Source organism: Natator depressus, chromosome 3, assembly GCF_965152275.1.
Source record: "Natator depressus isolate rNatDep1 chromosome 3, rNatDep2.hap1, whole genome shotgun sequence".
In the NCBI taxonomy this organism is placed as follows: Eukaryota; Metazoa; Chordata; order Testudines; family Cheloniidae; genus Natator; species Natator depressus.
This window is the reverse complement of record NC_134236.1, coordinates 129,627,115-129,867,270: the sequence shown is the minus strand read 5'-3', so window position 1 is coordinate 129,867,270 and position 240,156 is coordinate 129,627,115. Positions and strand designations below refer to the sequence as shown.

At 42.8% G+C, this 240,156-nt stretch overlaps 7 protein-coding genes across 17 annotated transcripts; 4 read left to right on the top strand and 3 right to left on the bottom strand.

Annotated features, from left to right (window-relative positions):
• Window positions 1–13,057: 13,057 nt before the first annotated feature.
• FAM89A (family with sequence similarity 89 member A) lies at window positions 13,058–65,016 on the bottom strand. 3 transcript variants are annotated; one of them, XR_012638867.1, is made up of 5 exons: window positions 64,724–65,016; window positions 61,312–61,459; window positions 56,495–56,778; window positions 41,570–41,686; window positions 14,413–14,552 (listed from the first exon to the last, which is right to left on the bottom strand). XR_012638867.1 is itself a non-coding variant. In XM_074948817.1 (2 exons), the coding sequence occupies exons 1-2, from the start codon at window positions 21,274–21,276 to the stop codon at window positions 14,394–14,396; spliced, it is 399 nt and encodes a 132-aa protein (XP_074804918.1). In that variant the 5' UTR covers window positions 21,277–21,331; the 3' UTR covers window positions 13,058–14,393. The 3 variants fall into 3 exon arrangements, 1 of the variants encoding a protein (XP_074804918.1); XR_012638866.1 differs by lacking the exon at window positions 64,724–65,016 and adding an exon at window positions 63,692–63,876; XM_074948817.1 differs by lacking the exons at window positions 41,570–41,686; window positions 56,495–56,778; window positions 61,312–61,459; window positions 64,724–65,016 and adding an exon at window positions 21,037–21,331 and having other exon boundaries at window positions 13,058–14,552.
• On the top strand, window positions 63,996–128,000 carry TRIM67 (tripartite motif containing 67). Of its 4 annotated transcripts, none has more exons than XM_074948808.1 (11): window positions 63,996–64,862; window positions 72,661–72,756; window positions 87,116–87,238; window positions 88,621–88,731; window positions 93,827–93,986; window positions 102,855–103,000; window positions 106,494–106,632; window positions 108,165–108,468; window positions 117,993–118,155; window positions 121,494–121,529; window positions 122,303–127,998. In XM_074948808.1, the coding sequence occupies exons 1-11, from the start codon at window positions 63,996–63,998 to the stop codon at window positions 122,372–122,374; spliced, it is 2,217 nt and encodes a 738-aa protein (XP_074804909.1). In that variant the 3' UTR covers window positions 122,375–127,998. The 4 variants fall into 4 exon arrangements, with proteins under 4 accessions (XP_074804909.1, XP_074804908.1, XP_074804911.1 ...); XM_074948807.1 differs by having other exon boundaries at window positions 102,843–103,000; XM_074948810.1 differs by having other exon boundaries at window positions 93,827–93,980; window positions 121,494–128,000.
• Window positions 122,555–146,181, bottom strand: FSAF1 (40S small subunit processome assembly factor 1). 2 transcript variants are annotated; one of them, XM_074948814.1, is made up of 9 exons: window positions 146,026–146,107; window positions 144,564–144,921; window positions 136,863–136,919; window positions 136,167–136,262; window positions 135,503–135,589; window positions 133,161–133,213; window positions 132,116–132,201; window positions 129,150–129,250; window positions 122,555–122,707 (listed from the first exon to the last, which is right to left on the bottom strand). In XM_074948814.1, exons 2-9 carry the CDS (start codon window positions 144,852–144,854, stop codon window positions 122,570–122,572), a joined length of 909 nt encoding a protein of 302 aa, XP_074804915.1. In that variant the 5' UTR covers window positions 144,855–144,921; window positions 146,026–146,107; the 3' UTR covers window positions 122,555–122,569. The 2 variants fall into 2 exon arrangements, with proteins under 2 accessions (XP_074804915.1, XP_074804916.1); XM_074948815.1 differs by lacking the exons at window positions 122,555–122,707; window positions 129,150–129,250 and having other exon boundaries at window positions 131,836–132,201; window positions 144,564–144,916; window positions 146,026–146,181.
• GNPAT (glyceronephosphate O-acyltransferase) lies at window positions 146,174–182,442 on the top strand. Of its 2 annotated transcripts, none has more exons than XM_074948813.1 (16): window positions 146,174–146,433; window positions 153,837–154,025; window positions 158,067–158,243; window positions 159,801–159,930; window positions 162,544–162,671; window positions 162,965–163,040; window positions 163,861–164,012; window positions 164,105–164,235; window positions 166,274–166,497; window positions 172,969–173,214; window positions 174,285–174,364; window positions 176,931–177,071; window positions 179,606–179,705; window positions 179,812–179,905; window positions 181,572–181,633; window positions 181,901–182,442. In XM_074948813.1, the coding sequence occupies exons 1-16, from the start codon at window positions 146,332–146,334 to the stop codon at window positions 181,942–181,944; spliced, it is 2,076 nt and encodes a 691-aa protein (XP_074804914.1). In that variant the 5' UTR covers window positions 146,174–146,331; the 3' UTR covers window positions 181,945–182,442. The 2 variants fall into 2 exon arrangements, with proteins under 2 accessions (XP_074804914.1, XP_074804912.1); XM_074948811.1 differs by having other exon boundaries at window positions 146,175–146,433; window positions 153,834–154,025; window positions 181,901–182,441.
• A 1,875-nt stretch (window positions 182,443–184,317) lies between these two features.
• Window positions 184,318–199,791, top strand: PDCD2 (programmed cell death 2). The gene is made up of 6 exons (XM_074948801.1): window positions 184,318–184,603; window positions 184,963–185,205; window positions 188,194–188,355; window positions 194,771–194,886; window positions 195,913–196,029; window positions 198,737–199,791. Exons 1-6 carry the CDS (start codon window positions 184,318–184,320, stop codon window positions 198,896–198,898), a joined length of 1,086 nt encoding a protein of 361 aa, XP_074804902.1. The 3' UTR covers window positions 198,899–199,791.
• A 2,691-nt stretch (window positions 199,792–202,482) lies between these two features.
• Window positions 202,483–227,767, bottom strand: TBP (TATA-box binding protein). Of its 4 annotated transcripts, none has more exons than XM_074948804.1 (8): window positions 227,729–227,767; window positions 216,596–216,837; window positions 214,398–214,723; window positions 213,115–213,202; window positions 206,914–207,005; window positions 204,350–204,517; window positions 203,921–204,015; window positions 202,487–203,348 (listed from the first exon to the last, which is right to left on the bottom strand). In XM_074948804.1, the coding sequence occupies exons 2-8, from the start codon at window positions 216,647–216,649 to the stop codon at window positions 203,269–203,271; spliced, it is 903 nt and encodes a 300-aa protein (XP_074804905.1). In that variant the 5' UTR covers window positions 216,650–216,837; window positions 227,729–227,767; the 3' UTR covers window positions 202,487–203,268. The 4 variants fall into 4 exon arrangements, with proteins under 4 accessions (XP_074804906.1, XP_074804905.1, XP_074804904.1 ...); XM_074948803.1 differs by lacking the exon at window positions 227,729–227,767 and adding an exon at window positions 226,909–227,108; XM_074948802.1 differs by lacking the exon at window positions 227,729–227,767 and adding an exon at window positions 219,575–219,652.
• Window positions 227,202–233,441, top strand: PSMB1 (proteasome 20S subunit beta 1). Its single transcript, XM_074948806.1, has 6 exons — window positions 227,202–227,384; window positions 229,110–229,217; window positions 230,546–230,627; window positions 231,180–231,309; window positions 232,379–232,485; window positions 233,196–233,441. Exons 1-6 carry the CDS (start codon window positions 227,284–227,286, stop codon window positions 233,379–233,381), a joined length of 714 nt encoding a protein of 237 aa, XP_074804907.1. The 5' UTR covers window positions 227,202–227,283; the 3' UTR covers window positions 233,382–233,441.
• Window positions 233,442–240,156: the final 6,715 nt, after the last annotated feature.

Sequence of the window (240,156 nt, the reverse complement as noted above, 5' to 3'; positions counted from 1 at the left end):
GTCTATCTGAAGATGAGAAGGATAAGAGGTTTTTTTCTCCTAGTTGCAGGTTGGAAGTCAGTAAGTACTCTGAACTCTGGTATTAAAACTGACAAGCCAAGAACCTGAGAATATGAAATTATTCAAGATGGCATGTTTAAAGAATCCTCCTTAGTTATGTTAAGTGAAGCATTGATTTTGACTCTTCCTAACGTACAGTTCCATAGCAGGGGTAGCTGCAGACTCTTCACAATGCATACAGAAAGCTCTGCTTTTCTTAATGTGAAGTTCTAGATGTTATCCCACTTGCCCTGTACCAAATAAGCGTGAAATGGTGGGTGAAAGTTAACTGATCTTAAGGAGAACAAATAGTCTTCTGATGAACAATTAATCCAATATCTGATCTATGCTGTAGTCTGCATTTAAAAAAAAAAACAACTCAGCAGTGCTTCTAATCACCTTCAGCACTTTTCCCAGAGTTAGTATTTCACTTTAGTTCTAAGCCACGATGGTTATCACTTTCATATTGCTGTTTCTACCTGTGCTATTCTTGCCTATTAGTTGCCTGCCTCCTTCTCAGATTAGGCTGCCATAAATTCATCAAGCCTATGTTCTTTAAGGCATTGGTCCTAATCTTCAAAGCAAATAATGGCTCAAACCCCAGCTACCTTAGAGAGAGCATTTTTCTCTACACATTACCGGGTCTGCTGTACTCTGCTGGAACAATACCATTCACAAAGTCCAGAATCATGCACATTTAAACTGACGGCAAAATATTATCAACTGAGGTGGTCACAGGTGCAATGAACTGCCGCAGAACAGACTAATCCAGAATCTCACCAACCTTTAGGAAATTCTGCACAACATTCTTGCTTTGTTAAAGCTTTTCTACATAACCAGAAAAACATTCACAATATCAGCCATTCCCCTGTCAAGTCAACCCTGGCTCCCTGCTGCCCCCCACCTAAAAAAAAACCTAACAAAAAAAAATCCTATCCCAAGCAGAGCTTTCTATCCTTAAAAAAAAAAGGGGGGGGATGGAGGGGGGGGCAGAGACTCCATGAAGCCCACTATGGCCTTTGCTAAATTTTTAAATCGGGAATGTGCTCAAATAATACAAATAGCAGTATAAAATCCTACGCTAAAATAAAATGATCACAGCTAACTAGAGTGGAAATTTATACTAATGTTGAATGAGGTACAGAAGGGACTGAAAATAGCAAAGACCCAGTACCAACACTGTGCCTATATTAGGAAAAATGTCTGGGGATGTGCAGGATAGAGAGTGTGAGAAGTGAATATAATAATTTCTAGGACAATGGGTCTCAACCTTTTCCCTGAGGGGGCCTCCCTTCCACTTAACAATATGGGAAGGGCAGGTGACTTACAACCCTCAGGCTCAAAACCCATGTCACTTTCTGCCCCTCAAGCAAAGCATTCAATGTAAGCCACTGCTGATCAGTGAAGTATTCAGCAGGGGCAGAGCCACATTCAGTAAAGAAAACCCTTGGTATGTCTCTCCACTCAAGCAAGAGCTTCAAATTTTCACCATGTGAAAACTAACAAACTTCATTGTGGCAGAGGAGCTGCCAGTGTTGGGTGCCCCATTCTTCACATAAAATAGGGAAGAGGCTTGGATCTATTAAAGTTCACATCTTTAGCAGCCTTGTCAAGTACCTCTAGTTTCCACTGGCAGCCTCTTTTCTGCGAAAGCTTCCTGGTGAATTGAACAATGTGCCCAAATAGCTTGTGGTATAAGCCTAGTCGATCAGCCTCTGTAGTTTCAGGCTCGTCTACAACAAAAATTGTATAACCTCTTCCTCACAGTGTGGACACAATTATATCAGTTGAAAGATGCTCATTCCGGTATAGCTAGGCCTGCACAGAAAGGCAAATAAGCTATATGCGTATAAGGTATCTTTACACTGGTATAAATGCGTCTACATGGGGGACTGTACCAACATAAACGGTACAAAAATGGGTGTAGACCAGGCTTTCATCTCATTGCTTGGTCTCTGTCATTGCAAATACTAACACAGTGATACCAATCCAACTCAGCTGCAGGAGCTGATTTGTAGAAAGCTTCAAATACTTTTTTTTCTCTAATACATCATGTCAGAGCACAGCAAAACAGGAAGTCATTATGTATGAAGCCTTCCCTTTCAGCATGGAAAATAATAAAAGGTGGGCAGATGATGACACAGCTGTAATTTCATTCAGTTGTACTGTATTAAGAAATACTGGCTCTCCTGAACTCTTTTAAACAGCTGTTCCTGAACACCTGGAGCTAGATCATGAATTTGTTAGCTGCCTGTTCTCTTGGGGAGGGGAATTGTTTTGTTTTGACTTGATTGGCAGCAACAAATCCCAGCACCCAAACTATAGGCTCCCAATCAGAGTTTTCCCTGTTATGAGGCATGGCAGCTTTGGCTATGTGTAGTGACACTTAATATGACACTCAGAGGGTCTCATGTTTACAGTATTGCCATTTAATTAATTAAACAGTCTGCTGAGTTTATAAATGTATAAGCTTTAAAGTGAAGTGTTTCGTGTAAAGATAGAGGTGTGGTCTACAAATTGGTCAGTACCCCATCCTTTTAGTGAGCATATTCATGCCCCATAATCCTTTGCCAGCTACTGCTGCAATCTGTGGCATATTGGAAAAATGTCAAATTCCATGCCTGCAGAATTTCAGAGTCCATATGCACTTGACTAGGGCAGCTCACACCTCTTAGAACTATTATTTCAGGCTTTCTTCAGATCCTGGAAGGCACCCCTGTGTTAGGATACCCATGGCAAACCAACAACAACAAATGTGATCGCTGCAACCCTAAGAGCTAGGGACATTTTTTTAGAATGATTTTAAAATGGAAGAAAAGGTGGATGGGGATGACCCATTAGTTGTAACCCGTTCTAGGATAATAAACACAGCTGTGCATGATCTCTCTTTTTGCTTATAACAGAAATATTTTGCAGCCTATATTGTTGCACTTAGCCTACTTTGAGTAATGCACTACCAAATTAGTGTGTCTATAGGAATGGTGATATACCCTTGACCTCTGTAGGACTGGCTGATGGACTAGTTTTGTATATATACACAAGAATGTAATGATACGGAGGAGGACTGTATAGCCATAGGAATGCATAATATTTAAAGTTGTGGAAAAGGTATGCATGTAAAGCATAAATAAAAAGGACTTTTTGCATGAATGGCTAGCAACAAAGCATGAGAGAAAATGTCTAATTGCATAATCATAAAACAGCATTTGTGCCAGGGCAAGAGTCAATATTTTGCTATTATCTTAGATCTATATGTGATCAGCCTAGATCTAAAGAAAAGTCCATTTCACTGGACATGAAAGAGGATATGAGAGAAGCAATAAAGGAAACAAATGGAGAAGCTGACCTTTCCTCTCAGTTGTGCTGTATCCTATTCTACCCCAAATTGTTAATCATTAAAATTTAATCCTTTATTAGTCCAATTACAGTTCCCATAATACATTAGATCTTTGCCATGAATGTCTCTTCTCCTTTATAAATGTATAGAGATGGTAATAATAATAATATTCTAAATGGATATTATATTTTCTTTCTCACCACAAGTAAATGATGTGCTATAATGGCCTTGCAAGAGGAAGAAATAAACTTTTCCAAGCTGAAAGATGTGATTAAATGTATGGAAAGAACAAAGACAATCTGCAGATACTGGTAAAGCCCCCTTATGATATGAAGAGATCTGAGACTCCATGATGAATATCACACAGAAGAAAGAAAGCACTCCAGGACTTTTAAAATCAGACCTTAAAGGAAATATAGAAGTGCTGTGGTTAAAAGACAAAATAGCTGTAGCTGAAGGACAAAAGAGGTTTTTGAAATTCAAACTGTGTGTGAGAAAATATAGTTGTCTGCCACATTTGAAGTAAATTTTTCATCATGAGCTGATTCTGATAAGACAGTAGTACTTCATCTTATTTCAAACAAGTATGTTATCGCTTGGATTCAGAGAAATGGTTTATATTCAGTATAACATAGTGTCTATAAAATGGGGTTCATTCCATCACATGGACAACATACAGTGATGATGTTAAAAGCTTAACAACTTATAATTGGCATCTTTTACTAAAATGGGTCTTATTTGAGCTTTTTCTTCTCATTCAAATCTTTGGATCATTTCTTATTTTTACCCTCTAACCATTCCAGTACCAAAACTCTTCACAATAAAAATCTGAATATGTTATTTTTTAATCTAAATGATTAGTGATCGAGGCTTTGGTTAAAATGACATGTTGATTCATTTATGTTGAAGGCACTATAAAGGGTCAAGATTAGATGAAAATTAACAAAATACCAACCTCCCCCGGAAGCTTGTAAAAAGAACCATGTATTGTACTGGTACTTTTACAGAAGAAATAATGACCTTAACACACTGGCTTTTTTTTTTAAATGATTCAAATGGCATTGCTGTTTGACCAGTCAGAACAGTTTAAGCGATAATGGCTAGGACTCAGACAGGCATAATTATTGTTTGTGACAGGGTTGAGTTCCAAGAGCCAAAATGAGCTCTAGAATTATTACTCCTGTCTACCCAGATAATCACAAAGAGAGATTTATGACCATGCGAGAAATGTTCCTGGTTTCAGAAAGAGGAGCACACACAGTGCTGCAAGAATGAAGAAAACGCTTTTCCACTATGAATTTAAGACTGTAGTTTGACAGCTAAACTTCACCACAATATGCCACAATACAATAATGAACAGCAGACTGTAGTCAGTGGCCGCTATGCTTCCAGACTGTGTATAATACAGTATTTGGGGAAATTTCCTGTGCTGATTTTAAATTGAGGGGTCCAGGAAAAGTTGTTTTTTTTTAAAGTCTAAACACAATAATGATTAATTTTCAATAATAGTAATAATGAAGTTCAGTTGAAATAGTGAAACTGCTGAAATAGTGCTGTGTTTAAAAAACAAATGGATTAATCTCTTTAAATTACTTACCAACTTTATCTATAAAATACAAATTCTTTTGCTAAAAGCACATTCCTCTGAAATTAGATCAGTTTCAGATTGTGCAACGCTTGCTATTTCCACATTCTCTGGTGCAGTTTCCTGATTAGCAGGGACAATAGGAAGCCAAGGAAGCAGGGGAAATGGGCTCCTGCTGTGATATGACAGTGTCATCCAAAAATATTGAATTTTGTCATTTAAAAAAAACCAAAGAGCCAAATTCTCTGCTGGTCAACTGAGTTACACCAGCTGAGAACTTGGTCCAAAATTATTAGCTTATTCTCAAAGGGTATTTTCTGTGTACCTCAGTCCAGTGTGCTGTTACTGTATCTGTATCTTTGTAGGGTGAATCAATAAGATCACAGAACACTGAGTACTCTTAGATCAATTTTATTTGCCTACAAGCTATAGACCCAAACAGAGCACAAATCAAGCCTAGCGACACAGTTTAATCTACTATATCTACGCTTGAGCACCTCCACAAACTGTAGGCTATGGCTGTTTTTCCAGGCGATCTGGTCCCAGAATAGATTGTCCTTGTCGGCCCACCCAACGTGGAGCCTTGTGGGATTTAAGCACACCAGAAAACCAAATATCTGGTGAGTAAGGCAATGGTTTGGCTCGGAAATTACTTCTATGTACGTTACTGTAAGAGTCAACTGACACATGAAATCTTTTTAAATGAGTCTCTTTAGTCTTGCATTATCTAGCATTCAAATTAAATTAATCATCCTTTTAGAAAATGCATGCAGGATATGACAAGGAATATGAGCCTTAAACAGGTTTCTCAATGTGACCTCAAATGGCAGGCACCAAGAAACTATATGTAAATGATTTGGTAATAGCTTGCAGACAACACTAAATGCCAAATATGAAAACAGACATGTTTTGACAAACAGTTGAGGCTATAACACATACCTGTTAGTCCACCTGTTTCAGGTTTCTCACCTTACAATTAGCTGAATGCCAGGGGCTGGGGGGAATTAGTTCACTGAAGGAGCTACATTAATCTTAGTATTACCTAATTTTTTAAATAAAATTGTATTGGTTTTGCTACGTAACAAGATAAATACAGCATGTATGTGCCAATTAAGCAAAGTGGCATCCCTGCAACAACTGTATGTAACTCACCTTTTCATTAATATGACAACCAGCAAAGTATAGTTATCTAGCCTTTAAACCACAGTGAAAAAGAACACGGAAAAAGAAAAGGGGTTGGGATCCACATTAAAAAAGTGGGCAGTAAGCAGTAGAGCTATTACTATGTAAGGATTTTGGAACTTTCACTCCCCTTCTCCATTTTATTTATAATTTTGCAGACTTAATTCATTGGAGGCTATCTTAATAAAAACAAAAAGATGATTCAAAAAGTCCTGAAAAATAAAGTTGTAAGTCCAACTTTGTTTGAGCAATTCAAACAAACATCCATTCCCCAAAAACCAGAGCCAGGAATAAAGCAAATAGGAATTAAAAACTCAACTGCTTATAGATACATTTTGTTGCTTATAAAAAGCAATGCCACGCAACATATTAAAAGACTATTCGGGAACCAGTAACGTTACCCATCCAGGCCTCAATCCTGCAACTTTTTCTGTATGGACAGACTCCTGTCAATATAGATTTGTGCAGGCTCAAGGGGCACTCACATGGAACAAGTTGCAGGATCAGGGCCATGATCAAAATTATCCAGTTCTTCTGCACTCAAACATTCCTATCACCTAATTAACCTGTTCGAAAAGCTTTGGCAATGTCAAAATCTCAGTATGAATTTCTTCTCATCAACAAATCTCACAGTTTGGTGGGAAAGAAAGCTTTAATCTCAATGGCTTTAAATACAGATATCAGCATTAATCTTTTTTCTATGGCCTCAGAATTAACATTATATCTAAGTAATTCTCGATTACAATTCAGAGTTGCATTATCTTTTATTTGTTATCATACTGATAAAAGCCCAATCTAACACGCACTACAGGCCCTGAAGAGTCTCCCATGGTGTTCACTGAAAGCAGGTCAGGGCTGTAAATGATTTGTCAAGTATGAAATGACAAATATATTAGCTCTGGTGAACTGAAAACAGATGGCTCTCCATTTCATAGAGAAAAGACTGAATCTGTTCTGTTTTACTGGACAGACAAAAATGTGCACTGCTGTTAAGCGTGACATGGCTTTTCCTCTCCAAAGTGTGGAAGAATATGAGTGTCCATTATTTGGAATCTTGACTAGTAATTTGTAATTAAGCATGGGGTAGGATGTGTAATCTATACCACATGCAGTTCAAAGTAATCTGCAGCTATAAGGCATGGCTAGACCCTTGACAAGAGCATGCCTGTCACTGTTGCTCAAGTGTTGACCCTTGTACATCTGTTTCCCAGTAGATATCCAAGGACACAGTCCTAGGACACCTGGTCTTTCCACTTTACAATGTCTACAGTGAAACTTGTAAGAGACACCACCCTTATTAGGCAATCTCTTGTCTTAAGAGACTGGCCCAAAGTATCCCAAACATATAGAGTACAATTCTACTCCACCTTTGTTAGAAAGCTACTTCTGTTAAGCAACCACGTTTCATTAGTCATTTGAATGGTTTAAGACAGATTTCATTGTTACACAGTAAATAGTATGTACAGTGAGGATTTTCAGGTTTTAACTAAGCACCTTCTATGTGGTAGTGTTAAAATGTCATTTCATGTTAATCATTCATAGTCCTGGAAATAATCTAACTTGATTTAGCTTTAGTTTTGAGCTCCTTTACTAAGGGTTTGATCCAGCTCCATTAAAAACCATGGTAAAACTTCCATTGACTTCAATAGAAGCTGGATCTGGTCCTAGAAACCCATCCACCATAGCTGTAAGACCTGCAGCCATCCATCTCTTTATAGGGCTGCCATGGATAGCTGGGTGGTTACAGTGCTTGACCACAATCCTGAAAGGTGTGGGTTTGAGTCTTGCTTGATCTCACACTGAAAGGCCAACCTGGGTACCTGATCCAGCAGGTTAGGGCAGCCAAAGGCAGTTGGTTGTGATGTTGGCCACATTGCTCCCTTTCTATTCCATTAGGTATGACACCTTGTGCCTTACCCACCTCAGCCTGATGAGCCATTGGCTCCTGGGAGTTTTGACTTTGATTCATGGAGGGAGGGGAGATAGCAGCAGAATGCCCATAAGAGTGATTTTTTTCTCCTTTTGGAGGCGGAGAACATTTCAAAGCAACTAAACAGTAAATTAACAATGTGACATTTCTGGCTTCTACTGTTATTTTTGTACACTTCATAAAATCAAAAAGTAACTTAGGCCATGTCTACATTAGCACTTATATCAGCAAAACTTTTGTCGCACAGGGGTGTGAACGACGTAAGTCTTGCTGGCATAAGTGCTTGTGTGCACAGTGTTATGTCGGCAAGAGACGCTTTTCCGCCAACACAGCTACCGCCGCTCATTGAGCTGGTTTTATGTTGATGGGAGAGCTCTCTCCCGTCGGCATAACGAGGCTACATGAGCACCGTTACAGCAGAACAGCTGTATTGGTACAGCTGTGCTGCTGTAAGCTTGTAAGTGTAGACGTGGCCTTAGTAACAGAAGCCTTACTTACTCTCTTTTCATTTTTAACCAGTGTAAATATAGCTGATGAATCTGTAAAACTGCTAAGTGGAGGGGATCTTTTTTCTTTTAAAGGTGGAGATTCGGCAATGAAATATTACCCTCAAGATATTTCACTAATGCAGGAAAAACTGTCCACCTCTGGGTAGTAAGAGGTTAAACATTTATACTTTTCCCTTTCTTGAAGTCTTGGAAATATAAATTGCTTTTACCTTATTCAGTTAGTAAAACAAGCTGCTAATAAGCTAAAATTATACTTTATTGTCCTGGACAAGAAACGTGTAGATTTTATTATGCAGCTCATTTATAACAGAACAGTGATCATCAAGTGTGGAGATGCTTCAAGGAACCCATATTGTATGAACAACAGACTTCCCCAGGGATCTGTACTAGTGCTGATGCTCTTTAATATATATACAACTGACCTGCCGCCCACCTCGGCAGCTAAGTTTGTGTACACTAAAGGCATCTACCTGGCAAGAGTCAGAAGGAGCTTGAGGCACTGGAGTCCTGTCTGTTACCTGATCTTGACATCTTGGCTAAGTACTTTTCAAAGAAGACACTCCCTAAAATCCAGTCGAGTGTCACACTCCTCTTGCTGGCAACTCAGGGGGTGGAAGTGCTGCAACCTTATAGACATCTACCAATGCCCTAATTATTGCACCTGCCAAATACTGTGCAGCCGCATGGGGCTCCAGACATCATTGTGGAAAGCTGGACTCAGTGATCAACTCTGCCCTTCATATCATCATCGGTGCAACCCGGACAACTCATTTCCAACCTTCTGGTCCTGACTACCATGCTCCCCGGAAGTCAGGTGTGAAGGCGGGGCCTTGGCTACATTATTATATGTGGTAAACTATCAAGACAGCTTACTTCATAATTTCATCTCAAAGCCACATCAAAATCCCAGTTAAAGTCAAGATACTCCTTTTCTGAAAAAGTTGAGCCTCTCCAACAGTACATCAGAACAGCAGCAACAAGTGGTGCAGGATTATATTTTGGATCAGTGGTGCATTTCTTGGCAGATAGACAACTCAGGTCTGAGTCCCCTCATCTCTCTGGCTTGGCTCTTGCATGCCCCCAGAGAACAACTATATGAACCAAAAGATCCTTCTTTGTTACAACAGGCTCTATTGTGGTCACCGGGGGCGGGCGCTGCGGCGAGGTGTTAACTACTGCTGAGGCTTCTTGAGCTCCCCACCCTGCCCCTGTGGAGCTCAAGTTATACTTATGAACTGCCCTTTTTATCCTCTTGATGGTGAATGGATGTGTTTAACAGCTCTGGATGACACAGCCGTGATAGGGGCTAGATCATTTACTCAGCATCCAACTCACTGCTTGTACTATCAGAAGGCATATGCCAGAATAAGTTAGTAAAAAGAACTTGGCCCTTTTGACATTACCAGGTTACTAGCTAACACCACAGCACTAATTGGACAGGACAAATAGTTATAACTTTAGTGTTCACTCAGTAGGAAACACTGTTAGTAAGGTTGTAAAGTGTTTCAACTATAAATCCTTCCTCTCAGTCATTCATGAGTTTCTGAAAAATTCTCCTTTGTGACTTAAGTATTCCAAATATCATATGCCACTCTTAAATTTGCTCCATAGGGATGCTGACTTTCCACCACACCGTTTTATTGTTTAGTAGGGATTTACAGTATTTGTGGAGCAGAAGAGAGTATGTAGTAGGTGTATTAACTTTTAATTTCCTTACTTGAGAGTCAAATATGTTGAGTGTAACAACCTCTACTATTTCACAAAGATACTGTACAAGTTAGTCATGTCTATACTGACCTAGTAAATATTTGTTTAGCTGCAACCAGTCGCTGTTGTTTTTCTTTTTAACCACTAGCTTAAGTTTTGCTGGCCCTACAAGTCAGAGACTCAGTCCTCCACCTATTGACCTTAAAGTATTTTGCCATAAGAAGACATTCTACAAGTAGCTGCAAGTCAGCTATGTTCATCTCAGCTTTATTTTTTGGTATGTAGGGAGAAAAAATTGAGGGCTGCAACAAATCCATCTGCTAAAAGCCTGACAGAGATATGTGAGGGTATTACAGAGAATTTATGAGTTTCCTCAAGAATGTCCTTAAAAAGGGAATATGTAATTAAAGCTGGAAATAGGGAGATGAATGGGAAAAGCTTTGTTGTGTGGTTTGAGCTGGCAGCATCTCTCACACAAGTTACTCCACAAGTTGAGTTGATCTAGTCAGATAACTTGGGAGAGAGGTATGACTTAGTGATCTAAATATATCAGGTGTGGAAATCCCTGGAACACTGTATGCTCACTATATAAATACAAATATTTGGTTTTAACCTTCAACCTGCTCTCTATCCGTTTTTGTCTAGCTTACAGTTCTGCATTTGAAAGCCTTAGGAGCAGAGACCACAACTGTTCTGAAATCTCTATAAAGGACCCTGCTTTCTAAGTTCAAAAGTGCCTTCCAATGTAGATAAAATTTTATCATGAAGTGGTGCCATTCCAGTGGAACCTTAAAAACAAGGTCCCGGCTGCTCTGGATAGACATCAGAGATTGCATGGCACTTTTCAAAAGATATGGCCAAATTCCACTCTTCCTGTTATTGTGCAGTGCACTAGCTGGCTACTGACTTCTGCTCCAGCTGTGACTGCATTTCAGTTGTGTTTAGCTATACTACTCCAATTTGTAAAACACTTTTGGATCCTTTAGAATTGAAGGTGCTCTAAGACTTATCTAATAGTTTCAAATTTTTTCTAAAGTGAACTTTGAGAGACAAGAAGAATACAGTCCAAAAATTCATTTGTACTCAAAACTAGAGCCCTACGTGGAACTATTTTTTTTAATCCTGCTCCTGTCTCGCCCTGCAATACTCACTCGTACCTGCTCACACATTGTTTCTTGATTTTTTTTATCCCACTCCCACTACTGTATTATGGCAGCGGGTCCATCTGGGACCCACAGGATCCCAGTCCTGCTGCAGGGCTCTACTGAAAACTTGTTATGCTTTGAGAGGTAGAAAGACCATCGGGGATCAAGCCATCATTTGCTCATAAGCCAAATTGCTCCTGTGGACGAAGCTGCTCTATTAGGGCAAGTCACGCAAATACATGCAGGAGTGATCTTGCTCACGAGCACAGTCCCAGTGAAGTCATTAGGACTTCATCCATCAGTAAACTATTTACATGTGTTTGCAGGATTGGACCCTTAAATTACAGGTAAAAAAAATCTATGTCTGTTTTAATTTGAAAACACAAAAACAACTTAACCAGAATACTGGGGCATTCCTATTGCAAATAAATACAGATATTCTATTTTCATATAATTTCCTTTCCATTATGACCAAAACATGGCTTTTCTTTGGTATATAGGAGGAAAACACTGTTCCTAGAACTGAGTATTTCTGAAATTCAGTACAATGAACTAACATTCATGCAACTTTACATTTTATGCCACACACATTTTTATTTTGGGGATGGGTCACGAAAAGAGGGGGATGTAAATAGAATAGGACAAGCCTTTTTAATGCCAGGAGTATAGCAAGTTATATCCAAATGATTACATTTAATACATTGGAAAGACTAACCATGGTGACAAGGGTACAATTGCTGAATATACACACAAAACATGAGAATTGCTTAAATACAGAAGTTGTCTTTTTGATTACTACGTTTGCTATATGAAATTTATCGAACTCCATTGTTTCATTTTTCACTTATGCCTTACTGAGTGAATTAGGTCAGAAATTATTATTTTTTTAAACGTCAGCACTCTGTAGTACACATTTAAAGACGTAAAAACACAAATTACTTCACATGAAATAGCTTTTTCCTATCCAGAAGCTTTACTTTTGTTGAGTTTAGATTCCATTGCTATCACAGTTTAAAGGAGAATACACACAAACAGCAACCCAAACTATCTTCACTTATGTCAATGCAACACATTGTATACTACTAGCTTTTGTTGACAGTTAAGGAGGGAACTACCTGCAGAACTGGATGTGATCCTGGGTGTAAACTGAATGTGTGCCAGACACATGAACCAGGCAAACATTCTTTGAAGAATAAGCCCTTAAGGTCACTCTGTTTTTAAAACAGAAACTGTGGCCAATTAAGGCATCGCTATGCTGACGCAACACAAGACTTAGTTCAGAGATCAAAAATGTAGCTACAATGTGGGTATTTGTCTTATGAAGGTTCGCAGATACTACATCTACAATAATTGCTTTAAAGACACTGTGTACTGCCTAAGTGTACAACGCCATTTTCCTTTACAACCAGCCTTCAGCATAGCTAGTGAAGTGTGATTCCCCAAAGTAAGCATTTTACAAATCCTAAATTCAGGACAGCTTCTCTAAAAGTGTAATTTGAGATAGCCAAGTGAACACCTTAATAAACCACTGATTCCTGCATGTTAGTCCTTTCACTGATGGAAACTAGAAAGTTTATAATATATAAACTACTTAAATTAGTTGTTCTCTCCCTTTCTTCTCAAGGCAGTCCAAATTATTAGCTTGTATCAAAGTCTGATGTCAGAATTTTACAGCAGTTTTTAAATTTCTAAATTTAAAGGGAATTAGCCACGTTGAACACTGCCATTTTACTTTAAAATGGTGCAAAGAGCTGGCTACTCCCAGATACATTTTGAACACACTCAATATTACACACATGTGCACACATACACACTTGCACTACTAAATCATAATAAACTTAGTTTAAGGCTTTAAAAAGCTCTGAAAACAAAAAATTATACTTCAAGCTTAGTTCTAAGCAAATATGGTAGTCTCAAAAGCGTTAACATATGCAAACTATACTCCCAACGTACTTATTTTGTAGGTTTTTTTAAAAAGTTGAAGGTTATCTTCCAAAAACAAAGTTCACCCAGTACAAAATATTGCAGTTGTCCCAGTATCTTGTATTAAAGGTCTCCTGATACTTCATCTTCATGCGACTGAAAACACTTGCATAAGAGTTTGGCTTATTACAAGCCACACAGTGGCTGACAGACTGATTAAACCTGTGCTTTTACTATTCAATACAGTAAAAGCTGAGTAAACCATTTTGAAACAGATGTTAGCACTCACAGAACTATGTTTATGCAAGACATCTCTAGAAGTCAATGTAAAAGTTATAGCCCCTTGGTAGCACTAACAAAGTGAATTAGATCAGCAGGAAAAAAAAAAAAGGTATTGATAACATTCACTGGCATACATGTAGCTTTTGGGCTAGGAGGAAAAGAACATGGCAAAATATGGTTTTATATAGAGAGAGGGAGAAAGACAAATATCTGAGAAATTGTGTAAACAATCCACCCAGTGCAGAACTGGAGTTAAGTGACATGGCTAATAAGAGCAGACTAGCTTAGTACAGCTTGGAATGCGTGTATCAAATCATTTCTTCAAACAGTATCTATCTGTACTGTTGACAAACGCATACCATCCATAGTTATTCACACCACAATTACAAAAGAGTTATGAGAACACTCCGGATGTTATCGCCCTCTTGTATGATCAAAATTATAGCTGTAAGTTACTTGCCAAAAATTAGTAAGTTGGAAACACCCAGCCTGCAAATTAAAAATGATACCACCTGTCAAACATGCTCGAGGACTTTTCAAAACACGTGTAGCACATCACTTTCCTGGCATAGCTTATGCATGTGTAACTTGTATTGACAGTCTGCCAGAAATAAATGAATTTAACAACAGGTAAGGTAGCAGGGGTGTACCCCCCCAAGAAGAGACATCTAGACAGACTGGAATCTTTCTTGGAAATGGGAGTTACGCCGGGTGAAAGACTGATCCATGCACTTTTGTCCCTGCTGTGTTGTTCCTAGAAATATTCTTCCTCTTCATCAAAAAAGCCATTTTCCAAAGCATATGTGCAGTCTGCATTAGATACAGCTTGGCATGCCCCTTTGTATTCTTGTATTGATTCATAAAGAGAGTATAGTTGACATAGCAATGACATATCCAGCTGCCGAAGGCCAACCTATTGGGGGGGGAAAAATAAAGACACGTTGGTATTTCAAATGTGATTTGATTGCAGTATGGTGGCACTTGCACACTTTTCCCCACAGCTACTCAGGTTCAGAGGATGAGTTGTGTGTCACTTTGAAAGAAAGGCCATATCCACCCCACTGAATAAGCCAGATGAAACAGCTATGGAGAAAGCGGTGTTCCATGGTATAAAATGTGGCAAAACGTTCCTCGTGATTCAGTCATGTTACCATGCCCTGTTTACTGGGCAAAAAGCTGTGCAATCCTAGGCCGGTGTGCTGCAATGTAAGAACTCAAACACTTTGTACGCCCTGTGATGCCCAAGATAGATTTACAGGTGCGACCACATCTGTCCCATTTACTCATCTTCCTTACACAGACTGTGTGCAAGCTGCTATTCTGTTTCAGAAATCCAGGACCAATGAGGTTAGAGTGTAACTAAAAAGTTATCAAATCTGTATAACCCAGGGAGCATAAAGATCAAGCTACTGAGTGCCCACATCAAAGCATTCTAGAAATTTGCAGGACTGGAAGCTATGGTGTATACCTTTATCCCACTGTTCAGGAGATTGTAGCTATTAGTTGCCTTCAAGTAGCCTGCTGGACTGTGTTACATTATGTTGTAGCCCTGTGTCGGGGCAAACAAATCAAGTCAGCTGCCTCATGTCCCAACTTCTTGAGTCGAGGACTAAGGGTAAAATTTTCAAAAGCATTTAAGTGGTTTAGGAGTTGAAGTTCCATTTAAACGAGTGATTTATGTACTTTTGAAAATTTTACCCTAGACAACCTGGACAGATTAGACTTGAGCAGTGGGAGGAGCTGACCTTTCTCCATGTAGCTAGGGCACCAGAATTACATGAATCCGTGTGTGGGCAAGCGTACACACGCCCCAGTCAGGTACAAAGCAGGCAGAGACCAGAGGGGAGAAAAACAGAGCTAGCCATTTAATATGAAAGAATTTCCTCACTCTAGCATTGAAGGGCCAATATACCTTTAAGAGTATTCATCTGACCAAAGGAAATGCTCAAACCAAACATCTCCTTTATTTGAGATATGTTAAAATGCTGCACAGCTAAAACTTAAGTGAACTGCCATACCTACCAATTTCTGAGAACAAAAATTAGTTTGACACATAGTGCCTAATCAGGGTTAGTCCCAGGGAAGAAATTTACCATAACCAACAATTGGAGAAAGGGAAAAAATATTTTTATTATTTGTACTGTGGTAGCACATAGAGGCCCAAATCAGAAATCAAGACCACACTAAAAAAAAAGACAGTGCCTGCCCCAGAGATCTTAGGATTCAGATACCTGAAGAGAGGACAGGTAGATACAACACATGGGTAAACAAGATAAAAGCAACACACACTTAGGTCTTTGTTTGGGGTCCTCCATTTCTGAGGTGAAGGAAGGGATACATTAATGTCCCACAAACTGCCTCCCTCTAGTTAAAGAAAGCTGGACATCAGTTGTCAAGTTAGATGTCACTAGACCACTGCCACAACTACCTCATAACCCTCACATCTGTTGTTTTTCTTTCCATCTTCATGATTTCCTCTAGCTGCTGCCCCCTCCTCCTCCTCCTCTCCCCAGTGCTGTCCATGTGCTGCTACCCCAGCACCAAACTTTTCTCCCATCAAAAAGTGAAGCAGGATCAGGAGCACATCATTTGCTCTCTCTCCTCTGTTTCTCTCAGCCTTGGCAAAGCAGCACTAATGCAACTCCCCTCCAGGGAATGAGCGTGACAGAGAAAAGAAGAATGGGATATCCGTGGCTGAATTTAAACCCCTACTCCGCTCAAATCACAGGATAAGATCTTATTCAGCCTTGTAAGGGCTAATGAACATTTAGCAGCCCAGGCAAAGTCTACATCCTTAAGATGGCAACTAGCGATCAAACCAAATTACTCACCCCAAGCAAGCATGCGAGCAGCATGTTGTGAGGCTACATGTACACACACACATACAGAGGAAAGGTCAGGCAATCTTACCTCAGAGGTGAATAGTATCTACAAATATTTAAAGGGCATCAATATTGAGGTTAAGAATTGTTCAGGGAAGAATAATTAGAGGTAGTGAGTTGAAGTTGAGCAAGAAAACCTTTAGGCTGGAGAACAGAAAAAGATTCTAGACACTCAGGTCTATGTCTTATTGGAAGTAATGGAGTTCTTACCAATGGAAGAAGAATTTCAGCTAAACACATTTGAGAACATTCTGTGAAGACAAATTCTGCACTAGCTGGGAAATGGACTAGAACAGACATTCTAATAATTATTGTTTTTCACTGTTTGTTTTGTTCAACAAGGTAAAGGCAGGTTTAATTTTAATGTAGTACAATCTGATATAATCAGTATCTTATTTTCAAGTTATGGCTCAGACCCAGACACTCAGCATCTTTCATGTTCAGTAGAACCTATGTACAGAGACAAGGCCAGTATGTAGTCCTTGATTTCGTGCTATATTTTCTAGAACCACTATAGACAGAGAGAACGTCTTAAACACAAAGGGCTAATATGTCTTTACTAATTGTTAATATCTCGTTTTTCTGTATTTGTTCCATATCTCAGACAAACAAAGGAAACAGATCTATCAAGAAAGATAAAAATACAGTCTCTGGCTCTTGGCATGTTGCTAATGAGACTACTGGTACTGCATTTTTTCAGACTTTAGCGAATTGATCTTGTATGGTGAAAAAGTTCGCTCACTCAAAGTGTTCACCGTAGACACCGCAAAAGACACAGTATAAGTTGTCACTGTACCTACTCCTTACACGAATGACAGTTCAGAGGGGGTTCCCTCCCCCGCAAAAGACAAAAACCTTACTCCTTTCTAAATCTACTACTGTCCCCTTCAAAATCAATGCAGAGAACTTCATTTGGGTATGGAGGGAAGAATGCTGGTACATATTTTCCCCCCCATGTGATAAGACATTAGAATCTTATCACAAGCTGTTTTCTACTGTTTAAGCATCAAAAACATGCTCAATATTATTTTAATTTAGTATAATGTAAAAAAATTAAGTTTGCAGTATATTAGTTATATTATAGTACTACCTGTCCAAGAGAAAATAGGTTACCTATTACTAAAACGTTAGAGACTCCTGCATTTGTCTGTTAACAAGTGCACCTAAATTGGAGATATGTTCCAGTGGGTAAAATATTTACTCCTCAAAAGATTTATTTAACCAGATTATCACTAAGGATATTCTATCTATAGCATCAAAGAGATATTCTAATTTAAGCCATTTGATGTGCATTTCTCACTTGTTTTTCCATCGAAAGACATTCAAATTTCTATCACTTCCTGAAATCAGTGATGATACAGATTATGAAAAACTGAGATTTTTTTCCTGTTGCCCTTTAGCACATTGCTGAATCAGAGTTTGCAGTCCATAGAGATACACTGCATCTGACAACCACCTAAAAATGACTGCTCGATGTCAATGCAAATTGATATCTCCAACATGAAATTGAAGACACTAATAAAACTGTCTAGTTGTTGAAACACTTTTGTTGTGACAGAATAAGATTTTAGCATTTAAAATGTCTTCTTAGTATACTGAGGAGGAGCATTCCACAGGCTGGCAGCAACACCTTATCAGACAAAACAAACACAACACTGATTGTAGGATAAGTATAAAATTAAGGGTTTCAGAGTAGCAGCCATGTTAGTCTGTATCTGCAAAAAGAACAGGAGTACTTGTGGCACCTTAGAGACTAACAAATTTATTAGAGCATATGCTTTCGAGGGCTACAGCCCACTTCATCGGTTGCATAGAATGGAACATATAGTAAGAATATATATATATACACACACACATACAGAGTGTGTGAGTGTGTGTATATATATATATTCTATATATAGCACACATACATACAACTTGTGTGTGTGTGTGTGTGTATATATATATTCTTACTATATGTTCCATTCTATGCAACCAATGAAGTGGGCTGTAGCCCACAAAAGCTTATGCTCTAATAAATTTGTTAGTCTCTAAGGTGCCACAAGTACTCCTGTTCTTTTTATAAAACTAAAGAATTAGAGTTAGCTTAAGTTTGGTTAAGAAAATAATGTATTTGCTTTATAGTTTGTGGCTAGTACGGAGAAGGCCCCAATCAGCAAATAAAAGAAGGCCAACAGAATTAAGTAGCATTACTTGTAGTATAGAAAGGATGTATGGTTCCAAAATAACTAAAGACCTGCAGTAACAAGACAAAGAAAAACTGTCTTAAAGGAAACAAGCTCAAATCTTCCCACTGTTCTGCTGGTAAACAAAGAGTGGGGGGAGAAGATAAGAAAGGAAAGGCCTTGGGAAGAGAGGACGCTGTAAACCTTTTTTGGATTAAGACTGGAAATAAAAGCAAATTGTCTCAAATTGATTTTTAGCTGAAGTCAGTAATTTGGCAATGACATCACTTGTTTGTCAAAAAGGTATAAACTCTTAAAGGATTCATTGCTAATTCTTGCTGGGCCACAGTAGAGCTGACCAATATGGGTCTAAGCACCTCTGGGTTTAGCCCGTTTGTAAGTATCTTGATCAAATGCTTATAAGTGGTTTGTTACTGTTTGGATGTAGTAAATTGCTTATTAGTTAGGCTTTTTAGGCATGTTTAGAGCAATTGTATAAATACTATTTGGCCTTTGGATTTAATAAAGGAATTTATGGTAAAGTTCATGTTTGGTGGTTTCCCACATCATTATTAATAATAAATATTAATAATTCTAACACTGGTGCAACTCTGTTTAAACCAATGATCAGTCATGGATTTTGCCCTATCTACAGCCCTTTGCAAAGTAGCAAGAGCTCATAACACTCTTAACATAACCCATTCTCAGAGAAGAAAGTCATATTAAGAATATGTATACTCAGCACTTGGGAGCATGCTTCCCATCTCCAGTAGACAGATGTGTGCTAACTCTGCTCAAGCTATCACACTAAAAATATCCCAGGGTAGCATGGATGGAGCCAGGGTAGCATGGATGGAGCTCGGCCTAGCCACCCAAAATAGCCAGGGTAGCATGGATGGAGCTCGGCCTAGCCACCCAAATACAAATCCACCCAGATGCTCCAGGGAACATACTCAGGCAGCTAGCCCAAGCCATCACCCATACTACCCCCAGTGATGATGCTATTGTTAGCAAGGCAGCTTGAGCAGGCTTAGTACACCTCTATCCGCTACATAAACAGATTTCTCCCTACTGAAACAGCACAAGAAACTTTTATCATTCAAATACTCAAAGACAATTTTTTTTTTTAAGCTTTGATCACTGTATCAAGCATTTTCAAAAATAAATCTTACTTAACTGGAGAAGAAAAGAACTTCAGCAAGAGTGTTTCCTAAATCAACTTTAAGCACAGGGAAAAAAAGTATTTTAAAAATATTAATATTTTCAATAGAGCAGGAGGAAGGAGAGGGGCACGTAAAGGGGCCTAAACCGGAAAAAAAAGACTGAACTAGGGGTGTATTTTATCTGTAGCTAAAGGAAGCCTAGTAATTTCTTTGGCTTGGTGGGTCATTTTCATTCAGGCAAAAGTATATTAACCCTTTAATTGTGATACACCACAAAAAGCATACTTTCCTCACAATCCCTTGGTCTGTCCTAGGGATGGAGATGTTAAATATTTACAGCCTTAATTTATCCCATAAAGTAACTATTATGGGTGTTCATAACTTTTTTTTAGTATTACTATTATGCCTCTGTAAAAACTACTTAAGTTGCTTGATTTACACTTTACTTATGCTACTTGGAGAGCACAGGGTAATATTTTCAGAAGACTATCAGTGATTTAGAAGCCGACCTCTCCTTTTCAAAACTGATCTGGGTACTTTAGCCACCACCAGCCTTAAAAGCTTGAGCTGTTTGGGCCCTGTTGAACAGCTTCCCTGTAATTCCTATTTTTCGTGCTATGGCTTTTAAAACACCATCTATGCGGGGAGGGGGAGAGGGAAGGGGCGAGGATGACTCTGGACGTGGCCGCCCCCGAGCAGGGGAAGGGTCTGATCCAACCAGCAGTTGTGCCGGCCCGAGGTGCTAGAACTTGTATCGGGGGCGCTGAGAGCCATCGAAGCATCAAAGCCCGGCTATGATGGAAACCACTTCAATCCGTGGGTGCGGCAACAACCCCAGCACCCATGGTCTCAGCTCTCAAATCTTATCCCCAAACCTTCCCCCTAGTGCGAGCCTCAGACCAGGCGCTCCCCCATCCCTGCCTCCTTCGTGCAAACAAACTCCAGCCCCACCCCAACACGGCCGCGCCGAGACCAGCGGGGCGCCTCACTCGCAGTTCCGAGGGTGGCGCTTTCTAGCCGGCGGCGCGTGGTTTCCTTCCCCAGCGGGCCGGCTCCAGCCACGGCGGCAGCTGCGTGGGGCACCGGGTGTCACGGGGCAGCGCCGCGCTGCCAGCTCCCCCGGGGGGCGCCCGCGGCTCTGCGCTGGGGGACAAGCCCCTGCAGCCCTGACCCCCGCCACCACTCACCATCTCTTTGCGGAGCAGGGCCAGCGCCGCGTCCAGGTTGGGCGGCCGGGGGCAGCCTCGGCCGACGCCGCTCGCCCGCCCCCGGCTCAGCTCGTCCTGGATGCGGGATTTCTGCGCGTAGAGCCGCTCCAGGTCCCGCCAGCGCCCGCCGCCGCCGCCCGAGGAGGAGTTCAGCAGCCCGCTCAGGCTCTTGGGCAGCGGCGGCAGCCCCGATTCCCCGCCACTTCCCGGCCCGCTCATGCTGCCGCTGCCGAGAAGGAGCCGCCGCCCCCTTCGGTTCCGAGCGGCTCCCAGTCCCAGTGCCGGAGCCCGCCCCTGCGGCCCGGCCCCGCCTCCGGGCTGGAGCGGGGAGTCAGACGGACAGAGGCGGGGTGGAAGGGGGTGGGGTGCCTGCGACGAGAGAGGAAAGGGGGCGGGGGGTGATCGGGGGGAACCGTGGGAGGAGAAGGGGGCTGGGGCGGGTGGGCGGAAGCTCCGCCTGGGAGCAAGTTTAGCCGCCGGGCAGTAAGCAGCGCCGGGCCCACCCCCTCCTTTTGCTGCACGGGGTGCCAGCACAATGCACGTTTGCTGCACTGACGTTGAAAGGCCTCCCCGGCTACCTGAGAGCTCAGTTCTCCCTGGCCAGCGATTCCTTCCCACTCAGCTCCACTCCACTGGGCCTGTGCAGCTTCCCAGCGATGAGGAGCGCACGGGTAAGGGACAGAACCCACGGGAGAGCTGGGCCTAGGGTGACCAGGCATCCCAGTAGTATCGGGACAAAGACAATAGGGGCTTTGTCTTATATATGCACCTATCCCTCTCCCTTCCTCCGAACAAAAAGAGTGTCCTGATTTTTCACACTTGTTATCTGGTCACCCTACTCTGGGCCTCATCCCAGCAAAGATAAGAATGACCTGGCACTTCATTGTATTTAGGACTGGGTGCAAAACTTTAACTTAGCTTTTCTACAATAGGTTCTTCTTTCACGCTACACCCATATTGACACACAAGACACGTACAAGTCTATACATTAATCAAACTGTTTCCCCTATAGGTGGGAGAATAGTGAGACTGCTTTTGTGATTTTTTTTTTTAAATCCTTGTGAGACCTCAGCTAATAAGGCAATGGGGCCTTTGTAAAGATCTAGATATACATAATTGGGGGTATTTGTGTGTGTGAATGGGAAGAAAGCGATATGGGTATACGTGAGTGAGAAGAAGGGTAAGTGAGAAGAAGGGTAGCGTATGAGAGCAGAACGGAGTATGTGACATAGGTGTGAGACAGAAGAAGGGAGTCTGAGTGTGTATAAAGAAAAAGGAGTACTTGTGGCACCTTACAGACTAACCAATTTACTTGAGCATAAGCTTTCATGAGCTACAGCTCACTTCATCGGATGCATGTAGCTCATGAAAGCTTATGCTCAAATAAATGTGTTAGTCTCTAAGGTGCCACAAGTCCTTCTTTTCTTTTTGCGAATACAGACTAACACGGCTGCTACTCTGAAACATGAGTGTGTATAAGGGAGACGGGTGCATAGAGTGGAGACAGCAAAAGGGATGTAGAAATGAAAATGAGCTGCCTGGTACATCTAGCCCAGTATCCGGTCTTCCAACAGTGGCCTATGCCGGTGCCCCAGAGGGAATGAACAGAACAGGAATCATCAAGTGATCCATCCCGTCACCCATTCCCAGCTTCTGGTAAACAGAAGCTAGGGACACCATCCCTGTCTATCCTGGCTAATAGCCATTGGTGGAACTATCCTCCATGAATTTCTCTATTTCTTTTTTGAACCCTTTTATAGTCTTGGCCTTCACAACATCTCCTGGCTACCAGTTCCACAGATTGACTGCTTGTTTTGTGAAGAAATACTTCTTTTTATTTGTTTTAAATCTGCTGTCTATTAATTTCATTTGGTGACCCCTAGTTCTTGTGTTATGAGAAGGAGTAAATAACACTTCCTTATTTACTTTCTCCACACCAGTCATGATTTTATAGACCTCTATCATATCCCCCCCCTTAGTCATCTCTTTTCCAAGCTGAAAAGTTCCAGTCTTATTAATCTCTCTCCTCATATGGAAGTTGTTCCACACCCCTAATTGTTTTTGTTGCCCTTTTCTGTACCTTTACAAATTCCAATATATCTCTTTTGAGATTGGGCAACCACATCTGCACATAGTATTCAAGATGTAGGCATACGATGGATTTATATAGCGGCAATATGATATTTTCTGTCTTAGGTTTGGATGAGATTTTTGGTTGTCTTAGGCAGTCTGAGAATAGGATTTTTTTTCTAGCCTGGGGGTTGTTCTTAAGGACAAAATAGATTGTGGACGGGTATGGCTAGTATCGTCAAAATATTTTACATCCTTGGTCAAATGAAGTGACAACACACACAAGAGACTATTAAAAGCTATAGAAGTCTTAGGAACTGAGAAAGAGAAGGGCTAAATTCTGCCTCTTTGAAAATATGTAGCATTATCTTATTTGTCTGATCTGTAAGTCTGTACAACTGCCATACATCTCACTTAAAAGAAAATTTCCATTTCCAGTTGGAATGTCACAAAATGTATCAAAATATCCAATGGTAAAATTTGATATTCTTATCCAATGTTTAATTTGTAGGGATTGAAATTAGAGAAATCCCAAAACACTTAATACCTTCCTAGCCAAATAATGTATAGCTGCTCTGTATATCTTCCTGGAATATCCTTGCCCATTTGTTGCATATATTGTGACCACTATTTACCTCAGTCTTCAGCTTGGAGGTTTTTGCGTGGATTCCTCTCTCACAGACATCACTGGTTTTAATCCATCAGTTTAGGCTACCCTATAAAAAATTGCTACCACAAAAAGCTTGTTAAACCTGTATACTTCTATCCTGGGTAGCAAAATTTTAGGAGTGAGAGTTACTCATCAGAATTTGCTGCCTGTTATGCCAGGAATGAGAACTAGTGATGATAGCAAATTGTGACAAGGTAATGACATCCATCAGATTTATTACCAGGACCTCTTATTTTCTCCAAACAGCAACAAAAGAAAAACATGAACCAACTGTAATGTTTCCTCATTCTTTAAATCTACACCCATGCATGCACACACAAACACACTCAATCACTCTATATCTTGGATCTCCATAGTCTCTGTCACTCTCTAGAAAAAACAGAACTTTGAAGTTCTTCTTTTGATACTCGTAGAGTTCTTTGTGCTAAGCAACAGAGCTGAGAGACTGAAAAATAAAAATCAAGGAAGGGTACAAAACTGGAGTTGTGAGAACACATTGCCACTGCAGATCCAGACTCTTGGGAGCATGCAGTTTAGCGGTACAATCCTCAGAACCACTTAGAAGACAGTGATCATTGGGACTGCGGGTACACCAATTCCTACCTGTTTACCTGATGCAAGGTTATATAATAGATTATTGCACCACCAGTTCTCAATGTCTTTCCACCAATTGACAGGAATGAAATCACTACATATATAGATGGACACATAAGAAACATATGGATGAACCACTTCACCATTCACTGAAATGCAGCCACTTATACTATAAAACTCTGCGGCTGTTTAAGAGCACACAGTACCACTGCACAACAGTCTAGAACAACAGGGTAATATATTACCAATAACATTTGAGTTCTGCATCCTAACGGCATTTCATATCTTATGCATCAGGATGTAAACTAATTAGCTAGGGAGTCAAGAAGGAATTTCTTTCCTCCCCGAATATGCATTGCGTAATTGGCTAGGTACTTTACTAAGGGGCTCTGCACCTTCTGTGGCATCAAATCTGGCAGGCTATAGCAAGAGGCAGGATACTGGCCTTGATGGACCTACTACAGATTTTGGTATGTTGGATTCTCTATAACAGGGTAGCTCATTGTAACCATGCAGAGAAATTTAAGGAGACAGTATGTACTTTTACAAAATTGGCATTTGTCCAGGACATCAGTGCTATTATTACTACACCTGCAAAAGTTACTTTATGATCTAGAATGACACAAATGGTCAGGACCTTGTTCGTCTGTCTCATTTGCAAACGTTCAGTATTACAGTAGCCCCCCATACCATGCTATGACATTGGTTCAGCAGGAAGGTTGCCATCTGCTGAATCACCAACATCACTCACAGCAGCAACTGTAGATTGTCTTTCAGTGTTTCCTGTTCAAGAACTGACCAGATCATTTCCTTCTTAGTGTGTGACTTAAGCCTCTAAGTGATTTCCCATTTTCCCCTGACGAAAGGTAGCATGAACTTCACCCAGGTTTCTTTCTGAGTCGTATGGCTTTTACATGGTTTAAATATCATTGCTCTCTTTGACAATAGTTTCATTAAACCAGTTTAATACGGATTTTTTTACCAATCTATGTTTTCTATCTATGTGCTTCTTCAGAGATCAGTTATAAGCGGATTATAATGCAGATCATAGTCAAGAAGAGTTATCCTTTCCATTTGTGATGATGCAACTTCATTCCTAACTAATTGTGAAAGATAAAAAGAAAAGGAGTACTTGTGGCATCTTAGAGACTAACCAATTTACAAGTACTCCTTTTCTTTTTGCGAATACAGACTAACACGGCTGTTACTCTGAAACCTGTGAAAGATAAAATAGCTCACTAACACCACCAGCCTTTCAGCCACTCAAACACTCTCTTCTGGGCTATGCCAGCCCTGTCTTTGCCTTGGAGGTTAACAGGAGGTGCACCCCATTCCCTAAGTCCCTTGAAGTGTTCCCCTGTGATATCCAGCCCCTCACACTGGCAACTCACAGAAACCTCAGATCCTCTGCACCCAAAGGTGCTGTTTGTACCCCAGTTTTACTTTAAGACCCCACTTCTGTATAACACAGCACTTATAATAAAATAATGTTAAAAAAGAATACTGGGTCCACTAGAAGCAAAAGAGAATCATTGATAGAAACAATCATTACAATGTTACTCATGGTTTTCAGAACCCAAAGGAGTCATAACTTAACTGTTTCACTCCAGGCAGTGTCAGGTATAAACAATAGGAACACAGTACTTGCGGCTCATGACAGATTGATGCAAGTAAGCATGCTCTTATCTAAAACTACAATTTTTTAGATTTGAGCACAGACAGGCATAAGCTATAGGTTTAAAACATCCCAAACAATTACCTAGAATCTGAGATGGTATTGAATAATTAGCAGCAGGTCAGCGATAGCTGATCACTTCCGTGCCAGGGAGTATGGTGTCAGGAAACAGTCTCTCAGGATAGCATTAGAGAACTGCTCCAAAGTACACTCTATTATCTAGTCTTTTTATAACTAATTTTTACAAAACACATAACTCATAGTGACCCCTACTGGGTCGTCACTTCTCCTAACTTCAATCAACTACTTATCAACATAACATTCCTAACAATCTTAGTCTAATAATCTTCCATAGCAAAGACACCCAAACTCAAGATCTCCATCCACTTAGTTTATTTCAGTCTCAATTTTTGTCTTGACTCCTTTCTCCCCTCTTCTCATTCTGATTAGCAGAAACTGCAAACATGCAGCTAGCATTTGACCTGGCCTCCAGAAGCTCTGCTTGTTCAAATTAACCCTTAACTATGTGGTGTTCTATTTTATTAATTCATGGTGGCTAAATGCACACAATATGGTTGCAATTAGCTTGATCAACTTCTGGGGTAACACACCCCTCCATTCCAGGGCAACAACAGTATAAAACAAAATACAAAGGAGGGCCTACACTTAATAGTTACCTTTCCTATCTAATAAAGTAGGTTCCCCTCTCCCCCCCCCAGTTTAATCTGTGGCAGAGTTGGTTGGCTTCCCAAAAGCCAGGATCCAATCTTTCATAAAACACTTCCCCTCAACAAGATGTCTCCTCAATGAATGAATGTAGAGTGTCTTTCTACACCTTGGATCTACTGAATTAGTCTTTTGTCTTTATTCACAGAAAGGACTATCCCCTGTCTGTTATAATGTTCCTTTTTATCTCTAAGTGGTTTAGATTGTTTGCAATTGCCATTGATGGTTTTCCATTGACTGCTCTGGAATGGAGCAAGGGTAGACAACTGCATTACATCACCATCTGACCAGGGCGGGATAACAACTCCCTCCCGCTTCAATGAGCCATTACTGAGAAATATGATTCTCAGGTGACTAACTTTTATTCTATGACCATAAGGCATAGTTTTCAATATAGTTACATTATTCCTTAAATATTACCCTTACATACATCTTACAATGATTACAAGTATTGATAAGTTACAAGCTTTCAGTAGAAAACTCACATGCTACTCTTCATGGATAAATACCTGAAAGTGGTATATTAGGTGCAGTGAGTTTGTCAGCTCTGAGACAGGAGTTGCTTGTAAAGAACCATGAACCTTTTGCTTGTTGGCACCAATGGTGAGTCACATAGTGGCTATCGCGTTATTTTATTAAATTAAATCCAACTAAAACCATTCTTAATGTAGGCTAAATGCATCAACAGAGCCATGTTCCCTCTATGTCAAGTATGTTTGATGACAGTACTATTGACTCTTCAAGTATTAGGATCTAGGTAGTGTTATCCTTCAGTTTATTAATGGACTTATTTCTTTGCTCTGTTACCAAAGATCATTTTTGCTAAATGAAAGCCATTTGGAACCTCTTTTGAATATTCTCATTTTATCTTCTAGGCATCCTGCACTTATATCTTTACTTCTATTTAACAAAAAAATTTTTACACTGGCTTACAGTACAGGTTCATGTCAATTGTGAAGTTTGTCTGTTGACTTTCAGGCTCTAAATGGCTCTACTCATGCAAAGTTAACCTATTATTTTAAGTCTAAATTAGCTTTTATCTACTCTGACCCAGTTGTAACATGGTGATAATGGAAGCTGGAGTCTTCCGCAATTATGCCTCTCTGTTATGAATGTCATTCCTTTAATTATATAACACACTCAGGGCTAGATCCACAAAAGGACTTAGGTGCCTAACTGCCATTTTAGGCACTTAAGTCCAACATTTAGGTGCCCCTGAGGTCCTCAAATTTCCGCTCACCTGCCACCTAATCCTGAAGGTGCCTAAAATGCCTGGGCACCTGAGTTTCCACTGTTAAAGTTGCCCTAAGCACCTACATTTCTGCCAGTCAGCATGTACACTGTTGCCTCAGTCTAGGCATAGTCGCCAACGCCGTGGGTGCTCTGGGGCTGGAGCACTCACGGGAAAAAAATAACTGATCAGCTCCTCCCCACCAGTGTCTCCTGCCTACCGGTGGTCAGCTGTTCAGTGGCACGCAGGAGGCACTGGGGGGTGGTGGAGGAGTGTGGCAGGAAGAGGCAGAGGGAGGGTGGGGCGTGCTTGGAAGGGGGCAGAAAGAGGTTGGGGGGGGCAGAGTGGGGGTTGAGCACCTCTGGGGAAATCTGTAAGTCAGCGCCTCTGAGTCTAGGCATCAGGGCACATCTCATGCCCAAGGCCCAGTGGGATCCTCAGACGAGGCGTTTCTCCACCTACCTTGCCAGCGGGGCCTGACCCATTGGACATTCTCAGAGCATGCCTAAACCCACACAAAACAGTTGGGGTTTTAACCTTTACACTCAGCCAGGTTCCAGTCCGCTCTTTAATTAATGTGGAGCAGGACCTGGATACTCGACTCTCAGGAGAGGTGCCCTATCCACTGGATTATGATGTAGTCTGGTGTGAATCTCTCTCCATCTCTTGTGTTAACGGTGTTCTGCTGTGTATAAATTACTAAATGTGCATTGGGCCAGATAGAACATGTGAATGGGTCTATAGTCCAGTCATTAGGACACACATCTGAAAGGTAGGGAAGCCATGTTCAGCTCTACATCAGGCAGTGGGGGGAACTGATTCTCACATCTTGGGTGAGTGCTCTAACCACTGGGCTAAAGGTTATAAGGGAAGCCTCTTTTCCCTCCCACGTTTCTTGTAAAAAACAGGTTAGACACCCAACTCTAGGAGGGGGTTCACAGCTGAGAATCCCAAGCAAAGATAGATGTCTCCCTCTGGCCCAGATTTTGGGTGCCTAACTGCCTGAGAAGTGCTGGGCTTAGGCCACACCCCTCCCCTTGGCATTTCCTATTGGCTAGTTTGGGCAATTCCCCACTCAGCCTGTTGGCTTCTGTAGATCACATTCTTAGGTGCCTAGATCTCCCCATGCATTGTTTAGGGCAGTGCTACTCAAAGTGGTGGTCCGCGGACCGGTGCTCGCCCGTGAGCCATCGGTTGCCGGTCTGCGTGCGCATTGGGGAAAAAAAATGCCAGTCCCCCATATCAGATAGCTTGAAAAGCGCTGATTTAGGGGACCTAACTCAGGGCTGTGGATTCCACGAGGTGGCCAGGTGCCTAGAAGGTAGGCATTGCAGCCTTGAGCTTTGCAACCCCAAAGGCTGGTTCTCCACAAAAAAAGTTTTGTCTGCATAGCTATGGTAGTCAGGGATGTGAACCCCTGCCCTCCGCTGACATAGCTGTGCCAGCAAAACACCCAGTGTCGCTATGCTAACAGAAGAGGGCTTCTGTCAGCACAGCTGTGATGCTGTTATAGAAGGTGGTACTATGCCAGCAGAAAGAAAAGGAGTACTTGTGGCACCTTAGAGACTAACCAATTTATTTGAGCATGAGCTTTCGTGAGCTACAGCTCACTTCATCGGATGCATACTGTGGAAATTGCAGAAGACATTATTATATACACAGACACCATGAACCAATATCTCCTCCCACCCCACTCTCCTGCTGGTAATAGCTTATCTACAGTGATCATCAAGATGGGCCATTTCCAGCACAAATCCAGGTTTTCTCACCCTCCGCCCCCCCACAGACAAACTCACTCTCTTGCTGGTAATAGCCCATCCAAAGTGACCACTCTCTTCACAATGTGTATGATAATCAAGGTGGGCCATTTCCTGCAGAAATCCAGGTTCTCTCACCCCCTCACCCCCCTCCAAAAGCCACACACACAAACTCACTCTCCTGCTGGTAATAGCCTATCCAAAGTGACCACTCTCCTTACAACGTGCATGAAAATCAAGGTGGGCCATTTCCAGCACAAATCCAGGTTTTCTCACCCCCCCCACACACAAACTCACTCTCCTGCTGGCAATAGCTCATCCAAACTGACCACTCTCCGCACAATGTGCATGACAATCAAGGTGCCAGCAGGAGAGTGAGTTTGTGGGGGGGGGGGTGTGAGAAAACCTGTATTTGTGCTGGAAATGGCCCACCTTGATTTTCATGCATGTTGTAAGGAGAGTGGTCACTTTGGATAGGCTATTACCAGCAGGAGAGTGAGTTTGTGTGTGTGGCTTTTGGAGGGGGGTGAGGGGGTGAGAGAACCTGGATTTCTGCAGGAAATGGCCCACCTTGATTATCATACACATTGTGAAGAGAGTGGTCACTTTGGATGGGCTATTACCAGCAAGAGAGTGAGTTTGTCTGTGGGGGGGCGGAGGGTGAGAAAACCTGGATTTGTGCTGGAAATGGCCCATCTTGATGATCACTGTAGATAAGCTATTACCAGCAGGAGAGTGGGGTGGGAGGAGGTATTGGTTCATGGTGTCTGTGTATATAATGTCTTCTGCAATTTCCACAGTATGCATCCGATGAAGTGAGCTGTAGCTCACGAAAGCTCATGCTCAAATAAATTGGTTAGTCTCTAAGGTGCCACAAGTCCTCCTTTTCTTTTTGCGAATACAGACTAACACGGCTGTTACTCTGAAATATGCCAGCAGAAAAACTTGACAGCATATGCTGCATCTACACTAGAGGGCTCTGTCAGTACAGCTATACTAGAAGAGCTAGACTGGCAAAGCATGTGTAGTGTATGCCAGGCCTACGTCCCTTGTGGGTCTAGCCCTCAGCCTTTTTTGGTTTTTAGAACTAGACTAGAGACAGGTGTTGCTGCTGCTAACTTTTCTTTAATTAATGCTTCTAGATAGAAAATACACAGAAAAAAATACATTAAAATATTAAGTTTTCAAAAGCTGGGAAATGACAGAATCGAGGTTGCCTATATAACCTTAATTTGGCCTCCTTGTGCATATGCATTCTGATACAGTCTTTAACTACATGATCACATACTGTTTCTTCCACAAAACACTGCCCTGTTCAGTGCATGGGATGGACAGTGGTCACTGACAGGTAGTCATTCAATATTTCTTTTTCCCGTCATCAGTCAGTATATAGCACTATGCCTTAATTACTACATATCATGTGAACCCTTCACTGAATTAATGTATTGATTTCGTAACAGGCTTTTCTATGATGTTCTACACTGTAGTGTCTGACTGGTTCACAACATTTTTTAATTTCTCCTTACAACACTCCTGTGATATAAGATGGCATTATTATCCCTGTTTTACAGAGTGGAATTATGTACACCTAAAACTAGGGCCTGATGTACACCTAAAACTTACGTTGACCTAGCTCCATCACTCAGAGCTCTGAGCTATGTTAGCTGGACCTAAGTCCCACTGTAGGTACAGCTAGAATTCTTCTGTTGATCTAGCTACCGCCTGTCGGAGAGATGGATTACCTACATCAATGGAAAACTCCCTTCCTCTGCTGCAGCAAGCATTTACACTACAGCTGCACAGTTGCAGTATCATAGCTGTGCCACTGTAGTGTAGACATGGCCTAGGACACAGAGAGATTAAGGTCCTTTCACTTCCGGAACCTCATGCCACAGCAGCCCGTGGCAACCTGGAGAAGTAGATCCAGGAAAATTCCTGCTCAGCCCCTGACCAGTCTTGAATATGCTTGGTCACTGAGTTGAGATGTTGCATGCACAATCCAGTAAGCACATAGGAACTGTGTGGGGATGGAGCATGCTCAGTATAAATGAAATCTTCAGAAAATAATGCTGCCAACCTCTAACAAAACTCTAGTGAGCATGTGCAAACTGTAGTTTTTCAGAGACTTATAACTTGGGCAAATTTGAGCAGATTTCCATGGGAATGGCAAAAGGAGCATCCCTGAAATTTGGCAGGGAGTCACCTTGGTGTTTCAAGTCCCTGCTCCAAAATGGAGACACTAAAATTTCTCAAAAACAATGAGGAGTCCTTGTGGCACCTGAGAGACTAACAAATTTATTTGGGCATAAGCTTTCATGGGCTAGAACCCACTTCATCAGATGCATGGAGTGGAAAATACAGGAGCAGGTACATAAAAAGATGGGCGTTACCTTACCGAGTGTGAGGTCAGTCTAACGAAACAATTCAATTAACAGTAGGATACCAAGGGAGGGAAAATAACTTTTGTAGTGGTAATGAGAGTGGCCCATTTCAAACAGTTGACAGGAGGGTGTGAGTAACAGTAGGAGGAAATTAGGTTTAGGTTTTGTAATGACCCAACCACTCCCGGTCTTTATTCAGGCCTAATGTGATAGTGTTTAGTTTGCAAATTAAGTCCAATTCTGCAGTTTCAGGTTGGAGTCTGTTTTTGAAGTTTTTTTGTTGAAGAATTGCCACTTCTACATCTGTTATTGAGTGACCAGGGAGATTGAAGTGTTCTCTTACTGGTTTTTGAATGTTATAATTCTTGACATCTGATTTGTGTCCATTTATGCTTTTGCTTAGAGACTGTCCGGTTTGGCCAGTCTCTGTGACCCCTGGGCACTGGAGTTCTCAGTTGTGACCAGAGCAGTCATTGTTGAGCATTGTGGGAGAGCTGCTGGAGAAGAGTTGACATAGGTAACACAGTGTCTATATTCACAATGCATTGACCTCAGTACATTGACCATGGCTCAACGCTGCTTGGGGAGGTGGTGTTATTGTGTCACTCTAATGGGGCACTCACATCAGTGGGAAACAAATTTAAGTGTAGACACATGTATAACTATGTTGACGTAAGGCAGCTTCCATAGACTTAACTTTGTAGTTTAGACTAGGCTTCAGAAGGGTCTTGTCATGTCTTCCTGACAGAGGAAGAAGAGAAAGGAATTTGCATTTTCTTCTCTGACTGAGAGACTATAATTTAAATGGCCTTGGTTACATTTCTGTCTCAGGTTCATTTCAGGTCAGAATCTGATGTTATATGCACTCATGCCAAAACGTTATTTTCAACAATTATGCTTGCTGTATGATGCATGTTGAAACGTTAAATATTTGTAATACTACTATTTTAAAGCTTTGCCTGGTATGTAGACTTGCTTTTGTAAAATAAAAAAAATTATGCATAACTTATTTTGGGGGCCGGAGGAGGAAGAGAGAAAAATTATCCGTTTTAATAAATTGAATATAATGCTATGTAGAAACTGCTGTATATGCTTAAAATGTGCTTTATACACGTCACATAAAATAAATAGAGAATTAGTTTTGTTTTAAAATATCATTTGCTCCCCCTCTGAAGTGCATCAAGGCAGAGATCAGATGGCTGGAGAATCTGAAACACTGCACATATTTCAGAGTAACAGCCGTGTTAGTCTGTATTCGCAAAAAGAAAAGGAGTACTTGTGGCACCTTAGAGACTAACCAATTTATCTGAGCATAAGCTTTCGTGAGCTACAGCTCACTTCATCGGATGCATACTGTGGAAAGAGTATGCATCCGATGAAGTGAGCTGTAGCTCACGAAAGCTTATGCTCAAATAAATTGATTAGTCTCTAAGGTACCACAAGTACTCCTTTTCTTACTGCACATATTGTGAGCATCAATCATCCTCACTTCTCCTGTCTGTTACATTTCGGTAGCATTTCATTTCTGCCATTTAATTTATGTGCAGAGTAAGAACTTTCATAAATTCCACCTCAGATGACCTCAGCACAACCAGGAGAGCACCCCCGTAAGAGCTGACCCCACCACAGATCTCTCCAAAGAGAAAGGTCTGTTCAGTGCAGGGCCGGCTCCAGGCACCAGCGTTCCAAGCAGGTGCTTAGGGTGGCAGTTAGAAAGGGGCGGCAGTGTTTCTGCCACGGCGGCAATTCGGCGGCAGCTTCTCCCCTTTGCCGTCCAGAGCGGCAGTTTTTTTCACTGCTTGGGGCAGCAAAAACTGTAGAGCCAGCCCTGGTTCAGTGTCACTGGGATAATAAGACAAATACCTTTAAAGCCTATAGCTCTAATTTCACCAGTTAGCTTTCAGTAATCAGATTCTGCAAGGCTGCTACTGTAAATTGAGCTTGCACTGCTAAGAGTCAGAAGCTGGTTGTTGCAAGACTAACAAACATAGAATTGAATTGCAGAGAAGCAGTGCTAACTGCCCCCTTCAACTGTCATTTTGAAGAGGCAAACGGTTCTCACTCAAGGCTTTATCAGACACTTATTAGGTGGGAAAAAATTCCATTAGCACTTTGAAGTGCTATTTTCTTTTTTTGTGAGGCAACAAAAGAAGTCTAAGTGAAGACTGACAAAGCTACTAAGAACTGCGTGTGTGTGTGACAATACTTTATTTTAAATCCTCTCACAAAATTATGTCTGTTTCTTTCAGGCCCATTAATTTTTGTGTATTACTGAAATTATTCATTCCTACACTGCACACTCTCTCTTAATTGGGTGATTTATTTTTACCAGCTGGCATGCAAGGCTGACACAGATGAGCCTGGTTCATCACTGGCATAACTGTGACTACAGTACTGCACCAATTATGAATTTGGTCTGTTCTGCCTGACAGACTCTTTCCCAGAGCTCATGAAATGAGGGAGAATCTATGGGAATGGGTAGGTGGGGAGAGGGGAGGGGCACTATTATATCCTTTTAAATAAGATACAAAAACAGAATAGGTGAATTTCAACCTAATATTGCATCGTGCAGTGAGATGCACTACAGGGGAGGTTTATGCTTTTCTCTGAGGTGAACTGCACCTGTCTTTGGTTAATCCAGACATGGGCAAACTAGAGTTTGGCACCAATAACAAAATAAGCAATTGGTCATTGTGATGGGGTGTGTTCCCCACACAGGCCCTGAAGGAGCGAATGTGAGCCTGAGAGGTGAATTAACATATCTGGCAGCACCTGAGAGAGAGAAAGAGAGCACACACATATACACACAAGCTCCAGGTGTAGTTGATAATGAAGCCCAGCTGGGAAGGGGCTAGGTGGCAATAATAAAGCCAGGAACTTTGCAGCAGAAAGGGCTGGAGGGAGAGGGTTTGTGGTTGCTTTCTGGGGGTAGAAAAGGTAGGAAGCAGTCTAGGGAGGCAACAAGGAATCTGAGGGTGTAGACCTTGATAGTCAGCTACAGGGTCTCTGGACTGGATCCCAGAGTAGAGGATGGGACTGGGCTCCCCTGCCAGCTATGTAGGAAGGTGGGTTGAAATCCCCTAAGGAAAGGGGTGTAAGGACCACGGAGCCTAGAGACAGAAGGAAGATCTGCTGTAAGGTCATTGGACTGTAGCTGGGTCAGACTCCCTGTTACCTGGGAAGGGGTGGACTAATGTGTAAGGGGTTAGAGGGCCAAGTTGCAGGGAAAGAGACCACTGCAGCAATGGAGGGACCATCAGCAGAGGAGACAGCTGCTATGCTATGCTTGGCCACAAGGAGGAGCTCCTGTGATGAGTGAACCCTGCTACAGTTCACAACATTCATCAATAACCATCAATTTTACCAAGTTTTCCAGACCAAATCTCTGTTGGTTCTGGTCATGACTCTGACTACAATCCTACACCAGCAGAGCTGGTAAGAAGGCATAGGGCCTGATTCTCTTCTCTCAGCAGTATAAAATAGGAATAATGCCATCAATTCCAACTGAAAACCAGTGTAAGCAAAAGGAAAATCAGGTCCATAATCATTGCAGAAATATACCTGGCTGTTTATTATATACTGTGCTCATAGGCAGTGTGGAAATCAACCTGCTACATTTCCTCAGGCATAAATTATGAGTCACAAAATGGAGAAAGATGATATAACTCCTGTGTTGAACCCTCCATCATATCATGCTCACTGCCACCAAGAGGTCATGCTCCAAGAGAGGAAGAAAGGAGGCCTGGTTTGTATAGTTGACATGAACAAAATGAAAGGACACATGCACATGATTATTGACTGCAATGTGCCACCCTTTGCTGCCTCTTCTCACACACATACAGAATTCTACTCTTTACCCCCTAAATTTAACCTACTCTCCCACACCTGTTTTCCTTTTACACCTACTCCCTTGTCTGACACGATCCCAATCCTCCCTCCCCATTATCCATCACATAACGTAAGAACTAGGGATCACCCAATCAAATTAATAGGCAGCTGGTTTAAAACAAACAAAAGGAAGTATTTCTTCACACAACGCATAGTCAACCTGTGGAACTTGTTGCTAGGGAATATTGTAAAGGCCAAAACTATAACAAGATTCAACAAAGTACTAGATAAATTCATGGAGGATAGGTCCATCAATGGCTATTAGTGTAGATGGTCAGGGGTGCAACCCCATGCTGAGAGTATCCCGAGTCTCTGACGGACAGAAGCGGGGAGTGTTTGACAAAGGATGGATCACTCAATGATTGCCCTGTTCTGTTCATTCCGTATGAAGCACTTGGCATTGGCCACTGTTGGAAAACAAGATACTTGCCTAGATAGACCATTGGTCTGATGCAGTATGGCTGTTCTTATGTTCATCCCATCTCCCCACATATTTTCTCTTTTCCCTTTCTCTCCCTAAATATTTGTGCCCCTCCCAACTTTTTTGTTTTGCTTTTTTATGCTGTATGAAGGCCTGAATAGTTTTTTTTTAATCTGTATTTTTTTTTTTGCATACATGAATTTTACATTAGAATCTAGGAGCTATTGATAATGTTTTTGCTAGAAGATTCTATGCATCTGGAGAATTAGTGAAATCATTACATCAGATATCAAGAAATGAAATCTGATTATTGAAAGGGAAAGTGACTTATTCAAACTGTTTGAAACTCTGTTTTGCATTGCTGTGAGTAATCTATTTAATTCAAATGTTCAGTAAACAGTTGGAAGAAAAGATCTGTTCCTTAAAGATTTACTACCTCCCACTTTTAGTTAAGGTCTGAGAAAGTTAAGGTCTCGGCAGCAGTTCTGCAGAAAAGGACCTGGGGTTACAGTGGATGAGAAGCTGGATATGAGTCAACAGTGTGCCCTTGTTGCCAAGAAGGCCAATGACATTTTGGGATGTATAAGTAGGGGCATTGCCAGCAGATCGAGGGACGTGATCGTTCCCCTCTATTCAACATTGGTGAGGCCTCATCTGGAGTACTGTGTCCAGTTTTGGGCCCCACACTACAAGAAGGATGTGGAAAAATTGGAAAGAGTCCAGCGGAGGGCAACAAAAATTATTAGGGGACTGGAACACATGACTTATGAGGAGAGGCTGAGGGAACTGGGGATGTTTAGTCTTCAGAAGAGAAGAATGAGGGGGGATTTGATAGCTGCTTTCAACTACCTGAAAGGGGGTTCCAAAGAGGATGGCTCTAGACTGTTCTCAGTGGTAGCAGATGACAGAACAAGGAGTAATGGTCTCAAGTTGCAGTGGGGGAGATTTAGGTTGGATATTAGGAAAAACTTTTTCACGACAAGGGTGGTGAAACACTGGAATGCGATACCTAGGGAGGTGGTGGAATCTCCTTCCCTAGAAGTTTTTAAGATCAGGCTTGACAAAGCTCTGGCTGGGATGATTTAGTCGGGGATCGGTCCTGCTTTGAGCAGGGGGTTGGACTAGATGACCTCCTGAGATCCCTTCCAACCCTGATATTCTGTGATTCTATGAAAAGCTCCCAATACACACATGAGGTCACTATTGTTGTTAATGGACTCACTGGGGAAGACTAGTCTCAACATTCCCAATATTTCTAAGACTCAAAATAAATGGGAAAAAATTAAATCTGAACCTTTCATGCCTTCTCTTTGCATCATAAAGAAACAATGGGAGAAAATTATTATTTTTGTATTTGTAGGTCCCCTTAAAAACACAAATAGTTTAGTACATTATAATCTTTCCTAGCCAGAGTGCAACTGCACCTTCATTTAAAAAGCACCCTTCACAATGAATCTCTGTTGTTATGAGCAGTGCTGGTTGTAATGCCTCTCGTTAAGGTTAGCTAACACTTGCCATTAGAAGGTCCTGTTTCTAGTAGCTTATAATTTTGCTAAACTTTAACCAGTTGGGCTGAAATTTTCCATGCCAAATGTCTGCCTCAGGCTTTTTTTTCCCCTTTGAATTTCAGCAAAGGCAGTTATCTGTTTCCTAGAACAAAGTTAGGGGGAAAATATGCTTTGCCCATGTTAAAAATAAATTCTTACAACTCATAAATTGAGAAATTTGAGAGTGGTAGCTGTGTTAGTCTGTATCAGCAAAAACAACAAGGAGTCCTTGTGGCACCTTAGAGACTAACAAATTTATTTGGGCGTAAGCTTTTGTGGGCTAGAGATATCCAGAGATATTGGATCTCCTATGCCTGGGGGGAGAAGAAACTGTGCAAGCACAGCAACGGACCAGCCATTGAAATATGGACATTTATGACCAGATTGCACAGGGGAATGCAGGGGAATGTGTATATGCCACATGAAAGTGAGGGAACTGTGTCAGGCATACCATAAGGCCAGAGAGGCAAGCAGTCAATCTGGTGCTGATCTGCAGATTTGCTGCTTTTACAAAGAGCTGCATGCCATACTTATCGGAGACCCTACCCTCACCCAATGGGCCATAATGAATATGGCCAAGAAGCTTGAGACACAGGCCCTCTTGAAACCATGTCTTCTACATTTCAGCTGAGTGCTCTAACCACCAGGCTATCAAGTCAGTGTCTCCTAATCTGGCTCAGTGAATATTTCATGATTATACAAAGTGGGCTAGCTCCAACAGGAGAGATTGAGAAAGGAAGCCAGAGACTGACTGACGCTGTCTCTAACTCTCTCTCTCTTTCTGGCTTTTCATTAAAAATTTCAAACAGTCTTGGTTTCATCCCCATGCAGAACGGACATTTTTTGAAATCGTGAAAATTTTTATGGGACAGAAAAACCATTTCTCACCCAACTCTGATGCTAGTGTCCTGAGGGATGATTCTGAAGATGTGACAGATTTTTGCTGCTATTATTGAATGTGCTTGTGCATTCTTTGTCTAAGAGGGTTGCAATTTACTCAAGGGTACTCTTGGATCTCTGATTGCTTCTTGGATTCCAACTAGCATCAGAGACCAAGAGCTTTTTTTCCCCCATCAACATCCGGTTAGTCATTTGCATCCTATTCTTTTGGATTTGGCCTCTCCACAGTGACCCATGAATATGTGACTTCTAGACCAGGTTACTGCTTTGCACTCTACTTTAGGCTACACCTTAACACCACTCAGGAACTACTGCTGATGCAGAATATGGCTGTCCAACCTCTTAGGTCATGGTAGTTGATGGGCACATATTACTGTGACAGAATACACCCCTGTATCCAAACCCTCTACACACGACTGTAATGATCTTTGTACACGGTATGCCTTGTAAGGTATCATTTGAAAACCCATAATTTGCTAGTCAGTATTGTCCTGGTAAAATTTGTGTGGCAACATTGTATGCAAAGCTATAAGATTCCACTTATGGAATGGTGTGGTGTTATTAACACATGTTTCAAACCACACAGCTCTGCCCAAACAGAATTTGGCAGACAGGTCAGTCCTAAACAAAGGAACGTGTGCTTCACTTAATTATCATTTAAGCAGTAAGCACAGTAATCAAGCAGAGAGGGAAACAAAGAACGCTCAAAGAGGTCAGAAAAAAGCAGCAGGGAACATCCTTCCCCATAGACTGTCTCCTGGTGCCCAGCTGGAAATGTTTTTCAGGCGGGGGACTGAAACTATTAAAAGGAGGGACAAACATCCCCAAGGTACCCCGCCCCTCTTCCTGCCCATCATATTCGCTACACCTGAAGCAACAAAGGAAGCATTTGTTGGATGCAGGGAGAATGGTTCCTGACCTATAGGCTTTGGTCAGTAAGGTTGCTGAAAGCAAGTGGTGAAAAACTTTGCTTGAATCTGATATAGTTTAAGTTAGGTAATAATAAATGTCTTGTCTATATTTTTCTTGTAACCATTTCTGACTTTTATGCCTCATTACCTGTACTCACTTAAAATCTATCTCTTTGTATTCAATAAACTTGTTTTATCTAATCCAGTGTGTTTAAATTGAAGTGTTTGAGTAACTCTGTGACAAGTTGTGTGCCTATTATTATCTTAAAGGAATAACAGACTTAATATAATCTGTACTGTCCAGGGCAATACAGGAGATATGTTTCTGGGTGAAAATCTGGGATTGGGGGGCGGTGTTGGGGTCACCCTGCAGTATAACCAAGCCTGGTGAGATCCAGAGTATAACCCATTTGTGGCTGGCAGTTGCAAGTCACACCCTGAGTGTGTGTGTGTGTGTGTCTTGCATGGTGGAAGGCTGTTTATGAATGTGCCTGGTGGGAGCTACTTCAGCAAGGCATTGTAAGGCAGCCAAGGTTGAGCAGGGCGTTAGACTAGATGACCTCCTGAGGTCCCTTCCAACCCTGATATTCAATGATTCTATGAAGGTTGCAGGGGTGACACAGCTGCTCATTAGTCTGGATTGACTCTCTGTTATGTCACACCAGCCTCTTAGGTTATGGTAGTTGATGGGCATATATTATACCAGTCTTTTCAACGGTTGCAGTAGCTTCCTATTAATTCTGGGTGTATTTCAAGTATCAATTTTTGGCTAACTCAGAGATCACCTTTCTCCTTGTGAACCACCATGGAAGTAGAGATGAACTGGGGTGCGCATGCCCATCCCCACATTTAAATATCAGGGACAGAGGAAGGGCATTCTTAGTAGACAGCCTGGAACTCTGAAATTTGTTCCTTTAGCTGATCAGGCAGCGGCCATGGTTTTGACAGTTAGGACACAGCTCAAGGCCCCTCTCTTTTTTCAGGCATTTGCCTCAGGGAGGTTGGGTAAGCTGGTTGCGAAGGGGAAGTACTTGGTCTGAGAGCTTGTCCTTCTTGCTTTTTGCCTTTCATAAGAGATACATTTGTACACATATTCTTACTACATTATGCACATGCTTTCTGAGGCAACTTGGATAGGGTGCATTTTATCATTCTAAAAATAAATGTAATGCAGTACATGTAATGACACTCTAAAACCCCAGTGTGTGTAATGAGAGCTCAATTCTGCACAGAGAAGGAAAGTGCAGCTGACACATGCACAGGAGTCTCCACTTGCTTTTTATAAAATACTATGCAAATGGAAGGAAGTACTTGCCAAAGAAACAGATGAAGATACATTCCTCAGAGATTTCTTTGTGACAGGACTTCAGAACCTGTCAGGGTGTGGTATTCAAAGTTTAGAGGCAGAATCCATTAAGTAATAATAATTCCCTTCTCTACAGGCCTGCAGCTCACAAATGGACAGACTGCTGATGAAATGTTGGGCTAGACAGAGAAAGTTAAAGGCAGCCCTGGTCATCTGCAAGTTAGTCAGCCATTCAGTGTGATTCTTCTTTGCAGAATATTCCCCGTTCAACAAGGAGTACAATAGACTCTGGTGCAAATTTTCATCTCTTCACAGGATATTTGGGAGATGTAGCACCAAAGGGATTTCTGCAACGGGATCCTCCCACATCTACCAACACCGGCCCATCAAAGATGGAGGATAAATTTGAAAAACATTTACATTAATATTGCATACCATTTATTAGCTCTACCATCACAACTCTGGCTCTTGCTCTTTCCTCCTCTGCTTCACTCCTTCCCTCTTGGTGTCTGTCCTTCCTCCCTCTGCTGAAATGAACCCTTTGGTGTGCCACTACAAGGGAGAGACAAGTTGAGATTAGCTCCTCACAAGTAAGACACCGTCCTTACACAACTCCTTCTCTTCCTCTCTGCAAATCCCCCTTCCCACAATCCATCAAGTATTCAACCTCCCCCTGCCACCACCACACACAGAGTCAGATCTCTTCTCCTCCAGCAAAACAAATTTCCTCCCACATATCAATTCTTTGCCACCTCATAAAAATCAATATGCCACCTTGTGGTGGGGTGAATAAACTCCACACCAGAATGGAACCAGTTAAGGAGCAGCTCTGGGCCCAGGCAGCCCCACCTATCCCCACCTGCAGTGTGCATCTGGAGATGAAGTTTAAAAGAGAGCCAGACAGGGAAGGTAGTGAGACCTACTCTGGGAGCTTCTGAAGAAGGATGCTATAGAAACCTTTCCCAGGGGAAAGAGCCTGCCTGCTGAGCCCAGAGGGGCTGAAGATTCAGTTATTCTCCTTTTCCTTTTGTGATGGGGTGGAATAGGCCCAAAGACCCCCTGCTGGAGGTCTCAGAGTCCCACTACACCCTGTCCCAGAAAGGAGCAGTATAGAAGTCCTCCAGGGTGCCTGGAGTGGCTGTGGGGGAAGCAGTCAATTAGAAAGAAGCTGCAGGGAGTAGCCAATCAGGACCCAACAGCGCAATATAAAATGAGCTGCAGTACTAGAGAGAGTTAGTTGTTGCCTGGAGCTGGAGGAGTGAGGACTGTGTTCCAGGCTGGCAGGCTGGCTGAAGGAGCAGCAGGACCATGGACAGATCAGTTGCTGGCAGGGATTGGAGGAGCAAGAGGGAGCTGCTGGGACTGAGTACAAGACTTCAGCCCTATGGTAAGGGTGAAGCATTTGAGAAGGTGCTGGAGCTGCAGGGAAGTGGCCCAGGGAACAGAAACACAGTTTGGTTAAAGAGATGCAGTAGGCGGCTGCTATTCATAGGGTCCCTGGTCTGGGACCTGGAGTAGTGAGCGCGCCCAGTCCCTCCCCTGCCACTACAGAATTGGCCTGAATATTGAACTGAGATACACCCCTGGAAGAGAAACTGAACTGTTAAGTGGCCAGCTGGAGAGGTGGGTCCAGAAACGGTGAAGAATCTCCAGGGAGGAAGTCCTGGGGGTATGGCCCCCATACCAGGGTCAGAGACTATTTGATGGCTTGCCCAGAACGGGCTGTGGGACTGATTAAGGACTGAGCCCATGGAGGTCTGCAGGAAGACAGTGTCTCCAGGGAGGAAGCCCTGGAGATACAGCCCCATACTAGGGCCAGGACTATTTAAAGACTGAGGCTGGGGAGGGCTACAGAGATACCAACAGAGGAGTACTGGGATTGGCTCCTGTTGGACTATATACCCTGGAAGGGGTCTGTACAGTTTCAAATACAGACTGTGTGTGAGACTCAGCTGGACGGCTGAGTCATTGAAAACCTGCCTGAGAAACCACGAACAGGGGTCACCACAAACTGAGAGAGCTGCAGGCACACACACTCGACCGGGGCACTCACGAGAGGTGGGTGCCACCCCGTTACACTTTGCTACTGTGTCAAACTGTAAGACTTTGGTGGGGTAGCAAGTGGTAAGATGTGACATGGGGGGGATCCTTTAGGCACTTCCAGGTGCTGGACATTGTTGCTTCTTACAGAGCTCTGGGCTGGAACCCAGTGGAGTGAGAGGACCTGGACTCTCATACCAATCATCTTCATATGGAGGGCACAAAAATCCTCTCTTCCAAACTCACCCCGGGGAAATACAGAGAGGGTAAAGACTTTGCAAAGCCCATGGATGGGGCTGAACACCTGCAGGGGTTGGTAAACAGAGGGAAGGTCTTCCTCCTGCCCACCTTTGGGAGAGCATGGGGCCTGATATCTTCCTTCAGACTGTTATCCCAGAAGGGGATACAGCTACTTGGAGAACAGATTGGAGGTTGGGTCAACACACACACACCGAAAGGCAGACTGCCACGGATGTGACCGGGGCCAGTGATGGACACTGGTGATGGTACGAGGTCTCACTTCGCCCTCTGACCACTAAGTGGCAGTGCCAGTAAGCGCTGCCCATCACACACCTCAGAACATAAATTCAAGTTTCTTAGCCCACCCAAAATTCAGTGCCTCCTCCAAATCAATTCCCCTTTTCAAAATTTATTCCACTCTTACAAAAATCAATCCGTTCTCTCCCACCTCCATAATACATAGAATCACAGTGCCATCTGGTACCACATGGGGATCAGGCTCCTCTGACAACAGCCTGGCCTCCTTTCATTCTGAGATCACAGCTCGTCAGGGAGAGGAGGGGCTGTTGCTGGCCAGGCCGTGCTGTGCAGAGTTTTCCAGCTGCTGCTCTGCCACACCAGCTCCACAGTGATGGGGAGGAGCTGGCAGGCAGAGAGACCCCTAAAGGCATGGGGCTTTCCTTGTTTCTTTTTGATCTCAGATGGGCCTCTTGCCTGCCTTGCAGCGCTTGGAAGAGCAGAGCCCTTGTGTAGGTATGAGGCACAGATTTGTTGTTTTTGTTTTTTAATTTGGCAGTGAGGCAGCCAGACATGGCAGAGTACAGCCAAGAGAGCAGGAGACAGAACTGGAAAGCCAGAATCTGACTAAAAGGTCTTCAAAGCCAGAGACTAGATGGGTCTATGGATTTGTACTTTTCTCATATTTATCCAACTATCACCAGCATTTGTGCACATCTGTTCCTCCAAATACTTTGTTCTATGTGTTTTATGAAGCAAGAGGCGAAAACTCCTAGTTTAGAGGCCTCTACCTAGAAAATTCTCACAATGCCTATCAGCGTGCAACATCACCCAGGGGATTCTCAAACTGGTGCAAAATCTCCAGAGTGCAATGCATCGCGGGGAGGAACCATATTGGAAAATTGCCAGGATCCCCTGCTCTGAGCATCAGTGGATGAAGAACTCTAGGATAGCTGTTAAGAATGCCATAATGCAGTACACATAGGGTTGACAGACAGAGATACAACACTTTTGAAACAGGCTAGTATCAAACAGTGTTGCTCTACAGACCCATTTGGCCAAGTTAGAACGTGATTATCTGGCATGGCTATACCAAAAGACTGTTGCTCTGTGGACAAGGCTCTTCTTTAAGCTTCTGCTTTCACTTTTCTCTTAAGGAGCTCTATTTTGGTAATAGGACAATCCCTTTTGGGCATTGGGTTTTCAGATTAGGCTGATCAGGAACATAAAACATCCCCATATACTGTTAGTCAGTGTCACATCAAAGGACTTCAGTCAGGAAGACAAATAATTAAATTACCTAGGCTTTGATCAAGAGTCTGCAGTTTGCTTCAAACACTTCCACAGGACATTTGCTTGCTTTAATCACCACTGTCTCTTTTGTGATCAAAGGAGTTCCTTTTGATATAGGGAATGCATTGCCTCTTAATCAAGGTGATTTAACTCGTCCCTAACCTTCCTAATTGTGTTACTGGTTTAATGTAAAATATGTTTATTGACATCTGTGCATGACAGCTTCTGTCTAATGGTATGTCACACTAATTGTATTGTTTGAGTGTGACCAGCAGCTTCTTTGCTCTTCTGCACATTCCAGATTCCAGACACATGCATCTTTACTTTTTGAATACAGATATAGAATGGACAATTTTCAAGGATAAAGATATTTTCCAATTCTCTTTATAGTACCCTGATATCAGGCAACCTGAGAGGTGGACAGAGACTCCCCCTGTTGCTGACAAGTGGCCAGCAGTAGTTGCAGAGAGAAGGCAGCAGAATACTGGGGTGAGGTTACAACTACAGTTACCTTTAGACTCACCCCTGTAGTGGTCTGGCCCTAGGGGCTGGATCAGGAACTGTTGTTTTGTTCATTTGCTGTAAGTGTAAAGTGAGCATGCCTAGGATTGTTTGCACTTCTTATTCCTGGCGGCCCTAGTCAATGAATCCTCTTATTTAGAGAGTGTCATTGTTTATGGAAACCCACCTGTCATGACCCCAGGAGTCTCAAACCTGGGTCTACAGGCTTCCTGGAGGAAGGTGGGGGCATCAAACTCTAATCCTCCACCCAACAGCTTCCTGGTATCACCTAGAACCAGGGCTCCTTGAAGCCCAGCTCAGACAGTAGGCTCCACCCTGGGCCCTGATTGGTGGAGCACCAGAGTACCTGGTTGGTCTGCTCCCCTTACTTAAGCCACAGGGAGGAATAGGAATTTGTCTATATAACTGAGCTCCACACTGCTTCGGACTGCTCACTCAGTGCTACCTACTCTTGTCTCCTGCCCCAGCCTCCCTGGTGTCCTACTTGGCCTGATTCCTGCAATCTGACTCTAGGTCCCTGACCTCGACTTCTGACCTCCTGGTTCAGAACCCTGCCTGGTGTGAGGACCCGGCCCCCTATCCTAACACTAACCTCTAGGCATGGCCACCTGCATCCTGACCCTGACAGTTTGTACGGACCACACAGTAATCCTCAAGAGGGTGGGCCCAGGGTGAGAGGTATGGTACTAGCAGCCCAACTGCTGCCTCCAGAGATACTGGATTTGCCCAAATGGACTGTCCGCCTCCAGGCCGATAACCAAGCACTGCAGGCCCAAGTCATGCAGCTAACCTCAGAGAACCGTTTGCTGTTGGATCGAGTAAACCAGCATTGTGTGGAGAATGCTGTATTCCAGATACAACCCACCGTGCCCTGTCCTGAACGGGGATCTGCAACACCTCTGCCAGAACCATTCAGTGGGAGTTGCTAGTGGTTCTGGGGCTTCATGAACCAATTCTGCCTCCTATTCATGTTGCATGCCCAAATTTAGGCTTCTGACCCAGCCAAGGTGGGTTTGATAATCAGCCTGCTGATGGGAGAGGTGTTGCACTGGGCCTCCCTCTTGCTGTATATTAACAGCCTAGTGCCTTCAAATTTGAATGCCTTCCTCCAATCTATATCCACGATCTTTGATGACCTGCATTGTGCCCGCTTGGCCGAGGCTGCTGTAAGGAAACTCTGGCAGGGGCAGGGTATCATTGCTTCCTAGGCAGTGCTTTTCTGCCATCTCCCTGCAGACACAGCAAGGAACAAGGTGATGCAGTGGTATCTGTTCCGGTGGGGTCTGTAGGAGGCAATCAAAGATGAACTGGCCTGTGTAGAGACACCCATGGGTCTGGATGTCTTCATCAACCTTGCCATCCACATAGATAATCAGTTACAGGAACAGAGGAAGGAAAAGAGAAGTTCCCTGCAGCCCCTGTGTCTGACCACCATTGCATGGGTGCCCATTCCATCCACTCAACTGATGCAGGTGAATCTGGCTCATTGACAGCTCACCGCCAAAGAAAACAATGCTGTTGCACCACCAATGCTTCTATTGAAGCAAACCTGGTCATGCCATTTCTGCCTGTCCTGCATGAGCCCCATGGGACCTGGGAAACAAGTTGACTCAGGTTTGGTAAGGGGGACCGGCCTGGGCTCTGAGAATTTCCCCACACCTTAGTCCTGACTGGGACATGCACCCTGCTCTGTTTGGGAGCTTTATACTTGCAGGTGCATATCTGGCTGTGCATCCCTGAGAGGCCCCCATGGATTTCCACACAGCTGGCTCTCATCAATTCAGGAGCAGCCAACAATTTCATAGATGCAGTGGCAGCCCAGGCCTGGCAACTTACTTTGCAATGCAAGGCCACTCAGCACCTAATAAAAACTGTGGACTGCTCCCCTCTGTCTTCGGGTCCAGTGATCAAGGAGACAGTCCCCCAGGAAACAGTTATTCAGGGGCACTGAGAAATACTATGATTCAATGCAGTTCAATCCCCACACTTCCCTCTGATTCTGAGCATCTCCTAGATCACCCTTCAAAATCCCCTCATTCATTGGCAAGAACAGGAGGTCAGTTTCCCTTCAGAATTCTGTCAACAATATTGTCAGGAGCAAACTGATGTTGGCCCGACACCCAGGTCCTGGAGGGCTCAGGGGGAGGTGATCACCCAGGCAGGGACACCCTCTGAACCTACATCAGAATCCCCCTTAAATATCATGAATATGCTGAAGAGTCTGAAAAGAAGAACATGGGGGAAAACCTCCCTCTGCACTGGGACTACCCCATAGAGCTGCAGCCAGGAGCAAAATACAGTTCAGATGGATTTATGCCATGTCAGAACAATCGTCTTTGTCAAGAAAAAAGGCAGCAGTTTTCGATCCTGTAGACTACCAAACCTTGAAACCAGATAATAAGCAGACTGGGCAGTACAGGAGATACATTTCTGGGGGAAAATATGGGACTGGGGGTGTGTTGGGGTCACCTTGCAGTATAACCAAGCCTGGTGAGAGGAAAAGTATAACCCAGAGGTGGCTGACAGGCTGCAGTTATACTCAGAGTGTGGCTTGCACGATGGAAGGCTGTTTGTGAGTGGCGCATGTGGGAGCTACTTCAGCAAGGCATTGTAAGGCAGCCAAGGTTGCAGGGGTGACACAGCTGCTCATTATTCTGGATTGTACCCTGGTGTGTCACAGTTACAAACAATTTCTGATCAGGATGAATAGACCAAAGAGCAAGAGGGATATGCATTAGAAACCTAGAGTTAGAGGAGGATGGCAATGATGGGTCAAGATGACCTATTGAGAGATGAAGACCCTCCACACAAGGTAGTTTGTCCTATTTAATTTATTTGTTGTGTATTTTCTTTTGTTTACCATGCGGGATGTGGGTTGATTTATGCCGAATCTCAGAGATGGCATTATCATCCTAAATACAAAAATGACTGCAAGTGAGGCCAGAAGTACCCTGATTCTCTGGTGACCAGAATATGGAATTGTCAACTGTGTTGCTCTTCCTTGGCCACACGATAGAATTGCCCTCTTGAATCTTAACTCCTCTTATCCCCACTATACTCTTGCTGCCTCTGTTGTCCCATTCCTGTCTTTAATGCAAACCTGGCTCCCAGCCATTTATATCATTGTAAGGGCAGAAATCTCTAGATTCCTCCACTCCCACTTGCTGTCCTCAGTTTAACACAGGCCAAATATGGTGACTGAATGCCGCCACGACTTGAAAAGCTTTCTGTCCATCTCTCTACCTTTCTTGGTAGGAAACACCTGCTGTGATACTGAATGAGCCAGCTCCATTATAACATTCCACTGACTTCGTTGTTCACAGCAGTTGCAGTGGTGGATCAGCAGCGAGCAGGTTAAACTGCATTTTCCAGGCAGAAAAGAATAACGAAACCAAGGGATCAAGATGTAGAGAAAGATGAAAGTGGTGGCAGAGGGGGAGGAAAATGAGGAGAAAATCAAAGTTTGACAGAGAAAAGGTTATGTTGCAGGCAGAAATACCAAAAAGGGATCAAAGGGTCAAATGAGAATTAAATCACCCGATCGCTATCCTATTGTGGGAGCAAAGGAAGACACTTTGTGAAGTAAAGTGGAATAGATTAAATAGAGAGGGAACAGGAAGGAGAGAGAGAGATTACAGCAATACAGCATACATCCAGGGCAGGGATCTGCCTGAATTGTGGGAAAGGAATTTAGCAGAATTTTAATCTTAACCTTCTAAATCTATTGAGTTGTTAAGAAGAGAGAGACAAATATTTTGAGGACTCCAGCATTTGACTTGCCTTCAGAACTGATATAATCTTGTGGGAAATATTTTCAGATATTTAAAATAAATGTGTTAACTGTTGTGCAGGCATCCAGTGCTCTGTCACTGCAATAGTTACTGCTTATATCAGGCCCAGAGAGCCAAATTGTGGAACCCTCATGTGCACTGGTGAGCACTTACACATATAAGCACTGCCCTTGTCTTCACAGTGGGACTACTTGCACGAATAAGTGTTCATCAATGTCACAGATGACTAGCTGTTTTCAGGGTAGGCTAATGTAAGTGCATGTGTGTGATATATAATATGTTTGTATTATGTGTGTACATACATATATACATTATTATTGCCATATGTGTATACATACACATATACACACATTACTGAAGATATTCTATTCCACAAGAGTGCTTTATTATTCTTATTTTTTTCTGTGAAAAGATGTTTTCCATTCTATTAAATTGCATATCCATAGAGATTTGGGGGGATTTCTGGGCACCAAACCAGTCAATCCAATTTGGACTGGGACTGTGGTTACTCTGCGTTAAGTCTCTTATCTGTCCCCTTCAGATGTTTTAGTTCTCAGTTATTCATAGTAAGCAGAAAATTAAAAGTGGTACAGACTTATTGGCAGGGACCCAGCAACAAACCTAAGAAGGAAACATTAGGGGGCAAGATTCTGATTTCAGACAATTCAGTGTAAAGCTGAACTAAATCCATTGATTTCAATGAAGTAACAAAAGATTTACACTGGAGAAGCTTGACCAGCATCTGGTCTAATATACTATCATATTTTTTTTCTTCTTAAAGTCACAAGTACACTTGATTCCTTATTTCACTAGAATCTTCCTGCTTTGTTTATGTGTGGGTACCAAATACCCAAACTTGAAACTCAAATTGCTCATGGTTTTTTATGAAGAAATGGAAACTCTGGATTACAGTAGACTAACTATTGAGTTTTTATTATGTTAGCCTGTTCATTATCCATCTTGCTTATCCTTAGAAGGCTGTAGTAGCAGCGTGAGAAGGAACTGGCCCCTCCATATATCTGACTCTTCACTCATACCATTATAAATTAGAAGATAACTGTATTGAAATCAGTAGAGTTACAAGAGGGTAAAACTGGTGTAAGTAAGAAAAGAATCAGGCCTGATGAGCCAGGTTCTACGGTGGGCCTCACAGGAGACACAATCATCTTTGTGCCCTCTGGATTCTGGACTTCTCCAGGAGCTTGCAGCACAATTTATGACTGCTCTACATTATGGTGACTTTGCATGGCCAACCATGAGAGAGCTTGTGATTGATTGGACGAGTGGTCAGTGAAATCCACTGTGTCCTCCCTCTGGTTTTGTCCAAGTCCTTGTAGCCAGGTCAGGCTTGTCTGCTTCAAATGCTTACTTGCTTCATAGGTCTGGCAGGTTTTTCAAATAGAGCATCTCCGATAATGGCTTTGTGAGCCCTTGTGACAGGAACTGATCTCTAGCTTCCTTAGGAATAGACAAGCAAAGCCCACATCTAGGGTATTTATCAATCCTTTTTGGTTCAGCTGAATTCCCTTCCTTTTGCTCCCTGCTTGGTAAGACCTGTTTTCTGGGAGTCACAGACAGATCAATTGTATGGCTCAGTTCACTGAATATTACTTCCCCTTTCAGATGTCCTAAACTTCAGGGGCCAAATAAACCATTGTTTTCACTCTGTAGTGCCACAGTATAGACACTTCCTATATCAATGGAAGGGGTTTTTGTGTTGCTGTAGTTAATGCACCTCCCAGAGTGGTGGTTGCTAGGTTGACGGAAGAATTCCTGTGTCAACCTGGCCATATCAACAGCAGGTGTTGGGTCATCTTAACTACGGCACTATGGGGTATGTGTTGTTCTTCTAAGTAATGCAGGTAGATGGACCAAAATTTTAAGTGTAGACCAGGGTTTAATCATTTATACTCAGGCACAGTGAATGCCAAGGGAGTATAAAATGCAACCAGATTAAAGTGGTAGCAGTTCACACCCACCTTGTGTAAATAATTATACAAGGTGCAAGGCAGTGGTGAACCAAGCTTCTTTTCTAGTGTTTCTAGTTGTCTGTTGTTTCAGGCACTCTTGCTTAGATGGAACCAGTTTTTCCGTGTTACAGACATATTATCTCCTGTGTCTTTCCTTCTGTTCAGAAATTTTATTTTTTCCCCCACTGCTTACATTTTCCTTACTTTTTCGGTGTCTCTTCTCAATGGTTCTGCCTTAAAAGAAAATTATATTGACTTGGTATAATAAAGGCCAGATTATGTTTAGCCCTGTGCAGCTGTGGAGAAGGGAGGATGAATGGCAGACATGGAGAATGAGGTGCAAGGAGCATTCCTCCCTCCTATTCAGCAACCAATCACAATCCCAGTCCTTGTGCTCACTGAGCATAAAGACTGATTGAGTCTAGTGCCATTGCTGGAGATAGGGAGGAGAAAGTGAAGAGCTATCATCGCCCCATCCCTGCTATACCAATTAGCGAAGCTGGGTCAGCTTCAAAGGAAATACATGCTGCATCCTTTGAAAGGGTGGCAGATGTTAAGAGAGCTTCTGATATTATGGAGATGCTGATTATGACATCATAGTGATGGTGCATTCTGAAATAATCTTAAAATGGGGCCTAAATTCTTGTTCTTCTCTGTACGTAGGTGGTTTGTCAGAGTGAAACTTCACACAGCATTCATTGTTGTGCGCTTTGTGTTTTCAAAGTAATTTGGCTTTGCATAAATTTTTGATAGGAAATATTTGAAGCTGGCTTCTTGATTGAAATTTGTCTGCCAGCCTCTTTGGTTGGCATGTATTTTTAAAACAACATTGTATGTTTACACCAAAATCGGCACACAGGTGAATCAGAAGTAGATTAGGTAGTTCTTGAAAATAAATGTTTGGATAAGGATCATTTTTTGCCATTATTAATAATGAAACCTTGTGTTCAACAAGTAGTCAATAAATAAAATCTTCTCTACTGGATAGAAATCTTCTCTGTCAGCACTTACGTTCTTCTGGCAGATTTTATCCTCTCATGGAGAAGATTTTATGCACAGCTGCACTTCTCTGACAGATACAATCTTCTCTGTCAGCAGGCAGGTAAAATCTTTATCAGCAACTATTTTTCTGTGGCACAGCTCTGGTATCCTCCCTATCTCTGTCCCCATTGCTTCATTGAACACATAACTTAATACACACAAAAACTTGGTTGTACAACATACATGACACACACCCACAAAAGAAAGGAAATGAAGAGTCAAGCCACTTAACAGTACCTGTCATCTACTCCTCCAGCCAAAGGTACACACCTTACCATCACCACAGCTACCATACGTCACAGATCATACACAACAACTTTAACTCTGCCCCACTATGGATACCACATTTTCAGCACCCTGTTAGCCAAACCATCCTGTTCAAACAAACCAAACATCCACAGTAGTGTTTGGAGGAAGAGTTTGGTTTAAAGGCTGTGTGCAGGAAGTGATGAGAGGGCAGAGTTAAGGTTGTAGTGTGAATGCAATCTGTTGTATATGGGGGTGTGTGTGTGTGTGTGACAAACACACACTAGTTTAGACTAGTAACCTGATATTGAGGTGCTGAGCATTTGCAGATCCCATTGACTTCAGTAGCAGGCACCTGTGAGTGCTCAGCAGCTCTGATAGTCAGGCTACACATTTTCAATGGTGCAAAAAAAAAAAAAAAATCACATTGCAGTGTAGGCCTCTAGAATTGGTCCAGGTGCACTTTGTCTTTTTTAACTTATGAACCCTTTCTTGTAGCTGCTTCTGCAATGGAGTGATGACCTCTGGTGTGATATCCTTTTCTTCTCTGCTGCCATTCGAACAGCAAGCAGTATGTTTTGAGTGATGTCCCTTTAATTGGAAAAGGGATGGACTATTGGAACCCCAGCTTTCCATAAAGGCTAGGAGAAGGCAATTGGATCAGGAAAATGTAAAAAAGAAGAAAACTACCTACAGTGATCTCAGCAGCAGCTTTTTGAAGAAAAGAACCTGAGGAAAAAGTGAGGGAAAAATTAATAGGAAAGAGGGTAAAGTGTGAGAGGAAAATAGTGTAAGACATAAAAGAAAAGAGTTAGGGAAAGGAAGAGAACAAAAGAGGAAACCACCTGACACATGGAGAAAGTAGGAATACAGAAAGAATATACTCACACAAAAATCCACCCAACAAAATAAATGAGCTCCTGGTTGTTGTTCTCTCTCTTTTCATGGTTTGAATTGCTATCTGACTTATCTTTTTTAAATATAAAAATAAAACCTATTCATTTTGCTCCAGTGCATAAATACTCAATTATAAGATATGAATGAGTGAGTACTGATAGAAGGTAAATGATTTAAGGGGATATTAGTTATAAAACTGAGGTATTTACATAACAAGGCAAAGACATTCAGAATCAAAGCCATAATTGCCAGAATAGGGGTCTCCAGGTTATCCATGTCCAGTCCCATTTCTCTCAGATTCTTCTGAAGACAGAAAAGAGGAGGAAATATAAGAGGCTTCAGCTTTTATAAGAATAATGTAGATACAAAACATGTTCAAGCCAGATTCTGAACCCTTGCTCACATTGAATAGCACCTTACTACACAAGTATCAATGGGAAATCAATGGGACTTTTCAGAGTAAGTTGTTACTTAATAGGAGTAAGGTGTCAGAATCTGGTCCATAGGGATTACAGGCTGTATTTTCTTATGTAATCTAAGTGTCATTTTTCACTGTCTATATTAGTTTCTCTTCTGCCCTCAGAGCAGCAAAAATGACAGTCTCATTATAATCCTTCACATCCACATCTCTAATGCAATTACAATTATGTGTACATTTGACATAAGATAAAAACTAGTTCTGCTCCCCATCACAGCATTGACTCTTCCAGCACTAGCCCATAGTGTCACTTTGTTGACTGAGCATGCAATCAGCCTCTAGAATTATTTTGAAACAAGACCCTTTGAGGCGACTAGCATATGTGAACAAGTGCATCATATTAAATTACTACTCCTCTGAGGCTTAGCTGTCACCCTCCCAAGACCTAAATGTATGACAATGACCTTTTAAACTGGATGGCAAAGACCTTGAATAAAAGACATGACACAAAATAGTAGAAAAAGAATCTTGAAATGATGTGGATTGATTTTTTTAAACATCTATTACTTGTTCTATAATCTCCGTTTCAAGGTTAATAATACATTACAAAAATAAATAGTGAGGCAAAACCAGATTTGTGCATGACACAGGTAAAGCTCAGTCTAAAACATAATGCTGTATCTCTTCACCAGATGTATTTGACCAGTGCTCCTGCTTCAAGGAAATATTGCAAAGCCCATGGCCTACTTTCAAGTACCATCAGCTCCTGCCAAATCTGGCAACCAGCATGACACTGTAGTAGTCAAACTTTGTGCACACTTTGACCAATCTCTTTACTTCTACACCGTACTTCTACACTCTTTACTTCTATACCGTACTTCTACACCGTATTTACTTTACTACACCATACCAATAACCTCTCAGAGAAGATATGCCATTACACCCCACATGATCACTAAAAGTGACAGCAATCTAGCAAAAGGCCAAAAAGAACCCAAAAGACCTCCATAAGAATTGTTGCTTCTAGGAAATTATATATATCATAACATGTGTGACATATATCCATACCAGAAATATTCATTGTACATCTAGTCCCATAGTTGGGGAGGTCCACTTTAGACTATCTAGATGATACAAATATTTTAACCACCATATAAGAGATACTGGTAGGGGTGTAAGTAACTTAAAGGATTTACCGGTACGCCGGAGTCCTGAGCAGGGCGTGTCCTCAACCGGAAGAGGTGGGGCCTTTAAATCCCCGGCTGCAGTAGCAGTGGCTGGGAGCCCAGGGCCCTTTAAATCACCCCCTGAGCTACCAGCTGCAGAGGCAGCTGGGAGCCCCGGGGCTCGGTGGAGATTTAAAGGGCCCGGGGCTCCAGCCGCCGCTACTGCAGCAGAGCCCCAGGCCCTTTAAATTGCCGACGGAGCCCCGGGGCCTCCTGGCTGCCGCCGCTACTCCAGGGCTCGGGGCTCTGGCAGAGATTTAAAGGGCCTGGGGCTACACTGTGGTTGCGGCGGCTGGGAGCCCCTGGCCCTTTAAATCACTTCCGGAGCCCCGGGCCGCCACCACCCCAGGGCTCCAGCAGTGGGGCTCGGGTGGCATTTTAAAGGGCCCAGGGCTCCAACTACCGCTACTGCCACGGGCCCTTTAAATCGCCGTCTGAACCCTGCTGCCGGAGTCCCTGGGGTAGCAGCGGGAGCCGGGGACTCTGGTAGTGATTTAAAGGGCTCTTTAAATCACCGCCCAAGCTGCCTCCGCTACCCAGGGGCTCTGGCAGCGGGACTCTGGTGGTAATTGAAAGGGCCTGGGGCTCTGGCCGCTGCAGGGAGCCCCGGACCCTTTAAATCGCCAGCCTGGGGAAGCTGGTCTGGTCCGGCACAGCATACCGGCTCTTGCCGGTATGCCAGACCGGACCGTGCTGGCTTACTTTCACCTCTGGATACTGGTCACAGTTTTTCCCTAAGATCTGATGGCATAAAACATCTGGAAAAATCAGTGTGACCTGCTACCTGGGAAATCCCCTTGTATTAATGGTATCTCTGATTGAGCACAGCAGATCTACACCATCCATATCCTGTTCCCCACCAGATAGGATGACCAGATAGCAAGTGTGAAAAATCAGGACAGGGGGTGGGGGGTTATAGGAGCCTATATAAGAAAAACACCCCAAAACCGCAACGGTCCCTATAAAATAGGGACATCTAATCACCCTAATCATCTAATCAGCCACATGTGATTTATAGCAGCTCTGAGGCTTTCCTAAATTGTAACAGGGGCCCAAAACAGCCCTGTTCAGCCCAGAGTTGGGAAGCTACAAAGATATAAAGCCACTTTGTCCCTTCCTCTTGGGGCCTGCATTGGCCAGACCTGAGAAATGGGGCAAGTGAATAGAATGAAAATAGTGGGAGTTTTTAATATCCTTACGATGCCACATAGATGGTCAGCCTACTCAGGTCTAGCTCTGTCAAATGCTATCTCATTATCAATTTAGTCCATTTCTGCATAACTGGTACTAAAACTTCCCACTTAATGTACAGCTATAATGTTACAAATAGGACAAAGGCAAAGGCCAAAACCAATGTATGCCCTCCTTTCCAGTGACACAAATAAAATGCTAAAATCCTTGTAATGAATCATGAAAGAGGATTAAGCTTTTCTACTCACTATGCTTTTCAGCTACCAAAAGTTAATGCTAGCCTTTTGTTTGAAAACAAAAGTTCTTCTTCAAGTGGTATCCCTGTGGGTGCTTCACTTCAGGTGTCGGTGCATCCCGGCGCCATTGATGAGAGATCTTCGGTAGCAGTGCCTGGTCGGGACGTGTGTGCGCAGTTGGTGTCTCGAATTGTTGTTGGAGTCTGTTTGGTGCACGTGCGTTCTGACCCCCCTCAGTTCCTTCTGAACCCTCCTGGGCTGAAGACAGAACTCAGGGCATTGCTGAACCTCTTCCTCTATTTTGAGAAGAAAATTAGTTTTAGTTAGATAAAAACTCCCCAGTTACTACCCTACCTTTAGATAGTTGCATATAGTTCGTTTTAAAAACAAACAAAAAAACCCCTAGTTTTTTCTTAACCCCTTTTCCCACTTCGGGAGTGAACCCCGCTAAGGTCTCATTCTTAGACTTTCTGGAGTGGGCCACATTCAAGATGCTGGGGTCTCCCGGTTTTACAAAATGCAACTCTTGCAAGGACCCCATACCACACTCGGAAGGATATTGCTGGTGTGTCAAATGCCTCAGTGAGACTCATGTCCCAAATAAGTGCGTCCACTGCAATAATCTAAAAGCCAGAGCTAGCCAAGACAGAGACTGGGGTTTAAAGATATTCTTGTGGAGAAATCCCTCCAACCTGATTTGGAGACGGGAGGAACAAAACCCTCTCCTAGGTGCTCTCTGACCAGGTCAGAACTGACCAAGAGCAGGGCTCCACCCTCTCATGAGAAGAGGAAGAGAACCTTGACCTCCCCACACAGGGAACCGGGCAAAAAGAAATGTTTCCCAGTGAGGTCCTTGCCAGCGGTGCCAACTGCCTCAAGGGTCAGCACCTGTGACGTTCCCAGCACCTCTGGCACCGGGCATATGGTGCAGAAAAGTAAGGAGTCAAGACTGTGTCATGGCCAGGTCTCCTCCTCGGCACCGAAGGCGCTGACACCTGTGCCGGAGTTGGCGCCATCTGTTGGCACCGGCGACTCCACCGACACACCATCCGGCAGCGGCTGACAGTTCCGCCATGGGGCTACTGCACCAGCCAAGACCAAAGGCAAACTGCTTAAACCAATGGCTTCTGACTCTAAATCCACGGTGTCGCACTCTCCGGCGCAGATGCAATTTCTAATGCCTCGAGACATCTCAGTGGCACTGGTGCTGGATTCACCGCCACTCGGTACCAAGGGCTCACCTGTGATCCAGGCACCCTCTCTTACTGAAACAATGAGGAATCCGGTGGCACCTTAAAGACTAACAGATTTATTTGGGTATAAGCTTTTGTGAGTAAAAAACCCACTTCTTCAGATGCATGGAGTGAAAATTAGAGATACAAGCATAAATATACTGGCACATGAAGACAAGAGAGTTACCTTACAACTGGAGAACCAGTGTTGACAAGGCCAATTCAGTCAGGGTGGATGTGGTCTACTCCCAATAATTGAGGAATGCTCTACTGAACGCTCTGTCTTCACAGACAGCAATGATGACGACCACGGAGACGCAGTCTTTTCTCCACCTGACTCTCCTCCACCACAGCAAAGACCACCTGACAGGAACGTGCATCACAAGGACCAACCCCAATTCCCACGGTTTGCTCCACCATGGATGGGACCTCAACTACCATACCCCATGCAATGGGCACCTTGGGACTCATGGGCACCCTATAAGGCCCACTACTCCCGCACCTCCTTGCTTCACAGAGTGCAGATCCACCCTCCACCTGGATCCCCAACACCATCTGCATCTAGAGCCTTTGAGGATCTACATGAGGAAGTGAAGGAAGAGCCCGCACCTGACATGGAATTGCCCTAACACAACTCCTCTTCTTCACCTGATGAAGCCGTCATGCTATCCCCACCAACTATAGCAGATGACTTTAAGCAATTTCAGGAATTATTTAAGAGGGTTGCAATCAGCCAGGACATTCCATTGGAGGAAGTACAGGAGAATCAACATAAACTCTTGAAGATCCTCCAACCCTTGGCATCCTCAAAGATTACATGTCCCATAAACAACGCCATACTGGAACTGGCCGACACTATCTGGCAGACACCAGCTTCCGTCCCGCCAACCTGCAAAAGGGCTGGCCGGAAATATTAAGTTCCAGCTAAGGGCATGGACTTTTTATTCTCAAACCTGCAGCCCAACTCCCTTGTGACTGAAGCTGCTAACCATAGGGCTAAACAACCTCATTAGCGGTCCACACCCCAGAAATAGACCTCAAACACCTTGACCTCTTAGGTCGCAAGATTTACACATCCTCTACTCTCCAATTTAGAATTGCCAACTGTACCGCTCTTCTTGCTAGCTATGACTTTGATAATTACAACAAACTTTCTGAATTTACTTCCCATATCCCAGAGGACCAAAAAGCAGATTTTAAATTGTTCCTGGTAGAGGGACAGCTAGTATCCAGAACAGCGCTTCAAGCATCTCTGGACATGGCCGACACGGCAGCTCGCACCACAGCTACTATGGTGGTGATGCGTGGGGCCTCCTGGCACTCCTCATCTGGCATCCCTAAAGAGCTGCAGACCAAAGTGAAGGATTTACCGTTCAACAAAGATAAACTTTTTTCCAGGAAAACCAATGAAGTCCTTCACACAATGAAAGATTCCAGTACCCTCCAAACACTAGGGATCTACACCCCTCCTTCCAAGAGAAAGAGATACCAGCCTTACCAGAGGTCTCACCTGCAGCAATACAGCTGCCCACAGTCCAAGCAGTATGGGGAGGGATAGCTCCGTGGTTTGAGCATTGGCCTGCTAAACCCAGGGTTGTGAGTTCAATCCTTGAGGGGGCCATTTAGGGAATCTGGGGCAAAAATTGGGGATTGGTCCTGCTTTGAGCAGGGGGTTGGACTAGATGACCTCCTGAGGTCCCTTCCAACCCTGATATTCTATGATTCTATGACACTGGGAGGTCCCGCGGCAGGCCTAACAGACATTGACAAACCCAGTCAGAACAATCTACGTCCCACCCATCAGGCAACAAACCACAATTTTGAAGTCTTGGTCGAGGGTCTGAGTGACCACTCCTTACCACCAGCGCCTACTTGCCCTTTTGACCATTGCCTCCAATGCTTTCACCACACTTGGCGAAACATCACACAGGATCACTGAGTCCTGAAAATAGTGCAGTTGGGCCTTTCCATCCCTTTTATTTCATGCCCCCCTACCCCTTCCCCGTCCCTCTTCAGGGACCCCTTTCACAAACATCTACTTCGGGAAGAAGTAACTCACCTACTCCTCTTAAGTGCAGTGGAATGAGTTCCAACACAGCACAGAGGAAAGGGATTTTACTCCCACTATTTCTTGACCCAGAAGAAAAGCGGAGGATATGACCCATTCTAGACCTGCAATGACTCAACAAATTCGTCCGCTCCCAAAAATTCAGAATGGTCATGTCGGGCACGATAATACCGGTGCTGGAATGAGGGAACTGGTTCTCAGCCCTTGACCTCCAAGACGCATTCCTCAATACACCCAGCACACAGACTATTCCTATGGTTCACAGTGGGACACGACCACTTCCAATACAGAGTGCTCCCATTTGGTCTCTCCATTGCACCACGTATGTTTTCCAAGACTCTCGTGGTGGTGGCAGCCTACCTACGTGAACAAGGGATCATATTTTTCCCATACCTGGACATCTGCCTCATCAAGGGCTGATCGTATGAAGAAATGCATACGGCCACCCAGTCAACCATCGCTCTTTTCCAAAGGCTTGGATTACAAATAAACTTCCAAAAGTTCAAATAGAGAAAATAGAGTTCAATGGGGCTTACCTGGACTCGACCCTCGTCAGAGCCTTCCTCCCGCAGGCCAGGTTCCTCACCATCAAACACCTCATACATACGGTGTCCATCTGCCCAAGGGTCGAAGCCAGAAAGTGCCTGCAACTTCTGGGCCACATGGCAGCTATCATGTTCGTGGTGAAACACGCCAGACTACACATGAGGTCTTACAGGGCTAGCTGAGTACAAACCCGCCAAGCACAGCCTCCAAATGATGGTAACTCCACCCACAAATGTGCTGAACTCACTGCACTGGTGGATGGAAAGGGAGAATATATGCGCAGGAGTTCCCTTTTGCCAAAATCACCCCGCGCTTATGCTCACCACAGACGCCTCCCTGATACGCGAGGGGGGGAGGGGGCACACCTGCAACACCACATGACACAAGGCAGGTGGTCTGCACTGGAGGCCCATCTGCATATAAACCTCCTAGAACTCAGAGCAGGCAGGTACGCCTGCTTTCACTTCCTCCCACTCATTCGAAACAAATCTCTTTGAGTACTCACAGACAACATTGCATGTATGTTCTACATCAACAGACAAGGGGGAGCAAGATCACACTCCCTGTGCACAGAAGTCATCAAACTTTGGAACTGGTGCATACTACATCGCATAGACATCACAGCCTCATTCCTGCTGGGGTGTCAGAACACCACCACCAACACCCGTAGCAGACACTTTTCACAAGAACATGAATGGGAACTAATTTCTATGATTGCATCCCACCTAGTCTCCCTTTGGGGCTCTCCTTCGATAGATCTATTTGGCACAGCAAAGAACCGCAAATGCCAATTATTTTGCTCCAGAGTGGGACTCGGGAAAGGCTCCCTGAGAGACGCATCCCTACTCTCATGGAACTGGACACTTACGTATGCATTCCCTCCAATTCCTCTAATACACAGAGTTCTCCGCAAGATCAGGGACGACAAGGCCAAGGTCATGCTTATCGCCTTGGCACGGGCCAGACAGACCTGGTATCCTTACCTGCTTCGCATGTTGATCTGCCCTCCAAGAACTCTCCTGATGAGACCGGACCTCCTCTCCCAGAGTGATAGTTGCATCTTCCATCCACAACTGGAGAAACTTCATCTGACGGCCTGGCTCCTCCTTGGTTCCAATTGCATGAACTAGCCTGTTCAGAGTAAGTCAGACACGTGTTATTACACAGTAGATGCGACTCCACTCACAATAGTTACCTCCAAAAGTGGAAACAATTCTCTATGTGGTGCTTACAGAAAACCCTCACACCCTGCACCGTATCCCTTCCTGATATCCTAGACTAAATTTTAGAACTCAAAAACAAAGGTCTATCACTCAGTTCCATCAGAGTTCATCTCGTGGCAATCAATGCCTTCCATGAGAAACTGGACAGCTCCTCTGTCTCCACACACCCTACTACAAAATGCTTCCTTACTGGATTCCAAAACCTCTACCCTGAAGTCCACCCCACCCCACACCCACCTGAAATTTGAACCTCATCCTCAGAGGCCTAATGAGACCTCCCTCTGAACCAATAGCCACCTCCTCCTTACTCCACATGTCCATGAAGGTGGCCATCACATCAGCCAGATGGGGCAGGGAAATAAGTGCACTGATGGCCCACTCCCCATACACTAATTTATTTAAGGACAAGATCACGATGCAACCTCACCCTAAATTTCTGCCAAAGGTGGTTCCTCTTTCCATCTTAACCAGCTGATACACTTCCCCACTTTTTACCCCAAACCCCACAAAAACCCACAGGAAGCAGCACTTCATACCCTGGACGTTAGAAGGGCGATTGCCTTCTACTTGGACAGAACAAAATCATTTCGTAAATCACCTAGACTCTTTGTATCTACTGCTGAAAGGAGCTGCTATTTCACAACAGCGCTCTCCAAGTGGATCTCCGACTCTATTAGGTCCTGCTACCAGATCCATGACGTTGAACCTCCTGATGGCATCAGAACTCATTCCACTCGAGCTACGTCAACATCGGTGGGTAGAGTTCCTACACAACGTACCCATTATTGACATATGCAAAGCCACTACATGGTTGTCAGACCATATGTTTGCCAAACACTACACCATCACACAAGATGCCAGAGCGGACATTATAGTAGATCATACAGTACTGTCTGCCACTGCCAAATCCGCAACTCCAAAGTCCCCCCAACCATAGCAGGTACTGCTGTACATTCACCTGAAGTGGAGCACCCACAGGGAGACCACTCAAAGAAGTAGAGAAGGTTACTCACCCTGTGCAGTAACTGAGGTTCTTCAAGATGTATGTGTCCCTGTGGGTGCTCCACTACCCACCCTCCTCCCCTCTGCTTTGGAATTCGACTTAAAGGACTCTATGGTGGAGAAGGAACTGAGGGGGTCGGAACGCATACATGTGCCAAAGACTCCAATGATGCCGCGAGACACCAACTGTGCATGTGTGTCCCGACCGGGCCCTGCTACTGAAGATCTCCGATTAATGGCACCAGGATGCACCAACACCTGAAGTGGAACACCCCCAGGGACACACATATCAAACAAACCTCAGTTACTGCACACGGTGTGTAACCTTCTCTTTTAAGACAACCCACAAACATTTAAATACAAAAACAATAAGTCTGCTGGTGGGATGGAATTTAATATGAATGTGGCTTTTAACCAAACTATATATTAAATCATGATGGGACTCACAAAACCGTATAATCTACCCAAAGTAGTGAAATCATTTCTATTTATAATCTCTTCATTCTGTTAATAAACCACCCTTACATCCCCTCTAAACATATGGAGCGCAAACAAAACAGATGGGGGATTTCCCACCACTGGTTCCTTTCTTATAATAATGCTTATTTTCAATTCAGAAAACTCTCAGCTGGCATCTCCGATTTATTTTCTCAGCAAATTTCGGTTTGGGTTACATCGCTACTAGCTCTGGTGCATTTCTTTACTCATGATTCCCACTCCCATTGCTTGTGCATGGAGCAGCCAACCAAGATTCATGCCTATAATAGCAACCCCCTCCCCCCCTTGCATTCTCTCTAACAATGCCTGAACGTTTAGTGGCTCGCCTTTGGGTTGGAGCATGATAAGAAATGTATCGAAAGAAACATATTTTTTTGGTTTGTTATTCGCTTTCAAGCTTCCTCCTTTTCTCTGTCTATTTCCATTAATAATGGAATTTTTAAACCGATAAAGCCATCACAGCACAGTCCCTTTGAAGGAATCGCTGGCTCCAGACTCGGCCAGCCAGCGAGCCATCCCTTATTGGCGGCACAGGCTACTCCCGCCCTTTCTTCCTCCCCCCCCCCCGCGCCCCGCCCCCCCCGTACTACTCGCTGCAGTGGAGACCCAGCCCGCTCCGCTCCGCGCGCTGCACACACACCACGGGCGAGGAAATTGCCTGGCAATAAACAATAGCCTCCTGCCGCTGCAGCGCCCGCGCCTCCTCTGCAGGTCAGCGCCTCAGGAGCTGTCCAGCCCCGCCGGGCGCGCGCCACTGGAGCAGCGGCTCTGTGTGCAGCCCGGCGTGCGGAGCTCCGCCGCCTCCGCCCAGCCAGCCGCTGTCCCTCCCCCGGGGTGCTGAGCCCGAGCGCCGGGGGCCAGGCTGGGGCATGGGCAGGGAAGGCGGCAGCGAGCCCCGCCTCGGCGGGCCTGTCTGCTGACCCGGCCGGCCCGGCGCCGCGGCCATGGAAGAGGAGCTGAAGTGCCCGGTGTGCGGCTCGCTGTTCCGGGAGCCCATCATCCTGCCCTGCTCGCACAACGTCTGCCTGCCCTGCGCCCGCACCATCGCCGTGCAGACGCCCGAGCGCGAGCAGCACCTGCCCGCCTTGCTGCAGCCCCGGGCCCCTGGGGCCGCGGCAGCCGGGCCGGCGGCGGGCTCGGAGGCTGAGGGCGCCGCGGGGGGCGGCGGCGGCGGCGGCAGCGGGGAGCACGCGGACAAGCTGAGCCTGCACAGCGAGAGCGACAGCGGCTACGGCTCCTACACCCCCAGCCTCAAGTCCCCCAACGGGGTGCGGGTGCTGCCGCTGGGGCCGGCCCCGGCCGGCTCCTCCTCGGCGGCGGCTCCCCGCGGGGCGGGCCCCAGCTCGTCCCTCACCTGCCCGCAATGCCACCGCAGCGCCTCCCTGGACCCGCGCGGCCTCCGCGGCTTCCCGCGCAACCGGCTGCTGGAGGCCATCGTGCAGCGCTACCAGGAAGGCCGGGCCGCCGCCAAGTGCCAGCTCTGCGACCGCAGCCCGCCCGAGGCGGCCGCCGTGGCGTGCGAGCAGTGCGAGGTGCTGTACTGCGCCGCCTGCCAGCTCAAGTGCCACCCGACCCGGGGGCCCTTCGCCAAGCACCGTCTGCTGCCCCCGCCCAGCCTCCCGGGCGGGCCCGGCGGCGGCAAGGCGGCGGGGGGCGCCCGCAAGTTGCCCACCTGCGCCGATCACGAGCTGGAGAACTACAGCATGTACTGCGTGAGCTGCGGCACCCCCGTCTGCTACCAGTGCCTGGAGGAGGGCAAGCATGGCCAGCACGAGGTGAAAGCCCTGGGGGCTATGTGGAAACAGCACAAGGTAAGCTCGGGAGCGTGGGGGTGCCCCCCCCAACCCAAGCAGCACGGCCCTGCCTTCATGGCCGGGGGGGAAGGTCTCTGATCATTAGCTCCACTGGCCTCTTCTCCAACACCCTCCAGCTCCAGACCTCCAAGCACTTTCCCCAGACTAGGGCTCTGTTTTGGCTTCTGCAATCCTCCTCTGCCCAAGATCATGCTGAGGTGGGAGGAGATAAAGGTGGCTCTCAGTTACCTTTACTCCTCCCCTGCTCCTGTAGCAGGCAGGGGGTTAAACTGGCCCTTCAAATTAGAGCAGCCCCAGGACTGCTGCAATTTATGCTGTCTATAAGAGTCCCCTAGACAAGGTTAGTCCTGGAATGCCCCCAGCACACCCCTGGGATGTTATGCAAATAAAATAAAAACCAGCAGGATCTTACTAGAGGAGAAAAGGCAAAATGCCACATTTATTGTGAATACAGAAAGAAATACAGAAAGTAAGCAGTTAGTTATAGCTATAATATTCCATTGTTTCATATTTATTCACACATTCATTCATACACACACACGCACACACACAGGTTCTGCAACGTTGTTATCATAGTTACCAGCCTTAGAGTTGCTCATGCCAAGCCACTGGCCAGGTGGCCTGGACATGGGGAGGGAGCAGGGCCTTGTTAGATGCACATCTGATACTCCTGGAAGTTGGTTTGCAGAATCAGACCCCAAAGTTCTCAGTTTCTAGAGTCCATTTTTATAGGGATTTATTCCTATGTTAGTCTATGGGAATTGCTTTATCATGCTGTTGCTGAATCAATCAGCAGATGGCACATTCCTGATGGCTGCGTGTTGTTCTTTGGTTCTCCCATCCTTGAGGCTGTTGGGTGGATTCCAGTCTGCCCTCCGGGGGTCCTCTCATTGTTTCCACTTGATGCCTTCTTTGGCCGATGGACACTGGATTCTTAGGCTGGCACCTCCCTGATCATTCAGTTATTATCCACACCAAGCATCCATCCACATACATCCTCTATCTCTATTTTAATCACAATTGTTAACAAAGCGAGATGAATACAACAAAAGGGCAGGGAGTCTCTGGGTGCTGTTTCTGTTGTTACAAAGTATTGCTTTGAGAACAGACTCTGTCTTAGGATGTACTAACACAATTAGCAGCTTGTAAGTTTCACACAGAGAGGGAGAGAAACAGTAAAAACAAGAGACCAAAAGCCAAGAGACCTCTTTATTAGTAATACCCTGGAATTTAAACTATGAGGAATCAAACTCATTTGTGATTTTAATACAGAACTTCTTTAATATGATCCAACAGGGACATTCTCAGAATGTCCCCTCCCAACTCCAGCCAGCCCCAATACACCTTCTGTGAAAGGGGGCTGATATAAACCTGGCTACACCAGATATACCCCACCCAAGATTCCCCTGTATTGGCGGAATCCTGTTACCCCTTCAGGGCAGCGGTACACTTTATGCCACCAGAGTAACACAATGTATCTTTAATGGGGCCAAGGATCTAGCCCCACAATGAGGAAGAAGTATTCTATGTCAGTGACAGTTCTTGTTGAGGCGGGTGAGATAAGAGGACGATTCTGGGTGACTCACCCTAGTGTCTTGATGTTTATCTGAACATTGAGGCTACCTCATTTCCATAATTCTCTGATAGCCTTCCGCTCTCCTTTCCCTTCACGCAACTCTCCAATAGGCCCCTGGTCCTTCCTCCCTTCTTGTTGACCCTCTATTAGACCCTGGGCAGCATATTCCCTTCTCATGACCTTCTAGTAACCCAAACGCTCCCTCTCTGTGATCTTGCATTGGGCCATAACATCTCAACTTCCAAATCTCAAACCAAATCTGCTTTCTTCCCAATCCAAATTAAATTAGAGAGGCAGACAGCTGTTGGGCCTTCGAGAGCATCTTTATCTGTCACTTTGCTATAAATGTATCAGTGACAGAAGGTTGCCCGGGACCCGCTGGAGAGCTGCAGAGAGGGAAGGTGTGTAGAGGTTTATTTGCAAGTCGTGCTAGGGTCTTTTAGAGGCTTGTATGGTGGCTGTGATCCACAGTCATGATGGCAGTTAAGGATGGAGGAGGCGAGGGTCTTATCCACATTGATCCAAAAACTAGTGATGGTAGTGTTTGGTTATGGGACAGATGAAGGCTTGGCCAGTTCACAGATTGTTCCAGTCTGGGTCACTCATCCCTAGTATTAATACTCATTATAATTTGAACCTGTCTGGGGGTTTTGGGAGATAGTACTTTCACATAAGTTTGCTGATATTTGTGTGCAAGATGGAGCTGAGGTTGTTTCATATATTTTTTGGATAGAGACCAAGAGATGATTGTCTTAAAATTGATTTGAAGCTTGTCAGACTCACCAGGAAGGCTGGACACTGACTCGATTAAGAATTAATGATTGATATTTTACATTTATAGAGTGCTTGTCATCCTCAGCACATTACAACTATCCATACAGCAGCACTGAGGCGGGTCCCTCCCTCGTGGAGGGTGAGCACCCAACTGCTACAACCCTTCAGGTGGGGCAGCTTGCTTCCTTCTGTTGGTTACTGCAGAGGAAAGGCTCACCTCCTCCCTGTTCTCTTTGGTATGATTAGCACCTGTGGAGGTAATGAGAGGGTCTGTGATAATTTCTGGCTACTGCATAGGGGTAGAAAATGAATCACTTCTTGTGCCCTGATCCCTGGCTCCCCCACACAGTAGTGCTGATGCAGAACACACTGGGCTTCAATTTGTAAAGACTCATGAAAAGATCCCACATGGCATCCACTGCACAGAACTTTGTTTATTGATCAGAAGAATGAATGGGTGAATCAGCCCTGGCAGTACTTCAATCTGTGTTTCAACAGAGTCAAAGTACTTCCAGCTAAGGACTTACTTAGACCATTAAAGCATCTCCTGAATAACTTGATTTTTTTGTGTTCAGGAGTTAAATTCACTTGACTCATAAGCCTCAGGTCATGAATTCACAGCTTTTGCCATTTATGCTAATTGCAGAATCTGATTTTTTGGTGGAAAGTCTTCATCAGGGAGCCTGCCGAACCCCTGATGAACAATGATTGACTTCAGTATGCATAAGTGTTTAGTAGATTGTGAAGCCAGTTTGTATTCTACTAGAGTCTACTTGTGCTACAACTGATTAACGCCTTTTGAAATGATGTGATAAACTGTGGTGCTGATCAAGATACATTTTAAATCATTTCTCATTCTTCTTACAGACTTTGTCAGAGGAATGAACTAAATTCTGTTGTTTTGTGTTTTCACTGCACTTTTCCTCCTGAGAGTTTGTTCTCACAGAATGTGATTTTCTCTTGTTATATGTAGCTTGAATGTTATGATAAAGGTTCTAAAGAGAACAGTAAAATAACCTAAAATTAACTAATTTTTGTGATAGTAATCTTTTCATGTCTTGTAAGTGTTAATTATCCTAGAACAATATACTTGGCAGGAAATAAAAATATTGAAACTGCCAACAGGAGCCAGTCTAACCCCTCATTTCATGTTTATTTTCAGATAGTTGGATTTTGGAATTGGATATTTGTAGTTGGACCTTAGTAAGTTTTCAGATGCAGTAATTTACACTTACTGCCTCCTGGGTCCTGTAACTTTGGCCAACCATAAATTAAAGTATTGTATTTAGAATTATATGACACATTTAATTGTTTGTACATGTTATTGCTAGATAATCTAGCTCATCTGCCATGAGCATTTTGTAGTCATGTTAGTTTAATAAAGATACTTTCCCCTAGAAATATATGTAGGAATCTGCCATAAGTAAATTATTTTGGAGAAGTTAGAAATTATGTAATATACAGACACAGAGCTAGATCCTCAGTTGGTATAAATCAGTGGAGGATCATTGATTTATATCAGCTGAGGTTCTGGTAGGAAGGCTTTAAAGGGATTGATTAAAATTGTGTGCTCCTATTGTCGGAGGGAAGGATATTGTACTTTGTGTTTGGACAGCACCTAGTATGATGGAGCCATGATCACATTTGGGATCTCTAGGCTCTACTATAATACAAAAATATTAATAATATTACTAATGATAGATTTCAACTTGTGGGCCCTTTGACTCGCAGGTATGGGGAAGCATGGTGAACAAGTCTCAGCTCTGCAACTTCTGTTGAGTCCCGCCATGTACATAAAAAATATAACTATTGTGTATGTGTGATCTTGTAGTAGAGATGGCATCAGGAACTTTAGTTGGACAGGGGTCTGTTTAGGACACTGATGCATAGGGAGATGAGCAAGTAGTTGAGGGCAAATATTGGAGTATGGATGCCCCTTTAGAAGGTAGACCAGAATTGCCCCCAAACCCCTACCCTCCATTCCCAGAAACTTGGAAGCTCTTTAAGAATTCAGTGCCTGGATCATATGATGTAATCAGTAGTTAATTTGCTATGATGATAGATGGAGAAAAAGAAAGATAAATGAGCAATGAACTCTTCTTTTGAAAAAGAATGATAGAATTATCTGTCTCATTTTCTAAAATCAGGGAAAACATCAGTCTTCTATGCCTAGCTAGATTTGATTACTTGTCCTCCTCGTTATCTGTCTGTTACTATATTTGATAAGAGTATAATCTTTTTACCCATCTACAGAATCCTTATTTCATTGCTGGACCCAGATATTAAAATTAAGATCAATGTGGATAGAACAACATTTGTCAGGAATTATTAATTGTCATAATTAATAGAGCTTGTAACTTGCTGTTCAGCTTCAAGCAAATCCTTCCACTGTTTGAAAGAAAGCTCTGAATGTACAGGGTGCTTTTTATAGTGGCTTATGGAGGTTTTAGGCATCTGAATCCATTTTGTTTTAATGGAAAGTACATGGCTAAATCCATTTGCTTTAAAAACTACCCTATAAATGTTTTAATAAACAAGGCTATTATCTCTAAATGGGTTTAGTGCGCAGAGAACTGGCTTTCATATTCTACTTGCAGTAGCACAACTGCAATTGTTTAATGAGTGGAAAAGTTTGGTCAAGTTATTTGATCAGTCTTTGTCAAGTTTATATACAGGGTCTTCATGGTGGCTATATATGAGGAGCTGAGACTGAATGTGCTCAGTTACATTAATATCCATGTAGTTGATGATTGATCTGGATTGACTCAGAATTTAATGGCTGCCAGGATATCTATGGGACAAACCCTAGTTTTTGGCCCCATCCATACTGTGGGATGCACTGTGCTCTGATGTTGGGGATGGGATTAGATGTTGGAGTGGTGGCAATTATATTTTTGTCATGGACTAATTATAGTTGTCTTTGTTTTGTGGCTGAGGCACACTTGTCCTGTTGGGACCATTCCACTAGCCACTGATTGGCAGAGCACATCACAGTCCAGCCCCGCTCTCTCCATACTTTGTCACACCATTCCATCACATTCCCACCTGGTGCTGGCAAAAATATGTCCTGTGGTGGGGTACAGGCATGTGACCAAAAGGCATGTAAAACTGGGGGAATCTTCATCAGCCCCTTTGTGGTGCTCTGGTAGCATATAGGGACCTTATCAAGGGATAAGAATTTGGCCCAATGAGCCTGGTAAACTTTTGTACCAGACATTGTTACTTCAAATTTTGTGAGATGCCAAGAATTTTAGTAGGAAGTTGTAAAAACACATACATAGGTACTGACAGGAAGAGCTATAATAATTATATTATTGCTATTAGATTAGTTACAAGTTAATTGTAGTAGAGGATATTCTATTTTCAAATTTGGTACCAGTACAATACATATAACTGGGCTTAATATGGAACATTCCCATGAACAGAAGGGTAAACATTAGGGTTGATTGTTCCTTAAGCCTTCAATGCTATGTCCCATTAAGGGCCAATTTGTGCCTACCCCTAATGTGGCTACATAAGGTAAGACCCTCCTGTGGTTGTGTTAGAGCTTCCTACCGCATTGGTCAAAGCATAGGAAATAGAGCAGGAGGAGCAGCGCACCCAATGTCTTCCCTTTCCTAGTTGAGCAGGTGCATAGGGAGGAAGGGGTGAAGGACGGGTAGAGCAGGGGAGGGGTTGGGTAGAGCTGAGCTGGCACAAGGGGGAAGTGAGCTGTGCTCTTGTCAGGGTAGCTGTAAATCACTTCCCCCAAGGAGCAAGCAGAGAATAAATGGTGACTTTGGCCCACATCTACAAAGGTACGTAAGTGCCTAAACAACAAAGTTAGGTATCTAAGTCCCAGTTTTCGCTCCACTGCGAGCCACAAAACTCCTGCCGAACTCTGTAGGTCCCTGAACTCACTTAGCACCTAAGATTTCAGAGTAATCTAACATTTTACTGTAGATAAATATTTAAACAGTTATTGAGGTAGAAAGAGAGAGAGAGAGAATACCTAAGTACCTTTGTGGCGCTGGGCCTAAGAGCTAACATTGTAGTAAGAGACCAATGCCAAGATCCTCAGCTAGTGTAAATTGGCATAGCTCCATGTGCTTCAATGCAGCTACATCAATTAACAGCAGCAGAGGATATGGCTCATAGTATATTTTCCACAAGTTATTTTAATGAAACACTGCTGGTTGATATAGTATTGAAAGAGTTCCTGAAGTTACATCTGCGATAACATAACACAAAACATAGTGCAGTTGACAATTAGACAGTTTTGCTATTCTGCATCTGTAGTATGTTGTTTAAATATATTCTAGAGTCTGATCTTGCAATCTCATCTGTGAGGGAGCAAAGGTAATTGAAGCTCTATGCAGGGACAAGGGTCTGCTTCCATGGATGCAATTACAGGAGCAGGGCCTTCACGTGTACTTTTCAGAGAAATAATTTAATGCATTTTTGTGTGTGTTACATTAATATGGTTGTGCAAGATACTGCACGTGTCTAAGGTTATTATCAAGTAAACAAGGTGGCTGAGATAATATCGATTATTGGACCAACTTCTGTTGGTGAAAGAGACAAGCTTTTGACCTTACACAGAGCTCTTCTTCAGCTCTGGGAAAGGTGTTCAGAGTATCACAGCTAAATACAAAGTTATCAAATGCCATGTTTTATACTTTGAGCACTAATATGTGGTCATGTGACGGTAATTGTAGTTCATATGCACAAAGGGGTGGAGTTAAAGTTGCTTAGTCTTGTGGCTAGAATTGTAGTTCAAATATCATGTTGTAAAATTTTGCCATTTAAATTATTCATAAACAAAACATTAGCTTAAAGTTGTCGAACAATGGTGAAAGTTCATATATTTTTTTCACCCTCTCATAACTCAAAATGGGTAAAGGAATTTTTCTCAATCTTTCCAGAAATATTCACCTCTGGGTTAAGTTGAAGAATGGATGCTTTCAGCCCCAAAAGAAATTTTTATACAATGTTACAAGACTATACAAACAGGGTTTGTAATGAAAGTTCTAATATATTTTAATTGTAGCTGACACTACAAAGTTGGTAAAAATTTCAGGCTTAGAGTTAAGAAATTGCTAGTTGAGATCATTTGGGGATTTTTCAGCATGACCGACACTATGTAAATATAAGATACTATCATTTCCATGCATATGTGAGCAGTTTTAGGCTTTTGTAAGTGTTGTGACTTAACTAGTCATTATATTTAATTGGAAAATGGAGACAATAACTGACTACCCACACAGAGATTCTACCCACACCCTTACTAAATCTATTACAATTGAAATTCTAGCTTGCTCTTTTCTAGCACAAATCCTCTATGCAAGTAAGAATACATGTGATGCCAAGTAAGCCTTTTAATATTTAATTGTAAGAAGTAAGAATTAGTAAGAATTCATTTGCATTTTATCTCTAATTTTTCATTTTAAATTCTGTTTCTTACAGACACAGCTGTCTCAGGCTTTAAATGGTGTTTCAGATAAAGCAAAGGAAGCTAAAGAATTTTTGGTTCAACTGAAAAATATATTACAGCAGATACAGGTAATTGTATACTACTTGTTGTTTTGATAATACAGTAATCATTAGAGCTGAGTGCATAATTTATTTGATGACTTTAGTCTCTTGCTGTTCACAAATTGCCTGGAATAACATACTCTTTTCTTGAATGTATTTGTTAGGCAAAATTATTCATCAGCTAATGTCTACAAATGTTTGTTGGCCTGTAGATTGTATGCCATTTGTTGCAAGAAGTTGATATTCAAAATTGGAAGTTTGAACTGTGTTGTTTAATTTCTGATTGGACTCATTGGTTGTATGGTGTGCTTCTGTTCACTGACTGGATGAATGTAATTCTAAGGGTATGTCTACACTACGGAATAAGGTCGAATTTATAGAAGTCGTTTTTTTAGAAATCGGTTTTATATATTCGAGTGTGTGTGTCCCCACAGAAGTGCATTAAGTGCATTAACTCGGCGGAGTGCTTCCACAGTACCGAGGCTAGAGTCGACTTCCGGAGCGTTGCACTGTGGGTAGCTATCCCACAGTTCCCGCAGTCTCCGCTGCCCATTGGAATTCTGGGTTGAGATCCCAATGCCTGATGGGGCTGAAACATTGTCGCGGGTGGTTCTGGGTACATATCGTCAGTCCCCCCTTCCCTCCCTCCCTCCCTCCGTGAAAGCAAGGGCAGACAATCGTTTCGCGCCTTTTTTCCTGAGTTACCTGTGCGGACGCCATACCACCGCAAGCATGGAGCCCGCTCAGGTAACCGTCACCGTATGTCTCCTGGGTGCTGGCAGACGCGGTACGGCATTGCTACACAGTAGCAGCAACCCATTGCCTTCTGGCAGCAGACGGTACAGTACGACTGGTAGCCGTCCTCGTCATGTCCGAGGTGCTCCTGGTCGCCTGTGTGAGGTCGATCAGGAGCGCCTGGGCAGACATGGGCGCAGGGACTAAATTTTTAGTGACCTGACCAGGTCATTCTCTTAAGTCCGGCAGTCAGTCCTATTGAACCGTCTTATGGTGAGCAGGCAGGCAATATGGATTGCTAGCAGTCCTATTGTACCGTCTTCTGCCGAGCAGCCATGAGATGTGGATGGCATGCAGTCCTTCTGCACCGTCTGCTGCCAGCCAAAGATGTAAAAGATAGATGGAGTGGATCAAAACAAGAAATAGACCAGATTTGTTTTGTACTCATTTGCCTCCTCCCCTGTCTAGGGGACTCATTCCTCTAGGTCACACTGCAGTCACTCACAGAGAAGGTGCAGCGAGGTAAATCTAGCCATGTATCAATCAGAGGCCAGGCTAACCTCCTTGTTCCAATAAGAACAATAACTTAGGTGCACCATTTCTTATTGGAACCCTCCGTGAAGTCCTGCCTGAACTACTCCTTGATGTAAAGCCACCCCCTTTGTTGATTTTAGCTCCCTGAAGCCAACCCTGTAAGCCGTGTCGTCAGTCGCCCCTCCCTCCGTCAGAGCAACGGCAGACAATCGTTCCGCGCCTTTTTTCTGTGCGGACGCCATACCAAGGCAAGCATGGAGGTCGCTCAGCTCACTTTGGCAATTAGGAGCACATTAAGCACCACACGCATTATCCAGCAATATATGCAGCACCAGAACCTGGCAAAGCGATACCGGGCAAGGAGGCGACGTCAGCGCGGTCACGTGAGTGATCAGGACATGGACACAGATTTCTCTGAAAGCATGGGCCCTGCCAATGCATGCATCATGGTGCTAATGGGGCAGGTTCATGCTGTGGAACGCCGATTCTGGGCTCGGGAAACAAGCACAGACTGGTGGGACCGCATAGTGTTGCAGGTCTGGGACGATTCCCAGTGGCTGCGAAACTTTCGCATGCGTAAGGGCACTTTCATGGAACTTTGTGACTTGCTTTCCCCTGCCCTGAAGTGCATGAATACCAAGATGAGAGCAGCCCTCACAGTTGAGAAGCGAGTGGCAATAGCCCTGTGGAAGCTTGCAACGCCAGACAGCTACCGGTCAGCTGGGAATCAATTTGGAGTGGGCAAATCTACTGTGGGGGCTGCTGTGATGCAAGTAGCCCACGCAATCAAAGATCTGCTGATATCAAGGGTAGTGACCCTGGGAAACGTGCAGGTCATAGTGGATGGCTTTGCTGCAATGGCATTCCCTAACTGTGGTGGGGCCATAGACGGAACCCATATCCCTATCTTGGCACCGGAGCACCAAGCCGGCGAGTACATAAACCGCAAGGGGTACTTTTCAATAGTGCTGCAAGCTCTGGTGGATCACAAGGGACGTTTCACCAACATCAACGTGGGATGGCCGGGAAAGGTACATGACGCTCGCATCTTCAGGAACTCTGGTCTGTTTCAAAAGCTGCAAGAAGGGACTTTATTCCCAGACCAGAAAATAACTGTTGGTGATGTTGAAATGCCTATATGTATCCTTGGGGACCCAGCCTACCCCTTAATGCCATGGCTCATGAAGCCGTACACGGGCAGCCTGGACAGTAGTCAGGAGCTGTTCAACTACAGGCTGAGCAAGTGCAGAATGGTGGTAGAATGTGCATTTGGACGTTTAAAGGCGCGCTGGCGCAGTTTACTGACTCGCTTAGACCTCAGCGAAACCAATATTCCCACTGTTATTACTGCTTGCTGTGTGCTCCACAATATCTGTGAGACTAAGGGGGAGACGTTTATGTTGGGGTGGGAGGTTGAGGCAAATCGCCTGGCTGCTGGTTACGCGCAGCCAGACACCAGGGCGGTTAGAAGAGCACAGGAGGGCGCGGTACGCATCAGAGAGGCTTTGAAAACCAGTTTCATGACTGGCCAGGCTACGGTGTGAAAGTTCTGTTTGTTTCTCCTTGATGAAACCCCCCGCCCCTTGGTTCACTCTACTTCCCTGTAAGCTAACCACCCTCTCCTCCTCCCTTCGATCACCGCTTGCAGAGGCAATAAAGTCATTGTTGCTTCACATTCATGCATTCTTTAGTCATTCATCACACAAATAGGGGGATGACTACCAAGGTAGCCCAGGAGGGGTGGTGGAGGAGGGAAGGAAAATGCCACACAGCACTCTAAAAGTTTACAACTTTAAAATTTATTGAATGCCAGCCTTCTTTTTTTTGGGCAATCCTCTGTGGTGGAGTGGCTGGTTGGCCGGAGGCCCCCCCACCGCGTTCTTGGGCGTCTGGGTGTGGAGGCTATGGAACTTGGGGAGGAGGGCGGTTGGTTACACAGGGGCTGTAGTGGCAGTCTGTGCTCCAGCTGCCTTTGCTGCAGCTCAACCATACACTGGAGCATACTGGTTTGGTCCTCCAGCAGCCTCAGCATTGAATCCTGCCTCCTCGCATCACGCTGCCGCCACATTCGAGCTTCAGCCCTCTCTTCAGCCCGCCACTTACTCTCTTCAGCCCGCCACCTCTCCTCCTGGTCATTTTGTGTTTTCCTGCAGTCTGACATTATTTACCTCCACGCATTCGTCTGTGCTCTATCAGTGTGGGAGGACAGCATGAGCTCGGAGAACATTTCATCTCGAGTGCGTTTTTTTTTCTTTCTAATCTTCACTAGCCTCTGGGAAGGAGAAGATCCTGTGATCATTGAAACACATGCAGCTGGTGGAGAAAAAAAAAGGGACAGCGGTATTTAAAAAGACACATTTTATAAAACACTGGCTACACTCTTTCAGGGTAAACCTTGCTGTTAACATTACATACATAGCACATGTGCTTTCGTTACAAGGTCGCATTTTGCCTCCCCCCACCGCGTGGCTACCCCCTCAACCTTCCCCCCTCCCTGTGGCTAACAGCGGGGAACATTTCTGTTCAGCCGCAGGCAAACAGCCCAGCAGGAATGGGCTCCTCTGAGTGTCCCCTGAAGAAAAGCACCCTATTTCAACCAGGTGACCATGGATTATATCTCACTCTCCTGAGGATAACACAGAGAGATAAAGAACGGATGTTGCTTGAACGCCAGCAAACATACACTGCAATGCTTTGTTGTACAATGATTCCCGAGTACGTGTTACTGGCCTGGAGTGGTAAAGTGTCCTACCATGAAGGACGCAATAAGTCTGCCCTCCCCAGAAACCTTTTGCAAAGGCTTTGGGAGTATATCCAGGAGAGCCGCGAATGCCAGGGCAAAGTAATCCTTTCACATGCTTGCTTTTAAACCATGTATAGTATTTTAAAAGGTACACTCACCGGAGGTCCCTTCTCCGCCTGCTGGGTCCAGGAGGCAGACTTGGGTGGGTTCGGGGGGTACTGGCTCCAGGTCCAGGGTGAGAAACAGTTCCTGGCTGTCGGGAAAACCGGTTTCTCCGCTTGCTTGCTGTGAGCTATCTACAACCTCGTCATCATCATCATCTTCTTCGTCCCCAAAACCTGCTTCCGTATTGCCTCCATCTCCATTGAAGGAGTCAAACAACACGGCTGGGGTAGTGGTGGCTGAACCCCCTAAAATGGCATGCAGCTCATCATAGAAGCGGCATGTTTGGGGCTCTGACCCGGAGCGGCCGTTCGCCTCTCTGGTTTTCTGGTAGGCTTGCCTCAGCTCCTTCAGTTTCACGCGGCACTGCTTTGGGTCCCTGTTATGGCCTCTGTCCTTCATGCCCTGGGAGATTTTGACAAAGGTTTTGGCATTTTGAAAACTGGAACGGAGTTCTGATAGCACGGATTCCTCTCCCCATACAGCGATCAGATCCCGTACCTCCCGTTCGGTCCATGCTGGAGCTCTTTTGCGATTCTGAGACTCCATCATGGTCACCTCTGCTGATGAGCTCTGCATGGTCACCTGCAGCTTGCCACGCTGGCCAAACAGGAAATGAGATTCAAAAGTTCGCTGTTCTTTTCCTGTCTACCTGGCCAGTGCATCTGAGTTGAGAGTGCTGTCCAGAGCGGTCAAAATGGAGCACTCTGGGATAGCTCCCGGAGGCTAATACCGTCGAATTGTGTCCACAGTACCCCAAATTCGACCTGGCAAGGCCGATTTAAGCGCTAATCCACTTGTCAGGGGTGGAGTAAGGAAATCGATTTTAAGAGCCCTTTAAGTCGAAATAAAGGGCTTCATCGTGTGGACGGGTGCAGGTTTACATCGATTTAATGCTGCTAAATTCGACCTAAAGTCCTAGTGTAGACGAGGGCTTAGAGTCAGGGTTTTGGTACAAATACTCATTTTTACAAATTCAAAACTTACTACCCGTGAATAGTTCAACATTTGCTTAAATTATGCTGTTTCTGAGAACATTCTTATATTTTAATAGTTCGGATATTTGTGGAAAGTCAAAATACAAAAAGGGCCCAAACACTGCCAAAATGAATTCGGGGGGGATTGAGTGGAAATTATTGTTGTGTATGTTTCTGTTCAGCTCTGATAATTGGATTTTGATTCATTACATTGGGCAAAAGGCTAATTAATGTCTTCTAAAACATAAATTTATATTTGCACGACAAGAGCACAAAACTAGTGGGAAACTCAATTGTTTTTTTCAAGTGAATGTAGGCTTATGAAAGTTGCTGGATATTGGGGAATTTTCATCTCTCTCTCTACCCATAGAACAGGTCTGGGACATGCAGCAGCAGTGCCTGCTTCCCTATACTGATTTACCAGGGCGCTAGGGGAGGATTATTATTGTTCTAACTAGTGATCTTTTCTAGCATAGCTTCTATGGTATACCCACTGTGTGCTTTCTGCTTTACTTCTGGCCCTTTTGTCATCAGTGAGCAATCCCCAGTTCCTGCTTTGCACAGAAAGGGAAGGCAGGAGTTTGAGAAATACAAATTTGATCTAAAATTTAATTATTTAAAAAACCCCAAATTGAGTTTATACCACAAATGCTGCCAACATATGTGAAGTGCCACAGAATGTTGTATCCCCCACCTTTTGTGTTCCTTTTTTGCTCTGCTAGAAGTGCCAATAAGGGAGATTAACTTTTTTTTTTTTTTTAGGTGATATGGATAACTGACTGATAGGAACTGGCCTGAACCACCAACCCATATCCCTTAGGCCACCAAACAACTGTCAGGTGGTAATGAACTTTAGCCACTCACTATACACATTGGACAGCTTTGAAGCAGTGAGCTGCAGGTGAAGGACTCCATAGTCCATCACTGATCCACTGGGTCACCTAGCCCCCGTCAGTAGCTACTTTTTCCCTCTTGAAACCTAAATTTAAAACTGTGCTGTAAAATCCCTTAATGCATATGAACAGAAACAGTGGAAAATTGTTATGCATAATGGTCCTGTTGTAGTTAGAGTCGAATGACCAGGAATTGTCTGTTCTGGTATTCTTGACTGTGACCCCCTGAATCTCCACCCCATGTTACTAAAATCCTAGAAGTGAACCCAAAGTAGAAACCTGCAGCTAATCCCCATGTCAGGGTTTCTTCCCCACTCTGAACTCTGGGGTACAGATATGGGGACCCGCATGAAAGACCCCCTAAGCTTATTCTTACCAGCTTAGGTTAAAACTTCCCCAAGGCACAGATTTCTTTCTTGCCTTGGGATTGCTGCCACCATCAAATGATTTAACAAACAATCAGGGAAAGGACCACTTGGACTCCAGTTCCCCCCAAAATATTCCCCCGAGCCTACACCCTCTTTCCTGGGGAAGGCTTGAGCATATATCCTCACCAACTGGTTACAAAGGGACTACAGACCCAAACCCCTGGGTCTTAGAACAATGGAAAAATCAGTCAGGTTCTTAAAAAGAAGGATTTTATTTAAAGAGAAAAAGGTAAAAGAATCACCTCTGTAAACTTAGGCTGGTAGTTAGCCTTACAGAGTATCAGAAAATTCGAAGAGCACAGAGGAACCCCCTCTGGCCTTAGTTTCAAAGTTATAACAAAACAGGGATAAACCTCCCTCTAGCAAAGGGAAAATTTACAAATTGAGAAAACAAAGGTAAACTAATACACCTTGCCTGGCTGTTACTTACAAGTTTGAAATTTGAGAGACTTCTTGAGGAAGATTTGGAGAACATGGATTGATGTCCGGTCCCTCTTAGTCCCAGGAGCGAACAGCCACACAAACAAAGAACCCAAAACAAAACCTCTCCCCTCCCAGATTTGAAAGTATCTTTTGTCCCCATTGGTTCCTTTGGTCAGGTGCCAACCAGGTTACTTGAGCTTCTTAACCCCTTACAGGTAAGGAGGAATTTAGGCTAGCCCTATGGTTATGACACCCCACCCTCTGAGTTTTGAGAAAATTTGAATCTGGAGTTGGACTGAACTCCACTTCATGGGCCTATCTCTATAATGGGTCTGAACTGGAACACAAAATCTGACCAAGTCAGAACACTGGTAATATTTGGATTCAGATCCATGGCTTGAACTGAGAAGCATGATTCTGGTTGTCTCCAATAAATACCTCAGTACTGACAGCCTCCCACTTTCACCCCTCAGCAGAACTGTCTTACACACAAACATTTGCTCAGTGGAATAAAAGATGTGTAGTTTTTATCATTGTATTTAAACACCATACAAGTCAGACAGCAAGTTAAACCCTTTACTCCCTTGCTGAGTGAGAGAGAGCTGTGCTCTTAGGATATGTCTACACTACAAAATTACGTCAAATTTATAGAAGTCGATTTTTATAGAAGCGATTTTATGCAGTCGATTGTGTGTCCCCCCACTAAACACATTAAGTCGGCGGAGTGCGTCCACAGTACAGTGGCTAGTGTCGACTTTCGGAGCGTTGCACTGTGGGTAGCTATCCCTGCAGTCTCCGCTGCCCATTGGAATTCTGGGTTAAGCTCCCAATGCCTGATGAGGCAAAAACATTGTCACTGGTGGTTTTGAGTACATGTCGTCAGTCGCCCCTCCCTCCGTGAAAGCAACGGCAGACAATCATTTCGCGCCTTTTTTCCGTGTGGATGCCATATTGCTTTCAGCAGACGGTGCAGGAGGCCTGCTAACCATCATCATCCACCACTTCCGCTGCAACTCTGCTCTCCTCAGACGCCATACCACGGCAAGCATGGAGCCCACTCGGATCATCGCGGCAGTTATGAGCATTGTAAACACCCTGCGCATTATTCTGTAGTATGTTCAGAACCAGAATCTGCAAAACCAGGCGAGGAGGCGATGGCAGCACGGTGATGAGATTGATGAGGACATGGACACAGTCTTCTCTCAAAGTACGGGCCCTGACAATTTGGACATCCTGGTGGCAGTGGGGCAGGCTCATGGAGTGGAAGACCAATTCTGGGCCCAGGAAACAAGCACAGACTGGTGGGACTGCACAGTGTTGCAGGTCTGGGATAACTCCCAGTGGCTGCGAAACTTTCGTGTGCGTAAGGGCACTTTCATGGAACTTTGTGACTTGCTTTCCCCTGCCTTGAAGCACAAGAATACCAAGATGAGAACAGCCCTCACAGTTCACAAGCGAGTGGTGATAGCCCTCGGGAAGCTTGCAACGCCAGACAGCTACTGGTCAGTTGGGAATCAATTTGGAGTGGGCAAATCGACTGTGGGGGCGGCTGTGATCCAAGTAGCCAACACAATCACTGAGCTGCTGCTATCAAGGGTAGTGACTCTGGGAAATGTGCAGGTCATAGTGGATGGCTTTGCTGCAATGGGTTTCCCTAACTTTGGTGGGGCGATAGACGGAACGCATATCCCTCTCTTGGAACCGGAGCACCTTGGCAGCCAGTACATAAACCGAAAGTGGTACTTTTCAATGGTGCTGCAAGCACTGGTGGATCACAAGGGACATCAGTGTGGGATGGCTGGGAAAGGTACATGATGCTCACATCTTCAGGAACTCTGGTCTGTTTGAACAGCTGTAGGAAGGGACTTTATTCCCAGACCAGAAAATAACTGTTGGGGATGTTGAAATGCCTATAGTTATCCTTGGGGACCCAGCCTACCCCTTTATGCCATGGCTTTTGAAGCTATACACAGGCACCCTGGACAGTAGTCAGGAGCTGTTCAACTATAGGCTGAGCAAGTGCAGAATGGTGGTAGAATGTGCATTTGGACGTTTAAAAGCATGCTGGCACAGTTTACTGACTTGGTTAGACCTCAGCAAAACCAATATTCCCATTGTTATTACTGCTTGCTGTGTGCTCCACAATATCTGTGAGAGTAAGGGGGAGACGTTTATGTTGGGGTGGGAGGTTGAGGCAAATTGCCTGGCCACTGATTACGCATAGCCAGACACTAGGGCAGTTAGAAGAGCACAGCAGGGCATGCTGCGCATCAGAGAAGCTTTGAAAACCAGTTTCATGACTGGCCAGGCTACGGTATGAAAGTTCTGTTTGTTTCTCCTTGATGAAAACCCGCCCCCTTGGTTCACTCTACTTCCCTGTAAGCCAACCGCCCTCCTCCCTTCGATCACCGCTTGCAGAGGCAATAAAGTCATTGTTGTTTCAAATTCATACATTCTTTATTAATTCGTCACACAAATAGGGAGATAACTGCCAAGGTAGCCCAGGAGGGGTGGGGGAAGAGGGAAGCACCGGGTGGGGTGGGGGAGGAGGACAGGACAAGGCCACACTGCACTTCAAAACTTATTGAATGCCAGCCTTCTGTTGCTTGGGCAGTCCTCTGGGCTGGAGTGGTTGAGTGCCTGGAGGCGCCCCCCCCCCCCCCAATGTTCTTGGGCGTCTGGGTGAGGAGGCTGTGGAACTTGGGGAGGAGGGCGGGCGGTTACACAGCTGCTGCAGCAGCGGTCTGTGCTCATGCTGCCTTTCCTGCAGCTCAACCATACGCCGGAGCATATCAGTTTGATCCTCCAGTAGCCTCAGCATTGCCTCCTGCCTCCTCTCACCATGCTGCTGCCGCCACCTATCATCTTGCTCCCGCCACCGCTCCTCGCATTCATTTTCTGCTTTCCTGGACTCTGCAATTGTCTGCCTCCAAGCATTCTGCTGAGCTCTTTCAGTGCAGGAGGACTGCATGAGCTCAGAGAACATTTCATCGCGAGTACGTTTTTTTTGCCTTCTTATCTGCGCTAGCCTCTGGGATGGAGATGATAGGGGGAGCATTGAAACATTTGCAGCTGCGGGAGGAAAAAAAGGGAGAGTAGTATTTAAAAAGACACATTTTAGAGAACAATGGGTAGACTCTTTCACGGTGAATGGTTTCAAACAGCAGCGCCCTCCTTTCCCATTTCAAGCACTCATTGGGTTGGCCATTTAAAAGGAGGGGCTGCAGTTTTCGGGTTAACGTGCAGCACAAATCCAACTAAACCCCTCCCCCAATTCTCTGGGATGATTGCTTCACCCCTCCTCCCACTGCATGACTAGTATCAGGGAAGATCCCTGCCAGCCAAACGTGAACAGCTCAGCATGAATGCTCGCCCCCCACCCCCCCACTGTGTAGCTAAAAGCGGGGATGATTTCTTTTCTGCCCCAGGCAAACAGCCCAACAGGAACGGCCACCTCTGAATGTCCCCTTAATAAAATTCCCCTATTTCAACCAGGTGACCATGAATGATATCACTCTCCTGAGGATAACACAGAGAGATAAAGAACAGATGTTGTTTGAATGCCAGCAAACACCAGGACCATACGCTGCCATGCTTTGTTATGCAGTGATTCCAGAATACGTGCTACTGGCCTGGCGTGGTAAATTGTCCTACCATGGAGGACGGAATAAGGCTGCCCTCCCCAGAAACCTTTTGCAAAGGCTTTGGGAGTACATTCATTGAGATTTCCCTGGAGGATTTCCTCTCCATCCCCAGGCACATTAACAGACTTTTCCAGTAGCTGTACTGGCCGCGAATGCATCCCAAGTCTTCCGGGAAATTAATCATTAAACACGCTTGCTTTTAAACCATGTATTATATTTACAAAGGTACACTCACCAGAGGTGCCTTCTCCGCCTTCAAAGTCTGGGAGCCCGGGTTGGGAGGGTCTCCAGGGTGATAAACAGTTCCTGGCTGTCAGGGAGAACGGTTTCATCCTCCACCTCATCATCATCAGCCTCATCCCCAAAATCCTCATCCCTGTTGTGTGAGACTCCACGTAGAGGGATGGGGTACTGGTAGGGGCATCACCTAGAATTGCATGCAGCTCCTCATAGAAGCGGCATCTCTGGGGTTCTGATCTGGAGTGGCTGTTTGCCTCTCTGGTTTTTTGGTAGCCTTGCCTGAGCTCCTTAAGTTTCACACGGCACTGCTGTGTGTCCCTGATATAGCTTCTGTCCTTCATGCCCTTGGAGATTTTTTTTCAAATATTTTGACATTTCATCTTTTGGAATGGAGTTCTGATAGCACGGATTCGTCTCCCCATACCGCGATCAGATCCAGTACCTCCCGTTCAGTCCATGCTGGAGCTCTTTTGCGATTCTGGGACTGCATGGTCACCTCTGCTGATGAGCTCTGTATGGTCATGCCACGTGGCCAAACAGGAAATGAAATTCAAAAGTTCCCGGTGCTTTTTCTGTGTACCTGGCTAGTGCATCTGAGTTGAAAGTACTGTCCAGAGCGGTCACAATAGAGCATTCTGGGATAGCTCCTGGAGGCCAATACCGTTGAATTGCGTTCACACGACCCCAAATTCTACCCGGCGATGTCGATTTCAGCGCTAATCCCCTCGTCTGGGAGGGGTACAGAAATTGAGCTTAAGAGCCCTTAAGTCGACAAAAATGGCTCCGTCGTGTGGACGGGTGCAGGGTTAAATTGATCTAACGCTGCTAAATTTGACCTAAACTCATAATGTAGACCAGGGCTTACTCTTGGGTTCACAGCCTCCTTTTTCTTTCTCTGCTCTTTATTTTTTTCCCTGACTGTGGATTTCTGCTTTTCTTCTCTCCTTTTTCTCTTCTTAGGTCACTTTCAAGTCCCTTACACTATTCTTCTCACACTCTTCACAACCTGCCCGATTGCCCTCACTACCTCTTCCCTGATTCTCTAAGGGGCCTTGTTGCTCTTACTATAAGATCCTCAGTCTTCTCCCATCTGCTGCAACAAGTACTGTGTTTGTGTGTGTGGGGGGGGTTGTAGTCCCCATGACAGGGTCACCCACAAGAGCACTCATTCTGACTCGAGCTCTGTGCAGAAACTAACATTTCCCTATCATCTTGTGAGAGACAAAGTGAAGGTACAGAAGGTGTAACCCAAGTAGAGGAGGGACAGATACAAGCGATCAGCAGGTTATCTCAAGTGCTTATATACGAATGCACAAAGCCTTGGAAACAAGCAGGGAGAACTGGAGGTCCTGGTGATGTCAAGGAATTATGACGTGATTGGAATAACAGAGATTTGGTGGGATAACTCACATGACTGGAGTACTGTCATGGATGGTTATAAACTGTTCAGGAAGGACAGGCAAGGCAGAAAAGGTGGGGGAGTAGCACTGTATGTAAGGGAGCAGTATGACTGCTCAGAGCTCCGGTACGAAACTGCAGAAAAACCTGAGTGTCTCTGGATTAAGTTTAGAAGTGTGAGCAACAAAAGTGATGTAGTGGTGGGAGTCTGCTATAGACCACGGGACCAGGGGGATGAGGTGGATGAGGCTTTCTTCCGGCAACTCGCAGAAGCTACTAGATCGCACGCCCTGGTTCTCATGGGTGACTTTAATTTTCCTGATATTTGCTGGGAGAGCAATACAGCGGTGCATAGACAATCCAGGAAGTTCTTGGAAAGCGTAGGGGACAATTTCCTGGTGCAAGTGCTAGACGAGCCAACTGGGGGGGAGCTTTTCTTGACCTGCTGCTCACAAACAGGGAAGAATTAGTGGGGGAAGCAAAAGTGGACGGGAATCTGGGAGGCAGTGACCATGAGTTGGTTGAGTTCAGGATCCTGACACAGGGCAGAAAGGTAAGCAGCAGGATACGGACCCTGGACTTCAGGAAAGCAGACTTCGACTCCCTCAGAGAGCGGATGGGTAGGATCCCCTGGGGGACTAACATGAAGGGGAAAGGAGTCCAGGAGAGCTGGCTGTATTTCAAGGAATCCCTGTTGAGGTTACAGGGACAAACCATCCCGATGAGTCGAAAGAATAGTAAATATGGCAGGCGACCAGCTTGGCTTAACGGTGAAATCCTAGTGGATCTTAAACATAAAAAAGAAGCTTACAAGAAGTGGAAGGTTGGACATATGACCAGGGAAGAGTATAAAAATATTGCTCGGACATGTAGGAATGAAATCAGGAGGGCCAAATCGCACCTGGAGCTTCAGCTAGCAAGAGATGTCAAGAGTAACAAGAAGGGTTTCTTCAGGTATGTTGGCAACAAGAAGAAAGCCAAGGAAAGTGTGGGCCCCTTACTGAATGAGGGAGGCAACCTAGTGACAGAGGATGTGGAAAAAGCTAATGTGCTCAATGCTTTTTTTGCCTCTGTCTTCACTAACAAGGACAGCTCCCAGACTGCTGTGCTGGGCATCGCAACATGGGGAGTAGATGGCCAGCCCTCTATGGAGAAAGAGGTGGTTAGGGACTATTTAGAAAAGCTGGATGTGCACAAGTCCATGGGGCCGGACGAGTTGCATCCGAGAGTGCTAAAGGAATTGGCGGATGTGATTGCAGAGCCATTGGCCATTATCTTTGAAAACTCCACATGCTTAAAGTTAAGCACACTAAAGCTTAAGTGCTGAACTGGGGTTTGGGGAGAAGCTAGTTAGTCAGCCCAGTGTCTCCTGGAAACAGGTGCATGAAGGCTTCCTTCCCTCCTCAAGAGCAGCTGCTTAGCTTGTATGATGACTTCCGTTTAAACCAGTTTTATGTTGTGAATTCCATAGGAGTGAAATTCACCTGTGTGCAGAGGGCCAGACCAAAGCCTAGTACTATTTAAATGCCACTTAAGCTCTGACTAAAGTGCTGCATATGCCTTCTGCTGGTACTCTGTATAGAGGTGAATTCCACTGCTACGGAACTAAAATCTACAGTGTATTATTTTTAAAAGGCTAACTAAATTCATGTTTCCAGGGAAGATGTAAGCATGTGCTAACTACAAGAAGCTCAAAAAAAAGTGCTTAGGTTAAAATTGTTCCTTTGATTGTGCATATTTCCCTCAGCTTGAGGCAATATACCACAATCTCAAGAATTATATTTATTCTTGGTTTATTCCCCTTGGGATCAGTCTGTGGACTACATTCTGCTTTAGTTACTATGGTGCGACCCCCCTGATTTCAGAGGCATTTCAGTGAGGTAACTGAGAGCAGAATTTGGAACAATATTTTAATAATACATAGAGACTCCTAAGCATTCATTTGTCTGGAAAATGCTAGTATATTAAGGTGTTACAATAAATTAATTTTGTAGCATGATCATCTTGACAGTGTCCCTTAAGGCATATTATAGCTAGCAGTTGTTAACAGTGCAATATGTAATGGAATCACAAAGGAAACATGACGTGCCAAACTCTTGAAAGGAAACATTTTCTAAATGTAAAACATGTATATTGGTTTGGGTAAATAACAGCTTTTACTGTAAAAAATTCATTTTCATAGATGAATATGGTTGTCACCTTCTTCTAGGAGAATGGGTTGGACTATGAAGCTTGTCTGGTTGCTCAGTGTGATGCCCTGGTTGATGCATTAACTCGTCAAAAGGCAAAACTGCTCACAAAAGTTACCAAAGACCGTGAGCACAAATTAAAGGTGAGTACAACTATTATGAGTTGTAAGCATTCTAGAGAGTGTGGCTACAAATATTTCTATTGAAGTGACTCTTTAGCCTAGAGTTAATGCACATGACGCCAAGTCCTGAAGTCCTTACTCAGTTAAAATTCCCATTGACCAAATCTTGAAGTCCTTATTCAGGCCCCAGTTTAACAAGGTACATAAGCATAACTGCAATGGAATTATTCATGTGTTTAAAGTTAGGCATGTGCTTAAGTAACTTGCTGAATTGGTGCTTCAGTCTTTAGGCAATACTCTTATTGAAGTTTATGGGTCAAATCCTGACAGGTGCTAAGTAATCACAACTCCCACTGAAATCAATGGGCAGTTCAAGCACTTATTACATCTCTGGTTTTGACCTTGTAGAAGCAATCTTGTTTGAGAAAGGACTGAATAAAAACTTCAGGATTTAGTCCATTCTTTAAAACTTCAGAATCTCAAGTGTCAGTGAGACACATCCTGGGATCCTCTTTTACTCTCTTCTCAAGAGAAATAAGAGAAAGGGGAAGGAAAGAGAAAATGTAACTGGCTGATTGGAGTGGTGATCAGTAGGGTTCTTTGTGGTGAAATTTCATGCAACTCATAGCTCTGTATTTGAAAATATTACAAGTTCTGGGTGCATTATAAATATTTTAGATTTTTTTTCTATTGTCTGATTAACACAATGTAGAGGGAATGGACAAACTGCTTCAGCTCAATGTTCTGGGAACCCCACTCTCACAACTTCCTAAATTTGTGATGTCCCACTAAAAGGCCTGATTCTCCTCTCACTTACACCATTTTTACCTTGAATAACTCCATAGACTGCAGTGGACTTACTCCTGATTTACAGCAGTATGAGAGCAGAAACAAGTCCAAAGTTGGGGAAAAATGAGAGATGTGCTTTTCTTATTCTTTTCCTCTGGATGAACAAGGGTCTACTGTAAATTGTGAAGGGAATGATAGAATATAAACTGCCCAGTAGTCCTTATAGTTATTCTGTTTAATATATTAGGTTTCAGTTATTTTGTAATTAAAAGCTCAAATTTTAATGGAAGTGTGGTTGCATGTGCAGTGAACAAATTCTACACTTATTAGATCCTAACTCCTTCAGCCATGAGCAGACCTGGGTATTCAACACTTTATCTGCTCTGATAATTGAGATTCCCTGTACATGACATTTTGCCAAACTAATTATCAGTATTTACAATACAGAGTAAAGAAGTGTAGCTGATGCAGATGGGGTAATACCCATATGGCAGCTAAAACAAACATAGGTTTAACACTCTCTTCCATTCACTGCTGCTGCTTCTGAAATAATTTCCTTGATTCAGTGAAAACTGAGAGGATTATGAGAAATGTACTGAGGTTTTCATTTGCAGGTTGTTTGGGACCAGATAAATCACTGTACGTTGAAGCTACGTCAGTCAACAGGGCTTATGGAATACTGTCTGGAAGTAATCAAAGAAAATGATCCCTCTGGTTTTTTACAGGTATTTTCTTTTCTACTCTTGTGAAGAAACAAAAAGATTATACTGGAATGTAAAACTTGCTATGGTGGAGTGTTTGGCTTAATGGCTTGGAAATGGGCTATGGAGTCTTTCAGCTGCAGTTTCACATTCTGTCCTTGTCAATAATACCTAGAAATTATTACAGTTTGGTAGCTAATATTAAATGATTTTGGTGGCATCTATGCGTTTACCAATAGACAAGGGTCTGCATCACCAAAAAAGCCTCCAACATAATTGGTACTCTTGTTGGTAGTCTAAGTAGAGGCCAAGATTTGAATGGTCTAGAAGACTCAATTCTCCCCTTTGCCCAGCCTGCTCTATTTGCAGGGGAATGAGGTAAGAGACCATCAGGGAACTGGTTATGGCTTCCTGATTTTTGCACCAACCCAGTCCCAGTGGTGGTTAGTTAGAGCAGCCTAGAGACCTTACTCCATTGATACCACCAAGTCTCCAGCTTGCTTCTGATATGTTCCCTTCCTGGCACCATACCTCTCAACCTTCATACCTGCCAGTGTGTGAGTGTAAAATGAGTGCCAATTTTGATGCAGATATGGAACACCTATCTTGTTGCGTGTCAAACCTAATTTACAGATGATAATGTTTTCTAGATTGAGACTTCGTTTAAAGCAGCGTTTCTCAAACTGGGGTCCGTGAGGGTACTCCAGGGGGTCCCCCAGCCCTGCTGTTCAACTCTTTCCCCTCCCTCCCAGTGCTTCCTGCACGCAGGGGAATAGCTGTTCAGCGGCATGCAGAAGGCGCTGGGAGGGAGGGGGAGGAGCGGAGTGGGGGCGAGCTTGGGAGAGGGGGCAGGAAGAGGCACGGGTGGAGTGGGGGAGGGAAGAAGAGGGGGCCTTAGGGGAAGGGGTTGAGTGGGGGACTCAGGTTTTGTGAAAAATTTTAAATCAAAATGGGGGTCCTCCGGTTGCTAAAGTTTGAGAACCACTGGTTTAAAGGATTATTTTCTCAATATGTGAATTAATTAAACCACTTTTTAAAATGCAAACTGGGAAATCAAATTCTTGTCACATGCAGCCATAAAGTCCCCTAAAAAGAAAAGGAGTACTTGTGGCACCTTAGAGACTAACCAATTTATTTGAGCATAAGCTTTCGTGAGCTACAGCTCACTTCATCGGATGCATACTGTGGAAAGTACAGAAGATCTTTTTATACACACAAAGCATGAAAAAATGGGTGTTACCACTACAAAAGGTTTTCTCTCCCCCCACCCAACTCTCCTGCTGGTAATAGCTTATCTAAAGTGATCACTCTCCTTACAATGTGTATGATAATCAAGGTGGGCCATTTCCAGCACAAATCCAGGGTTTAACAAGAACGTCTTGGGGGGGGGGGGGGAAATAGGAAAAAACAAGGGGAAATAGGTTACCTTGCATAATGACTTAGCCACTCCCAGTCTCTGTTCAAGCCTAAGTTAATTGTATCCAATTTGCAAATGAATTCCAATTCAACAGTCTCTCGCTGGAGTCTGGTTTTGAAGTTTTTTTGTTGTAATATCGCAACTTTCATGTCTGTAATCGCGTGACCAGAGAGATTGAAGTGTTCTCCGACTGGTTTATGAATGTTATAATTCTTGACATCTGATTTGTGTCCATTTATTCTTTTACGTAGAGACTGTCCAGTTTGACCAATGTACATGGCAGAGGGGCATTGCTGGCACATGATGGCATATATCACATTGGTGGATGTGCAGGTGAACGAGCCTCTGATAGTGTGGCTGATGTTATTAGGCCCTGTGATGGTGTCCCCTGAATAGATATGTGGGCACAGTTGGCAACGGGCTTTGTTGCAAGGATAGGTTCCTGGGTTAGTGGTTCTGTTGTGTGGTATGTGGTTGCTGGTGAGTATTTGCTTCAGGTTGGGGGGCTGTCTGTAGGCAAGGACTGGCCTGTCTCCCAAGATTTGTGAGAGTGTTGGGTCATCCTTCAGGATAGGTTGTAGATCCTTAATAATGCGTTGGAGGGGTTTTAGCTGGGGGCTGAAGGTGACGGCTAGTGGCGTTCTATTATTTTCTTTGTTAGGCCTGTCCTGTAGTAGGTGACTTCTGGGAACTCTTCTGGCTCTATCAGCCTGTTTCTTCACTTCCGCAGGTGGGTATTGTAGTTGTAAGAATGCTTGATAGAGATCTTATAGGTGTTTGTCTCTGTCTGAGGGGTTGGAGCAAATGCGGTTGTATCGCAGAGCTTGGCTGTAGACAATGCATCGTGTGGTGTGGTCAGGGTGAAAGCTGGAGGCATGTAGGTAGGAATAGCGGTCAGTAGGTTTCCGGTATAGGGTGGTGTTTATGTGACCATCGCTTATTAGCACTGTAGTGTCCAGGAAGTGGATCTCTTCTGTGGACTGGACCAGGCTGAGGTTGATGGTGGGATGGAAATTGTTGAAATCATGGTGGAATTCCTCAAGGGCTTCTTTTCCATGGGTCCAGATGATGAAGATGTCATCAATATAGCGCAAGTAGAGTAGGGGTGTTAGGGGACGAGAGCTGAGGAAGCATTGTTCTAAGTCAGCCATAAAAATGTTGCCATACTGTGGGGCCATGTGGGTACCCATAGCAGTGCCACTGATTTGAAGGTATATGTTGTCCCCAAATGTAAAATAGTTATAGGTAAGGACAAAGTCACAAAGTTCAGCCACCAGGTTAGCCGTGACATTATCGGGGATAGTGTTCTTGATGGCTTGTAGTCCATCTTTGTGTGGAATGTTGGTGTAGAGGGCTTCTATATCCATAGTGGCCAGGATGGTGTTATCAGGAAGATCACCGATGGATTGTAGTTTCCTCAGGAAGTCAGTGGTGTCTCGAAGGTAGCTGGGAGTGCTGGTAGCGTAGGGCCTGAGGAGGGAGTCATTCACCTGCACATCCACCAGTGTGATATATGCCATCATGTGCCAGCAATGCTCCTTTGCCATGTACATTGGTCAAACTGGACAGTCTCTACGTAAAAGAATAAATGGACACAAATCAGATGTCAAGAATTATAACATTCATAAACCAGTTGGAGAACACTTCAATCTCTCTGGTCATGCGATTACAGACATGAAAGTTGCGATATTACAACAAAAAAACTTCAAAACCAGACTCCAGCAAGAGACTGTTGAATTGGAATTCATTTGCAAATTGGATACAATTAACTTAGGTTACCTTGCATAATGACTTAGCCACTCCCAGTCTCTATTCAAGCCTATTTCCCCTTGTTTTTTCCTCCCCCCGCCCCCCCTCAGACGTTCTTGTTAAACCCTGGATTTGTGCTGGAAATGGCCCACCTTGATTATCATACACATTGTAAGGAGAGTGATCACTTTAGATAAGCTATTACAAGCAGGAGAGTGGGGTGGGGGGAGAGAAAACCTTTTGTAGTGGTAAACACCCATTTTTTCATGCTTTGTGTGTATAAAAAGATCTTCTATACTTTCCACAGTATGCATCCGATGAAGTGAGCTGTAGCTCATGAAAGCTTATGCTCAAATAAATTGGTTAGTCTCTAAGGTGCCACAAGTACTCCTTTTCTTTTTGCAAATACAGACTAACAAGGCTGTTACTCTGAAAAAAGTCCCCTATTGTGAGGCATTATCGGGATTGAACCCTGGAGTTCTAGATCCTCGGCACAGACCTTTACCACTTGAACTACAGATGGAATTACTGTTATCTCTGTCGACTAGCCTCTAAAGGTGGCCTTGACAGTAGGTTACACAACTCTTCGCAAGATAGCAGTTAATATTGGAGATGAGGATGCTTGGTTCTATTCCTTACTCTGGGAGAGAAACACAATGTAACGTTTGGAGACAGGAAAACCAAAGCACCTAGTTGGTGCATTCTGCTTGAAAGGCAGTATGATTGAGTGGCTAATATTTTTGTCTCCAATATCAGAAACCTCAGTTTTATTCTTAGTTCTGCTGCCAGGAAACCTGTGCTGGGATATAAGGGAGGGGGGCTACAGGTACCCCCACATGGGCAATTAGTCCAAAGCACAGTCTAACCCCAAATTAACACATGGCAAAGTCTAAATAGTTTCTTTGATCCAAACTGCCATTTACCATGGTATTTTAATAGAGCTAAATCTGAAGTCCTTACTCAGTCTTCACTGAAGCTATGTACCAAACTCTGAGAGGCTCTGAACATCTGCAGTTCCCTTGTCTCAGGATTTGGCCTATTGGAGTTTTGCCTCTGCAAGAACTAATAATAGCTGAATAAGGATTTTGGGGATGATCCTGAGTCAATTACAAAAGAAAACATGGTGACCAGCAGGTGTCTTCTTCCTCCCTTTGCCAAGTGTAAAGACTTACTATCTGATCATTTAGGCTCAGCTATTACAATGAAATCCCCATACTGACATGCTTTCTTCTGACTTTCTCTAGTTTGCCATTTAATATGGATTTATTAAGTTGTTTCTGAAAATTCTCAGATCTTTTCATGGTTACCATTTCAAACCCAACAGAAGGGGGTGAATACTTATCTTGGCAGTATTCGTCAAGTCCTAATAGCTTGTGGTTGAACTAGAGCAGAGCTTTAAGAATGGCATCCAATCTTAATTTAATGGAGAATCAACCTCATCCTTTGGGGAGATCTGTTCCCAATGGTTAATTCCCCTAACTATTAAAAATGGGCACCTTCTTTCCAGTTTGAATTGTTCTAGCTTCAATTTCTGTCTGCTAGACTTTGCTAAATTAAAAAGCTTTCTAGTGTCAGATATCTTCTCCCTTCTATTCATGGAGATGAAATAAGACATCAAGACAGCTGCTGTGCAGATCAGAGAGGAAAGTCCGCTTTCTGTGTGGCTCTCAAGCAGTTAAGATAGCTCCCTCGCCCTGTTCCACAAAGTTTCTTTTCAAAGAAAACTAACTTTTCCAACTCTCACAGGGGATTTGCTTTGAAAAGACAACATGGGAAGATGCAACACACATGGGAACTCACAGCAAAATTGCCACGTGCCCTGCTTCAGTTAGACCATGAGGCTCTCAGTCACCTTGTACGATATAGCATAGTCATTCATGTCTGTCACTTCTAATTTATTCTGATCTATTTTTGCATTTGCAGTTTCACTAAAAGCCTAATGTTCTTTTTAAGATTTCAGATGCTTTAATCAAACGTGTTCAGGTGTCTCAGGAACAGTGGGTCAAAGGAGCCTTGGAACCAAAAGTATCAGCTGAATTTGACCTGACTCTGGATAGTGAACCTTTACTACAGTCAATTCACCAGCTGGATTTTATTCAAATGAAATGTAGGGGTGAGCTTTTGTGATTTGATTTTTATTTTGTGTGTGTCTGTTTTGAAACAGTGCTGTAGAGGGAGAGGTGAAGGAAGGTGGGGAGAAAGAGAAACTACTTGCAATTTATGGATAGTTATTTTTGTCTTCTCTTAATCAAACATGAATTTACCAAGGAGTGCTTTCACCTCACCTCAAGTGACCGGACAAGCTCAGACAGTGAAATTAGGTGAAGTTAAAGATTTGAAAAGATAAAAGTTTCAAACAAAGACCATCTGTCTGTTCTGAAGGTGGTGAAGACATTGGTGTCAATGTGAACTTGAAAACAACTTAGCTCCTTTGTGTAGCATTAACAAGTTTAATACAATTAATTAAAAATGAGTTGCCGATAGGGCTGGATGAAAAACCACAATTGCCTTTTATGGAAAATGTTGAGGTTTCAAAATTTTATTGTGAAAACATGGGCAAGAAGTCAGCCCTGAAGAGCCAGTAGGCTGGTGGTTAGGTCACTCAGCTGGCATTTGGGAGACTCAGGTTCAAATCCCTGCTCTGTCTGAGTCACAACTGGGTCAGTGCCCCACCCACTGAGCTATATAGTCAGTATCACTTTGGAGCAGTTGATATTGAATGATTCATACAAGGTGGAACAATTTCAATAGGAGAGAGAGCACAAGACTGACTATATAGCTCAGTGATTAGGACATTGACTTGAACCCCAGTCTCCCATATCCTAGATGAGTGCCCTAACCATCATGCTATTGGCTACTGTAAGTGAACTTGCTCATGTGCTCTCTGTCTTCCTCCCACCCTCAAACTTTTGTCAAACCTGATCCGTTTCCACAAAACGTTTTAGGTTTTGACAAAACAGCATTTTTTTTGACAGAAAACAGTTTCATTGGTAATTAGAGTTGCTTGAAAATTTTTCGATCCGTCAGCAAGAGTATCATCAGTGGCAAATGAGTCACTTCTTATGCTCAGGGCTTGTCTGGGTTACCGCTTAAGTCAATGTAAGTTACATTGCTCCGGGGCGTGAAAAAGCCACTCCCCTGAGTAATATAACTTAAATCGACTTACAGTGGTGTCATAGCTTTTGCCTCTTGTTGAGGTGACGTAATTATGTCGATGGGAGAGCGCTCTCCTGTCAGCATAATGTGTCGTCATCAGATGCGCTACTGGCACTGATTTAATGTGGTAATAAAGACAAACCCTCAGTAAGGCAGAACCACCATGATAGTTATGCTCAGTGGGGATACTGCAGTTGCCAGAGCCCAAGATAAAGTTTTGGAGGTATGGGCAAGAAATTACCATGGAATGTCATTGGCTATGGAATTCCTTAACACCAAAGATCAGGATAAGCCCTGACTGTCTATAGGACAAATTGCAAAACCAATCGTTTTGTACAAGGCCTCCTTCAATACAAATGACAGAAGAGTAGCCTAGTGATGTTTCCTGTGGTCAGGGAAGGGGAGAACAAAAGGAAGGGCGGGGGGAAGTTAAGCTAAAAATGCCTGAAAGTAGGAGTTGGTAGGGAATAGGGTGCCATTTGCAAAAAAAAAAAAAAAAATGTAATGCAGTTTTAAATGTTGTGCTTGGAACTTAGATACTAGGGAGATGGGCACATCCAAACTGGATGTATGGACAGATAGATGTTCTGTAGGGGCCTGATCTAAAGTCCTTCTAGATCAGTGGGAGTATTTCGATTGAGTTCAATAGGCTTTGAATCCAGACCTACGGATACATGTGGAAGACATGGAAGAGTCTACCAGAAAGTATTGGATGGGCTGAAGATAATTTTGTTTTTCTCTGATTCCACAAGACCATTCCATAGATGAACATGAATCCTCATGTTTAGTAATTTATCTGTTCTCTGTAGGCTTAGTCCTGAACCGAAACAGAGTGGCTAATTTGACAGATAAATCCTTGGAGAAACAATGGAAATTGTTGAATTCAGATAAATAGTTAAAGGCCAAAATAAGATCATTGAGAGGGGATTGCATCTCAGCATAAATGGGATATATTAATGAAGCCACTCTAAAAACATCAGTAAATTACCCCTTTAAAAACGTAACAGAGAGAAAAATAGAAGCGAGAGCACAAGGCATGAGATTTAACATGTAACTGAGAGAGCCTCTCTGAGTGTTATCTGCCAAGGAGTCAGTTGTCAACTTAGACTGGTGTTTTAATCAATCTAAATGTAATAGTGGATTATAGTCCCTCCTGAACAGCTAATAATTAATTTAACTAAGCCACTCATGCATTCCAAATAGCTAAGCAACCCACAGAGTACCTGAGATGGGAACACCTTAGATTTTTCGCTTCCAGACAATCATAATTTTTTAATTTACAACCTGCAGAAAATCACTCTCCCTCCCCTCCCGCCCTAGGCCATGTCACCTCCACTCACTTGTGCATTTGGAGGGTAGGACCAAGGCTGTGCCCATTCTCTGCACACCTGCCTTGGTGGGGAGTAGTGGGGATGTAGCATCTGCTTTCTCCTGGGGAAATGTACCCAAGGACCAGGTAGCCCTTTCAGGGGCATAGGGAAGGCTCTTACTTCCCCTTATGCTTTGATCAAGTAGTACAAGCCATATTCTAGTTCTAAATAAATATACAATCACAGGAAGATAGGAATTGCTTGACATAGAAAGACATATATATAAAAAAAATAAATAAAATTTTTGGCTGTGTGCCTATTTCTATTTAACCTTATAGGGTATGTATATATTGCAGTCACGGGGTGTGACTCAGCTCAAGTAGACATACCCAAACTAGCTATAATCTAGCTACCTCGGGTTCTGAGCAGTGAATCTTTGCAGCGTGCACTTCAACATGCACATTCAACATTCAACAACCACACTGCACCCTGGATAATTACTCTCAGTGCTAGCCAGCACTGAAATGCACCCTACTGCAGGCTCTCCAGGTCCCAGGATAACTAGATTAAAGCTAGTTCAAGTATGTGCACTTGAGCTGCAGCCACACCCTGTGATCGAGGTATAGACGTGTTGGTATTTACTGGATTTATTTTTGTGATCTCAACCCTTTTCTCCCCCAGTTCATTTCCATTCCATACCAGACGGAAAGGTACCTTTGTATTCCTGACATCTGTCTGTGTCCACCTGCCCCAGTATGTGTTGGCTTGCCCCAAAAAACTTTTCTGTGTCAGCAAGCTTGTGCTAACGTGGTTCCTTCTGTAAAGTCTCTCCCTTCCCCACTAATTCCTTAGTACCTAAAAAATTTAAAACCAACTTTACAATATCATCTCATTCACATATTGAGAATCTGAAGTACCCCCTATCTAGATGGCCCTGCATATAGAAATGGAAGGAATTATTTCAAAGTAAGTGGCCATGTTTCACTAGCCAAAAATCAGAGTGGTAAGAAACAGAGCTTTATAAATAACTGGCAAGCCAGCATAACATGTTGAGGCTTTGCTATTTATCCATAAACTAAATACAGAGCAACCCCTAAGCTTGCATTCCTGAACCAGTAGTCTCACAAAAATATATTCCCCTGCTGAAACCAGCTCCTCTTTTTCCAGTCCCATTCACCACATTGCCCCAGAGAGCAATCAATCTTTGCCAAGTGTTTTGTTGTAATATGGAAATTTTACCAACTCTCTGTGTTTGGTCTGGAAACAGCAGATTCAGAATGAGCTTTAATGACATTCAGAGCTAAACCACAATGGGAGATCCAGACAAGTCCCAAGGGGAAAAGTACCAGACCGACCCTTTTAACGGCAAGTTGTTTTTTCCTATATGTTTATTTTCACCCTGTTGCCTGAAGATTGGAAACTGGAGGAAGCTGTCCATGGTTAAATAAGGAAGATGAGAGGTGGGGTAGAGAGGAAGGGGAGAACTGCAAGGGGTAACTTCACCCCAGAGGAATGGAATATTGTCATCAGCCCTTGTTGATGCCTGAATTTCTGAAATCTTTTTTCAAATCTCTGGCCTCACCTCATTCAACATCACTGAGTTTGCACAGGTCAGTGGGAGGTGAATGGCAGCTCATAAACAAACACTGATTCACTGCGTTAGACAAAGCATAATGAAAATGAGATCGGATTGTATTAAATTAGCCTTAGTGATGACTTGTACATATATCTTACTCATGGTTTAAGAATAAGCCTCAGATCCCAAACTAATCTCAGTAAATAATGATCAGGCAGAGTTTCTTTAACATTGAGAAATGTAATCAGTTTCACAGAAAGCACAAGGGTGGTACTGTAATGATGAGTGACAGGAGTGACTCTTTGCTAGCCTGTTAGCAATAGCTCAGTACTCCAGGGGATAGGTTGATCCACTGAAAGACCTGCGCAGTGTCTAATATGTGGTGGCATTTTGATCTAGCCCACACCTCTTTCCTTCACCTCCGTCCTCTTCCCTCCATTATATTTTCTGATTGCCATGGTCTGAAATCCCTACCCTTCTCCATGACTAGCTGTGTCTGTACATCACATTCTCTCTGTTTTCACTAAAGACATGGACAGAGATCTAATCCAGGTTTGATTTGTTCTTGAATGCTGGAATATTGATGGGATTAGTGTGTGTTTGTTTGTTGCAAAATGGAGAATGGATACAAATGCTTAAAATCACTTTTGGCATGTGGTGGCCCACCTTTTTCCCCATTCCCTTTCACCCACTCCAGCCGCTTCCTGCCATGTGGCATGATCCAGAGATAACGCCCATACTTTCACTGCCTCTGCTGTAGCTCCTGTCCAATATCCAGCCCTGCTTTCGAAAGACTCACACCCACTGCGGTCTTCTCTGCCAGCCTGACACAGCTTTAAAAACCAATCACCTCTTTCCACCCTGATGGCTCCAAATGTCAACCTGTCTGGTTCTCTCTGAGGAGTATACCTCCCTCCTGTCATCCCTACCCAGCCCCCATGATCACCCCACTCACATCTTGCTATGGGGACTCCCTCCTGACCCCCTCACCCCCCCACAACTTGACAAGTCTCTCACAACTCAGACTCATCACAAAGAAATTATTTGGTATTTGGAAAATCCAAAGGTGTGGCTTCATCCCTAGTTTTATCTCTATTTATTTAATTTAGGGGGACCTAAAGCTTACAGAATTTCTCATTGGACTGTTGTCTTGCTGAATATAATCGCCCCGACTATCTAGCCTAGGGGAAAAGTCATTGTACAACTTGCCGGTCAGGTTGACAAACGACAGAACAGAACCTTTGAACATCCAGCTCTGTCCCTACAGAGGGAGGGGCAATGGGATGAGTTGAATTGTGTGTGACTAAGCTTCTAACTTGAGACATCAGTGACACAGTGTTGATCTAGTACCCAAAGGATGTCCTGCCTGCATCATTTGTAGAAGCACAGCACAGCATTTACAGATGGAAAAAACGGGTTTGGTTATCAGCTCCATCTCCCTGCCAAGGCAGCATTGTTCCGTACAGCATTTTTTTAGTGCTTTCTACAGTATAGTTTTAAAGGGCACAAACAATGGGATAGTTCTGTAATTTACCAGCTAAGTGTTCTATTCCATCCTCTCCCCCCCACCTAATACTTAGCCTACATTTACCTTTTTTTGAAGTGTGTGTTATTGCTCCTAGGTACAGCCCAGTGTACTGCCCTAAACAATTCATCTCCCTTTCATGTATTTGTAGACTGAGAGGCACAATTCCTTCCCCCCTCCCTTTGCCCCAGGAGACTGGCAGTCTGCTACTGGCTCTTATCAGTAGCAGATTGCCCCCTCCACCCAGGCCAGCTAGGGTTGGGGGTGGAGCCAAAGCTCTGCCCATTCCTACTTACTCCCCACCTACCTACATGTGGTGGGAGGAGGAGATTAGCAGCAGGCATGCAGCAACTGCTTACTCTTATATGCGTGGACCCAAAATCCAGGGAGGCTGTGCAGGGGCCTAGTTAGGGATAGAGAGGTAGGTTGTGGGTCTTACTCCCCCTTGCAGTACTGTGTGACCATGCAGTCCTCCAGAACACTGTGGCCCTAAGTTTCACAACATCCATGTGTTGTAGGTCGGAAGTGCACAAGGATCACTTCACAAATTCTGAAGTGCATCCACTTCTGGGATGTAACACAGCAGATCCCCAATTCTTTGCCTCAAAAGATATGAGTTATATACATTGAAGTCTAGGTGTCCTGGGCGAAAAGGGTTGGGGGATGAGGGGAAGGAGTGAGAATTGTCTCACATATTTAACAGTACATAGCAAAACTACATGACATTACTGCTTCTTAAAGGTGATCTTCAAAGGATTTTTTTTAAATTGGGCTTGTGGCTTTTTTCACTTCTTTATGATGGACAAAACCTGAAAACTTTCTTTTAAAGTTTTGGGATTTTTTTGCTTAGATTTAAACCTTAGAAATGTCAGGAATCTGATCTTCCCCTTGTTTTGTGAAGGGGATATTGGAGAGGGTCTCATTGGATGTGTATTGTGAACTTTACATTTTAACTATAGTGGCAGGAGTGTGACTTTTTAACAAAAACATCTTTTCTCCAACGCGTTCATTAGTCACTGACATTACATCTGTGTTAACAAGAACAAACAAAAAAAACCCAGAAGTTTTAAACAGTCCAACTAAAACTCCCTTCACCTCCTAGTTACAAAGCACTTAGTTTCTTGACTGTTGTGATATCACAATTTCATTAGTACTCCAGTTACCATATCATCTTCTAGGGAAGACCAGACCCAAGCTCGAATGTAAAAAAAAAAAAAAAAACAAGCAGATTTTTATTTATTATCATTAAAGTCTTCACTGAATATTATAAAGAAGCAAAAAAGGTCACAACTTGGGGGAGGGGTCACCTTTAATAGTTTGTTTTAAAAGCTGTCAGCCACACATTCTTCCAGGCTCCGTAGTACCAGCATTCACTGCAACACTTGCTGATGCCATCAGAAGGCCACTATAACTTTTGTATTGTTTATTGCAAGTGCAATATTGATATTTTGTCAGCTCGTGCGTGGCTACGTAACACAATCCCAGTAATTTTTACACAGTGTTCTTTGCACAGTATACCAGCGAGAGAGAGAATAGAAAGAACAGTACAAAGGGCTGGCTCTCACACAGGCAAATGAGGAAAACAAACTACAAAAGAAGAGCAAATTGACATTTTTAACAGCTAAGTCCATGGGAGCTGAGAGCCAGGGGTGGCTTTAGCATGAGCTTATGGGGTCATTTGCACCCACAGAAATCACCCCGCACTAGCAGCTCCTGTCCTAGATCCCCACTCTCAGTGTAGTGACCTATCACATACGGTCTCAGCGCCACTCAGGGTTGGAGGGTGGCTGGGCCAAATTTCATTGAGTGGCCTTGCAACCTGGCTTGCAGGGTTGCACCACCACTCAGGTTTGGCCCAGCCATCATGGCAGAGGAGCAGCTGGGCCAAATCTGAGTGGTTCTGTGATTCCAGGTCACAACACCCTGAGTATGGAGCTGGACCCACACCCACAGGACCAGAGCTGCCACTGTGATATGAGTGTGGGGCAGGCTTGCTCTTCAGCACCCACCCTTCCCTGGGCCTCTCCTCCTCTCCAGGCCAGGATTAGGGTTGCAGTGCTAGGGAGGAGAGTACTACTGCTAGCAGTTGCTACCCCCTCAGCAGTTTAGTATAGTGCACCCGTTGAACTGGGAGGCTACATCCACCCCTGCTGAAAGTGCTCAGCATCTTGCAGGAAGCACCCAGCACTTTGCAGAACTGAGCCCTAATAGTAAAATTCAGAACCATGCAGAAGGCCAGTCCAAGGCCTCCATGCCACTATACCCCACTAAAGCCCTGGGATTTAAGTGGTGCATAAACCTTGTACTAGTCTTCTGTACAAGGGTGAAATTCACTCTAAATTAGGATTCTTGCTGACTAATTCTAGTGAAGGGAGAACGGAAAGATGCTGTGATGCTAGACAAGAGAGGTAAGTTGGGTTTAGTGGCATAGACAGATAACATACATGATCCCTCCTCACAGAAGCATGGCTGAATGTTCCACTTTGCTTATTTTTATTATTGAAATATCAGCCCGGTCAATGGCACAGTAACATTTTCCTGGCCCAGTCAGTACAGACAATACCCTCATCCACAACCTCACCCTCACTGTTATAGTTTCCAAATGGATGAAGCCAACATCAGACTCCTGTAACCTAAAAATGACCTTTTTTTCTACCTGAACACAGTGATTCAGATAAGATTCAAATGAAATTTTTTTTCTTTAATAGTATCCCTACGTTTCTCCTGAAACTTTTTTTAAACAAAAAATGGGGTTTTTGACTACACAGAAAATGTTGTGAAATTTGCTTTCTGTGAGAAATTTCAATTTTTCATTGAAAAACAAAATAACCCCATACAGAAATATTTCAGTTCGGATAGGCTGGCACAGTGCCTCATGGGTGTTGAAGTAGGGTTGTTTCATGTCTCCAGTCTTCTCCATGGGCTGAGCTCCCTGGCCACACTACAAGTCCCATGATGCATAATGGCATGAGACACCCTCACCCCCCCACCCAATCCCAGGCACCACTTCCCCTCTGTAAGGGTGGAAGACTGTTATGCATCATGGGAGATGGAGTCTGGCCTATTGAGGAGAATGGAAGTCTGTGGTACCTGAACTGCAATTTCCATGAGGCACTGTGGCAGCATTTTCTAAATCAAAATTTTATTTTTTGGCCTAAATATTTTGGTATCAGCTGAATTTTTTTCAGTTTTCAGATAAAATTTTTGGTACAGAATTTTTGGTGAAAAATTGAAATTTTCAGTGGGGAAAACACATTTTCTGACCAGCTCTATCCCCAAGTAACTTTGGCTACTTTGCAGGATGGGGGAGATTAAAAGCGAGGTGAGGGAAGTGATGGCTCATCATATTGCTGACAACAGAGTCTGATGGGTAAGGACAGAATTACACTAATCTGTACTCAGTTCCCATTACAGTGCCACCAGTCCCGTTACTGCAGCTGGAGAAGTGTTGTACCCGAAACAACAGTGTGACATTGGCCTGGAGGATGCCACCCTTTACCCACAATCCAGTGGAAGGGTATATCTTGGAACTTGATGATGGAGATGGTGGCCAATTCCGAGTGAGGACTTCATTCAGTATTTATTTGGGTTCTCTCTGGGCTTGTGAGGGTGGAAGGTGGGATTTCAGGGCACTACTGCAGTACACAGCTGGATGATAGCCCGTTGCAGGATATAGTCAACTGGAGTGGAATAGAGACGCCCCAAGGTTGCTCTAATGTATGCTGGGGTTGAAGCCATTGTATAAATGGCCCAGGAATTGGGGAGGTTCCTTTGCAGATTTCACTGTCAGCTGCACCCAGCAAACAATGACCCAGGTCAAGAAATGCAGTCATGGAACAATTCTATTATGCCCGGTTTTCTGGGTAAATTTTGGCCTTTATCTGAGGTTCTCAAAATCCTTTCTATGGTCATGGAAGAGGGTGAGTGGCTGAAGCTCAACTCGGACAAGACTGAAGTGGTGGTGGTGGGCTGGGGGAAGCAGCAGTAGATGGCAGAGGTTATGTGAGTCCCTTTGAAGGAGTATGTCTGCCATTAGTTACAAATTTTTGCAGTGTAGAGGTGATCTAGAACCCCTGCTTCTGCTTGACAGTCATATTATAGGAGTGACCCGACCAGCTTTTTATCATCTGGATCTGGTGTGGAGGCTGAAGTGTTTCCTCTCAGGTGTGGACTGTGCCACCATTATCTAGGCTTTTGTTATCTCAAGATTAGACAGTTGCAATGTGCTCTACCTGGGGCTGCACCTTAAAACCATTCAATGACTTAATGCTTGTGCAGAACACATCAAATCGCTTACTGAGCAGGTCATCATGCTGGGAGCGCATGACACCAGTGCTCTGGGATCTGCACTGACTGGCCATTGGTCACTGGGTGGAGTTTAGGTGATGGCTCTGACCTGAGACTGGCCTACCTGAGGGATATTCTCTTTCCCTGTGCCGTACTGCCGCAGCTGTGGCCAGCAAGGATAGGAACTTGAGTAGGAACCCACTGATTATAAAATAGAGAGAGTGGCTGGCAGGGTGGTTCTCTGTGCAGGCTGCAGGACTTTGGGAACTTGCTCCCCCACCTCCTTGATCAGAAATATCCCAAAATAGGTGGCCTTCTGGGCATGCTGTAAAAGCCATCTGTTTGCTAGGGTTTTGGAGAGGGCTGAGGGTGTGCTTCCACAACAAAGAAAGGGTGGAAGGAAGGTGTATGGCTGAGTGCCTGTTGAAATGATTACTTTAAGAACAGCCATAGTGGGTCAGACCAAAGGTCCATCTAGCCCAGTATCCAGTCTTCTGACTGTGGCCAATACCAGGTGCCCCAGAGGGAATGAACAGAACAGGTAATCATTAAGTGATCCATCCCCTGTCATCCATTCCCAGCTTCTGGCAAACAGAGGCTAAGGACACCATCCCTGCCCATCCTGGCTAATAGCCATTGATGGACCTATCCTCCATGAACTTACCTAGTTCTTTTTTTAACTTATCTAATACTTTAATGATTCTTGGAGTTTATTGTAGTATTAATGATGTGTTAGGGCTCCTTGAGTCTTTGATAGACATGTTTAAAATTAGCATTTAAATCTAAATAACTAAAAACAAATGTCATCCCCAGTATAAAAAATTTATAAGATCTCAGGTCAGTACAGCCTTTACTTATACCCAAAGCAGGGACACATTCAGATCTATCTTTCTGATTGATTTTGTGAATCCCAAAATTTCAAAGTTGTGGATTTAGAATATAACAAGCAAGATCCCAATTTTTGACATGCCTCTAAAAGGATAATATTGCCTGCACTGCTGTGATATAAATACCATCTGCTTTAGCTGTTTTAAAACGAAGTGCCTGCTTCTCAGGAAAGGCCATTCCAATAAAAATATGCCTACATTTTGTATGTGATATTTGATGTCTAAATCAATAATACTAACTGGATTTCCTCCAAGACTTTATCCGCATCTGGCCTGTGGATTTAACAAGAAGCTTTAGTTCATATCACTGCAAAGTGCCATATTCTGAATGAGCACAAACAGTCAGTGAACAATGGTGAAAACATACAAGAAAGCAAGAATTGTCCAAAAATCACAATCTAGCTCGCACAAAATGTATTTTATAATATGGGGCTAAATTAAACCACTTCACAATAACCTTTGTGTCTCTGATCAAAAGACTGGAGGAGAAGTCAAGGCCTTAGACTCTTTATTGTGTTACTGAAAGCACAAGTAATCCCTTCTCTATTCAGCAGTGGACTTAAATGTATACTTAAGGCTCGCTGACTTCAGTGGGACTACTCAGGTTCTTAAGTGCTTTACAGAATTGGGGCACAAGTGCTGCGCTGAATCTGGGCTATGAGCTCTGTGTTAGGGCATTAGCTACTATAAATCTAAGTAGTTCACAGTATCATAGACATTGGATGTGGAATGTTCCAGAAGTCATGTATTCCATCGTCCTGCCAATGCGGGATTATTTCTAGAGCCCCGCGTTTTTTGCAAATGTGAAATAACACGAAATAAAACAAAAAAGATGGTATAAAAAGTTATAAAAGGAAAAGTGGGATTGCCTGTCCCACAGGTCTGGGCCTGGCTCCCTGCTCCAGGCATTGCGACCTGGCCTACAGGGTTGCAAGTGCTGCTCATGTTTGGCCCAGCCACCCCTCCATCATGATGATGGGGGTGCTGCTGGGTCAAGGCTAAGCAGTGCTGCAATCCCATGGGACAGGTCACAACACCTGGAGCCGGGCCCAGCCCTACGGGACAAGAACTACCACTGAGGGGTGAGTGTGGGGCAGGCTCATTCTCCATTACTGCCCCCTAAGCCGGACCCCATCCCACCCCAGGGCTTCCACTTTTCCTGGGGCTGGATGACATGAAATAATGCAAAATTTCCAAAAAATAAAACAAAAAATTAAAGAATTTCACCTATTGGAGATTATCTAATGCTTTATCTAGTCTCCAATTAAAAATTTGGTTTCTTCCTCATCCCTATAGACTCTTCCATTGCCTGACAGATCTCACTTATATTTTGCTTAGATTTTTCTCTTTCATAATTTCATGCCATTACTCCTGGCCATCCCCTTTGTGCCCAAATGACGACTCATCCTGCTTGGTGTTTGCACCAGTCAGATCCTTGCAGCTATTTATCACATTCCCTCCACCCCCTTAGTTGTTGTATACCCAAATGATACATACAAAGTTCTTTTTATCTTCAGAAATAAGCCTCTTCAGACTCTGTATTCATGGTTTGGATCTAGGTTCCAAAACTACATTGCTGTATATTAACAATACCCATAGGAGGATTGAAACAGCCCTCTTGAAATAACAAAACTATACATTTTAGACTTCCCTTTTTAATCTTTGTCTCACTCTTGCTGCCTTCACCTTTCTTTCTTGACTTCTCTTCTCCACGTTGAGCCTCACTGGACGTAAGTATCCCTACTATAATAATGTAAATTCTAAATTCACCTAAACATTGAACAATATTTACTTGTAGCTTATGTTTAAAAGTCTGACTGTGAGACCCTCTGTTGGGAAGAAGGTGGTGAGCTATGTTCCTGTCTTTTTGAATGCTCAGGAAGTGTATGTTGGCAAGGAGACCCTATGCACAATTGATGGCCTTCACTTCAACAGTACCTACAATGCAAGAGTCAAAGCTTTTAATTCATCAGGAGTTGGCCCTTATAGCAAGACAGTTGTTTTACAGACATCTGATGGTGAGTTTGTTTTAGATCATTAAAAAATAAAGAGCCCCAGTTTCTAGCAGCCAGGTATTCACGTTCCATCACATCCACCAATATACTTGGCATTATGAGTTTTGATAACCTTCAGAAAGGGGCCCCAGGACTGAACGTGCCTATAGACTGAGCTTTGCTCTCAGCCCTCTATGCTGTGACTCCAGGTCAGGACTGATGTAGGTTAGTGGGGCAGGATGGGGATGCCCACACTCCTGCTGCTCCTTCTGTGGCTAAATAGAAGATATAAGATCCCCTTTAGCAGACCTTGGCCTTGGTGAGTGTACATGTGATTTCCATGTGCATACTTTCCAGCAGTAGTATGTGTGTGCACATTTGTGGAGTCTAACACTTGCACACAGCGTTAGGATCAGTTGGGTACATGCACAGGATTTAGTGCTGGGAAAGTAATTGTGCAGCTATGTTGTGCCCTCATTGAAAATCAAGCCTGCAGTCTCTGAGGTTGTCAATCCAGCACTTTCCCCTGCCCCAAATACTCAAAAATGATAAAAGAAAAATAAAATCCAGCTCTTTAGACTTTTGGCATGTTTTAGTTATTGGCAGCTCTCCAGGTTTCAAATGATACAAGTGCATTTGCCTGTCGAGGCTTTGGGTTTAATTAAAATGGTGTTTGCTCTAGAGTACGTAGTCATTTACACCACACACTGTGAATATCTATATGCCACTCCTTGTCTCCACTTCTCTCTCTGTGTCTTTGGTGTTTCAGTGTTTTCTTCACTACTGATACTAATTTCACAAGAGTGTTTGATAAGACCTGGGTGGTAATTCATGCTGTGTTCCCGTGTAATTACACTTGACATCCATATGGGCACCACAAGAAGTTCATCTTGATTAAAAATACTGTAAATTAATCCTGAAGCAAATACCATAATCATGCTCCGTATTTATATAGTGTTTTCAAAATATGGCAGAATAAAATATTTAGGTGTAAAGAATTTTTTAAAATAAGCGAGTGAAACCCAGTTGTGATGAACTTGGACACACAATGAAACAGTAATTCCAGTAGACACAGGCCTGAACCAAATCCCATATTTGAACAGCCCCAGACTTTGGGGAAGTCCAGAGCCAAATTATTTTTCTCTCTTATTTGTGCAGCAGTAATTTGCTCAAGAATGTACCTGACCCAAGCAGAGATACTCACTTCTCCAGGGAGCTTACATCCTGAAAGGCAGGCCCAAATAGGACAAAACACATTGCCTGGTTTACAGTTATATAGCACCTTTAATCCAAATAGATTGAAAAATGCATTGCAAATTTTACTGATTATGTAAATGACATAAAGCATTCTTATTTTCTCCCCTGACTGAAATGCAATCATCTCTGAGGTGAAACAGTGCATAGTGCTGTAGTCTAGCATAACAAGGAAAGAATATCTTCTCCACTTGAAAGTATGGTGGGAATTTAGGAGGGAAAAAACTTTCTTAAAATAAAGCACAATTAAATTTTATTGCATCCTTTCCTGCTATTAAGCTGCCTTTATTCTTCCTGCACAGTGGCCTGGTTTACCTTCGACCCCTCTTCAGCCCATCGGGACATAGTCCTATCGAATGACAACCAGACTGCCACTTGTAGTAGTTACGACGATCGTGTCGTTCTGGGCACGGCGGCCTTCTCCAAGGGTGTACATTACTGGGAACTACATGTGGATCGTTATGATAACCATCCAGATCCGGCTTTTGGAATTGCCAGAATTAATGTGATCAAGGACATGATGCTAGGAAAGGACGACAAGGCATGGGCCATGTATGTTGACAACAACCGCAGCTGGTTCATGCATTGCAATTCTCATACAAGTCGGTAAGCTCTGATCATGGACTTTTCTCGTGGCTTGATTTTTTTCCCCCCCTTTAAGTACGACACATTTTAAATATTATGCATTCCTTTTCATTGAAGCAGTGGGAAAGGTGATTTCATTCCATTCCCTAGGATTCTTTGTGGTCCCAGGGCAGTATAGCAATTAGGCAAATGCTAGCACCAACAGCAATTTGTTCAAAACGAAGATATTTACTGTCAGTACTGAAAGCTGATTAAACCTAGTGATAGGCTACGCCCAGGGGTGATTTGAGGACAAGGACAGAGGAGGGAATGCCTTACACTGATGAACAGTGACCAATCTGCCGTATTAAACAGAGGTATTGAATGGGATTCTTTGCAAAGCCTGTCAGTCTTCTTCAGCAGGAAGACTAGTGGTTGTAATGGAAGCTTGCTAGGACTGAAGGCACAAAGTGGAGAAAATTTGGGGGTCCTTATCTGGGAATTGGGCAGTTGGGGGCTGGAGACAGGCTAAGGCTGAAATACTTAACTCCCCTTCCTATCACTGTGGAGATCAGCATTTATGTATTCTGCACCCTGGTTTTATCAGGAAGATTTTCCCAGCATCAGCCAGCGTGTAACAGCCAATATCACAATACTGTAATTTCTGGAAATAATATGTGCCTTCAGAAATGGAGGCATGGCTGGAAGAATGTTGTGTAGTTGGAATAGAGTTAGTAATCAAAAGTGTGAGCAACCAAATAATAATAATTAAAAGATTTACAATTGCAGTCAGTAGAGTTTTACATGAGAGTTGAATTTGGGTCTAGGAGTATCAGGTAACTCTCAGGAATGCTATGATGGTTCATGTAAGTGTTGTTAGGGTAAATTGCAGACACGACTGCTCAGTCATGGGTCACAAGAAATATTTCTAACCAAGTGGCATGATTAGGGTTCGCCATTCATGTCATGATGTTTGACTTGATTGAATCACTGGATAATGCTGTTTTTCGTAGAACCATAGAATTGAAGGACTGGAAGGGACCTCGAGAGGTCTTCTAGTCCAGTCCCCTGCATTCAAGGCAAGACTAAGTATTATCGAGAATTTTATTTAGTTATAACATTTGTAAGACTAAGAAAAGTAATTTTCTTCTTCATCATCATCATCATCATATGTTATTTTGAGTCTTCTGATGATTTTTATTTGGTTGCCCACATCTTTGATTTATAACTTTATATTCTAACTACACAGCCAGGACCTTCTTCTCTGAACTGACATATTATTCCCACAATATTACAACAGCATGTAGTGGAGTGAATTTGGGCCATTCTGTCTATACCAGTGTTTCTCAACGAGTGGGTCATGACCCATATGGGGGTCATGAAAGTCAATCGGGGGTGCCAAAAGGTGTCAATGGGATGTAGGCGGCGCCTACGGCACTTTGTTGCTTTTGAAACGCTTACCTAAGTATTATTAACCCTATTTTACAGGTATGGGAAATGGACACACAGAGAGATTATGTGACTTGCCCAAGGTCACATAGCAGGTCTATGGCAGAACCAGGAATAGAATCTGGTTCGGTATCCTATTTTCTGGACCACACTGCCCCTCCTTACCCCACTATCTTGAATATTTGTTCCTTAAAACCAATAATGAAGAGAGTCTTGCAGTGATCTTGAAAAGGCTTGTTTATAATGTTCCCTTTTTTTTAGATATTAAAGGGATATTTACCTCATAGTCACATTACCTTAAAGTTGGTTTCTATATCTCCTGTAGCACGTACTGTATATTCTAATATCTATTTGTGTTTTAAAATATACCACAGTTGCTGAAAATTTTTTAAAGAGAAGGCCACTGCCAGAACATGACCTAGCAAAACTGCTGCAAAGTTATCCAGCAAACCCTGTTCTGAAAACTGTGGATTAGGGCTGGCCAGAAAACAAGAGTTAGATTTTTATTTTTATTTTTCTGTGAAAATTTTTGAATTTTCAACATTTGGTTTTGTTACCCATTGGAATGAATACTAGACATTTAAAAAAAGAATTGGGGGTGAGAGGACCCCCTCCTCCTCCAAAAATAGCCAGTGGCCCAGTGGTTAGGGCGCTCACCCGGGATGTGGAAGACGTAGATTCAATTCCTGAGACAAATCAGGTGAAGCAGAGACTTGAGCCTGGGTCTCTCACATCCCAGGTGTTCTATCCACGACCTGAGAAAGTTTTGTTGAAACAGATATGTTCCTGCAAAAAGTTTCAGTTTTGATGAATCATCATTTTCCAACAAAGTGATTTGTCAAAAAATTCTTGACCATTTCTGTTGTGAATATCATCTGTATATTTACAAAAAGAAAAGGAGTACTTGTGGCACCTTAGAGACTAACAAATTTATTTGAGCATAAGCTTTCATGAGTTACAGCTCACTTCATCGGATGCATTCAGTGAAGTGAGCTGTAGCTCACGAAAGCTTATGCTCAAATAAATTTGTTAGTCTCTAAGGTGCCACAAGTACTCCTTTTCTTTTTGTGAATACAGACTAACACGGCTGCTACTCTGAAATCTGTATATTTGTCTCTGTTCTAATTTATAATGCAGCCATCACCATGTTATAGGCAGCATCACAAACAACATGCATGACAACAACAAAGAAGTATTTTTTAAAAAGCCATCTTGGCTTCTGGGCCATTATAGATTGGCAAAAGAATTTAAGGGCTGAGCCAAAGTGTACTGAAGTCAGTGGAAATTTTTCCATTGACTTCAGTGGGTTTTGGCTCAGGCCCTAAACCAACATAGAATAAAATAACAAAATGTGATAAATTATATGAAAAGATATTTGTCTCTGTCCCTTTAGTGCCTTTGGATTTAGGGCAGAAGTAATTTTAAGCAGTAAATAAATTAGTAGTCCATGAAATAGCTGATGCTTTCTGAAAAAAATGCTGGCGAATAGTCTGTGTGACACTGTCCTAGAAACCTATTTAATGGATTCAAGCCTTGGAGTGTTGTTACGGGCAAGCACTCTGTATTGCTTGGCCGCTCAAGAGCTTAGCAAAAGCTTTTTTTCCATGGACAGCAAACAATAGACACATTTTGGCTTTCTGATCACTCTGCCTAAACGGGAGAACAAAACCGCTTCCATGGATGGTGAATTGCCAGCTGTTACAGGGATAGCTTAAAAAGGGACAGACTGATGGAGTATTCACTAGAGTGAAGCGTAACTGTGGAGTGCACACTTTTTTTAACGTACATGCGCTTTAATGGTATTAGTGCTAGGCATTATATTTTTAACCACGGCAACCAGTTAGGTCACTTGGTTAACCCACTAGTTTCAATAGTCTTTTAAAAACAGTAGAATCTGCTTAACTATCACTCCCTAGTGGAAATAGAAATATACCTCTGAGTGATCATATATTTAACAAATCTATTAAAGCCTATGAGGGTTGCAGATGCTATGGTAATGAGGGCCATTATAATTATAGATATCTAGAGACCAATTGTTTCAGCTTTCACAAATTTTATAGGAATGTGTGAGTCTGAAAATAAACATAGTCAAAAGTCCTAATCATGGAAGTTGCTAAATTCCTTTTGCAAGTTGGCAGCACCCTCAGCTCTCATTGATTCAGCATCTTGCATAACTGGGCCCTAAAACATTTTTTAAAAAAACAACAGAAGATGGCTGATTAATGTTAGTAGCCGTAGCAGAGCAGGGAATCAGTCTTTCATGAAGCAAAAGAAGTGCAGAAAAAGAGGCACAAAAAACTTAGGCTAGCAAGTATCAATTCACATTTGTTAACTGCTGGGAATAGGTGCACAGACACACCAGGTGTGCAATGTCTCCCTTGTCTAGAGCCACTGGAGTTCATGGTAGTGGAGCTGTTCTCTGGCGAGGAATGTATACATTGCAATGTATATAAAATTCCAACCACTGCAACAAATCGCAAAGAAGAAGAAAAAAATCACTAAGAAGAGTTTGTGTCTGGAGCATCCTAAAAATGAATAATTAACCATCAGAAATCAGTAGGAGTCTCTTCATTGATTTCAGTGGGCTTTTATCAGGCTGTTGAAGAAGCAAAGTAGGAGTGAAAGGAATCAGCCTTGCCATTAGAAATCAAATTATTGTAGGGTAGGTTTATAAAGGTAGGGTAGGTTTATAAGACAAATATCAACTTAACTGTTAAACCAATTTTTATATTAACTAAAAGGTGTTTTTAAAATTTAGGACCTGTGTTACAGGAACTTTGAAACTTTCTGCCATTTTCTAATGATATAGCCAATTCTTTCAAATCTATTTTGCATCATCAATTTGGTCAATCCCCTGCTGGGAAATATTCTAAAGTGGCAGGCTGTATTGAGAGACAACAGCATTATTCATGGAAGGCCAGATTCCTCCATCTTTACTCACAAGCAGTAGTGCCTTCTGGGGTTTCTCATGGAGTAAGGTACTACTCAGTGGTCCTAAATCTGCAAACACTCATACAGATACTTAACTTTACACATGTGATGAAATAATCCAACAGGACCAGAGTCAATGTGAGTAAGGGTGGCGGAATTGGGACTTATATGGAAATACTGAAAAATTGGTGGATATCTCTACAAAGAAAGATTCTCATCCAGTAAATATTTATTTAACTGCCTAAAGTATTATAACAAATTGCTGCTGTTTCTGTTTAAGTGGTCATGCAGATTGTTAAGACACTAAGTGGCTTCACATAAAATGTAACATGCATTATCTTATATATAATATTTAAAACAAGTATGGAGTTATAAAAAGGAATTACACTAGAATTATTAGCTGGTCTTCTCGAAAATTAGATCAACCCAGCTATGTCACTCAGGGATGTGAAAAAGCCACACCACTGAGCGATGTACTTAAGACGACCTAACCCCTGGTGTAGTTGAACTAGCTACCACCTCTTGGGGAAGTGGATTAACTATGCCGACGGGAGAACCTATGTAACTGTGTTTTGTATGTGGATGCTGCTTAACAAGAAATATTTTGGATGTGGCATGGTGATCTGATTAATGAAAAGGCATAGTAGTTCTGTGGTGTGTATTATTTAAGACCATAATTACATGAGTTCAAAGTCTGTTCAGCCAATTGGTTTCTAAGTTATATCCAAAGCATTCAATCAGAAAAAAACTAAATGTTAAAGCTGCAAAATAAAGCACTCAGAAGTCAGGAAGTGCCTTGGTAAAGTTTGTCCATGCAACTTTCACTTTCCCACTGTTCCCCATCATTAGAGTGACTGGGAGATTGGTCCCAAAAGCAGTGGACCACCAAGAGGTGTGTAGCTTTTGTGGGAACCATCAGAAACACAGGGCAATCTGCACTGAGACCCTTTGCCTTTGCAGTGGCTCCCTCTTTCCTGCAGCCCTCAGCCACGGTGTTAGAGAATCCCCTCTCTGCCTTTGCCCCTGTAACACCCCTAGAGAAATTGTTCCAAATTACAGTGGGGAAGTGGTTAATGCTGACAGAGTATTAGTAACTTACCTGCTCGAGACCTGTGGGTTTGGTGGGAGGATGATGCTGGAAAGTGGGTATACCTCCAACTCTGCCCCTTTCCATATGATAGATCTCAGGGAGGGGTTTCCGTTCAGGTATGGGCTGGGGGAACACTACTGCAGAGGCAGCACTCCTCGTTTCCAGCCTGCAAGCAGGGCTTTGCTGGGCTCTCATACCCTCAGCCTGTGGAGGGGCAGGGACCTATGGCTCTGTGCCATTGTTTAGCACAAGGGATCTTAGCCTTTTTCTTTCTAAGACCACCCCAGCATGCTATAAAAACGCCACGGCCCACCAGTGCCCCAACAACTGTTTTTCTGCATATAAAAGCCAGGACTAGCGTTAGTGGGTAGCAAGCCGGGCAACTGCCCAGGGCCCCACACTATAGGGGGCCCTGTGAAGCTAAGCTGCTCAGGCTTCAGCCCAAGGTAGTGGGGCACAGGGCCCTGGGCTTCAGCCCCATGCGGTGGGGCTTCAGCTTTCTGGCCTGGGCCCCAGCAAGTCTAATGCTGGCCCTTGTTGGCACCCCCCCTGAAACCTGCTCGTGGCGCCCCAGAGGACCCCAGACCCCTGGTTGAGAACCACTGGTTTACCACACAATTCATTAGCTTCAGAGAATTAACTAACTTCTTAGATAGGTAGGAGCATAATACCATCAAAAAGGGTGAAGCTTAAATTTCTGCTTTTGGAGAGGATCAATGTTTCTGCTAAGTGACATTTTAAAAGATGAAAAAGTATATTTAAAAACTCAGCCGTATGCTGCAGCATGTAAAGCAGGACAAAATTTGTAATCAAATCAGGTACTAAGAGGGGAAAAAATAAAGTCCATCAGAAAAATATCTCTTATCTCAGTGTTGCCAGTTCTTGCAATTTTTATTATGAATCTTGTGATATTTGGGGTGTGTGTGTGTGTGTGTTTTTTTTAAGCCCCAGATCCTGGATTCATGTAATTAGGTTATGAGAATCTCATCTTTCATTTTAAAAAAATTTAGGTTCCTAGCCCTCACGGTTATAGAGCAAATCTTGAAAACACGATCCCGAGTGACTGTTACACTGGGAGGCAAAAAAAAGAATCCCATAGTTATTATCTTGTGGGGTTTTTTAAAACAGATCTCATGATTAGGTGGGGGACCCAACTCATAAGTTTTGAGTGGAATACTGGTATTGTCTGAAGAGATTTCATTGGGGAAAGAATCTGCCATGTTCTCATTATCAGCCCAGTAAAGGATACAATCCTATTTCCACTGAAGTCAGTAGGAAAACTCTTTTTGAGTTCATGGGGAGCTGGGCTGAGCCATGCAATGGTCTAATCATGTGGTTTTCAACCTTTGGTCTGAGAACTCCTGGGGGTCCACACACTGTGCTTAAGTGGGTCCATGAAAGGTTGTCATTGCCACAGAACCATGGTTTTCAACCTGTGGTCCGTGGACCAAGGAGGGGCCATAGAATATATCTAAGATTTCCAAAGGGTTCTGCACCTCCAGTTGAAATTTTGTAGGGGTCCGCAAATGAAAAAAGGTTTTAAACCACTGGTCTAATCTAAAGAAAACCATCTTGTGCCACCTGGTGGACAAAACTAAAACAGGTTTTAGAGTAGCAGCTGTGTTAGTCTGTATTAGCAAAAAGAAAAGGAGTACTTGTGGCACCTTAGAGACTAACAAATTTATTTGAGCATAAGCTTTCGTGAGCTACAGTTCCGATGAAGTGAGCTGTAGCTCACGAAAGCTTATGCTCAAATAAATTTGTTAGTCTCTAAGGTGCCACAAGTACTCCTTTTCTTTTTATGGGGAAATAGTTTTACTTTGTGTAATGACCCATCCACTCCCAGTCATAGGGCCTAATCACATCAGCCACAATATCAGAGGCGCATTTACCTGCACATCTACCAATGTGATATATGCCACCATGTGCCAGCAATGCCCCTCTGCCATGTACATTGGTCAAACTGGACAGTCTCTACGTAAAAGAATAAATGGACACAAATCAGATGTCAAGAATTATAACATTCAAAAACCAGTTGGAGAATACTTCAATCTCTCTGGTCACTCGATTACAGGCCTAAAAGTGGCAATAATCCAACAAAAAAACTTCAAAAACAACTCCAACAACTCTCCAACAAGAGACTGCTGAATTGGAATTAATTTGCAAACTGGATACAATTAACTTAGGCTTGAATAGAGACTGGGAGTGGATGGGTCATTACACAAAGTAAAACTATTTCCCCAATTTTATCCCCCCCCCCCCCCCCACCACCACTGTTCCTCAGACGTTCTTGTCAACTGCTGGAAATGGCCCACCTTGATTATCACTACAAAAGGTACCCTTCCCCCCCAGCTCTCCTGCTGGTAATAGCTCACCTTAAGTGATCACTGTGGTTACAGTGTGTATGGTAACACCCATTGTTTCATGTTCTCTATGTATATAAATCTCCCCACTGTATTTTCCACTGAATGCATCTGATGAAGTGAGCTGTAGCTCACAAAAGCTTTGCTCAAATAAATTTGTTAGTCTCTAAGGTGCCACAAGTACTCCTTTTCTTAAAACTAAAACAGCCATTACCAATAATATCAAATTCCCAGCTCCACATATTTGGCCTTAATCGTGTTTTTCTGGTTGGCATGCATGTTATTGTTGATCACTAGACATTCTGATGAATATTACATTAAAATTGTGTTTATACTGTGAATTGTGGGGGGGTTGTTTTCTCTTCTGCTGTAAATTTTAAAAAATATTATAAACAATGAATCCACACACGTCAGGCTATAATTCCCTTGCAGAATTCCAGTGACATTAAAAGCATCAGTGCCTAGGGCCAATCCACGTATCTAGTGGTTTTCTAGCTCAGTGCTCTTTCAAGTAGTACGGTATTGAGCTAGCCTAGTCCTTAAAGGACAAGTGCATGAATGTCAGATTATTCTTGCATATAAGAGTTGGCTGAATCTGTCATCATGGTAGGACTCTGATGCTACAGTAGCTCTCAACAGCTACTCCTGACACAACTGATTATCACCACCACCACCAAAACAACCCCCCCTCCCCCCAATCTGGGGGCAGCCTAAGGTGTCTTGCTATTTTTGGACATAATTTTTGCGTCCTTCCCTGCAATTAGAGCCATAGGCACCTATGGGGAAAAAAATAGTGGGTGCTCACCCGCCAGCAGCCCCGCTGATCAGCTCCTCCCACTTCTCCCCAGCGCCTCCGGCCCACCGGTGATCAGCTGTTCAGTGGCATGCAGGAGGCGCCGGGGGGGGGGGGAAGTAGGGGGAGGGGCGAGGATGGGGCACACTCAGGGGCAGAGCGGGGGTGGGAAGAGGTAGGGTGCAGGTGGGCCCTTGGGGGAAGGAGTGGAGTGCGGGCACGGCCTGGGGTGGAGTGGGTGTCCAGCACCCCTGGAGAAATCAGAAACTCGGCACCTCTGACTAGAGCAGAGTAGATCCCAATTGCTAGCTGTGATAACCAAATTAAAATAGAATGAATGTTGTGTATTTGGTTCAGGCAAAAGGGATTTCATCAGTTATAAGCGACTGTCTGTTCTTACAGTCTATCTTATAAAGAGTTTAATGTGCCGCCCTATCTGAGACCTCAAATGCACATTAACATTTAGGCTAGTTCCTGCAGCCTTTACTTATGTGAACAATCCTGTGGATTTCAATGAAGCTGATGGAAAGCTCTTAGGATCAGTTCTTTATTAATATTATAATATTCTCTCCAGAATGTGAGGTATGAAGAGTACTGGTTTCAAACCATAACTTTTCCATCCCCAACGTCTCTGCTCTATCCTGTTAATTGAACTCCCCCTTTCTCTGTCAAGCCCTTTGAGCTTTTACAGCTGTGCCAAAATGTACCCACGGGGTGGATATGACCTTATGGGGCCTCATTTCTCAGGGCTGCCTGCATTTAGAAAATGGGAACTACACATGGAGAAAAGGCCTTTAGCAGATGTCCTCCAACTAATACTGATTTTACCATGCTGCTCCACTTTCCTTTCACTTTAGTAAGACTGGCTGAAATAGAGAGAGGCTGGAATGTAACAATCTGCCTCCTCTAAGATGGACAATATGGTCACTTTGTTTCTTAGGACAGAAGGGGGTGTTTCTAAAGGTGCCACTGTGGGCGTTCTCCTGGACCTAAACAAGCACAGCCTGGCCTTTTACATAAATGGGCAGCAGCAAGGACCTCCAGCATTTGAAAATGTGGAGGGTGTCTTCATGCCTGCATTAAGCCTCAACCGAAATGTACAGGTAAATCCTTTTCAGTTCCGTCTAACTCGTTCTGCATGTCAGCCAAAGGAGAAATTCTACTGCCTGTCAAAAGTTATTGCATGATTGCCAGAGAGAAGAGATTGAGATGCAGTTCTTAGGTGTAAATATGGATTTTTTTTTCCACTTTGTCTAGTTTTGTTTGCTGATTGTATCTGGGCTAGTGCCACTTTTTAAAAGAAAATAGTTGGATTTAACTTTTTTGTATCACATCCCAGATATAGGGAAATGATGCTTTAGAAATAATAAATAGGTACATGCGCACACACGCGCACACACAACCCTAGGGTTGCTTTGTTGCTGCTCCACCATCCAGGAAGCAGCAATGTTCTAAGGCCAGCCTCTAGTAAAAGCATTGATATCTAAATACTCTTAGACCTCTTATGTTTGGAGATAATTAACTGCTGAGTAAGTACAATTTCAGCAGCATGATGGTAAATAAAGCTAAGAAAATGTAGGTCAAAGAATGTCTAGTTCGAAAGAGAAGACCCAGTAAGCAATTCATTTACACTCTTTAATTCATGACATTTGGAAACACTTATATATTCTCTGGGATTAGTGGTGTAAATGTAATTTATGATAAACCAAGTTAAGACTCCTTTGTACTGCTAGAATGGGGCTTTAATGTAACTGAGAATTAGATCCTATATGTGCCCTAGCACCTGAAAGGTTGGAGGGTTCATATTACACCAGCCTGAATCCACAATAACCAAGTGTGGTACCTGTGTGGGTAGAGACTACTGCACCCCGTAAGTCTCTTTCCTCTGACTTGAGTTGCCTGCATGTTGGCTTAACCCCAGTTTGTTCCTCTTTTTCTGCAAGGGTAGAGAATCCTTCATTCAAGGGATGTCGCATGACAGCAATAAACTCCCACTGTCCAGGCCCAATTACAGCTACATTTATACTAGGTACTGTTCACTGAAGGAAGGAAGGAAGGAAGGAAGGACTTAGAAGTTGCACTAATAGTGGTCTGGGAATTGAAGTTAAAAAGGTCAATGACTCGTAGCTGTATTCTTACAATCTGTTTATTAGCAGTGTCTCAGTTCATCGTTGTTCCTTGAAGCTGGTAGCCTCTCTTGGCTGTTCCCTCTGAAGTCCTTGTGTCTCCCCCTTCCGCAAAGGCCCTTGTACAAAGGAGCAATAGCCTTTTCTTCTTCCCAGTGGCCACCTCCTATGGGGTGCACTAGGATCCCCGTGTACTGGACCTCCCACTGGTAGTGAGCTGGAGGGCCCTGGACTGCACTGCAGTTTGTTCAGACAGGGTGAAATTCACCTGTGGTGGGAAGAGCTAGTGCAAGACCCTCCACATCACTTAGTCCCTTCAGAGGAGCTACTCTGTGAGTCCACTGGCTGTACAGAAGTTCTTGTGCATGCCCTACGTGCTACAGGAAAGGTCTCTGAACAGGCTATATGTAGGCTTGGAAGATTCATTGGAGCGAGGCTGGGGTGAGGCTGCAGATCCAGGTGATGTGAATCCATTGGCCCCAATACCCTGGGCAACTGGCATGGAGGGGCTGTGGCTGCTAGTCCAGCCCATAGATGGGGTAGTAGTAACTTCTGGAGTCTGTGCAGCAGCTTTACACCCTGGGCCTGGGTTGAATTTCCCATTCGGAGCTGCAGGTGCTCAGCTTTTTTGAAAATTGGGTCACTTTCTAAGTGCCTAAATATGGACTCAGGCACCCAGCAGGTGTTCTGTGAGTGGAGTGGAGTAGAGCACCCAGTACAGTGGGGCCCTGATCCCTGATTAGGGGCTCCAGGCACGACTGTAATAAAGGTAATACAAAATTCTAAGAATTACACAGCCTTTCAGAAATAGCTGCAAGGGACTCCGTATGGCATGTTGCAGAGTAGGTAGGTATTTACAGCCAGTCACACCAAGTTAACAAAGAGATTAGAAACCCAGACTTTATTAATAATAATTCAAAATACTCCAAACTATCACAATGACTCTGCATGTGCTGCTTATTATATTAATAACATTTTAATAATTTGTTATTAATGGTGCCCAAATATGCCAGTCAAGATCGAGGTTCCACTGGATTTTTTTTTAAAGATATGATCTAGTTCAAGCAGGAATTATTGTGGGGAACTTCTGTGGCCTGTGTTATACAGGAGATCGGGCTAAATGATCACAATGGTCCCTTCTGGCCTTGGAATCTATGAATCTGTGTACTAGGTGGTATACTAAAACACAGAAAGACACAGGTCAGATTTTCTAAGGTTCTTAGACACCTCAAGATGCAGATAGGCACCTATTGGTATTTTCAAAAGTGCCTAACTCCCATTTTCCACATGAAAATCCCACTAGGCACCTATCTGTGTCTTTAGGCATCTAAATTCCTTTAAAAATCTAACCCATAGTTCTTCCCCCACAGATGATACAATCTAAATAGACCAGACAGACACAGGGTACTAGGAAAATGACACTGACGTTACATGGCTTGTTAGGGCCTTTCTGGTAGTTCTAGGGCTGCAGTCCAATTCCCCCCATTGCCCAGGTGCCCCAGCCAGTCTGCTACACCCCTCTAGTGACAACATGCCCTCCATCCCCTCTGCCCTCCCCAGGGAACTAGATGCAGACGAGGGGGTGGAGGAGAACCCTTTTGTGAGTTTAAGCTTGTGAGAGCTCCTGGGAGGTGCTCAGATCCTACAGTGATGGATGCCATTGTCAGAACCCTGGTAGACGACAGCGGTGTCAGGCTATGGTGAGACCTGTAAAACCTCCTGTGTCCTACACTGACAGGGTCGCAGGGAAAGGTCTACAAGACTCTGCTTTGTATACTTGAGGAGACCCTCTCCCCAGTCCACTTTCCACCTGCCTCATAACCCCTTGGGCACCCATTCCATCTGGGGTCACCCTTCCTGCTGACAAGAAGCAGCTGGCTCAGCGGTGGCTGATAAACGGTTGCTAGCCTTGGGAAGAGTCACAAACACCTGGCAGCTAGACTCAGGGCAGCTCTACGCTTACCAGTGCAGCTGCGCCACTGTATTGCTTTAGTGAAGATACCACGCTACTACACTGACGGGGGAGCTTCTCCTGTCAGCGTAGTTAATCCACCTCTGTGAGAGGCAGTAGCTATGTCGGTGGGAGACGCTCTGTTTACTTCGTGGATTGTTCACCCCCCTGAGCGACGTAGTTATACCAATGTAAGTTTGTAGTGTAGACCTGACCTCAGGGGAAGAATCATTTGTACGTTGGCCCTCCCCTGGTGACATTAGCTTTTCACCATTAACCACATATTCTTGGCCTTCACAAACTCTCTGTACTAAGGATGTCCCACTTTGTATTTTAACTAAGCAGTTATTTCTTTTCTGAACAGGTGACTCTGCACACAGGACTGGAAGTACCACAGAGTGTAAGACAGCCAAAGCTGCCCAGTAACTAACTGAGCTCCTGCTGCCTAACCCTATGCTGGATTTTGTAATCTTTCTAAATACAATTTGTCATTATTCGCTGTCAGTAGAAAAGCAGTGTCATCCCTAAATTAGACTAACACTTATGCAGAACATTGCTAATTAGCACTGTGTGATCTGATAATTAATATTAATCCACATCCATTTTTAGTTTTACACTGGTAACAAGAATGCTTCTAGAATGGGGTGCTTTATTACAATGGGTGTGCATTCCTGCATTGTAGTACAAAAGCACATATATACAGCACACTACAGACACATAGTGACAGCTAAAATGAGCACATTTTCCCTTTCATAATTGGATCTGCGCTTCACATGATTATTGTGAATGGATGATTAACAGCGAGGGCAATTAACCATTAGAACAATTTATCTAGGGAGGTGATGGATTCTCCATCACTTGAGTTCTTTAAATCAAGACTGGTTATCTTTTAATAGCTATGCTATAGTTCAAACAGAAGTTATGGGCTTGAAGCAGAAATTACTGGGGGAGGTTCATTGCCCTGTGTTATGCAGGAGGTCAGACTATGTGATCATAATGGTCCCTTCTGACCTCAAATGCATTTATGAATTATGCTCCCACTGACTTCAGTGGCAACAAGATTAGGCCCTAGGTACTTTTATACAAAATTAGTGCTCATTTTAGTTTAGCACTAGGATATATACCTAGTGAGGGTTAAAACTGCTCAGTAAACCTTAGTGCTTCTCATTTCAGTGTGACTGCAGTGGCTTTTGGTCTCACAAATGGGAGAACTCATTTCAGTTACCTGCAACAATCGTCTTCTGAAAAGGGAGCAGAGGAGAGTCCCGTGAAATCACAGATGTTTCTTTGAAAATGGTATACACAAAATAGACTGTGTTGGGAAGAGGAGTGATACTTTATAGCCTTGATCCTGATAGGTGCTGAGCACCTGCAGTGCCCGTAGATTTCACTGGGAGTTGTGGATGGGCAACATCTCTTGGGATCAAAGGTCTTAATTTTCTACTCAGCTGGGATGGACGAATTCAGGCCCTGATCCAGCAAAGCACTTAAGCACATGCTCAAATGCTTTGCTGAACTGGGGCCTAAGAATCTGGTAGGTTTTGACTTTGTCCTGCACCTCAGGAATTTTGTGGTCACCTGAAACATATGAAAATGAGAAGCCTTGTCAAATGGCGTCCACAAAAGTAAGTGACTGATTGGCTACTGACGGTTTCAATCCATGGCAAAACTAGGCAGCACCTTTGCCAGCATGCAGTCAGCAGTAAATATTTTGATTTTCAATTTCTTTCTCTCTCTCAACAAAATAATATGTGCATGTGTGTATTTTGCTGAGGGAAGAGTGGTTAACTGAGCTAATTTATAGTAGCCAGCCCCAACAGATTGCATCATGACACTGCACCTAGAACTCTGCCCTCATGATCCAGCCTAAACATGGTGCTAATAGACAGAAACACCAGAGCCTGCTGCATACTATTGTTATACTATTTCCTTTGTAATCATGCTTCCTACACACACACATATCTGTACACATACACATGTGTATGACCATGCCCTTTATATATATATAATGGCACACAGATTTTAATATGTTGTGTGGTCAGTAAACCTGAAAAGTAATTTTTAAACCAGCTCACTGCCTTGTGTAAAACTTTAAGCCCAGGTCTATCCAAGGAGCTCTTCATGGATGGGATGCTGGAAATAAGGCACATTGCTGCAGGTGCATGTATGATCTCCAGCTTAAGTGCATTCCCCACTACAGGTAATACCAAGTGATGGCAGATTTCAATGTGACAGAGGGTCTTGCACTTCTGGTTACAGGAAAGATGCCATCATAATGAACAGCCATTGGGGAGGGATGAAAAATGGGGTATTAGAGCAAGCCAGAATGAAGTAGTAAGTTAAAAGTAATCTATAACCATCTGTGCAGGATGCTTATTGCCACCCATTCGCTTTACCCAGCCTCCCCTTACAGAACAGAAATGTAGCTTCTTTTATATCACAACTGAACTAGAAAGCATAACAGAAAAAAAAACCCACCCCTCAAACTGTTAAGTGGAAGAGCAGATATACTTTCCTCCAAGACAGCGATATGTTCTATTAGTGCATTTTCAGACACGGAAATAACTGTGGTGTACTAATTTCAGTTTGTTAAACGTTTAGCAGAGACCAACTGTGTTTTTTTTTTTTTGGTCTGTTGTTTTTAAATACCATCTGACCCTGTGCAGGATTTTTTAATTCAGTGGGTCTGTTTTAAGCCTACCTCAGCTAGAATGCTACAGGACCCTGAATTTCCTCTTGTGTGCGCTCGCTGTAAAGTTGTCTTCTGCTAACACAGAAGTTGTAACAGTAGCCTTGGCTTTGAGTACAGCTTTACAGAGCAGCACATGGGAATGTTGTGTTTTAAGTTGCATATGGATTTTTATACTACGTAACATCCAGTGACAATTTTTGATACGAGAAAGCACTCCACTTTTACTTTTCTTATTAAAAACAAGAGCACTACTTGTATAGGACATAAGGTCTGAACTTTTATCTTTACTTCGAATATCTGTGAAGTAAAATTCACATGAATTTAAATCCTTCCAATCCACAACCACTGCCAGATGTTTAAAGTGAATTCTGAAAGGGTTTTGGAATTGCTTTTGATATCTATGTTGTTTTTGTTTTTCATAAGTGCTTCTGTATCATTCCTTGTGTGTCACTCCTCAGGGTGCAGTTGAAGTTTATTTTTCTTTTTATTAATGAAAAATACAGACTGTTACAGGTTTCAAAGAGCTAATGAAATGTGGTAGGGCAGGCTCCAAATTTGTGCAGAAACACATGGATCTGTCCATTGCTGTTCTCTGCACATTCCAGCACTGGTAAAAGTGTGATGCAGACTAGTTTAAACTGTAGTCCCCTTCCAACCTAGAGAAACTGCAGAATGGAGCAGTTAGAAATATATATCCTGTATTAACATTGTCAATTTGAATTAGACTAAGCCTATAGAGGATGAGTCTATTTTTGGTTGCGTATGTGTTTATTTTAAGGACTTATATTTGAAACTAGACCAAGTTGCCCTTATGAAGAAAATTTTAATGACTTAAGCTGCATGCATTTTGGTAGCTTGTCTAACGGGGTAATGAAAAAATAATTAGAAACAGACTATGAGACTAGTTCTGCATTTGAATACACATGCAGAGCTCCCATGGACTTTAGTGGGAATCTCATGTGTGTATGTGAGGGCAAAATTTGTCCCTTTAATACCAGCACTGCATGAGGAATGAAAGCAATTCACTCCTCTGTTTAGGCTGGAAGTAACTCACTCCACTGTAGATCACTAACACAAGGCCCTTCCATCCACAAAGCCCTGCTGGCTCTGTGTTCCTCTACTCAACATCTGTGCACAGAGGGGAGCCTGTGTCTGTAGAAAGTTGGGGGAGGAAGAGCAGTCTCACCTCAGGTGCATATTCCTTTCCCTTCCACTTCCCCCAAGCACCTCCTTGGGGCTGCAGCTCTGCAGGCCTTCAGGGGCTCCTCCAGCTTCTCCTCACACAAGCTGTGGGGCCTACAATTGAAAAGTAAAACACTCTTTTGCTGAATTAACTCATATTGCCACTACCCCCAACCCCTTCTTTAGCAGGAAGCCCATGGGAGTATGGTTCTCGCAGAAGTTGGGCTGTTGATGGGCCAGGAAGGACCAATGGGGCTGGATGGTAGAGCAGGGACAAGGGAGTCCATTTGGGATGCCCCTTGCTTCCTTGAGAGCTGTGTAGATCTCTGGGGATCATGGGAGATCGAGCTTCCAGCTTCTTGTGTGTGTGTGAAACTCTGCCTTCTGGCCAGCTGGACAAGCATAAAAGTTCTCTCATGGAGTTTCCTCTACTCCCCTGGGACAGATTATCCCAGGTGAGGGTGAGCAAGGCCTTAGGCATTGGAATAAATCTTACCTATTACAGTTTGCCTGCCTGGGTGCAGACCCCACAAGACAGGGGTAAACTGATTTACAGAGTTAAAAAAAAATCTTGACCTCTGAGAGTTTAAATTCTGTTTAAATTAAAAAAATTAAGGCATTGACTCCTGAATCCACACACCTGGATTGTCTCTACCACTGTGAAAGAAAAATACTACTGTTTGGAGAATGATGAGGGTTCCTTGATTTCCATCACACTGCTGTGTGATCCAGAATATTACCCCTTGTAAACCTTCTTCTCAGTTCTTTCCTCTACAGATTTCCCCAGTATGTTCAGTAAAACAGATTAGAAAACTTGTGCAGCTGTAGAAAGTGGAGGGAGAGGAGAAAGGGGAATTTCACCTCAGGACCATACTCTTTTCCCCTCCACAACCCCCAGAACCTCTTTGGGTTCCAGCTCTACAGGGCCACACACCATTGTCACTGTTGTAGACCTATGCACCCACTATTGGCTTCTTTTAATCAGATCAGTTCAAAAGAAGCTCACACAAAAGTGTTACTACAACCTGATGAGTTTGGATGTGGGCCTGTCAGACAATCCCTTGTTATTTCTCATTATAAAAGGTACATAGAAAGCACATAATATATATCTTTAAAATGTAAATGTTAGTGAAGAGAGCTGTGATTTATCCAGAATTCGTAGTGCAATTTGGCTTCTTAAATTTAGAAAAGACAGGTGAAACCAGTGTCATCTCCCATTATAGCCTATATAATTAGAGAGAGCTATAGAGGACAAATGTACTTATATTGGAATGAAGGAAAAAATTCATGATTACATATATCAGAGTTTAAGAGGAAAAGTATTAATGTAATTTATCATATACATAATATTCCATCATATTGTAAATAAGAACATTGTAATGTATTGCTGTAGTTGGTTTTTGGCTGGTAATCTGTTGTAGTACTGTAGGTGTTGTGGGGTTTGTTTGGTGGGTTTTTTTTTTTTTTAAAGTGTAATTAAAAAAGATAGGAAAGAGCACCGGATACCCTAGTTTCTTAGATGTTATAGAGCAAGAAGAAATGTGATATACAGTTTTTTTGCCTTCTTACTTTAATAAGGATAATATTGAATAAACAAGGTTAAAGAGATAAGATCAAGGCTAATCCACCACAAACAAATGCAAGGCACTGTGTCTGAGATTATGATCTAGGGGTGTTTACTCGACTACAGCTCTGCTATGCCTACCTGGTCCCATGAGAAGGTAAGATGCTGAAATGTACTGGAATTCTGCATTCCAAAACAGATAGTTAATAAAGCAAAACTGTTAGGCCTAATCTCAGACTTTTCCACCTTTGCAGTGTCCTTTTTAATAGCAAAGCAAAGCATTAACCTTGCTGTAGAGTAGTGATAAAACATCTTGGCCAGCTCATTGATGGAAGAGAGATTACAAACTCAGTGAGTCCTTCAGCAGGTTAAAGTAATATATCAAACATTACAAAATGGTATGTTCACATGTAAAAGACCTCACTGGTCACTGAAAATAAGATTCTCTGTCTTTTTGTTTTGTTTTAAAGGAAATGAGCTGTTTTTCATTTTTATTGACAGCACTTGTTTGGAATTCCTCTGCCAGTAATGCTGGTTATCCACATGAAACAGAAGGGGAACTTCAAGCACAAATCTGTTTAAAATACATACAGGCTTCTTAGGTGCAGAAGCCCATGCAAACCACAGAGAATAGATGTACCAGGGCTTCTGCATCCTTGCACAATATAGAAAATGGATGTGTTTTTTACTGAAACAGGTGTTCAGTAGCATTTCTGGGTCAAATGAGCTCATCTGACAGCTATGCTACTGCAAGCAAATCCAAGTAAAACAAGATGCAAAACTAAATTCCATGCCACTTGGAGAATCTCCCATTTTATATAGTGGATCTGTATGTAAACATTTATGGGTCCAGACTGCACTCTCTCAGTACAACAATCATGATGTTAACCCAATACACCATTGCATAAATGCTGTCAATAAAAATATAAAGCTTTCTAACTAATAAATGAAGCACAGCCAGGAGACACAATGTGATGAAATGTTAGAATTAATGCATGAGGTAGGACTGCTGTTTTTTCTCCAATTGTGATATGAAGCATGAAAGACATTAATTTAAATGTTGGCAAAAAAAAGTACAAAGGAACAAAATAACAGTGTTCACATCTGGTTAAATAAAATACAAAACTTGTTTCCTGTTTTCTTCCTAGCCATGACATTTTTACTTTTATAATTTCCCATAGTTTCCATCAATTGGAGCTGGTGGAATATACATCACTTCTGTATATGTACATCACCAGATCAAGAGGAAAAAATAAACTTTTTATAATTTTGTACCTGTAGCAAAAGTTTGTATTTTTTGAACTGGAAACAAAACTTTTTTTGTCTTTTGGTCTAAGTCTGACTGTATTAATATCCTTTTTGGAAAACGTGACATATGAGTTTATGCTGTTTTACAGTTTTTAAATAAATTCTTAATACACTGCCAACAAATTCATTGATGGTGCCTGGTTTACTATTACTGATAAATGGCTGTTATAAAGTTCAAGTTGCACTCGTACAATGCAACCAACAATTTCGGAAAGTTAGCAGAAGAACCTGCTGATTTAATGACAGGGAAAAGCTGAGGAAATTCATCTTCATCACACAATTATTTATTTCCTGGTTTAAAACGCTTATTAACTTCCAAGGCAGGGAATGAATCCTCCAGTCAGCTGTGTATTTTTGAATGGTTTGCATTGAACATTTGTGAAGTGTATTCAAACATGTTATTTAGCTCAGTCTATGGCTAAGACTTTTGGACGGTGTCCTACTCTCCAGAATTTCTCAAATAAATTATTGAAATAGGCAGGGTACAATAGTAATTGTAATACTATGAAAGTAGGTGACCTGATTGCCAGAAGCTGGGAATGGATGACAGGGGATGGATCATTTGATTACATGTTCTATTCATTCCCTCTGAAGCACCTGGTATTGGCCACTGTCAGAAGACAAAATACTGCGCTAGATGACACAGTATGGCCATGCTTATGTTCTTAACACCTTTGGGCTCTACAGAAGTCATAGTGCATGCAAGAGGTCTTGTGTGTGCAGGAACCGTACAGTTCCTTAAGAAGAGAAGTGGTTTATACTGTAGGGTGTACTAAGCCTGCAGCCACATATAAAGTACATGAAACTGCATATTCAGGCTAGCAAGGGACTGAGAAATGCTGTGGAGGCAGCAAACTTAGCCCCTGGGGAAAGGGAAGTACCTCACATTCCTTGTGAGGCTTCCACAGTTATTAATATTATTAAGCAACGAGCTCTGGTGGGAACACCTTGGCGGGAGATGGTGGCTGGACTCAAACACAAAGACGGGGTAATCACAGCATCGGCATAGTGTTCTGTAGGAGACCTAGGTTTGATGCCCCACTCCCTGGCTCCACAGGCTAGCAAAAGGTGGGTGGGGAAGAAACAGGTGTTGGAAGAGGGAAGACTCAATAGTGATGGCTGCAGCCTTTCTGGGGATTGTCAGAGAGCTTGTGGTTAGGATGTGAGGGCTGTAAGGTAGAGCAGTTAAGGAAAGGGAACCTCTCAATTCTAGCAGGATGCAGAGATTCCCCCTCCCTCACCCAGGAAGAAGGCAGAATAAAATAAGTTATCACCTTTCTTTTGCTGCTAGTCCGGTCAGTACTGGTTGTACACCACTCACATATTGTGTTTTCTACCACCAACACTGTCTCTATTGCTGTTCCATTGCAAGAGCCTGCCATACACACAGTTTGAAAATTACAGCCATATAGGAAATCAAAGAAAACAATAAATGCACTGTTCAAGTTGCACAGTGAAACATTCAAGTCAGCATATGACAAAGGACAGGTGAGGTAATCTCTTTTATTGGACCAGCGTCTGTTGGTGAGAGACACAAGCTTTTGAGTTTACACAGAGCTCTTCTTCAAGCCAAGAAGTGATCTGTGTAGCTCGGAAGCTTCTCTCTCACCAACAGAAGTTGGTCCAATAAAAGAAATTACCTCATCCACTTTGTCTAATATCCTAAGACCGACATAGCTACAACATTACGTGCAAAGTACAGGATGAACATGCAGCCACCCACTGCCCCCTTGCGTCCAGGCATTAGTTACATGTTTTCTCAATACAATATGAAATGCATAAAAAAGTTAAGGTTTCACAGTAATGGTTACTCGGTGGCATTGCGCATTACATAAGTTTCACCATTTTTACTTAACAGCAATTAAAACTACATACTGTATTTAACCAAAAACACCAGTTCTACATGTGTGAAATATAACTACCTGAAGAGTTGCTGTTGAAATGTTATACTGACAAACAGTATGAGTATATGAGAGCTTTCAGTCATAATACAAGAGGAAGAATTAGGCTTGTGTGTTCAACCTTTTGCATTTCCTGAGTGTAATGCTTTTATAAGCAACTATAACATTGTTGGTTTTGGCACTTAATTTTCTAGGGTTTTTTTTTGTAGGGAGGAGAGGGATTATATAAAGAAAAAAAATTGCATCCCTGCTGCCCAGCTCCTTAACAGATCCCACAAGGTCTGCGCTCCAGTTCTGCAAAGGTTAGGAGCTCCGTATAACTGAAGCTTTGCTCCTGCATAAATTTTAAGATGGCTCCACCCCTATAAGCTTCCTAAGCTCACTAGGGTCTAAGCATCCATAAAGTTCAAGGGATCTAAGCAACTGAAGCCAAGGAAAAAAGCTTGAGCTACCTTAACTCAAAGGTGGAGCAGAGAAGAAGTGGGCTGGAGCGTTTGGCAGTGAGTGCGAAAATTCAAGTTATAACGTAGCAGGGAGGCGAAACCCAACGGCTGCCTTTACCAGTTTTGAAACACGAGCACTTGGCTCTGCAGTGAACTCATCTCTGAGCATATAATGTCAATTTAACATTTTCTACCAAGCATGCTCAGTGGACAATGGTCAATATGCAAAAACGACTCGTTTGCTGCATACCCAAGTTAGCCCAAACAGATATGCAATTTAGCCTTTGTTTAGAATGGTGGTGAAACTGGCTAAAGAAATCACTGCTCAAGGATGCGCAGGGTTTGTTTAAAGCATAAGCATGTGCCTGTGACCCCCACCTCAGAAGTCAGGCAATTGTTAGCATCAGAACTCTCATTTTAAAATAAAAAAAGAAAAAGTTTCTAGCCCTTAGGGTTGCAAAATAGCCCTTGAAAACATGAACAGAGTAACTAATGCAGTGATGCTCTTCACACAATGTACAGTCAATCTGTGGAACTCTTTGCCAGAGGATGTTACGAAGGCCAAGACTATAACAGAGTTTCAAAAAAGAACTAGATAAATTCATGGAGGATAGGTCCATCAATAGCTATTAGCCAGGATGGGCAGGGATAGTGTCCCTAGCTTCTGTTTGCCAGAAGCTGGGAAATGCGTGACAGGGGATGGATCACTTGATGATTACCTGTTCTGTTCATTCCCTCTGGGGCACCTGGCCTTGGCCACTGTCAGAAGACAGGATACTGGGCTAGATGGACCTTTGGTCTGACCCAGTATGGCCATTCTTATGTTTGCCTGAGTTAGTTGAGAACCCTAAGCAGTAGCTACAAGAGGTATGAACTGCCCCTTGTGTTCCAATGGGGCATTAAAGCCAAGAGCCTACTTTGGGGGACTGTCCCAACACCACCCCTGCAGAGGACAACCCCTTAATAAATATGCCCTGGCTGTTGGGATGAAGTACTGGGGAGCCCCAGCTGCTGTCCTTTCTGTGGGGAGGTAGAAGTGGGTGCACCCCTTCTGCCTCTGCTGAGGAGAGGACAACATACAACGCCACTCCTGGGGAGAAGGGAATCCCATGCTGATGCTCCTGCTTCAGAAAGAGAAGAGCCACACTGGAGAGCTCTGACATGGCTTCCACATGGCCCGAGATTGCCTTAATCCATCCCTGTGCACATATGAAGTGTGCTTTCTGAACTGTCATTACTGGGCCAACTGCTTGCCAATTGCCACCAGGACATTCAGAAGCATGGACTCCACAGTGAGGGTTATTCTCCCTGCTAAACTTGAGTTGCCCATCTATGATTGTGTTTCAGTGCAAGAGCTGTTTAAAAAAAAAGTGCAAACATCCAAAGAATGTTATTTTTAAATAGGAAAGCTTCGGCTATTTCCTCACTGTCCGCATACTCACAAAAAGCTAAACTTTTTTGCTTCAGTTAAAAAAAACCCAAACAAACATAAGTCACTTTTGCATTGAGACAACACCCAAGTAATTTTCAGCTCGCAAAGTGAACAATTCTCAGACTAATAAAGTACAACACCTTTGTTAGCCAATGAAAATAATCGTTTAATTAGGTTACTTGCCATTAGGGGAAAAAAAACAAAAAACTTATTTTTTCTTACTCAGAATTTATGATGTAACAATGCATTTTATGTTCTCCCCAGATTGGAAACTGGGTGATGTTGAGGTAAAAAAAACAAAAAACCCCGAAGTATTGCAACAGGTATTAAAATATAGCAAAGAAACATTGGCTATGTAGACATTTTTTAGTTAAGAAATTAATTCTAGCTCATTTTCAGGTTTGATGTGGTGTACCAACTTCATTTAACCGCTTTTGATGATTTAATTTTCTTTAGGTCACTACCTCTAAGAATCAAGGTCCCATTTGTAAATTTTCCAACCTGTCCTGTTGGCAAAATACTGGCTGCTGATTTTTTCTTTTTGGATTTCCTAGGTTTAAAGAAAAAATGAGGATAAAGAAAAGTCATCATCCAAAGCATTTGCAAAAAATGCTATATTTAAGGTGAAAATACACCTGTTTCATAACCTATAATAATGCAATAGTAGTAGTTTGAAGTTTATTAATACAGAGTCTTAGCTACAGGCCATTTCCATCTAATACATTAAATAAATACAAATTTTAAAAACAACAAAATTAAAATTAGAAGGTTAGCGCTTCCCTAAAGTCAGTTATAACTTTAAATCAACCACCCCTAAAACAACATATACAAAAATCAGAAAAATATTAGAAGTACATTATTTCAGTTTAGGTCAAAAGTAGCCTTTTCCCTTATTTTTATGGCCCTAGTTATGCCATGAATATGTTTTGAAAAGTTTTACAAATATATAGCCCAATCCTGCAAACGCTTATGCATGTGATTAATTTTTGACTTACTAGCTTAACCATACACAGATATTTGGATAAATAAAATCAGAAAGCATAAAGGCTTTTAGAGAAATACAGAAATCGTTCCAGTGAACCAACTACATTGTAATTAAAAATGCAATCACACCTTCTGAGCATGTCATGTGGTTTCTAAAATTTATCCTGCATAACATTTCCTCAGGGACAAAACCAATGCTCTGTTTTGTAAGATGGGGTGGAAGGCACTAGATTTCACATCAAGTGCCTCACCTTACTCTCAAACCACTATTTCCAAACCTTTTGACAAGTCAGGGCAGAACTAAGGCAGTTTAATTGAGAATACATAAATTAGCAAGTTTAAAAGGTTAGACAAACAAGATCACACTGTTGCAGTGAGGAGTTTCTAGAATGTATACGAAAAAATAGACTCCATTTTGATATGCACAGCTTTTGGCCTAAGACTGCATTTTTAATTACAGGCAATTCACCAGGAAAGCGTAAGCAAAAGCAAGTTTGCTATCGATACTTAGTTAAAATGTCTCACCTCTGCTCCTGACCTTTTTTCTTCTTTTTCTTGATAGAATCAGATTTATATTCCTGATGTCAGATTTAAAGATAAATATTTCAGTGGAAAATGAACAGATGCTCCTGGCTCAACAGCAGTCCAGAACATAAAGGCTCCTGCATATTGTGTGTCTAGGGAGCGGACTGTTTCATGGTGGCTTAAATAATGGGTCGGATCCTTGATGGTGCTATGCAGATTTACATCTGCTGAGGATCTGGCCAAATGTAATTAGACCACATGCAGTAAAAATCCACTGAAGTTAATTCTGTTTCTTTTGAAAGGTGAAAGTGATACTGCTGGCTTGATTTAAACAAACAGTTTGTCAACTTTAAGGGTGGGCTGACAGGCAGGAAATTAAACGAAACATATTATCCTAAATCTGCATCCCCCATAATCATGTGAACAATCCTCACTGATGGGAACAGCCCTGCTAGAATCAGGACAAATAACTCATGGGAGTAAATGGAGTAATGAGCTCTAGGCTCCCCTCCTAATAAAGTGATCTGTTTCACAATTCCACAAATGGACAAGGCAGTTTAGAAAGACCAAGGAAAAGGATTTGATCGGCATCAACGGCCGCTCCACTAAGTTACCAAAAAGTCCTCCCACACCTCTTGCAATTTACAAATATAATCTCTGTAAAGCTTACTACAAACCTCAGTGGATCTCCCAACCCTGCCATAAAACCTTTGGGGGAAAGGAGTAGGGGGACAGGGGCAAGATACATGCTCCCTGTCCCATAGGACGGCCTCGCTATTCCTGTTAGGATCCTCTACAACCCCCTCTCTCGAGGCTAGATATAACGGCTACTGTCCTTCTGATAGACTGGGACGCTCTGTAGAAGATCATCAATACCACAGTATAATCTAACGCAGGGGTCGGCAACCTTTCAGAAGTGGTGTGCCGAATCTTCATTTATTCACTTTAATTTAAGGTTTCGCGTGCCAATAATACATTTTAACGTTTTTTAGAAGGTCTCTCTCTCTAAGTCTATATATTATATAACTAAACTGTTGTTGTATGTAAACAAGGTTTTCAAAATGTTTAAGAAGCTTCATTTAAAATTAAATTAAAATGCTGATCTTACAGCGCTGGCCCGCTCAGCCCGCTGCTGGCTTGGGGTTCCATTCACCTAGGCCAGCAGTGGGCTGAGCAGGACCTGTGGCCGGGACCCTGACTGGCAAGGGGGTGGCGGCCGGGACCCCAGACTGGCAGTGGGCTGAGCGGCTCAGCCTGCTGCCAGTCTGGGGTTCCGCCCGCGGGCTCCTGCCAGCTAGGGTCCCGGCCCTGTCCACATAAAGTAGGTACCTACCTTCTCCCTGGTTCTAGCCATTCTCTTCCTCTCTCTGCACTGAGATGAGGGTCGGAGTGCGCTGAGAACAGGGCTGGGGAGGAAGGAGCAGGCTCGGGGTTGGGGTGCAGGGTCTGGCCAGGAGCTAGAATGAGGGAGGGGGCTCAGGGTTGGGGCAGGAGGTTTGGGTGTGGAGAGCTTACCTGGGCAGCTCCCATTTGGTGCGAGGGGTGCAGGTGGGAGAGAGAGAGAGAGTGTGAGTGAGTGTGAGCTCCAGTTTGGTGCTCGGGGGGGGGGGGGGGGGGGGGGATGTGGTGGGTGCAAGAGTCAGGGCATGGGGTGTGGGGGGGCTGGGTATGTGTAGGGGGTGCAGGAGTCAGGGGTGGGGTTGGGGGGGATTCAGGGGTCAGGGCAGAGGGCTAGGGTGTGTGGGGGGGTGCAAGGGTCAGGGCGGTGGGCTGGGGTCGTGGGGGTGCTCCCAGCCCCCTGCCCTGAGCGGCTCACGGCAGGGGGCTGGAGGGGAAATGCCGATTCCACCCCCTTCCCCAAGGTCCCCGGAGCAGAGAGTGCGCTGCGGTTCCGCTTTTCCCTCTCCCCTCCGCAGCAAGGGCCGTCAGCTGATCTGCCACAGGGAGGGAGAGGAGGAGGAGAAGGGGCAGGAACCCAGCATGCTGGGGGAAGAGGTGGGGGGAGGGGGAAGCTTGCCTGCCCTGCAAGGAGAGAGCAGTGGGCAGGGGGCAGAGAAGAGCAGGCCGGTCAGGGCAGGATTTTTAATGGCATGCTGCTGTCTGCTGGGATAGGCGGACAGCAGCATGCCATTAAAAATTGGCACGCGTGCCATAGGTTGCCGACCCCTGATCTAACGGGTTGCAGCTGACTTGAACAATATCCTCCCATCTTCAAGGCAGAGCACCAGCCCAAGTAATAAGAGACTGGAACTGGTAATGAAATCTGGGTCATTATCCCATTAAGCTACTGGGCTAGTTGCGACCTGCCCCTTGTTATTTTATAGGAAACACTGCATACAAACCATACTATGATCCTCTTTCTTCACTGTTTTCTTCTCTTTAATTTTCTGTTGATAAATCTTGTAGTTCAAATATTCCTTTTTGGGAGGCTGCAGTGAAAAAGATGAGTAAAGCTATCATTGCAAGAAAGATTCAAACATATTGTAAAAATCTACATGTTTCCACATAGAATCAGCTTCCATGAGCGACTGCAAAGGGAAACAGAATAAATAGGTTGTGTGTCCTTTTTGGGGAGTGGACACGGGGGGCTTGTTAAGAAAGTCTGAAAGGTTTCCACATACTCCTCCCCAATAAAAGAACAAACCCTAAAAGAAAAAGGGTTTCTGCTTGTTGTTTTCTTTCCTTTTTTGGTGGTAGTTTCTTGGACCACTCGGAAATGTAGATGGAAAGCTCTCTAGGGCCTTAACTGAAACACTGGGAGAAAAACTAAGTTCAGTAAGGGTTAAAAACATGCACAAAATTCACAAACTAAATTTCAAATGGCCTCAATAGAAATCACTTTCCCTCTCAATCATATTTTCACTTCCTGGGTATTTCTGATGTCATACACCTACTAATTCTCCAGTCAGCCAAAGACTCTTCCAACGTAGACAAGAGCAGGGGTGTGATTTAAAAAATCGTTTTAGAAAGAGACAAAAACCAACATTTTGTACCATCTTTATATACCTTGGCTCCCAGCATGATGGCACGTTCTTGTTCCAATATCCGCTGTTCTTTCTTTTCATATCCAGTGATTCCAAACCTGTGTACTTCCAGACGGGCCTAAAACGTTACAGAAATTTGAAACCATTTCAGAAAAGGTATGAGCTATCACAAAAAAATGGTCGGCACGCCACAAAGGAAATCCATTCCAGAGAATGCTTAACAAATGTTTGGCAAATCAACATAGTTATAAAATAAGACTAATCAAATTTGGTACTACTGTGGAACATCTATCATTACGTATTTAATTTTTTTTCACCCCAGTCTCTGGATACACATTCAGAGGGGGAATTAGTAAAGACACAGATTTTTACTTTAGTTTAATAATATAACTGAAGAACAAATAGAGGGAGAGGAGCTATAAGAAGCTCACACAGAGTGAGCCAGTGACCTTTCATTAGTGGCTACAAATACTTTAGAAAGAAGAGGACATGGAACAACTGTGATACATCTATCTTCAAAGGATACCCTATGCAACAGCTCTAGCAGTCCTCTGACATGCCTGCACCAAACAATATATTCTGGAATGCTCTGTTTGCAAAAGATAAATTTATCTAAGAACATTCCAAATTGGTCTCCACTTTAAAACACACACACACACACACACACACTCTCCCTCTCCCTCCAATCATCATGATTAGATGAGCCAGAGTAACTTACTTTTTCTAAGTTAAATTCTTGTCCAGCCACATTTTTCTCTGGAATAGCCATCTTTGTCTATAAAGAAAAGAAAATGTTTCCATTTCAATCTGACAACTAGCCGCAATGTAAAATGTGTGCCAATAGCGAGAGTTTTTTGAATGGCAATAAAATGCTAGAAAGAGCATAGAGCCTTTCAGCAGGAACCTCTTGTGTCTCTGTTACAATACATAGACATTTTAGACTTTTATATGGAACAATTTTGTATCGTGTCCAGAGTATGGACTCTAAAAATGCATATTTCTTTATCCTGTGTGTGGGTGTTTCTGTTTGATAGTCTTTTACCACTGCAAATGTCACAAGAAAAATAATCCATTTTAAAAGCAGACTCTGTTCATCTTGTGTGGACACTGGTATTCCACAATTACTCACTCTTTAACAATATACAGGCCATATTCTGCATAACAACTGCAATGCAGACTTGCTTTAAAAATTCAAATTTAATTTGCAGTTTGTCAGAAAGAAAAAAAAATACTGCCTGCAAAATACATCTTTACCTCACATACTGTAGAACTGATCAATGAAATTGTTTTTAATTGTTCACTTTATTAATATAACTTCATAAGCAAAGTTTTATGAATGAAACAACATTCATCATAAAACCGGTTACCCCAATAACTGGCTAATTAAGTTTCACTTTCAATCCAATTGCTGCTTAAATCGCTGAAACTTACACTGTTTCAACATTGTAACTTCTGTTCACTGTTTGCCATTCCTTACACTTGTCTATATTGTAACTCAAACTCCATTTTAACTTGTTCCAAACTCCATTTTAAAATGCTCAGTCCATTTTGTAAATGCTTGCTGCAACCTTCATTTTTGAAAAATCCTGCTGTAATCTTATTAGTTTAGACGTTTGAATGAGGTATGTATGGATGATGGAATCAGCCTCCAGCCCCAGCCTGTCCTGATGAAATAAAGTGTAAACACCCAATGGCTGAAGATGCAGACAACAGCCCTGACAAAGTAAGAGGAGTCCACCCTCAAAAAAAAAAAAAAAGATCAAAGCCAGGTCCTAGGCTGAAAGTCATGTCTGCAACGGACCCAGAGGCAGCGTGACACAGCAAGACAAAATGACAGGTTTCAGAGTAGCAGCCGTGTTAGTCTGTATCCGCAAAAAGAAACCTTAGGTGCTGTGCCACAAGTCCTCCTTTTCTTTTTGCGAATACAGACTCTCTTTTCTTTTAGCAAGACGCTGGATTCAAACTAAAGCCTACAAAAAGGATGGGTGAGATGGAAGACTTTGAAAGGTAGCATTCTGCTGCCAACATGGAAGGGCATCGGTGCATGCCCAACAGAGACCCAGCTCTTCCTTGTGCCCGGCTTTCCTGGCCAGTTAGCCGCCACAAGCTACAAACCCAAGCCACAAACTCAAGCTACATTCAGGACTGGTAACTATACAGCAGCTGCAGAACCTGTGTGTGTGTGTGTCAACGAAGGTGTGAATGAATGTGAAACTGAATGAAATGTTATAGCTATAACTGACTGCCTACTACGATTCTTTTTGTATTCACAATAAATGTGACATTTTGTCTTATCCCCTTTAATTAGATCCTGCTGGTTTTTATTTTATTGATAGAACAGTACTTCTATTACTAATTTGTAATAAGGTCACCAAGAAAGAATAAGAAGAGGATATAAGCTTGAAATCACTTATTTCGCACATTAAATATGGGACACACAGAGTGGTCAAAACAAACTGTACATCAGCCATGGAAAATCTGTGTATCCCTTGAGGGAACAGTGGTACCAGTATCTGCCTGACAATTTGTGGTAATCTGCAGGACAATGCTCAATTTATAGTTGTTTGCAGAAACAAATGTATTAATGTATATAGCCATCTTAAATGATGGATACAAGAAAAAAATCTTATGCAGGAGCACAGTCAACAATGGCAGGCCAATAAAAGCACTATTTAAAAAAAATAAAGAAATCTACTATCAGTTGCCCACAATGAGAAAAGTACAAACTACATCTTTTCTGCTAAGCAACTCATGCACCCAAAGCTTAGATCATTTCAGAGCCCTATGTCTCCTTGGCTTGGTGTGATTTTTTTTTTTTTCCTCAAAAGGTAAAGTTCATGCTCGTGAAAGGAGTTTGGGTGGACAGTCCTGGAAAATGAATAACTTGGTTTAACCAAAGAACTGGCGCAGCAGCAATGCAAGCTTCTCCACATTACCCGGCCAACATGCCTCAGCTGTGACCGCAAGGCTGTGCTGCATGAGGTTCTACAGTTGCAGACTTAACCAAAAATCCCACAACTCGGAGGTGGTTCAGTTGCTGGAGGAAGGAGATGTCATGGCAGGGTATGAAGCAGCACGAATTGACAAATTGGGAACAGGGCACCACCTGTCTCTACACAGGCTATTTTCATGTAAGATTTCTGCTCTTTTCAGGATACAGTACTACTTGCAAAGGTGTGTAATGCATTCCTGTGGGACCCTGAAAGTTTCTCTGTGCATTTCAGATTGATAATAAATCTCATTGAGTTATTTCAGTTTGTCTTTTTTTTTTTTTTTTTTTTTTTTTTAAAGTTCTTGAGTTTGGCAACCAGGGAGCAGTCACATCAAACTGCACTCTCTAGGCCAATACACAGCCAGCTCCTAAGCAGGCTGATGCAGTATGGTGGCACTCTGGATTGGAAAATTCAGGCCATTTCACTGTTTCGTCCACTCAACTTTTACTGTCTAAATGCAAAAGCATTTTTCTCCTTCCCACCTTCTCCCCAGAGGAAGTAGGAGCATCATATATAGCTATTCAAACTAGAGCTCAATCTGCACTAGAACACTGAATTCAACCCCCTTTCGTATCAAACCTGAATTTCATGCCGCAGCTCCCCTATGTATCAAGTTAACTCAACACATCAAACCCAAATACCTCTAAACTTTGGCAAAATTCAGATATGAAACGTCACAACTCAACCATCTGATTGCTTGTAATTTCCAGAACACACTGTAACGTGCTATTTGCCAAAACCTTCCATAAGCAAAAACCACAAACACGAAGAAGAGGGAGAAGAGTGTGTTGGGGAGGAGAGAAACAACGTAAAGAGATTCCTAGAAACAGAGGGATGAACAACAGAACCCATCGTATGGTTTGCAGCTCTCACAAGCTGTTCATGACTAAGGTCCAAATCCTACAATGAGCTCCACCTCAGCAGACCTACAGGCAGTGGAGTTCCATGCGGGCACAGGGATCCACCCAGGCAAAGCTCATTGTAGTATCAGGACCTTAGAGATTATGGCAATAAACACTACTTTTGAAATAGACATAGAATATCAGGGTTGGAAGGGACCTCAGGAGATCATCTAGTCCAACCCCCTTGCTCAAAGCAGGATCGATCCCCAATTTTTGCCCCAGATCCCTAAATGGCCCCCTCAAGGATTGAACTCATAACCCTGGGTTTAGCAGGCCAATGCTCAAACCATTGAGCTATCCCTCCCCAGCTACCCCAAGACTCTGTAACTAATTAATAACTGAAGGGAACCTCTTCTAGGCATGGGAGGTAGTTCAGCTGCCAGGCTCTCTCAATCCTTGTCTGCTCACTCTGTCAACAAGTAGGCCAGTTACAGCCAGTTATGATGGTGATTTCTGGGATCTGAACACCATTAAGAAATGGACTGAGACCACCAAACAACTACAGACCAGGTCTGGATTTGAGCCAACCACCTAACAGGCTCCATTATCTCATCCCCAATTCCCTGAGCTATCTGCTTCTCCGAACTTGTATATGAGCAGACACAGTACTGACTGTACAAGACTGTGATTCCAGAGAAAGGGAAGAATCCTTATGGATGTCATTTCTATGCCAGCTCACAAGATCAGAGCAGAGCCAGCTGGTGGCTCAGTGACAACACAAAACGTGTACATAGAGTCTGAGAGGCAGACTTTTGTCTTTTTTGTCTCTAGGACGCTAGACCTATCTTTGCTGTTGCTTGTTGAAGACTATGCAAAGCCTTGCTTCTGACCTGAAGCAACAAACATATTTCTATTGAACAAGTCACTTATAAAAGCTTAACTCATGCTATTTGTATAAGTGGCCTGGGAATACAAGGGGTATGACTCATTGTTTTATCTATCACTTGGCAGGCTTGTTTTTATTGTAGTATTGGAAGTTCTATACACTGATTATTATTTAAATTTTTGTGGTAAACATTGATTCCACCAGCAATATAAATTTGAATAAATCTGTTTAAACATCTCCCTTAAACTGGGAAATTGGACCTCAATCCTACAAACACACATGTGCTTAACTTTACTACTATGAGTTGTCCCATTGAAATCGATGGAACTATTCATAAAGTTAAGCACATGCATAAATCTTTGCAGAACTGAGGCCTTAGAGGTAACCACATTTTTTCATGTATAACTAAAAACTAGGGCTGTCAAGTGATTAAAAAAATTAATCGTGATTAAATGCACTGTTAAACAATAATAGAATACCATTTATTTAATTATTTTTGGATGTTTTCTACATTTTCAATCAAGATATTGATTTCAATTACAATACAGAACACAGTGTACAGTGCTCACTGTATATTTATTTTTGATTACAAGTATTTGCACTGTAAAAACAACAAAAGAAATAGTATTTTTCAATTCACCTAATACAAGTACTGTAGTTCAATCTCTTTATCATGAAAGTTGAACTTACAAATGTAGAATTATGTACAAAAAAACTGCATTCAAAAATAAAACAGTGTAAAATTTTAGTCCACTCAGTCCTACTTCTTGTTCAGCCAATCGCTCAGACAAGCAAGTTTGTTTACATTTGCAGGAGATGCTGCCCACTTGTTTACAATGTCACCTGGAATTGAGAACAGGCATTCTCATGGCACAGCATCGCAAGATATTTACATGCCAGAAATGCTAAAGATTCATAGGTCTGTTCATGCTTCAACCACCATTCCAGAAGACATGCGTCCATGCTGATGACAGGTTCTGCTCAACAACAATCCAAAGCAGTGCGGACCGACACATGTTCATTTTCATCATCTGAGTCAGAGGCCACCAGCAGACAGCTGATTTTCTTTTTTGTTGGTTCAGGTTCTGTAATTTCTGCATCGGAATGTTGCTCTTTTAAGACTTCTGAAAGCATGCTCCACACCTAATCCCTCTCAGATTTTCGAAAGCACATCAGATTCTTAAACCTTGGGTCGAGTGCTATAGCTATCTTTAGAAATCTCACATTGGTGCCTTCTTTGCATTTTGCCAAATCTGCAGTGAAAGTGTTCTTAAAATGAACAACATGTGCTGGGTCATTATCTGAGACTGCTATAACATGAAATATATTGCAGAATGCAGGTAAAACAGAGCAGGGGACATACAATTCTCCCATAAGGAGTTCAGTCACAAATTTAATTAACCCATTATTTTTTTAACGAACATCAGCAGCATGGAAGCATGTCCTCTGGAATGGTGGCCGAAGCATGAAGGGGCATACGAATGTTTAGCATATCTGACACATAAATACCTTGCAATGCTGGCTACAAAAGTGCCATGCAAATGCCTGTTCTCACTTTCTGGTGACATTGTAAATAAGAAGAGGGCAGCATTATCTCCTGTAAATGTAAACAAACTTGTCTGTCTTAGCGATTGGCTGAACAAGAAGTAGGACTGAATGGACTTGTAGGCTCTAAAGTTTTACATTGTTTTGTTTTTGAGTGCAGTTATGTAACAACAAAAATCTACATTTGTAAGTTGCACTTCCATGATAAAGAGATTGCACTACAATACTTGTATGAGGTGAATTGAAAAATACTTTCTTTTGTTTATCATTTTTACAGTGCAAATGTTTATAATAAAAATAATATACACTTTGATTTCAAATACAATACAGAATACAATATATATGAAAATGTAGAAAACCATCCAAAATATTTAATAAATTTCAATTGGTATTCTTTATTCTACTGTTTAACAGTGCGATTAAAACTTCGATTAATTGCGATTAATTTTTTTGAGTTTATCGCGTGGGTTAACTCCCATTAATTGGCAGCCCTACTAAAAGCACACTTGGTGAAGGCATAGACAGCATGTGTGTGTCTGTCTGATGATTCACAGTGGCAAATTACAAAATAAGCTCATTGCCCAGACAGACAACAAATTAATAATAATACCTTTTACTTCTATGGTGGTATTTTCAGAGCCATCTAAGGGGTTTGGATGTCCAGTTCCTTTTAACTTTAACAAAAACTAGACATTGAATATAAAAACCATAAGAACGGCCATACTGGGTCAGACCAAAGATCCATCTAGCTCAATATCCTGTCTTTCCACAGTGGCCAATGCCAGGTGACCCAGCGGGAATGAACAGAACAGGTAATCATCAAGGGATCCATCCCCTGTCGCCCATTCCCAGATTCTGGCAAACAGAGGCGAGGAACACCATCTCTGCCCATCCTGGCTAATAGCCACTGATGGACCTATCCTCCAAAAACTTCTCTAGTTCTTTTTTGAACTCTGTTATATTCTTGGCCTTCACAACATCCTCTGGCAAAGAGTTCCACATGTTTACTGTGTGTTGTGTGAAAAAAATACTTCCTTTTGTTTGTTTTAAACTTGCTGCCTATTAATTTCATTTGGTGACCCCTAGTTCTTTTGTTATGAGGAGTAAACAACACTTCCTTATTTACTTTCTCCACAGCAGTCATGATTTTATAGACCTCTATCATATCCCCCCCTTAGTCATCTCTTTTCCAAGCTGAAAAGTCCCAGTCTTATTAATCTCTCCTCATATGGAAGCCGTTCCATACCCCTAATCATTTTTGTTGCCCTTTTAGTCTCCTAGATGGCTATGAAAATCTCATCCTTAATGCACCTTCCATCCAAACAACCCTTAGTTAATAGATTTAACTGAGGTAATTGAAATCACTACATTACAGATTTGAATGTCAAGGCAAATATGGACGAAAATCTTACATTTGTAAGTAAATGTGTTTATAAAGTATTACAGCAACAAATAGCAAATTTGTGGCATGTTAAGAAGTAGCCACTCTGTCAGCAACGTGCAAGAAAAAAGGCTAGCCTACTGTGTTGTTATAATATAAATAATGGACAAAACACAGTCTACAAATACTGCCAATTTTTTATGACAAAAAAACCATCAAATTCACCTAGTTTTATGTCAATGGAGTTTGCCGGTGGTGGGGCTGGCCTAGCATAGTCTCTGCCGTTTCAAGACTTCAGAAAGTCGTACAACTTAAGGCCAGAAGGGACCACCAGATCATCTACTCTTATCTCCTGTATATCACAGTCACCAACATCACCCAGCACCCGCACACTAAACCCAACCACTGAAATTAGAAAAAGGTATTATACTCCTCAGGAGACTAAACTATTACCTGACAGGCAGAGAGACTAGGAGCGACCGAGGTGCACCACTGCCGGAGGCTCCTGACATGGCAGGAAATTGATTGAGATGTACTCAGATGAGCCAAGTGACCCAGACCTCATGCTGCAGAGGAAGGAGAAACCCCCCCAAGGTCATTGCCAATCTGACCTGGGGGGAAATTCCTTCCTGACTCTACATATGGCAATCACTTCAACCCTGAGCATGTGAACAAGAATCAGCCAGCCAATCACATGAAAGAGAGAATACTCTGTACCACCTTGGAGCCCTGGCCCACCTCCTTTGATCTGAATGAATGACCTATTCATTACCTTTGAAACACTGTCCTGAGTGAGTTCCACTTTAGGTTTCTTCTTTTTATTCCGACCATGAAATGTCACAACTTCCACCTCTGTGGTCTTTCCCTGTTGCGTAGGTTCGGGTGACACAGCATTAGAACCGCTGGTTTCTGGGGTTGATCGTTTTGAATCAACAGAGTCATGATGCATCTCATTTTTTAGTTTTTCAAAGAAACTGGAAGCACTTTTCCTTTTGCCTGGGATTGCTGAATCAGGACACGCAGCTCTATCTTCCATTACTGTTCTGGAAGGTTCTGACCCCATCTTGTTCTCCACATTTTCCTTCTGGATCTTTTTCTTTTCATTTTTAACTAACGGCTCTTCTCCTGTGCTTCAAAACAAACATTTCAGCTTTCTTTTCTCAGGTACCCAATAATCAGACTTTAAGACATGTAGTGTTTGTTTTCCCCTCACAACCTTTCACTCTCTTTTGTATAGCCCAGTGGTTCTCAACCAGGGGTATGCATATCCCTGGGGGTATGCAGAGGTCTTCCAGGGGTACATCAAACTCATCTAGATATTTGCCTAGTTTTACAACTGGCTACATAAAAAGCAGTAGTGAAGTCAGTACAAACTAAAATTTGACTTGTTTAGACTGCTCTATATGCTATACACTGAAATGTAAGTACAATATTTACATTCCAGTTTATTTCTTTATAATTATATGGTAAAAATGGAAAAGTAAGCAATTTTTCAGTAGAAAGAAAAGCTACAGCTCACTTCATCAGCTTATGCTCAAATAAATTGGTTAGTCTCTAAGGTGCCACTAGTACTCCTTTTCTTTCTGTGAATACAGATTAACACGGCTGCTACTCTGAAACCAATTTTTCAGTAATAGTGTGCTGTGACACTTGTATTTTTATGTCTGATTTTGTAAGCAAGCAATTTTTAAGTGAGGCGACACTTGGGGTACGCAAGACAAATCACACCCCTGAAAGGCGTACAGTAGTCTGGAAAGGTTGAGAGCCACTGGTATAGATAGCCCCGATCAACGCAGGTTTACTTGCACAAGGGACCACTGGGTGTCTATGTACCACACAGTGATGATGGGCACGTGATAGGCACATAGTAAAGGACTGCTAGCCTAGTAAAAGCTAAATGCTAAGCAGAGATAACCGGGGCAGGGAAGGAGGTAACAGAGCTATTTTGAGGAGCCCATGAAATTTACAGCCAAAGGAGAGACTGAGCTCCTGATCCGGGGCGGACGGGGAGGAATCGATTGCTACCTTAGCACTGCTCGAGGGAAGCCTACGGGGGCTCGAGGGTCTCTAGGGGAAGGGGATGATGGGCTTACGGACAAACTTCCTGGGCTCACTGGAACCGCAGGAGCTGCCCTGCACCCTTCCACCGGGGGCCCCTGGAGCGAGCCGCCCCGAGCCCTGCCTCAGGGACTGTAGCGCCCGGCCCTACACACGCGGCTCCCGCTCTCACCCACCGAGATCATACAGGGAGCCGAGCACCGCGTCCAGCAGACAGCAGCGCGCAGCCGCAGCCGCCGCCACTTCCTCCTCCTCCTCCTGCGGGCACCGGCCCGGGCGCCGCTTCATCCCCGGGGCCACGCTCTCCCCCGACCCGCCCGCGGCGCGGAAGAACGAGCGCGCGCACGCACGCACGCGCGGCTTTGGCCGCACGCGGCCGCCGTCGTAGCCAACATGGCGGCGCCCACGGGTCGCTTCTCCCCGCCCCCGCTCGGAGCCGCCCGCTAGGCAGAGCGAGGCGGGAGGGGGAATGGGCGCTCCAGATGGAGACGGAGCCCGATAAGGCGGGGCGGGCTCAGTCCGGTGGCAGCGCGGGCAGGATGGCGGCGGCGGGGCGCTCCCGGCTCGGGGCCCCTATGTACTCGGTAGGTGCTGGGGGCGCGGCGCGGCCCCTTCCCCACGCGTCTGGGCTCGACCCGGCTCTGGGGCGCCGCCGCCGACAGCCGCTTGGGGAGCGGAAGAGGGCGCTGCGGGGCCGCCTGGCGGGGTGGGGCTGGCTAGTCTGGTCCGGTCCGGTCCGCGGACTCTGGGGGCGAGTAGGACTGCTCCGGAGGCGCCGCGCAGACCGCACGCGAGGGGGCCCCTGTCGCCGCCGTTCACTCCGAACCCTAACGATTCCCTGCGAAATGGCCGCGCTCCCGTTGGGCTGCTCAGCCGCGGTGCTGTGCCCGCTACCAGCCCTCAGTGCGCTGCCAGTTCTCCTCTAGTAGAGGGTGGTTGCACCCACCGTGGTCATATTTGCCAACCCTCAGGTGCAGCAGAGTGGGGAGCTGGGGCCGCTGTCTGTCCTGGAGCGGGAAGGATTTTGCTGTGTATTATAAACTCTTCATTTGGTGTCACCACTAGGAAAGGTGGAAATTAGTCGTTCTCTTTCTCTCCCTTCTCACTTGAGGGATCTTACTATTGTGTGTAACCTGCTGCCTTCTGTTCTGATGGTGTTGCTGTGTGTTTCACATTCTGGTTTGACACACTCATTCAGGATTGTTTGAAATCTTCCCCCTGTTCCTTTTAGTCACTGTAGGTTTTTCTTTTTGCTTCAGCTTCCCAGGCAGAATATGAAATGTCTAGTACAAATAAAACCCATAAAATGTAACTATAGTATCTTACAATTAATAGCCTAGGGGGAAAACACTTGGGATGAGGTAATAAATGCACCCTTATAAATGACAAGACATGGTGCTGGTGTGATGATGGCTGTATGTTGTTATAAACTAATCTCACCTCCCACACACTAGTGGGAATTACTTAGTAATGGAAGAAAATAGGCTCAAACAAGAGAGAGATTTGCAAGTATGATTGCTGTTTAAACTGACAATAAATAGCACTAATTTACTATCATCTCAATGTCTGTTAATTAACATTCACTAAATTTGTGGTTCTGTGTGGGTTCTGTCCGGAAGCCATCAACTACATCTCTATAGGCTCCTAAATCTGAAGGTGGCTACTTATTTCAGTTCCTTTCCCTTTACAGGAGACTTATTTTCCATCTGAATTCTTTAAAAAAAAATTATATAGTTGGAAAGAAATTGTAATTAAATTCCCTATCACCAACAAAAAGGTTTCTATTGCAAATATACACACACCTCCTTTTTAAATGGAAACCTACAGTATTACTGTTTAATCAATATTGTGATATGTACAAGATGTTATGATTGCAACTCTAGCTTTTGTAATGTCCTGACTTTTGAGTGTTTGACTTCTCAAATCTAATATTACAATAATGCTAGTTTTTGCACTTAATCCTGTCTGTTTGAAGGAGAATGGGGGTGGGGGGGAAAGCACCAAGACTACTTTAAAGATAGATTCAGAGTAGCAGCCGTGTTAGCCTGTATCCGTAAAAAGAAAAGGAGTACTTTTGGCACCTTAGAGACTAACAAATTTATTAGATGTCTTTGTTGTCAAAGAATTTGATTCATGCCCACTGAAAGACTCTGGTTGATTTCACTGGGCTTTGGATCAGGCCCAGAATGCTTTAGATACCTTGTGCCTGTCTAGTGGGATAGCAGTACTAGGGTGGTTCTAAGTGGATCAGTTAAGCAGTATATCTTTTAACTGTGGAATCTGCCCTGCTTCTCCAGCTCAGTTACACAAATACATGTGTAAAATTCCCAGCTTCAGCATTTTTTACTGTAGAACTGTTTGTTGTAAAACTTGATTTTTGTTCCCCCTTTCCTAGTGAGGATTCCACAAAACCAGTGCAGTTTGATATTTCTAGCATCAGCCAATTTTTGAGGGACCTAAATTAATGCAATTTTTTATTATTTAGAACATATGGATAAACTGCCCTCCATTCAAATAACTGAGCAAAATTTGTTCAGCCTTTTAAAAATCTACTCCATCTCTTCTCTTCCTTCCTACAGAATCATGAACTTCAGACTAACAGGAATTTGTTTGAGAAATGTAGGAACAGCTGAAAGATGTGTGCATGTGTGGAATCTAGAAAGGAGATTGGAACTCGATTTTACAGCAGAATGGCTTCTTGAGTCTGTGATGACTGTAACTTGATCTGTACACTCATATGCTGTTGTGGAGTCCCACTGTATTCAGTAGGGCTCCACAGCACAGAGAGAGGCTCTCCCCTTCATGCTGCAGTGATTTATCATTGCAGTCCTCCACCCTCATCTTCAATAACTTCAGCTTCCAAGTTGACATCCCGTCTGCCCCTTAGCTTCCTTCCTCTCCTCACCGTCTTGTTATACCTTCAGGTCTGGATCTCCATTTTTCCAAACAGTCACTCGCTTGACTTCAGCTTCACCAAGGATCGCTCCTTCTCGTTACTACTGCATCGCCCATCCACTTCCTTTGCTCTGCACTGCCACCTGCTCCTTCAGTTTTTCCCAATCCATTCATGTTCAAGACTTAACATCTCTGTCCTCCCTTTCCTTTTTCAGCTCAGTTGTTGACCCCTTGACTTCTTTACCCTTCTTACCCACTGCAGGGTCCCTCCCTCTTACTTCTAATCCTTTGATGAGATTTCTCCCAGTCACCCTTTTGTCCTGTTTTCTTGCCACTGAAATGGAGGTTTCTCATCTGCTTTCCTCTTACCTCTCAGGGACATTTCCTCAGTGATATCTGAGGCATAGGCGCCAACTTCCACTGTTCCTGGTGGGCACTCAAGCCCACCCTGGCCCCGCCCCTGTACCGCCCCCATTCCACCCCTTTCCCAAAGTCCCTGACCCCTTCCTGCCCCCATTCCACCCCCTTCCCCCAAGTCCCCACCCCTGCCCCGCCTCTTCTCTGCCGCCTCCCCTGCGCGCGCTGCATCCCCACTCCTCCCCCCTCCCTTCTGAAAAGTCCTAAGTGCCGCCAAACAGCTGTTTGGCGGTGGGAAGTGCTGGGAGGTAGGCGGAGGAGTGGGGATGCGGCACGCTTGGGGGTAGGGCGGTGGGGGAGGGGAGCTTGGCTGCTGGTGCTAATTTTTCCCTGTGGGTGCTCCAGTCCACGGAGTCCGTGCCTATGATCTGAGGGACTGTTAGAAATGCCCAGGAAATCTCCTTATCGCACCCTCCCTTCCTCCTGATTAGGGGGATGGAACAGCTCCAGTACGGGGAGAGACTAAAAAGACAGGGCCTGTTCATCTTAGAAAAGAGATCACTAAGAGGAGGATCTGATACTGGTCTATAAAATCATGAATGGTGTGGAGAATGTGAATAGGGTAGTGTTAATTACCCCTTCACATAACACAAGAACTAGGGGTTAAATAAATTAATAGGCAGCAGATTTAAAACAAACATAAGGAAGTACTTCTTCACACAATGCACAGTCAACCTGTGGAACTCATTGCCAGGGGATATTGTGAAAGCCAAAACTATAACGGGATTAAAAACAGAATAAGTTCATGGAGGATAGGTCCAACAATGGCTGTTAGCCAAGATGGTCAGGGATGTGGCCCCATGCTCCAGGAATCCCTAAACCTCCAACTACCAGAAGCTGGGACTGGATCAGGGATGGAGCATTCAAAATTGCTCTGTTCGTTCCCTCTGAAGCTTGAGGGACTGGCCACTGTCAGAGACAGGAGACTGGGCTATGTGGACCAGTATGGCAGTTCTTATGTTCTCCTGTTGCAGTATTTCCAAACCCAGGTGTTCAAAACCCCTGCTTTTAGTGTTTGGGGAAGAGAGTGTGAACAGGGGCTCCCCGAGCAGTGCTTGAGGCCAGGAAGCAAAAATAACCATTGGGCCAGAAGAGAAATTGGCTGTAGGAAAAGCACTGTCAAATTGCACCATGTAACCAAACTGAGAAAGTGGGGATGTTTCTGTGGTCTGGCTATTCAGTCAGATAGAAATGTAACTCTTAGCTTGACAATGTCCTTTTAAAATCTGCTGTCACCAGATAAGCTTTCTGTGGTGGCATTGGCAATGCAGTGGGTAATGGATGTGATAATGCCAAAGCTGAGTATTGCATTTTTTCATTTCTACATAGCTGCAGATTACCAAATTTTCAGGGCTTTGTTTAACGTTTTCTAGCTGAAATAAAGGCTTTAACTTATATTTATGTACCAATATATTTTGTCATGTTACATATATTTAATATATGAACTAGCACTATTCTATGCCCTTTTTTCCCAGCCACTGCTCTCATTTTAGGTCTTGGAGCCCCTTTTATAGATTCTTCTTTTCCTGCTTTATTTTTGAGCAGGAGGATTGATGCAGAGAGATCAGTGGCAACAGCTGACACACTTCACACACTAATACCAGTCATAGCACATATGTTCTTAGATTACTTAGGTATTGTAGCACACTGATCAATTGGAGACTGGAGAGAGAAGCAAAGATTGAAAGTTTTATAATCCTTTTAAATTTCACTGAAAAAATCGAGTGTAAGGAACTGTAAATGGCCACATCTGTATTTAACAACTGGTAGAGATTTAGGCTATGTCTACACTGGCACTTTTGTCGTGTTAACTTTTGTCACTTAGGGGTGAGGAAATCCTCTGCGCCCTCCCCCCCCCCCCCCCCAACGACAAAAGTTTTAATGATGAAAAGCACCAGTGTGGGCAGAACATCAGCAGCAGGCCCCGTGCTCCCGGTAATGAAGCTACTGCCCCTTGTCTGAAGTGGTTTTATTCTGTCACCTGGAGAGCTCTCTCCCAGTGATAAAGAGCGGCTACACAGCGCACCTTACAATGATGCAGCTGCAGTGGCACAGCCACGCCGTTGTAAGGTGCACAATGTAGACATAGCCTTAATCTACTGTTTTCCCTTTCTTGTAAATTCTCACCTCTCAATTTCTTCTTTTGGTGTTTGGTCTTTACACAAATACGAGTTGCTTTGGATAGTTTGTGTAAAATCTGTTGTTTTTTTTAAGTTAGATAAGCAAGTGAAAAATGTATACTTCTGTTTCATTTAAGCAAAAAAATCAAAATTTTGTTTTTGTGTACAAGTAACTTGAATGGCTGAATTTTAAAATCACCCAGAACTTCACCTTTATGTGCAAGAGTTGTTTGGCAAGCATGATCAAATGGATTTTAAAATAACATAGTAGTAAACAACCGTAAACTTGCTTTCATTGTAAGCACAGTGAAACAATTTTATTAGGCTTTTAGTTTCATAATTATCTGCAACACTTTAATGTTGCACAGATCTGAGTTAGGCAATAGCTGTATAATGCTGCTGTTGCAGATTTTTGTGTAACTATCATTTGGTGCAGTTTAAGACTTGTGGAGTTGTGCCAACACAGTTGTACATCTCTATAGTGCCATAGCCTAAGGCACTTTGCTTTATTTTTCTTTTATGTTAAAAAAAGAGAAACCAAATGCAAAAAACTACAGTAGTGCTAAATTAGTTGCAACTTGGAATGCAAATAAGGAAAATGTAAGAGTAAAGGTTCTAATAGCAAGGTTAACTTAGCCACATCACACATACAGTATTTTTTTTATTACTTTTTAGATAGTAGCTGCCAGCAATCTCAATATAACTGGGACTTCCCTGCCATTTGCATGCCCCTCACACATGGTTTTCAATTTTGAACAAAGTCCTGGGGACTATGGGCCACGTCCATGACCACTAAAGTCTTGGAAAGATTCCATTTGATTTCAGTGGACTTGAATCAAGCCCTATTTCAGTAGCAGCTGGGGTTTTTACTGCAGTACTGAAATAGCTGTGAGTTTGTGATGCATGCAGGAGACTACTGTGCCCTTTGCTGTCTCATATGCCCAGTGGTGTTGGTAGAAAATATAGCTTTTTTTTCTCCCCGGAACAAAGAGTTTACAGTATACCCACCTGTGTCAGATGAGTTTGAAATTCCCACATACCTGATACAGGCAGAAAAGTTGGGTGCAGGCTATATGATGAGTTTTGTAGTATGAACAGATATACTATTTTAGTTCCTAAATGCAACATGGGAACATTTATATCTCTCTTCTTCAGGCCACCACTGTGAGTTGGACCCATGCCTTTCTAGGTCTGTGAGCTACCTTTGATTGTGTTGACCACAAGGTATTGTTGTGGTCACTGGCAGAGATGAGTGACTTCTTTTCTTTTCTGGCCAAGAGAGCACAGAAGGTGGTGCCTGTCTGCCTCAAGGGTCCTCTTGTGTTGGTTGCTGCAGGCTTCTATCTCATGATGCTTCTTGCTCAACATATTTGTGAGGTCTCTGTGGGATACATTGAGGCAACATGAGGTCTTATATCTCCAATGTGCAGATGACTGTCAGTTTTGTTTCCATTTCATTTGAGTCCAGCCAGTGCAGTTAATTGATTTGCCTAGAGTTTGGTGCTGCTGCTGCTTGAGTTTTGATGGGTGCAAGATGGCTGAAACACAGCCCCAGCAAGACTAAGGGGACTAGCCAGAGCAATTGGCATAGAAAATATCCCTCTCAAATGGAAGAGTTTGCCTTTTGTTGTTCAGCTTTTCTCCCTGAGGTCTTGTTGGATCCACCGTTGCTTCAGGATACTGAGTTAGTATCAGTGGCCAAAAAAATCTATCTATTATTTGTTTCAGAGTAGCAGCCGTGTTAGTCTGTATTTGCAAAAAGAAAAGGAGGACTTGTGGCACCTTAGAGACTAACCAATTTATCTGAGCATAAGCTTTCGTGAGCTACAGCTCACTTCATCGGATGCATTGAGCTGTAGCTCACGAAAGCTTATGCTCAAATAAATTGGTTAGTCTCTAAGGTGCCACAAGTACGCCTTTTCTTTTTATTATTTGTGTTTGGCCAGAGGGAGGTCAGGTCCTCGTCTTTTATATGTGGAGCTTACCATGGTGATCCATGCCTTTCTCACCTCCAGATGGATAAATGTAATACAGTATGTATTGCATGAGCCTGCACTTTAAGCGACCCAGAAACTTTAACAAACTGGCCATTGCATTTTGCACTGGGTAAAGGGTGTTTCATTCAAGGACCCTTTTTACACTTGTGTTCCCTGATTTGCACTGTCTTCCAGTTTGATTTATCCTTAGCCTTAGATGGTTTGCATCTTGGATATCTCAGAGATCACCGCATTCCTTGCATGTAATTGCAACAGTTGAAATCAGAAGTGCTTAAGTCACAACCCATTAGTTTAATTAAGAAGATGCTGGAGACAAGGCACTTTCTCTGTGGTCCCTGTTGACTTTCAAAGCCCATTTGTTCTGCCAAGCTCTTTTTGGTGGGGAAGGTTAAGTCTATGTAATATTTGTTTATGCATGGGAAATTTGTTTAAGAATTCAATAAACAAACATTGCAAAAGTATTACATGACAGCAGAATAAAACTTAACTGATATATCTAAGAATACCATTGGCTGGTTTAAGATATGGTCTCATTCTGTGTTTGCATATTCCCAGCAGAAAGAACTCACATCAAAGAAAAGGGATGAGTTTGAAGATATCTTGGAGGAGAGGCGGCAGTCCAGTGACCTGCGATATGCAATGAAATGTTACACTCCTGTCATTTACAAAGGACTTTCAGCTTGCAAACCAAGTGCCATTAAAAATAGTGTTGTGCAGTCTGAGCAAGTTCAGTATGTTATCAAACAGGTGAGACCAAACATCGAGTCTCTAATTCGTAGTAGGTGAAATCCAGATAGACATTGTGTGGGAGAATCCTTTTTCTAATCTCTGTCAGACAGGTTATTTATTTGTTGTTGGAAAGACCAGTAAATCAAGAACTTGAACACCACCCTTTGCTAGCAGGCAAAATAAATACACTGTTTTACCCACAGGGTTATGGTAGATGATCTCCAAGCAGTGTTTTGATTTTACGAGCATGCCAGTATGTTGCACAGTTTATCCACCCTGCTTGACTTTTTTTATGGGGCTTGAAAAAAAGCAACATTATAAAATACATAAGCGTACATTTTAATGAAATTTCCTAGCTTTCTTTAAAGGAGAATGGTAAAAACAAATTGGAAACAATTAGTAAAAACAACTGTAACAACTCCTTCCCCTCATGCATCATCATCAGGTTTTGAAGCCTGAACTTTCAGCATTTCAGCACAGCCTGCTACTGCTTGAACTACAGGACTCACTGCATTAGCTGGCAGCAAGAGAAGGCCGTTATTCCAGACTCAGGTGGGCTGCTGGATCCAGGAGGTTGTCAGTGGGAACCTGGCTTGGCTGCCTTCCTTCCGCCCCTCCTGAGAAATTAAAGGAATTCCTGCCCTGTCTGGTGCTCCTGGATGGGGTAGGACACGGATGATGTATTAGGTCCACGGAGGGGATGGCGATGGGGACAAATGGCAATGTAGGGGAAATGGCAGTTTTTAACACTTTATAACTGCTAACCAAACAAAGGGTAGGAATAAATGGTCACTTTTCACAGTGGAGAGAGATAATTAGTAGGGTCTCCCAAGGATCTATATTGGGATCTGTGCTGTTTAACAGCTTTATAAAATAATCTGGAAAAGGGGGTGAACAGTGAGATGGCAAAATTTGTAGATGATACAAAATTACACCAGGTAGATAAGTTCAAAGTTGATTGTGAAGAGTTATAAAGAGATCTCACTAAACTGGGCAAAAAAAATGGCAGATGAAATTCAATGCTGATAAGTGCAAAGTAATGTACATTGGAAAAATAATCCCAACTAAATGTACAAAATGATGGAGTCTAAATTAGGTGTTCTCACTCAAGAAAGAGATTCTTGGAGTCATCTTGGATAGTTCCCTGAAAACATCCACTCAATAGGCAGCAGCAGCAGTCAAAAATGCTAATGGAATGTTAGGAACCATTAGGAAAGGGATAGATAATAAAACAGGAAAATATCTAATGCCACTCTGTAATTCCATGATATGCCCACATCTTGAATACTGCATGCAGTTCTGGTTACCTCATCTCTATACTTTTTCCATTTCTAATATATTATTTTCTGAGAAGGGCAACAAAAATGGTTAGGGGTATGGAATAGCTTCCATATGAAGAAAGACTAAAAAGATTGGGATTGATCATTTTAGAGAAGAGATGACTAAAGTGGGTTATGAAACAGGTTTATAAAATCATGAATGGCATGGAGAAAGTTAACAGGATAGTGTTATTTACCCCTTCGTGTAACACAAGAACTAGTGGTCACCTGATGAAATTAATAGGCAGCAGTTTAAAACAAACAAAAAGAAGTACTTCTTCACACAATGTACAGTCAACTTGTGGAACTTGTTGCCAAGGGATGTTGTGAAGGCCAAAAGTATAACTGGGTTCAAAAGAGAATTAAATAAATTCATGGGGATATGTCCATCAATGGCTATTAGCCAAGATGGTCAGTGACACAACCTCATGCACCACGTGTACGTAAACCTCCAACTGCCAGAAGCTGGGATTGGATGACAGGGGATGGATCACTCACTTTGTTCAGTTCATTCACTTTGAAGCATCTGGCACTGGCCACTGTTAGAGACAGGATACTGGGCTAGCTGGACCGTTGGTCTGGCCCAGTATGGCTGTTCTTATGTTAACCCTGCATGGAATTTCATGAGACAAAGAAAAGGCTATTCTCTAGCCCAGTGGCTTTCTCCCAGCTGCATTTTAAAAGCCTGCTGCAAACCATGGAGCTGTTAGTTTCTTTTTAAAAGATTCTTGTGACTGTTTTTGTAGTGGAAAGCGTTTTAGCGGCTGAAACATAAGGGTTACTTACCAGCTCCTCCTCTAATTTCAGTACCATCCCTTCAGCAAGGCAAGCTGCCAGCAATGCTGAAACAAGTGGTGGTTAAGCCCTTACTCAGAAATCCCCCACGCACTTGGTATGTCTACACTGCAGCTGAGAGCGAGCCTTCCAGCCCCGGGAGACAGACTCACACTAGCTCTGCTTGAACTAGTGAATTAAAAATATCAAGATGGAGGTGGTGGCTTGGGCTAGCCATCCAAGCTCAGACCTGGGGATCGGCAGGCTTGGACTTGTGTGGCTATCCCGAGCTGCTACCCCTGCTGCAACGTCCACATTGCTATTTTAGCATGCTAGCTTGAGTAGAGCTGGCATGAGTCTGTCTACCCGGGCTGGAAGGCATACTCCCAGCTGCAATGTAGACTCATCCTTGGAGGTTAATGATCTTGCCAGTTACAGTCCAGTCTCAAACATTTCTTCTTCAGACTATTGCAAGATGCTCTACTTGGGGCTGTCTTGGGAATATATCTACCAGCTACAGCTGGTGTAGAGTACAACAGCCTGCTGTCTGAGTGGGGAAAACGTACTCACTTGAGTGAACCACCCACCATCTTTGGAATTTTCTTCCTTGGCAATTTGCTGGAACTGGTCTAGAAAATTTCAGGGTATGAGCTGAGTTGCATTTGTTTGATTTAGTTTTTGTATGATTTTTGTGGTTTATATGGGTTTCTTGTTTTCTAGTTTTATGGCATAAGTAATTAGCTGCTGTAGGAGATATGCACTCTATAAATTAATAATTATTTATTCATGAATGATAGGTGTGCTGGTAAGCATTTTACAAATGAATGAGAGCAAAGTGCCTGCCCTGAATAAATAATAAAAATCTACTTCCTGTTAAATATTGATTTTTGTTTGGTGGGGTTAGAGAAGGTAGTCACTGGTTTCTTGTGTGTTGCTAAAATAATCAGGCTGTGCTAGACTTGAAACTATTCAGGATGAAATAAATTATGTAGAGAAGGAAGTTTGAATGCATCGATTTGATTGGGATGGAGGAGGGTAGGAGAAGAGAAATTTCTTGACCGTTATAGAAGTGAAAACATTACTAATAAGGTAAATAGTGTACACCTCTCTAAGGAGACATGGTTAATTCACTGATGTTCACTGCATCCTCCATGCCTTTATAACATGCATGTTCCTTATTTAGTTGTTTAATCATAAAGAGTATCTTTTAGGTTAAATGTTTTTTGAGTCAATATACTGAATAAGGAGATTCCCACTCTTTAATTCCATAGTAACAATCTCCCAAATGAAAGATTTGCAACAATTAAAACTGAACATCAATATGCAACATTTGTAGTGATGGTACTTTGTATGCATTTCAGCTAGCCATTGCCAAAAGGATACATTACAAAGAAGTGCATGAGTAATGGAGTGGATATCCCCGGGTAACTAAAAACTTACCCCAAAAGCATTTTAAAACTTTTCTACAAATGTGTCTTAAGAATACTGGCTTTTTAAAATTAACTTTATTAATCAGTGAAAGAAGACCAAAGCATGCATTTGTCAGAAAGGCAATTTAATAAATCCTCTTCTAAAATGTAAGCTTCCTAAAAGAGATACAAATCTAGTATAATGTATATATGCCAGTGCGTCCTAATGGCTTATTATAAATATAAATACAGCCTTTGTATGAAACTTATGTTTCAGAAGGTAATCACTTAAGTTACTGTGTTTCAGAGGAGTTCACGCTTTACTTTTTTTGTTGTTGAAATAAAACAGAATCGGTAACATTAGGTTTATGCCTGTCCTATAAAGCAGAACCCACATTTCCCTAAAATAATGTTTGAAACATTTAGAATGTATTACATTTCATTGGCTTTAATACCTTTCTCTTAGTTTGACAGAATAATAGGTATAGTTTGTGGAACAGTCTTTTAAAAAAAATTATGGGAAATGACTTTTGATCTTATTGTTGCTTTTTATTTAGCTATCAAAAGAGATGGGTGAGTCCACTGATATTATTCAAGAAGAAGCCATTGAAATCCTGGATGAGATGGGTCACAATTTACACATAGGAGCTATTCGATTTTTTGCTTTTAGTTTGAGCAAAATATTTAAACGCCTTTTCCAGAGGGTTTGTGTGAATGAAGAAGGAATTCAGAAAGTAAGTATTAGTATAAAGGCTGACATAACTGGTGGTTATACTACTCACTCAGGCATAGACGCTCAATCTTCACCCAAATTCATAGATTCAAAAGTTCTAAAGAATAAAAGTGGCAAGGCCTGTGTTAACTAGGATTATCCTTTTCAACAATTAAAAAGGGAGAAACCTAGATGTGAATAAAGAATTCAAAGGAGAATCTAAACTCCTAATTTCAGTACACAAGTATCAGCAGATTTAAATAATTAATGCATTTTATCCCATTGTGCAGAGCTATTAGATAGGCTTGTGACTGGGACAAATTTTGAAACCGAGAAAACAGTAACTCCTAAAGATGACCTACAAAGAATTTTTTTTATTTGTGCTTGTACCCTTGATTCTGTGTAAAGAGAGGCCTAACAAGGCTTTTTTCTTGGTGTTTCCCTTGGAAATATCAAGAATGTCAAGTCTGATCTTTCCTTCCCCTCCCCCATCCCCCCCGCCAAGGACTTGTTGGCAGGCTCAGAAGCTGCGTGTGAGCTTTTGCATGCATTTATTGAAATGGTGGGAGTAATCTTTATTGACGATTTCCTTTCTCCAGAATATTAATTAGTCTTTGAAGTTAAATAGTTAACAAAACAAAGACACAGTCTGTCTAAATATTTTCCTCCTCTCATTCATTCAGTTTTCACTCTCTTATGATGTTACCATTTTATTAGTTCTTTGGTCCGTATAGAGTCTTACTGAACAGGGCCTGAATTCCTAATTAAATTAAAATAAAATCGCATAAGAGTAACTTCTCTATGGTGTTTGGGGAAACTTTATGAAAGAAGTTTTGTTTCTAAAAGGCATAAGCCCATTTTTTTTTCTTTAATTTACGTTTAGTAGTAGGCGCTGATAAAGAAATGTTCTAGAAGTAAAGTTTGGACCCATGATGAAGTGGGATATGGTCATAAGCACTGAAGAATGGGATTGGTGACTAATAGAAACATGGGAACCTGGTTGGAGTTATGCCATGGTGATGGGTATATGGTATGCCTGAGAGAATAAGAAGCTAGCTTATCAATATGTATTTCAAAGAATTTCACTAAATCTATATCCGTTATATCTAACTCAATAAATATCCAAAATATATTAAAGCACTTCAGAGGGGTGTTGGAAGGAATAGAAAGTAAAGGTCATGTTTCTCCATATGTTGTATGAATGCCCCCAAAATAAAATACTGAAATGTAGTGACTCATTAAGGTAATCAGAACACATGTTAAATGTCAGCAGTCTTCCATGACCCATCTCCCACAATCGAGTGGTCCTGCTAGATATATGATTAAAGGGGAGTTCTCCTTTGAGAAACTCTAGATTGATATGGGGTCCAGTGCTAGTGTTACTGTAGCTCCAAGTTGTATGTCAGCAAAAACTGAAAGAATTACAGACTACTGATAAACACAAGGACCACCCTCTAATGAAATTCACTATAATGTCATCTTAAAACAAAATCCATTCTATTCTGAGATCTTGTTGGAATTTGCAGTGATAGCTTCCATGAAAGGGGTTCCCATAAATATTGTTTGTGTTTGTTCTTAGTTACAACAGGCCATTCAGGAGCATCCAGTTGTCCTGCTGCCCAGTCACCGAAGCTATATAGATTTTCTGATGCTATCTTATTTGTTATACACATATGACTTGGCTCTGCCCGTCATTGCTGCAGGAATGGGCAAGTATTTCTTTTAACAATCCATTTTCAAGATGCAGAGATATTATTATAGCAGGTGCCTGGTACTAGCTACCAGCATTAAAGTTGAAATAACTTCTGTAATAACCCCCCATTTTCATATGGTTAAAACATTCTGACAAGCTTCATTGGTGAATTTTTTTTATAGCACGTTTGAGCAAAACCCCACTAACTGCACTTCTCAGTAATGGTGGGGGAAAATACTGATGTCACTTTAAAAAGTTGCCATGTTTTTTCCCATACATGCAGATAATTGAAGCTGGATTCTGAAACTTGTTATGTGACTATTACTTATTGAAGAGTATCTACTTGACCAAGTTGGGGGGTAGGGGAAATTGGTTTGGAGGAGGATGATTTGGTGTGATTGAATACTGGCAGCTGCCCCATATGTGCAGTAGAACATTTTCATATATCTGTTGTGCTGTGTGTGGCTTTTTTTAAGTGCCCCTGTAAGCATCTGATCTTGTGAAAAAGGTTCTGACTGCTCCTGAGAGAAGTGAGGTTTTGGAAAAAAATTCATCTCTCATTGTGATGAAAATCCAAAATCTTGAAAATTTTTGTGCAAATGAAATGCCAAGCTGCCTGGGAGCCCTGGCTCCACAACAGCCCGCCAGGCAAGCTGCAGAGGAGCCAGGGAGCTTAGACCATGGGACTCCCGAGTAGCTCTAGGTGGGTTGCTGGGAGTCTGGGAAGCCCCGGAAGCAGGCAAGCTGTGGAGGAGGACGCAGGAGCCTGGAAGTCGTGGGAGCCATGGCTCTGCAACAAGCAAACTGGAGAACTGGGAGCTTGGGCTCCCTGGGAGCCCACCAAGCAGGCTGTTTGGGAGGTGGGAGGGAGATGGGGGCAGGTGAGCTGGCAGGGAACCACGTAAGATTTAATTGAAAACCTATTCTGATTTCTGTTAAGACTTGTCAAAATCAACACATTCTCACAGAACATTTTGCTTTTGACGAATTTGCATTTTCCAGCAGAAAAAATATTGCATGAGAGAACTTTCAACCAGCTTTAGCTGAGACCTTATTATGCACTTTTCAGTATGTCAGTAGGTACCACTCAGTCTTAGGGACTTAACTTTGTGCTCTTCACATGCAAGGTGCTGCAGATGTGGCAATTACGTTATATATTGGGTATACACTTATCGTTGTATGATAGTAGTGGTACTATCCTACAAAGTTTTCAGAAGTACTCTGTATTAGCTTAACTTTCCTCCCATTGAAGTTAATGGGAGCAGAGTTAGACCAAAATGAATGCACCCTAAGTCACTTATGGCACCGCAATATACGTTAGTTCCTCAGCTATGTTCAGAACTTACTGTGCCTTACAACACGCTATGGATTTAAGGTGTGTTAAGCACTAATGGTGATTACAGATTTTATTCTTTATTCTTCTTCAATCTAAGACATTAAATCCCAAATATATTTTTAATATGTTAAGATTAGTCACCAGAAATTAAGGTTGAAACTTTGAGCTGACTGTATTGCACATGTATATGTTCTATTCCTCTCTTTCTAGTGAGATGTGTACCTTAATATGTGTGTTATCATCATTTACTCTGTACTGCACTATAAAGTTATACAAGATATTCATGGCAACCAAGTTCATGTTGCTGTTGGAACTGTAACTTTTGTGTTTACTGACTTTGACATTCACTGTGCAACCTTAAAAGGTTCCCAAATATAGTGCATCAGAAGAAGATCCAAGAATCTAACAGGTCAAACTCTCCTGCATTATTTTTCAAACTCTCCTGCATTATGTGACTCCCCAAACAATTCGTTGTTATAATGCAAGTGATCTAAATAACTTGCCAAAACCCAGAAAGGAGTAATCCTGATTCCTCAAGACTAGGAAACGCATAACAGCTGTACTTTCAAGTTCCTGTTTTCCATGCCTCATAAAGTTGGCGAGCCAGACATCAACTATTGTAAATGGGCCTGGTTTCAATGACTTGAATAGAGCTAGGCCAACTTACATCAGCTCTGGATCTATTAGAATATATTTAAATGGATGTGTTGCTCCCTCTCAGGATTACTGAGGGCTTGTCTACATTTTACAGCACTGCAGTGTTTAATGACGACGCTACCTACAGGGAAGGGAGAATCTCTTCCTATTGGCATAGGTACTCCCCAAAGGCGGTAGCTATGTCAACAGGAGGAGCCCTCCTGTCAACATAGCGCTGTGTGGGCGTTCGGTCAGTATAACTGTGTTGCTCAGGAGTGTGAAAAGTCCACACCCCTGAGTGACTTAGTTATACCGACATAAGTTGGCAGTGTAGACCAAGCCTGAAACTACTATGGACTTTGTGTCAGTATAACAATGACCAGATTTTCAAGTTTGGTCATCTAAATGTCAGAAGAGATCGTTGTGATTGTAAGTGCCCCTTTGCACATACAAATGCAGAATTCAAAAACTTGACCCAGTGTGTGTAGATTTTTTTTGTGTGTGTGGTGCTTGAAAGCTAATAGAAGATATTTACAATACATCCCCAAAGGATTAGTCCTTTATGGCAACAGCTGAGGTCAGAGCTTTAGGGAAACTGATTAATATTCGGTGGCACAGTCAATCACTAAGTTTTGTTTGTTTTTTTTTCCCCCCCAGATTTCCTAGGAATGAAGATAGTTGGTGAGCTGCTACGAAGGTCAGGCGCTTTTTTTATGCGACGTACGTTCAGTGGGAACAGACTCTATTGGGCAGTTTTTGCTGAATATGTAAAAACAATGATAAGGGTAAATAAACTACTGAACAATTTTTTTAAAAGTACATTTTAAAGCATTAGTTGACCTTACTGGCACATGTGTTCTATGAAAGATACATTAATGCAAAAAACTTTATTTGGTTAATTTAACTATATGCTGCTTTGGAGGTGATGGATGAATGTAGGTGTAGTGTTGCCTGATGTTAGACTTGCGTGACTCCCAGCTTAAAATAAGGCTTTTTACTATGTGGAGAGAGAAGATTAAACATTATCATATTGATTTTTTTCCCCCAATCAACTTATTTTTTTTGTTTTGTTTTGAAGAATGGCTATGCCCCAATTGAATTTTTTCTCGAGGGGACCAGAAGCCGCACCGCGAAGACTTTGACTCCAAAGTTTGGTACGTTGGTTGAAAAAGTTAAAATCTTCATTGAATTTGGGGATTTTCACTAGAGTACCTTACTGGGTTGCTGGGGGGAACCAAAACAATAGAATGTAGGAGAGTAGCAAGGTGGTCCAACGTCTTCAGTGACCATGTGTAGTTATGTGGCACCAAATGGCATAACATCGCACATGAGGTGTGTGTGAGGTCACACTGCACGGAGGACACCATTTTGTAGAGCAAGTCTATTGTGGGGTGGACAAATTCAGGAGCTGTATGGAATGGTCCTGTAGGCCTCCAGACCAGCCTACTGTACTGGTTAGTGTTGTGTTGTATACGTCCTAGCACAAGGGGCTCCTGTTCCGTGACTGGGGCTGCTAGATGGTACCGCAATACAAATAATAGAAACATACAAGATTCCTGGTTCTCACACTGCCTCCCTGTGTGGCCTAATGCAAATCACTTAACCTCTCCCTGCTTCCTATCTGCAATGGGTGTAACAACAGTTATTTATCATCATAGAAGTGCTGAGAGATTGCTGGATGGAAGATGCTATGTGAATGCAAAGCAGTAGTATTGTTGTGTAAATACAGCACAGGTATTTGTTTATTTAAATGTAACACTTTTTTTTTCATTTGCATTGTTTTAAAGCACAGACAGCAACTTTGGCTTATGCTTGCATCTGCATCGTGTGAGCACAAAGCGTATCTTCTAACATAGTTTTTCTCTATTGGTACACAACCAGATGCCTGCTTTCAATTGCAATTCAGCTTAATTTCCTTTCCAGAAGTCTCAGAATGTTTTTTTTTTTTTTTCCCCTTCACCCACCTATTTACAGGTCTTCTCAGTATTGTGATGGAGCCATTTTTTAAACGAGAGGTTTTTGACACCTACCTTGTTCCAGTCAGCATCAGCTATGAGAGGATATTAGAAGAATCCCTCTATGCATATGAACTTTTAGGAGTCCCTAAGCCCAAAGAGTCTACATCTGTATGTAAATATATTCAATAATAATGCAATGTATTTGCCTGTCTGTATATCCCTGCAATATCAACTCACATTTTTCCCTCTCCTCACTTCAGGGGTTGTTGAAAGCCAGAAAAATTCTCAGCGACAATTTTGGAAGCGTACATGTGTATTTTGGGCCGCCTGTATCGCTCAGAACATTGGCATCTGGCAGAATCAATTGGTGTCCTCATAACTTGGTCCCAAGGTACCAGAACATCTGATCTCCCAATAGTTTGGGTTCAAATCTATAATTTGTTTGTTTTTGACTCATGTGAAACAGCGAAGGCTGGAGAGGTAGCATTTTTCTTTTCATCTCCATGCTGGGAGCAGGTCAGTTTCTTTCTTTCTTGTCCCGTCTACTTGATCTGACTATTCAGGCAGCTCAGCCGTGTTTCTCTAAAAGTCAGGCACTGGTGTGACTCCAGTGATCAAGTATTTCTGAAGAAGCTCATTCTTTGTTACTTGTTTTGTGAGTGTCGCTGAGTACCCTATTCAAGATTATGGTGATGTATGTATGTGCCATGCTAGGCTCTCAAATGCAGAGCTCTACCATCGAGAGTTGTCAGTAATTGAAGTAGCTCAGTTGTTTCACCATTTCAGGTCTTCCCCTTCCCCCACCACTGCCACCTTCTTCATTGCAGACAGTGTGTGTCCTTGTGCCAGGAAGTGGTAATTTTCTGACGAGATAAATTCCAGATATCAAATTGGGAAACCATTCAAGATTTTCATGGCTTTTGTTTGAAGATAGCAGATGTTATAGCCCCAAGCTCCTGGAGCGGTGAAAAAGCTGAAGTGTAGGATGTGGTATCGACAGTGGTCTCTGCCCACCACAAAGCATAGGACATGTCTCAGTGAAGGATTCATGGCTAAATGGAAATAAGCATCCTGGGGGTCAAGGGAGACAAACCAATCTCCCAGGCCCAGAGAAGGAATGATCGCTGCTAGGATTACCATTCTGTACCACTGGGTATGAACAAAGGTGTTGAGTATACTGACATCCAGAATTGGTCTCCACCCCATTTTTCTTTGGGACCAGGAATCACATTGAATCCTTTCCCAATGAAGTCCGGTGGAACAGGTTTGATCAGCCCCAGTGTTAGGGGGATTGTACCTCCTGCCTCAGAAGACTCTTATGAGACGGGTCCCTGTAGAAGGGGCGGGAGGAGGCGAGGGAGCAGAAAGAAGCTGAACTGGATAGAGTAACCTGTGGATACAACTTTCAAGATCTATCTGACCGAGATGATGAGCTCCCAGGAAGACAGAAAATGGATATTTAAAAGCACCTCTTAACTGCAAACCTCTTGGCAAAGGATTTGTATTCCCCACTATTGTGGGGATTCGTCGGCACTACCCTGATCATCTAGATGCTTTTCCCCTTGCATGCTATCATCGCCTCTGTCTTGTCTGGACTCTGCTTCCTCCAGCTTATATTCATCCAAGTCTCTGCCTCCAACACAGGTAAGGCAGACACTACAGCTGTGAGAAGGAAAGATTTTTCTACTTTGCACAGGGCAGAAAGAACCTCAGGCCAACTCTGGAAATTTACTACATTCTCTTTACAAACCAACTTTGGCTTTCAGTCATTTACAGTGTCTAAAAGAGGTGGTGTGATTGGAGGGTAATGTAGTTAAGGAGTTAAGTGTGTGAGAGAATGTTTGTGTAATAGAGCATTCTGGAGAGAGTGAAGGGTTTACCATTGTTTAACACCCAAAATCAAAACCCCATACATAATGCAAATATGTAACCATGTTAGCTGCAAAATTTATCTTTTCCCACGGAGTTGCAAATATGTGTTTTTATATTGCATAAATCCACAAAAACAACCATTCTCCCTAAGCTGGACATAGAGTCCAGAAAGGCTACCCTCCTTCTGCGCTGCTTTATCCTGGCAGGTGTGATATTTCTTTGCTATAATGCAAACAGACAATATGCATTAGCAATATATTTTCACATTGTATGGTATTTTTGGAATCTTTTCAATAAAGTGGAAAGTTTTGAATGATTTTTTGTAATCAGTTAACATAAGCCTTGCTTCATAATTTAGGTCTCGTGTACTTGCATAATTGCCCAAATGTGTTAGGTGCTGTACTGTGGGTAAAATGGGCAGAAGAGTATCTATGTGAGAGAACATACATATATGGGTACAGTACAGGACTAATGGGATTAGGATATAAATTATATCCTAGGATGTAGAGCTTCTTCTTGGTTGTAATGTATTATGTTATTTCGACTTTTCCTTTCAGGCATCTTCCCCAAAGGCTATCTGAGGATATCCAGGAATTTGTTACTGATATAGCCTACAAAATAGAGCTTCTACAGATAGAAAACATGGTTCTGAGCCCCTGGGTATTAATTGCTTCTGTCCTGCTCCAGAATTTGCCAGCCATAGATTTTGAACTTCTGGTTGAAAAGACACTTTGGCTGAAAGGCTTAACGCAGGCTTTTGGAGGATTCCTCGAGTGGCCTGGTACGCAGAGAAAGTTATATTTCTTTTGCTAAGGAAAGTTACACTGTGAAGTGAGTTTTATTTATGTTGAAGCAGTACTAAAAGCCGAGCTTAGGAGTTTTAGTCCTGATCAAAAAATTTTGACTGAAAATCCAGTCATATGGAGACAGAACAGAAATGCTACTTTTTTGAGGTGTGAAGGGGTAAAGGGGGAGAAACTCCAGTATAATTATATTAAAATAGTGCTGAGATTTGCCTAATATTGTTTCTTTATTCAAACCCTAACTTTTGAAAGCATGGGTCACAGAACGTTATCTGAGCTGCAACAGGAGCTCAGTACAGTACTAAGTCTAAAGTTTGATATCCAGTGTAATGTAAACTGCCCCTGTAATCAAGAACTCTCCCAAACACATGCACAGAAAGTCACATTACAACTTTGATTTTTATTTTTTTCTTCTATTCCATAGTTTGAGAGTGTTTATGCCTGCCTCAGGGTTCGCTCTCCTGCCCAATTCTTTAAATTAAGCATTCTTTATATTTAACCTCTCTTTAAAGTGGCTCGTGATACTTCATATGGGGAGCCACTGAGAGCTATGCAAGCCAAAACGATGAGCGTAATCCAGTCTCATGCTTCAGTGTATAAGTAGTAACATACATAAAGAACTTAGTTTACACTATATGATTAAGATGACAGTTTCCCTTCAAAGTCTCTCAAATATATAAACTATAGTCCAAGCAGGTCTTTACTCTAGTGCTTATTTGTACATAATCAAAAGGGGGAATATTTTTACCCAGTGCAGGCAGGGCTGGATTAACTCTCCTGTGGGCGTGGGGCTATTAGATTTTGTGGCACCCCTGTATACAAGTCTTTTTCCTAATTTAAAACAAAATTATCACAATTATAGCATCGAGGCTATTAATGCTATACTAAACTTGTCTTTTAATTAACATTAAGCCGTTCTGTGGTTACATTTCAGTCTTAACATGTAGAATATAATTAAGTTAATTCAAAATAGCCTACTTCTTACCTTAGAACAGCTGTTATATTAGTTTCTTTCTGGGAGGGAGTTTGGGTGCAGGAGGGGGCTCCAGGCTGGGGCAGAGTGTTGGGGTGCAGCTGAGGGGTGTGGGCTCTGGGAAGGGGTTTGGTGCAGGAGGGGATTCTGACTTGGGGCAGGAGGTTGGGGTGCAGGAGGGAGTGCGAGGTGTAGATTCCAGCCAGGAGGCACTTACCGCAGGCAGCTCCTGGCTAGTGGTGCAGCAGGGTTCAGGCAGGCTGCCTGCCATAGCCCCATGCTGCTCCCAGAAGCAGCTGGCTGCTGGCACGCTTCTGCCACCCCTGGCAGGGAGGGGAACAGCATGTCTCCGTGTGCTGCCCGTGCCCACAAATGCAGCCCCCACAGTTCCCATTGGACAGGAACCAGCCAATGGGAGCTGTGGGGATGCTGCTGGGGGCGTGAGCAGTGCACAGAGCTGCCTCCCCCACCCCACCCTGCCAGGGGCTGCAGAGACGTGCCAGCAGCCAGCCGCTTCCGGGAGTGGCGTGGGGCCACGGCATGCAGGCAGCCTGCCTGAGCCCTGCTGTGCTGGGGCCCCCTTTACCCCAGGGCCCTGGGCTGCAGCCCCTAAATCCCTGCATTAATCCAGCCCTAACTGCAGGGCAAAAATAGACATACTACACTGTAACAGAACTCTGTCCATCACAAAAGAACACCCATCTCTCTTTCCTCCGGATACTTTCAGTTTTTTGACTGAAGGAAAGCTCTGCCTTTGGAAGCCCAGTAAAAATAACTACCCAAATGATATATGTCCCGAACCAACAGCCTTATTGCAAAGTGAATTAAAGAATACTCCAAATGTAGGCATTTTGCAGGGTTTTGCTTTGTTTTTTTAAACAATCCTACTAAAACAAAAAATTATGTTTATAAGTAAGGCCCTACTTGAACTGCGGTATGACTGTCAAATAATTGTGGTTGAGTTGCAGACAAGACATGGAAAATTGTGGAAAAGTAATAATGGATCTTTCATTATTTGTGGTAATTTGGAAAAGCCAAAGTAGACCTATTTGTTTAAGAAAAATTTGCTGGAACTATATGAACACTCAATATTATGCTGCTAATTTTTTTTTAATAAGCAGACATTTAGCTGCAACTGTATTACAGTCATGAATGCATGGGACTGACAGAGGGAACTCCCACTGTCAGCTGCCTGGGGCTAACAAAATTGTGGTGGAAGCCTAATATTGTGGGATCTGCAATTTCTGCAATATCGCAGTTTAAGTAGGACCTTAGTTATAAATAAGGAGATGATTCTGTCATGGATTCCATGACTTTCTGGGACCTCTGTGACTTCTTGGCAGGGCCGCTGCAGTGTCAGCTCCATGGCTGCGGGAGCAGAAACTGCTGGAACAGCCACCAGCCCCAAGGCTGCCGAAGCCATGGTCCCCGGCATGCCAGAGCAGTGGCTGGGGTTGTGTCAGCCCCCTTGGAGCTGGAGCAGCAGCAGTCAGCCAGTGCCGCAGGAGCAGTGGTGGGACTGGAGCAGCCGCAAGCCCTCGGCAGCGCTCTGACTGTTTGTCCTTCCCCAACGCCCAGGGTATTTTTAGTAAAAATCAGGGACAGGTCACGGGCTTCTGAGAATTTTTGTTTGTCTGTGATCTGTCCCTGACTTTTACTAAAAAATACATAATCTTAACCTTAGTTATAAGTATAATCTGGGCACTGGAACATTAGACATTTTCTTGTACATGAGATTATTATTATTATCTCTAATAATTTTTGCTTCCATTAAAACAGGGGTGGGCAAACTATGACCCGCTTTGGATCTGGCCCGCGGGATTGCCACCCCCGTGGCACCGCGGGCCCTAAACCGCTTCGGGAAGTGGCCGGCACCACATCCCTGGGGGACGTGGGGTAGAGGGCTGAGCATGCTGCCCTGGCCTGTGGGTATCTTCCCCCAGAGCTCCCATTGGCTGGGAACGGGGAACCGCAGCAAATGGGAGCTTCGGGGGAGGTACCCACAGGCAAGGGCAGCGCACTCGGCCCTCTGCCCCCACTCCCCCAGGGGCCACAGGGACGCGGTGCTGGCTGCTTCCTGGAGCGGCGCGGTGCCGGGGCCAGGGCAGGCAGGCAGGGAGCCTGCCCTGGCCCCGGTGTATGCCTCTGCCACCCCGGAGCCACTCCAGGTAAGCGGTGCCGGGCCAGAGCCCTCACCTTGAACCCCTCCTGCAGCCCGCACCGCAACTCCCTGCCTTGAGCCCCCTCTTGCACCCCTGTCCCAGCCCTACATTCATAGCCCTGCATGCAATTTCCTCACCCAGATGTGGCCCTCGGACCAAAAGTTTTGCCCACCCTGCATTAAAATGTTGTTGCACTTCTGCAAAGTGAAGCTTTGATATCTTATCTGATATCACTTGGCGCCACTAGATGCTACAGTAATGTAAATTATAAGCAATGACAATCTCTGCTGATGGTTCTTCCCTCCCTCCGAGGGCTGTAGTTCATCAGGAATAAAACAGCTAATCTCAATTGCTGTAAAATGTCAAACCACAGATTCTCAATTTCCTGCCTCTCTTTTTTTTTTTTTTTTTTTCCTTCCCCGTGAGTTTATCCTTAAACTTGATGATGTGGTATTCTGGATTCTGAAAAGTTCTTCCACTAGGTGTTTGTATCTTTGGAGCCCTTGGTTGCTTTACAGAAGTTTTCAGACCTCCAGATGTGGTCTGAAATTCTGTGATCTGGAACACTCAGCAACCAGATTTTTTTAAGTATATGATATGACTGATATATACTTGCAGGTATATTACTCATGATGCATTGAAGGGATCCAGGCATTTAAGCAGCATTTGTGTGGCACATCAGCAAATTTTTTTTTTTTTTTTTTTTAAACAGATCAGCAGCGGTAGCATCCCAGCAGTCAAAAACTGTGGTCCTAGCTTGGCCCACGGTACTCATCTCCTAGACCATGTCTGCTAGCAGTGGTCTCTTTGGCCCTCCATGTTCTGTAAAACTAAATGGCAGAATCTCCTCCATTTACTGTTTAAAATAAGCAACCTATATTGTCAAAATGCAAGACAAAGGACTGATGATAGAGCAGATTCCACTATTTTGCGCTGGCCACTTTATGAGGCCTGGTTTATACTTAAATTTTAAGTTGATATAGCTGTGTTGCTTAAGGGTATGAAAAATCCTCATCCCAGAGTGACATAATTATGCTAACCTAACCCCTAGCATAGACGCAGCTAGGCTAATGGAAGAATGCTTCCATCAATGTAGCTGTTGTTGCTCTGGGAGATGATGTTCCTACAGCACCAGAGAAACCCCTTCCGTGAGTGTAGGCTCCATTTCTATTACAAGCTTATGCCAGCATAGCCATGGTGATGTAGCTATGCTGGTATTGTCCCCCATAGCATAGACAAGCCCTGGGTATGATTACACATTTGGTTTTTTTTTTTACTTTGAGTTATTAATTTGAAGTAGTTAGCACCTTTTGTAAAAACCAGTTTGGACACTCCATAAAAGTCTGTGGTTTGTAGTCTATGTAAACCACATAACTCTTCCCCAACCCAACCCCACCCCACCTCCAACTCCTAGTTGTTTCTCCATTGGTCGTACTAGCTGTTTGTAATACATTGGGCTTATTTATCTACTGTTGAAATGTACTTATGTGTAAGAAAACTATATTAAAGGATTGCAAAACAACCTGTCTGCCTCACCACTTCTCACCCAGTTGAGCAACTTTAGTGCACTGGCAAAGATAGGACGACACGTTGAAGCAGCAGATAAGCCACTAGCTGCTTGGGGATGAAGGTTATGTTAAAATTGATTTTTAAAAGAAACAAATGTACCCCTTCAATGTCCTGTAGATTGGCATGCACACAATCCTATGATCATATGTTTTACCTCTTCATGTTCAGTTTAAGGTTATTGTCTATTCCCTTGCATGTTAGTATATTCTGGTCAGACAAAGAATATTGTCTCATATTCTACACTGAGAATGTTTTGAAACAATTAGTTTAAATAAATTAAAATATCTGAATCAGTCAAAGTAGAATAACTCAAGCTAAGCTTTTTGAGTGGAAGAGGCTGTGCATATGCTGTATATTTTTGATCTCATACCACAAGTTCTGGGGTGTGCTTTTCTTAATTTTTTTTTCTTATCTGCTATACCCTCCTCTTTGCAAACACTCACGTACGTCTTTGAATAGCGTTCTCAGTAAAACTGTTCTTGAAAAAGTGTGCCAGGGATATGTCTTATGAAGCAAGTAGAACTTTGAGCTTGGGTACAGTCTGTTATCTCTGTAAGCAGGTGTGTTATGCATGATGGTCCCATTTTTACTACTTTTAGTTTAAGGTGAGTGTGAGGGATCTTTGGTTTGTGGGAATTTGCTCTTACCTTGACAGAAGGGTAGATGAGAATTAAAAATGTACGTTTGCAGATCTAAAATAAATGTGGTGAACAGAGCTATGCATTGTACCTGTCTAATAGCGTAGATCTGTGTTCTCCATTGAGAGGTTCAGAACAGCGGTTACCCCCTTTTGGTTGCAGAGAAGGAAGGAGACTACTTCCTATTTCCCAAATTCATGGCCCTGAAAAACACGCCATGGACCATGAAAGCTGGACTCCCCCTGTGAAATCTGTTTTTTTGTGTGTTTTTTTACCCTATGCTATACAGATTTCACGGGGGAGACCAGCGTTTCTCAAATTGGGGGTCCTGACCCAACAGGGAGTGGAGGGGGGGTCACAAGGTTATTTTAGGGGGTATTGCCACCCTTCCGTCTGCACTGCCGTCAGAGCTGGGTGGCCGGAGGGCGGCAGCTATTGGCCAGGCGCCCAGCTCTGAAGGCAGCACCCCACCAGCAGCAGCGCAGAAGTAAGGGTGGCAATCCCATACCATGCCATCCTTACTTCTGCGCTGCTGCCTGCAGAGCTGGACCCTCAGTCAGCAGCTGCCACTCTCTGGCTGCACTGCACTGCTGCCTTCTGGCTGCCCAGTTCTGAAGGCAGCAGTGCAGGGCAGCCAGAGAGTGGTAGCTGCTGACTGATGGCCCAGCTCTTCAGGCAGCAGCGCAGAAGTGTAAAAGTGGCAATACCACAACCCCCACTACAATGACCTTGTGATCCACTCACAACTCCGTTTTGGGTCAGGACTCCTACAATTACAACACTGAAATTTCAGATTTAAATAGCTGAAATCATGAAATTTATGATTTTTAAAATCCTGTGACTATATGAAATTGACCAAAATGGACCGTGAATTTGGTAGGGCCCTACCGGTAAGGTCTAGGTTGTAGTTCCAGCAATGCCTGCAATTATTGTCTCCACCTCACCCTATGTTTTTTCCTGCCTCTTTCCAACACGGATCATCCTGGAACAGGTTTCTAAGTGTTCCTAGAGGTAAAAATTGTTCTAGGTTTTAAAATATAATGTAATATACATTCTGTACATACTTTTTCCTTTAGCATTTGCCTGAGTGTTATGTCCTTTTACTAGATAATCTATGTGCCAATAAAGCAGTCACGTCCAGCCTTGCCCTGCACTCCAACATTGTGAGCCTTGTCAATGGCGAAGTGGTTTTAAATGACATGGGAATGGAGGCTGGAGCTACAGAGGAGCTTGTTTTTAAACAGGCGCTCTCCATCCTCATGTGTGGAGCCTACAGGAACCAGTTGCTAAATGTGTTTGTGCGCCCGTCTCTGGTGGCTGTAGCATTGCAGATGACGCAAAGTTTCAGAAAAGGTAACTTCATAATATTAACATATTCTAAGGGAGGTTGACCTGATCAGAGGTCAGAGGTGTTGGGCACCTGGAGTGCCTGCTGACGTCACGGGGTGCTAACCAAATTGAATATTTACACCAACATTCAGAGTGAGGCCCACTGGCATCAGATTTTGAGGGTATTTTTTTTTTTCCCAGCTTTTTTAATGCCCTGTTCACACTAGCACAAAGCTAACCCATTTTCACAGCCATGTTACAGCATTCCTTTGGGAACCATGGCAGATGTTTTTGCAATGTATTAAGTCATGGGACAAGTTAATGTGACTCTCATGATTCCTGACAGTATTTATGCTGATCTGCGACATATTACTGATTTGAAAGTAGATAGTCTGCAGGCCTTTCTCTTGTTGGCTTCTGATTTGCACTGGGAGCTTTCCTGGGAGGACCAACTCCTGCAAACAGACCGTGTAAATAGCTTTCCACGCTCCAGTTGTGGTATATGGAGCTGTATTTGATACACGCTATTTCCTTTAGTAAGGTCTGAATGCTGTTTGATAGGGTTATGGAATAGTTTAGTGTGGACGTGGCCTTGCTCTGACTGTTCAGTTGTTTAAGTGTGTGTACACATACTCTGGCACTACCTGCATCCTAGATTTATTCCCATAGAGTGCAGTTTGTCTCTCCATCTCCTTGCCTGTTTCAGTGAAATATTGTAGCAGTCAGTACTTTCCCTTGTTCAGTACTTGCGATAACTTTTTTTAAACAGAAAATGTTTGATTTGGCAAAGATTAATTTTAAACATCTACAGTATTTCCTGTATGTTCAGGGAGGTTGCACAGATACAACTAACTTTTTCCCTTTATTTTTAAGATTAGTTGCATGAAGTATATAGGTGATACTATTTCAAGTTGAATCAGTCTCTGTGCACATGCTTATATTTTTTTGTCAAAACATTTGTGCTAATTGTGCCCTGTTAAAAATTTCCTCTTACACTGAAGGCTCCCCCCCTTTATTTTACAAATGACTTAAATGAACAATGTTATATCCTTAACCTTATTTTTTCCTCCCTCCCCCCCCCCACCCCCACCCAGAGGAAATCTATAGCTGCTTCAACTTCTTGCGAGACATTTTTTCTGATGAGTTCATCTTCTTCCCTGGCATTGCATTGAAGGTAAAACCATCCTGTGTAAATAAATAAGGGTACATGCAATTTTATCTGGGTACATGATGGATTAGCTTTAGGAGTCTCCGTAATGGGAGTTCTGTGTCAAATTCTTTGAGCCTGAGATCTGTCAGATCTCAGCTAAGCAGGAGTGAGCCTGATCAGTACATGGGAAGAACATCTCAAAGGAAAACCAAGTGTAGGTCATTCAGTAAATGCCAAGTTCTACCATGAGTAAGATTTGCAGCAGTTTCTCCATATAGCATTAAAGGGCTTGTGCTGCTGAAAGAAGAGGTCTTTCAGGTGAGATATAAAACTACTACCCCTTGGCCCACACCGCTTCCCACAGCCCCTGTTGGCTTGGAACGGTGAACCGCGGCCAGTGGGAGCTGCAATTGGCCGAACCTGTGGATGCTGTAGGTAAACAAACCGTCCTGGCCCACCAGTGGATATCCCTGACAGGCCGCGTTCTGAAGGTTGCCGATCCCTGCTTTAGCATCTACAAGCCCACTCAGTCCTCCTTCTTGTTCAGCCAATCGCTAAGACAAACAAGTTTGTTTACATTGACGGGAGATACTGCTGCCTGCTTCTTATTTACAATGTCACCTGAAAGTGAGAACAGGTATTCGCATGGCACTTTTGTAGCTGGCGTTGCAAGGTATTTACGTTCCAGATATGCTAAACATTCGTATGCCCCTTCATGCTTCAGCCACCATTCCAGAGGACATGCTTCCATGCTGATGATGATCTGTTAAAAAAATGTGTTAATTAAATTTGTGACTGAACTCCTTGTGGGAGAATTCTATGTCCCCTGCTCTGTTTTACCCACATTCTGCCATATATTTCATGTTATAGCAGTCTAGGATGATGACCCAGCACATGTTCATCTTAAGACCACTTTCACAGCAGATTTGACAAAACGCAAAGAACTTACCAATGTGAGATTTCTAAAAATAGCTACAGCATTCGACCCAAGGTTTAAGAATCTGAAATGCCTTCCAAAATCTGAGAAGGATAAGGTGTAGAGCATGCTTTGAGAAGTCTTAAAAGAGCAACACTCAGGTGTGGAAACTACAGAACCTGAAACACCGAAAAAGAAAAATCAACCTTCTGCTGGTAGCATCCGACTCAGATGATGAAAATGAACATGCATCAGTCTGCTCTGCTTTGGGTCATTATTGAGCAGAACCCATCATCAGCATGGACGTATTTCCCCTGGAAGGGTGGCTGAAGCATGAAGGGACATATGAATCTTTAGCACATCTGGCATGTAAATATCTTGCGACGCTGGCTACAACAGTGCCATGCGAACGTCTCTTCTCACTTTCAGGTGACATTGTAAACAAGAAGTGGGCAGCATTATCTCCTGCCAATTGTAACCAAACTTGTTCGTCTGAGTGACTGGCTGAAATAGGACTGAGTGGACTTGTGGGCTCTAAAGTTTTACATTATTTTATTTTTAAATGCAGTTATTTTTTTGTACAGAACTCTACATTTGTAAGTTCAACTTTCATGATAAAGAGATTGCACACCAGTACTCGTAATGTGGGAATTGAAAAATACTGTTTTTCTTGGTTTTTTACAGGGCAAATATTTGTAATAAAAATAAATATAAAGTGAGCACTGTACACTTTGTAGTCTGTATTGTAATTGAAAACAGTATATTTGAAAATGTAGAAGACATCAAAAAATATTTAAAGAAATGGTATTCTATTGTTTAACAGCACGATTAATTGCGATTAAATTTTTTTAATCGCTTGACAGCACTACTAGAATATTTTATGTACATTAACTTTTTTTGCTCCGTTTGCTGATTGGAAATATCAGATTAATGTAATGATTATTTCTAACTGGAAAAGTTCAGAGACAATGCTCATCTCCAGAAGCAAACCAGGAACTGGAAGATTAACGTAACCAGTCTTTTTTGAGCCAAAATAAGCTGGTGCCAAAGCACTACTTCAGAAATAGAACTTTTACAGACCTTGGCAGAAATTTAGGCACTGAATTCCCATTGACTTTCCATAGGAGTTAGGTGCCTAAACGTCATTTATGTCTTTGAACATCTCCTGCCTTATCTTAAGTAGGAAAAGCAGTTTTGTTTGACCTTATGATAACTAACTCCACTTCAACCATGGCATGGTCCCTACTCCAGAGAGCTTTTAACATGTTTTATGTTAGATGGTTGTCATTGATGCTAGCGGAGAGCCTCGGGTTGACCACGACCAGCTAACACCCATCATACTGGGACAAAGTCCTAGATTAAGTGATGTAGGCTAATGTAATGCCAACTTCTTTCCTAGACGAGACAAGGTCCCAGAGGCCTTCCTGTGAAGATAGAGAGGCCATTATATTATGAGGCCTCGCAGTTTGAGAATATAAACTTGGTGAAAATATGAACTCAGTACCTGTTTAGAAATTGATTCTTGGTATATCTGAGAGTGTCTAGAAAACTTCTTTCAGAAACTTCAGTGGCAGCCTGATGGTAGCTGTATGCTTTATTTTCATGAGGAGACTTAGCTGCACTTGTCCTAGTTGGGAAAAGTACCAATTACACTGTTTTTCCTTTGTCCTACAGGACTTTGAAGAAGGATGTTTTCTGCTTACAAAATGTGACGTAATTCAAGTGACTCCCCAGGAAATCTTCTTTACAGAGAAAGGAAATTCTGTAGCAGTTTTTTTGGCAGCTCTGTTCAGGCCTTTTATGGAAGGTTACCAGGTACACAGTTCTTCACAAAGTTTGCACCTACTCTCTCCCGTCTCCAACTCATAATTTCCATGGGGAATGGCATGAGTCATGGTTCTTCTGTGGTACAAACACTAAGTATTAGCGTGGGTGGGAGTGGAGGGGAGAAGATACATAGCAGTAGTAAGTTTTATCCAATGATGTGAAGAGATTGGTTCCCTCTCATGACACAGATTTTAAAAAAAAATGACAGGGTAATTAACTTTATGTGGTAGTGCTAAGGGTCTTATGACAGGCTAGTTGGAGCTGTGGTATCTTATACAATTGAATCTGCATGTGAGGGTTGGTGTTCTGGCCCTGTGAAGGGCAGTTTATTTAAGAAGAGAAATCCAGAGCAACAAACACCTTGTCCTGTTTAGGTCCCAGCACAAAAAGTGCCCAAGTCAAAAATAAATGAGTACGTTTTCAGCCAAAAGAGGAAGCGTAGGCTACCTGGTTCCCTTAGCTCTAGCCCTCTCCCTTGAAAATAATTCCCTCTGGATTTATAAAGCCCACTTCTCAGGGAATCTGTTGTTAATGGGCTAATTGCCAGTCCTTAGAAGGAGGACTTCTTTAGCATATGTAAGTGGATAGTATGCAAACTGCAGAAGTTGGTTGTATGTTTGGCCAAAGCCTGTGTGGGAATTCTTCGCCCTGTCAGTGTCTATTTTAATTCTCTTCCCCCCGCCGAAGCCTACCAAAACTAAATAACTCTTTACACTTCTTAAATAAAATAAATATGCTAGAAGAGGATAGCAAATTCCCACCACTGCGAAACCGTGTCAGTTATTGGTTAGATCATAGCGGTCAGGGTCATAAGAACATCCATACTGGGTCAGACCAAAGGTCCATCTAGCCCCGTATCCTGTCTTTCCACAGTGGCCAATGCCAGGTTCCCCAGCGGGAATGAACAGAACAGGTAATCATTAAGTGATCCATTCCCTGTCGTCCATTCCCAGCTTCTGGCAAACAGAGGCGAGGAATACCATCCCTGCCCATCCTGGCTAATAGCCATTGATGGACCTATCCTCCATGAATTTATCTAGTTCTTTTTTGAACCCCGTTATATTCTTGGCCTTCACAACATCCTCTGGCAAGGAGTTCCACAGGTTGATTGTGCGTTGTGTGAAAAAATACTTCCTTTTGTTTGTTTTAAACCTGCTGCCTATTAATTTCATTTGGTGACCCCTAGCTCTTGTGTTATGAGAAGGAGTAAACAACACTTCCTTATTTACTTTCTCTGCACCAGTCATGATTTTATAGATCTCGATCATATCCCCCCTTAGTTATCTCTTTTCCAAGCTGAAAAGTCCCAATCTTATTCATCTCTCCTCATACGGCGGTCGTTCCAAAATGCCTAATAATTTTTGTTGCCCTTTTCTGAACCTTTTCCAATTCCAATATACCTTTTTTGAGATGGGGCGATCACATCTGCATGCAGTATTCGAGATGTGGGCGTACCATGGATTTATAAAGGGGCAATATGATATTTTCTGTTGTCTTATCTATCCCTTTCCAAATGATTCCCAACATTCTGTTTGCTTTTTTGACTGCCGCTGCACAGTGAGTGGATGTTTTCAGAGAACTATCCACAATGACTCCAAGATCTATCTTTCTTGAGTAGTAACAGCTAATTTAGACCCATCATTTTATATGTACAGTTGGGATTATGTTTTCCACTGTGCATTACTTTGCATTTATCAACATTGAATTTAATCTGCCGTTTTTTTTGCCCAGTCACCCGGTTCTGAGAGATCCTTTTGTAGCTCTTTGCAGTCTGCCTGGGACTTAACTATCTTGAGTAGTTTTGTATCATCTGCAAATTTTGCCACCTCACTGTTTACCCCATTTTCCAGATCATTTCTGATTATGTTAAATAGGACTGGGCCCAGTACAGACCCCTTAGGGACACCGCTATTTACCTCTCTCCATTCTGAAAACTGACCATTGTTTCCTATCTTTTAATCAGTTACCAATCCATGGGAGAACCTTCCCTCTTATCCCATGACTGCTTACTTTGCTTAAGAGCCTTTGGTGAGGGACCTTGTCAAAGGCTTTCTGAAAATCTAAATACACTATGTCCACTGGATTCCCCTTGTCCACATGCTTGTTGGTCTATTGCTGGCTCTTCCACTGACTCACTGTTGACCTAGGACAGGTTACTTCACTTCTGGATCTCACTTTCCCCATCTGTGAAATGGGTGTTGCTGAAAAGGAATGTCACTTTTGACAGGAAGGCAACTTTTTCAAAGACAAGGACCATAAACCAGTTTCTAATATGATTTATTATTCGGTCAGTATTGTTTTAAATACTAAGATTCTTGTTATGATTATCCAAACAATATTAAAATTTTCTAATGCTTTGCATAATGTTATATTTGTTAGCCTACTAAAAATGTGTCTTCCAAATTGATTATTATTAGGATATGTTATTCCTTTAAAAATATTTGTTTGTAATTAAAGACCAATTCAAGTTACAGAATAAGAGGAAAAGCTCAAACACTTTTTTAAAAACTTTTATTTTTTAGATAATCGGCAGATATCTTTCAAAAGAAATAAAAGAGGCCTTTACCGAGAAGCAGTTTATACTTGGAATCCGTAACTTTGCTTTTCAGCTTCTTGAGACAGGTATGTTTGCTTTGTATGATGATGTTGGTGCTGTGATTCCTTACACGTGTAATAGTTTGATGAATAATTAATGGCCTTTTAATTGCCCCCTATGCTTTCTCTGTAGGAAGCACTCCATGTTATGAAGTTTTGTCTTCTGACTTGCAGAAAAATGCCTTGGCAGCTTTTGTGCGCCTAGATGTAGTGAAGAAGATGAAAACGTAAGTAATATAAGAGGCCCTCGGGTTTGCAAGAATATTATTAGTAAAAAAATTTTGCTGAGGTCTGGACACAAAAGTTGGAGGTAAATGCAGACAATGTGTTGTCATTATGAGTCTAACTAGATCCAAGGATGAAATCTAACGTACTTATGAATTGCAATGAGTGGTTGTACTTCCGTTAGTATACCATAATTCACATACAGAACCATGGGGCTCTTTTATCTGATATCTTAATGGTTGACCTATAAAATACTAAACAATATATTACAACCCTGATTTTTCTGAACTTGAGCCAACTACAGTTTGATTATATACCCCCCAGTGTCATACTGAGTCACAAAGTTGGCACCTTCTTTGTATGCACCAGTTCCCCAAATATGGCATCTCTTCATTCTATACTAGGATTATGCGATCTGAAATACAGAATTTACAGAGTTCACTAGCTGGCTTTTAAATCTCTGGACCCCATTTCTTTTTTATCTTGAGGTATGTGGTGTTCCCCCCCCCCCCCCCCAAGATCTTTAGATAAACAGGATTCTGCTCTGTTTGCATAGACTGTTTGTAACACACTTAAAAATAGCTAGGTTTTTTTAATCTCCTTTTTATTAAAACGGAGACAGAAATGACTGTTACAGGCAATATAGTAAACGGCTCATTCTGACTGTACCATTGTGTTGACTTTTGCTTTAGCATTGCAAGTTAAATGAATTGAAGCTACACTAACATTTCTAATTGTGAATAAATACTTCGGTTAACTGATAAAATATGAGACCAACTAATGCTATAAAAGTATTGTGTGTATACACACAAATGTGTTCATATTTTATAAATTCCATAATATATTATGGATCTTCCTATGGTATTAGTGGGGCAAACAGTTTGTAGTGAGTAAATTACCTGGCAAATTTAGCCCTTTTCCCTTTTATGAATAGTCTGTTAATAGACACATTTTTACCAACTTACATACTAGTCACAGTTGACCAAATGATGTATCCAATTTATTGTGAATATTCGGTCTTTGTTCTGTGATCTTAGTTGTGTACTATCTTAGTTCTTTGATTGCATGACCTTCTAGCTCAAACACTCAGATTTCAATCAAGACTGCCAACAGACTACTTCTGGTGGGGACGCTAGTGTAAAATAGGGATGCTTTCCTACATCACTGGGGTGTTGTGAGGATGAATTAGTTAAGACTTGTAGAGCACTTTGAATATGTCAGTGCGAGGTACTGTTGCTATTGGGGTATCATCCTTTCCGCAGCACCTAGCTGTGATAAAGAAAAAAACTTTTGAGGCGCATCCTCAGCTGAGGTAAATTGGTGTAGCTCCATGGAAGTCAATGGTGCTATGATGATTTACACTAGCTCAAGATCTAACTTGATTTCAGATGGGTAGTTAAAACTCATATAATAAAACAGGGGAAGTGAAAAAATAAATGTTCTAGAAGCATACCTATCCCTCTGTAGTATGGCTTTTTCAAAGAGCATCTGTGATGTGTCAGCAGATCTTTCAAAGCTGATTATGTGGGTAAAATTGATGGAGGAAGAATAATGAAAATATTATTTGCTCCAGATAACTTGAAGTAGTATCCTTTTTCTTAAATATTCATTTTTCCATCCCAAAAGAATAACAGTCTATTACTGTGTGTTTTTTTTCTCCATATCTAGGACCAATGGATTTACTTACACTGTAAACAAAGAGGCACTCAGTAAAACAGCAGAAATGTTTGGTAAGTGTATTTCTTATTGGTATACTAGTTAAATATGTATTTATGGGGAGACTTTCAAAGACGCAAAGAACAGTTTAGATACCTAATTCCCATTGAAAGTCACATTATGTCTAGTTTTTTTTACTGCATATGTTGTAATGCGATACCAATGTGAGAGCTGAATGAAAAATAAGCTTTTTTTAAAATGTTCTTGCTTGCATGATTAACTCCAGCTTGGCATTGAAGGTAGTCTTCTAATCAATGTATGTGCTTTTCTTTCATCCTTAGATTCTCAGATACCCATAAGGAAACTTGTGACCTCAAGACTTTAATATTAATCAAAAGGCTTTGAATTACTTGACCGTGTGCACTATAATCCGCAAGGAACACTGACAAGTACTCAACTGGAGTATGGATAGGTAGAGAAGTATAAACCTTGCCTTTTCCATTTGGGAATTTTCATATGTATTATACTAGATGGCGGGCAAAGGTTGTTCAATTGGAATATTTTCATTACCAGTACTGAACTTTGTCAGTACTGATGTTTACTGTGTTCCTTTTTAAACTAAATGTAAACATCTTTTTGGATACATATTTAAGGAAAAAAATGCACAGAAACACCTACTTTAAATACTTTTGTAGTTTTGTTACAAGGAAATGTTTTCTTTCAAATAGGTTATTTCATCAATGTGAAACTGTAACTGAGAACTAAAGACTTAACATTAAACATAATATTTAGACAAAAATGTTGCTCGTTGTCATATCTATGATATTGCCATTGTGGTCTTCTTTCATAGAATAAATGTCCTGTAACTGCCAAAATTCTGCTTCTATCTTATCACTTGTTTTGTATTTATTTTATGTGCAGCTGGAACTACCAAGTATTTAGCTTCTGCACAAAATCTGCCTTAGCATTTAAAACTGAGTTTAAAGCAGTTTGTGCTGTTTTCAATTGTTAAAATATTGACGTCAATAGTTATTGTGCAATGCCTTGTTGTTTCTTTGTGAATGAGGCTTTATAAACGCATTTTGTCAGTGTTACTGCTCTTCTCAACTACTGTGTGATCTGTGTGTATACTGTATAAATAGATATGTATATTCTGGTACCACCACCACCTGTGAAGGTGGTATTTGTATCAGGGATGTGTCTTGCTGTCCCATGAAAATCTGCCTAAATTTTGCTTAGTTTTAAGCTTTTTTTTTTTTTTTTTTGGGGGGGGGGGGGAGTTCATACATGCTCAATACAGACTTGCTACAGTTTCTTAGCTAAGTTCCCCAAACATTCTGTGCATGCTGCAGCCAGAGCTAAGCAGAACTTTCTCTGCAGTTTTAGTTCTGGGCTGCTCTGGGCCACATTGGTTCTGGGTCTAGGCACCAGAATGGAAAGGATGGAGATTTCTTCTCCTTACTGGGCCTGGCAGTGTAAAGGAGGAAGGTGCCTTATTTGAATTCAGACGGGACAAGAGGTGGACCAGGAGTAGGGGAGTAGATTGGGACAAAAAACCTGGAATGTAACCAAGATCCTGAGTCTGACCATTCTTCTGTCAGTAAACATCTGTGCAACTCACTGCTAAAACATTGCATCCCTCTCTAGGTCCACAGAGGGTATGACAACACTCCATTAGCTCAGTGGGTTCTAACCCAGCTGACGACCATTTGGGGTGACAATATGATGGATGATCAAATATATTTTTTTAAAATCCTAGGAAATTACACCTACCCCCACCTCAGAACATTAATGCTGCACAAACACTCAAATTAGGGGGGGAAAGGCACTAGCCACCTTAATTCTGGCATTTCCTAACTTTTGAGTGTTTGTGTGTGTGTGTAGTGAGCTTTACTATATATTTGTATCTAAAATTTCCTCTGCTACAGGTGTTGTGCATCATCAGCTGACTGCTAGCCTTGAGTTAACTGCATGTCACTGGGGGGAGTTGAGCCTGTAATTTGAGGTGGGTTTTTAAATGAAGAACACGGTAAATGTAAAACTAACCGCATAAACACCCACGTATGTAGCAGGTAACTAATGTGTAAAAGGGGTAGGATGTGTACATGGAAGTTACTATAGGAACAAGAAAAGGAGTACTTGTGGCACCTTAGAGACTAGCCAGTTTATTTGAGCATAAGCTTTCGTGAACTGCAGCCCACTAAGCTTATGCTCAAATAAATTGGTTAGTCTCTAAGGTGCTACACGTCCTCCTTTTCTTTTTGCGAATACAGACTAACACGGCTGCTACTCTGAAAACTATAGGAACAGGGGTTCTAAACCTTTTTCTTCAAGTCTCCTCAAATCAGCCCTCCCCTGCCAGGCGCTGGTGGCAACCACCACCACCTCTCCCCCCTCCTTCCTGGGGCACGGCTCGGTTTGATGATGGTTTCCATGGGCTGCAGTATGGGCAGGGCCCCGGCCCCGGCGCTAGAAGGGGCAGAGGCGGCTCCGCGGTCGGGTCTGACACTGGAGCAAAGAAACAACACGAGCTTCCCCCCGAGCCTCCCTCGACCAGCTGGACACGACGGAACAAGTCCGCCGCGGCCCGCGCTTCCGGAGCTTGACAGGGGTCCGGGCTCATTGCAACAGCTCGCACTTCCGGTATGGGAGCGGCGGGGGGGGGAAGCGTTTCGGCAGCGCGCACTTCCGGTATGGGAGCCGGCCGGACGACTTGTGGCACTGTCCACTTCCGGTGCACGCGTGTTGTGCCGCGAGGATGGGCTCGCGCGTGGAGCTGGGGTTCGCGGAGGAGGCGGCCCCCTGGCGCCTGCGCAGCGCCCAGTTCCCCAGCAAGGTGGGGGGGCGGCCGGCGTGGCTGGGCGAGTCCGGGCTGCCGGGCCCCGCCGAGCTGCGCTGCGGGCGGTGCGGGCGGCCCTGCGCCTTCCTGCTGCAGCTCTACGCGCCGCTCCCCGGCCGCCCCGACGCCTTCCACCGCTGCCTCTTCGTGTTCTGCTGCCGCGGGCCCGCCTGCTACCGGCCCGGGGCCCAGGGCCCGCTGCGAGGTGAGAGACCCGCCCCCGTCCCGCTCCGCGCCCCCCGGGCTGAGGCCTGTCAGGGGGGCCCTGCCCCTCCCGCTCCGCGCGGCACCCACCTTCCCTCCACGCGGGGCGCCTCCTTCCCGCCCTACCTCTCCCTCCACAGGTGGACTTCCCCGCCCCCCAGTGATGTCTAAACTTTCCGGGGCAACGTCTGTGCTGCCTTTGTACAGCGCCTAACACTGGGGGCCTGGCCCGTGGTTAGGTTTCCTAGGTGCAAAAAATAAAAACCCAAACCATCACTGGCAGGCTGTTGGGAAGTGTCCCATGCTGCTGCTCTTTGGACAAATGGCATTTGGTCCCTTCACTCCTGTGTTTCTTTTAAGTTTTTAGGAACCAGCTTCCTAGGAAGAATGACACCTATTCCTATGATCCGCCACCTGAAACGCCCCCTCCGGAAGGGCATCCCCCTGTGAGCCTGCAGCTTCAATGTGGAGCTCATCTATGCAGAGTCTGTGGCTGTTTAGGGCCAAAGACATGTTCCAAATGTCACAGGGCCCATTACTGTAGTAAAGATCATCAGACTGTCGATTGGAAATTGGGACACAAACTATCTTGTGTGCAGTCAGGTGAGTTAAGTGGAATTTAAAATAAACCTGGGAAGATTCTGTCTGGAAGATAACGCAATGCTGTTGCTGCTTGTTTTCTTCGTTGCCGTTTATATTTTAAAGAGAACTTCTTAAGATGTAGTGCAGTATTGAACAAAAGTATGATGCAAGTCCAACAAGAGTTACTTACAATCTTAATAATCTAGCGGGGGAAGAGTCAACCATTGTTCTTGTTCTTTTTGCTAGACACAGTACACTGCACAGGAGAAATAACACTAATCTGTATTTCCTTCTAAATTGACTAGAAGATAATGTCCACATCTTCATTATGCCATAAATCTCTGCAAACAGTTAGGAAAATCAAAGGCTGTATTGTTTTAAAGAGAATACTAAGTTTTGATTCTATTTGTAGGACAAATTCAGTGATGATGGGGTGTCTGTATCTTCAACATGATTCATGGTTAAAACCCAAGGGTTAAGTTCCTTCTGTGGTCCAAAACAGAACTGCATTAACCATGTTGGGAAGTGATTGTTAATGTAAGGAGATGAGAGAGTCAGATGAACTTACCTCTTATAAAATGGTAAGGGCCTAAGTGTATTTAATGAATCAGGTCTATATAATATGTATAACAGTAGTTAGTAATCTATATAAGCAAGTGCATAATCAGTTTGGATATAGGCCTAGTTTAGTTTGGTTCATTAGACCTTTGAATAACCCTTTTTGGGGAAAGGAATGCAGAACAGTTTTTGGCTTACTAAATATCCTGTTATTTCACTTCTTGAAATGTTCCTGATATTTGGGTACAGAACAAGGATGAAGTGTCACAATTTCCCCAACCAAATATAATCAAGATAAACAAGGAAGTCCTCAAAGTCCCTGTTAAATATTAAGATTGTTTTGTTGCTAATAAATAGATAAACACATTATATAACCTAGTATGTAGTGAGGAATCTTATATTTGGCCATACGTATTGTTATATGTGCTTTGCAAGGTGATCTGTGGGCATGGTTGGTGGTCCAGAAAACATCCTTGCAGTTATAAGCAGGTAATTTGTAATGTGGAAAGTGAGCTTTGTGAATCCTGGGTGTAACAATAGAGCATGGCTTATCTGAATTGGTTCGTTTTAATTGTAATAAATGATATAGGGTATGACAAAACGATAAACAACAATACTGCAAACAAAGACTAACAAATTCAGCTAAAGATTTATTTTTAACTTGCTTGGCCTTGCATAAATTGTACCATTTGTTAAAGAAAATATGCAAAATAGGGTACTGCAACCAAAATAATATAGAACTGTTCAAGAAGTCAGTATTATTGTTGCAGAAAAAACAAAAACTAAACTTTTTTTTCAACTCATCAAAATGTCTTGGTTGGTGGTTTAATGACTTGCAAAGGAAAGAAAATAAGTGCTGCTTTATGACTTATAAAGAAGGCATGAATAGAATCCTAGAAATGTAGGGCTGGAAGGGAACTCGACAGGTCAAGTCCAGCCCCCTGAGCTGAGGTAGGACCAAGTAACCCTAGACCATCTCTGATACGCGTTTGTTCAACATGTTCTTAAAAACCTCCAATGATGGGGATTCCACAGCCTCCTTTGGAAGCCTATTCCAGACCTTAACTACCCTTATAGTTAGAAAGTTTTTCCTAACATCTGACCTAAATCTCCCTCGCTGCAGATTTTTTTCAGAAGTTCTTCTATTGCTAGATTTACACTTCAGAAATTAAGATTTTGTCTACTTTGCCTCTCCTGAAAATTAGTAAATTTATGTAATCAGAAAAGCAACTGAGGAAGATTGGCTTCTTTTATTGACAGTTTAAAAAAATATATACATAAGAGATATATATAACTCCTATCTAACTCAGACACTTGGGAGAAAAGATTTTTTCAATTAAAGATTGAACGCCATCATCTTTCAACTAAGGGCTACAAAGTCCCAATCCATATCCAGAGTTTTTTAGCGAAAACAAGAATTATAAGGTTTTTTTTTATATTCCTAAAGCAAAAAATCGTCAGTCTCAATGACAGCTTTCTAGCCTTCATGTCATAAATAACAAAATGGCCAAAAACTTTTTTTTCCCCTTTGCAGTTCATTTTTAAGGTGTTTTAATTAAAAAGTGTAAAGGAACATCTAAAGTTGATTCTTAAAGGGATGCAGTCAAAGTTAGTAGACAGAAAATGTGCTAGCAGGTATTGGTGCACTTGGTACATTTTCTTTTGTACTCTTCCCCTACTTGTATGCTTTTCTCGTAAGTTCTTGTTTGCGGGTAGTTAAAGTGACACAAGAACTGAATGCTGCAGAGAGTAGATTTCTTATATATTTCATATCATTTTTATTGAAAATGTTCTTTCGTCTTCTCATCATTTACTATGGTCCTCTTAGTTATGTGGGCTCTGGTGCACACAGTGGCATGCCTGCATTTTTTCCTGTGTCCTACTCACAACAAATAGGCATTTACTGGAGAAGTATTAGATGTTGTGTGCTTGCATCATGTGAGTACACCAGTCAGAAGGAAGGCTTTTGATTTTACAGATCTCTGCAATGTGCTATCTGTTTTTTAATAAATCTACTTCCGCTCTCTTAGCCCAGATAACTGATATTTTAAAAAATAAACTACTAGAACAAGTCACTGTAAAGTGAAAGAATGTTTTCATATTTTGACCACTAAGACTACTTACTTGGGCAGACATGTCTATGTTGACTCTATATTTTGTGTTCCAGTCCATCATACCCCCCATTTGTCTCTTCATCTACCTGTTGCATCTTGTCATTACTCCTGAACAGTGAATTATTTCACTGGGGGGGACTGTTCTTGTTTTACTCATTTGTGCAGTGCTTAGCACTGTGGGGCCTCAATCCTGACTGGAGCCTCAAGGCACTAACACTATATAAATAATCATATTTGCTTTGCCAACCTTGACCGTGCAGTTTTAAGCAGGAGAGAATGTGAAATATAGCATAAAGCAGTGAATTGATAAAAACAGTAGTTCTCTTGTGTGTTGCAGCTCAATTGGACACTGCAATTCCAGATCACAAGTTCCTTTTTCCAGAGTATGAAATTGTAATAGAACCTGAGGAAATGGAAACTCCTGGTGACAGTCAAACAGATGCAGATACACAAAAGGACTTGGAGAAACATGAAGAATTGGAGGCTGCAGGCAGTGCAAGTAAGAAATAAAATGGGTTTCCAAGAGAGAGTTTTCTATATGCATTGTGTGTTGCTTCACAAATTGAAATATTCAGTGATTTTAAATCAAGTGTTAACTATAAACTACATATTACAAAGGATTAGTCTACAAATCATCATTGAGGCAAATGGAAAAAACCCACTGTAGCTACTGCTTCTGTTAATTACAGTTCATCACCATGTGCATGTCATTTATGTCGCATGTAAAAGTATAATATGATTCATTTAAATTACCATTTTTAAATTTTATGGAAAGCATGCTAATGGGGTAACTAGTGACTAGATTCTTAGCACGGTGCCAGTGTTCTGGTTTGGTAGGGGGATTTCTTGAAGACTTTTCTTAGTCTCTAGGTTTACTTTTGGAGACAACTTGTAGTTAGTAGCTGTTAAAATACTTACCCAGCTGTACCTAAAATCTGGCCTGTGCTAAAAGAAAGCTTAAACCTGTTTTGAAAATGGGTTTGCTAACTGTCCATATCTCCTGGGGGAATGCTGCACCACCGCACAATGCAGTGTATGTGCAGAAATTAATGTTCTGCGCAGAATTTCCTTTTTTTGGCCCCGCACGGAAGTGGGCTGCTGAGCTGCTGGCCACCACTAAGGTTGCTGGATCCAGCAGAGGCCAGCTCACAAATAGAAAATTGTGGTGGGGGGAGAAGGGGACAAAGCTGGAGGGTTTTTTGTGAAAAGGAAGTTTTTATATACAGGTTTTGCCACATCCCAACAAATATTTTTCTTTCTCCGAAAACAAAAATAATCTGCACAAAACCATGGAGGAGGAGCAACTTTTTGCCCCCCAAGTGTCTCTGGGTAAGAAAACACCCTATGTGCCAGGTGGGCATGTGCCCCTGCCCCATGGGCACCTATGTACAACCCTGAAAGCACTGCGGGGCGGCTTAACCCCTCTAGTGCTGGTGCTTCCTCATCCCCTGGGCTTTTAGCAGGAATGGGGGGGAGCCCTGCTGGCAGTAGCACCCCCCCTCCTGGTGTGCTTATGAATAGTGAAATAAGTTAAAAACCCCACAACCGGGAGCCGGGGGAGGGTTATTGCTCAATACTGAAGCAAGCTGGAGGGGTCTGGGCAGCTACAGTTTTCTGCATGCGCTAAAGGAAGGAGGCGGCATGCAGGAAACTCCACGCAAGCCCAGGATCAGGCTGTTTCTCCCTCTAGGTCCCTGGGCTCTGGGAGAGTAGGGGGTACATCTGAGCGTGTGGCCTGGGGGGCACCCTGCAACTAGGCTCTGGGGCTTAGGGGGTGCGAGTGTCTGGGCTGTTGCGGGAGAGGGGAGCAGGCTGTGGCTGGGCTCTAGGGGAGGAGGTAGTGCAAGTATCTGGGCTGGGGGGGCTAGGGAGCAGAGAAACAGGAACTGTGTTGTCATAGGATCATAGAATATCAGGGTTGGAAGGGACCTCAGGAGGTCATCTAGTCCAACCCCCTGCTCAAAGCAGGACCAATCCCCAATTAAATCATCCCAGCCAGGGCTTTGTCAAGCCTGACCTTAAAAACTTCTAAGGAAGGAGATTCTACCACCTCCCTAGGTAACGCATTCCAGTGCTTCACCACCCTCCTAGTGAAAAAGTTTTTCCTAATATCCAACCTAAATCTCCCCCACTGCAACTTGAGACCATTACTCCTTGTTCTGTCATCTGCTACCACTGAGAACAGTCTAGAGCCATCCTCTTTGGAACCCCCTTTCAGGTACTTGAAAGCAGCTATCAAATCCCCCCTCATTCTTCTCTTCTGAAGACTAAACATCCCCAGTTCCCTCAGCCTCTCCTCATAACTCATGTGTTCCAGTCCCCTAATAATTTTTATTGCCCTCCGCTGGACTCTTTCCAATTTTTCCACATCCTTCTTGTAGTGTGGGGCCCAAAACTGGACACAGTACGCCAGATGAGGCCTCACCAATGTCGAATAGAGGGGAATGATCACGTCCCTCGATCTGCTGGCAGTGCCCCTACTTATACATCCCAAAATGCCATTGGCCTTCTTGGCAACAAGGGCACACTGTTGACTCATATCCAACTTCTCGTCCACTGTAACCCCTAGATCCTTTTCTGCAGAACTGCTGCTGAGCCATTCGGTCCCTAGTCTGTCGCGGTACATTGGATTCTTCCGTCCTAAGTGCAGGACTCTGCACTTGTCCTTGTTGAACCTCATCAGATTTCTTTTGACCCAATCCTCCAATTTGTCTAGGTCCCTCTGTATCCTATCCCTGCCCTCCAGCGTATCTACCACTCCTCCCAGTTTAGTGTCATCTGCAAACTTGCTGAGGGTGCAATCCACACCATCCTCCAGATCATTTATGAAAATATGGAACAAAACCGGCCCCAGGACCGACCCCTGGGGCACTCCATTTGATACCGGCTGCCAACTAGACATGGAGCCATTGATCACTACCCGTTGAGCCCAACAATCTAGCCAGCTTTCTATCCACCTTATAGTCCATTCATCCAGCCCATACTTCTTTAACTTGCTGGCAAGAATACTGTGGGAGACCGTGTCAAAAGCTTTGCTAAAGTCAAGGAACAACACGTCCACTGCTTTCCCTTCATCCACAGAGCCAGTTATCTCGTCATAGAAGGCAAGTAGATTAGTCAGGCATGACTTGCCCTTGGTGAATCCATGCTGACTGTTCCTGATCACTTTCCTCTCCTCTAAGTGCTTCAGAATTGATTCCTTGAGGACCTGCTCCATGATTTTTCCAGGGTCTGAGGTGAGGCTGACTGGCCTGTAGTTCCCAGGATCCTCCTTCTTCCCTTTTTTAAAGATGGGCACTACATTAGCCTTTATCCAGTCATCTGGGACCTCCCCCGATCGCCATGAGTTTTCAAAGATAATGGCCAATGGCTCTGCAATCACATCCGCCAACTCCTTTAGCACTCTCGGATGCAACGCATCCGGCCCCATGGACTTGTGCACGTCCAGCTTTTCTAAATAGTCCCGAATCACTTCTTTCTCCACAGAGGGCTGGTCACCTTCTCCCCATACTGTGCTGCCCAGGGCAGTAGTCTGGGAGCTGGCCTTGTTCGTGAAGACAGAGGCAAAAAAAGCACTGAGTACATTAGCTTTTTCCACATCCTCTGTCACTAGGTTGCCTCCCTCATTCAGTAAGGGGCCCACACTTTCCTTGACTTTCTTCTTGTTGCTAACATACCTGAAGAAACTCTTCTTGTTACTCTTAACATCTCTTGCTAGCTTCAACTCCAGGTGTGATTTGGCCTGCCTGATTTCACTCCTGCAAGCCCGAGCAATATCTTTATACTCATCCCTGGTCATTTGTCCAATCTTCCACTTCTTGTAAGCTTCTTTTTTGTATTTAAGAGCAGCAAGGATTTCACTGTTAAGCCAAGCTGGTCGCCTGCCATATTTACTATTCTTTCTACACATCGGGATGGTTTGTCCCTGTAACCTCAATAAGGATTCTTTAAAATACAGCCAGCTCTCCTGGACTCCTTTCCCCCTCATGTTATTCTCCCAGGGGATCTTGCCCATCAGTTCCCTGAGGGAGTCAAAGTCTGCTTTTCTGAAGTCCAGGGTCTGTATTCTGCTGCTCTCCTTTCTTCCTTGTGTTAGGATCCTGAACTCAACCATTTCATGGTCACTGCCTCCCAGGTTCTTATCCACTTTTGCTTTCCCTACTAATTCTTCCTGGTTTGTGAGCAGCAGGTCAAGAAGAGCTCTGCCCCTAGTTGGTTCCTCCAGCACTTGCACTAGGAAATTGTCCCCTACACTTTCCAAAAACTTCCTGGATTGCCTGTGCACCGCTGTATTGCTCTCCCAGCAGGTATCAGGGTGATTGAAGTCTCCCATGAGAACCAGGGCGTGCGATCTAGTAACTTCTGCGAGTTGCTGGAAGAAAGCCTCGTCCACCTCATCACCCTGGTCTGGTGGTCTATAGTAGACTCCCACCACGACATCACCCTTGTTGCTCACACTTCTAAACTTAATCCAGAGACTCTCAGGTTTTTCTGCAGTTTCATACTTGAGCTCTAAGCAGTCATACTGCTCTCTTACATACAGTGCAACTCCCCCACCTTTTCTGCCCTGCCTGTCCTTCCTGAACAGCTTATATCCATCCATGACAGTACTCCAGTCATGTGAGTTATCCCACCAAGTCTCTGTTACTCCAATTACATCATAATTCCTTGACTGTGCCAGGACTTCCAGTTCTCCCTGCTTGTTTCCCAGACTTCGTGCATTTGTATATAGGCACTTGAGGTAACCTGTTGATCGCCCCTCTTTCTCAGTATGAGGCAGGAGCCCTCCCTTCTCACGCGCTCCTGCTCGTGCCTCCTCCCCGTCTCCCACTTCCCCACTTACCTCAGGGCTTTGGTCTCCTTCCCCCGGTGAACCTAGTTTAAAGCCCTCCTCACTAGGTTAGGCAGCCTGCTTGCGAAGATGCTCTTCCCTCTCTTCGTTAGGTGGAGCCCGTCTCTGCCTAGCATTCCTTCTTGGAACACCATCCCATGGTCAAAGAATCCAAAGCCTTCTCTCCGACACCACCTGCGTAGCCATTCGTTGACTTCCACGATTCGACGGTCTCTACCCAGGCCTTTTCCTTCCACGGGGAGGATGGACGAGAACACCACTTGCACCTCAAACTCCTTTATCCTTCTTCCCAGAGCCACGTAGTCCGCAGTGATCTGCTCAAGGTCATTCTTGGCAGTATCATTGGTGCCCACGTGAAGAAGCAGGAAGGGGTAGCGATCTGAGGGCTTGATGAGTCTCGGCAGTCTCTCCGTCACATCGCGAATCTTAGCTTCTGGCAAGCAGCAGACTTCTCTGTTTTCCCGGTCGGGGCAGCAGATAGATGACTCAGTCCCCCTGAGGAGAGAGTCCCCGACCACCACCACCCGCCTCCTTCTCTTGGGAGTGTTGGTCGTGGAACCCCCAACCCTAGGACAGTGCATCCCATACCTTCCAATCGGCGGAGTCTCCTTCTGCTCCCTTCCCTCAGACATATCATCTGGTCCGCTCTCCGCATTAGTACCTGTGGAGAGAACGTGAAAACGGTTACTTACCTGTATCTGCCCTGCTGGTACATGGACGTTCCCCTTTTTTCTTCTGGAGGTCACATGATGCCAAATTTCTTCACCATCCTTCTGTCCCCGATATGCAGCCTGCTCTGAATCTTCAGAACCTTGTGCCCGTAGAAGCCTATCCTGACATCTGTCCAGGAAATATTCAGTTTCTCTTATGCAACGCAGGGTCAATACCTGTTGCTCCAGACCTTGAACCTTCTCTTCCAGTATGGAGACCAGCTTGCACTTTGTACAGACGAAGTCGCATCTGTCCTGTGGAAGAAAGACAAACATAGCACATCCAGTGCAGGTCACAACAGCTGAACACCCCCCATCCATATTACCTTCCTTTTACGAGCTTCCTCAGGAGGAGTTGTAATTACTCAGAGAATCCGGCAAGATGTAAGCCTCAGTGGGCTCTCCCCAGGCAAACTCCTTTTGTTAGCTGCTCTGCTGTTCGTTGCTCAGCTGGTTCGCAAGTCATAGGGCTTTCTTTAACTCTCTACTCCTGGGGGGTGGGATTTTTGTCTGTATTATTACAGACATAGTGGCTGACAAGTATTTTGAAATAAATTACTAAAATAATTGAAACTGGTGTGATTACATAGTGTTATTTTAGCAAATAGAATGTGCAGCATTTTACAGAATTTTAAAACATCGTGTAGAATTTTTAATTTGTTGGTGTAGAATTCCCCCAGGAGTATCCTTAACGCTGAATGAAAAACAGGAAACCCTAGATCCTTACCATGAAGGGTGAGTGAATCATGTGAAACTATACCCACTTGACTGGACTGGACTTCAGATATAGCATGGTTTGAAGTTTGTGATGAGACACAATGCTACTCATTTTAAATTTGTAATTTAACATTGTCTAAAACTTTGTGGCTGGGACTTATTAAAGATACAGGATGGTACAACCACACTGAGCATGGGTGGTGAGCATTGTATAAGGGATGCGAACACATAGGTCTTTTCAATTGTTAAATTTTTAAAGTTGTGAATTTACTGATTTCCACATGTGCATACTTCATTGGTCTTTTTTTTAGTGTCAAATTCAGAAAGTACATCAGGTTTGTGCTCCATGTTTCAGACACACACTTTCCTAGATGAATTCTGCCTGTCTTCCTTGCATACTTCTCTCTAATGCTCTAATCTTGAAATGTATGCTTAAAATAGTACAGAACTAATCGGTCACACAACTGGCTAAATCTGTTGGCTCTCCAAACAGGCTGAAGCTTCTCTCTGATGTTGCAGTTTGCTTTCCTGAACATTGGATGCTTGAACTGATTTTAGAGGATGGTAGAGACATTATATTGTCAGCTTTAACTTTGGCCATATTGTGTTAACCTGTGTTGTCTTTTTTCCCTTAGGTGAAGGTTTTGAGTCACTAGATGAGGAGGTATTGGAGGCAATGGCAAAACATGAGACTCGAGAAGACAAGATTTTCCAAAAGTTTAAAAATCGAATAGCTGCGGAGCCAGAACAGGTAAAAAGAAAAGTATCTTTTAAAATACTAATCACCTAATGGTCAAAAGATGGTTGCCTGCTTTATTTTTGAAGCATATATTGCAGCCTTGATGCTTACATAGCATCCTGATTGTGTTTCTATAAATTGTGCCTCTTTAGCACAAATACCTTAAATAATTGAGGTCAAAGAGAGAGAGAAATTTCACTAGATCGTCCAGTCCACATGTCCACCAATATAGAATAAAAGTCCCCAGATACAAGATGCCTGATATTATCGCAAGGAGCCAGCCTTTGTTGTACTTAGACCAGTTTTGTTAAAGCTTGGGAAATTAAGATACTCATCTAGGGCTTGGAAAAATCTACTTAACCAAGGCAAGCAGAAATTTAGCTAAGGTGGGAGGGTTGAGTGGAGCTGGGAGCCACAGGGAGAGGGCGATTTGCTGCCCTTCTGTGGAAAGGGAGAAAGCAAGCAGAGTGGCGTCATCACTTTTTCCCCTTCCCCTGCAGGTTCCCTTCCTGTTTTCTCTTTTTTCCTTCTAACCAGTGTCCAAATTACAAGGTAAAACTGGATCACTATCACTCAAGCATGAGAGTCGGGGGGTCTTGTTGTTAGAGACAGAACTGTGAATTGGGAGACCTGGATTCTTTTCTGGTACCTGATACAGATTTCATATGTTACCTTGGATGAATTAGTCTACTTCCCCTGCTCCCAAACAGAAGTTTTGAGTCTAAAATTATTATTATAGGACTTCTGAGATGATCTGTTATGGAATACAAAGTATTACTGTTATTGCTGGACTGATGCTAGATGACGTGGGGAAATTCTGCATTTTGTTTCCTCAAGTAGTCAAACTATATAAAAGACTTTTTTTGTTTGTTTTATTTAAGAAAACCTATACCCAATTACAATGGACTTTGATCAAGGTTGTTTCTTTCCCACTAAAACTTGTTAGCAATGTCCATTTAAACATAGCTATCTGTGGTTGATTATTAATTATATAACTGAAAAGACTGTCAGTTACTCAATACTTCTATTCAATTTCAGATTCTCAGATACTGTCGAGGAGGAGAAGGCCCCGTATGGATCTCAGGTGAAAACATTCCTCAGATGAAAGATATCCCAAATTGTTCATGTGGTGCCCAAAGGATGTTTGAATTCCAAGTATGTGAATTGGTCCACAGATATGGTATTTTTGGTGTATAATTAAAAACCTACTTTAAGTCTGAAATAGAAGTATTTGCGTATGGCTAGAACAAAAGGAGTTATTTGAATTCACAGGATAGCTGTGCTAAAGTGTAGAAGCCTCAATTACAAGTGTAACAGTCCTTTCTTATGAGATTTTATCACGCAGTAAATCGCCCTTTTTTCCTTCCGATCTGTTTGCAGCCAACAAAATAGTACTTTTTCTATCCAGTTGAGGGTCAGATGAATGTCTTCTAAATGTGGAATTCTATGGAAAAAAGTAATGGGTGAAGGGGGACTCTTTCAGAATTGTTTCTGACACTACTGTATTGTTTAAAGAGAAAAATGTTCTAATGTGGACTACTAGACTTCAGTTATGGCCGCCTTCACCATGAAGTTCAAACAGCTTGTGCTCCCCCAGCCTTCCTTGTGGAAGAGGGGAGAGTGTGTGTGAGGGAGTGTTCTGCCACATTGCTGACAGCAGAGAAAACAAGCTGCGGGAAAGGGGAATCTGGTGTTAGGTTTCATTGCAGCTGATGTGCCCAGTCAGCTGTTCGGGAAAATCTCTTCTTGTCAGCAGTGGTAGAACCCAGATGCGAGGGAATGCTGGAATGAAAAACAAATTCTTTCCTGGTACTGAAATACACAATGTTGTTCACTGAGTACAACTGTTTTTTATCAAAATCTTTAATATACAAGATAAAAAACCTGACATTCCATTTAAAACAGTGTCACTTGGTAAACATTCTGAAGAAATCATAAGTGAATGGGTTGGCTGCAGGATGGAAGTGGAAAGTCCTTTCATTTCACCAGCTCACACCATTACATTAATTCTGTCTATATACTTTACCTCGCTACAGTCCCTTAGGACTTCTCTCCAGGGGAAAGTTTTACCAGTTAGATTAGTGTAATTATATAGTAGATTCCACTTAAAAGCAATCCTGCAACTTCTGGTTAGTGGCAACATATTGCGGGGAATCAATCCCTTTCCATTCGTATCACTGTTAATGAAATTCAGTTATTAGCAATGGTGTGCTGCTTGGTAGCAACTTTTTGTTTGTTTGTTTTTAAGGAAGGCCCTGCCTGTAGCCAGGGAAGAAAGTGCTGGGACAGGCCTTCTTCGGCAGTCGCACAAGCCTGCCTGTGTCCGGTGCTAGTCTGTCTTAGCGCTTCCTTCTGGGGCTGCAGCCTGGCATACCTGCCTGCACATACACGGGGGGGTGGGCAGAGCAGTTGCAGCCTGCATTCTGGAGCTGTACGGTACCTCTCACTGCCCGCAGCGGGCTGTGCATGAGGAAATGCCAAGCTGTGACCTGTGGAGAGCGACTGTTCAGCTTCAAGGCCCTGACATTTGTGCTGCAGCCTCCCCTCCCTGCTGCTGCCCTACCCTGAGGAAGGTTTGCAGCCAGGGAAGGCATGTCCTGGCACTTCCTTCTCTGGCTCCTGCCTCCCAAACCTTCCTTCTGCTTCTCAGCAACTGTTGGATAACAGCAACTTTTTGCTGGCAATAAAGGGGTTGCTCATAAGCAGAAACTATTGTACACGTATAACTCCCTGTGTGGACATGCTTATTTTGGTATAAGAGTGGCTTTATTTGGTTTAGTTTAAATCCCTTCCAAACTAAAAAAAGGCAACACTTTTTTGGAAGAACCAAAATGGGTTTTTGTTGTTGTTGAACATTTCCAGTCTCAGCTCTGCTGCAGCCTGCCTGGTGAGGTGCTTAGGAGCCTGAGTTTCCCACAAAGCAGGCAGAGTACCCTGCCTGACTTCCATCAAAATTTTTGACCAGATCAGAACATTGCAGTAGAATGCTCCTTGAAGTCTTTAAACTACGATTTGAGGACTTCAGTAGCACAGATATAGGTGTGAGGTTTTTTGCAGGAGTGGTGGGTGAAATTCTGTGGCCCGCGTTGTGCAGGTCAGACTAGATGATCATAATAGTCCCTTCTGACCTAAATATCTATGAATGTTTTGATTATTGAATCAACATTTCCCAACAAAATAATTCCTTTTGAAAATTTGACCTGCTCTAATTATAAAATATCAATGGATGTTCTAGTTAATTATGTCTCCTTATGCATCTGTAATAGCTTGATCATGGTTTTCCATCCTCAGACTAAAAGGTAGCACTCTTGCACCAGAAACCACTCAAAGATGGGAAATCTAATAATCACAGAAATGTAGGGCTGGAAGGGACTTTAAGAGGTCATTTAGTGCATCCCTCCACCCCTACCCCTCCTGCTCAGTCAGGATTAAAGGATTAGGTATATCTAGACCATCCCCGAGAGGTGTGTGTTGACATGTAGTAGTGGAGGCCTTGTGAAACAAAAGAAAGATAACAAATAACACAAGAGAACCGCCCAGGTTAGCAAACAAAGACATTTTTATTTAAAATTGATTTATACTTCTACTGGAGGTAGCATTTCAAACAGTGCATCACTCACCATATCTCTTCTCCCACTCCAAAACAAAACAGCCAGAGCCATGTTCTTGACCTGTCTTAATGAATTTATTTTTGTTTGTCAGTGGTTTTTCTTTTCAGTTACTGAAATAATTTGATTCTATTTATTGCAGCTATTCCCTTTTCTGGGTGGGATAACATCCTTTGATTAAAACATTGAGTGGAATAGACAGCCATATTCTACATTATGCATTCTAATGACAAATCATGTCTTGTGTTCCTAAGGTTATGCCTCAGCTCCTGAACCACCTGAAGGCTGATAGCCTAGGAGAAAGTATTGACTGGGGAACACTGGTAGTCTACACATGTGCTGAAAACTGTAACCAAGCAAATGGATATATGGAGGAGTTCATCTGGAAGCAGGACATTCCCACAGACTCAACTTAACTACTATAAATCTATTGTTAGTTTCTGTAAAGAAATGAATTGAGTTTATCCACATGTACTGAAGTGTTACACATTGCAAGAAGGAAAAAAAAGGTAAAGAACTAATATTTCATACTGAGGAACTAGCCCAGAGTTGTATCAGTTATCATTTAATTACAATATACACATTAAAGGTAAGTCATTAAAACAGACCCTGTTGAAATTTTTTTTGTGTGCTAGTACACATGAGCTTGAGCATTTAAGTTGTTCTGCTCATTGTTTTTAGCTTTTACTTCAGCTTGGACAGTGAAACCACATGGTTGAAAGTTTCACTTTCGCATGCAATTGTTTCTCTTAAGTAATCTTTAGTTTCACTCAAACACTTCTAGTGTGCCTAGATTCAGTAACTTGTCTGTTATAGTCAATTTCAGGCTCCTTCAGACATTGTTTCCTTTAAGTCAGTGATGTGTCAGCATTTTCTTAACAATGGAGATAAGCAGAGTGTGGTTGATCTGAAAGCCAATCACCTACTGCATGATTTACTTTGTGACCTGCCAGTTGAGTTAATGTACTTGATCACTCAGTGTGCATTTACTTTAATTACTGGTGCTTCTTGACCTCTCAATGTTTTGCAGTTATTGCTGCAGGGGATATAGTCCAGTTGGTTGAACAGTGATGTGGAAATCTTACTCTAATCCTGGCTTTATTGTCTGAGGGAAACTTAGTCCCTGCCCAACGGTTACAATCTGCGTGGCACATGTTGGTTTGTACAGTTTTTCAAAAATATTAAATAAGTTAATGGGGCTTCCAGCTATATGAAGTGGGATCACTAAGTCAGTGTTTTAGCTCTGGAAGTTAGATTCCTCTTTGCCTATTTTTACACCAAATCCAGAGAGCAGAAATATTCCATTGCTGTGAAGACACTCTGCAGCAGTGGGTAGCTTAATTATTGAATTTGATGTCAAAGTAAATTGAAACATTATTCTACATGTTACAGTAGCTTTAAAAAGATTATCTGATTTTTTTTTTTGAGAGTGCTTAATGGTGCTATGCAAATGTAGTTTTCCCCCAATTCAGGTGTGTATTTAATTGGTTATTTAAAAGAAACTGAAACCCACCACACATGTTAATTCTCTGCTGAAGTAATTAACTGTCAGGTTGTCCTGGTGTATTAATATCTCAGAACAAATTCCCCTCTGCAGTACCTTGGCTCACAGAAAGAGGTGTCCCCTTGAAAATAACACCCATATACACAAGAGGTATCAGTTTCATATTTACTTCTGTCTTGTGTACAGTCCTGTCCTGTCCTGCCCCCAGCTTTATTTAGAAATTGATCTGTGTCATATGGAATTATACTTTTATATCTACAAGTTATTGAGACTAATTTCATGATAGCATAGAACACTAAGTACACGCTTGTGTGATACCGGACAGTGGGGCTTAAAACTAAACAAATGGCTACCTAATCCTACTCTTGAAGAGGTGGATATTGCTACCACATCAACACTTGATAACCAGCCCACCCACAAATCAATGAGTAGAGTGGAATCATTCAAAGCGTTCCCAGTGAAGTACAACTAGAGTCCAGTTCTGGTGTCCAGAAAAAGTGTTTGAACAGGGTAAGATATTTGGTCAGTTACTTTACAACATACTGGTGTTTAGAAACTTCAAGTTCTGGTACAATTTCACCAGCAACCTTGCAATCCTACCAAAGCTCCCCGACTTAAATGTTTTATGAAAATTGCCTAATGGATGTCAAAGTAATCTTCCTGACCTAGTTTCACAAACAGATTCCAAGGCCAGATGGGACCACTGTGATCATGTAGGGAGTCTGACTTCCTGTAGAACATGTCAGATCTTTCCTATCCAGTGTTGATTTTCAAAATGGTCAGTGAAGAAGAATCCACCACAATGGTAAATTACTCATCATTAAAACTTTATACCTTATTTCCAGGCTGAAGTTGGCTAGCTTCAAATTGCAGCCATTGGACAATGTTACACCTTTCTTAGCTAGATTGAAATTAAATATTTGTTGCCCAGGTAGGTACTTACAACCTGTAATCAAATCACCCCTTAACCTTCTGTTTGTTAAGTTAAACAGATTGAGCTCCTTGGGTCTATCACTAAGGCATGTTTTCTAATCCTCTAATAATTCTCAGGGCTCCTTTCTGAACCCTCTCCAATTTGTCAACATCCTTCTTGAATTGCACCAGAATTAGACACTGTATTTCAGCAGCAGTCACATCAGTGCCAAATACAAAAGGTAAAATAACCTCTCTATTCTTACTCAGGAGTCCTGGAAGCAGTGACTGAAAAAGATGGGCCATACTTGCAGGATGGCAGACTAACAGTTCTTTAAAAGCTCTGCAGAAGTAAACGATTAGCCACACAGAGGATTCAGGAATGCTAAAGAAGCTGTAGCATCCCTGAAGTCTCTAGCCCTTGCCTTAGTCAGGTCAAAACATTTGTCACTTTAACCAAATGTTCTGACATTCCCTTTGAATGTAAATCCATTCAAGTTTACTTACTGTGGCTTTGTCTGCTATTCTCAGGCCTGTAGTTCCCAAAGGATGCAGCTCAAGTTCTGTCTTCAGCATCCACTGAAGGAGATGTAGCAGTTAGGAATTACAAGTCCATCGCGCTACTGAAACTCATCTTAAAATAGTGTATGTCATTTAAGGGTTGGTTGTCCACTATTCTCAAAATATATCTGAAAGTTAAAATTACTTAAATCTTATAAAAGATAGTATACAAAACTTGAAGGGAGAAGGAGTGAAAGAGACATGGCCAACCATAAGTTTGGATTTCCCACACAATTGTTTTTGAAACTGCAATATTCTGGGAGACATCATTGCAGCTTCACAGTTTTTCCCTTTTGTCTGGTCCTATATGGGAACAGCAATTTCAGAGTTATCTAGTTTAAAAGAAGTTGGCCCTCAATTAAGCTGAGCAAACATTTGAATTCAGCTAGGCCTCATTCTTGTGTCCTGTCTATTTGTATCTTTGAAGGTACCCAGAAAGCTTGGCTCTACAGTCCACTGGAAGGGTTATCACCACCAGAATTGCACTAAGCTATCTCAGGCTGGGATCTTCTTAACTTCAGCCCTCAGCTTGTTGAACGCCAAGTGCAGTGCAAAGGGAAAGTTCATTATTTATATACTGAAATTTGGGACATTAGTACTTTAACTGAGGGCTTTGAGACTGCACTGGAACACAAAGTACTTAGAAAAATGTCAGTTTATGAATAGCACGGCTGCAATCATAACAAAAACTCTGACATTACACAAGATTTTAGGCCTGAATTTAGCAGAATATCTTTACCACCACCACCACCACCACCACTTAAAGATTTCAATTCACATTTTTAGCTATATATTTGATCTGCACAAATCATTACCTGTCATTTGGATGAAACAGAACTTCATACTAAAAGTCTTTAATAACACCAAGCAGAAGAGAAGATACTGTAAACGTAAAGATATTCAAGAACCCCAGTGAAATCAGAATGTTAATACTGGTGTCTAAAATACCCAACTGCTTATAACCAAACCAGATTGGGAGGATCACTATTTTGAGAAAATAGGGTCAAAAATCACATGGCAAATGCACTGCTTTAATACTGGCATGTTATTAAGAAAGTCATATAAAAGAGACTCAAGTATTCAGTACATTACATATTTCTATAGCATGCACTTACCACATTAACAGCAGCAAAGGTCAAGCAGGGTTACTTTTTAAAAGTCATTAAGGGTCTTCCCACAGAGTTTTATAAACAGTATTAATGTACATATAAAGCTGAAAAAACATGACATTTGTTCCCCCTCCCCCACACACAAAAAAAATATATATATACAGCTAGCCATTTTCATTAATAAATTTATTCTGTCCTGCTGAACCCTGAAAAGAGGGAATGTCTGGCGCACAAAAAAAAAAAAAAAAAAAAAATCTACAAATGGAGAACAAAAAACTTTAAAAGTAACTTTTGAAGTAAGATTATAAAAACATTTATGACAAAAGATAAAACACAGCAATTGAAGTGGTTTACACATTTGGGGTGGCATGGTTGCATTTGTCTCAAACCAACTTACCAATATTTGTGGGTGCCTAAAAGCATTGACATTAAAATCAATCAAAAGCTAAAATATAAATAAAACTTGGAATAGGTGCTCCAAGAACAGCTCAATAAAGCAATTCACTGTAACTCAGTAGACATAATCCATAAAAATAATAGTTTCCCATGAGTATCAGGGAAGTAGGCACTAACTGGAAAACACTCTGAGTCTTGGTGTTGCAGTTTGTAACTGAAAGTCCATCTCTTGTTACTACTGTGCCATACTCCATACCTTTTAAAAATGTACCCCAAAAATTTCTTTGAAAGTATGTAAAAACTGTTACGTTGTCTTTCTGAATCCCTTTAAAATTGGATATATATTTTCAAATGCTTCATAAATTTCTGCTCTGACTTTAGCACCTAGAAACAAAAAAATTAGAAAGTACATTTTGTGACAGTTATAACGTACTTATTTCACAATTAGTTTTGATCCAGATACTGTACAGATGAGGCAGCTTCCAATCGCACTTACACTATCTCTTCCCTGTTTGCCCTCTTTCCCTACACTATTGGGATTGCTTTAGATTTGCAATTTTTGTTGGCTTGTTTTCTGTTATCATGATTGAATAGTTTCATACGTCTAATAGAGTGTAATTGTATTTATACCTGAGTGTTGAATACTTGTAGTTTATAGATTTCCTTAGGCATTTCCTTGTTATAACTTCATATAATTTTATTCAGAAGAAAGGCTTAGAACATAGTGTAAAAATAACTATAGCCTATAACCCATTTTTGCTCTCAGCATGTCCACCACACCAACAAACTGATTAGTAAATAATACACAAATGAAACCTCTGATTTGGAAAGGTTTTAAATTCTGAAAAGTGTAGTTTAGCATTCTAAAGACACTCTGAGTAAGAAAGATGTATGTTCCTGGTTTTGTAGCCTAACCCTAGACTGTTAAAAGCATCAATGTTGGCTTGGTTACTTACCAGTTAAAACCACCTTTCCAGAAACAAAAATAAGCAGGACAATTCTTGGCTTGATCATTCGGTAGATTAAGCCAGGAAACAACTCTGGCTCATAACTGAAAGGAAAGAGAGAAGGTCGAGCAAATGCACAAACTAATCTGAAAGTGATGTTAGCTGATCAGATTCACTCTCCCCATGTTTAGCAACAGAAAACAGCTATCCCACCTTCACCTTTGGGGGGGCGGGGGGGGGGCGGGGAAGGCTTCACAAAGGTTTAGTGGGGAAGGATTAGCCTCTGGCTGACAAAACCAGAGGCAAAGGAACAAGAGGAATCAAGGTGTAGGATACTCCCAATCTGCAACGGAACAATCTAACCAGTACAGTACACCCTTTGAGATCACTAGATCAAGTGTTCAGCAATAATGAATCATACTAAGCTTTTTTATTTACCTGCTAAACTGTTGATGTGTAAGTACCAATCCCTCTAATCTGATAGGAAATTTCACATCACAGCTTCCCACCATGTTCTGAATCTTAAAATCCAAGAATTTTGCTGGAAAGCCCAATTTTTGAACAACTCTGGCATATTTCCTTGCTGCCAATCTGGACTGCTCCTCGCTGAAGGGAGAGAAGACATTCATTGTATTCCCTCATGTAAGTATCACTGAAGTGACCAACTTTAAAAAGCAAATATATATATGTGGAAAAACTGAAGGGAATGAGGAGTGTAAAGCTGTATGCCAAAATACTGGTATACATTGTTAGCAACTACTAACAGTGCTTTCTATCTTGTTAATATCCTTTCAGCAGCCTCAAAATAATTATTTCACATTTTGGCCCTTACAGTTTATGAAATTAACAATAAGTAGTATTCATTCTCTACAAATCCCCCTCTCAATATGCTACCAGAGTCCTATTCTCCCCTACCCACCCTTAGTCTACAAGGCCTAGTAAAACGTAATTGAATTCGTTAGTCTGATTATTTTGTCCTTCCTTTCTGGATGGTTGCTCTTTGCTCTTCTTTTCACAGAGTAAAGCTTCTTTCTTGGCCACTGGGTCTAGGTCTATTTTAATTATTTTAAAATTTCTAAAGCATCCAGCTGCAGTGAGGAGCATTATATAAGCCAGTGATACTCAGACCTCAGTGCTTGAGGGGCCAAATCAGCAATACCCAAAAGAGCCACAGTAGGGTGAATTCATTTACTATAGTACTATATAGTCTCATTTAAACAGTATGAAGGGAAATATTTAGTTTTTATATACATATATACTCACAGCAAAATGACTTATTTTATCAACTACAATTGGTTAACAACATAGTAAAAGCATCCTGATTGGTTGTTAATTAAATCACACCCTGTTTTAATATCACATGCTGCAAAGAGCCACAGGAGACACATTAAAGAGCCTCTTGCAGCTCACAAGCCTCAGTCTGAGTATCTCTGATACAAGCAAATAAACAAACCCTAGTATAACTCTTCAACATCAAGTGCACAGCACATTAACTCCTAGCACCTCTGTAAGGCAAATATAATGATTTTACAAATGGGGAATCTGAGGCATACTGGTTAAGTACCCCTAAGATCACATAAATCAGTGATCAGTCAGTGTAGAAACCAGACAGGATGGATTGTTTTCATTCAAGATTTAAATGACTTCAAACATGATTTAAAGTCAATAGTAAAAAATGCTTCATTAGAATTAAACTAAATTTGTGTAAAAAATTAAAACTAAAAAGATGCACTCGGTCATTAGTAGTAAAGCCCAAACATTTTGGTAATCCCCTTGATCTCTTCAAATGAAAGGTAGCCTGTCACAAAAGTTGGACAACACATATATGCCTTATTCAAATAGTGACTGGGCTTAGTCAATTAAATTCCTTCAGTCTTTAGTTTTTACAGTAAAAATGGGGAAATGTTATGTTTGTAACTAGAGAAACCAGGTGGGTGAGGTTAATATCTTTTAATTGGACTTTTGTCCAATAAGAAGAGCTCTGTATAAGCTCGAAAGCTTGTCTCCCTCACAAACAGAAGTTGGTCCAACAACAGATATTACCTCACCCACCTTGTTTCTCTAATATTCTGGTACTGACAGCTACCACAACACTGCACATCACTAGCTAGACATTCATCAAAACACAACATAGGTAAACCATATTGTTAAAGCTAAACATTAAAGTCAAGGAGTTTAGGGATTTTCTTCAGCTTTTTCTTTAAACTAGGCTTTTCCTTTTAATGGATTTTTAATATTCAACAATATGTGCATTGGCATTTGAGAGTTATAAAAATACTTTCAATGCTTTCTTATTCCATGAAGAACCCCAATACTCTCTCTAGGAAATCACATAGCTATCAGTATTACACTGTGTGTTGTAGTTATTGGCTGGTGGAAAAATGTAATAACTTCACTGCTTGGATTTAATGTATCATGTGTTTTATTAAGCTATGCATTCATACTAATGAAAAATCAGAGGGTAGCACTGGGAACATTGTTCAGGTATCATGCTCTGCCCAGATTGCATATGGAGTGAGTATATCTTGCTTCACTCTACAGGATCCCCTTTGGCCGGTGCAGAAGCACTGACAAGCTCCAGGAGGAGGGGTCTCTGAACATGGGAACCTGTGAGGGTCATAATGATTGATTTGGGATGGATGAGGGAAAGTACTGAGAAGTCAGATCACTCTCCTCCACCCGGTCAGACGTTTCTCAGAGGCATTAGTGCACACCTACAATTCTGTGCCTGTAACATTCCATTTTTAAAATGAGGGCTTTGTTTTAATGAGAATAGGTGAAACCACAGAAGTTTCTAAAGCCTGCACCCCATTTGGACGATGGCACATACACCAAAAATGTTGTTCTAACTTAATCAGTTATTTGGAAAGAAGTGTCTGGGCTGCCAAGCTTGCTTGTAGGTCAAGATATAGCCAATGCCAGTAAACACTGTAGACTGGAATGGTCAATTGATCCTGAATTACAAGCTGATTAATGAGCAGTTACAAGTTAGTTACACAAACCTTTTCGCCCCTGTGCACACCATTTTTCCGGAGCTGAATATAAGTGCAGTAGTTCGTGGTTCTCTTATTCTCATGATGACAGCAGCAAAACGCTGAAATGCATAACTTGAAGCTGTTAGTGATATTATTGCTAGAAGAATTCTATACAAATAAATGCATTACTAAATTTTAAACAGTATTAACCAACTTAGTACTATACTTTCCACTTACGCAGCCTTCTTAATTCTGAAAGCGCTGTCAACTTGAGATCTAAACCATTTTAAAAAATGAATGAAAAGTAGTTTTAAATACTATGCCTGACTCCCCCTGCAAAAATGTGCTTTTACAATCACATTTTCCTTTTTTATTAAAATGTTTCTTTTACTGTATGAAAGACAGATATAGACAAGAAGAAATCTTACTATAAAAAGGGAACAAATTATTCTATACCGTGTGTTGTTAAATGCACCAAATTATTTGAAAAAAAGGAACAGACTCTCTGCAATCTTTCAGTTATATTAACATTGCTTGTGACAATCAATTTCCAGACAGAAGTTTGATTTTGTCCCTTTAAGCCTCAACACCCTTGCAAGGTACAAAACTCTTAGATCTTCATTTTACTGATGAGAAACTAAAACAGGGAAATTGAAGGACTGTCCAACCTCAGAATGTTGGTTATGTTATGGGTAGAAACCAGAAGCCAAATTCTTGTCAATGGAAGTCAGCTGAATTACTTCAAACACACACCAGTAGCATCATTACTCATAGTTCCGGGCTGTAATCTCCATGTGTAGAAATTTAAGCCCACATTTGAGTGAACTACGGTTTTAAATTGTGTTTGGATATTGGCATGAGTAATAGGCCCAAAGCATGTGACCAAAAAGAATGAACTCATGAGAAGGATTGTGTGTGTTAAACTTGTATTGACCCTTTGCAAATTACCAGCACTCTCTTACTTAACATTTGGGAAATAAAGAAAACATGGTTAACTGGACACCAGGTGCAGTAAATAATTGGTTAGAAATGCTTAGTCCAGTAGTTGGAAAAAATATGGGAAGTGAGATAAGGGAAATATCCCTGAATAAAGTAAAGTGCAGCCCTCAACTGCTTCAGCTAACTTCAGCTAAGGCCCAATAACCAACAATGTCGTCACTTGTTAGTTATAATGTATAAAAAAAAAGCAAGGCTTTCTAGGTGTTTTGTCAGAGCTTTTCCCTAGCCCTCTGGAACCATGCCATGAAGGGAAGGGGTCTCCCAGGCGTGATCCGATTGAGAGTATATTTAGACAATACTTATAACTGTATCGTGGTAGGGTATAAAATATAGGTGTGTAGATATGCTTATGTTTGTATTTTGGTTGTAACTAGCACCATGTGGCCTTTTGACTAATAAAGGAATGCTTGTGTGGAAAATGACTTGTGGTAAACCTTAATAAAATTATTAGGAAAATTATTTCCAACACTGCTCCTTAATTTTTATTTATGCAAGGTACCACAACACTAATTTAACCATAAATTCCTTTATTAAATCCAAAGGCCAAATGGTATTTATACAAATTGCTCTAAACATGTCTAAATACCAAGCAATTTACTTCATCCAAGCAGTAACAAAACATGTGATCAAGATACTTACAAATAGACTAAACCCAGGGGTGCTTAGATCCATATTGGTCAGCTCCAACTTGATCAAGCAGGTATTAACATATGAACCCCTTTAAGAGTTTACTTTTTTATACCCTTTAACAACAAGTGATGTCACTGCCAATGATCAGACCTTAGCTAAGGCAAAATGAAGCAGTTTCTTATATAGTTAATTTACTGCACCTGGCACCCAATTAACCATGTTTTATTTCTATTACAGGTTTCAGAGTAGCAGCCGTGTTAGGCTGTATTCGCAAAAAGAAAGAGTACTTGTGGCACCTTAGAGACTAACCAATTTATTTGAGCATAAGCTTAGTGGGCTGCAGTTCACTTCATCGGATGCATGCAGTACTTCAACCCAAACCTTAAATAAGAGAACACCCTTATTTTGAAGGGTCACTACAAATTTAACACAACAACTCTTCTTTCTCCCAAGCTCATTCTTTTTGGTCACATGCCTTGGGGCCTATTGCTCATGCTAATATCCCAACTCAATTTAAAATCATCATTCACCCGATCTAATGTGGAGCTATTATCCTACAACCACACTACGCTTCCTTGTAAATGCAGATGAATGGCTTGAAAGCTAGAGATACTATAAATTCCTTTAAAGGTTTTTAGATTAAACAATAACGGTTGATAAACATTGTTTTGATGATAATTCAGAGCATATAACAAATCCCTCATCTTGATTATCCAAGTTCAAACTTTACATAGCCTGCCTACCTACCTTAAAAACAACAATAGCATCATGCTGTTGCCCCAAACTACTCTTGCTGAAGTCACATCCCACTTACACGTGGTTGTGTAACTAATGTTTTGCCTTTATGGAAATAAGCTATAGTACAACTATGGCTACCATCTCAAATTTACATAAGCGTGTGCTTTTATTGTTCTATGACTAGAGTTTAAACTAGCACTTCCCCTGTCCAGGGCCTTAAAAAAATCCACACCCCCACTACTAAGTAGGAACTTTTCCCCAAGGCAAGAGACATCAATTCTGCAACATTAAAGCTTTCATTTGAAAAAAAAATTAGTTGCAAAGAACCTTCCTAACAAGAAAGGAGTACAAAAGCTGAAGCAATGACATTTCCCTGATCCAGTTAAAGGACAGCTCCAGGTCCTCTACTTGCTGTTCGGAGCTTCCCAAGCTGCAGAAAAGAGAAAGTAAACTACAGCCACCCATTTTTACTGCTGATATTTAGAATCTTGTGGACAAGAGCAAAATGGACCAAAAAAAAAAAAATCAGGGTACTGTCAGTTTTGCTGCTCCATCAGAAACCTCTAACCATCAGCTCAGAAAGACACTGGCACTACAAGGTAAGAAGGCCCAAAAATGGAGGTTGGAGGGGAGGTGAAGTGACTCCATGCTGAGGGAGGGGCTGACCCCTGCGCATCCCTAAGTCTCTGGGGTGGCAATGCAGCACAGAAAAAGCTTTGCTTCTTCTCCAGCAGAGGGATTGAAGTACAGATATGTATTCTCCATGGAATGATATGAAAGATGGAACTCCCCGATCATTGTCCAGGAACAGGAACAGCAGCCCCTGCTTTCCAGCAGCTTGAAATATGGAGGGAGAGAGTTTCCACCACACCATTATAGAAACCTCCTTACCCAAGTGTGTATATAACTTGAGTAATCTGGTCTTTTATAGTCACTCTTGTCCCATCAGCCTGCCTCCCTCCCTCTTGATGTTTGTTAAAAATCACTCACATATCCCATCTTTAATTAGACTTTATATCCTTCAGATATGCATACATTAGGAAAGAAGGAGTGTATATACACACACCAACTCCCTAGTGTAAACAGGGAAATTTGTATTTTAACCTCAGTTATTTGAGAGAGGGTAAACAATAGGAAAGCACCTATGATTGACCTCTACCAGCTAACATGTTAGAATACTAATTGCCCTGTTAACACATGTTAAAAGAGCTAACAATGTTAGGAACCATTAGGAAAGATAGAAAATATCATCAATATATCCATGCTATGCCCACACTTTGAATACTGGTTGCCGTTTTGCTTGCCCCATCTCAAAAAAGATACTGAAACTGGAAAAGATACAGAAAAGGGAAGAAAAATGATTAGGAACAACTTCCATATGAGGAGAGATTAAGAAGACTGGGACTGTTCAGCTTAGAGAGAGGCTATAAAATCATGAATGGCAGGGAGACAGTGAATAAGGAAGTGTTATTTACCCCTTCACATAACATAAGAACAAGGGGTCACTCAAAGAAATTAATGGGCACCATGTTTAAAACTAACATCAGGCAGTACTTCACACAACACACAGTCAAGCTATTGAACTTCTTGCTAGGAAATGCTGCGAAGGCCAAAACTATAACTGGGTTCACAGAAGAACTAGACAAGTTCATGGAGGATAGCTCCATCAATAACTCTTAGACAAGATGGTCAGGGACGCAACCCCATCATCTGGATGTCCCTAAGCCTCTGACTGCCAGAAGCTGGGCCTGGATGACAGAGAATGGATCACCTGATAATTGCCCTGTTCTGTTCATTCCCTCCGAAGCATCTGGCACTGGCCACTGTTGGAAGACAAAATACTGCGCTAGATGGACCATTGGTCTGACCTAGTATGGCCATTTTTGTGTATTAGCTAATACACATTTTTAGACACTCTCCCTGCCTCACACTAGTGAAGACAAGGCCTTCAGAGCAGGGACCCTGTTGTAACGGATACAGCAATTTCCTCAAACATCCCTGATTGACCTTATTGTATTAAGTTTATGCATTACTGTGGGCTGGGATCGTATGTAACCTCTCTAGGGAAAAGACGTGACAGATGTGAGACCAGGGTGTTCAAAACACTATTGAAAATATGCCAGACAAGTATGGACACTTGGGACAATAAGTGTTACATGGATTTCCTAGGGAATCCCTACGGAGAGGTTAATGCAAATTCCCCAGTGCCAGTTATTCAAAAACCCAGCCTTCTGAAAAGGCATGAGGAATGGGTCCATTGTCTGCTGATCACTTGTTGCAAAAGGCCAGTATCGAAGGCCTGATCTGTATAAGGAACAGCTGATCTGCCCAGTCTGCTTTCTGGCTCAGGATCTAGGACAAATGAACTTGTAACCATGGGGAAAACCCAGTTGTGGGTTTTGAAGGATGAAAACATACTAGAGCCCTAAGTTAGAGATGGGAGTGACCTCTGGTAAGCTTTTCAGCATGTATTTTAGTTCTCTTATTGTTATGTTTTCTCTGTAAATGCTTTTTCCTTAAGAATAAGTGTGCTAGCACAGTAGGACCTGTGTGGCAAATTATAACTGCGGGCAATACATCGGTCATACCAATCAAAGAGATGGCAAAAAGGCCAGTGCTTGCGTGTAGGCAGTCTGGCTTGCTGGGGATATCAGTGTAAATCAGGGAGCTGTGCAACCTTAAAAACCCTGGTCAGAATGCAGTGAGATGTGGGTCTCTGCCCAGGAGGCCTGATGGCTGGACACTGGAAACCTGTAAATCAGTGCCCTTGGTGGACCATGGAGGGGGGAAATACAGGTGCAGTTGCCCTGAAACTGACACCTGTCTTTTTATAGGTTCACATAGCACCTAGCACCATGGGGCCCTGATTTGGTCCTTTGACTGCTACTATAATGCAAATCTCAGTTGAATATCATGGAATCAAAAAGAGAAGTGAATCTTGGGAGGGACTGGTTGCCAGCCATGTTAACAACTGTGCTCAAACACTGTCAATTCATAGTGTAGAGCAGGGGTTCTCAAACTTCATTGCACCGCGACCCCCTTATGACAACAAAAATTATTACATGATACCAGGAGGGGGGACTGAAGCCCGAGCCCCACCACTCTGGGGGTGAGGGGGGAGGAGAAAAGCCCAAGCACTTCAGCCCCAGGCAGGAGGCCTGTAACCTGAGCCCTGCAACCTGAGCCCTGCCACCCAGGGCTGAAACCCTCAGGCTTTGGCTTCAACCCTGGGCAGTGGTCCTCGGGCTTCAGCTTCCATCCCAGGTGGTGGGGCTTTGGCCCCGGGCCCCAGCAAGTCTGAGCCAGCCCTGGCGACCCCATTAAAATGGGGTTGTGACCCACAATTTGAGAACCGCTGGTGTAGAGGCTCTAAAAAGCTATGACTCTTGGCTTTGAACTACACAAACCCACAATGGAAACAAATAAATTTGACTCTACAATTACACTTGAGGATGGAGATGGTAAAGAAGTGGGAGGTAGGAGCCCCTGAGAGCTGGAAGCACATGACTCCCTGTTTAAACTACTACAGACAGGTCTACACAAGAAGCTTTTGCCAATCTAGCAACATTGGTTAGGGGTGTGATTTTTCTATACCAGCAAAAGCCCCAGTGTAGACACAGATATACCAGTATAGAAATGCTTTTTCCAGTACAACTCATTTCACTTCCTGAACCAATATAAGCTCTACTGACAATCTCTTTTTATAAGGTCTTTTTTCTCATATAAACATTGACAATAGGTAGGTTTTGCTGGTATAGCTCTATGATCAAAATTTTTAAAAGCAGACTACGCTTAAGACTTGTTTCGTTGATGGCTAGTGAAAAGTCTGTCCCCCATTCAAATCTAATACATCTCTCTTACCTTGGGATTGTATTCGGCATTTCGGGCTCGAAGCGCAATGGTTTTTAGGTCAAGTTTGCAACCAAGATTCACAGTGGATACAATATTCCTGAAGACAAGTTAGAGAGATTAGTTGGTAAGGCTAGATTTAATGAAGGATTCCTGGGATCTCTCTCTTTTTAAACCTTACATGACTTGATACTGAGATTTTGCTGTTCAAGCAGGTTTGATTGGGTCAGATACATCTGTAGTTTAACACTATTGACTGTGATGGAGTTACACCGAGGATTAGTTTAGCACGTGGGTGGTAGCAACGATCAAACTGATTTACATTAAAGTTCTCTCAATTTTCCCCACATATCACAAGGTTCCCTTCTTTCTCAACAGTTAAAAACAAAGGATTTTTGTTAATTTAGAGAGCTAATTTGAGTTTATATCACAGCATATTACAGGGGTCGGCAACCTTTGGCACCCGGCCCGTCAGGGTAAAGCTGCTGGCGGGTCAGGCCGGTTTGTTTATCCGGAGCATCCGCAGGCACGGAGCCCTGCAGCTCCCACTACCCGCGGTTTGCTGTTCCCGGCCAATGGGAGCTGCGGGAAGCAGTGGTTAGCACGTCCCTCGGCCCGTGCCGCTTCCCGCAGCTCCCATTGGCCAGGAACAGCGAACCGCGGCCAGTGGGAGCTGCGGGGCTCCATGCCTGCGGATGCGCCAGATAAACAAACCGGCCTAGCCTGCCAACGGCTTTACCCTGACAGTCCAGGTGCCAAAGGTTGCCGACCCCTTGCATATTATAATGTCATCTGCACTCAAAAATAAGGTTGAGTACAAAATGCCCACTGGCACTTTTTCTATAAGTTGCCATAAAAGAAAAAGACTTTAATTAGTGTTTTCCCTTTATTGCTAAGTACAGTGAAAAAGATTTTCAGATCCAATGCCTTGAACTAATTCTATATTTTTCTTCCCTGAACATAAATTCATACTCTGTAGTCAACTAGAAAACAAGACAAAATATTAGAGACAATTCCATCATTTTACACCAGGTTTGTTGGGACTTTGGAAACCGAATATAGCCGAAAACAGTTACAGCATTATAAAGCTACCACATGAAGACATAGGATGACATTAAGCGGCCCAACCCAGTGCATATTAGATATATGGCTAACAAAGACCAGCAAAAGTCCCACTTCTACTACTGAACACCAAGCTAACAGAAGTTTAAAATCATCTGAGTCACTAAATCTTTAAAAGGCTCATTGTATGGCAGGAAGAAAATATATAATAAAAATATATGAAGCACACTTACTGCAGCTGTGGCACAATCCCAGAGCTCTCAGATGCAGGTGTTGCAGGCGTTATTGGGGTCATAGGAGTCATGGGAGAGGAATAGAGTGGCGTGGTTCCTGGTAAAGGAGCTGTCGTAAGCGTCTGTGAATGGAAGAGCTGTGGCGTTTGACTGGATGTTCCCTGTGTGGCTTGCTGTGATGTGGACTGTTGTGCTGCTTGCTGCTGCTGTCTCTGCTGTTCCTCCAGAATAGACAGACTGTTGCTGCTTTGGACAGGCTGTGGTGTCAGTCCAGTGCCATAGGGCATCATTGGGCTAAAAATTGGAATGCCAGGAGTCATGGCACCCTAAAGAAGAGAGTACAAAGAATAAAGCATGAGTTCAGTCGAGTCCGCTTACTTTTATGAGAAAAATCAAACATTTGTTGCATGAGGTTAAGAACAAGAATGGTGGTTTGTACATTTCCAGCCTGAGTGGGGATCTGTTAGAAATTAATACTCTTAGGGCATGTCTACACTGCAAAATTATGTCGACCTAACATACGCTGGCATACTGTTGCCGCAGTAATTAAATCATTTTTTGCTTGTACACACTACACTCCTTGAGTCAGCGGCGAGCGTCCTCACCAGGAGCGCTTGTACTGATTATACAGTCAGCGTGGGGCACTATGGGACAGCGTCTGAAGGACAGTAACAGTCAATGTAAGCAACACAGTATCTACACTGACACTGCGTTGACCTAACTACATCAATATTGATTCTATGCCTCTCATGGAGGTGGAGTTAAGTCAGCCTAGCAGGGCAGTTATGTCAGCAGGAGTGAAATTTTAGAGTAGACACTTACATAGTTAGGTCGACATAAGCTGCCTTGTGTCAACCTAATTCTGTAGCGTAGGCCAGAAGCTCATTTTACTGGACAGTACTTAGAATTATTTTTATCTCCATTAAATTATCCAGTCAAGTACTCCTCTCTACTAGCCAGTGAAGCATTATTCTCTTCAGTGTATACTCCAGGGCTTTGTTTTCCTGATGAATATGCTAATGTCTAACAGCTCTCACTTAAAAAAAAACAAAAAAAACAAACCCAGTTAATTTGGTGCTTGTGGAAAATGTCTACTTAAAAGCCCTGAAGATTGAAATTGTCCTTTTATAAAAAGAAGAGATACAGCATTAGCAGTGGCAGCTTCCTTATATCACCTTGTAGGTATGCTTCAAAACGTGACCAGGAGAGAACCTCCAGAAATTAAAAGGGAATTCAGGCTCATGTCAATTTAATGCTCAGTCGTCTGACCAAAGAAACTAATTGGGGTGCCAATGGCAGTGATATTTGGGGGTGATGGGCACTCCAGGCTCAAATTTTTGAAATTCAAATATTTCAAATGTTACCACTAAAATGGACTTAACGTTCGTTTTACTTAAATCTTAACAGAGAAAGAATGAGAATTCCATATATTTGTATATTTCTGAAATCTCCATTCATGTAAACCTTAAGTTTACAAAAATGTATTTTTCTATTTAATTTGCTTACACTGTGCATCTGAATAATCAGTTTCTCCCTTTCCACTACATAACGTGTTTATATTAAAGTCAATGGAATTACATCAAGGATGAATGTTTCTCCCATACTGAAGAGATCCTTATAAACATTACAGGGAAGTAGAAAAACCCTTAAGAATTTTCTTTTGTGTGTGTGCATGTGAAAGAGGGCTTTACCACAAAGTGGATTTATTTTTTTTAATTAGTTAATTGTCAACTGGATTTTTTTTAGCGTCCTATTAATATTCTTCTGTTTTAGATAAGCAATTCACACAAGAAAATTTGATATTTGCAGAACAATTGTACTTTAACATCTGGAAAATGAGAATACTGTTAAAAATCCAATTGCAATGAAATTGTAGTTTAATTTAAAACAAAAAAAATAGTAATCTACATGTTTGAAGATGAAATGGAGGAAAATACTCCAGAGATTACAACTAACTACTTTTTATCCTAGTACCTGTTATCCTATAAAGTAGTTCCAAAAGCAACAAATGTTAGACTCTTCTCTAGCAAATAAGCACATTCATATTGCTAGGTTCTAAACAATCTTTCCTATCCATAATCATCCATATTGTTACTCAAGACAGGTTACATGCAAGAAACTGAAATCTCTTTTACAAAGAAATTCATCTCATGAGTAAATTCGAAATAATTTGTGTTTTTTGTTTTTTGTTTTTTTACCTGAGGGGATGCTAACCCCTGGGCGTAGGGCGGTAAGCTGTTGTTCTGATCCATGATTCCAGTTACTTCTTTGGTCGGGATAGAAATAATTCCACCAATTCAATAAAAAATAATTCCACACCCTCACGGGTTTTTTCCCCCTAAAGCATTCCAGCAACTAGTTTCTCAGCCACTCTTGAAACGTTATGAAAACATCAGCTCCAGAAAAGTCTGTGTAGTAAGTCTAAAATACAATCCAAAACCTGAAAGGGAAAAAGTAGTCTCTTGATAACCGTATGTTTAAAAAACTTGTATGATTACATCCAGCTGCCATTTAACATAGCAGTCCTTAAATATATTTCTTTGTGCACATTATACTGCCTTTGAAACTTCATTCCCACCAAGAACTTATGTAGGTGTGTGACTTTACACACACGAACAGGCCCATTGGAGTCAGTGGAACTACACACATGCCTAAGGGCTGGTCTACAGTAGAAAGTTAGATTGACCTAGCTACATTGCTCAGGGGTCTGAAAAATTCACATCCGAGACACACAGTTCCCCTTTTCTACACCTATCCCTGATGTAGAAAGCTGTAGGTCAGTGGGAGGATTCTTCCATCAACTTACCTACTGCCTCTCGGAGAGATGGATTTACGAGAGATGGAAAAACCCCCCTTCCATTGCTGTAGTTAGTGTCTACACTACAGCAGCGCACCTGTGCCACTGTAGCATTTCTAATGTAGACATACCCTAAGTGTTCGCAGGGCAGAGCTTTTAGTTATAATGATTTCAAACTTTGCCACCAAAACACACGTAATATATTTCACTTAAGTTTTAAACATAATGTAGCAGAAATCTATGTTTGTAGATTCATTCATATAATATTAAAATTATTGTGTCTTAATATTTCACTAAAACATTACATCTTCGCATTAAAATTAATACGAGATACTCAAATGTTGCACAAATTTTACCAAGATACTAAATAAAGTGAATTTGATATTTATAGCTCATCATATATTGATTAGTGCTTCCAAAACACAGCAGACCCAACTCTATTCTCAACTGCACCAGTTCGACTCAACTGATTTCAGTCACAGTGCCCTGGTACAACCGAGGGTAGAATTTGGTCTGATTTTTTTGAAATGGCACCAAAGTACTTCCATATGTTTTTTCAATTATTTTGTTAATCTACAGTAACTTCACTAGTTTGAAACCAAGATTTCTAGTCCTTGTGCTTGTACATTCATTCGTTGTTGTGGGATTGTTCTTGAAGCCTGAGCTGCTGGAAATGATTTAACAGCAAAACGTTATTAAAATCAGAAAGAAAAAAGAATCTCCTTTTCCAACTCCAGACAAAAAAACGAAGCACTGAGACATTTCACCAAAGAATTACATGCACCTTACAGAGTAGAAAAAAAGTTAGAAAAAAATTGGGGTTTTCCAATTGACATATATGCATATCTTTTTAATGCACACAGCAATCTTCTGATTTTCCTGAATTACAGTGCTGCACTAACAACAGGGCAGTTAGAAGCTTAAAACAGAATATCCCCCTATCAAACACTTCTAGTAACTTTCAGCTTCCTAAAACAATTACCTGTTGGGCTGAAATCTCAGACTCACTTCCAGCCCTGAGGTAAATGTTCTGAAAGTTTGAAGAAAACCTGTTCAGCTGCTTATTTTTACCAGGGATTCCTTGACCCACCGTTGGTACAAAGACTAGACAAAGGTCTTGCAACACAGTGTAAATAAGGCCTGTTTTGAGTTTAGCTACATTTGAGCAAGGAACAAATTCCACAGGCAAGGGACTTCTGAGGATATCCTGCCTTCAGCGCCACTGAGCTTCCCCCCTTAGTACTAAGCATTAACACAAAATAATGCATATGACGTTATAGCAAGAGGAGCTGTTTAAACATGAATGGGACTTGTGTACTTGTGGATAGCCTGAACCAATACTTCTGATGGAAGAATATCCCACTAACTTCAACAGGAGGTTTGACTATGTAATAATACTTAGTAATTGCATAGCATGTTTCATCTTCAAAGCACTTAACAATAAGGTTCATAATAATCTAATAACGTACATAATTACGTTACCCCAAAATACTGTAATGAAACCTGATTTACCCTCCCTTTCACTATGAGGGCGATCATGAACACCTCAGGATATATTATTTGGCTAACAAATAACTAATCTCCACAGGCTGCTGGGTGAGGGCTGATTTGCCAATACTGCCTTGTTCCCATTTTGCAGATGGGGAAAGAGACAAGACAGTTTAGTGACTTGTCCAACATCACACTAAGGGAGTCAGTGTCACGGGCCCAATCAGAATTACTGTTGCCGACATACTACAGTGATGGGCTTATCGGGACGACACTGAACTCATCAGTCCCCCCCCCCATCCCGTCTCCAACCCTCCTAGTCACGCCAACAGGCTCAGGAAGGCCAGAGCACCAGAGAGGGGCTAGATAACAGACGTACAGAAAGAAGCGCAGCTTCTCTTTTCTGCACATAAGAGGTTTTACAAGACGGCGCTCCCCCGACAAGCCTGTGCGAGGAAAGCCGCAGAAAGGCCGCGCTCAGCTCGGGGCTGGGAACCCACCTCTCACTGTCTGGCCTCGGGCAAAGGCACCGCGGCCTCCGCGCGGCACGGCCGGGATCGCTCCCGGTCGGCGGGAAGGGGCCGAGCCTGAGCCCGGGCCCCGGCCACCCGGCGCGAAGCGTGGCCGGTGTAGCCCGCGGGGAGAAGCGGCCGCGGGGTCGGACCGGGGTCGGCGGGCGCTGCCCAGTCCCGGCCCGGAGGAAGCCGGGGCTCTGGGGGCAGGTTCGGGACGGGGGAGCCTCGCACCAGGCGGCGGCGGCAGCGGCTGCCGGACCCTGCCCTGGGCAGGGGGAGACACGCGCTCCGCCCGCCGGAGCCGGCCCCGGGCCCCGCCGCTGCCTCGGGACCCCGCGGGCTCTGCCCGGGGCCGGGGGGGGGGGGGGGTTCGGTACCTGCCGCTCCAGCTCCCCGCAGGCGCTGCACAGACCCGGCGGCGGCGCTGAACCCCACCTGCTGCAGCCCGCCCCCGCGCCCTCCTCCGGCGCGCGCATAAGGCGTCACTTCCGCCCGCCGCTGCGCGGGCCCTTTCCCGCGGTGGCCACCCCGAGCGAGGGCGAATCTGGGGGGAGAAGCCCCGGGAGAGGCCCTGATTCCGCCTCCGCTGCGCCGCGCGGGATGTTTATTGCCAGAGAACCCAGCGCCCGCAAATAAAACACAACCCCAAAACCACCCGCTACGAACAGCCCCGGGCCGCAGTCCCCGCCACGTCTGTATTTGGTTTATTGCATTTCACCGCCAGCTCCCACTGCCCCGCAGAGCCGGGTGTGGGCAGAGTTGCCACCTCTGCGGGACCAACAACGGGGGCAATGCGGGATGATCCTTAGCCCACAAGTCCGGACAGCTGGCAGTGTGTCCTGAGCACCCTACAGATCCCCTGGCACAGCTACGATCCTGGGAAAACCTGGACAGGTGGCAATCTTATGAGGGGGAGCCAAAATAATACGAATCTCAACTTCTGTAGATTTGGTTCCTGAGTGGGGTAGAAGAGAAGTCTCCTTCAGTGCTATTTTGTCTCTATAAATGGCTCCATAAAGGATGGGAAAAACAATAAAAATCACAGTCCTTGATGCCACACTACTCTATACAGGCCCTCCAGCAGGGCAGCATGCAAGATGGTGTCCTATCATAGGTGATTAGGGTTGGAAGAGACCTCAGGATTGGAAGAGACCTCAGGAGGTCATCTAGTCCAATCCCCTGCTCAAAACAGGACCAACACCAACTAAATCATCCCAGCCAGGGCTTTGTCAAGCTGGGCCTTAAAAACTCCTAAGGATAGAGATTCCCCCACCTCCCTAGGTAACCAATTCCAGTGCTCCACCACCCTCCTAGTGAAATAGTGTTTCCTAATATCCAACCTAGACCTCCCCCACTGCAACTTGAGACCACTACTCCTTGTTCTGTCATCTGCCACCACTGAGAACAGCTGAGCTCCATCCTCTTTGGAACCCACCTTCAGGTAGTTGAAGGCTGCTATCAAATCCCCCCTCACTCTTCTCTTCTGCAGACTAAACAATCCCAATTCCCTCAGCCTCTCCTCGTAAGTCATGTGCCCCAGACTCCTGATAATTTTCGTTTCCCTCTGCCGGACTCTCTCCAATTTGTCCACATCCTTTCTCTGGTGGGCGACCCAAAACTGGGTGCATTACTCCAGATGTGGCCTCACCAGTGCCAAATGGAGGAGAATAATCACTTCTCTTCATCTGTTGCCAATGCTCCTACTAATGCAGCCCAATATGCTGTTAGCTTTCTTGGCAACAAGGGCACACTGCTGACTCATATCCAGCTTCTCATCCACTGTAATCCGCAGGTCCTTTTCTGCAGAACTGCTGCTTAGCCAGTCGGTCCCCAGCTTGTAGCGGTGCATGGGATTCTTCTGTCCTAAGTTCAGGACTCTGCACTTGTCCTTGTTGAACCTCATCAGATTTCTTTTGGCCCAATCCTCCAATTTGTCTAGGTCACTCTGGACTCTATCCCTGTCCTCCAGTATATCTACCTCTCCCCCAGCTTAGTGTCATCTGCAAATTTGCTGAGGGTGCAATCCATCCCATCATCCAGATCATTAATAAAGATGTTGAACAAAACCAGCCCCAGGACCGACTCCTGGGGTACTCCGCTTGATACCGCCTGCCAACTAGACATTGAGCTGTTGTTCACTACCCGTTGAGCCCGACAATCTAGCTAGCTTTCTAGCCACCTTATCGTCCATTCATCCAATCCATACTTTTTTAACTCGCTGGCAAGAATACTGTGGGAGACTGTATTGAAAGCTTTGCTAAAGTCAAGATATATCACGTCCACTGCTTTCTCCATATCCACAGAGCCACAGTTATCTCAACATAGAAGGCAATCTGGTTGGTCTGGCGTGACTTGCCCTTGGTGAATCCATGTTGACTGTTCCTGATCACCTTCCTCTCCTCCAAGAGCTTCAAAATGGTTTCCGTGAGGACCTGCTCCATGATTTTTCCAGGGACTGAGATGAGGCTGACTAGTCTGTAGTTCCCCGGGTTCTCCTTCTTCGCTTTTTAATAGGTGGGCACTATATTTGCCTTTTTCCAATCATCCAGGACCTCCCCTGATCATCACATGTTTTCAAAGATAGTGGCCTGTTGGATCATATTAAAGTAGTTCTGTATTAAAATCACAAATGAGTTTGATTCCCCATGTTAGGGGGCTTATTCTTTCACGCATTTACTTCCCTGGTCCTTCTCGCATGAACAGAGAGCAACAATACCTGAAGTCCAAAGGTGCAAACAATTCAATGTTTATTGGGGTGAACTTCCAGCAAGCATGATTCCAGTTTCCTTCCTTAGTGTCCCCCTTCCCAGCTCTGACACCACAGAGCCTTATACCTGTGTCCCTGTTCCCATTCCTGCCCTTAGCCAAACATGATTCCACTTTCCTTACCCCCATTCCCTGTTCCCATTTCCCCCTTTAGCAAAACATGATTCCAATTTCCTTACCCCCATTCCCTGTTCCCATCTCCCCCACCCCTTCACTTCCTGATTGACTGCAGACTATATAGTAAAACTTGAGTTCTGCTTAGCTATACCTTAACCAATCATTTTCCTGAAATTTAACTAACCAATCCTAACATATTGTAACATGATTATATAACCAATTATATCCCACCACCTTAATTAGTTTACACCCGGCAAAATTAATTATACAGCAGACAGGAACAATCACAGAACCAGACAGAGATTATACAGACAAACAATAGCAAAGTGGGAACTATAATGACAAAACAATACAGAAGTGAGGATTTCACATCCCAGCTATTGATAAGCGAGTTCTTGCCAGACAGGATGCTATCAAACTAAGTTTCCTTTTACATTTTCTAGGCACTTCCCTTTCTCTGGAGGTGACAGGCACTATCAGGACAGGATTGTATTCCTAACAGCCCAATAGCACCTTATTTCAATGTGACTAGTTTGGAATGTAAGGATGTGACCGTTGGCTTCCCAGCTTATGGCTGCCTCTGCTGCTTAGCCAAAGGCCTTAGCCTAAGAACAGGCCTCAGACTGTCACAGTAAGAGAAGGACCTTACACCGGCAGACAGTGATTTTGATTCTTTCTTTTATACCTCTATAACTAGCCAAGTGATAAGAATACACCTAAATTCTTCGAGTACAGGCCTTTACCGACAGGCCTGAATATCTATATCCTAACACCCCACAGTTTAAATTCCAGGGTATTACTAATTAAGAGGTCTCTTGGTTTTTCGTACTGTTTCTCTCCCTCTGTGTGAAACTTGCAAGCTGCTAATTGTGTTAGTACATTCTAAGACAGAGTCTGTTCTCAAAGCAATTCTTTGTAACAACAACTACTCACACAGAGAGAGACTCAAAGCAAAAAGAAAAGGAGTACTTGTGGCACCTTAGAGACTAACCAATTTATTTGAGCATAAGCTTTCGTGAGCTACAGTTCACTTCATCGGATGCATACTGTGGAAAGTATAGAAGATCTTTTTATACACACAAAGCATGAAAAAATGGGTGTTTACCACTACAAAAGGTTTTCTCTCCCCCCACCCCACTCTCCTGCTGGTAATAGCTTATCTAAAGTGATCACTCTCCTTACAATGTCTATGATAATCAAGGTGGGCCATTTCCAACACAAATCCAGGGTTTAACGAGAACGTCTGGGGGGGGGGGGGAGGGGAGGGGACTCAAAGCAATACTCTGTAACAATAGAAACAGCACCCAGAGACTCCCCGCCCTTTTGTTGTATTCATCTTGCTTTGTTAACAATTGTGATTAAAATAGAGATAGAGGATGTATGTGGATGGATGCTTGGTGTGGATAATAACTGAATGATCAGGGAGGTGCTGGCCTAAGAATTCAGTGTCCATCGGCTGAAGAAGGTGTCAAGTGGAAATAACCAGAGGATCCCCGGAGGGCAGACTGGAATCCACCCAACAGCCTCAAGAATGGGAGAACCAAAGAACAAGATAACATCTGGCAGCACGGAGCCATCAGGAATGTGCCATCTGCTGATTGATTCAGCAACAGCATGATGAAGCAATTCCCATAGACTGGCATAGGAAGAATGGACTCTAGAAAGTGAGAACTTTGGGATCTTACTCTGCAAACCAACTTCCAGGAACATCAGATGTGCATCTGATGAGGCCCTGCTCCCTCCTCATGTCCAGGCCACCTGGCCAGTGGCTTGGGATGAGCAACTCTAAGGCTGGTAACTATGATAACAACCTTGCAGAACCTGTGTGTGTATGAATGAATGTGTGAATAAATATGAAATTGAATGGAATGTTATAGCTATAACTAACTGCTTACTATGATTCTTTCTCTATTCACAATAAATGTGGCATTTTGCCTTTTCCCCTTTAATAAGATCCTGCTGGTTTTTATTTTATTGGTATAACAGGCCAATGGCTCTGCAATCACATCAACCAATTCCCTCAGCACCCTCAGATGCATTAGATCTGGACCCATGGACTTGTGCATGTCCAGCTTCTCTAAATAGTACTTAACCTGTTCTTTCGTCACTGAGGGCTGCTCACCTCCTCCCCATACTGTGTTGCCCAGGCCAGCAGTGTGGGAGCTGACCTTGTCTGTGAAGACCGAGACAAAAAAAGCATTGAGTACTTCAGCTTTTTCCACATCATGTCACTAGGTTGTCTCCCCCAATCATTAAGGGTCTCACACTTTCCCTGACCTTTTTCTTGTTGCTAACATACCTGTAGAAACCCTTCTTGTTACCCTTCACATCCCTTGCTGGCTGCAACTCCAGTTGTGTTTTGGCCTTCCTGATTACACCCCTGCACGCTCGAGCAATATTTTTATACTCTTCCCTAGTTATCTGTCCGAGTTTCCACTTCTTGTAAGCTTCCGTTTTGTGTTTAAGCTTACCGAAGATTTCATTTTTATGCTCCTTTTCAAAATTACCTGCACTCCAGGCAGACTCCAGTTACTGCATGCGCTGAGCAATTTTCAGGAGCAGTGCCTTACTGTGGAAACCAGGGCCGGCTCAGGCACCAGTGAAGGAAGCAAGTGCGTGTGGCAGTCAATAGAAAGGGGTGGCACTCCGTCCGTCATCAGGGCGGCACATCCGGGTCTTCGGCGGCGGGCCCTGCAGTCCCTCTCTTCCTCTTCGGCGGCAGCTCAGCCAGGCTTGGTTTTTTTGTTTTTTGTTTCCTTCGCCGCTTGGGGCGGCAAAAAAGCTGGAGCTGGAGTGTTGGAAACTCAACACTCAAGATTATTTTTGTTTTCAATTTAAGGATCATGTAAATACAGGTTTCACCCTGAGTGTAAACTGATCCAGCTGATGCTGCTTTGGGTGGTTGCTTTTCCTCTAATCCACAAACTGGCCATGATTCAGTGTCACTGTCTTAAAAACCTTGGTTAGATATCCTTTACCGCACCTAGCTAAAGCTATGCTTCCTGATGGCTTTTATCCAGTTGGCCTTTCATCTCCACCTAGACAGGCCTTTCGCCTCTGAAATAGATATATAATCCCATGTTTATCCCCCTTTAGCTTCATTAACTTTCTGCCTCCCCACCATACAGTCCCTAGTCTTTTTTCAAGCAAATGAAATTTCAGGAGGAAGGGAGAAAATAATGATGGATTTATAGAGTAATTTTTATGTTATTAAAGCTAGAAACTAATGTTCAGTAGTCTTATTCACACATGCCAATTCATAAATCTCCAGACAAAAGCTAAGTAAAGATAAAATTAAGATTGAAAGTACATAAATGAAGTAAAAATTAAGAGTAAAAAACATTACCAGGATGTTGTAATTATCCAAAGAGCAAGCACTACAAACCCAGGAAATTCAGAGTTCAGTTTAAATTTAAAAGAAATCTATATATATTATGACAGGTTTCACAGAGCAGCCGTGTTAGTCTGTATCCGCAAAAAGAAAAGGAGTACTTGTGACACCTTAGAGACTAACAAATTATGGTAGTGGAATGCAGAGTTAGGGCACTTAGTCCTCAACTCTGATGTCATACAATAGCTGTACAACTATGATTAGGGTGTTCTGGTGTTTGTGGTCCAAGATTAGATTAAATTTATTTTTAACAACATTAGTTTTGTCCATATTTTCCGCCTCATGGTGTCTTTCCAGGAGATGGTTTGTTTGGAACAAGTCTACTTAAAATAGACTTGTGATAGTCTGTGCACTACTGGGAGCAATTTGGTCTTGAAATGTGTTCTGTTACCATTTTGCTGGGGTGCACCACAGTGGTCACCATGCCAAATTTATCCAGCAAGGCCTGACAGTCAACTAAACTTCCTTGCAAAAAATGTTGAAGTTGTTTTACCTAACTACACAGCTAACAATGTTGTCTTTTCTAATTGAGGTGTCAGCCAACACCCAGTGCAGTTTGGTTTTGTTGTCACAGTAATGCAGAAAGCAACTGTTAAAGATTACCTTTTGTTAATCATCTTGGGGCAGCCCAAATCAAACCAAGGCTGCTATCAAAATTTTTATTTATTCCATATCACTAACACCACTGTTACCTATTGCAGAGTGTCCTGGCAATACCATAAAGAGAGAAAATCAGATTAGACACATAAAGCTTGCACATGCTTAATTTAATAACTTTATGCCTGGTGAGTACTCCTATTGAAGTCAGTGAGACTACATACAGCCTACACTTAAGCACATTTGTAAATTTTTGCAAGACTGGGGCCTTAGAGAATGCATCCAGACATGGTGGCAATTGGCAAATTAGAAATATACGTAAAATAAATTTGTCTGCTGTTGATGAATCCTTTAAAAGAGTGGCAAACACTATCATAGCACCCAATAAGAAAAGGATAATTTGATTCTAGTGACTTTAGTGGCTGTGCAGGGGGAGAGAGTGACTGATGAGATGCTTGTTTACTTCATTGGGGTGTGGTAGGGTTTTGAGAAGAGATTGTATCAAATATACAGACAGGCAGCAATATCACCTACATGCAGTTGTCCTGCTTAAAAGCATGGTATGAGCAGTGTGAAACCACATCATAACCCTGAAAGCTTTTACTTTCCCAAATACAAGGGTGGGTTTGTTTGGGGGGTGTTTTTTTTGGGGGGGGGCGGAGCAGGGGGTTCTCCTCAGCTGTCCCATATCTGACGAACATTCACTCTCAGCAGCCATGGACCCTTTAACTCCAGCGTGCCACCTGACTGAGGGGCTGTTGCCCAGACAAACTCTCCCCCAACCAACCCAGCTCAGTGAAAGGGCGAGGGCCTTAGAGGGCAGCGCTGGGGCTGGCTGACCTGAATGTCTCTGCAGCCGCTCTTCAAGTTGTGCCAGTTCATTTTCTTTCGGCCTCGGCCTGTGTCATGCTGAGACTCTGGTGGGTGTGAGGAGACCCCCGGGTCGGTGCAGGCAGCGCGCCCCCTGTGGACGCCCCCGCCTCGCCCCTACTGGGGAGCATTCATTGCTGAGGCCGAACCTTGCAGGCAGGCGCGCGGCGTTCACTCCTCCAGCCTGCAGGCGGCGCTGCCGGCGCTGGGAGAACGCGGAGCAGAAGAGATCAGGCCAGCGTGAGCCTAGAGCGGACGCCGCTGGTAAGGGAAGGAGTTCCGGTTCCGGCGCCGCCATTTTGCCGTGAGACAGCAGCCGCGCACCGGCTCCCAACCCGCGCCAGGATGTTGTCGACAGCCGGCTACGCGGAGCCCAGGCCCGGGATGGGGCATCAGCTCGGCGCCCCCGTGCAGCACCGGTTCTCCCCCTACACCTTCAACGGAGGGTAAAGAGGCGGGCCCTCGCTGCTGGGACCCGCAGGCCCGCGATCTCGTCGCCCCCCCAGCCCCCCCCCCCGGGCGCTCGTGCCGCTGCGGGACCCGGCGCTTTCACTTTCTGTTCCCGGTAGATCCCCGAGCCCGGCCGGCGCCCCCCGCTATGTCCCCCCCAGGCCGGCGAGCGCGGCGCCGGGCTCGGAGGCCACGCCCGGGTCACAGCCACGGCTCCCGCTGCCCGCCCGCAGCCTGGCCGCGAACCACCCCGAGGGGGAATTCACAGAAACCCTGGTGCCTTCGGAGCCCCGCAGCAGCTTCCCCGCTCCGAGCTGCTCAGTGTGGGGTTTTGCCTCACCTCTTGCTCCTCTACACTGGAGGGACCCCCATTTGCCTGCAGAGAAGGGAGGCGTACAACGATGAAAAGACCCTCATGTAAAGAGGACCCGTGGCTGTAATGTCTCAGTGGCAGCGAGTAGCTTACTGTTTTCACTAGTAGTTGAGCGCCTGCCCCGATCTCTAGGTGCCGCACACAATGCGAGGGCGTACGAATGCCGTCTGTGCAGCTGAATGTTGTTTGAAAGACTGGATGAAAGGAGGTTTGGAAACTGCTTTTCTATATTGAAGCTGGGCCGTGCAGCAGCTTTCATGGCAGAGGGACGTTGAAAGGCAGGTTTTAGTCTGATGAAGAATCCCTGTGTTGCGTCCAGCTTTTAGAAGCACCATTACACTTACAAGGGAGCATCCAACAAAAGGGTCTAATTTAAACCTAAAGCAAGGTGTAGTGATCTCCTGGCTTGTGTTTGTGATCTCGTCCCCTTCTCTGAAATTGTAATGGCAAATTATCCTGGCAGATTTTTATCACTTTCTTTCTAGAACATATGCATCTTAGACTCTGTTATCCTCAATATTCGTAAGGTAAACCACCTTTAATTGTTCAGAAGCCCAATGGCAACATCGTCCTATAAAAGTTGTAACTGCTGTGTTGAAAGCTACCTGGGGATAACTGTTACCAGTGGATTAGACATTTTATTAATACACTTTTCTGAGGTGACTGTGGGATCTGGGCACACAGATACCCTAGTTTGTTGGTTCACAGAATTTTTCATAATGTTGGACCACTTCTAAAAACAGATCGTTGGGTGTCCCACCACCTATCCCAGTCTTCTGATTCTGTAACTTACTTGTGGCAACTATTGCAGTTGGTTATTTGAAAAAACTAGGATAGTATTAAGACAAGATGAAAATGAAACTCTCCAAATGTGAAGGTATTGGTGCTTAGTTGTATCTTCCCATCATATGTGTCTGAGCAGTTTTCACTTTGTGTAAGACTTTACCTTTATGAGGACTGATTCTCCACTCATCCTCAGCCCCTTTGCACAGGTCACAATAAAGTTTTTACCATCCTACCTGTGTATTGCCCTTCTTCATGTTGTTTATAAATTTGATTGTGACTGAATTTACACAGATAACGCCCATTGCCACCCAAAGTATATAGACATGAAGCAGCCACTTATGGTGAATGTATGAATTTTTTTTTAAACCCTTCTGGAAATCTTGAGTACTGGACAGTATGACATCTAGCAGGAAGCATAACTGCTTAAAAACTAAAAAGCTCCATCTTTGTGACAGAGCTTCTCAGATCAGTTTGAGAACCATGCAGTAGTTACATTTCCCTATCACCTAAGTGAGTATTTGTTAGAAATCATGATTATACATTAGTCTTTGTTTTCTTTAAGGACGGTGCTGGCAATTGCTGGAGAAGACTTTTCTATTGTTGCCTCAGACACGCGACTGAGTGAAGGTTATGCAATTCACAGCCGGGACAGTCCAAAATGCTATAAACTGTAAGTTTTAATCTTGTAGTATGGCATCTTAGGGAGATTGAATGACCAGCATTTTAATTTGCTGTCCCAGAAAAAATATTCCAGTAAGACAGGAAGCAAATTTGTAAGGGTTTAATTTGGGCTCTCTTGTGATGCTGTAAATGAGATCAAGTTTCTTAGTTTGTGTTTTGCTGCTTGAATTTCACTGAGACCTGATGGTTTTTGATTTCCTAAACACAAGGTAAGTATATCTGCTTTTTTTGATGGGCACCCCTAAGAGTGCTCAGCTAATTGTAGCAGCATTTAGAGTTGCTGTTGTGAATAGCTTTGCCTGTTCCTGACACCCAGTAGGTACATCAGTAGTCCATTATTACAGTAGATCATGTGGCACTTCCAATAGCTCCCTAGCAGAGATCAGCAGTGAACCTGTCAGCAATTCCTTTTTCAATCTTCTTTCATGTTTCTCCTGTACTTCCTTCAGTGCACGTGGATAGTGTCCCCTTTAAAAAGTTTATCATTACATGCTTTTAAATGTGGCAAATGCCTCACTCACACTCCCAAGTGCCACCAGCTACAGATGCAAACCCTCTGTTGTCTTTGACTGTTCACATGAGTTCAAGTTTCTCCCAGCTAACTCCTTAGCATATCAGTAACTTCTTGGTAGTGTCCAGTGGTGAGTTATCTTGGTACCATTTCAGTCTGCTGAAATGTGGTGGCTGCCTATCATTGATGTAGCCTTATAGTAAGAGAAAAACCTGTCACTTTAGGCTGTTAAAGTTAATAACAAATTTAACAGCTTTATATAAAATATATTGTCAATTTTTAGATGGCACAGTTTGTAAATAGTTAAGCTTGAAATGACTATCGACCCTCATTAATTTTTAAATAAAAGTTTAATATTTTGATGATTTGCATTTCTATAGCTCCTTCACTCTGATCACACTTTATAAAATGTTAATTAAATAGCCCTATAAGGTATGTAAATCCTGTTGTTCCAATCTTCGATTGGCAGTTTGAGGCACAGAGGTTAAATCACATACCCGTGGTATTACAAAATTTAGCTGACAGGACTGGGAATAGAATCTGTTTCTCCTTTCTCACAGTCTTGCACTTAACCACTAGATAAGTGGTTCCCAAACTGGTATACAGAGCCATATTGATTTGCAAATCCCTTCCTAATAGTCTATAGAGAATTAGCTGATCATTGTTACCAGCTGATGCATTGCATTAAAAAATGCTAAGAATATGTTCAGTGCTTTCCTAGTGTTGCTCATCAATGTAAGAAACTGGTGGAGTTGATGGTTCATGTTTTTAGTGCTTACTGAAATATCAGATTTTGCATTTTACAGAACAGATCAAACAGTCATTGGATGCAGTGGTTTTCATGGAGACTGCCTTACACTGACTAAAATTATCGAAGCAAGACTAAAGGTAGCTAGATGTTTGATATTTTTATGTATAAATGAAAGTAATAAAAACCTTATTAAAATATTAGAGAAGTGAGCAATGATTAGATCAGGTGAAGAAGCTGAAATAAAAATGTAACAAAGTGAAGTTGGCTGTTTTGTTTCAAACATTCCCCTGAAATATTTATACCCCAAACATTGTAGCACTGCCAGTGAAAGAACTAGAAAGTGAAAGTGTCCTTACATGTATTTACTGAGTAAAATGCAAAGGCAATTAGAACACAAATTGTGATGAATAATATCAGTGTTTTTATGAAAACTTCTGTATGAAACCTAAATTTTGTGCTTAAACTACTTTAAGAAACCCAATGTGTACACCAACATTTAATCATGATGATTTTTTAGATTACTAATTGAATTTTCATATCATTAAATGTATTTGAATTATACTCCTGCTATGCACTCTTCTTCTTGGTGAGATGTAGTTTGAAATTTACTTGTTATAAAAATAGTGGTTATGTCCACTTACTATTCTAATATTACTGTTTACCCCACCTTTGTGTGTGCTGCACCACAGATGTACAAGCATTCCAATAACAAGACCATGACTACTGGGGCTATTGCAGCAATGCTGTCGACAATCCTGTATTCTCGACGCTTCTTTCCTTACTACGTTTACAACATTATTGGTGGGCTTGATGAAGAAGGTAAAGACTTAGACTTTCTTGTGGAGAGCAAAGGGGGAGCGGTGGCTGATTTCTACAGGTGAAGGGCAATCATTTCAGCAGAAGCAGACTGGTGGTGCAGTTTGAAGAAGCTTATATGCTTGCTTCTCTTACGTGAAATGTTGCTCTTCATTTACTTTTGTTTGAGGCTCTCAAAGCACTTTATAATAGCTTTGGTAAGTATTACAATCCCTTTAAGTAGGTAAACTAATGCATAGTTTATATGACCAATCTTATAGTTTTCACCAACATCTCGATATATTACTACTGTCAGTCTCTGAAGAGTCTGTATGAACTCCAAAATCTAAAGATGGCTAAATCCTATTTTTTCAAATGACTTACAGCTGAAATAACATCTTTGCTAAAAACACTACCTTTCTATCTTTTCATGTTTTAATATTTTAAAGGTGGATTGGAATACACTGCTTGTCTTTCAAGCTGTTTGGAAAAGAAACCGTACAGAACACTGGAATGCCAGTGGCATGGGTTGCCAGTGTTCTGTTCACAGGACTTTGCCTGTATTGGGGGTCAAGCATATACATCTAGTTTAAAGATGAAATGTTTTACCAACTCCCATCTTAATGCTAACTTTACCTTCAGATCCTTTATTTTTATTGGTAGGCAGGGCTGTTCCAGCAGCGCATTCCTTTTCTGAATGGCCTGTGAAATTAACAAATATACTGTTTCAAATCAAAACTTTTGGAGATATGGATTATATAAAAGCTGTAGTTGAATAAAACTTGGAAAGTAACTATCACTTTTAGCACCTCAGAAGCATGTTCTTATCTCTGGCTTTTAAGCTTTTCCAATTATTTAGTTGAGCTCCAGCCAGAATGCCATTAGGATCCTCTATTCTATGGCTTTGACCAAAAATCAGAGCTGGTCTTTATCCTCAAACCTCCAATCACCTTTTCTTCAGAGGTCAAGTTATTAATCTTGTCTCAGGATGGCTTGGAAACTAGTATATATAGTGTTTTTGAAGTAGATCTTGTATATCATTAAGAAAATAGCTTTCTGGCATGTAGATTTAATATACATTTTTCTTTTCAAGGGAAGGGAGCAGTGTACAGCTTTGACCCAGTAGGTTCATACCAGAGAGATGCCTTCAAAGCTGGTGGTTCAGCAAGTGCCATGCTACAGCCCCTACTTGACAACCAGGTAAAGTAGTCTTGATTTTTGTGTCAAAAATATTTTACATCTTGGTAACCTATGTGTCTCATTCTTTCCGAACAATTTTACCATGGCTCATGTGTAATAGGGCTGTAACATAGTTAGGCTGTGGAACGGTGGTTCTTTCCCTGCACCATTCTGTTAAGGGCAAATGTGAGTGAAAGTCTTGGACAATCTTTAGAAACTTGAATGTGCAAATTCTTAGTGTTCTTAGAGTACTGCAAAGCAATGTGTAAACAGATTGTGCTCTACTGGATGATCTGGCATAATGCTGAGTGTGGTAGCTCTCGAGCAATGCTAGAATGGGAAGCTTCTGTATGAACTGGTTCAGTTTGAATGTTGATTGTGGTTTTTAATAAAACTACTCTATATATATATTGGAGAGGAGAGAAAAACCATACTTGCCTTATCCGGAGCCCAATTTCCTGCTCTCTCTACTCAGTACGTATAATAGAATTACTAGCACACCTCCCTTTATGCACCAGCTTTTGAGCAGTCTTACATCAGTTTAAATTGTTGAACCAAATCCCTTTGCAAGTGTTTGGTGTTCAGAAGAGATTGATCTATGTTTTAGAATTTCTGTTCACACTTAAGCCTAGCAATTCTGATGTCTGACTAAACTAATTTTAGTTTCTCTTTACCTGAATTTTTAAAAACCTGTGAAACAAAACGTAATCCAGTGTCACTTTCTTTCCTAGGTTGGCTTCAAGAATATGCAAAATGTGGAGCACATACCTTTGTCCCTGGAAAAGGCTATGCAACTAGTTAAAGATGTCTTTATTTCTGCAGCTGAGAGAGATGTATACACTGGAGATGCACTTAAGATCTCCATTGTCACAAAAGATGGTATTAAGGAGGAGACACTTCAATTACGGAAAGACTAATTCAGAATACTTGTCAATTAAATCTGCATTATGTAATCTAATTTGTAACCAGTCTGATTTACTTGTTATGTGGTGACATTTGTCTTATTAAAAGAATTTAACAAAAGTTATCAAAATGTTGAACGTTTGCTATCTTCAGACATTACTGATGGGGTTTGAAAAGTGATGGTATTTCCTGATTAAATTGGGGCAACCCATTCATTCACTGGTTGGGATATGGGTTTGTTTTGATAAATGGAAAAACCAGAAAGAATGCTGCATAGTAGATCAACCAATGTTTGACTGACAGCACATGATAGATTGAATTACCCTTCAGTTTACAGCTGCCAGTTTTACTCTTTGTGAGCTAACTTTGCAGTTGTGTGTAAGAGTAGTAAGCGTACTACTCAGGATGAAGAAAAAAAAATCAATCCACTTTCTTCCTCCTCTGTTCTATCATGACATTCTTTGTTGGACTGGTTTCAGTGTTCCCCTTCTCTTTGTAGCCCATATAACTTGCTCTTTCTCCAAAATCTGTGCTACTCTTCTAATTTATCTCTCCTGCCCATCCTCAACCATATAGGGCTTAGAAACCTTACCTGATAGCTAGAGGAGTAAACCTGTTAGCCAGAAGCCAGTTTTGAGTGAGAAGCCAGTTCTGCTTGGAAACAGAAGGGTGCAGGGTTTCCTAACAGTGTTTTCCTTGAACCCTGCTCAGGGGCTCATCTTTCACATCTGCTGCCAGCTAGTTAGTATTCAAATGTGAAGCCCACCAATGACCACCACAATATCATGTGGCTGCTGTGTTGGGAATGTCTCTACAACCATACATATGTCCTAAACTCTTCTATCTCATAAGTAGCTCCGTTTGCCAGCTACTGCTGCTCAGAGCTTTCCCAAGGAGCAACTGACTTACCTGCTGAATAGCATCAGGGGAGCTGTTTAGTGTTCACTCTGCAGCAGCTTGGGAAACTCTGAGCATCAGTAGAGGCACTTCAACTGTCTGCAGAATTTGGAAGATGGCACTGTATTGTTTTACAATAAGTCCACGTTTGGAAGGTTCTCTTCACAGCTGCTAGGGCCTGGAAATGGAAACAAAAACTAGATTCTAAAGATGTTGATGGCACTAGCCTGGGAAAGAATCCTACTTTTCAGGAGTGAGTAGATTTTTCAAGATTTGTGTCTCTGTAGTCACAAAATCAGATATTTTAGTAGTGCTTTAAAGTAAATTGTTAATTTACTACGTGATTGGTATAATTTAGAATATTTCTATATAAACTAGAAAGCATAAATTAAGAATTACCATCTCACTTAAAAAAAAGAAAAGGAGTACTTGTGGCACCTTAGAGACTAACAAATTTATTTGAACATAAGCTTTCGTGAGCTACAGCTCACGTCATCGGATGCATACAGTGGAAAATACAGTGGGGAGATTTATATACACAGAACATGAAACAATGGGTGTTACCATACACACTGTAACCAGAGTGATCAGGTAAGGTGAGCTATTAGCAGCAGGAGAGCGGGGAGGGGGGAACCTTTTGTAGTGATAATCAAGGTGGGCCATTTCCAGCAGTTGACAAGAACGTTGGGGAGGGGGGCGAATAAACATGGAGAAATAGTTTTACTTTGTGTAATGACACATCCACTCCCAGTCTTATTCAAGCTTAAGTTAATTGTATCCAGTTTGCAAATTAATTCCAATTCAGCAGTCTCTCCTTGGAGTCTGTTTTTGAAGTATTTTTGTTGAATTGCTTCTTTTAGGTCTGTGAATCGAGTGACCAAAGATACTGAAGTGTTCTCCTTGTTAGGGTTAAGAACATTTTATAGCTAGATCAGCATCCATATATGTTTAAAATGATTATCCATTTCCAAACTCACCTATGGTAACCCAACCCAACGCTAATTTTAGTTAATAGGAATTTGTCAGTTGAGTTCTATGGATGTTGGTCTGGGTCCATAATAAATATTTATTATTGCATGCTATAATTAAAAAAACATTTTAGCTGCAACTTTGGTTTCCAAATGTATTTTCAAAGAATACACAAGTGAGATATAGGTTTGATCAGCATTAGTCTTTCCAATCAAGTGGCTTCACTAGACCAGCAATTCTCAACAAGGGGTATGCAGAGGTTTTCCAGGTGGGGTATATCAACTCATCTAGATATTTGCCTAGTTTTACAACAGGCCACATAAAAACCACTAGCAAAGTCAGTACAAACTAAAATTTCATACAGTCAAAATGAGAACGGAAGCAGTTTTTCAGTAATAGTGTTCTGTGCCACCTTTGTATTTTTATGTCTGATTTTGTAAGCAAGTAGTTTGTGAGGTGAAACTTGTGGGGATGCAAGACCAATCAGACTCCTGAAAAGGGGTACAGTAGTCTGGAAAGGTTGAGAACCACTGCACTAGACAAACTCATCAATATTCCAGTATGCAGGAGTCGGTGTTCTTGTTTTCAATAAGTTTGAACATATAAATTGTGTTCCACCTCGTGAAACCTTACTGGGTTAAATGAGTGGAGGTGCCATGCTTGGTTCCTCGGACTAACTACAAACATTTAGTAAATAGAGAGTGTTTGAGTAGTATTGTGAAAGCTAGTGCAATGTAAAAAAAATTTGTTGTAAACATTTACCTACTTGGGAGCTCATGCTCCAGTTTTTCACTCTTTTCAGAAAAGTATTTAAAATTGCAATAATTTTTACAGCAGAGAGTCTCATATTATAACCTCTCTTCTGTGGTCAATCCAGTATAGAGATTGAAACGAAGACTGCATCTGCACTTGGAGCTAGGGGTGTGATTTGCAGCTTGCAGAGACATACGCTAGCTCAATAAGCGCAGGCAACGGTGGCCCAGGCTAGCTGCCCCAAGTACAAACCTGCTTGGACCCTGTGGGCACATGCTCAGGGTGGTTAGCCTGTGCTGCCGCTCGCTGCTGTCCATGCTACTGTGGCTACACCACCAATTTTAGTTCACTGTGCTAGCGTGTTTCTTAATGAGCTGGGAATCATACCCCCTAGCTCCAAGTGTAGATGTAGGTTAAGGAAGGATTGTTGCATTCCTGACTCCATGAATCAGCAGTTCAAGACACAGATGTGGTCTCACTAATACTTTCAAGCAAGTGAAAGCCCCTAGGAATGACTACTGGGACAAAAACCTTCGCTGGAATTGTATGATTTGGTTTGAAGGCTGAGCAGTTCAGTCTTCTGTCCTCCAGTGGAAGGTTGCATATTTAGTGGCAAAATATAGCCTGGTGTACTATGTATGTTCTTAGATGCTTTCACAATCCATACATGCTTTACATCAACACATTCAGTGCAGTAGTTTGGCCTGAAGCATTTCATTTCAGGCATAAATGTGTTTCTTCATTTACCTGCTGCTAGGTCTTAGGTAAACAATAGCAGATGTGAATTATATGAGTCAGCAAAGCAGTAATTTCAGACTAGCTTAATATGAAAACTTGTGCCTTTGCAAACACGTCTTCCAGCTTTTCCAGGCCATGGACTGTGCTTTTATGGAGATATGCGGAGACCAGTCTCACTTTTTTGCATATGTCTTGCCTCTAAATTAAAAATGGAGGTTTCTTGCCAAATGTAGCAGGACTGACTATTAGCTGTACTCTTCCCCCCCATGAAGTGAGACTAGCACTACTAGGATCAGATTGTCACATCACCCCAGCGGAGCACTTCCACAATTCTTTTGGCTTTTTTGTGAAGTACTAGACAGACAAATACAGGTGAATGACTGTAAAAAAAAGAATGCATGGGTACTATATCACATTTCTACAGAAAGCTACATCGCATTAAGCTAGAGCCTGACTTTCCTTTCTCTGACATGGCCATTTTTATACAAAATTAATGATTTTCAAGTGAGTGCCTTGAGTATTTAAGTTTTAATTAGTTTGTTTCTTCTCAGCCTTCATATCACTGCTATGATATTTCCATGAACGGTAGACAACCACCCAAAGTAATAATACTAAAGCAATGACACTTCTCTGCTTTCTGCCCTCTCTCTAGCCATTCTCATTTCCTCCCACTGCTGTGCTCTGTCCAATATACACAGTGCCAGCACATCTCTGCCCTTACAGAGAAAAACCATCTCGGTTCTCCCAGTCTACCTGCTCTGGATGTTGACTCACTCCTGTTCGTTGAAACTCATTTTACCCGTTTCCATTATCGGCCTCCTCAAGTCACAGTCTGAATGTTGGGCTTGTCCCACAGCCACAATTGTTACACGGCCATGCTATATAGTTAAGCCTAGTGCAGGGGTCAGCAACCTATGGCATGGGTACCAAAGGTAGCACGTGAGCCGATTTTCAGTGGCACTCTGCTGCCGGTCTGGGGTTCCATCTGCCAGCCCCTTGCCAGCCGGGGTCCCGGCCGTTGGTCCTGCTCAGCCCGCTGCCGGCCTGGGGTACTGGCCACTGGCCCAGGGCTCTGCTCCTGGCCTCGGCCTGGTGCTCTGCAGCTGCCCCTAGCTTTGGCCCACTGGCCCTAGCCTGAGGCAGTGAGGGGTTCAGATGGGGGTGCTGAGTTGCACCCCTACCTTAAAAATTGTTCCAGCGCCACTGGGATATTTTTAAGTCCTGATTTGCTGCTTATACCACGCCACATGGATCAGTGCACAGCATTTGACATGCATGCTGTCTGTAGCGATTTTTTTCCCCCACTGAGTTGAGGGGTACATATGACAAAATGTCAGCTCCTAAGAAAGCAAAGTTAGATGTCCATTCATTTCAGCCTTTTTGGACAGGCATTTGGATTTATTCAAAAGAAGAACCGTGCTGTTTGTGCTTTCTGTTGTGAAAGTGTTGTTTGTCGCACATCAAGTGTTCAACGACATTTTGAAACGAAGCACGAGAAAACCTTTGACGAGCAGACAAGACTGAATCGATCAAAAACACAGTAGCAGGATATGAGAAGCAAAGCAGTGTTTTTAAATGCTTAAGTGTAAGTAAAAATCAAGCTATAGAAGGAAGTTACAAGACTGCACAGTGCACTGCAAAAAATGGAAAGCTGTTTACAGATGGGGAATTTAAAAGAAGTTTCTCAGCAGTTTGGAGATTTTGTTCAATGATTTGCCAAATAAAGATACGATCGTATCCAGAATTAAAGAACTGCCTGTCTCTGCCAGAACAGTTGAGAGTGAGTGAAATGGTAGAAAACATTAACGAAAAGCAGACGACTGCATTAAAAGACACAGCAGTGTTTAGCGTTGCAGTTGATGCGAGCGTGGATATAAACAATGTTCCACATTTGGCAGTTGCTGCAAGATATTGTGCTTCCGATGAAATCCAAGAAGAACTTTGTTACCAAAAAACCCCTGCATGGCACAACAAAGAGGGAAGATATAGTGGAAAGTTTTGTAAACCATTTTGAAGAACGAGGAGTTGACATCAGAAAAATATTTTGAGAGACAACAAATGGTGCTCCTGCCATGGTCGGAAAACAGAAAGGATTTGTAAAGTTACTTGAAAATCAAATTGGCCGCCCGACAGTCAAATTTCACTTTCATCCATCAAGAAAACCTGTGTGCTAAAATTTCTAATTCAGAGCTTAACAATGTGATGAATACAGTGGTGCAAATTGTGAATTTCCTTGTTGCTCGATCTGCTTTGACTCACAGAAAGTTTCAAGCACTGCTAGAAAAGATGGACAGTGCTTATAATGACTTTCCACTTCACAGCAACATTCGGTGGCTATGTCATGGCAAGGTTTTGGTGTGTTTTGTAAATTGTTTTGATGCAATTAAGGCTTTTTTTGGAAAAAGCACAAAACTACTGTGACGAGTTGGATTACAGAACCCCCCTGGGAGCTGCACCTGATGTGCCAAAACTACTTCTGCCCCTGCTTTCCTGCCTAGACAGCTTAGGACTTCAGTACCCTGCCTGGTTTGAGCCAGACCCGCTAGCCTGCTGCAAACCCAGACCCAGGTCTGAACCACGTCCCCTGACAGCTGTAGGCTTAACTGAAAGCAGCTTACAGAAGTGTGCCTGTCTTTAACACTCAGATGCCCAACTCCCAATGGGGTCCAAACCCTAAATAAATCTGTTTTACCCTGTATAAAGCTTATACAAGGTAAACTCATAAATTGTTTGCCCTCTATAAACACTGATAGAGAGATATGCACAGCTTTTTGCACCCCCAAGTATTAATACATACTCTGGGTTAATTAAGAAGTAAAAAGTGATTTTATTAAATACAGAAAGTAGGATTTAAGTAGTTCCAAGTACAGACAGAACAAAGTGAATTACCAATCAAAACAAAATAAAACCCGCAAATCTATGCTAATACAGTAAGAAGCCGAATACAGATAAAATCTCACCCTTGGAGATGTTTCAATAAGTTTCTTTCACAGAGTGGATGCCTTCCTAGTCTGGACACAATCCTTTCCCCTGGTACAGCTCTTGTTCCAGCTCAGGTGGTAGCTAGGGGATTTCTCATGATGGCTCTCTCCTTGTTCTGTTCCACCCACTTATATATCTTTTGCATAAGGTGGGAATCCTTTGTCCCTCTGGGATCCTACCCCTCCTTCTCAGTGGAAAAACACCAGGTTAAAGATGGATTCCAGTTCAGGTGACATGATCACATGTCCTGTGAGACTCCAAGCCTTCATTCCTCCCAGCCTGACTCACAGGAAGGCCTGCCTGCAAACAGAGCCGTCCACAGTCAATTGTCCTGGTTGATGGGAACCATCAAGATTCCAAACGACCATTAATGGCCCACACTTTGCATAACTACAATAGGCTCTCAGGGTTATTTCATATTTCTAGTTTCAGGTACAAGAGTGATACATT

Coding starts and splice junctions, on each gene's coding strand:
- PSMB1 (XM_074948806.1), top strand. CDS start 227,284: ATGTTGTCGACAGCCGGCTACGCGGAGCCCAGGCCCGGGATGGGGCAT. Junction 229,218..230,545: donor AGTCCAAAATGCTATAAACT/GTAAGTTTTAAT, acceptor TGCATTTTACAG/AACAGATCAAACAGTCATTG. Junction 232,486..233,195: donor AGCCCCTACTTGACAACCAG/GTAAAGTAGTCT, acceptor TTTCTTTCCTAG/GTTGGCTTCAAGAATATGCA.
- GNPAT (XM_074948811.1), top strand. CDS start 146,332: ATGGAGACGGAGCCCGATAAGGCGGGGCGGGCTCAGTCCGGTGGCAGC. Junction 162,672..162,964: donor ATGTAAAAACAATGATAAGG/GTAAATAAACTA, acceptor TTTGTTTTGAAG/AATGGCTATGCCCCAATTGA. Junction 173,215..174,284: donor GACGCAAAGTTTCAGAAAAG/GTAACTTCATAA, acceptor ACCCCCACCCAG/AGGAAATCTATAGCTGCTTC.
- FAM89A (XM_074948817.1), bottom strand. CDS start 21,276: ATGAGCGGGCCGGGAAGTGGCGGGGAATCGGGGCTGCCGCCGCTGCCC. Junction 14,553..21,036: donor CCCTGCTCCGCAAAGAGATG/GTGAGTGGTGGC, acceptor CCCCCCCAATAG/GTTGGCCTTCGGCAGCTGGA.
- TRIM67 (XM_074948807.1), top strand. CDS start 63,996: ATGGAAGAGGAGCTGAAGTGCCCGGTGTGCGGCTCGCTGTTCCGGGAG. Junction 106,633..108,164: donor TGTTTTACAGACATCTGATG/GTGAGTTTGTTT, acceptor CTTCCTGCACAG/TGGCCTGGTTTACCTTCGAC. Junction 108,469..117,992: donor TGCAATTCTCATACAAGTCG/GTAAGCTCTGAT, acceptor TTTGTTTCTTAG/GACAGAAGGGGGTGTTTCTA.
- FSAF1 (XM_074948814.1), bottom strand. CDS start 144,854: ATGGGGTCAGAACCTTCCAGAACAGTAATGGAAGATAGAGCTGCGTGT. Junction 136,263..136,862: donor AAGAATTTAACTTAGAAAAA/GTAAGTTACTCT, acceptor GTAACGTTTTAG/GCCCGTCTGGAAGTACACAG. Junction 135,590..136,166: donor CCATCATGCTGGGAGCCAAG/GTATATAAAGAT, acceptor TTTTCACTGCAG/CCTCCCAAAAAGGAATATTT.
- PDCD2 (XM_074948801.1), top strand. CDS start 184,318: ATGGGCTCGCGCGTGGAGCTGGGGTTCGCGGAGGAGGCGGCCCCCTGG. Junction 185,206..188,193: donor ACTATCTTGTGTGCAGTCAG/GTGAGTTAAGTG, acceptor TGTGTGTTGCAG/CTCAATTGGACACTGCAATT. Junction 188,356..194,770: donor GGAGGCTGCAGGCAGTGCAA/GTAAGAAATAAA, acceptor TTTTTCCCTTAG/GTGAAGGTTTTGAGTCACTA.
- TBP (XM_074948804.1), bottom strand. CDS start 216,649: ATGGATCAGAACAACAGCTTACCGCCCTACGCCCAGGGGTTAGCATCC. Junction 213,203..214,397: donor GGGATTGTGCCACAGCTGCA/GTAAGTGTGCTT, acceptor ACTTGTCTTCAG/GAATATTGTATCCACTGTGA. Junction 207,006..213,114: donor ATGCCGAATACAATCCCAAG/GTAAGAGAGATG, acceptor TATGCATTTCAG/CGTTTTGCTGCTGTCATCAT.